At 42.7% G+C, this 243,793-nt stretch overlaps 7 protein-coding genes across 14 annotated transcripts; 4 read left to right on the forward strand and 3 right to left on the reverse strand.

The window, feature by feature from the left end:
• Positions 1-29,186: 29,186 nt before the first annotated feature.
• LOC146009635 (parathyroid hormone/parathyroid hormone-related peptide receptor-like) lies at positions 29,187-59,226 on the forward strand. The gene is made up of 13 exons (XM_083150086.1): positions 29,187-29,195; positions 37,273-37,393; positions 40,096-40,206; positions 43,191-43,315; positions 43,468-43,562; positions 43,970-44,141; positions 45,785-45,938; positions 46,116-46,176; positions 46,879-46,945; positions 47,926-48,020; positions 50,804-50,945; positions 57,350-57,391; positions 58,744-59,226. Exons 1-13 carry the CDS (start codon positions 29,187-29,189, stop codon positions 59,029-59,031), a joined length of 1,482 nt encoding a protein of 493 aa, XP_083006212.1. The 3' UTR covers positions 59,032-59,226.
• Positions 59,227-64,559: 5,333 nt separating this feature from the next.
• DDX42 (DEAD-box helicase 42) lies at positions 64,560-83,640 on the reverse strand. Its single transcript, XM_083146983.1, has 18 exons — positions 83,516-83,640; positions 78,873-79,082; positions 77,392-77,539; positions 76,574-76,635; positions 75,836-75,872; positions 74,910-75,062; positions 74,721-74,825; positions 74,506-74,625; positions 74,091-74,267; positions 73,762-73,890; positions 73,332-73,431; positions 72,298-72,345; positions 71,602-71,699; positions 68,889-69,165; positions 66,974-67,200; positions 66,057-66,167; positions 65,780-65,881; positions 64,560-65,693 (listed from the first exon to the last, which is right to left on the reverse strand). The coding sequence occupies exons 2-18, from the start codon at positions 79,079-79,081 to the stop codon at positions 64,983-64,985; spliced, it is 2,814 nt and encodes a 937-aa protein (XP_083003109.1). The 5' UTR covers position 79,082; positions 83,516-83,640; the 3' UTR covers positions 64,560-64,982.
• A 12,953-nt stretch (positions 83,641-96,593) lies between these two features.
• CCDC47 (coiled-coil domain containing 47) lies at positions 96,594-114,041 on the reverse strand. Its single transcript, XM_083146984.1, has 13 exons — positions 113,884-114,041; positions 109,041-109,327; positions 107,412-107,522; positions 106,940-107,114; positions 105,749-105,870; positions 105,353-105,418; positions 105,138-105,239; positions 104,931-105,041; positions 104,762-104,847; positions 104,066-104,124; positions 103,868-103,977; positions 103,620-103,787; positions 96,594-100,309 (listed from the first exon to the last, which is right to left on the reverse strand). The coding sequence occupies exons 2-13, from the start codon at positions 109,311-109,313 to the stop codon at positions 100,229-100,231; spliced, it is 1,464 nt and encodes a 487-aa protein (XP_083003110.1). The 5' UTR covers positions 109,314-109,327; positions 113,884-114,041; the 3' UTR covers positions 96,594-100,228.
• On the forward strand, positions 113,846-139,736 carry STRADA (STE20 related adaptor alpha). Of its 5 annotated transcripts, none has more exons than XM_083146986.1 (13): positions 113,846-113,969; positions 118,369-118,428; positions 119,361-119,418; positions 120,729-120,787; positions 124,946-125,051; positions 127,495-127,616; positions 128,205-128,313; positions 132,677-132,800; positions 134,129-134,300; positions 134,392-134,496; positions 134,585-134,817; positions 135,293-135,335; positions 135,967-139,736. In XM_083146986.1, the coding sequence occupies exons 2-13, from the start codon at positions 118,417-118,419 to the stop codon at positions 136,117-136,119; spliced, it is 1,296 nt and encodes a 431-aa protein (XP_083003112.1). In that variant the 5' UTR covers positions 113,846-113,969; positions 118,369-118,416; the 3' UTR covers positions 136,120-139,736. The 5 variants fall into 5 exon arrangements, with proteins under 5 accessions (XP_083003112.1, XP_083003114.1, XP_083003111.1 ...); XM_083146988.1 differs by having other exon boundaries at positions 113,848-113,969; positions 120,759-120,787; XM_083146985.1 differs by having other exon boundaries at positions 113,928-114,081.
• LOC146008073 (E3 ubiquitin-protein ligase RNF113A-like) lies at positions 138,748-155,353 on the reverse strand. Its single transcript, XM_083146994.1, has 10 exons — positions 155,121-155,353; positions 153,428-153,507; positions 151,982-152,092; positions 151,427-151,534; positions 150,795-150,904; positions 147,269-147,375; positions 146,523-146,612; positions 144,864-144,957; positions 142,372-142,478; positions 138,748-139,815 (listed from the first exon to the last, which is right to left on the reverse strand). Exons 1-10 carry the CDS (start codon positions 155,320-155,322, stop codon positions 139,745-139,747), a joined length of 1,080 nt encoding a protein of 359 aa, XP_083003120.1. The 5' UTR covers positions 155,323-155,353; the 3' UTR covers positions 138,748-139,744.
• LIMD2 (LIM domain containing 2) lies at positions 155,142-243,400 on the forward strand. 4 transcript variants are annotated; one of them, XM_083146990.1, is made up of 6 exons: positions 155,142-155,563; positions 158,484-158,613; positions 233,163-233,249; positions 238,189-238,233; positions 238,612-238,751; positions 240,822-243,400. In XM_083146990.1, exons 2-6 carry the CDS (start codon positions 158,575-158,577, stop codon positions 240,982-240,984), a joined length of 474 nt encoding a protein of 157 aa, XP_083003116.1. In that variant the 5' UTR covers positions 155,142-155,563; positions 158,484-158,574; the 3' UTR covers positions 240,985-243,400. The 4 variants fall into 4 exon arrangements, with proteins under 4 accessions (XP_083003116.1, XP_083003117.1, XP_083003119.1 ...); XM_083146993.1 differs by lacking the exons at positions 155,142-155,563; positions 158,484-158,613 and adding exons at positions 218,955-219,071; positions 235,201-235,345; XM_083146991.1 differs by lacking the exons at positions 155,142-155,563; positions 158,484-158,613 and adding an exon at positions 218,923-219,071.
• LOC146007046 (uncharacterized) lies at positions 161,609-163,714 on the forward strand. The gene is made up of 2 exons (XM_083145437.1): positions 161,609-162,186; positions 162,271-163,714. Exons 1-2 carry the CDS (start codon positions 161,969-161,971, stop codon positions 163,547-163,549), a joined length of 1,497 nt encoding a protein of 498 aa, XP_083001563.1. The 5' UTR covers positions 161,609-161,968; the 3' UTR covers positions 163,550-163,714.
• Positions 243,401-243,793: the final 393 nt, after the last annotated feature.

A 243,793-nucleotide genomic window follows, 5' to 3' on the forward strand; every position in this document is an offset into this window, starting at 1 on the left:
TAAAGAGGGGGTGCTACACCTCTAAGAGCTCCTCCTGTTCGTGAGGAGTACAAAAGATAGTATAGATAGGATGTTTAGAGGGCGCAAATGAGAATACACATAGGCCACACAAAGAACAATATATTTTTAATTAATATGATAAAACATGGATATTGTTTGCTTCATTCTTAAAATTATAGGTGTAATACAGATTCCAGATTGAATACAGTAGTTCTTCCTATCTTTCTATAGCCATCCCAAAGCGTTTTGTCTTACAACTTCATCAGGGGCATATCATACAAATGATCATACTTCACTTAGTTTTGTGTACATCTGCTGGACACCTATTGCCGTTCTTATAAATATGGATAAATCAATTCTTAAAATCACATAGGCGTGAATAAAACACAAACGTTGTAGCAAGGAAGTGAGGAAAGGAATTTTCTTTCCCAATTGGAAAACCAATTATCCCCAATGAGCAATTTCCTGTCCAATTCATCCACCAAGTAAGTAATAAGGGTCCACAGAAAGTAAGATAAGTCTCCAATAAATCTCTCTGTAGGTGGATATAGTATAGTTGCCACTACTAGTGATGTCCATAGCAGCAGTATTCTCCATAGCGGTAAAAGCAGGAGAGGAAAAGTCTCACTGGAGTGTGAAATGGCTATGGAGACATGGCCATCCTAATAGCATTCTAGGCCCTAGGCAAAGCAATGCACTGGGGCCCCTACTTAAGTAAAAAAAAAAACTTCCTGCGGTGTCTCTCCACCTACAATCTGCCAGCCAGCAATTAGCATGCTTATAGCCAATAACCGGTAGAGAATGTTTTCCAGCAGAATGATAGCAATATCTAATAGCCTCACAAAAAACTCCAGAGGCACCAGCAAACCCCTGCTCAAAGGCCCCTAGAATTGTGGGGCCCTAGGGCAACTGCCCAGTAAGCCCATGTGTTAAGATGGCCCTGTTTGGAGATAAATCCCAATGTTGGCGGCTGGTCCGGATCCAATATGACGTGTTATAGTGCATAGGCTGGAATAGTAGATTGGGACTAACATGTTTCACTGTAACCAGGTACAGCTTTGTCAAAAATAAGAGTGCTAAATCTGAGAGACGTGTCCCTAAATGCTAAATCAGCCTCCCATGTCAATTGTTTTGTATATAACTGTATCTATATTTCATGACTGTTCTAAATACAAATGATCAAGACACCATTTTTAGGTGGCTACAATCAGTGGCGGTTTTTACCTATGGGCTGCAGCCCCCCATGGTAAAATCCGCCAATCTCTCACTCTGTGAGACTGCACTGGCTTCACTGCGACTGGCAGTGACTTCCCATTGGAAGTCTGACCTGCCAGTTACATAGGGGTTTATTGTGGTTCGGGCGGCTGGGCCGTAAGCGTACGTTCCGGTTTTTTTTTGGATCTGCGCATGCGTACCTTCCACATTGCGCAGGCGCGACGACTCCACAATGCTCACGGACGGGTCTTTCCATGCGAAAAAACCTATCCGCAAGAGTACGGTCATTGTGGGCGGCATATGGGCATGTTGAGGGGAGCGGCTGAAATAATGAGGGAAACTGGGCGTAAACATGGGCGTACACAGGGGTGTGCACAAAAAATGTACGGTGCTACTACCGCTCGATCGGCGAAAGCACCGTACATTTCGGACACAAAACAGGCGGCCGCCACCGCCACCTCCATACCACCCCTACAGATAACGCATGAGAGCGGATGCCTGGGTCTGCTAATTAACGCTGATTACTACTCAAACACATACACCTGAATGTAATAAGCAATGCTGCAGTCTATTAAGTCCAAACCATTATTTCACTACCTGCAAGCCACACACAGCACTCAAACACATTGGAAGCATACTGTATCTTTCTACACTTCTCTACATGTAAAGGTTGGTTTCATTTTAGTTAAGATTCTTTTTAAGACCTGCTTATATATGCCAAGGTAGTTATTTGGAAACCATTTACACACATTCAGTAAGTGTTTTCATATACTTTAAACAGCAGCACACTCAATCTACACAAGTCGACATGTGTCAACCTTTTCACTCTTATACAAACATCATTTTTTTAATTATGATAAAAATACATAAACAACATCTAACAGCTACAAGGATGTTTCAGCAATGTTTTAAGGTCATGGCCACTATTTAGTTAAAATGTATTTTTATTAGGCTGTTCATTAAGGTAGACAATTGAGGTAATAGAAAACAATAATTGATGAACAATTAGAATAATTAATTTAATTGGCTTTATCATAGTTGAAAGGCTAGATTATGAGGGCCATATATGTGAAGGGTATGCCAGCGTGCACGGACGTACGCTAACTCTCACGATCGGTGACACACGCTGAGTTTTCCATTGAAAACAGGCGAGACCCGTCCCTACAAGGTGGCGAACGCTCAGATAGCCGTAAGATGTCGGTGTGAAAACGGACGAAAGCCGTCCGTATACGGTGGCATACGCTCTGTTGTACGCCAGTTATCGGTGTCTAGGAGGAGATCTGTCCGTGTACGGTGGCGTACACTCAAGTGTACGCCACTCCCCTTTGTCGGTGTTTGTGGCCGTCCGTATGCGGATGTTTTGTGGGTGGACTTTCGCTCACCGTCCGCGTACGGGAAACGTACGCTGATACGGAACGTACGTATGTTTGGCCGCCTGAACCAGAATAAGGCCCATAGTTACATAGTGGTTGAGGCTGAATAAAGACTAGCGTCCATCCAGTTCAACCTATGTTTATAATACGTTTACCACCCACCTTTTGATAAAGCCACCAGGATTGGCAAAACGCGTCAGTGAGCTGCTGGGAAACCCCCCCACATATTATATACATCTGGATTGAAGTCCAAACCAACCCCTGGATCTACAAATTCATTGTTTCCATCAAGGATTCCACCTTCATGTGCCTCCATAAGGAACAGCCTTTGGCAATATACCACCTATAAACTACCCTTTGGGGAGCATCCGAGCACCACACACTACAAACGGTCAGTGATTTGAGCCATCTTTGGGCCGACCTGTGGACACTCAGTGGAGGACGCACATACCCTACCAAGGGTAGTAAATATTATACATCTTCATATTCATCTAGGGGTATTATAGGAACGGACTCTCCGATACAATCACAACTCTGCAGGGGGTTCCCCTTCCATTGTTTTATATATTTATCCATTTGTGCTACTTCATTCCAGCACTATTGTTTTTATTATCATTTATCTGTCATTGATTTAACCCTGTAACGATCATCCAATTGTTTATTCAAACTTTTTTTTATTCATCGATTCTCATCACATGTGCGCTTTTCAAATTTGTATTTTCTTTCTGTTTTTTCCATATCACGGGACTAACTACCCCGTTTATTGAACAGCTGCTGGTTAAGCCACTCTTGACAAGCACCCCCAAGTTCTGACCCCTAGGGGACAGTCCTATTTTCTATTCTTTATTTGCCTATGTACAGTATATAATAGTTTATCCCTTGTTGTATAGTATGTTCCGATAGTCACAAAGGCCGTTCTATTGGGAGGTGTTCCCTCCCTCTGGGACGGCTTTCTGCGGGCTGTCATGCAAAAGCGGCAATTGCGCATGCACAGTACCTATATCGGTACTGCGCCTGCGCTGGTCCCGGTGCCTGTCATTTGTATTGTACAGGCGCTGGGACCAAGATTGCTTCTATGGGCTGTTGCCGAAGCACACCAGTCTATGCCAAACATCTGCTCGACTTCACGCGGATGGCCACTTACTGTTTTTATGTTTGCAGCCTCAACCACCATAATTAGTATTGGCAGTGGCACTTACACCCACTTCATGCTGGGTGCAAGAGAACCATCTGGAACAGTCAGCCCATCTCCGTCCGCACTCTGTGGAAAAGCACAAAGTAGGTCTACATGCCCAAGAGATGGATCTGTTCTCTGCTATTGGATGGTCACCAACCAGTTCCCACTCAGTAATTCCCATGTCATGGAATCCATCCTCACATTCAGTTTTACCCCTGTACATATGCATAGTATGGCACGTGCCATCTGCAATCGCTTTTCATGGCTCATGTGAGTTTTAAAGATATCTGCGGAATCTGACGCATTTGGAAATTGCATCCAAACCAGAATCAAGCTGTATTCATTATTTTTAATCTTTAGGAATATATTGCATGTTTTAGATGATGTGTGTTTCTTGTAGGTTTTGAAATACGTTTCAGTGAACTGCAGACAAATAATGCTGCATATGGCTTACAAGAATGCTCTATCCCTGTGAATCCTCTCTGCACACTTCTCGTGGTCGTTTTTCACAAATTCTGAGAATGTGCTTTGCACGTGCTGCCATTATCTTTTCCAACCTCCCTTGCACTTACCCATGGATCTGTGACCCAAAGTGGGCTACTCTATGACTCCCGCCATCTGATCACCGGCTTCCAGCTTTGTGACCCCTGTCATCTGATGTTTCTGTTGTAAACTGAGATGCTGGTTTAAAACCTGAAAAGACACCAGGGTGAAAGAATAGTAAGAAAGCGATCAGATGACATGGAGGAGCTCAGGGTGTCACCCATTACTGCACCAAGGACCTGTAAGTGAAATTTTACAAAAAATATTTTGTTTTGGTGATCAATCTGTGGACTTATTAAACACACATGGCTAATCACTGGCACAGTCATTCAACTGCTCTGCCTGTTAGAAATAGACAGAAACTGTACATGACGCCATCTCAAGATGGCGTTATCATCGCAAGGCTCCATCTGGTATTTTTTTAACAATTTAGCTTACTAAACAAAAATGCCATTTAAAGGGTTAGGAGTAGTTTTTCATGACAACAAATTGCAATGAAACTACAATAATATGAAAACGACGAAAACAATGTTTTTTTACATTATTTTAGTAAAAATAATATTGCAAAATAGGGATGAAAATGTTTTCTAAAACAATGATCGTTGCTTCAAAAATGGCAACACTTGGCAATGTCATGTCAACAGTTAGCAGGCCTGTCAAAATATACATGTCAATAAGCAAATGCACCGGCCGAGACCCTTGTCAATAAAAATAGTGCTTGCTGTGACTTTGCCAATAATTAGTATTTCTAGAAAAAAATGAACACAAAAATAACATGTTGTTCACAGTAAAATACACCACTGACACTGTTAGCTCCCACTTGTTCTAACTTTGATGTGTCGTTTCCTCCACTTTGCAAACAACTAGTGAATGACGTGGTGCTGGAGCTTGGTGAGATATGCCTCCCGCAGACAGGGAGGGTACGGTACACTGAGATTCTCTCCAACATACTGTATGAGGACATGGTGAACCTGGGATTTTGCTGTGATCATCAACTACACAGCTGTGCTGGCTATGGAGGAGTCAAGCTGGACAACAGCGAGATCTGTAACTCTGTGGATTATCTTGCTCTCTCCCACATGGGCAGCGGTGAGTACCAGAAATTGCTCAGAAAGCTGAATGAATAAGTGACTAGCATGGGGAGTGCTGGCTAGCAGGAGTGCAGTATGTAGTTTGGTTTGTGTTTCTTGAGTAGAATTGACAGTGTAAAACATAATGGAATTAATCTTATGAGGATGTTTATATGCAGCTTTTGGCTGTTCTCTGTTTATGAATCTGTCAATGCTCCTATCACTGGATAGTGGGAATGCATTGGAGACATAGGGGATATTGAACATTTGATTCTGACTGTTGGAACATTTCATACAGTCAGAATGAGTTCCCATGTTACCGTCGGTATTCAATGCGGAAAGGATCATAGGGACTGGCCTCCCCCGATAAGGGATCTGTTCTCAGCCAGGGTAAGGAAATGTGCTGAGAAGATGGCGAAAGACAAGCTGCATCCCGGACACAACCTGTTCGACATCCTACCATCCGGAAGACGGTTCGGGTCCGTCCCCGCCAAGACATCCAAATCCGCAAGAAGCTTCTTCCCGTTAGCCGTCCATCGACTGAACAATCTAATCAAAGCGAATGCAATCCCTGTATCAACAGTCAAACAATGTTACCCTATTTGGCGACCTGTCCACCATAGTTATAACTAGAAATGGAATGTCTTAATGTAATGTATGTACACATTACACCCCTGCTTGATGCTGCACTGTAATCCACAAAAAAATCCTTGTATGCGCAAGCATACATGGCCAATAAAGTTGCTTGGATTCTATTCTATTTTACGACTGTCGGAATACACGTGTATTGTCAAAAACCACATGTATTTGGTCTAAAATGTAGTCAATATTTCTGACTGTTAGAAATATCAGTACGCATTGAATGCCCCCCAATGCTGCTGTCTCTGGAAATCTAACAGATATTGTGCATACACAGTACAAGACTATGATGCAGTGTGGAAATGTTTATGGACAATGTTCCTATACTGCAGGGCTATTTGTATAACTGTAATGCTTTACAAGAGTTATTTGATCTCCTGCCTTTTGTATAACTTTTTGTTTTCAGTCTTTCCTCTAGTATTTTATCAGTGGGTATGGCTCATTGGTTTGACCACTGAAGGTCGACATGGCTTAGGTTGACACATAAAAATAGGTTGACATGGCTAAGGTCGACACAAGAACTCGGCACACTATTTTATTCTCCCACCATGCCGTATTAGATGGTAGGGCATGAAATATCGCATGTCGGCTCAGAAAATTTATTGAAAAACTCTTGTCGACCTTCCCATTTTCGACCTATTGCTTGTGTTGAACTTTCAACCCTGTCGACCTAAGCCATGTCAACCTTCAGTGGTCAACCCAATGCATGTGGACCGAAATAGGGTTAACCTAATGGCCGTATCACTTATAAATCAGGTTTGCATTAACCATTTTAGTTTACCTATGTCAGTGTCTATCTACTAAGTACAACCGTTCCTATACTAAAATATACACACCGCCCATTCCCACCTTTATTTTTCTTTTACCTGATGTTTTCGCCCGCAGTGACCTGACTCAGGGCTCAGTGTAGATCACTGATGTATTGTTCCATGTCACATTCTGGCAATGAAAGGGTGCCAGTGAGCCTCAGATGTGAAATGTAGCACATACCTGCTAAGCACAGACTGTCTGCGGCGGGGGCCATTTTCTTTCTAGAGTCTGGTGAAATAGCACACAGTCTTCTGAGGGCAAGTTACACACATATAACAAATAACTTCAGTGAGGATACAGTGATGGTGCTTGTAATAACTCTTGTACCGTACACAGCGAGGTGGCAGCTATGCTCTGCACTAAACTAATAAGCAAGATCATGCAGCCGCCGGTCAGTACGCAGGGAACCAGTAACATCGCTGAGGTATTTTGTCACAGCTCCCTACTGAATAGATAGAATACTTTCTCATAATTTTTTTCTTCAAACCACAAAATATCTGGCCCAATAGTTAGCACGTGGGCTATACAAAGAATTGATGCTCTGTAGACTTTGGTGCGAACCATGAGCACCGTGGCTGGTCAGCCTTGGACGGGGTCCCTGGGGGAGTGGGGACCTGCCCCCCCCCCCCAATAAAGGGGACACCCCCCCCCCCAGGCTTCACCCATCCAGGGCTGAAGCCTGGGGCTATAACAATGGAAGAGAAAAAAGGTGAATCAGTTTGACTGGGATGCACTCCTGTTCCACAGTAATAAAATATTATTTTTACCTATAAAAGGTGTATACTTTATTTGTTGACGTATTTGATTATTTTTAGAAGTTTTATTTATTAAACTTTATTAAGAGCTAGTAGGTCATCATTCTGTAATGGTGCTGGATAATACAGTTTGTCAATGATATGAGACCTTAAGGTAAGTAGTGAAAATATTAAAACAAGATATAGATTTAAAGAGAAAAAGAAATTTTAAAGATTAAAAATCACTCTGTGAATATTGTAGCTTGAGTATACTTGTCTAGTTACTGCTTAAATTCCACAGTGTGATAGTGGATTAATGCAGTGCCTGTGTAGGGTGTTTGATTAACACGGTGATATTCTCACTGTCTGTTGTCTAATCAAAGCAATGTATTGCCCTCTGCGTATATATTCCTCAAATGGGGTTGATTCTGCCCACGATAGTTCTATCTGAACCACTGCATATGGTGCAGATGTATAATCCGTGCGGACAGATTTGTCCTACACTAGTACTAGTGCTCACAATCTGTCAGGCAGAGTCACTGGTAATTGTTAAAGGGTGTGCACTCAATTAGTGCCGTGCACACTGTGCGATCTTCCAATTGGATCTATGCTGATCCTATAAGGTGCTCTACATACAATTCATGTGGCACATATACGTGGGTCGTACACACTGTGCAATCTTCCGATTGGATCTGTAATGATCCTGTACTTCTGAGCTTAAATGGCTGATGTGCTTTATGGTGCACTACATACAGTTCATGTGGCACGTATACATAGGTAGGAACAGTACTGATGGTATGTTGTGCACAGTTTAATGAATCACGTGTTCACATACATGCATTTCTTTATTGGGCAAGATCACTGGTAGGCTGCCAGTACGAATGTGTGATCGCTGGATGTCATACACACTATGCAATCCTCAGGTTGGATCTACACTAGCATTGTGTTTTTGTGCTAAAATAGCTACTGCATTTTGTAATGCGCTGTTAACAAGTTAATATATCACATATACATCAATGAAAGCAAATGCCAGTGGTGTACTGCACACAGTGAGTCACTGTTAACTGCCAAGATGGATCTTCAATCACTGATTGCCATACACACTGTGCAATCCTAAGATTGGATCAACACTCGCACTGTGCTTCTATGTTTTGATAACTCATACGCTTTCTGATGCGCTTATTAACGAGTTCTGATATCACATATACAAGAGTGAAAGCCAATACCAGTGACGTATTTGACAGGCTTAAATGGATTATATGTGCACAGCAAAACAGTTCTCTAACGGGCACAGTTACTGGTAGCTGTCGCAATAAATGTGCAAACACTGATTGCCCTACACACTGTGCAATCCTCAGATTGTATCCCCACTAGTGTTGCGCTTCTGTGTTTTAAATAACCAATGCGCTATTAAGGGTTAGTATAACATATATATGTGAATGGAACTTGTGTCAGATCGTATACACTAGATTCTATGCCAGGATCTCCTTTACTATTGACAGTGATCCATTGCCTGTGTAGGGTGTTTGATTAACACGGTGATATTCTCACTGTCTGTTGTCTAATCAAAGCAATGTGTTGCCCTCTGCGTATATATTCCTCAAATGGGGTTGATTCTGCCCACGATAGTTCTATCTGAACCACTGCATATGGTGCAGATGTATAATCCGTGCGGACAGATTTGTCCTACACTTGTACTAGTGCTCACAATCTGTCAGGCAGAGTCACTGGTAATTGTCAAAGGGTGTGCACTCAATTAGTGCCGTACACACTGTGCGATCTTCCAATTGGATCTATGCTGATCCTATAAGGTGCTCTACATACAATTCATGTGGCACATATACGTGGGTCGTACACACTGTGCAATCTTCCGATTGGATCTGTAATGATCCTGTACTTCTGAGCTTAAATGGCTGATGTGCTTTATGGTGCACTACATACAGTTCATGTGGCACGTATACATAGGTAGGAACAGTATTGATGGTATGTTGTGCACAGTTTAATGAATCACGTGTTCACATACATGCATTACTTTATTGGGCAAGATCACTGGTAGGCTGCCAGTACGAATGTGTGATCGCTGGATGTCATACACACTATGCAATCCTCAAGTTGGATCTACACTAGCATTGTGTTTTTGTGCTAAAATAGCTACTGCATTTTGCAATGCGCTGTTGACAAGTTAATATATCACATATACATCAATGAAAGCAAATGCCAGTGGTGTACTGCACACAGTGAGTCACTGTTAACTGCCAAGATGGGTCTTCAATCACTGATTGCCATACACACTGTGCAATCCTAAGATTGGATCAACACTCTGGCTATACGCCAGTGTGGGCAAGGACGCTCACTCTCCTATTAACGCCTGTTGCCAGGGATGTAATCCCCTTGGCCGGCGTGTGCTGCTGCGCCTCAGCGCTACTCGCACAGGAGCTGCTGAGCTAACTAAACAGAGGTATTTTTACATGAGACAAACAGACATTACATAATTTAACAGGCTAAATTGCTACAATTTCACAGAGGAGGGCTGCCAATGCGCATTTCACTAAGTAGCTTTTTCAAGGCTATCACCTAAGTACCTGGCCCCCCCTGGATTGGTGATATTTATGGGATCAGTCTAAAATGGGCGTATTTTGCTTGGAGCCAATGGTAGTCCGTTTTTTCACTATTCAAATGGACTTTGGCATTCTCATTGGTTGCTTGAGCTTCCCAGGGAATAGGGGAGGATTTGTCTGATCCATCATAGAATGTGAGAGAAGTCACATTGCATCATTTTTATACAGATATGGCAACACATTGTACAATGTTATTGCAAATTATTGCATGGTAGAAGTAACACATTACCAATGTGTCACTATTAAATATATGGTAATTAAGGTTACCTGGTTTGTTAACTGCAATTAATAAATACAAATGGTGATGCTGCCACTGTACTGTTGTCGCTTGTTTATATATATTATTTTGTTATATATTATTTTACCATGTTCATCCCTAATTATATTAAGACTCCACTTGGTCCTATTATAAATTCATAAATGCACTGATATGTTATGTGCATGTTGTGAACTGTGTGTGTAGTGAAAACTATGCTGTTGCTGAGCGTGGAATGTTCAGGCATAAATAAATAAAAAAATAAAAAATATGACACACGAGTGGTGAGACACACTAAAAATAAAATAAAAGTGATAGATAAAAAAATGTGCTGGTGACAATGCCTATTAAATTAGCTGTGCATGTACAGGGATTAATACTGATTACCCTGGAAATGAAATTCCTAAAGAAGTTTTTTAATTGTGACAATTGCTCTGAATAAATAATTAAAAAGTGTTAGGTGTTATACTGAGATGAGTTTACCCACGGTGCTGATGAGGCCAACAGTGATTTGACCTTGATGTTGGTGCTGGTTGTGAGAGTATTAAGTGACCAAAATTATACTACACAATAACGTGTCTGTGAGAGTCTGTGGTATTGAATAAAGAAATATTGGAACAGTATGATGATATTTTACTGTGCTGATCCATCCCTCTATTGGGTCCCAATAGGTGTACAGTGTCTGAATAATTGGTGGAGTAACATGATGTGGAGAATACTGTTATATGACAACTCGTGGTGTTTTTGATTAGTCCGGGAGAACATGTGTAGAAGTAATGGGTATAGTAATCACGAACATAGTACACCGGCATGATACATTTGTTGTACTAATTGCTGGATATTTAAGGGCAGTGGGGATACTGGCCTTTGAGAATTAAAAGACATGTAAAGGTGTGTGACTGTGCTTTTTCTGGGGGTCCCAAGGGTGGCCTCCACCTCCAGCACAGTACACAAATTTTTATTTTACAGATAAGCAGAGTAATGGATTTCTTCATTCAGACCATGTGGTTTGAGGCTATCCATTAGAAAGATGTATCTGGATTCTTTCTTCAGAAGTTCGAGTGTAATGTCCCCACCTCTGATACCCAGTGTAATTCTCTCCAAGGCAATGGCCTTCAGACCTTTGGGGTTACTTTGATGGTACTTCCTGAAGTGCCTCGCCACACTGGTGATTTTTTTCATTTTTTCCCAATCTTTCTCTGCATTTTTAATGTTTCCTACATGTTCCAGGATTCTTTTTTTCCACGGTCTCTTGGTCATTCCTATGTACTTTTGTTCGCAAGGGCATATTAAACAGTAGATCACTCCCATGGATTCACAATTGATGAAGTCCTTGATCTTTATGACCTGGTCGTACCTGTTCTTCATTTCTTTAGTGTTGGATACATATTCACAGGCCTTGCATCTGCCGCATTTGTAGCAGCCTACTGTGGCGGGTGTCTTCTTCGATTTTCGCGTGAAGTGACTTTTTGTTAATTGGTTCCTCAAATTGGGTGATCTCCTCCAGCTACTTTGAATGCGATCCCCAATGCTGTTTTTGAGATCTTCATCCGTAGTGAGGATGTGTTGGTGTCTTGCTAGGATCTTATTTATTTCTTTCCAGTCCGTGCAGTACGTGCTAATGAATCTGGGGATGGAGTCATCACTCTTTTTGGCCTTGGGTGTGAGTAGTGTCCTCCTTGGCATCTTCTTGGCTGCTCCGTATGCCTGTTTTAGTAACTTGTTACTGTATCCCCGAGACAGCAGTCTCTGTCTCAGTTCTTTAGCTCTCTGCTCAAATGTACCGTCTTCCGAACAGTTACGTCTTAGACGTATGTATTCCCCCTTAGGTATTCCTCTGAGGGTTGCTGGAAAGTGTGAGCTGGTTTCATGTAGTATACTGTTAGTTGCAGTGGCCTTGCGAAATATGTCAGTTGTCAACTTGTTTTCGTCTGTTTTTCTTATTTTTAGGTCCAGAAAGGTGATTTCTTCATTGCTGATGCAGGAGGTAAGTTTTAAATTCAGTGTGTTGGTGTTGAGGTTGTTAATCATTTCTTTGAGTAGGTCCATGCTCCCTTCCCATACGATTAAGATATCGTCTATGAATCTGTACCAGCCTACTACACAGTTGGTATATCTCTCATTTTCAGCTCTAAAAACCCACTCCTTCTCCCACCAGCCAAGGTATATGTTGGCATACGTCGGGGCACAGGTACTACCCATTGCAGTCCCACGGACCTGCAGGTAGTACCTGTCATCGAAAGTGAAGCAATTGTGGGTGAGGACAAATTCTAGTAGCTCCAGTGCAAATTCATCTATTTCCTCAAATTTTCTCATTCTGAGGAAATATTCAGTGGCTTGGATACCTCTCTCATGGCTGATACTCGTGTACAGTGATTCTACGTCGAGTGTACAAAGCAATGTATTTTCCAGGACATGCACATCCTCTAGCTTCCTGAGGATGTCCATAGAGTCTCTGATGTAAGACGGTAATTCTACCACAAATCTCCTCAAATGGTGGTCTACAAATGTGGATGCTCTTTCTGTTAGGTTGGATATTCCTGAAATAATTGGCCTTCCTGATGGGTTATTTCTGTTTTTGTGGATTTTGGGTAGCATATAAAAGGTAGCCATTTTCGGGTTAGTGACCCCTAAATATTCCATTTCAGTCTTGGAGATGGTACCTTTATCATATGCAGTTTTTATCATCCTTTCATATTGCTTCAGGAAGTTGGCAGTTGGGTTGAAGATGAGTCTTTTATATGTTGTGGTGTCCAACAGCTGCCGATTCGCCTCTTTCAGGTAGAGCTCCTTATCCCACAGCACAATATTACCCCCCTTGTCGGATGATTTGAAAATCGTGTCTTCCCAAGTTTGCATCTCCCTCAGAGCTAATTGTTCTTCTCTGCTGATGTTATTACAGCATTTGGATTGTTTGTTATGTAATAATTTGTCAAGGTCCCTTGACACCAATTCCGTGAAGATGTGTACTTGAGGGCAGATTTTTGCATCGGGGGTAAATGTTGATTTTTTCTTAAGGGGTTTTAGATTGAGATTATACGGTTCTTCACTATCCTCTCGCTCTGCTTCCAGATCTTCCAGTATTTTTAGGATTCGTTCATCCTCTTCTGTGAAGCTATTGGAGGTTGGTTCACTATCTCCCTCCTGTTCCTTTTTGGTAAATAGTTTTTTCAGGAGTAGTTTTCTAGCGTATAAATGAACATCTTTTTCAACCGTAAATCTATCCATTTGGTGGTCTGGTGAGAAGCTAAGTCCCTTAGAAAGGACACTGATTTGTGAGTCTGTGAGGATTCTTTTGGTGAGGTTAATGATTTGTAATTCGTCCTTACTTAATATCTCTTTGCTTGACGTCTGTTTCTCTGCGGGTATCTCTCCCACTCTCTTCTCTCTCTTTTCCTTATGTTTCTTCCCTCCTCTTCGGATTTTCTTAGGCTTTCTGGACCTCGATCCCCCTCTCGGGCTGTGCCCTGTCCTAAAAAACGGGCCCTTTGCCATTTGTTGGATGAGGCCAGATTGAGTTCTTCTCCATCTGAGGATTCAACCTCTGAGGTGCTGATATTAAAGGAGTTATCAGGATCTTTCCGTTTCTGCCTAATATTCCATTTGTATACCGTGTTTTGGGTATAGTCCCCTTTATCTCTGTGAAATTTTGATCTTTTCCTTTCCAAAATAGTTTTTTCAAATCTATCCAGATCTTCCTTGTATTTGCTATACATCTTTTGGAATTCTTCCTCTTTTTCAGACGATTTAAGTTTTTCACTGATTTTATCAATTTCCACCGTGTACTTCTCTAAATTCCTTGTGTCGTGTTTTATAAGAATCTCTATGCATTCTTTGGAACATTTGAGGAGGACTGTCTCCCATTCTTTCCTCAGATCTTCATCCAATTCGAAGGATGGGAATAGTTTGGGTCTCAGTCCTCTCGGTGTCATGTCAAATTTAAGATAATTCTCAAAGGTCACCTTATTCCAATGTGCCTTCGTTTGTTTGTATAGTAGATTCTTTAAATTGGTTAAGTCTGTACTCCAGTGATTGTCCTGGATCATTGGTTGGTTATCCCCAAACAAACTACCTGATGCATCATTCCATCTCTCCCTTCTGTTCCCCAGCTCTTGGCTAAGACTGAAATTGCTCATAATGATGAGGGTAGGTACTTTGTCAGAATTGGACCTACTAAAAGGTAGGGAGTTGATTTCGTTTTAGTTTCTTGTGCAATGATGCACTGTTCGCGTTATGTGCAGGGTCTGGAGTCGAGTGGTATTATCACTCTTAAGTAAATGCGAGAAGAGAAGAAGTGGAGAGACCCGCACCATAAGGTGCTTTTGAAGCAATGTATAGTATCGTGGAATAATTGTGCTTATATTCGCTGGAAATTTTTATAAATATCTTTCCTGGCAATTTAGGGTGCTGATCCCCTGATTCAAAAATGAGCAATAACAATGGAAGAGAAAAAAGGTGAATCAGTTTGACTGGGATGCACTCCTGTTCCACAGTAATAAAATATTATTTTTACCTATAAAAGGTGTATACTTTATTTGTTGACGTATTTGATTATTTTTAGAAGTTTTATTTATTAAACTTTATTAAGAGCTAGTAGGTCATCATTCTGTAATGGTGCTGGATAATACAGTTTGTCAATGATATGAGACCTTAAGGTAAGTAGTGAAAATATTAAAACAAGATATAGATTTAAAGAGAAAAAGAAATTTTAAAGATTAAAAATCACTCTGTGAATATTGTAGCTTGAGTATACTTGTCTAGTTACTGCTTAAATTCCACAGTGTGATAGTGGATTAATGCAGTGCCTGTGTAGGGTGTTTGATTAACACGGTGATATTCTCACTGTCTGTTGTCTAATCAAAGCAATGTATTGCCCTCTGCGTATATATTCCTCAAATGGGGTTGATTCTGCCCACGATAGTTCTATCTGAACCACTGCATATGGTGCAGATGTATAATCCGTGCGGACAGATTTGTCCTACACTAGTACTAGTGCTCACAATCTGTCAGGCAGAGTCACTGGTAATTGTTAAAGGGTGTGCACTCAATTAGTGCCGTGCACACTGTGCGATCTTCCAATTGGATCTATGCTGATCCTATAAGGTGCTCTACATACAATTCATGTGGCACATATACGTGGGTCGTACACACTGTGCAATCTTCCGATTGGATCTGTAATGATCCTGTACTTCTGAGCTTAAATGGCTGATGTGCTTTATGGTGCACTACATACAGTTCATGTGGCACGTATACATAGGTAGGAACAGTACTGATGGTATGTTGTGCACAGTTTAATGAATCACGTGTTCACATACATGCATTTCTTTATTGGGCAAGATCACTGGTAGGCTGCCAGTACGAATGTGTGATCGCTGGATGTCATACACACTATGCAATCCTCAGGTTGGATCTACACTAGCATTGTGTTTTTGTGCTAAAATAGCTACTGCATTTTGTAATGCGCTGTTAACAAGTTAATATATCACATATACATCAATGAAAGCAAATGCCAGTGGTGTACTGCACACAGTGAGTCACTGTTAACTGCCAAGATGGATCTTCAATCACTGATTGCCATACACACTGTGCAATCCTAAGATTGGATCAACACTCGCACTGTGCTTCTATGTTTTGATAACTCATACGCTTTCTGATGCGCTTATTAACGAGTTCTGATATCACATATACAAGAGTGAAAGCCAATACCAGTGACGTATTTGACAGGCTTAAATGGATTATATGTGCACAGCAAAACAGTTCTCTAACGGGCACAGTTACTGGTAGCTGTCGCAATAAATGTGCAAACACTGATTGCCCTACACACTGTGCAATCCTCAGATTGTATCCCCACTAGTGTTGCGCTTCTGTGTTTTAAATAACCAATGCGCTATTAAGGGTTAGTATAACATATATATGTGAATGGAACTTGTGTCAGATCGTATACACTAGATTCTATGCCAGGATCTCCTTTACTATTGACAGTGATCCATTGCCTGTGTAGGGTGTTTGATTAACACGGTGATATTCTCACTGTCTGTTGTCTAATCAAAGCAATGTGTTGCCCTCTGCGTATATATTCCTCAAATGGGGTTGATTCTGCCCACGATAGTTCTATCTGAACCACTGCATATGGTGCAGATGTATAATCCGTGCGGACAGATTTGTCCTACACTTGTACTAGTGCTCACAATCTGTCAGGCAGAGTCACTGGTAATTGTCAAAGGGTGTGCACTCAATTAGTGCCGTGCACACTGTGCGATCTTCCAATTGGATCTATGCTGATCCTATAAGGTGCTCTACATACAATTCATGTGGCACATATACGTGGGTCGTACACACTGTGCAATCTTCCGATTGGATCTGTAATGATCCTGTACTTCTGAGCTTAAATGGCTGATGTGCTTTATGGTGCACTACATACAGTTCATGTGGCACGTATACATAGGTAGGAACAGTATTGATGGTATGTTGTGCACAGTTTAATGAATCACGTGTTCACATACATGCATTACTTTATTGGGCAAGATCACTGGTAGGCTGCCAGTACGAATGTGTGATCGCTGGATGTCATACACACTATGCAATCCTCAAGTTGGATCTACACTAGCATTGTGTTTTTGTGCTAAAATAGCTACTGCATTTTGCAATGCGCTGTTGACAAGTTAATATATCACATATACATCAATGAAAGCAAATGCCAGTGGTGTACTGCACACAGTGAGTCACTGTTAACTGCCAAGATGGGTCTTCAATCACTGATTGCCATACACACTGTGCAATCCTAAGATTGGATCAACACTCTGGCTATACGCCAGTGTGGGCAAGGACGCTCACTCTCCTATTAACGCCTGTTGCCAGGGATGTAATCCCCTTGGCCGGCGTGTGCTGCTGCGCCTCAGCGCTACTCGCACAGGAGCTGCTGAGCTAACTAAACAGAGGTATTTTTACATGAGACAAACAGACATTACATAATTTAACAGGCTAAATTGCTACAATTTCACAGAGGAGGGCTGCCAATGCGCATTTCACTAAGTAGCTTTTTCAAGGCTATCACCTAAGTACCTGGCCCCCCCTGGATTGGTGATATTTATGGGATCAGTCTAAAATGGGCGTATTTTGCTTGGAGCCAATGGTAGTCCGTTTTTTCACTATTCAAATGGACTTTGGCATTCTCATTGGTTGCTTGAGCTTCCCAGGGAATAGGGGAGGATTTGTCTGATCCATCATAGAATGTGAGAGAAGTCACATTGCATCATTTTTATACAGATATGGCAACACATTGTACAATGTTATTGCAAATTATTGCATGGTAGAAGTAACACATTACCAATGTGTCACTATTAAATATATGGTAATTAAGGTTACCTGGTTTGTTAACTGCAATTAATAAATACAAATGGTGATGCTGCCACTGTACTGTTGTCGCTTGTTTATATATATTATTTTGTTATATATTATTTTACCATGTTCATCCCTAATTATATTAAGACTCCACTTGGTCCTATTATAAATTCATAAATGCACTGATATGTTATGTGGCACATTGGAATAAGGTGACCTTTGAGAATTATCTTAAATTTGACATGACACCGAGAGGACTGAGACCCAAACTATTCCCATCCTTCGAATTGGATGAAGATCTGAGGAAAGAATGGGAGACAGTCCTCCTCAAATGTTCCAAAGAATGCATAGAGATTCTTATAAAACACGACACAAGGAATTTAGAGAAGTACACGGTGGAAATTGATAAAATCAGTGAAAAACTTAAATCGTCTGAAAAAGAGGAAGAATTCCAAAAGATGTATAGCAAATACAAGGAAGATCTGGATAGATTTGAAAAAACTATTTTGGAAAGGAAAAGATCAAAATTTCACAGAGATAAAGGGGACTATACCCAAAACACGGTATACAAATGGAATATTAGGCAGAAACGGAAAGATCCTGATAACTCCTTTAATATCAGCACCTCAGAGGTTGAATCCTCAGATGGAGAAGAACTCAATCTGGCCTCATCCAACAAATGGCAAAGGGCCCGTTTTTTAGGACAGGGCACAGCCCGAGAGGGGGATCGAGGTCCAGAAAGCCTAAGAAAATCCGAAGAGGAGGGAAGAAACATAAGGAAAAGAGAGAGAAGAGAGTGGGAGAGATACCCGCAGAGAAACAGACGTCAAGCAAAGAGATATTAAGTAAGGACGAATTACAAATCATTAACCTCACCAAAAGAATCCTCACAGACTCACAAATCAGTGTCCTTTCTAAGGGACTTAGCTTCTCACCAGACCACCAAATGGATAGATTTACGGTTGAAAAAGATGTTCATTTATACGCTAGAAAACTACTCCTGAAAAAACTATTTACCAAAAAGGAACAGGAGGGAGATAGTGAACCAACCTCCAATAGCTTCACAGAAGAGGATGAACGAATCCTAAAAATACTGGAAGATCTGGAAGCAGAGCGAGAGGATAGTGAAGAACCGTATAATCTCAATCTAAAACCCCTTAAGAAAAAATCAACATTTACCCCCGATGCAAAAATCTGCCCTCAAGTACACATCTTCACGGAATTGGTGTCAAGGGACCTTGACAAATTATTACATAACAAACAATCCAAATGCTGTAATAACATCAGCAGAGAAGAACAATTAGCTCTGAGGGAGATGCAAACTTGGGAAGACACGATTTTCAAATCATCCGACAAGGGGGGTAATATTGTGCTGTGGGATAAGGAGCTCTACCTGAAAGAGGCGAATCGGCAGCTGTTGGACACCACAACATATAAAAGACTCATCTTCAACCCAACTGCCAACTTCCTGAAGCAATATGAAAGGATGATAAAAACTGCATATGATAAAGGTACCATCTCCAAGACTGAAATGGAATATTTAGGGGTCACTAACCCGAAAATGGCTACCTTTTATATGCTACCCAAAATCCACAAAAACAGAAATAACCCATCAGGAAGGCCAATTATTTCAGGAATATCCAACCTAACAGAAAGAGCATCCACATTTGTAGACCACCATTTGAGGAGATTTGTGGTAGAATTACCGTCTTACATCAGAGACTCTATGGACATCCTCAGGAAGCTAGAGGATGTGCATGTCCTGGAAAATACATTGCTTTGTACACTCGACGTAGAATCACTGTACACGAGTATCAGCCATGAGAGAGGTATCCAAGCCACTGAATATTTCCTCAGAATGAGAAAATTTGAGGAAATAGATGAATTTGCACTGGAGCTACTAGAATTTGTCCTCACCCACAATTGCTTCACTTTCGATGACAGGTACTACCTGCAGGTCCGTGGGACTGCAATGGGTAGTACCTGTGCCCCGACGTATGCCAACATATACCTTGGCTGGTGGGAGAAGGAGTGGGTTTTTAGAGCTGAAAATAAGAGATATACCAACTGTGTAGTAGGCTGGTACAGATTCATAGACGATATCTTAATCGTATGGGAAGGGAGCATGGACCTACTCAAAGAAATGATTAACAACCTCAACACCAACACACTGAATTTAAAACTTACCTCCTGCATCAGCAATGAAGAAATCACCTTTCTGGACCTAAAAATAAGAAAAACAGACGAAAACAAGTTGACAACTGACATATTTCGCAAGGCCACTGCAACTAACAGTATACTACATGAAACCAGCTCACACTTTCCAGCAACCCTCAGAGGAATACCTAAGGGGGAATACATACGTCTAAGACGTAACTGTTCGGAAGACGGTACATTTGAGCAGAGAGCTAAAGAACTAAGACAGAGACTGCTGTCTCGGGGATACAGTAACAAGTTACTAAAACAGGCATACGGAGCAGCCAAGAAGATGCCAAGGAGGACACTACTCACACCCAAGGCCAAAAAGAGTGATGACTCCATCCCCAGATTCATTAGCACGTACTGCACGGACTGGAAAGAAATAAATAAGATCCTAGCAAGACACCAACACATCCTCACTACGGATGAAGATCTCAAAAACAGCATTGGGGATCGCATTCAAAGTAGCTGGAGGAGATCACCCAATTTGAGGAACCAATTAACAAAAAGTCACTTCACGCGAAAATCGAAGAAGACACCCGCCACAGTAGGCTGCTACAAATGCGGCAGATGCAAGGCCTGTGAATATGTATCCAACACTAAAGAAATGAAGAACAGGTACGACCAGGTCATAAAGATCAAGGACTTCATCAATTGTGAATCCATGGGAGTGATCTACTGTTTAATATGCCCTTGCGAACAAAAGTACATAGGAATGACCAAGAGACCGTGGAAAAAAAGAATCCTGGAACATGTAGGAAACATTAAAAATGCAGAGAAAGATTGGGAAAAAATGAAAAAAATCACCAGTGTGGCGAGGCACTTCAGGAAGTACCATCAAAGTAACCCCAAAGGTCTGAAGGCCATTGCCTTGGAGAGAATTACACTGGGTATCAGAGGTGGGGACATTACACTCGAACTTCTGAAGAAAGAATCCAGATACATCTTTCTAATGGATAGCCTCAAACCACATGGTCTGAATGAAGAAATCCATTACTCTGCTTATCTGTAAAATAAAAATTTGTGTACTGTGCTGGAGGTGGAGGCCACCCTTGGGACCCCCAGAAAAAGCACAGTCACACACCTTTACATGTCTTTTAATTCTCAAAGGCCAGTATCCCCACTGCCCTTAAATATCCAGCAATTAGTACAACAAATGTATCATGCCGGTGTACTATGTTCGTGATTACTATACCCATTACTTCTACACATGTTCTCCCGGACTAATCAAAAACACCACGAGTTGTCATATAACAGTATTCTCCACATCATGTTACTCCACCAATTATTCAGACACTGTACACCTATTGGGACCCAATAGAGGGATGGATCAGCACAGTAAAATATCATCATACTGTTCCAATATTTCTTTATTCAATACCACAGACTCTCACAGACACGTTATTGTGTAGTATAATTTTGGTCACTTAATACTCTCACAACCAGCACCAACATCAAGGTCAAATCACTGTTGGCCTCATCAGCACCGTGGGTAAACTCATCTCAGTATAACACCTAACACTTTTTAATTATTTATTCAGAGCAATTGTCACAATTAAAAAACTTCTTTAGGAATTTCATTTCCAGGGTAATCAGTATTAATCCCTGTACATGCACAGCTAATTTAATAGGCATTGTCACCAGCACATTTTTTTATCTATCACTTTTATTTTATTTTTAGTGTGTCTCACCACTCGTGTGTCATATTTTTTATTTTTTTATTTATTTATGCCTGAACATTCCACGCTCAGCAACAGCATAGTTTTCACTACACACACAGTTCACAACATGCACATAACATATCAGTGCATTTATGAATTTATAATAGGACCAAGTGGAGTCTTAATATAATTAGGGATGAACATGGTAAAATAATATATAACAAAATAATATATATAAACAAGCGACAACAGTACAGTGGCAGCATCACCATTTGTATTTATTAATTGCAGTTAACAAACCAGGTAACCTTAATTACCATATATTTAATAGTGACACATTGGTAATGTGTTACTTCTACCATGCAATAATTTGCAATAACATTGTACAATGTGTTGCCATATCTGTATAAAAATGATGCAATGTGACTTCTCTCACATTCTATGATGGATCAGACAAATCCTCCCCTATTCCCTGGGAAGCTCAAGCAACCAATGAGAATGCCAAAGTCCATTTGAATAGTGAAAAAACGGACTACCATTGGCTCCAAGCAAAATACGCCCATTTTAGACTGATCCCATAAATATCACCAATCCAGGGGGGGCCAGGTACTTAGGTGATAGCCTTGAAAAAGCTACTTAGTGAAATGCGCATTGGCAGCCCTCCTCTGTGAAATTGTAGCAATTTAGCCTGTTAAATTATGTAATGTCTGTTTGTCTCATGTAAAAATACCTCTGTTTAGTTAGCTCAGCAGCTCCTGTGCGAGTAGCGCTGAGGCGCAGCAGCACACGCCGGCCAAGGGGATTACATCCCTGGCAACAGGCGTTAATAGGAGAGTGAGCGTCCTTGCCCACACTGGCGTATAGCCAGAGTGTTGATCCAATCTTAGGATTGCACAGTGTGTATGGCAATCAGTGATTGAAGACCCATCTTGGCAGTTAACAGTGACTCACTGTGTGCAGTACACCACTGGCATTTGCTTTCATTGATGTATATGTGATATATTAACTTGTCAACAGCGCATTGCAAAATGCAGTAGCTATTTTAGCACAAAAACACAATGCTAGTGTAGATCCAACTTGAGGATTGCATAGTGTGTATGACATCCAGCGATCACACATTCGTACTGGCAGCCTACCAGTGATCTTGCCCAATAAAGTAATGCATGTATGTGAACACGTGATTCATTAAACTGTGCACAACATACCATCAATACTGTTCCTACCTATGTATACGTGCCACATGAACTGTATGTAGTGCACCATAAAGCACATCAGCCATTTAAGCTCAGAAGTACAGGATCATTACAGATCCAATCGGAAGATTGCACAGTGTGTACGACCCACGTATATGTGCCACATGAATTGTATGTAGAGCACCTTATAGGATCAGCATAGATCCAATTGGAAGATCGCACAGTGTGCACGGCACTAATTGAGTGCACACCCTTTGACAATTACCAGTGACTCTGCCTGACAGATTGTGAGCACTAGTACAAGTGTAGGACAAATCTGTCCGCACGGATTATACATCTGCACCATATGCAGTGGTTCAGATAGAACTATCGTGGGCAGAATCAACCCCATTTGAGGAATATATACGCAGAGGGCAACACATTGCTTTGATTAGACAACAGACAGTGAGAATATCACCGTGTTAATCAAACACCCTACACAGGCAATGGATCACTGTCAATAGTAAAGGAGATCCTGGCATAGAATCTAGTGTATACGATCTGACACAAGTTCCATTCACATATATATGTTATACTAACCCTTAATAGCGCATTGGTTATTTAAAACACAGAAGCGCAACACTAGTGGGGATACAATCTGAGGATTGCACAGTGTGTAGGGCAATCAGTGTTTGCACATTTATTGCGACAGCTACCAGTAACTGTGCCCGTTAGAGAACTGTTTTGCTGTGCACATATAATCCATTTAAGCCTGTCAAATACGTCACTGGTATTGGCTTTCACTCTTGTATATGTGATATCAGAACTCGTTAATAAGCGCATCAGAAAGCGTATGAGTTATCAAAACATAGAAGCACAGTGCGAGTGTTGATCCAATCTTAGGATTGCACAGTGTGTATGGCAATCAGTGATTGAAGATCCATCTTGGCAGTTAACAGTGACTCACTGTGTGCAGTACACCACTGGCATTTGCTTTCATTGATGTATATGTGATATATTAACTTGTTAACAGCGCATTACAAAATGCAGTAGCTATTTTAGCACAAAAACACAATGCTAGTGTAGATCCAACCTGAGGATTGCATAGTGTGTATGACATCCAGCGATCACACATTCGTACTGGCAGCCTACCAGTGATCTTGCCCAATAAAGAAATGCATGTATGTGAACACGTGATTCATTAAACTGTGCACAACATACCATCAGTACTGTTCCTACCTATGTATACGTGCCACATGAACTGTATGTAGTGCACCATAAAGCACATCAGCCATTTAAGCTCAGAAGTACAGGATCATTACAGATCCAATCGGAAGATTGCACAGTGTGTACGACCCACGTATATGTGCCACATGAATTGTATGTAGAGCACCTTATAGGATCAGCATAGATCCAATTGGAAGATCGCACAGTGTGCACGGCACTAATTGAGTGCACACCCTTTAACAATTACCAGTGACTCTGCCTGACAGATTGTGAGCACTAGTACTAGTGTAGGACAAATCTGTCCGCACGGATTATACATCTGCACCATATGCAGTGGTTCAGATAGAACTATCGTGGGCAGAATCAACCCCATTTGAGGAATATATACGCAGAGGGCAATACATTGCTTTGATTAGACAACAGACAGTGAGAATATCACCGTGTTAATCAAACACCCTACACAGGCACTGCATTAATCCACTATCACACTGTGGAATTTAAGCAGTAACTAGACAAGTATACTCAAGCTACAATATTCACAGAGTGATTTTTAATCTTTAAAATTTCTTTTTCTCTTTAAATCTATATCTTGTTTTAATATTTTCACTACTTACCTTAAGGTCTCATATCATTGACAAACTGTATTATCCAGCACCATTACAGAATGATGACCTACTAGCTCTTAATAAAGTTTAATAAATAAAACTTCTAAAAATAATCAAATACGTCAACAAATAAAGTATACACCTTTTATAGGTAAAAATAATATTTTATTACTGTGGAACAGGAGTGCATCCCAGTCAAACTGATTCACCTTTTTTCTCTTCCATTGTTATTGCTCATTTTTGAATCAGGGGATCAGCACCCTAAATTGCCAGGAAAGATATTTATAAAAATTTCCAGCGAATATAAGCACAATTATTCCACGATACTATACATTGCTTCAAAAGCACCTTATGGTGCGGGTCTCTCCACTTCTTCTCTTCTCGCATTTACTTAAGAGTGATAATACCACTCGACTCCAGACCCTGCACATAACGCGAACAGTGCATCATTGCACAAGAAACTAAAACGAAATCAACTCCCTACCTTTTAGTAGGTCCAATTCTGACAAAGTACCTACCCTCATCATTATGAGCAATTTCAGTCTTAGCCAAGAGCTGGGGAACAGAAGGGAGAGATGGAATGATGCATCAGGTAGTTTGTTTGGGGATAACCAACCAATGATCCAGGACAATCACTGGAGTACAGACTTAACCAATTTAAAGAATCTACTATACAAACAAACGAAGGCACATTGGAATAAGGTGACCTTTGAGAATTATCTTAAATTTGACATGACACCGAGAGGACTGAGACCCAAACTATTCCCATCCTTCGAATTGGATGAAGATCTGAGGAAAGAATGGGAGACAGTCCTCCTCAAATGTTCCAAAGAATGCATAGAGATTCTTATAAAACACGACACAAGGAATTTAGAGAAGTACACGGTGGAAATTGATAAAATCAGTGAAAAACTTAAATCGTCTGAAAAAGAGGAAGAATTCCAAAAGATGTATAGCAAATACAAGGAAGATCTGGATAGATTTGAAAAAACTATTTTGGAAAGGAAAAGATCAAAATTTCACAGAGATAAAGGGGACTATACCCAAAACACGGTATACAAATGGAATATTAGGCAGAAACGGAAAGATCCTGATAACTCCTTTAATATCAGCACCTCAGAGGTTGAATCCTCAGATGGAGAAGAACTCAATCTGGCCTCATCCAACAAATGGCAAAGGGCCCGTTTTTTAGGACAGGGCACAGCCCGAGAGGGGGATCGAGGTCCAGAAAGCCTAAGAAAATCCGAAGAGGAGGGAAGAAACATAAGGAAAAGAGAGAGAAGAGAGTGGGAGAGATACCCGCAGAGAAACAGACGTCAAGCAAAGAGATATTAAGTAAGGACGAATTACAAATCATTAACCTCACCAAAAGAATCCTCACAGACTCACAAATCAGTGTCCTTTCTAAGGGACTTAGCTTCTCACCAGACCACCAAATGGATAGATTTACGGTTGAAAAAGATGTTCATTTATACGCTAGAAAACTACTCCTGAAAAAACTATTTACCAAAAAGGAACAGGAGGGAGATAGTGAACCAACCTCCAATAGCTTCACAGAAGAGGATGAACGAATCCTAAAAATACTGGAAGATCTGGAAGCAGAGCGAGAGGATAGTGAAGAACCGTATAATCTCAATCTAAAACCCCTTAAGAAAAAATCAACATTTACCCCCGATGCAAAAATCTGCCCTCAAGTACACATCTTCACGGAATTGGTGTCAAGGGACCTTGACAAATTATTACATAACAAACAATCCAAATGCTGTAATAACATCAGCAGAGAAGAACAATTAGCTCTGAGGGAGATGCAAACTTGGGAAGACACGATTTTCAAATCATCCGACAAGGGGGGTAATATTGTGCTGTGGGATAAGGAGCTCTACCTGAAAGAGGCGAATCGGCAGCTGTTGGACACCACAACATATAAAAGACTCATCTTCAACCCAACTGCCAACTTCCTGAAGCAATATGAAAGGATGATAAAAACTGCATATGATAAAGGTACCATCTCCAAGACTGAAATGGAATATTTAGGGGTCACTAACCCGAAAATGGCTACCTTTTATATGCTACCCAAAATCCACAAAAACAGAAATAACCCATCAGGAAGGCCAATTATTTCAGGAATATCCAACCTAACAGAAAGAGCATCCACATTTGTAGACCACCATTTGAGGAGATTTGTGGTAGAATTACCGTCTTACATCAGAGACTCTATGGACATCCTCAGGAAGCTAGAGGATGTGCATGTCCTGGAAAATACATTGCTTTGTACACTCGACGTAGAATCACTGTACACGAGTATCAGCCATGAGAGAGGTATCCAAGCCACTGAATATTTCCTCAGAATGAGAAAATTTGAGGAAATAGATGAATTTGCACTGGAGCTACTAGAATTTGTCCTCACCCACAATTGCTTCACTTTCGATGACAGGTACTACCTGCAGGTCCGTGGGACTGCAATGGGTAGTACCTGTGCCCCGACGTATGCCAACATATACCTTGGCTGGTGGGAGAAGGAGTGGGTTTTTAGAGCTGAAAATGAGAGATATACCAACTGTGTAGTAGGCTGGTACAGATTCATAGACGATATCTTAATCGTATGGGAAGGGAGCATGGACCTACTCAAAGAAATGATTAACAACCTCAACACCAACACACTGAATTTAAAACTTACCTCCTGCATCAGCAATGAAGAAATCACCTTTCTGGACCTAAAAATAAGAAAAACAGACGAAAACAAGTTGACAACTGACATATTTCGCAAGGCCACTGCAACTAACAGTATACTACATGAAACCAGCTCACACTTTCCAGCAACCCTCAGAGGAATACCTAAGGGGGAATACATACGTCTAAGACGTAACTGTTCGGAAGACGGTACATTTGAGCAGAGAGCTAAAGAACTGAGACAGAGACTGCTGTCTCGGGGATACAGTAACAAGTTACTAAAACAGGCATACGGAGCAGCCAAGAAGATGCCAAGGAGGACACTACTCACACCCAAGGCCAAAAAGAGTGATGACTCCATCCCCAGATTCATTAGCACGTACTGCACGGACTGGAAAGAAATAAATAAGATCCTAGCAAGACACCAACACATCCTCACTACGGATGAAGATCTCAAAAACAGCATTGGGGATCGCATTCAAAGTAGCTGGAGGAGATCACCCAATTTGAGGAACCAATTAACAAAAAGTCACTTCACGCGAAAATCGAAGAAGACACCCGCCACAGTAGGCTGCTACAAATGCGGCAGATGCAAGGCCTGTGAATATGTATCCAACACTAAAGAAATGAAGAACAGGTACGACCAGGTCATAAAGATCAAGGACTTCATCAATTGTGAATCCATGGGAGTGACCTACTGTTTAATATGCCCTTGCGAACAAAAGTACATAGGAATGACCAAGAGACCGTGGAAAAAAAGAATCCTGGAACATGTAGGAAACATTAAAAATGCAGAGAAAGATTGGGAAAAAATGAAAAAAATCACCAGTGTGGCGAGGCACTTCAGGAAGTACCATCAAAGTAACCCCAAAGGTCTGAAGGCCATTGCCTTGGAGAGAATTACACTGGGTATCAGAGGTGGGGACATTACACTCGAACTTCTGAAGAAAGAATCCAGATACATCTTTCTAATGGATAGCCTCAAACCACATGGTCTGAATGAAGAAATCCATTACTCTGCTTATCTGTAAAATAAAAATTTGTGTACTGTGCTGGAGGTGGAGGCCACCCTTGGGACCCCCAGAAAAAGCACAGTCACACACCTTTACATGTCTTTTAATTCTCAAAGGCCAGTATCCCCACTGCCCTTAAATATCCAGCAATTAGTACAACAAATGTATCATGCCGGTGTACTATGTTCGTGATTACTATACCCATTACTTCTACACATGTTCTCCCGGACTAATCAAAAACACCACGAGTTGTCATATAACAGTATTCTCCACATCATGTTACTCCACCAATTATTCAGACACTGTACACCTATTGGGACCCAATAGAGGGATGGATCAGCACAGTAAAATATCATCATACTGTTCCAATATTTCTTTATTCAATACCACAGACTCTCACAGACACGTTATTGTGTAGTATAATTTTGGTCACTTAATACTCTCACAACCAGCACCAACATCAAGGTCAAATCACTGTTGGCCTCATCAGCACCGTGGGTAAACTCATCTCAGTATAACACCTAACACTTTTTAATTATTTATTCAGAGCAATTGTCACAATTAAAAAACTTCTTTAGGAATTTCATTTCCAGGGTAATCAGTATTAATCCCTGTACATGCACAGCTAATTTAATAGGCATTGTCACCAGCACATTTTTTTATCTATCACTTTTATTTTATTTTTAGTGTGTCTCACCACTCGTGTGTCATATTTTTTATTTTTTTATTTATTTATGCCTGAACATTCCACGCTCAGCAACAGCATAGTTTTCACTACACACACAGTTCACAACATGCACATAACATATCAGTGCATTTATGAATTTATAATAGGACCAAGTGGAGTCTTAATATAATTAGGGATGAACATGGTAAAATAATATATAACAAAATAATATATATAAACAAGCGACAACAGTACAGTGGCAGCATCACCATTTGTATTTATTAATTGCAGTTAACAAACCAGGTAACCTTAATTACCATATATTTAATAGTGACACATTGGTAATGTGTTACTTCTACCATGCAATAATTTGCAATAACATTGTACAATGTGTTGCCATATCTGTATAAAAATGATGCAATGTGACTTCTCTCACATTCTATGATGGATCAGACAAATCCTCCCCTATTCCCTGGGAAGCTCAAGCAACCAATGAGAATGCCAAAGTCCATTTGAATAGTGAAAAAACGGACTACCATTGGCTCCAAGCAAAATACGCCCATTTTAGACTGATCCCATAAATATCACCAATCCAGGGGGGGCCAGGTACTTAGGTGATAGCCTTGAAAAAGCTACTTAGTGAAATGCGCATTGGCAGCCCTCCTCTGTGAAATTGTAGCAATTTAGCCTGTTAAATTATGTAATGTCTGTTTGTCTCATGTAAAAATACCTCTGTTTAGTTAGCTCAGCAGCTCCTGTGCGAGTAGCGCTGAGGCGCAGCAGCACACGCCGGCCAAGGGGATTACATCCCTGGCAACAGGCGTTAATAGGAGAGTGAGCGTCCTTGCCCACACTGGCGTATAGCCAGAGTGTTGATCCAATCTTAGGATTGCACAGTGTGTATGGCAATCAGTGATTGAAGACCCATCTTGGCAGTTAACAGTGACTCACTGTGTGCAGTACACCACTGGCATTTGCTTTCATTGATGTATATGTGATATATTAACTTGTCAACAGCGCATTGCAAAATGCAGTAGCTATTTTAGCACAAAAACACAATGCTAGTGTAGATCCAACTTGAGGATTGCATAGTGTGTATGACATCCAGCGATCACACATTCGTACTGGCAGCCTACCAGTGATCTTGCCCAATAAAGTAATGCATGTATGTGAACACGTGATTCATTAAACTGTGCACAACATACCATCAATACTGTTCCTACCTATGTATACGTGCCACATGAACTGTATGTAGTGCACCATAAAGCACATCAGCCATTTAAGCTCAGAAGTACAGGATCATTACAGATCCAATCGGAAGATTGCACAGTGTGTACGACCCACGTATATGTGCCACATGAATTGTATGTAGAGCACCTTATAGGATCAGCATAGATCCAATTGGAAGATCGCACAGTGTGCACGGCACTAATTGAGTGCACACCCTTTGACAATTACCAGTGACTCTGCCTGACAGATTGTGAGCACTAGTACAAGTGTAGGACAAATCTGTCCGCACGGATTATACATCTGCACCATATGCAGTGGTTCAGATAGAACTATCGTGGGCAGAATCAACCCCATTTGAGGAATATATACGCAGAGGGCAACACATTGCTTTGATTAGACAACAGACAGTGAGAATATCACCGTGTTAATCAAACACCCTACACAGGCAATGGATCACTGTCAATAGTAAAGGAGATCCTGGCATAGAATCTAGTGTATACGATCTGACACAAGTTCCATTCACATATATATGTTATACTAACCCTTAATAGCGCATTGGTTATTTAAAACACAGAAGCGCAACACTAGTGGGGATACAATCTGAGGATTGCACAGTGTGTAGGGCAATCAGTGTTTGCACATTTATTGCGACAGCTACCAGTAACTGTGCCCGTTAGAGAACTGTTTTGCTGTGCACATATAATCCATTTAAGCCTGTCAAATACGTCACTGGTATTGGCTTTCACTCTTGTATATGTGATATCAGAACTCGTTAATAAGCGCATCAGAAAGCGTATGAGTTATCAAAACATAGAAGCACAGTGCGAGTGTTGATCCAATCTTAGGATTGCACAGTGTGTATGGCAATCAGTGATTGAAGATCCATCTTGGCAGTTAACAGTGACTCACTGTGTGCAGTACACCACTGGCATTTGCTTTCATTGATGTATATGTGATATATTAACTTGTTAACAGCGCATTACAAAATGCAGTAGCTATTTTAGCACAAAAACACAATGCTAGTGTAGATCCAACCTGAGGATTGCATAGTGTGTATGACATCCAGCGATCACACATTCGTACTGGCAGCCTACCAGTGATCTTGCCCAATAAAGAAATGCATGTATGTGAACACGTGATTCATTAAACTGTGCACAACATACCATCAGTACTGTTCCTACCTATGTATACGTGCCACATGAACTGTATGTAGTGCACCATAAAGCACATCAGCCATTTAAGCTCAGAAGTACAGGATCATTACAGATCCAATCGGAAGATTGCACAGTGTGTACGACCCACGTATATGTGCCACATGAATTGTATGTAGAGCACCTTATAGGATCAGCATAGATCCAATTGGAAGATCGCACAGTGTGCACGGCACTAATTGAGTGCACACCCTTTAACAATTACCAGTGACTCTGCCTGACAGATTGTGAGCACTAGTACTAGTGTAGGACAAATCTGTCCGCACGGATTATACATCTGCACCATATGCAGTGGTTCAGATAGAACTATCGTGGGCAGAATCAACCCCATTTGAGGAATATATACGCAGAGGGCAATACATTGCTTTGATTAGACAACAGACAGTGAGAATATCACCGTGTTAATCAAACACCCTACACAGGCACTGCATTAATCCACTATCACACTGTGGAATTTAAGCAGTAACTAGACAAGTATACTCAAGCTACAATATTCACAGAGTGATTTTTAATCTTTAAAATTTCTTTTTCTCTTTAAATCTATATCTTGTTTTAATATTTTCACTACTTACCTTAAGGTCTCATATCATTGACAAACTGTATTATCCAGCACCATTACAGAATGATGACCTACTAGCTCTTAATAAAGTTTAATAAATAAAACTTCTAAAAATAATCAAATACGTCAACAAATAAAGTATACACCTTTTATAGGTAAAAATAATATTTTATTACTGTGGAACAGGAGTGCATCCCAGTCAAACTGATTCACCTTTTTTCTCTTCCATTGTTATTGCTCATTTTTGAATCAGGGGATCAGCACCCTAAATTGCCAGGAAAGATATTTATAAAAATTTCCAGCGAATATAAGCACAATTATTCCACGATACTATACATTGCTTCAAAAGCACCTTATGGTGCGGGTCTCTCCACTTCTTCTCTTCTGAAGCCTGGGGCTGTCACCGGCGTCCCTGGGCTTTGGACGCCGGCCTGATAGGGTTAAAACACTCATTCATAACATTGCTTTATACAGGCTTCCCCCGCATGCTGGCACTTGGCAAACCACAAGTCCCAGCATGCAGGGCATTAATGGGCCTGCTGGGACTTGTAGTCCACCTGTAAAAAGAATGTTAAAATAAAAGACACACACAGAAAAGTAGAACTTTATTACTCACCTCACTTTTACACCAATATACTAACCGAGTAGTTCAAGCAATGTTATGAATGAGTGTTTTAACCCTATCAGGCTGGCATCCAATGCCCAGGGACGCCAGTGACAGCCCCGGGCTTCCTTTCCTGGATGGGTGAAGCCTGGGGGGGACCCCTTTATTGAGGGGTCCCCACTCCCCCAGGGACCCCGTCCAAGGTTAACCAGCCACTGTGCTCATGGTTCAGATGGGGGACCTTATGTAAAAAGTGTCCCCCAGCTGTGGCATGACACTGCGGTCTGGTTTCAAAATATGGGAGGCCCCCAGATTTTTTGTCCCCCATACTTTTGGAACCAGGATCAGTCCAAGAGTCCGAGGCTGGTTTCAGAAATATGGGGGTAACCCTACGCTTTTTGTCCCATGTATTTTTTGAACCAGGTCCGGCTCAAAGAGCCTGGGGCTGGTTATGCTCAGGATGGGGGACCTCACGCCATTTTTATTTTACACAAATTCGCACATTTCCTAAAATTCACCCATTTTCATGACTAAAAATTGCACATTTTCATGACTAAAAATTGCCCATTATCGCACTTTTTTGCCCGGAATACCCGGCTCATTAAATATGCGAATTCACGCCAAAAATTGTGATTTAAAAATGTGCGATAATGGGCGATTTTGAAAAGTTACTAAAACTCTCATCCTATTAAATGTCACCCACTAAATATCCAGGTATCCCCTATGTTTTTAAACATCTTCAGCATATCACAGCGCAATTTCTTTGTTCCAAAAAGCGGCCTAGGTTTAGACTCATGGTAATGCAGAGACATACCTATTGTGGTAGTCTGGGGTCCCGAATTTAACAACTATTATTTTGCTGTTAGATTAGCACAATGCATACTATGGGCGGTATTCAATGAGGCTGATTCGCCAGGTTTTTATGGTGAATTTTTGACTAAAATGGTGAATCACACTATTCAATGACCAGATGGCGAATACATTTCAAGTTTTTTTTCGCCACGATTCACCGAGTAGCAAGCGCTCTCTTTTAATGGTGAAGTGGAATGTGAACTTTTAAAATAAAGTGTTTTGTTTTTTACATTTGGTGTCAAAAAATCAGGATTTTTATTCTGAGGAGGGGCATGCTATTTTTATTCATGTGCTGTAAGCACATGAATATATATTTAATTTTAAAAAATATATATATATTTTTTTTTTACACAGACCAGCCAGCAGGGGGCCGGAGCCGAGCCGCTCATTAGATATTCATATATTCACTTCACCCGATCATTACATATGCATGATCAGGTGTAGTGAATATACCCGGTCCCCTGCTGGCACCCCCGGGGGGCAGCCTGTGCTGCCTCGCACCCGGGGAGCCCCCCTCCCCCCCACAAATGTTCTGGGGCAGGCAGGGAGACTTCCATCTCCCTGCCTGCCGCCGTCCTCGGGCTCCCTGCGGCATTCACCGCAGGAGTTAAAATTCGCCGGTCAGGGGCAGCGAGCCCCTGACTCGTTGAATACTGGAGCCGGCGAGGCTCTGGAACGTGGCGAGCAGTGGCGAATGTGCAGTGAATCCTAAACAGGATTCGCTGCACATCGTCAAAATGCTCATTGAATACCGCCCTATGTAACGGACCCAAATCTGAGTGTGTAGGTCACGTTGGAAACCAACACTCTTAAGCTGCATTCTAATCTTCTCTGCTTTGGCTCCCTAGATCAGCCCATCATAAGACTGTCCTGCATCACCCCATAATCGCTCATACTCATATTTAGGATGTAACTAACTATCAATATAACACATAGTTGACTACTTTTATGCTGCCCTCTCTGGGAACCAAAGCATGGGGGTGGGGCCATCGCCAGGAGGGTAAGGGGCGGTTCGGGTGCAGAGCCACAGGCGTGCTGCCCTATTGGGGTGTGTGTCTAGAGCGTACACGTCATTTATCCCCGTCCCCGCAGTGCAATGCCGGTTTTTCAGGCATTGCACTTCGGGGGGCGGGGCTAAAATGCCATTCCGGGTTGGTAGGCAACCCTGATATAACATTGCTTCACACCCTGTCCCTCTAGTTCCATTGTTTAACAATATTATAGGTCGGATGTTAGAGACTCACAGAAAAGGGCTTGGGAGACCGTTTTGAGGGAAAATTTAGATAATGAAGGCTGGACTGATGTCTATTTTCATATTGCACCAAACTCCATATGTGTCTGTATGAAAGAAAATGCATATAAGTTGTTTTATAGATGGAATTATGGGTACTTGTTTCCTAGCACGGCCACAACGATCATGATCGTGGTCATCAGGTGTAAAATCGGGGGCATCGCGGCCATCGCATGCACTAAAAAATTGGGTGCGATGGGCCAGACGCGATGGCCGCGATTTCCCCATAGAGACCAATGTTAAATGCCTCAATTTACCCGCGATGACCACAATTTCCCATAGGAAACAATGTGAAATGGCTCAATTTAACCAAATTATCATAGGAACAATGGTAAATGGCCCAAAAACACCCCTGAACATTGAAATGTCCCCCCAAAAGTAGTTTACGCCACCCCGCGATCAACGTGAACCTGAAGCGTGGCGAGCGCAGCGGTACGCGTCCTCCGACCTTTTCATACCCCCACTATGCACGTCGGGGCGGAGTTGAGAATAGAATAGTGTGGCGAGCGCAGCGAGCCACCGAGCCTGAAGCGTGGCGAGGGGACGTGGATACCTTCACAGGTAAACGCGTCCCTTCGCGGGCTTCACAGGCCGACGTGGATAGTGGGGGTATGAAAAGGTCGGAGGACGCGTACCGCCGCCCCTCGCAGGCTCGCTGCGCTCGCCACGCTTCGGGTTCACGTTGATCGTGGGGTGGCGTGAAATACTTTTGGGGGGGACATGTCAATGTTCAGGGGTGTTTTTTGGGGTTTCTGGCCCATTTACCATTGTTCCCTATGATGATTTGGGTAAATTGACCCATTTAACATTGTTTCCTATGGGAAATCGCGGTCATCGGGGGTAAAGTTAGCCATTTAACATTGTTCCCTATGGGGAAATCGCGGCCATCGCGTGTGGACCATTTAAGCATTTTTGGCCGCATACGACCCGACCGACGCGATTTTCACTGTTTTCAATGCATTTCAATGGAAAAATCGTGGGCATCGCGTCGGTCGCGTCGCAGGCCACTAAAAATTAAACCCGATGGCCGCGATTGTGGCCATGCTAGGAAACAAGTACCGAATTATGTCCTTACTCAACTCAACAAATGCACCCTGAAGTCTCCCGTGTGTTAGCCGTGTAGTATGACTGATGGAATGTTCTTTCATATCTGGTGGAGTTGTTCAAAACTAGTCCCCTTTGGATGGCATTGGGTGCTCTGCCTAGCTCTATCTTAGGTATTCAGGTCCCTTTTAGCCCCAAATTCTTTTTTTCTTTCTGTATGTGTCCCTGAGACATCTCATTATCAAAATAAGCTATTTAGTTATATGTTCTGGCTGCTAAATGTGCCATTGCATCAGCTTTAAGATCAACCAAGGGACCTACTATAAGTAAGATTATAGTCCACCATTGGGATTTCCCGGACCATGATTGGCTGGTGGGTGGGCCTAACTCCCGGTCTGGGGGCAGAGCCCCAGAAGTAAACAGAAGACCGGCTCGTGGCTACAGCAGTGCAGGGGTCCCAGAGAAGTCCCGAAGTGGCTTGTGAGTATGCTTTCATTCAACAGGGTCCACACATGGATACTACTGGACAAGGGGACCGATCTACTATCAACATAGGTAAGTATCTGTATGTATGAGCATTAGAGTTTTATTTTTTAGGAGTGTGTGTGTATTTATTTATTTAACGATTTGTACTACTGTGGGACTACAAGTCTCAGCGGGCCCTTTATTGCCATGCATGCTGGTGCAGGCTTGCTGGGACTTGTAGCTCAACAGCAATACACAATAGGTTCTTCTACTTTTACACTTTTCATCAGCCCGATGCCCACCGCCCAGGGGTATCGGGGATAGCCCCGAGCTTCAGAATGGGCCGGTAAGTTCTGGAGGGGGGGACCCCTTCTTTGGGAGGGGGTCCCCACTTCCCCAGGCCCCCTACCCATACTGACCGGTCAGGGGGATGATGCTTTGGCCGGGGGGGGGACTTGTATAATAAGTCTCCCCCCAACTGTGGCATTACCCTGCTGGCTGGTTGGGTTCGGTGCTGGTTCTTGAAATACGGGGCACCCCTACTCATTTTGCCCCCACTATTTTGGGAACCAGGACAGGCCCTTGAGCCGGTTGCTGGTTTTATAAAATCCAGGGGAACCCTATTTGTTTTGCCCCTTGATTTTATGAAACCAGGACTGGCTCTTTGAGCCCGGGGCTGGTTATGTTCAGGAGGGGGGAACCCACGCCGGGTTTTTTTTAAAAAAAATTTCCACAAAAATCGCACATGTCCAAAAATGCACATATTTTCATGACTAAAAAATCGCACATTTTCATGACTAAAAAATCCCACCATATCGCACTTTTTGCGGTGAATTCACATCTCATTAAATATGTGAATATTGGCCAAAAAAAGTGCTATATGGTGCGATTTCGGAAATGCAAAAAAATTGCATCCTATTAAATGTCACCCATGTTGTTCAAAAATAAATAATAGGATAGAACTCTGTGATCTGCATTTATTTCCAATACAAGCATAACTTTTACCACTTTCTTTCATTGCTACAGGTAGATACAGATGATGTCATCACCAGAGATGAACAGATATTTCTGCTGTCACAAGCAAAGCGTCACTGTCAGACACAGATTGCAGCTCACAATTCCAAAGGCAAATGCAATGCTTTGATTGGTTAATGTTTTTTCACCTACAAATGGCTAAGTACCTAAAGGACCTTTCCTAGTTTATGTGCCACTATATTTGGCCTGGAACACAACCAGAGTGCTTGTAGATTATATAAAAAGTAAAAAGATATATTGCAGACTGAACAATATGCAACCTACCAATGCAACCTACCAATTGATCTAACATTAGTGCCCTCACAGCCTTTATCATGTCTTAATGATGTCCAGTAATTAAGGCAGGGGGCGGGATAATTCAGCATAGTCATGCATTGCACACTCCAGGAATCAAAATGGTGGATGACCATTGGGTTTCAACAACCAGCCTGCAACTATGGCCACATTATTCAAGGTTGTGGCTGAGGGACAGACAGAGGAAGCTCAATGGAGGGACATCAATGGAAGACCATTGGCAGTTTAAAACGATCGATGGGTGGCACACATGTGGATACATCTGGCAAATCAGAGAAGAAATGTGTGGCTTAGTGACATCTGATAGAAGATGTTACTTATGCTGGGCATACACGTTACAGTTATCTGCCCAATCTGCCTGAGATTGCTAGATCAGCCAGATAATTGCAGCCTGTATGCAGCTGATAGATCAAAAAATATCGATCAGTCGGGCATGTCGGATCATTCGGCATACCTGACTTAGGGGAAGGAATGGGAAATTGGCTCATCCTCAAGGGGTGGATCGCTGATACCAGGTGAAATACAATGTGAAAGATCTCACAGTGTATGTCCCAGATATCGGCAGTGTCAGATAAAATAACTGGCTGTGATGTGTGATGATGGAAACAAACAATAGGCCTGATTTAGGACCGCTTACTAAGCAGAGGTCGTTTGCTGCTTATCGAGCGGCTGAATGCCGCCTATTTTAACACCCCCTCCAAATCCCCTCCATAACATGCAAGGGGATGTACGCAACACATCCCCTCGCATGCAGCCAAAGGGGAGAGAAATCATTTGATGGTTGCCAACCATGGAATGACTTCTTACCCCTTCAGAAATTAAAGTCAGTCTAAACTGCTGTCAGCGGTGGCCAGGAGGGGGTTGTGTGTTGGCAGTGGCCGGGAGGTCGGGTGTCCGCGGCAGCTGGGCCGGGAAGGAGGGGGACGGTGGTAGCTGTGACAGTGCCTCTCTGTTCACAGCCACCACCGCACATCACTGGCATGCGCAGAGCTGCACCAACGGTCCCCGGAGCGAAGACGCCAGAATCAGGCCCAAAAATGTGTTGCATCAGAACTCAGCCAAATTGCATGTAGACTTTAGAACTCTGCCATGGATGAAAACCACAGAATTGCCAATCAGAATCTTGTGTCATTTGCGCCCTTCACAACAAAAATGACATTGTCATTATTAGCAATTAAAAATAAAAAAAACTTCTAAGTGCCTAATTATTTATTCAGTCCCATGTTAGATGCAGATTGTCTATCAGAATATGGCTTTTGCAGACTTTCGAATTTGCACGTTTTCCGAAAATCGCACATGTAAAAGGGTGCGAATTGCAGTTAAAAAAAAACACACTTTTTGCTGCAAAAATTGCACATTTATGCTAGGTACACACCAGGACGACTAGGGCCCGATCAGCACAATCTAGATCCAATTCCGATCAATCGGATGTAGATTGTGTGCTGATTGGGCCCTTTTCTGACCTGGTGTGGAGCGATTCCGATCCGATGCGCGGTCCCGCGGGTCGGTCGGTCGTTATTGAGATCCTACCTGCTGCAGGTAGGATCTCAATGACGACCATAGAACCGGGTGCGGGTCGCCATCGGATCGGACCCGCTCACGGTGCACATCGTGAGCGGGTCGTGCCCTCCCGCGTCATCGTGAGCGGGTCGGACGAGACACTGACGACCCGCTCACGATGTGCATCGTGAGCGGGTCGTCCTGGTGTGTACCCCGCATTACACCTGTCAATTTGTTCTCACACTTTAATTTGCATCCATATGTTTTCCCATTATAAAGTGTATAGCTCGCAAATGTTATAGGGTGTGATTTTTGGTAAACTTGACAAAAAATCTCAAAAATAAATAGACCTGAGGTTCCGCTGCTGCACCTCACTCGCACTGATCCTCTGCTGTACTGCGGGGTGAGCCGGCTCCCCTCACACTGACTGCGGTGTGAGCCGGCTCCCCTCGCACTGAACGCGGATTGAGGTGGCTTCCCTCGCACTAATGACAGCGGGGAATGCCGCTGTAATAGTTCTGTAGACGTACAGTGAATAGTTTGGCGCAAGTGTTGCAAAAAATCACCTTAAAGGTAAAAAAAAGGACACAATTGATTTCAAATATACATACATTGATAAAAAATAATCATATGGACCACAGCATGATATTCTGTGCAATGGAATGACAAGCAATCAAATGCAACAAAAACCCTCACAATATATAGGTGCTACGATCGGCTATACTCATATAAAGTCTGCGGCACCACCACAGATGGCTTAACACGCGTCAAAATATTCAATGTTTTTGTATGCTACTCTCACAGGAGACAGTTCCTCCTATATGTTTAGTGGGCTGCAGGGTTGCAATTTTAATGTGCAAACATTTTCTAATTATTTTATTATAGTGCTTTAGAAGGCCTCTGCCCTGATTAGCTGTAGGCATCTCTATGGCGACGCTTTCAGCCAACCAGGACTGAGGGCTTCTACAGCACTATGACTTATAATGAGTAAGTACTCATTATATTTGTATTTCCTTCTAGGACCAGAGTGTTCTCCCCAGTGGGATGGAATAATATGCTGGCCACAGGGTTTTCCAAACCAGCTGGTGTCTGTTCGTTGCCCTGAATACATTTATGACTTCAATCACCGAGGTGATTATTATTATTTTTTTTTATAGCTCTAGAAGCACAACAGCGATTTTGATTGATGTAAAATCATAAAAAAAAATATTACTTTTATTAAAAATACTCCTTAGAATAAATGGTATTAAACATTTCAAGGTAAGTCATCACAAAATAGGTGTAGTAGGGTTATAGGTGGAACTGTGATAAAAAGATAAAACTTGGAATGTGCATGTGATGAACAAGCCCTGGTGAAAGGTACCTTTGTGCCACAAGGGAGCACCACAATCCCTGGTCTAGAGTTTTATAATAGGTATCTACATCTTAACTGTTTTACTCTGGTCTGTTCCAGTGGCAATCTCAGCACCCTGCAATGCTTTACCTTGGTGTATTGGTGTTAGCAATCCCTGACAGCAGATACCACGCTATTCTACTCTAATATTCACTGTTCCCATGTTGATGACTCTCATTCTCAGTTTCACTGCTTAGGCATAATGTAGGAATGCAGATTTCTATACACATCAAATGTGCTGGGTCTTCAGAAGCAACAGATCTGAGATGTTACATAAATGTGCAGTAAAATTATGCCCACTGCAGACTTCTCAGATCCGTTGCCTATGTCCAAAGATATAGCTTTGGGTCACCCATAGCATTAGCAATTGGACAGCTGCACATTCGTAAGATTGGTCATCATGTCCAGCTGCCAAGGCCAGTGAAGCTACATACGATGACATAGTCGCTGGCTTTGGCACGCCACACGCCCCAGAAATGGAAGTGACACAACTCCACTTTCTGAAGTTTACCATTTTCAATTACAGTTAATACTATTAATCTTGTATGTATGTTTGTTAGGGTATATATCTGTACTTGATTTATGTACATTTTATCCTTTGTTAAATATTTATTATATTCTGTATTTTTTCTATACATTGGACTACTGTGTACTAGTCATTGTCACTCTTTTACCACTTTAGTGCCAAGGGAATTTGTCAAAATACAGTAGGTGTGAAAAATTTTTTAAACCCTTTGAGCGCCAATGTTGGTGTGAGAAATCCTCATAATATCCGTTAAAAATGCCAGCGTCGCTCACAGCAACTGTTCTTAGTTATTTTTGTGGGGGCAATATTTAACAAAACTTCAGTTAATTGGCTGGGCTGTATATGTATTTATTTATAGTGAAAGAACAGTCGCTGTGAGCGAGGCTGAAATTTTTAGCGGATATTATGAGGATCGTTCTCTGCAACATTGGCACTCAAAGGGTTAATAATAGTATAATATTAATTTATATAATGTATCATTTGTGTATATCAATAAATTATTTATGTATTTACCACTATCCGCTGACTTACTATTTTCCATTTTTAATGGTAATGTGACAATTTACTTTCTTTATCTTGGCAGTTTTTTTTTTTTTTTAACACAAATTGGCTTCATATAACTGTCTTCCACCTTGGCAACATTTAAGAATATAATATAATATAAGGGAACATCTTTTTTTTTCTTGTAAATAGAAAAATATAAAACCTGACATTATTGGGGTAATATTATAAAACAAGATAATTGTTTTGACAAATTTATAAGTAGGAAGAACCAAGGCTCTGGTTTTCATAGAGACTTAAATGCATTTAATAGTACAAATCATTGGGGCAGATGTGAATAGATAAAGTTGAGATAGTGGAAGGTGATAATTTGTATATGTGTTGCACTGCATTATTGTAAGGGTGCAATATATACAGTTTATTGCATATATATATATATATATATATATAAATAAACCACTAGTCGATCCGGCACAGCCACAAACTTTAGCTATATCCAGCGGGTACCCGCATGCCGCTAAGATGCGTAACACACAAAGACCAATAATGCAGCACTCCAGATTCAGTGAAAAAAAAAATCTTCTTTAAATGTGAACAGCAAGCAACATTTCAACCACAACCGTGTTTTCGTCAGGCTCCTAACATATATATATATATATATATATATATATATATACACACACACACACACACACACACACTATACAGTATAGGCAATTTGGGGGTTATTCTGGTGGATTCGCAAGGATACAAATTCGCAGCCTTGCGAGTTCACCAAACCCAAAAATTTGCAGCCTTGCGATTGGTGGCCTGGCCACCACCCATTTGCAGTGTGTGTTTGCGCGCACTGGCTGCGAATAAATGTTTAACATAAACATCCATTTGCAGGCTGCGGACTAACACCAACATCTTTCGATGGTCGTGAATTTGCATGCGACTGTACGGATCTGAATAAGGTCCTATATGTATTGCACCCTTACAATAATTTGTATATGTATTGCCCCATTGATGTATTAATACAGTGCCCCCTTTGTTTATATTACTGGCCCCATAGTATCTGAATAAAGAGAAATAATGGGTGGTATTCAATTGTTATATTGCGCCCGATCTCCCATCTGAAGTGATGGAAGGTCGCAGGCCGATATTCAATTGATCTATTTTTTGTGCATATCGCGCTCGTGATGGTCCGTTTTAGCCACTCAATTGCACATTTAAGCTAACCACCACTTGGAATAGCAAGCTGAAATACTGGTAAAATAATGCTGCCCTTCAATATAAATTCCTAGTAAAATGCTCCATATTTTATGTAAATGTCTTTTCTCCTCCATTTGACCCCCAATTTTAATGTAATAAAGACTCAGAAATTATTTTTTTTTTTAATACATTTACCGACTCGATAGACCATCTCGGCTACCCAATGTGGAGTGAGTTAATGACTGGCTGTCTGCCCATGTGACAGATGGCCAGCCATTTGGGAGCAGTCTGTCTCATCAGTCATACAGGCAGGTGGTTTAGTTCAATGTTGGGAAGTATAAGTACAGATTTTAGTGATTGATTAATGCACCATATTCACAACGATTTAAAAAAATATTCAAAAAAGTACATTGTACACTTGCATTTGATGTATTTGTTGCACCAAATTACAATTCAAATCTAGCTTAGTATTAAGTCTCTTTTTCTTGATAAATGTTTCAGGGTATGCCCATCGAAGATGTGGGTCCTCTAAAATGTGGCTTCAAGTGCCAGGCATCAACAGGACCTGGGCTAATTACAGTGAGTGCGTCACCTCAGTCAATCCAGAAATAAGGATACAGGAGAAGGTGCATAAAATAGAATGATTCATTGAGATTGCAGTACTGTATTCAAGTGACCAGGTCTATTATTTGCTCCCCCCACCCCCTTCTTCCCAAATGGATCCTGTTGAGATATACTGAGTTGGAATTCTGTGAACATCAATTGTTTTTCTCCATAGAAGTTGTTTGAACGCTTGTGGCTGATTTATACTGTTGGATATTCAGTCTCTCTGACTACACTCCTCATTGCTCTCTGCATCCTTTGTTATTTCAAGTAAGATCTTAAGTTGTGTAATAATACTTAACAGTGACATAGTGCCAAACTAACAGGTCCTATTTCCTTTTTAATGTGGAGAAATTGAAATGTTACATGTTTGAGCCAAAGTTCATGTTTTTTTTATCAGGATGTTGCCAAACATGTTTTTAATAATTTCATAATTTAAGCATAAAATGGGACCATTGCAACCATTGGACCAAATTTAAAGTGACAGCAGTCTGCAGTTATATATATAGTAATATTTTGTTTATACTAAAGTTAAGCATGTGGGATTTTTGCAAATACACAGTATTACTAAAAGTATATAACAGAAACTTTTTTATAAACTGTCAAGTAATTTAGATTTTACAAACCTCTAAAGCTTATACCAAATGTGTCATTTCAAATTGTATTTGTATCGGCAGACGCCTGCATTGTACCCGAAACTACATCCATATCCACCTCTTCACTTCTTTTATTTGTCGGGCGGGAAGTATATTCTTGAAAGATGCTGTACTGTACTCAAGAGAAGATGAAGGTGCGACGGAAGTTGAAACTCTAGAGATTGGACTACCTAAGGGAACAGAATTCCACTGGGTGAGAATGTACTGCAGGACACAAAAGTAAAACCATGTTGCATGGATCTGCTTGGCATAAAGGAGACAACAGCACTGAATTGAACACGGTTATCCCCGGCGTGCTGTGTGGAGAGAGCTAGTGTTTTACACAGAACAAAAAAGAGAATAAAAAGAGGGAAAGAAAAAATAGTGTCCATTTACCGATGCCATATTACATAGTCTTCATGTGGTATTTCAGTTGCAGACTCCATTTTGGTCTGAAACTTTATCTTATTTAATAGTATTAGGATGTAAATATTAACATTTGATGCCCATTAGGTACCTTATATGGAAGTAAGTTATTAGACACTCTTTAGGAATAGCTTAGTCATAAAGTAATTAAATAAATAGGTCTTAAAGAGAATCTGGCAGTATTGGAAATGTTATATCATGAGAGACATATGGTCACTCTTGATATAGAAAATGGTGACCTTCTCAAAAAAATGTAGAGCTTCCGTAGATTGTTTACCTACTCAGGTACAGGAACACTTATGGAAGGTTTTGGACCATACAAAGTGGTTCTTACTTAAGCAAGTCACCTAATATCTTCTCTATAAAATGCCTCTTTGATATAGACTCCAACCTTATTTATCTGGTCACATTTCCCTTTCCTTAGACTGTCAGATGTTTTTACCGGATGAATTTAAATTTTCATTTCCTATTAATCATTTACTTGTATTATATCTGTATTTTCTTTATTATTGGATCTCAATGCGACATCAATATTTGGTCTCAGATGTTATATGCAGTAATACTTGATTTTATTGTAAAATTATTAATGATATATGCTATAGTATATATCTCCTTTTGTTGCTTTTCTTTTGTTGTTTTTCTTGTTCTCCTCTATACACTGCTGTGTTTTTTTTAATAATAGTATTGGAAAAATTATTACAGCAAATATTTCTATACTTTTGTAAAGACTCAATTCTGTATATATACACCTCACTGCCGGTATCTATCTATCAATCTATCTATATAGATAGATAGATACCGGCAGTGGAGATGCCAGCGGTCAGAATACTGATGCCGTCATCCCCATAGAGGTAATTTGGATAGGGGAGTGGTAAGTATATTTACCTTTCCCTGCCTGCCCCTAATCCTTCCAACCCCCGCAAGGCCTAACCGCTACTCTCCCTGCTAATGCCTAACCTTCGTACCCTGCAATCTAACCCTCTCACCCCGTAGCCTAACCCTAAATATAAGTGCTTATTTACATTTTAGATATTTAGCAGTATACAATGCCGCCAGTGAGGGGTTTTGTACGGCAAAGGTGGCTTTTCCTTGCTGAAAATAAGCCATCAAACCCCCTTGCCGCATTCAACATAAGGGCTGAATCCTCACTGTGAGAGGCCGGCGAGGATCCGTCGCAAATGCAGCGAGTCCGACGCATTTTGTGGTGAGCCTTGCCATTTTAATGGGCACACTCGCCATTTCCACTTCGCCTCAGGGAACCGGCAAGGATTCGTTGTATACCCTGACGGCGAGCTATCAGATACAGCTATGAATACCGCTCTAAGTGTGCTAAAAATGCACAATGCAGTAAGAACTAACTAACCAACCAATCAGCCCTGACTTACATTATGTAAAAAGTTCATAACCTACTGTAATATGTTGTTTGATTAGGTTGGATGCAAGGTGACGGTCACTCTCTTCCTTTACTTTCTGGCAACTAATCACTACTGGATCCTTGTAGAAGGTCTCTACCTGCACAGCCTCATCTTTATGGCATACCTATCTGATCGAAGCTACTTCTGGGCGCTGACCATCATTGGCTGGGGTGAGACTGGTGTAGGTGTGATTATAGTTCTGTTGCTTGTCCACCCACTATGGAAGGGGGTAAACTGAGGACACCAATTTTTTTCCAGCATTAACACACAGATGTGTGCATTTATGCATGGATTTGACTTTCTCGGTCATGTCTTCTTTTATATATTTTATTATTAATTTCTTACAGGTCTCCCAGCAGTGTTTGTCTCTGTGTGGGCGAGTGTACGGGTGTCTCTGGCTGATACACAGTATGTATCTCTCATATAGGGCAAGATGTACTGAGCCTTGAAAAGTGATAAAGTGGAGAGTGATAGACCACCAACCAATCAGCTCCTACTTGTCATTTTTCAAACACAGCCTGTAGCATGGCAGTAAAGAGCTGATTGGTTTGTCACTCCTCATTTGATCACTTTTCAAGGCTTAGTGCACCTGACCCAGAGTGATTTTTTTTCTCTTAAACTGCATTATCTGCTCCAGGACAGTAATATTTGGTAAACTGTAAAAAATAAAAAAAATAAACTATATCATTCTGGAAATCAATGGTAGTCTATTCCCAATGGGGTATTCCTAAACTGCATTCCCATCGACAATAGAAAATCTGATGCAGAGGGGCAATGCCTACCAGTCCTTCAAGACTTTCCTGTTTACTCAAGCATTTCCTTCATTCCCTTAAGTATTGCTTATGAAAAGCTTTTCTGTACTGTATTACATTCATTCCTTCTGTTAAGCACCTTGAGTCCTATTGGAGAAAGAGCAGTATATAAATAAAATTATTATTATTATTTATGTCTGTTATAGATGAGTCCTAATTCTGTGTAACAGAGAAAGGGGCACTAGTGTACTGCCTTTTGTGTGCAGGAGCGCAGATGAATTTTTCCTAATTTTCCTGTTATATATTTCAATTTGCTGTTTTGTGAATATTTAAGAAGCATATATGCTCTTGTATACAGGTGCTGGGACCTGAGTGCTGGACACATGAAGTGGATTTATCAGACTCCCATTCTTGCAGCCACATTGGTATGTACATTAAAGCTGGATCACTGAACTATTTAGTTAATTTTCCCCACTTTGCAAGGCCATATATTTATTGGACGGCTCTGTATTTGCATTGTTCTTAAACATATTTTTTCAAAAGTTATAGACATTTCAGTTGTTTTTCATAGGTAACTGAATGAGCCTTACTGGTTGGCAACTGAGGGCATGTGGTAGACAAAGATGTGACCTCTTATGAGTTGAACCAAGTCAGGATTAAGCCTTGAGGTACCCGGGGCACTACATAGAGGGGGGACTCAAATGCTCTCTACCTGGACTTCACTCTTAATAAATGATTGGCATCATCTGTTTTGAACTAATTGATTAGAAACCTTCAATACAGATGAAAGCAATCATAAAGAAAGTCCAGATAGAGGGTATTCCTGGATAGGTCATTTTGAGATGTATGGATTGTGTATATTAAACTTAAACCAATGGTATATATTACTTTTAAATTAATAGTTTAATAATGTCCAGACACCTATGTGGGGAAGAGAAGCTGGGATCCCGGTGTTATTTACAGCTCTCTTCACCATCCTATCTCTTCTCTAGTAGGGAAGCTGCAGCTCCGATAGCTCATGGAACCTGCACTAGTGTGTCTTGGCATGGACTGCATATTGTCTTCCTTACATTCTGGCTGCCTGTTTCTGCTGCTGCATACAAGTGACATCTAGTGATGTCAGTGTGCTCTGACCAGGGGTGGCCCTTATAAAGGAGGGTCCCCTGACAAAGAGGGGCCCATGGTACAGTATGCCCTGTGTCCCCCACTTAATCTGGCTATGAGCGGAGCATACGCATATTGCTATTTTCATTCGCATCTGCAGCACCAATTTGATTGCTAAGGACATAAGCAATGTCAGATTGATGCTGAGCAACAGATAAAGTTAAATTACAGATTTATGCTGCACACACACATTACAGATGTACAGTATTATTTTTTTAAAATGTCTCTCTGTCTACCCTAGGTCAATTTCTTCTTGTTTCTAAACATTATCCGAGTTCTTGCTTCAAAACTATGGGAGACCAACACAGGAAAGTTAGACCCTCGCCAGCAATATGGGTAGGTTACTGAAATGTGTATAATCTATGCACAAACACCCTTCATAGACATAACTGTATGAGCCCTGTCAACTCTGGACCGCTAACGGTACATGACCTCCAGGTCTCTGCACAGACCCAGTACATACTGTACATTCATTAGTGCAAGTAAGTGGGTACAGAGTGGTACGGCGTACCTTTAAGAAATATGTTTCCGGTGTGCCGTACCATCCCACATCCCCTGCTGCTCATCTCCCACCCCTCCGGCGGCTGCCGTATCTGAAACGTGAAGGAGATCACAGAGCAGCGCCACAGGCTTCCCCATCCCCTCCGGTGCCTTCACCGCTGCCACTAAGAGATTGGAAGAGTGGAGCGCAGCGCCACAGGCTTCCCTCGCCTTTGCGGCAGCTCTACGGCCATTTCAGAGCTTGTGTACAAACAGCCACGGTAATAAGCTCCTTGGCCACGAGCTCTAAATGGCTCATGAATCGACTCCATGTTTGAAATGGCCAAGAGCCGCCGGAGGGGTGAGGGAAGCCTGCGGCAATGGAAATGATTAATGATGTGATTTAGTGAAAAAGTGAATCTATGCAGATAACAATTTTTCACTAAACCTAGCAGCACGGACGGTGTAATGGTTAACATACATACATACATACTTGCGTGGGTTTCCTCCGGGTACTCTGGTTAATTCCCACATTCCAAAAATATACAGGTAGGTTAACTGTCTCCCAAAAAAAAGTAACCCTATAGAGAATCTGTGTATGTGTACATGTGGTAGGGAGGCAGATTTATTAAGCTTGGAGAAGAGATAAACTGGAGATAAAGCGGAGAAAAGGTAAAAGGAGATAAAGCACCAGCCAATCAGCTGTGTTTGAAAAAGACAGTTGGGAGTTGATTGGCTGGTGCGTTATCTCCTTTTACCTTTTCTCCGCTTTATCTCCAGTTTATCTCTTCTCCAAGCTTAATAAATCTGCCCCATAGATTGTAAACTCCACTGGGGCGGGGACTGATGTGAATGTTCATCTATTCTCTGTAAAGCGCTGCGGAATATACGTGTGCAATATATAAATAAAAATAAATAAATCTCACTTTAACTCTAGGTTTCATGCTCACTGTCTACCCCTCCCAAATCCTATGGTTTCCTTCCATGCCGATACTTAAGGGGTGATTGTGGTTGACCCGCAGCTTTGCGGGTCCTCTAAACACCGCCCGGCACCCGCACGAACACCCCCCCCCCCCCATCCACACCAATTTCCCTGCACACATGCAAATGGATGTTTAACAGGGACAAAATCATTCCATGGTCGCCATTTATCGAGTGATTTTGTAAGCACTCGCAGATGTAAGACCCCTCTCTAGTGTCTTACATCTGCGAGCACCCTGTGAGGGAAGCAGGCGGGCAGATATCTGCTGACATCACCCGTCCGCCCCCCGCACTACAAGCTAATCAACTAGAATCACACCCTTATTTCAGTGTCCTCTGCTGATGCAGCAATGTATATGTACAGTACCATGTACTTGTCCTCTATTGTATTCAACTATAAGTCATTGTTTTGCTTATTCATTTATGTACTCTCTAATAAATAAAGGCTAATAATATCAGTTTGCAGCTGCCTCCATTCCTCCAGCAGGGTCAGGTTTGTGATGCAGCAGTGGGGCCAATATCAAGGTGGATTATATATCACAGCCATTGCATGAACTTTGGACATACTGTACTGTATGAGTAATCTCAGGTTATTCAGGTGAAATGTCTGCTGAAATGATGCTACTGCAGGCAGAAAGGCTGGTGAAACAGCCAATGGTTTGGAATGCTTTAAAAATAGGGCTCTCACGCACCTGTTTTCTGTAACACTGTCCGTTTCTGCACCCAAGCTTTAACAGCATTTCAATCATTGTCCAGCTTTTGGGACAATGTGAGAGTGACATGGCAGCCACAGATCTGCACATGTGCAGATCTGCAAGCATCAGCTGAGTACAAAAAAAAAAAAAAAAAAAAATCGCCATAGTGTCCACCTCTGAATCAGCACCGCAGACCACTGACACAAGACTGCACATTCCCACCCCTCAAACATAAAGATGCTGCTGTCAAATGAAGTTCTAGATACAATGGGGGATATTTACGAAGATTGGAGTTATATTTCAGATGGGATGTTGCTATAGGCAACCAATCTGATACGATCTATTATCTTCTAGAAGGGGCTAAATGAAAAAGAAGTAGATTCTGATTGGTTGCCCATAGCAACATCACATGTGAAATACAACTTCCATCTTAGTAAATTTCCCCCATATGTTAGCATCTTTTCTGACAAAAAATTGCTGAGTTCTCTTTGTGAAATAATCCCATGTGCACTACGTTGCCTTCAGTGGCTCCTAAATTTTCTTGAATCAGTATTTTATCATGGCGCCTCTACGCCAAAGGTTTCTTGTTGAGAAATTCAGCAAAAAATATTTAAATAATTGTGCTTACCTGTTATCCTTAGGGTCATTTATGTGCTGGTGGACAGGGTTGCACTGCTTTTATCATTCACAGCCACCTACACTGGTTTGCCTATCAAACTGAAAAAAATAAATAGCTTGATTTGGTCCTGGCCCACTGACCTGTGGCACCTTTGCAAGTGCACCCCAAACCACTGTACTCAACTTAATGATATTCATGCCATAAATAATTACATACTAGATTGCAAACAGCTTATCATTCCTCCTTTGGAGATGATGTACAATGTACTGTTTGGACTGTGGTTGATTTATATGGTACAAAATGCTTATTGCAAATAACTAACTGTTTACATTTGTTTTATGCAGGAAACTCCTGAAGTCAACACTGGTTCTTATGCCACTGTTTGGTGTACATTATGTTGTTTTCATGGCAATTCCTTACACAGAGGTGACTGGGCTGCTCTGGCAGATACAGATGCATTATGAGATGTTTTTCAATTCCTCTCAGGTAACAGTGTATTGTTAGTATACAAACCTACTAATACTGGTATGACCACATCAGTTGTGCACTCTATGGGGAAGTCGTTTTTTATTCATTTTTAACTGATGAAATCAATCTAAATTGATGTTTACAGGACAAAAAAAATGGGATTTTATATTCCTACCGGTAAATCCTTTTCTTGGAGTCCATAAGGGATACTGGGGATTCACATAGTTCTATGAGGTATAGGTGGGGTCCAAAAGAGCCTGTGCACAAAAAAAACTTCAAACGGGGTGTACTGGCTCCTCCCCTCTATGCCCCCTCCTACAGCTCAGTGTAGGTAAAACTGAGCCCGAAGGAGGAAGACATACTTGAGAAAACTAAACTAAAGATACAAGGGGTGAGACAAATGAACCAACACACAATTCGTAAATAAAACATCAAACTGTTGTAATAAAAGTTTCAACTCCACCTGCAGATAGGCGAACCACTGAGGAGGGCGCCCAGTCTCCCTCATGGATGCAGAGAAAAGCCATAGTAAGTCCGGATAAACGAACGGCCCTTGCTGAAGAAGATCCCTTCTCAGCGGAAGAGGCCAAGGTTCATCCACCAACATGACCAGAAGATTGACAATCAGAATTGCTTGCACCCTCTCCCTCCTGATCTTTTGGAGTACTCGGGACAGCAACAGAATTGGAGGGAATAAGTATACCAACTGCTTTCACCAAGGCGTTGACAGTGTGTCCACCACCGCCACCTTAGCGTCGCTGGTCCTGGCACAGTAAAGCTGCAGCTACTTGTTGAGACGGGATGCCATGAAATCTATGTCCGGATAACCCCACCGGTCCGTGATCAGCTGGAACACCTGTGAGTGGAGACTCCACTCCCCCGGGTGTAGGTCATGGTGACTGAGAAAGTCTGCCTCCCAGTTTTCCACGCCTGGAGCGAAAATGGCCGATACGGCCCTTGCATACTTTTCTGCCCAGAGGAGGATCATGGAGAGCTCCCACATGCAGGCCCTGCTGCTTTGTCCCTCCTTGATGATTTACATATGCTACAGCTGTAGCATTGTTGGACTGCACCTAAATTGCCTGATTTAGGAGCAGATGGGAGGCCTGAATCAGAGCCTTGTAAATCACCCAAAGTTCCAGGATGTTGATGAGAAGGAGAGACTCATTGTCACGACTGGGGATTTGGGACCCGGGAGTGACCTTGGTGGCTAGCTGACAACCCAATGGAAACAGGACGGAGGCAAGTGGATACAAATGAGTAAAGTTTATTGCATTGAATGAACTGGTACAGGGGACATTTGAAAGTCTGTAAAAGTCTTTGGAAAGCTGGGAACTGATAGGTTACTTGGAGGCACGTAGTAGAGGCACGGGAGCACAGGAGCTGGAACGCACAGAGTAGGTCCACTGGAGTGCAGGTGCCGGAAGCACGGAGTTGGACCACTGGAGAGCAGGTGCCGGAAGCACGGTAGGCAGTGGTGAAGGTGGTTGCGGGTGCAGGTACTGAGGCATGCAGAGGCAGGTGGACACAGGTGCAGATGCTGGAGCGTGCGGGTGCAAGTGGTCACAGGTGCAGGTAACTCGGAAGCACAGGTGCAGGAAACTCGGAAGCACAGGTGCAGGAAACTCGGAAGCACAGGTGCAGGAAACTCGGAAGCACAGGTGCAGGAAACTCGGAAGCACAGGTGCAGGTAACTCGGAAGCACAGGTGCAGGTAACTCGGAAGCACAGGTGCAGGTAACTCGGAAGCACAGGTGCAGGTAACTCGGAAGCACAGGTGCAGGTAACTCGGAAGCACAGGTGCAGGTAACTCTGAAGCACAGGTGCAGGTAACTCGGAATGCAGGAACGGATGAACACTGGTGCAGATGAACACAGGTACAGGTGAGTCGGAAGCACAGGTGCAAGTAACTCGGAAGCACAGGTGCAGGTAACTCGGAATGCAGGAACGGATGAACACTGGTGCAGATGAACACAGGTACAGGTGAGTCGGAAGCACAGGTGCAAGTAACTCGGAAGCACAGGTGCAGGTAACTCGGAATGCAGGAACGGATGAACACTGGTGCAGATGAACACAGGTACAGGTGAGTCGGAAGCACAGGTGCAGGTAAATCAGAAGCACAGGTGCAGGTAACTTCGGAAGGCAGGAACAGATGAACACTGGCACAGATGAACACAGGTGCAGATAACTTGGAAGTACAGGTGCAGGTAACTGGAAGCACAGGTGCAGGCGACTTGGGAACACAGGTGCTGGGACAGGAAGCAGGTACTGGATACGGGTACAGAATAACACTGGTGCAGGTACTTGTAATGCAGGAACAGGTGAACACTGATGCAGGGTCTTGAAGGCACACAGGTGTAGGAACGCTGGTGCAGGGTCTTGGAAGCACACAGGTGTAGGAATGCTGGTGCAGGTACTTGGAGACACAGGTGTAGGAATGCTGGTGCAGGGTCTTGGAAGCTCACAGGTGTAGAAATGCTGGTGCAGGGTCTTGGAAGCTCACAGGTGTAGGAATGCTTGGAAGCAGGATACAAATGCTGGGTAACTGGAATACCACAGAGCTTAAGCAGGAACACAAGCTGAAGCTTCCTTTCAAGTTATTGACAATAATGCAAAAGCAAAGTGTCTATGCAGGGCTGGGAGGATAACCCCTCAGAGCAGCACTGATTGGCCATCCGGGTGATTGGGAATGGCCACACCTGGAACAGTCTCTGGATGAGGCCAACAGGGAACTTGTATCTTTCAAGTGGTAACCACAGAGTTAATGGCTGAATTAGAATCACCCAGGTGCTCATTACAAGCTCAGATCTTGATCTTGCTGCAGCAGGCTGAGAAACAAGACTGACAGGCAGGTAAGACAGGACAAACACACTGAGTTCTGGCAGGATTGTGACACTCATGGCTTGACCACCTGCCCTGAATCTGTACTTCTTGGGTTACAGCTCCCCAGCCTCTTAGGCTCGCATCCGTCATTCAAAGGACCCAATTTTGGATCCAGAACTGTTGCCCACTGTGAGACCACTGAAGCCACCACGCCAGAGAAACTCTGGCCCAAAGGGATAGCTGTATCAGCCAATATGTAATGATTCTGGTGGTATTACCTGAAGTCCAATGGCCGAGCAGATATACTAGGGAATAGCCAAATGCAAGCTGGTTCGGTACACAAGTGGATAGTCAGACGTAAGCCGGTTCGGTACACAAGAGGGTAGTCAGACATAAGCCGGTTAGGTACACAGGAGGGTAGTCAGAAGTAAGCCGGTTCGATACACAGGAGGGTAGTCAGATGTAGAGACGTGCGGCAGGTAGAAGGAGCTGAGCAAGCACAATACTCAAACAGGGATTAGATCCAGGAAGTGCCCTTTATAGGCCTAAACAGGAAACAGGATCCAAGATGGCTTCTCTTTGAATCCAAACTGACCATCTTGGAAAAGGGCAAAACTAAGGGAAAACTTGCAAATACAGAGACTTCTAGTGGTCGGAGGAGCACATAGTCAGGGATATTCCTTACACAATATGTGCAGATAGGAGTCCACCATTTACACAGAAGATCCCATTGAAAACTCCTGGCGTGGAAATGCGCGTATTGGATGGCCTCATAGGACGCCACCAACTTCCCCAACAGGCGTATACAGAGATGGACTGAGACCCGGTTTGGAGACAGTACCTCCCTGACCAATTCCTGAATGGCCGTCGCTTTGTCCGGCAGAAGAAAAATCCTTTGGGCCACTGTGTCCAGAATCATAAAGAGAAGTCTCTGGGTAGGCAGCAGGTGAGACTTCTGATAATATAGAAGCCACCTGTGCTGTGACAACAGCTGTGGTCCGAGAAATGCTGGCTGGCAGCTGTTCCCTGGACCCCGCCTTTATGAGGAGATCATCCAGGTGAGGGATGATGTTGATGCCCTGCAGCCACAGGTTGAGGTTCAGAATTGGGCGCACAGAGCTGTCCGGCTTCGGTAAGATGAATAGGTTTCAGTTATAACCCTGATCTCTTTGGGGAGACGGGACCGGGACAATTACCCTGGTCCGAACCAACTTTTATAACTCCACTAGTAGCGTATCCCAAGTAACCACGGAAACCGTCAGACCTGACTTGAAAAATCTGTGGGGTGGGCAAGTGCTGCACTCAAGTTTGTTTGTACCCCTGGGAAAAACAATAACTTCCACATAAAGGGAAGTGCCTCTACGCTTTTTGGATTCAGCATCAGCCATCCAGCCATGAGGATCTGTGTGGTGAGACCACCATAGTGGAGGTCCTGGCATTAATGACACCGACCTCCTTAAAGGTATCACAAAGGACACACATGGTATCCTGAATGTGTTTAACCAGGGTTGTCATATAAATCAGGGTCTTTTCACCCGCCAGGCCTTCCTGAATTTGACCCGCCTATAAGTGAATGACTTGAGTCATCCAGCAGCCTGCAATAATAAGCCTCTAGGACGCACCCGAAACAGTAAAAAGATTTTAACCTGCCCTCAGTCTTTCTATCGACCCAATCCTTCAAGGTGACCATCTCAGGAAGCGTCAGGAACATATTTTTGACAGGCGAGAGACCGAGGCATCAACTGCTGGCTGGATTTCCCAGACCCCTCTGCTCTCTGGAGCAAAGGGGAAGGTGGACACTAGATGCTTGGGAATCTGGAATTTTTTTATCTGGGGATGCCCACGATTTTCTGAAAAAGTCATTCAAATCCTTTAATCCAGAATGTGACACTAGCCCTTTTCTGTGTAAAGAAAAAGGATTGCTGCGCCTCAGATTCCTCAGCAGGTATATGTAACACATTTCTGATGGCCACAATAAGAGGTTTGAAGCTCTGAGTTGGATAAACCTCTTCAAAAACTTCACCTTCTCGCCTTCCTGCTGCTACTCCTCCTCTTTGGAGTCAGAGTCAACCTCTATAAGCCTGTGCTTTTGTGGTGCATTAAAAACATGAGGAAGATGCAAACAGTCTTCAGCTTTCTGCAGACCTTCCACAGACACCTGTAACTGTTGAGTTTGGTTCTGTGTAGGGATGTTAACCCTGGAGCATTTTTTAACCACTCCCCCATTCTCCACATTTTCTTACTTCAATGGAGCCTGGCAGGTGGCAGCAGAGTGGTGGGAGGTGGCGGGTGTGATGCCTGAGATGCTTGTGTGTGGCCAAGAGGGGTCGTATGGTGGAGGGTTCCGGCAGCAGAGGCACATCGGTGTGGCTTGCAGAGCAGTGCTCAGACACTGCCCGGCATTAGACTGCGCATGCGCAGTCTAATCCACAAATCCAGGGATTGGACACTCCAATCCCGGGATTGAAATCCCAGACATTTTGGGGCCAAATCCTGGGATCCCGCCGATTCTGATCCTGGGATTGGCCACCCTAGTGCTGTGTGGCAGCTATTTGCAAAGACATTTGCTGCATCATAGCATTGAACTCAGTCACTGTGGTTCAGGAAGTTCCCCTCAGAGGCCTCAGTATGCTGAGATAGCTAGCTGCACTGATCAAAACCTGGTGTTACATACAGTGCACTTTCTCCCCATAATGAAAGAAACAGTCACACTTGTACACAGATGTACACACAGTGGAAACACAGGTCTGCCGCATCCCCTAAGTCACTGCGGGTCCCACACTGAGGTAGCTCCTCCTTCTGTAATGGCGCGGGAGCTACTGAGAATATTTATACTGGCAATTATATATATATATATAACATGTAAAGCCATGCCCGAAGGTCATTGTTTACTAAAAGGCTGCCAGTGTGTGCAGGGGGGTTATGGGATCGCAGAGAGGGGCCGTATCCCCCCCTGCGCATGTGCCGCACAAATTAACCCTTGTAAGCCCCTAGCGGGGTCCCTGGTTTCTGCCCACCACTCATACATTTTCAGACATGTTAGGGGTGTGCGGCAAGCTGCAGGCGTGTGCGCCATGGCACAATGCCAGGTGGTACACTAACCCATTCCGGAACGTATACCAACAGCGGGAATCAGATCAGCACCTGAAGAGGTCGTTATCGCCCCCCCCCCCCCCCCCCCTAAGCTCCACGTTGCAAAAAGTGCCTGAGGGCACATTTCTCTAAACTGAGCTGCAGGAGGGGGCATAGAGGGGAGGAGCGACACACCCTGTTTGAAGTTTTATGTGCACATGCTCCTTTGGACCCCATCTATACCCCATAGCACTAGGTGAATCCCCAGTATCCCTTATGGATGATAAAGAAACACACATTTACTGAAAGATTATTATTTTTAAACTATTTTTTGAAATGTAAAAAGTGTCTAAGCCCTGGAAACACAAAATCGGTTTTATTTTTTCTTAATTTATGATTAAATGAATAAAATTGATGAAAATCTAACTAATCTTTACTAAATATACCCCTATATATGTTGAGCGTTAATCTAATGTTACATTTGTTTAGTGGACATAACTGTAATGCCTATTTATTTCTGTTCTCCAGGGATTCTTTGTAGCGACCATTTACTGTTTCTGCAACGGAGAGGTAATAATGCATATTTTGAAATGATATCCACCTTTATAAATTATATGCTCCTTGTATTTGAGTGAGAAATAGAAGTGCATTCCCATTATCTGTTATATATCATTAAACATTAGATAATGAATAATTAAGTACAAAATAACATAATTATAATCCATATCTGTATATGATTAATATCTATTATATCACTATTCATGAAAGTTAACCATTTTAAAAGAGTAGGACATTTTGTATTATTTCAGAGCTGATTGTGTAGGTTTGGAATAAGATAAATAATTTTACACTTGATGTAAAGTAGAAATACGAGTCCAGGATACAGGGAAAAAAAATGTCTGAAGAATGCAAATTTAGTGTAGTTTATAGTAAAAACTTCCATTAATGGAGAGCTATCAAGTACCAACCAATGAACTGCGAACTGTCATTTTACTGGGATATATTTGAAAAAATGCCAGGAGCTGATTGGTACTCTCCACCGTATCTCTCTCCAAGCTTGAATAAATCTCCCCTACTGTTTAGAGATTATCCCCATGTGTATATTTGTTTCGATTTGCCTATTTTCCCTAATTTTAAGAATTATATTTATAAGACACTAATAGGTTTATGTATCTATAGGCATCCAATCAAATTCTACCTGTTATCTTCTAGAAGGTGCTAAATAAGTAGTAAATACTGATTGGTTGCTTTGGGCAACATCCCGTATTCAATAGACCTCCCATCTTAGTAAATAAACCCCTATTAATGAAGATGGAGAGTATAGAAGATAAATAAATGGAGGTAACATCATGTTGTAGAAAAGTGTATGTCAGTATCACAATTAAATGCATCACATAAACAAAAATTAAGGATGAGAAACCAGATTTGCAAGAAAATGTACAAGAGCATACTGTATAAGGAGAAAACTTTTTCAGCATGAAAACAGATGGAGGGGAACATCCATATGTTAGTATACTGAGGGAAAAGGGTATGGAATAGTGGCTAGAGAAGAGGAAGGTCTAGGGTCCTTATTAGCACATGGACAATGTTGCTGAGAAGACAGTTGGGTGGATTAGGTGCTGGGGGTGGAGTTTGATTCTAGAGCAATTATTAACGGTACATTCAAATTGATTAGGGGCAATCATGAATTATGCCTGTTCTGTATTCAAATGTATCGCTGTGCCACTGTGTTCACGGATTATTTTACATATCCTGTAGATAACAATTGGTAAAAGGGGGCAGGGCATGTTTTTGGAGTACATTCATAAAGAACAACCAAACGAGCATACACTTCTTCTTGTCTTCGTCAGTATAAACTAAATTTTATATTTTGTAGAACATTGATCAAGGACACTCTTCTCGTTCTATCTATCTATCTATAGGTGCAGGCTGAGGTGCGCAAGTTCTGGCATCGCAGGAGCTTATCCCTTGATTTTAAACAAAAATCACGCATAACTAGCACTGGAGGCAGTTGTCATTATGGTGGAGTGTTGTCCCACACCACAAACAGTGTCTGTCTAAGCATGGCAGCCAGAGGGAAACCGGTACCACTGCCAATTCACTCTGCGTCCTACCTGCCAGGATACATCTCAAGTACCACACCGTCGGACAACCCACAAGTGGGAAACAGCAAAGAAGGCACCACCGATCAGACTTGTGCAGCTTCCTAGAAATTGGACCATGCCCCTCTTAAAAAAATGACTATTGTTTTCAAGACAAAGTGGAATTAGTGGATGTCATTTGTTAGTATCTTATGTAAAGCTGTAGTGCTGCTATGTCTATATTTATCCCTCAGAAGGCTTTAAGTCCAAAACTATTGTATCCGCTGTTATGGATGTAACTTATAGCATTTCAACATTAATAGACTATGCAAATGTTTGCCAATATAGGCTACAAGCTCCTTACGCTCCAAAGTTTGCGGTTGTCTATGACCATTCAATCGGGATGCAGTTACAATCCCGGCGTTCAGAATCCCGACGCCGGAATCCCGACCGCCAAAATCCCGACCGCCGAAATGCCGACACTTTCTCCCTCCTGGGGTGTCCACGACACCCCTGGAGGGAGAATAAATTAGTGTGCCGAGCGTAGCGAGGCACCGGGCCCGCTGCGTGGCGAGCGCAGCGAGCCCGCAAGGGGGGGCAATCCACGTCCCCCCCTTGTCGGCATTTCGGCTGTCGGGATTCTGAACGCCGGGATCCCGACCGCCGGGATTCAATACTGAATCCATTCAATCTATATGGCTGTATAGTAGCACGGCTCAATAACGCTCTAAAGTTCCACCTTTTCTTAAATTAAAAATGACCCAATGGCCCTGCATAAAATGGCAATGGCTGAACTTTAATCTTGGTTGTATAAAGATCACATATGGATGTAGATGTTATTTTTGTTGTTAGACACGAGAAGATAGGAATACGCCTAACTTAAGAGAAGTCTCTGCTTCAGTGTGTGCCCAGTTTAAAGGTTCATAAGGTGCAATTTATACAGCTACCACTTACATATCAAGAGGGCAACTTAAAAAATAACTTTTGTAAGCAATACCACAATAAACAAAACAAAATATACAGTATAGGCACTTCAAGGATTTAGGAAGAAAGCATCCTGATTTGGAGAATCTCCATTAAAGTCATAGTGGCGCAGTACTGAAGTGCCTTTCTTGTATATTTTTGTTCGGTAATCCAGATGCTTCTATAGCTCCAATCATAAAAAAAATTAGACTTGTATACTTGGCCAAGGACCTTGCTTCTGCTAAATGGAGAGTGGAGTCTAGATCGAGATGGTATGGGGAACTGCACATTATTGTTTGGCCCCAGACCAGTGGTCCCAAACTTAGTCCTCAAGGCACCATAGGTTTTAAGGATATCCATGGTTAAAAACAGATAGTTTAATTCAAACTAATGAGGTAATAAATAACTCACTTGTACTCAAGCCGCAAAATATTCTTAAAACCTGTACTATTAGAGTGCCTTGAGGACTGAGTTTGGGAACCACCACTTTAGAACCTTCCTATGCCTCTTGCAGAACTGGCCCACATTCCAGGGTATCTCAGTCAGACTTAAGGAACTTAGACTATCTGCCTTTACCAATTATTTTCCTGCATATTGGTAATCCCGACAAACAGCTTTGGAGACAATTTTTTTGAGAAGACTAACATATATACTATAATAAAGCATCATCTATGCTTTTAAACATAACCCTCGTTTGTCCTATTTGGGGCAGATCCATCCTTTTACAGTGGGTCAAAACAGGTCACCTTTCCTTACGTATTCAGTGTCCTAAAAATATAACCCTTTTATAATTTAAATATTACTAGAGCAATTAAAGCTAATTGATGCTAAATAAAAATGTTGGGGCCTTCTGATTTTTCCATACGTTGGCAGAGCCAACCAGATTGAAATGATTTTATTTCTGATGTTAATACACTACTTAAGCTTATTTATCCTCACCCAAAAAGAGGCATTACTTTATGGGATTGTCAACATTGTCCGAAATGTAATAATAGTAATGCAGATCTTTTTCATTGTTCATGAGACTGTCCACTGGTCAAGTTTTTGAACATTAATACAGATGTAGCCGCAAATGCTTGTCTGGCACACCAAATGGAACATGGAAACATCACCCTGACACTTTGACACTCATTGTTTTTCTATGAGCCACAGGAACAAACTAGATGCTCTAATGTGGTGATGAGAGTTGCACTTGCCGATCGGCGCCTAACCGATGAACGTGGCTACATTTGTACATATTTATGCCAAAAGTGAATTAGTAAATTATGGCCAAAAAAAAAAAGAACTGGAAGAGAGATCATTACTTCAGAATTTAATCAAATGGAACCTTTCTTTTCATGAAAAAGCTAGCATCTGTTTTCCAAATGGACTGGGTGGAGACATTGTGGAAGGAGAGCTGTACAAGATTCTTTTCTGAGGTATGGGAGATCTATATTGACATCATTCCACTGTCCAATAGATCTCAAATACATTTGAGACTGTAACATAGCTATTGGTAGGAACTGAGGTGGGTAGTTAATCTAAAACCAATTCTTTCTTTTTTTTTTTTACTTAAAAGTAGGACATTTGGTTTAGGGCACTGGGATAAGGTTCTTGTGCCATGCTTTGCTTCCTCCTGGGTACATCTTTTTTTTTTAAATGATGCTTGGTAATCCTATGTTTGAACACAGATTTTCCATTTATAATTTCTCTTCGCATACTATATTTTTATATGGCTTCCTATTTTCTCTTGTGATTTCCCTGATTTACATAACCATGTTACAGTTTTTTTTCCATGCAATGTTTTTTTGTGTGATTGGTAGGGTTTTTGCAACATGTCTTGTAAGCATCAGGGTCCTGATTAGGAACCATCCTTCGTGCAGGAATGTGAGCTCTCTGGGGACCATAAGGACCTCTCCAAATGGTAGGATAACTCCTCCAGTAGATCGGGTGTCAAAGATACAGGGGGAAATTTAATAAGATGAGAGATTGAGAAAGTGAATTTTAAAGCGGCAATCAAACTGGTTTTGCAGTGTAATGATTGCCGCTTTAAAAAAAAAACAAAAAACAACCACCTGGAGATTTCTTACCAAATCTCACACTTTCTGAATCTCTCATCTTATTAAATTTTACCCATAATTTTAGCAAATTGACAAACCTTCAGAGTTTTTAGAAGTTTTCTTGGACAAAATGCAGCAGTCTTTTTACTCTCCTTTTTTTCCAAATAGCAGAACTTTCTGGGTAAGTCACGGCCGAGACTAGATGGGCAGTTTCCATTCCTCTGAGGTTTTGTTTTAGTTCGGTCTTCTCAGAACACAACTAGAGCCAAAGGATGACTGAGCCTACAATGAAAATTCCTATTAACTATCTGGCACAAAACCACCCCTGTTCTTATTCTATGTTTAGACTTCTTGAAAGAAAATGTGTTGCTACAGGTGCCTTTCTGAGAACTGTTCTTATAGATACTTAAATAAAAGGAATAAAGGAAATAACGTAGTCAAAAAGTGGGCTGCAGCAGTTCTGATCGGAGTGATACAGTTTGTAAACCCACAATGAACCATGCCAAATCATGAGAGTATTAGGGGGAAACTGTTAAGGTCTCTGCCCTTAGTCTTCCAAGAATCTTGATTTTGGCATAGGCTCTAATAGGAGGATATCTGAAAGATTAACTGATTGACTGCTCCACCATGGACACTACCCTCAAAGACATGCCAGCATTGCAGGCTGCACCCTTAGCAGTCTTTGTTTTGTATTTCATGTTTCAGGTGCAAAAAATAAATAAATAAAAAAACCTTTTAACCAGGCTAAGCACACATTTAAGGTGTAACGGTGATGTATCCATAGCAACCAGATTCTGCCTATCATGTTCTAGGATGCAATAGAGAAATGAATATATATATATATATATATATATATATATATATGCGCGCGCACACACACACAGAAAATCAGATTGGTTTCTATGGGCAACATCACCTTTTCATTTTTAGCAGCTTTAATGCATTTACCTGTAATAGTCTGAGATCTAGAATAAATCTAAACTTCCTGGGGTATATTCCTCAGAGTCCCTCAAATAGTTCATCTACCAAACACACACAAAATACAATACTTCATGTCCAAGCTTCAAAGCAGCAGCCAGATTGCAGCGCATGAGCGGTGCTCCATACAGATTGCTGATCAGACATTTATGACTGCGCAAGACGTTTAGCACATCTTGTGACTGCAAAGAGTTGCATTCCTAGAACAGGGCTGTGCCATCCCCATTTTGTAGGAAGGAAGAGCCCAGGATCTGTGTGTCCTCACCTACTGTTGGCTAGCTGAGGCTTACTCAGCTGGCCTCCTGTGGGGAACATTGTGACTGCTGGATTCCGGCTGTAACATCGTTGGGATTGCAGCTACTTGCAAGAGGCATCTCATCTATGGAGACAAATCTTGCACGCACTCTTCCTGGAGATTTCAGATGGAAATTCGGATGCTGCTTGCATGTAGCATTGAACTTCCGTCCATTTCCAAATCAGCCCTTGAACCTCTTTACAAGAAAGCCCAGAGCAGCAGCAGAAAGGTTACCACCACAGGTACATCGCACCTCCAAAAAATTAATAATAAAAAACCACTGTTCCTCCTCTAGTATATAACACAAGTGCCGATCACTCACACCCTTAGTACTGCGGTATTAAACCCATGTAACTCCTGCACTCTCTCAATAACCCCAAGAACACTATATCTAAATAATATATATAAAACTGAACTTACATTGGAATTAAAAAACGCACAGTTCTCTAGTATTGAAGGACAAATTGATAGTTGGACAATAAGATGGTGAGAAGAGCTGAATGTAGTGCACCAATCTTGCGCTACTCATACTGCCACAGAATCCCATGTCTAATAGTACGCCGAACAAATATTTAGCATTTTCTGTCAATTTCTGTTATTATCTAGAATAGAAATTAGTTGAAATACAGTTACCAAACTATCCGTGAAGTAACACTTTCCTACAAAGTCAGAGATCGTGGCTTGTTTACAGTCAAACTCCCTGCTGCCCCATTTCATAAAGACTGCATAGCAAAGAAATACAAAAGGTAAAATTAAATACCATTTCCTTTCCACCAAGATTTTACTGCATCCCAATAGCCAAGGTTCAAACAAGTCTCAGGTAAATATCTATTTACAGCTGCAAGCATCCATACAGTACTGCGCTAAAGATTTAGGTTTATAAAAAATGCTGCAAAGTAAGAATGCTTTAAAAAGAAGCTGTTTTAAAGGCAAAAGGGTGGTCATGCCAAATGTGGAATTTCTTTAGATCTCTCTTCTGTTCATTCTCTTTGCATTTTGTTACTTGATAAAAATAATAATTAAACACTTCTATTTTTGTAAGCTTTCTATTACCCTCTTAAATGTATATTCCACCAAGCCAATCAGCTGACAGCTGACAGCTATCCCCACCTCTTTCTATGATTCCAGCAAGTGCTTGAAGCCTAAAAAGGTATGCCGTTCAATCTTACTGTACACCCCTTTTGCTATTGTGTAACGTGATGTGTAGCAGGACAGATCATTTATAGCAAATATTTTAATGGTAAACATCAAATTTTCTAAATGAAAGTCAAATTAGCTAATGATCCTCTTCTGGACAATATACAGATACAAACTATAGTCTTTAGGAGAACAAAAGTTTAAAAGTTATACGTTTTAGATGGGGGAAAGACATGGACCACATCAAAAACAGATTTTCTTTTAATCACAGTTTGTGAAATGAGAACAAGTTGTTACATGGTAAGGAAAAAAAGTATTGCTATATACAGAAAAACTAAACATTTAGAATGAAAATGGCAGTCATTGGAAATGCTCCATCTATAGGTAGTTCACCGAGGAGCATGGGAAACCAACAGGGGTGGTTTGAATAAAAATGCTCTACACAAAAGAAGCTTATAGATATAGGAACTCCTCTTTGACTGTGCGGTGAGTTACTAGCAAATTCATATTGTGTTATTAAAACAGGACATAATATAAATTTGACTAACATTCACTTTGGGATTCCAACAGTGGACTTCAAGCGTCCTCCAAAAGCAAGCAAAACAAGAACAAAGACACACAGCATTAGCAACATCTGCCAAATCCAGTCTGGAAATTGGTGGCTGAATTTAACTGTCCCATCTACTCTTCTTGCGCTTTGGAGGATCTGGCACGGCAAAAGTTTCACTCTTTTCGTCTTTCTGGCTTTCCCCATCATCCCGGGGCCCTTCTCTGCGACTCTCACCATCTCGTGAGCTTTCTCTCCGGTTTTCTCCACCTTCACGGGAGCTTTCTTTACGTCCATCTCCAAAGCTGTCTCTTCGACTGTCTTCCCTGTCACGAGAGCTCTCTTTCCTTCCTTCACTATCACGGACGCTCTCCCTCCGCCCATCACTATCCCTTCTTCCCTCTGCCCCATTACGGCTCTCCCCATGCCGACCACTGCTGGAATGTCGATGTCCACCTTTGTCACTATGACGATGTCCCTCACCATGTCTTCCCTTCCCTTCACTGTGTTTATCTCGCCCTCCACCCCCTTCTCTACCACTACTAGACCCTTCTTTAGCACTAACCTGACTAGGAGGAGAGACACTTGGACTACTCAATAGGGGATAAGCAGTGGGGATGCTGCAAAGTGTTCCACTGCTGGTGAAGCCTGGCATGGTTTTTGGAGGTGGAGGAGGAGACGTAATTTCTGGTGGTGGCGCTGCAGGCTGTGGTGTGGTACTGGGAACAGAGCTTAAGCTGCCTGCACTTGTCCACGCTCCAGAGTTGATGTTGGATGTTCCAGTTTTCTGTGCGTTTAGGCTGGCAGCAACAAAATGATTTTTATATTGAGACTGTACAAAAACAAAAGATTAGTGGTTAATATGTCACTAAGAACATCACTAGCACCACTTCTGAAAATAAATTCACCACTGTGTACCTGAAATGCAGCCTTCATTGCTGATAGCCGGTCTCCCATTGCTCCTCCGGTAGGTTTAAAGGCCTCATAGTTGCTCATCACATTTCCACCAACTGCGCGTTCCTAGAAGACAATTATCACTTTTATACGAGAGTATACAGTCATAATTTCTTTTGTTCCGTAAACATGGTCATCTCTTTAGGGAACTTCATTTTGTATAGTTTGTGTGTAGGGCACAGTTTTTATTTAGACATGCGACTGTTCCATAACATTAGTTTAAGACGGTGGTGCCACTTACAGAGGTCTCTGCTCCAAGCCCCGGACGTTCACGGTAGCCAAGGCCACCTCCACCTATATTCAACTTCTTGCCTTTCCCAGCTTTAAAACGCGACTTCCGAAACCAAGAATTCTATTCAGACAAGAATTAATGTTATCAGCGCAAAACATTAATAATTATACAACACTTAAGGCCCCCATATACTATGCGATGTTTGCCCGATTTCACCGGATGCCAGTGGATCATATAGAGAAATCGGCCCAAATCGCATGTGTATAACATCCGATCCGATGCTCAGTCCTGTGCTTATCGGGTCGGATTTGGAGGTTAGACCTGCAGAACATAACATAAATTGGAATCGGACCCATCAGCGGATTGCCACAGGTGCTTTTTAGCACCCGCAATAGATTGTGTCCGATTCCGTCCATTGGTGTGTGCCAGCAGTGCCACACACCTATCTGCAGGTCTAACCTTCGAGCAGCAAGCAGGATATTGGAAGAAAAAAAATCCAAAAGTATTCATTTGTTAAGGTTTTTTTCCTTAATTCTCCTGCCCCCCCACCACTGCTGCAGCTCCCAGGGACACTCTACATGTTATAATTCACATTTATCGCACGTAAAACAATGAAAATGGCATATCAAGTGCTAAATCGCATGTGACATCACAGGAAGCTGCCAGGCGGCTCACAGGGGAAATTGGATATAACGTCACCTCACGGAGAAGTCGCATAGTGTATGGGTGCCTTTACAAAGGACCATTAGGAGAGAACTCAATAAAAGGTGATGACCATCAGAAGTAAAAGATTGTAAATGCTAACAAGAAAGCCTTTACATGTAAAATTACCACAGAAAAAAAGACACAAAGCGATTAGTAATATTTAAGTCAAAACATAAATATACAATATGGTTTTGAGCTCCACAACAACTATCTCATAGTACCTGCATAGCCAGGTCCAGCAGCTCTTTTGACACATACTGATTGGCACCTTCCAAATTTCTCACCAAGTCCCCAGCAAAATTACTATCTTTTGGAGTTAAGAGAGTGTAGGCTACACCCTTTTCACCTGCTCTGCCTGTCCGACCGATTCGGTGAGTATGGGTGTCAATATCTCGTGCCACATCATAGTTGATCACGGTCTTTATAGATGGAATGTCCAATCCTCGGGCTGTTGATGGGGAAGAGAAGCTTAGTGGTAAAGGCTTCATTGTATAAGGAGGTTTATAGAACAAAAAGGATAGCAGATTATTAAAATAAAACAAGACACTTTATATATAGTATTAAAAGACGACTAAACCTGAAACAAAGATTGGCTTACACATCCTTTACAGACACAACTGTAAGAGTTCATAGGTCTCGGAACAATTGAATATTTTTACATTGTATATATGCTGTGGGTCTAAGTGCAGTGTCCTTAAGTAGGGATGCTGTAACAAAAAAAGCCTGCTGTGTACAGAAAACAGTCTTTTCTCCACAAGAAGACCCTGAAACTACTGCATACATTGGGTGAGATTAGCTCTTTTATAGAAGCCATCTCATATTTTCTCCTTCATTACCCCTGTTCAAATTAAAACATACCCTGTGTGAAGCAGTACCCAGCGGGAAGCCATGTCATTCTTATATCTCACATTCCATCAATGGAGGATCTACACTACTCATTGTACTTCTCACTGTTCACTCAAGAAGAGTGGTTCTCCAGTACAATGGCCATACCTCGCAGGACCAGCCCTGAGCAGGGAGGCTGCCTATCACTGTAAAGGTATTGGTTAATGGTCACTACCTACGGTGATAATAATTGGTTAGAGAACTCAGAAGGCAGCTGAAAGAAGTGCTCACCAGCACCTCCTTCGTCATTTCTAACACTGTACTAAGCTGGAGTCATCTACTGCAGAAAAATAAAATGTCCAAGCTAGCTTTGCCATAGGAATAACAATTGGAAAAACAAAAGGACTTTGAGAATTCTGATATCATAATGATTGAGGGGAAACAGGGAGGAGGAGCTCAGACTCCTGAGAGCTTCCCTAACTCCTGTCTGCACATCGAAAGCTCATCGGTCCAGTGTCCCCCATTTCACCAGTGGAGCTTACATTCTAAATTCACACAAAAAAATGGGTCTATATGTGTTAGCAATTAATTAACCAGTTTGCCCTTGGTTAAAATTAAACCCATGGTCCCAGTGCTGTACAACAAAAATGTTAACAACGGAGCTATTGTGCCTTAGGAGTCTCTTTAATACTGTGCCCTGAGATTAGCATGGATAGTGTAATGGGTAGCATTACTGCCTCACAGCGCTGAGGTAATGGGTTCAAATCCCACCATGGCCCTAACTGTGCAGAGTTTGTATATGCTCCCTTTAGTTACGTGGGTTTCCTCTGGGTACTCCGGTTTCCACCCACGATCCAAAAATATACTGGTAGGTGAATTGGCTTCCAACAAATTTAAGCCAAGAGTGAATGTGTGTGTGTACACACACACACGTGGTAGGGAATATAGATTGTAAGTTCCACTGGGGCAGGGACTGATGTGAAAGTTCAAATATTTTCTGTAAATCACTGCAGAATATGTGCGTGCTATAGAAATAACTGGTAATAATTAAACAAAGCCACCTCTCAGATAAGGTTGTTTCTGTGTCAACATTATGCGAAAACACAACAATATGACCAACATATGGACAAATCAGGGACTCACATAAGTAGATCTTCTTTGGATCTGGTGAGTTTACTGAAAAATTCTTTCTGATGAAGTAATTAAGTCGTTTTCATTAAAGTAAAGGTGCAACTTCTAGGCACAGTAAATAAAACTTTGCAAAAGATTTTTAGTCTTCTGTAAACTTGTTCTGTTAAATGTGGGTCTTACCAGCTACATCTGTAGCAACTAGGATGGGGATATTTTTCTTCTTAAAGTCAGTAATGACTTTGTTCCTTTCACTCTGGTCCATGTCTCCGTGAAGGAGGCCTAATGGATGGTCCTCCACGCGCAGGTTGTTGGCCAGTTCTTCAGCATTTGCCTTCTTCGTGACAAAAAGAACAACGCTTCCCGCAGATGTGAACTCCACCAGCCTGCGAGTCAGCCAGGTCCACTTATCTGGACCAGATAAAAGGATCTCCACCACTTGAGTGATGTCCTCATTAGCCTGAAAAGAGTGAACAAAAAATAAACAGATTTGGTTTTATTTCATCTCTATTTAAACATGATACATGATTTAATAAAGGACGTAGGGATGCCCAAAGAAAGGAAGGCATTTAGTAGAAGAAGCGCCAAAAACAAAAATTATTTTTTAATGTTTTATAATAAAATGCAAAAACATAAACCTAATATATAGACAGGGTTGCCATGCTATCCCTTTAGTCTAGGACACCTATGATTTATATAGGCTGTGTGACTAATACCAATTTAGCTAGCCACAGAACCTGTGTAATTCATGTGTGTTCCGGATTCTTATACCAGCCCTATATATATAAAAAAAAAAAAACACTGACAATTGTGCACATATTCCAAAGATTTATTCCCTTTTAAAAATAATGAAAGCATAAAATTATGGAGGAGAAGAAAGGATTAAAATAATTGGATGTTAAAATAGACCCGGGAGGGAGGATGGGGGTAGCCCCGCCCCACTTCACTTCTGCTGTTGTCATCTTCTCCTTCCTCCCGGGTTCCAATGGCAGCACAGAGAAGAAAGCTGGCTCTATCCCTGTAGCAGCTAACTGTGGAGCGCAACACACACACAGTGTGGTAAGCGGCGGACTGAACTTCCATAGATGGCCACACCGTCTACCACTCACAATGTCATATTCATCACTGGACTCGGGTAGATTTATGTACCGGCGATCAGGGGAATCTGCGCTATCCCCGTGCGTTATAGCAGGGGATAGCGCTTCCCCTGATCTATCACACCCGCCGAGCGTTTACTCTAACGCCGGCGGTGTGGGGCAGGAGGCATAGCGCAGGGGCGATATTTTGCACTGCGCCCCTGCCTCCTGCCAGATTTATGAACGGTCAGCATCGCTGACCGTTCCGCCGCCTGCAGCTGTCGACTTCGCCAGCTGCAGGCGGCGATGCCCTATACCTAACAGCAGGGACAGCTCTGTCCCTGCTGCTGGCGCTCAGCTGCGCTGGGATCTCGCGAGACTAGCGAGATCCCGGACATGCGCAGTGAGCCGGCCGGGGGGAAAGGAGGGACATCGCCGGAGGGGGGAGTTAGCGCTCCCCCACTCCGGCGGCAAGATCTTAATAGATCTTGTCGGTGTCCCCTCCTGCTTCGCCTCGCTCCTGCTTCGCCGCTATAATAAATCTACCCCTCATAACCTTGCCTTCCACTCTGGTTATGAACAGATAATTTGTGGAAAAAGGGGGATTTTTTAACCTCAATGACATCACACCAGGCACTATTTTCCCCTGCTCTCCAAGAACACTTCTTACTCACACTTACATACTTTTTCCACTATTTGCAAATCTGGTATTTCCGAACCTCGGTCCATCCCACTATAGTCAGCAGATCACTCACTATGTTTGAGAAAATGAGTAGGAGATGTTCCTCATCACTAGGCTATGCTTATAATAGGTACGTTCTAAACTAGAGATTCGTGTGAGATAGCTAGGAAAGGAGACCGTATGTTAGACAATGAGGAAGTCAGAAATATGTGAAAATGCGGCATCCACTCTAAAAATGTTAGAAGGAGAGGGTTGCTCCACTGGGGGATCATGTCTGCATATCTGGTGGGCATGACTAAAATGGACGTCCTAATGGCAAGAGGGAAAACCTACTCTCACACTTTTATTCAATGCCTCTAAGAACTTCCTTTTGACACCAATTGACGTGCTATGTTGTTTCTGCAATGAACCGCCTAATAGCAGTTGATTGGAAAAGGACTACTCTGCCAACCCTGCAGTCAGTCATCTCTTGCACCTGGTGCATCAAAAAAGATGGAGTACATGACTAGCATGATTACAAACTCATCTAATTTTATAAAATATGGTCGCCCTCGTTTGCTTCTCAAAGTGCCCAATTGATGCTTTGTAGGTAACAATGTTGTACTACTTTAGGCTTTATATAAGCTACTAGCAGCCTCCCCCATTGCAGCTTTTCTCCCATCTGTCTTTCTTCTTTGCGCCAATGGTGCTCACACGCGGTGAGAGGTGTACTAGGTGTGAACCATACAATTTGTGCTATGTGATTTGGACTGTACACTGTGTGATTTAAACTACAAGCGATTTGAACTACACTAAAATAGCATACAATGTGTAGTATAAAAATACCTGCATGCACATACTATTTTGCGAGAGAACACATCACAAGGGAAAATAAACACGGTGCAACTTGAGGTAGATGCGACTTGAAGTAAAATGAGCAAAGCGTATGGGATATTCGCATGGTGTGTGGGCACCATTACTGTTATTTCTTTCCTTGTGGTTGGCCACACCGCTCTATGATACACGTGGGGGGCAGAGCATGAGTGAGAGAGAAGAAAGTCTAGAATAATATTGTTTTTTGGGAGCAGCAGGCTTACAGTTCCTCACAAGGATAATGAGATATGGCAGTTGGAAGGGTAATGAGAAGACAAATGCTCACCTCTCCGATATCACCCTGGACAACACGGATAGGATCAATCAGAATATCTCTGGCCAGTCTTTCAATCTTCTTACGGAAGGTGGCACTGAACAAGAGGGCTGCAAAATAAATACAACGTATGGAAGTTGAGTAACAGAACACACCCCATGTCTGTCCAGTGACGTTATCATTTCACTGGCATTACAACACACAAGACATTAGTTTATCAAAGACTAAGCTATCAAGATGTTTCCCTTTTAATAGTCTCAACTAAGTGGTGCAAGATCCAATGAAAAGAACTTCTACAGTGCAGCTAAAGGTCAGGAGCTAATTACAAAGGTTCTACAGAAAATGATGTTGGTTCCTAAAAAATTAAAGACTCTGATGGGAATAGGGCTTCTAAATCACAAACCACAAAATTGACCATTCAAACACATCCCTCTCATCTAAGTTCTGAATAAAGCCTTTTGCAGTGCCATGGGGCAGATTTCAAATGTGAAGAGATTCAAGTAGGAAAGAGGTTGTCCTAGTATTTTCCTTGGAGTCAGACCCCAGGTTTAAACTTAATATCCTTTGGGGGCACGGCTTTAAATAAAACAAACAGACTCGTGCACAGTCTGGAACCTCCAGCTTCTTGTAGGCTATTTCATTTAGCTTCAAGTGTTTTCACAAGTGCGTAATCATCGACAGAACCCGTCTTTGTCAAACAGCACTTACTTTGTCTTTCTGGCCTCACATGGTTAGCAATGGATCGCACTTGGTATTCTGAAAGGACAAATTAAAAAAGAGTTCAGTTATACCCCTTTTACACCGCCGAAAAATCCGGGTCAGCGGCGGGTCAGACCCGGATCTGTCCGCCCGGTGTAAATGGCACTAAACGCCGGGTCGCACCCGGCTTGAACCTGGGTCTAAAAAAGCAGGGTGCGACCCAGCGTTTTGGTGTAAAAGGGGTATAAGACTGCTGATGATTTAGATCACAGAAACAGAGGTATATATACACATATACAAATTATACATACATACATACTCTTTCCCTCTCACATATACATAATGTATTTGTGTATTCAGGTGAGTAAGTTTAATATGGTGCGTACTGAACCTGGTTTCTTTCTATATTGAATGACAGGCCACTGCACCCCAGCCTGTGAATGGTGAGTGTGGTGGGATCCTGCATTTGTTTATTTGGGTTCATTTTGAATTAACCATTCAGTGATCATAGCTTTCTCATGCATCCTAGATATGCGCATTTATATTAAACCTGTGACAGCTGCTTCCTTAGTGGTAATTCCGGAGTTGTGTAGGTGTCTCACACTGTTGTTTTCCCCAAAATGCTGCAGCCAAGCTTTGTTCCATAAGATAAGTTTTATGTTCCATTACCTTTTGAGCGCCTTCTTTATAAGTCAAATAGTGACCCAGCCCTGCTTCGCACAGGTTCCTCCCCATTTCATATACAGTTGCGTGACCGTGGCACGCGTCAATGAAAAACTTGATTCACTAAAACCACGATTGGTTAGCTCCCATATGGGATATGCCGATGGTTAATATACCTAAACCTTCCTCAAGAACTGTACAACATAATAGTAAAAACACACTTTGGGGGCCTCTCTTTTATACTATGTAAAGATACTATTATAAGTAACGAGTCTCTGCTAAGATGGTGATTGTTGGTTAGGTTGTGCCTTTCTAATGTTTTTCTACACACTTTTTCTTTAACATTTATAAAAAGACAACCCCCCCCCCCCTGAACTTACCAAAACCCATGTCAAACATACGATCAGCTTCATCAAAAACAAGGTATGTGACCCGCTGGAGGTTGGTGGCCTTTTTCTTCACATGGTCAATCAGACGTCCCTTTAATGAAGACAGTATAGTTACAAGTACACACCAGATCTCAGTGCATTTGACATTCTCCAAGTAGCAGCTATGCCTTTAACAGGCATATAAAGTACAATCTCTTTTCTCCACAAGCTGTGCTCTCTGTAATCTCTATGAACCATACATGCACATGGTCTGCCAGAGGTCATTTCTATACATATACCATTGAAAAGAAAAAAAAAAAAATCACAAGTTCAGGAAATACCTAAGAATGTTGCAACCTTTACCATCCAGAGGCAGTCCTGGGGCCAGGAAAAAAAACATTACAAGGATATTGGTTTCATTTTGACCAAAAGTTTGACTCACCGGGGTACACACTACAATCTCTGCTCCTTCCTGTAGAGCTTTTGCCTGCTCCCACATACTGCCCCCACCATATACAGCCACAGAGCGCAAGTTGTACGCCTTCCCAAACCGCTTACATTCACTATGAATCTGAAACAGACAAGTTAGTCGACACATACAACAGATGAATGGTAGCCTTCATGTAGCACTGACAAATATGAAATGTCTACTAGCTTTATACAAGAGTGGAAAAAAGCACACAACTTTATGCTATTTTGTATAAAGAAAAATAATCCTTAAGTCATGATTTTGCCATATGAAAAATATATTTTTTTTTTAACACAAAGTACCTGCTGGCACAACTCGCGTGTGGGACAAACGATGACAGCAATGGGCCCATCCCCAGGCTGAAGCTCCTTCTGATCCATAATGTGCACCAGCATTGGCCAGATGAAAGCTGCTGTTTTACCACTCCCAGTTTTGGCAATTCCAATCATGTCACGCCCATTGAGCGCTACCGGAACTCCCTGTGAAAGAACGGTAAGTTGATTATATATATATATATATATATATATATATAGATATAGATATAGAGAGAGAGAGAGAGAGAGAGAGAGAGAGAGAGAGAGAGAGAGAGAGAGAGAGAGAGAGAGAGAGAGAGAGAGAGAGAGAGAGAGAGAGAGAGAGAGAGAGAGAGAGAGAGAGAGAGAGAGAGAGAGAGAGAAAAGGAAAATGCTTCTTTGCTAATAAAAGCAGAGGCTTCACCTGACACTGGATGGGTGTGGGTTGGGTGTATTCTGACTTCCTAATCTGATGCATGAGCTGCTCATCAAATCCAAAGTGAGCAAAGCTGCTGGCTGGCCGTGGTGGAGCTGCCCCAGAGACCTGCAATCAAGAGACATATTTACTCCATAGAACATAATGACACCAAACAGATTTTATACAGCAAGTATCAGTTTAGATACTTCAATAACTCTTACCCGCAGGTTCAGCTTGTACCTCAAGTCCACAATCTGCTGAGGAGTCAGAACGGTGATTTCCTCGTGTTCCTCATAGAAATTCTTCTCAAAAGGTGGATACTCTATCTGTAAAACCAAGAATAGCATATATGGGTGAGATATCGGTGGAGAGGGTTCAGCACTAATCCGTGACCGTAACCATGTTCTTACTTCTGTATGGTCCATGACGGGTAAAGGATCGATGATGCGCTTTGCTGATGGAGCAATGGGGTTACCATCACTGTCATATTCCAGATTGTCTTCCTCCTCTTCAGGAAGAAGCCCAGCCGTTGGGTTCTCAGCCATGAATCGGAAGTATGCTTCCTATAGGGAAAAATACTCAGAATGAGTGAACAGATCAGAACACTGCTTGTTAGTAACCAGAGTTCTCAGTGAGGCTATTCATGACCATAAAACATCAGGCACTGGTTCCCAGGGATTTCATATGCACACTCAGACTACTGGTGCTTAGTAGAAACAAAGGCCGTCTCCTGACAACCCAGAAACTTAAAACTGAACAACCATTTCAGTTTTTGCTGATGCTCAATTGACAAGTACTGCCAATGTTTTCCCTCATGTCTTTAGGTTTCGTACACATCTTGATTGGATTCTTACGTGTTCTAGGGATACTGTAGTTCTTTTAATTAACTTAGCATCTTAGCATTACGTATCTGTCTGCTGCTTTTATTGAGTGGATGGCCGGGAACAAGTTACAATCCAGGCAGTATAAATGGAGTTTATACTCTTTTACAGTGTCAGGCACTGACTAAGTCCTACATCTATTACAGATATTACATCTATTACAGATATTAGCACTTTTACTTTTGGCCAACATGTGCCACTAGTGATCGCTACGGATGTGGCTATGCTTCCTGTATAAGTCTGACCCTAGCAGTCAGAGAAAATAATACTTTGTTCCTTTGATCACATACAGACTAACTTATTTTCCAAAATGAATAAAACTGGATGTATACTTCAGGTGTGGTGGTCAAAAAAAAAAAAAAAAGGCATGCAAGAGGCAGAAACCTGGGGCTCTCCAGTTTTTGCAGAACTACAAGTCACTTTGTATAAAACAAAAGCAAAAACTACAAACTTACCTGATCATCTTCTTCCTCAATGTCGTCTCTGATACCCCTGCAAGAAAGAAGAGGAAAAACAAACTTCCCTGCACTCAGTCCAGATATCCAGCCATGACACAGGTGTTGTGTGCAATAGTTAGGTGTACATGGGGCAGTGTGTGCGCACCAGGCATATATCCTAAATGCTGTAGATGACCTGGCCAACCTTTAGCAAGACTAGGCCAAGCTGTGGGTTTTCAGCTTAAAAGCCTCTAGATGGCCATTTTGGCTGCCTAACTTTATTGTAAAGCATGCTGTGTGGGTTACATTGTCGTCTGAACGCAAATTAGCTATTAAGCACGTGCACATTGTGTTGGGTATGGTGTCCAATTAAAAAGTTCTAACACTGCAAAAAGGCCTTCTTTAATAACACAGTACATTTAAACTATGTCATGAAACCTATGTTACCCTATCATATAATTGCTTTTGTTAGACTCCTCATACCTGTCTACTTGTAGAGGATGTAATATAGGTTGCCATGGGTTACATTACATAAATTTCACTTTGCACCATGTTATTAAAGAAGCCCAACATTGCAGCAACGGTATTGGTGTTACATGTGTGTTCTAATTTCTACAGCGGGGATAAGATACCACGCCAGACTGTAAGCTACATGTGGGGGGACACATCTAAAACAACCAGTGCCACAAATGCTCGCAGGGTGATTGACCACTAGATGTAAAAAGAAAAAAGTTTTTAAAAAACAACTACACATACTTGGCGTTCTTCTTCTCCTTGTCTCTTTCCTCCAGTTTCCTCATGTCCTTGGCAGCCTGATCCTAAATATAACAGAAAATAGTGTTCGCACAAATCACGCGCACAGAAAATGTACATATTCACAGACCTAAACAATTAGCAACCAACCGGCTACTCAGAAACACTTTCTGACCAGTCACATACAAAGACTGCAGAATGAGGGGAGGATAAAAGGTCAATCAACCAAACACAAGTGGGTCAGATAGTGGCCATAAGGAAATCTTTCTAACTACTCCTCACTTCTGAGGTAAAGTACTGCCAGTGACCACTTGACAGACTTATTTATTAATTAACAGTTTATTCTATAGCACAGCATATTCCGTTGCGCTTTACTCTTGCTAGACATGGTCAGATATTGTCTGATATGGTCAGAGGGAGCAGTGAGGTCAGAAATTGGGAGTAAGAGTAACTAGTAAAGATTATAAAAACATATGTAAATAGTGAAGGATTGAGGAAGACAACCTGGTCACCAATGCTGCCAGGTCCTTGGAGTGGTAGTGAGGGCATCCTATATGGTGCCTTCCACTGCCAGCTGTCATTAAAGTAAAATAACAAAATAAAAGTAACAGGGGACCACTTAAAAGAAGGCCCCACAAAGTGGGGTCTGCTTCTGTTGGCATTAAACTAAAACTGGCTTGCTGTGATTGGAGGCAGAATATACTGGAAAGAGAGTTAGTGGCTAATGGGAAAAAAAGATTTGTTTACACCCTAGTGGATGAAGAATACAGAGGAGTTTATAATAGAAACAATATGAGTGAGAGCAAACAAAGGCACGTCACCTCCACTTCTGCCATAAAGGCCTCAAGTGGATCTTCTTCACTGTCCGATTCCGTTTTAGTGCGAAGCTGCTGCCTGGTTGGAGAATTCTCTGCTGGAATGTACGGCAGGTCCACATTACTTGAGTCTTCTTCTTCATCGTCAAAGTATCTGCAAGCAGCATCCAAAAATGATCACCAAACAAAATGATTACACAGGATTTAAACCAGTCTCAGCACTTGTTTTTAAGCTAATGTGGTTCATTTAGAAGACTCAAAACTGTTCAATTATAGCAGACTACTTATTCCTGCAAAGTCAATGGGCTGTATTCAAATGTTTTTGCACTGGTAGCCACTAGAGGGTGCCCAAAAAAAGCTAATCAAAACATAGCTTCATTTGGGGGCATCTTGAGTCTGCTTTTCTCTCGTACCCTTAGGGGTGTCGAGCTGAAATGTGTGAAAAGTCACACATAGTGTTCACTCTAGCACCCGCCATATTTGAAAACCCATGCAGTTCCTGTTCCCTGCCTGGGGTGTCGCTGTCTGCTGTGGTGTTTCTAGCACAGGTCTGATTTGCATATCAGTGCTGATATACAGACCACACTGTGCTAGAAGCACTACAGCAGACAGCGACACCCCAGGCAGGGAAGAGGAACTGCATGGGTTTTCAAATATGGCGGGTGCTAGAATGAACACTAACCCGTTTGAGCATGCAGAGAAAGTCCTGTTTGAGTCCGCCTTAACGAACATGGAAAAAAAAAAAAAAAGAACCTGAATATTGCTCGCCAATTTAGATGGGAGATCAGGCGTGACATTGCAACTGAATACAGCTCAATGAGATCAAAGAACACCTACAGTTAAGGTGCGTACACACGGGTGCAATTATGTATGAAATCACTGGCAAAATGGTCGCTCAGCGACCATATTGCCAGTGATTTCATGTGCAGCCGGCGATAGATGGCTGGGAGCGCGCTCCCGCGGCCAGCTCTTCATGGTCGCTGGTCGCAGGAGCATGCTCCTGCGACCAGCGGCTTCCCCCAGCGATCGCCGGGCAGGAGGTCAGCGCCAGAGAAATCAGCGCTGTTCTCCCATGCCCTGCGACGCTGCTCCCTCCCTCCTCCCGTCACCTGCTGCTGCGCTCCGCCTCCGCCCTGTAGCAGTGTCTCCTTTTCATCGCTGATGAAAAGGAGACACTAGCAATATGATTGCTGGGGATATATTGCTAGCAATATATCCCCAGCAATCATATAGACCCGTGTGTACACAGCATAAGTCACATTGACATGTAAAATGCATATATTTTGTAAACCATAAATGTGTAATACATACTGATTTTACTACACCTACCTAGTCTCTCTCAAAATGAATGGTATGCTATCAACTGTTACATTATTCTGATACCAAAGGCTAGAATGATACACATTTTTAAAAGTTACAATTGTATTCATTATGAATCCAATGTTCGTATGTTGCCACTCCCTCCCATGGCCTTCCCTGCTCCTTACGCATTCTCATCATCAAAGTTGGCTCTCTTTGATCCAATCTTGTAGAAAGATGGAAGTTGGGAGCTGTTTGCAGAAGGTGGTCCACGGAAAGCACTATGAGAAGTCTGTGGGAGCTTTGGCTCCTCCTTTTTCCCTGTAGAGATGGCAAATCCCCCAAATCCAAATCCACGCTTGCCACTTGGACCCCCTTTATTCCAGTTCATAGCCATACTGAAAGAAACAAAATGGGAAATAGTTCAGGCAATTTACTAAAAGAAGAGTGTGCAAAATGATTGAGAGAAAATGGAAAAATAAGAAAAATAAGTTCATAAACAAAAGAATGGGATAAACGTGTTACATTTCACCCTGTAGAGCTGGGATAAAAAAATAAAGGTACTCTTTACCTAGAAGGGCGCCAGCGATTGAAATCGCGGTCGTCGTGGGTAAAAATCGCGGTCATCGCGGGCAAATCGGGATGGCCGCGATGCCCGCGATCACCGCGATTTTCCCATAGGGAACAATGTTAAAACGGCAGATTGACCGCGATTTTACTGTTAAATGCCTCAATGGACCCGATTTGGGGCCAAATAGGCCAAATTAACCCTTAAATGTCCCCCCAAATTGTTAACGCCACCCCACGATCCACGCCAACCCGAAGCGTGGCGAGCGCAGCGTCCTCCGACCTTTTCATGCCCTACTATCCACTAGGGCGTGGTGTGAGAATATAATAGTGTGGCGAGCGCAGCGAGCCACCGAGCCCGAAGCGTGGCGAGCGCAGCGAGCCCCGCGAGGGGACGCGGATACCTTCACAGGTAGACGCGTCCCCTCGCGGGCTTCACAGGTGTCCGCCTCGCCACGGACACCTGTGAAGCCCGCGAGGGGACGCGCATAACTGTGAAGGTATCCGCGTCCGCTCGCCACGCTTCGGGCTCGCCACACTATTATATTCTCACACCACGCCCTAGTGGATAGTAGGGCATGAAAAGGTCGGAGGACGCGTACCGCCGCCCCTCGCGGGCTCGCTGCGCTCGCCACGCTTCGGGTTGGCGTGGATCGTGGGGTGGCGTTAAAAATTTGGGGGGACATTTAAGGGTTAATGGGCTCTGTGGCCCATTTAACATTGATTCCTATGGCCAAATCGGGTTGATTGAGCCATTTAACAGTCAAATCGGGTCCATCGCGCCTTTTAACATTGATTCCTATGGGAAATCGGGAGCATCGCGTCGGTCGCGTCGCGGCCATACATAAATGTACCCGCGATGCCCGCGACGGGCGCCCTTCTAGGTAAAGAGTACCAAAATAAATAAATGGGAAAACCTCCCTCTTAATTTAAATGCAAGAATACTAATAACACCCTAGTTTCTTTCGCAGCATAAGCACTAAACAATCTCCAAAATCAAATTAAGGAGAAAATGTAATTGCTGGCAAAGGGTGCAAGTTGCCGTAGTGTTCAAACGCTGGCCAACTAAGCTTGAAAAGTGATAAAATGGAGAGTGATAAACCACCAGCCAATCAGCTCCTAACTACCATGTCACTGGCTGTGTTTGAAAAACGACAGGTAGGTGCTGATTGGTTGGTTGTTTATCACTCTCCGTTTTATCACTATTCAAGGCCCAAAGCCTCTTATCTCAGACTTCCTATACGATAACTTGTTATTAACCACTCCACATATTCACATCTCACAACCCTCAGACTGCTCTCCCATCAAATGTGCACAATATTCTACACAGCTATATGAGACTGGAAACAAAATTGTGCGAGTTTGAGGTGCTGTAAAGTGTGACTCTTGCCACATTAACTCGCAAACATAAGAACTCATGCAAGATCTTTCTACAAAACCAACCTACATTCAACTGTGCACCAGCCCCATATAAACTGTGCTGCCAGTGTCTAGGGCCAACCATTCTTGTACTTGTGAACAAATGGTACAGAGGTAGAGGAAAGAGTAGTCCATAAAAATATATAAAGGGAGATAGTAGGCACAACTTCTCAGTCTCCACAGATCATCAGTACTGCCTTGGTATTAACTCTTTGTGCCAAGTTAATTTGTTAAACTAGGTGTGAAAATTGCCAAGCAAACATTTTTATTCATCATGATGACGGTAATGTTTACCTTACATAGGAAATATAATTTATTTATTTTTTACACATTTTTTATTTGATATTATATAACCAATATGAAAGACGCTGGCATTTTTAGCAGATATTTTGAACATCTCTCACATAGATGTTGTCACTCAAAGGGTTAATATGTGCATCACTTACTATAAACGCACAACGGAAAAAAAAAATTGCTTGTTTATATCAAAAATTTAAACTGGACCAATTTACAAATTAACTAATGCTGGGTACACATCAGACCAACTTTCCTCCAACCATCCAACTAGTTGCTTGGATGGAATAAAAATATGCTACTGGATGGGAGCAAAGGAATATCAGAAATGTGCTCACAAACCAAGGAAAATGGACAAGAACATTCAGTCAAATTGTTTAAATCAAACAGGTTCAACTACAGTACCATGTCTGAGTACAGTTTTTGTCCTTTTCCAGATTTTGGGAGAAAATTTCTGAAGTAAATATTACATTTGCTCCCATAAAGTACCATATTTTTATTCCATCCAAACAACTAGTTGGATGGTTGGAGGAAAGTTGGTCTGATGTGTGGTCAGCAAGAATTATTAGTATGTGTAATGGATAACCATAGATCCTGTGGTCCAGGTTCCCTTTTTTAGTTTACAGACTAGCAGAGTTTTTCCTTGTGTGGTCTAACTGCTGCTGACAGGTATCTTTTTACCTTTTAAAGTTACAATACAGAACATCAGACACTTTAAGGTTTCTCTACTTGGTTTATCTCTTAACATGTTCCCGCTTGCCAAATGCTGTTATCAGTCTTTTTAAAGAACTGAATAATATCTCTTTTTAGCAATGTTGCATAGATTTCTCAGCAAATTACTTATATACTAATCATATGCAACAAACCTCTAAATATGCACCTTTTATTCTGTCAACCACCCATTGTACGAAGATCTTGAACAGGAAAATTAGTCTGATTGACAGAGTAGTTTAAATATATTGTTTAGTGGGCAATAATCAACTGTTTTCCTCCTTCCCGGCACCCATGCGCACCTGCCCAAATATTTCTGCTGACGGGCACACTAACATTTTAGTTCGCTACTGCCGGGGGTAGCAAGCTAAATTGCAGGAAAAGCCAGCTGTTTAATCACTCAGAAGAGACGTTTGCAACTATTAGTTTGGTAGGGTTTAGCCACTTTGTGCAGCTAAACCCGACCTTAATTAGCACAATAAAAAATAATTGAATATCGCCCACGATCTCCAGTCACTTTAGAGATTGGGCACAATAGAAAAACTGAATACTGCACATTAAAATTATAGTTAAACCATACACATATTAATTGCTATGGCTCGTCTTCCAGTGATTGGGAAAGATCTGCTTCCCAGGCTAACTAACCATACACATATTAGTAGTGTTCATTCTAGCACCCGCCATCTTTGAAAACCCATGCAGTTCCTCTTCCTTGCCTGGGGTGTCGCTGTCTGATTTAGTGCTTCTAGCACAGTGGGGTCTGTATATCAAAACTGATATGCAAACCAGACCTGTGATGGCGGGTGCTAGAATGAACACTATATTAGTAATTATTAAGTACCATAAAATAATATTAAAACCTACCCCGCCAATTTAGGTTGAGCGAGGAGGCTACAAATGTGTGGTCTACACAGAAAATCCATATTCAGACTCATTATTCCAGGGCGGATTATAAAACAAAAACCTACATCTGTTTTATTATGAGAAGGGGAATCTTTTGCTGCAAAGAATATTTAGACTAGGACAGTGATTCCTAAACTTTCATGAATAATGGCACCCTAGAGTATCAATATTTATTTTAAAGTACTCCAAGACCAAAAGTGTGTTATTGGTGGGGTACACCTCAGTTGTTAATACTTGGACAATTATACATGTATGGTTGACATTTCTAGCCTATGCCCATGTTAATGATTTCTCCTGCACAAATATGCTAAAATGCAAACCTTGTTTTTAATGTGTGAGCCCCTCTCCCTGTTTTCCCATCATTTACCTATAGTATTTTTGCCTTCTTATGGGGGCATTTGTCCTAAAGTCTACTAATCTTCACCCCCCTTCCCCCCCTATTCCTTTGACTAACATTATCTAGCTGGTGCATTATTTCACAACAGCTTCATCGTTGATTGATCTTTTGGATATTTCCCATGACACATGTTGTGTGAGTTGTAGAGGTCTGGGACTGTATTTGGATTCAATATTTTCATTTAAAGTGTTACACACTATTGACTGGTACACTCCCAGTTTATACAACCACACAAACAGCGCCACATTAAGTGTGTCCTTTCTCGCTTTCCTGTTACTATGAGCAACAGCTCACTGCCCTTTCACTCATCTCCCTTATGTACAAGGTTTGCCTACAAAGCCATACATATACTGTGCATAGTCATATAAACATGCACCCACCCGTGTACTATGCAGCAGTCTCCACCCCTTATGTTTATACATACATACCACCCTACCCCCTTAACTGTGTACATGAACACCCCTCCGCTCAGGGATGTCACTCATAGCTTCCCTGTCCTGTTTCCCACAGTCCCTGCCCGGTCTCCCCTGGATCTGTCACCTCTTCGTGCTCCGTTCTCCGCGCTGCCGACCAGCAGACACAGCAGCGCCGCCTGAACACGTCACTCAAAAACGCGAGTCGCGTTCTAGTGACGTCGCTGACGATACCAGGTCTACACGCACGCAGCACGTCTAGAATGTGTCTCTCTTCAGTCACCGTCACCGGAGACATTTTGTCATCGACAACACTTACATCGTCCCGTAAATCACAGCTAAAAAAGGCGGCTTATGAAATTACACTGTCTATTTGACACTGTTGTCATACTGTATATTAGTAAACCATTTAGCGAGCCCATTTTCAAATATACTCACATACTCTCCAACATGACCCATTCCATTAGGTACAAATTGCTCTGCTCCAGGACTTCCCTCTCGTTGTATGATTGCTATCGCTCACCACAGGAGGGAAGTCCAGGAGCAGAGCATTTTGTACCTACTGTAATGGAATGGGTCATGTAGGAAGGGTATGCACTCACTATTTAGAGCAGGGGTGGGCAATTATTTAAGCTGGGGGGCCACTTCCTGCAAACATTCTAGGACTGCACTCCAGAAATAGGGGGTGTGGTCACTCAAAAGTAGGTGTGTCTTTGAATGTATTGTAGCACACCACCAGGGGCGGATTGGCCCACCGGGAAACCGGGCCATTTCCCGATGGGCCAGCCCAAAACTCATTAAAAACAGGCTGGCCGCGCTCCCCCTGGGCTGGCTGGGCTGCAGCACTTTGCCCAAATCCAAAATGGCCACGGGAGGGCTGCTGCGCATGCACGCACCGCACCTCCCAGGGCCTTCAAGAGGGCTCCCGTTCCCAGCCAGCAGAAAGAAGCAGCAGGTGACCCACCCCCCAGCATGCATTACATACCACCACCGCACATTACTTACAATGCCGCCACCGCCCACCCACGCGTATTACAAAATGTCTTTAAATCTATCAGAATACACTACGTATAATAAGGGATGAAGCTAATAGATTATACTCGCTAACCAAGGTTGAACTCGATGGACGCATGTCTTTATTCAGCCTTAACTACTTTGTATCTATGCAACCCTCTCCTCTAACCCTCCCTGCTTGCAGCCTGGGGATTAAAGTCAGTGCTTGTGTCCACCACACATTTCAGCCTTTTTCTTTGAGGGTATAATACAAGCCACAGGCTAAATTTCTGTTTGACCCGAACTGGGAGGCGATTGGTAGGAGTGATGTCCCTTATGATTGGATGATGTAGAGGTCTTTGTGTAAATCATATTTTAATTGTCTCCAAGAGGAAAAAGGTGATTGCATGCCATGGGTAGTGGAATGCCATAGCATATATGGAATATGTTGGAATAGAAGGGTGACATGGTAATGGCCGAATGACCTGGTAATATGTTAGGTAACGGATTACCAGCAGATGATTAACCTTATCTCATTTTCAATATTCACCTGGGGTTGAGGCTGTCTAGCTCGTACATGCACCTTTATTGATGTTCTTGATGTAGTCAGCCCATGCCCTGGCAGTCCTGTTTTATTTCTCTAATGCCCATGAATTTGAGTACAGTAGGATCACACCAGTGGTGTGCTCTAAAATATTGGGAGATGGGGTGGTCCTCCAAAGTCTGAACCCTGCTTGAGGTTTTGTATGTGTTCACCAATTCTGATCTTAAGTGATCTAATGGGTCCACCAACATATTGTTTGGGGCAGGGGACTCTAGGAGTTATAGAATTCCCTTTGTGTTGCATGTAACTTTGGGCCTTATTCTGGTCCATGCGTAATTTTCCAAATTCTTTCGGATGGCGTTTTTTAGCCGTCTGCGCATGCGTTGGCAACACTATGCGCATGTGCCACGCACGGTCTCCGTACTCGTTCTTACTAATACCGTACAGAAATGTGCACCGCATTCACTCGGGAGATATGGGCGTATTATGGGCGTCATTCAGAAGTACACAGGGGCGTAGTTTCAAAGTGGGCTAAACTGGGCGTAAACATGGGCATACACGAGGGAGTGCACTAATTATGGTAGGCGTGCATTCGGATAGAACACCGACTGCAAACGAACCAAAAGGCAGGAAATATGCATCTCCATAAGCAAGTATCACTTTGCGGACACCACTCGGTCATGCGCTAGGCATTCGGATCGCCCAATTAGTACGGCCGCACCTGAACCAATGTCAGCTGAACACAATACAATCCACTCCTCTACTCATTACTCATTAATTACACTCTTGTCATTGCTTCAATTGGAACTATTGCAGCCTAAATGGACCATTACAAAACACAGGTTGCCTAATTGCATAAGTGTGTCATGTGACAGATTTATGGGTTCAGATAATAGTCGTGAGTTTTGTGGAAATACACCACATCGGTGCGTACGGCCAGCTTCCAGTCCATTCAGACGCTGTAAGACCGTGCAGAATATGTGTGTGTCCACCGCACACGCAAGGTTTGGATGTCGTCCGTAAACACGCCCTTTTCTTAGAGAGCGAGTCCGTCCGAATGCGGAGGACCTGTGGGCGTTTCTTCTTACAATGTCCAACGTGGCGTGCGGCCCGCTCCGAAACAATTCTGAAAGGACCGCACCAACCAGAATAACCTCTTTTGTCTCTGATGAGTAGTTGTTTTCAGTCTGCGGTGGATGCCACATTTTGTGTGGGCTTCATGCTGTTGCTTTTGGTGGCTTTACATGCCTTGCGGCCCTCAGAACGCAGCATGACAAATGGAACCCGGAAACAGCGGCCAATCTCCAGGCAAGTGACCACAGCTCAAATGTCAGATCAACCATTACCTCTGGCCTGACACCAGAGGGAATGCCACTTGCCCTGGAAAGAATACAAAAGATACCACACCTTTTGTATGCATTCCAGGCTGTTATTAACCACTGCCAGGTACACTTGATATATATTTTTCTCAACAATCCCTTTCAAGTTCCATTTTCCCAATAAAAATACAGTATAATTGGAGAGACGTATTTTATCCTAGCTCCGGGCCCAAACCCATGTAACACAGGGGAGGGCACACTCACCGAAACAGAGGCACCCAATCCACCAGGAGCGACCACCGGGGAGGCAGCGGGAGGCTTGCGCCACGTCTAGGAGGTCTGGTCACGGAGATCCGTGCTGGGGTCTACTTGAGGAGCGGGACTGCGGCCGCGAGTTTGGAGCACCGGAAGCCGCATCGGAATGCGGCGCCGCGGAGGGACAGAGAGGAGAGCTTGCACGCAACCCCCTACAGCCTGGGGCATACGGGGGCCGCTGGGGAAACCCAGACCAGCACACTAAAAGGCAAGTGCAGGCTGGAGAGGGCTTCCAATCAGCAGCAGCGGGGGCTAGAGGGACAGGTGCCATTAAACCCTATACCACCAATGGCTTCCTGCACACATCCCCACCAGATCAATATTGCTGGTGGTCAGACCCCCTGATGTACTTGTTGGCATTCAATCCATATCAATTTATTCAAGTCACTGCTTCAGTATACTGGACATTGGTCACATACATTGCTCAGACACTCCTTACATTGCTCAGACACTCCTTATATACTACACGAACGGCTCACTGCTGCTGGTCAGAGAAGCTGTATATTCCACTTTGAAAAAAAGTGTACCTCTACAAAATCTGTTATTGACACCTAAGCTGCACCAGGTAGATTAAGGTCTGGACTCTTATCCTTTGTCTGCCGCTTCCTGTCAGCATGGATAAATTTATGGCTCGCCCACAGAGGACCCAGAAGAGTGGTCGACAGGGAAAGGGTCGGGGGAAGGCTACCACATCTGAATCCACGCCCAAATTCCCAATGTTGGGACAAGAGAGAGACTCGGATGCACCCCCCTCTCCGGCTGCCCACTCTATGTCAACAGGAAATTATGACCATATTGGCGACATTATTGGATCAAAAATTAGCACCTTTAAAGGACTCAATTGAATTGGCCTTCACACAGCTGACCCAACATACACAAAGGTTGTTGGAGTCGGAGAAGAGAATCTTGGATTTGGAGGATGAACTAGCGACGTCTAAAGCAACAATCACAGCACAGGAGAAGATGGTGGCTACCATTCACAATAAGCTCAAGGATCTGGAAAATCGGAACATAAGGAACAATATACGATCATAGGCCTTCCAGAATCCATTAAGAACTCAGAGCTTATGCCCCTAGTCGCGAACTGGTTGCCTCGAGAGCTGGGCTGTGTGCCACCGTGGGCTCTCTGGTGGTGGAGAGAGTGCATTGCGTGGGACCGGATAGACAGACTTCACGTGATCAATCCAGTCCAGTTATCCTGAGAATTCTTAACTATGTGGACAAGGTCCGCATTCTAGATGCCTACCGAAAATGCAAAGACTTGCAGTATCAAGGAAGCAAACTACTGTTATTTCAGGACTTTTCTTTTCTGGTTGCCACACAACAGAGAGAATTTGCACCGGCATGTAAGAAATTATTTGAAATGGGCCGGAAATTCGCCTTGCTTTACCCGGCTAAACTTCAGGTATTCCAAGAGGGGCGGCCGTACTTTCTGGACACTCCACAAGCCGCAAGAAATTTCATTGACTCCCTCAAAGATGATTCGACCACACATATGTCCGATTCGGATTGATTTTCCCTGACATTTACTACTTCTGCTACCATATCCTTTTACGGTATTCTCATTCCAGTGTAGTTTATATGCATGCGTTTCTCACCAGTTTTATTATTATTCTGCTATTTATATTACCTTTTAAGATAATGTAATTTAAGGCTTTTTCTATTGCTGAACCTCTTGCACCTCAGATGACTCTTGGACCCCTTCTACTCGAGAAAGTTATAGCAAGTCATGACAAAAACAATTCCCATGGTCGATTTATATCACCACGCTGTTTTGTTGTTTCTACTTCTGAGTGTTCACCCGCGATGTGCAGTATTATACTATGTCATTTTGCAGCACTGCTTGCTGCATTATTGGCTTTTGAAATTCCTTAAAAAGGTTTGGTATACATTTAGGTTTATTGCATTTGTGAAATGTTATTCTCACAGGTACATCATGTTATTATACATAATATCCTATGTTCCATGACCCGCTCGCTGGGTCATGGAATACTATTATATATTGGAAATCCCAAGGTGGCCTTACCTGGTCTACAGCGTACCCTGTCAGACTTCCAAAAAATCTCTGGCTTGATTAATTTTGATAAGACAGAAGCATTGGCAATATACCCAGAGGCTACACTGGAATGGTCCTCTCCGTTCCCATTTCGCTGGACACGAGATTATTTGATTTATTTGGGCTTGCAGTTCCCTAGACAAGTATCTGACCTATACTCGATTAACTATACTTATTGTATTTCCCAAATGAGGGCAGATTTCAATAGATGGCAACATCTACCGTTGTCTTATCTTGGGAGGTGCCAATTATTTAGTATAGCCTCCTTTACCCAGTCCAGATGCTGCCGTACCTTGTAAGCAAACATGTTACCATTAACAGGGCTCTCACGAAATGTATATGGGCTGGAAAACGCCCTCGAATTGAGTTCAATCTACAACAGCCCCTATCTGCGAGGCATTAACCTCCCTAATATTCAAGACTATGCCCTGGCTTCAAATGTTTGGTATGCTCTGGACTGGGTGGGAGGGACCAACCACTATGTTAACCAGTCCCTGGATCAGACATTCCGGCCTAACACCTCACTGGTCGCGCTTTTGCACTTGCCAGCCATTGAGCAGGATGTAAAAGTTAACCCCTGCTTTTTACTCCCTATATGGCCTGGCGTTCTACATGCCGGCGATCCAGTTTACCTAGCACGTGTTCTTTAGTTTTACCATTAATCCATAACCACGCCTTTCAGGGTGGTAACCCAGATGTAAATTTTGGGAGATGGCACCTTGGGGGTCTACGACTTGTATATCAATATTTAGAGGCAGAATACACTACAGTACTCACATTGATTAGATTAAAGGAATGATTCCCAAATTTAGCCTTCCCGACATTTGCATATTTTCAAGCTCAAGGTATATTTCAAGATTAATAACTAATCTTTCAAATGCTGCATTTACCAATACATTAAATAATCTAATAATTACAAGTGAGGGCAGACCTCTATCAACTTCTGTACTTTATGATCTTACACAGAAGAAAAGTACGGATTCTTACCGGTTAATACGCTTTCCTCTACTCCACCATGGCAGCTGACCTATGGGTTTCCTCCTCATTAGGTAGATCTGGAAAGGAAAAAGAAAAGACACTGCCCCTATATAAGGCCCGCCCCTCCAAGGCTCGGTGTCTTTCAGTTATAAAGCATTTTTTTTTTTTTTAACATAGCACAACATAACATCAAATATATTACTTCATATATCCCAAGGGAGGGAAAAATGCTGCCATGGTGGAGTAGAGGAAAGCGTATTAACCGGTAAGAATCTGTACTTTCCTCTACCTCCCCATGGCAGCTGACCTATGGGTAATACCATAGCAGTATAAACTTTTTGGGTGGGCACAACTTAATTGGCATAATACTATACACCATTTTTTTTTTAATAAATCAAAGGATACAGGTTAATAGTCACCTATATATGTGCCAGACTGCATGTGCCTCTTCTTTCTCTTTTTATATTAACCGCACTATTTTCCTACCCAGTTTAGCATCACTGGAGGATTCAATATCTAATCTATAGTGCTTAGAGAAAGTGTGCGCTGAAGCCCAGCATGTAGCTTTACACAAGTCTTCCAGGGATGCTGCCCCTTTTTCAGCCCAGGATGAAATGTCAACGCATTTATCTCCCAGGGTGTTACAGGGTTGCGAAAAGTTGGTCTTATCCTTTTAGCTGCTTGCACGAATCTCTGTACGTATTTATCTTCTGAAATTTTTTTGTCCACTATCGCTCCTAGAGTGGATACCTGTACCTTCAGGGAGCTGAGTGACAGTTTTTTGTCCAACCCGGCCTGCAAGAACTCTAGTACCTTAGGGTCTTTGTTTCCTGACCTACAATACCGCACATATGTTTTCCATATCCTATAGTAAGTCCTTGACGTCGTGTTCTTTCTGGCCTTTAACAGCGTCTTTACTACCTTGGAAGAAAAACCCCTGTTTACCAGCGTTCTGGTTTCAGCAGCCATGTCGCTAGGTTCCAGTTGTTGGGTTGTGACTGCGCATATCTTCTTTGCCTCAGCAGGTCGTCCTGATCCGGCAGTCTCCAAGGCCCTGCCACTGCCATCCTGACCAACTTCTGGAACATGACAGTCTTGACCAAGAAGGCAAAATTACTATCACTGTTGCCTCCTCCCTTTGTATCTTGTCTAGTAGTCTGGAGATGACAGGGAATGGTGGAAATGCGTACATGAGACCTTGCCCCCACTGAGCAGTCAGTGCATCCACTTGCCAGGCCTCCTTCTCCCAGTGCCTTGATATGAACCTGGGGACCTTCCTGTTGTCCCTGGTTGCCATCAGATCGACCTCTAGACATCCCCATATCTCTACTATCTCCATGAATACCTTTTGGGATAGCTCCCATTCTCCTAGCTTCAGCGGAACCCTGCTTAGAGCGTCCGCTAACTGATTCCTTCTTCCTGCTATGAAGACTGCTGTGAGGCTCCTTATCCATTTTTCTGCCCAGTTCAGCACTTGTGTCACTGCCACCATCATGTCTCTGCTCTTCGTGCCGCCCTGCTTGTTGAGGTACGCCACAACTACTTGATTGTCTGACCTGATAATTACATTTTTCTGATAGAGTTGAGACTGAAAGCATAGGCATGCTTCCTTCACCGCATTCATCTCTCTCACATTCGAGTGTAGCATACTGTCCGTTTTTGTCCACTTTTCTTGCGCCGCAGACCCACGGCACACCGCTCCCCAGCCTAGTTGACGGTATTTTTTCCGTCCCCGTCCCATTGGGACAGAAAACAATTTTGTAGGCCCCTTGTATGGAATCTCGCCCAACTTACTGTATCTATTGCTGCCGACATGAATCCTAACACTCGTAGACAGTCTGCCGAGCGAACCACCTTCTTTGCCAACAAATGCAGCATTTCCTGTCTTAATTTGACTCTCCTCTCTTGCGTCAGGGCTACTTTCATTGATATAGAGTCTAGAACGACCCCCAGATATTTCACTGTTGTTGCTGGTTGCAACTGGCTCTTTTTTGTATTTATGATCCAGCCGTGCTCCTCGAGGTACTCTATGACTGTCTGTATGTTTTTGCGCCTGTTCCGCCGACTGTGCCATTACTAGCAAGTCGTCTAGGTACACCCAGACTGCTATGCCTTCTTCTCTGAGGTTCGCGATGAGCACAATCAGTACCTTTGTAAATGTTCCCGGTGAGGTGGAAAGGCCGAACGGCAGCGCCGTGTATTGGTAAGTCACCCCTGAAAGCCGGAATCTTAAAAATCTTTGGTGTTCTGTATAAATAGGTATGTGCAGGTAAGTGTCCTTTAGATCTATCGTGGTGAGGAATGCATTTCTTTTTATGTCCGTTATTATTGACCGTAAGGATTCCATCCTGAATTTTTTTGTCCTTACATACATATTCAGCCTCCTCAGGTCCAGGATGGTCCTCAACCATCCCGTAGCCTTCCTGACTACAAAGAACCTTGACTGCCAACCTAATGTTTCCTGTTCTTTGGGAACTGTCACTACCACTCCCTGCGCTATCATATTTTTTAAACTTTCCTTCAGGGCAAGTCTTTCTTCCTTGTCTTTTGGGACAGGTGATTCTTCTAGCCATTTCCCCGGTGTTTTTATAAACTCTATTTTGTATCCCGAAGATGTCACTTCTCTCACCCATTTGTCCCCCATGGATCGGGCCCAGACTGAATGAAACTTCATCAGCCTGCCTCCGACCCTCTCCTTGGCGTCATTGTGTTTGACGAAATCCGAACCTCCTGTCTTTGCCCTCGAAAGGAGCTTCTTCCACCGAACCAGGGTCTCCTATAACCTCTCCCTGGTCTATATGTCCGCGCTTCCTTGAAATCTTACGATTGGAATCTCTGTGTTTTATTAAATGGCTTTTTAGACCCTCTATCTTGTGGAAGCCACACAGACTTCTCTCCTGAAGTTTTAGAGATGATATCATCCAATTTTTTTCCAAATAAGTACTTCCCTTGAAATGGTAGCGATACCAGCTTATTATTTGATTGGGCGTCTGCTGCCCAGGGTTTTAACCACAGTGCCCTTCTGACCACAGTGGTACTTGCTATTGCTCTTGCTGCCAATCGGACTGTATCAAGTGAGGCATCGCATATAAACTATACCGCTACTTGCATATTTTGAATTACTTAAAGCAGCTCCGACCTTTTAACTCCATCTAATAGGTCTGACTCTAGGTCCTGACACCATGACCTTAGTACTCTCGACATCACAGCTATTGCTGAAGAGGCTTTGATAGATGCCCCTGACGTGACATGCTGCTTGCGTAGGTTCATTTCCATTTTACGCTCCATTGCGTCTTTAAACACATTGGCATCTTCCAAGGGCAGGGTGGTTTTTCTAGAGAGTCTAGCAATCGCTGAGTCTACCTTCGGGGCCACTTCCCACATTTTGGCCTGTTCCGCATCAAAAGGGTACATCTTATTGACTCGAAGTGGTACCGCTACTTTCTTATCGGGGTTTGACCATTCTTCCTCTACTATCTCCAATAACGTCTTGGATAAAAGGAAAGTTCTTTGTTTTTTTCTTTTTGTCCTTAAACAAAAGGTCCTGTAATTTCCCCTCTTCATGAGGGTCCTCAATGTTAAGTGATTTGTTAATTAATGTGAGATTATTAAGCAAATCTGGGTTAAAGTCCAGATCCGCTTTGTCTTGGGTTACTTCACCCTCTTCTATCTCCTCACTGATCCCAATGGCAGGGCCCTCTCCTGGATCAGAGTCCTCTGACAACATCTCCCTGAGCCTTTTCTGAGACATCTTTGTCAAATCCTCTTTTGTAACAAACGTGTCTGCTAACGCTGTTCTTAGCATAGACACTAAGGGCCTTATTCTGATCGGTGCGGCCGGATCCGAATATGCGGCCAGGACCGTGCGTGCAAAACCCCGCCTTCCATACGGATCGCCAACTCCGTCCGTACGCGGTAAGAAGCTGGCCGAACGGACCGCACGTGTATTTTTCATGAAATACGCCTCCTCCATCTCAGGGAACCTCCCCCATCATTCGATGGTCGCAGACCATCGAATGCAGGACCGAGCGGTCCACCAGCTCCCGCAACCTCAGACCACACGGACATTTTTCCATGCAAAAGCAGGGATCTGGGCGGGCAGCTGACATCCGGCGATGTCATATGTCCGCCCCCTACACGTGTGTCACGACTGCATTACCATACGTACGCCCAGCGTTTGCATGGGAACGCCCATGAAACACGGGGCATATGCATATGGTAATGAGCCCAAATAGCCCTTCACGCCCCTCTCCACCCCCTGTTCGGAGTGTTCACATTTCATGCGGGATTTGGCCGTACGCCCCGCTCACACATGCGCAGAGACGCCTCTGCACATGCGCAGACACAAAACATCGGCGGACATTACCGCACCAACTAGAATAAGGGCCCAAATCTGCCATTTGAGCCGATCCCATAACCGGAAATCCTTTACATTTCTCACATATCAAGCCCTTCCATTTATCTGGAAGTGGTTCATCACACATTGAGCATTTTGCCGTATGCAATTTTTTGTGCTTAGGCTTAGTATCCATTTCTCCTTGCTTGTCTCTGACCTGTTAACAAGCATACAGTTATCTGCTACTATAGTACAATACCACATTACTCTCTAACAGTTTTCCCTTGGCTTACCCTGACTTAGAGGGCTGCTTCCTATCTTCCTCCATCCTGCTACAGTTTCTGGTAGCAGAGGGAACAACATCAGTATCTTAAAAAGACAGGGTACAAAGAAACTTCTCCAGTAGCGCTGCTGCCCGTGGAGCTTACCCGGTCTTAGCTGGCGACTGGACCTCTGCAGCGTCTGCTCTATGCACAACCGCCTGCTTTTATCCGGTCCCCTGAAGTTCTCCCCCTCCATCAGGTGGCGCACGCTGTTTCCGTGCTGCCCGGCTCCCGCTGACGACGTCAGACACCTGTCTCTAGCGTCGGAGTGCGCGCATCTGTCACACACGCTCGCTGACGTCAGACGCCGCGCCCGCTCACACCGCTCGGCTCCAGAGCCTCTGCACGCCGGATCACTTCCACAGCCCGGGGATGCCAGGTACTCCAGGGGGGAGATCACACCATGCGGTGCGTCCGTATGCCCGAATACTGCACTCGGCCGTGGGCCCGCCAGTCTGGGTATCCCCACTACACTCGGCAGCGGGAGACCCCTAACATATTTTTGCCTAAACCCCTATACTGCACTAGGCAGTGGGGAAGGCTGCAGCTCTTCACAGGGTAAGCCTCCTCTACCTGGAAAGGAAAAAAAGACACAGAGCCTTGGAGGGGCGGGCCTTATATAGGGGCAGTGTCTTTTCTTTTTCCTTTCCAGATCTACCTAATGAGGAGGAAACCCATAGGTCAGCTGCCATGGGGAGGTAGAGGAAATAGATTTAACAGTGAATTCCACAGGGGTATCTAAATGGCAAGACACGTCCCCGGGGCTTCGCACAATGGATGTAATTAGATTAACAGTTCGACTTAACAAACAATTGGTCTCTGCGTCATATGCTGAAATGCAATATAAAATCCTGCACAGGGCATACTACACCCCGAAATTGAGATATTTAACTGGGATATCTGATAATTCCAAATGTTTCAAATGGTCATCACCAGATGCAGAGATTACCCACTGTCTTTGGTCCTATTCGATTGTACAGCTCTTTTGGGTTGAAGTGCAGTCGTATATTACCAATAATTTACATATTTAGTTTATGATTACTATGCCCTGTGGAATTACTACCCTCCATCCCTCACCCCCAAACCAACCCCTGGAACACATCTCATCTTAGCCACGGCGGCAAAGAAAACCATATTGTCAAAATGGATACAATCTGACCATATATCATTAACACTCTTTATGCCTAATTAAAGACGAGTGGGATGGCGCTAAAGATAACTAGTGTTCGAAGGGGCTGCAGGACCTGAGTGGTCCAAGCTCTAGATAAATGCAAATAGTATGGGGGTGGTTCTGCGCTCACCTTCTTGGACCCTGACGTATCAAAGGTCCCGTGACAAGTTAGTTGCAAGTGCGTGCCTAAGCATACAATATAGGTAATCAGAGACTGCGTGAAACTGAGATGTGTGGCAAAGATAAGCTTTATTTTTATTTTCTGTGCAGGAGAATGGTGGGGGATGGGGAACCTGTTAGAGTTCTCCGGGGGCCGTATGCTGAGAAGCTTCTGCCTTGAACAGCAGTGTCCGCTTTACTCAGAGGTAATGAATGGCGTGGATAGGGGTGGGGGGGGAGGAGGGGGGTATGGAACAGTCCAGAACTGTGGTGCACGTGAGAAGGTTCAAAATAACGTCCACTGTCGGCGATGCTGGGCTTGTGGATGTCACTGGAGGCTGGCGTCCCAATACACTCCAGTGGTGCAACTCACATACCTTAATGCCGTCCGTGTGAAGGTCCCACGTCGCGTCTCACAGGGCTGTTGAAGTCTGTATTCGGCGTCCACAGCGGGAGCAGGGAATCGCCGTCAGATGTTGCCCGCTGCTGTTACGATGCACGCGCACTTCCGGGTCGGACGTCACCGCGTCTACCGGAATGCGGCTTCTCGGAGCGGGGTGTGCCTAGATTGATTTACATGTATCAGATGGATTGGGTAGAATGTGCGTAGATGTGGAATCCCGGGCTTCCAAATTTTTCGATATCTAGTTGCCTTCTATACTCACGCTACCAGCCACAGTATGGGATATTATTAGAAAGACTGTATTCTTGTCCACCTGGTACAATATGACTGTCTTAGAGAAGAGAGAGCCCCCCTTCTAATACAACTCAGAAATGCCTGTAATAACATTCCACATTTTCTACAGATTATTGGTTGTACTCTTCTATTGTGGTCCATGTATGCCCATATATCCATGTCATTTATGTCAAATCTACCCGTGACGAGATGTTTATTGAATTTGTTACGTAATGTCAAATTTTAATGCTTCAATAAAAAATTATATTTAAAAAAGGAATAAAAATACAATATGAATCTGTTCACTTACTAAAATTAAAACACAAAAACCGTAATTGTTATTACTTCCATTTTAATTTTCACTTGCCAGGTATAAATCATTATGATGGATAATAGCTGCCATGCATAACCTCACATGAGGAAGGAAATAGAATTTTTGCAGACAGCAGTCTGATCACATCAAAAGGTAAAATGTACAACAACCAGCACAAACTGTCTAGAAAAAAAAATGTATTTTAATGCAGTATCTGGATGTTGGATTCCTGAGTATATAAATTTATGATAATATTTAATTTATTGCAAAACATTAGTCATTCAATCAGAATCATACAGTGAGCATTCTTAAATAAAAACATACATACATTCAGGGTTAGGAATTAGTCAGTAGCTTTAGTGTGAACGGAACTGCTTAGAAAAGTCGCCAGCTGTGGTCTGATAGATAATACAGCCAACCTAGATCCACAGTATTCAGTAGCTCCTGGCTTAGAACACAGCCATTATGCAATTCACTCAACATAGGGCAAATTTTTGAAGTTGTTGAACAGCATATTAAAGCCATAAAAATGAGGAATCCTACCATCATAATAATTTAGCTTATACATGTCCACTTGAAACTTTTAATAACTACCCAGATTTAGCTTTACACCTTCATGCTGTGCTCTTCACTGGTCTCTTTATATCATCAGGCAAAGTACCTCTAATATGGTACTAAACTGGTAGACAAAGAAACCTGTAGAAAGTAGTGCTATAAAATATTCTGCCTGATTATTGATGAGCACAGAAAAGGATTTAAAAAGGAAAAAAAAAAGTTGGGTTTAGTTAAAGCAGGGCATGTACATACCAGCACATTTAATTCGTTTGAAACCAAATTATCTATTAGAATGAATTGGCTTTCATTATATTCTTGTAGTCACGTAGATTAGGGTATCATATACGACCTAAAGCAATTGCTTTAACCTTCCAAGAGAATCACACTAACAAAATCCTCAACATTTCCAACAATTAGATATACATATCATTAGACATTACAAGAATATATTTCTTATTAAAACTATTGCAGTCTTGGATAGTTTCCGATTTACTTGCATTTAACCATTAAGGTTTTATTTGTTAAACTCTGTATTTTGCTATTAAACTTGTTTTTTTACCCCATGTATATAATCCTAAAATATCAGACAGGATGTACAGAATAAGAGAGAATAGGGTGTAAATATTTTTATTAAAGAAGGAAAAGGGTATTGGTCTCACAGATTAGGCATTTGCTTTGATTAGAAAACGAAACTAGAGCTTACTGAATAGTTTCTCCTGATAGACCGCAGCAGATGTGTGCATGAGTTGTGATTGGGAGGGCTGGATTCATGATTATTAACCCTTTAAGTGCCAAGTGAATTTGTCAAAATAGGTGTGAAAAGTGCCAAGCAAACATTTTTACTCATCATAATGACCTGTAATGTTTACCTTATACAGGAAATCAATTTTTTTTTAAACAAAAAAAACTTTTTGGAATTTATGTAACAAACTAGTAAGCCTGTGCGAAGCAAAAGCTTCAAAAAAATCTAGTCTGTGTTTCACTCTCTGCCAGTGGATGGCAGTGTTTCGGATTGAGATAGATATATATAAACATATTTTGAACATCTGGCAAAGATGTTGGCACTCAAAGGGTTACAAGATTAGGTTGAGTTTTAATATGGGTACATTTTTGACAAGTTGATATAAGCAGTTGCTGTGACATGCTCCGAAGAAATGGATTGTTTCAGCCCACAAATACCAACTTCTGTACATTGTGAGCAGGTGCACCTTGCTTATACAGTATAATCCATACGCACAGGCTTACGCCTTGTTTCCTGCAGGTAGACTATCAATACTACTACTTTTGTTTTATGTAGCTTTCACAGATCTAACAATAACTTAAGTTTTTTGTTTTTTTTACAGGATTATAGCCGTAAAATTTTGAGGAACAGGTTAATAAATTCAACCACCAAAGTATAAGCTTTAATGAGCATTACAAAAAAAAAAACACAAAAAAGACAAAGAGGACTTTATTCTCGTACCTTTTTTGTTTTAAGTTATAGTTGGATTTGTGTACTTTAAGTTATTGGTAATATTACCTAAAATTACAGCGCACTGGTTTCCATTTGGATTTTACTGGATGCTACAAATGATGGTAGAGCTGTGGATTTAACAGCATCATCTGGGAAGACAGCGTGAAAGAGTATCTTCTGTAGTAAATAATCCATACCTAGGGTTATGGGAATGTTAGCAGGAACTCATTAAGTAATGCAAAAACTGAAGATGTTTTGGGATAACAGTTATACTCTGGGACAGTCGTCAGAAACTGGATAGATTGGTTTAAGGTGCCCATACACTAGTAAGATTTATCTTCAGATCTGGCTGGTTGGAACAAAAACATGGTTATAGATGAGTGACAGTTTGTCAGTTTTCCAGCATTCCCAAGCAAATGGTCAACTGTCATTTGCTCTCATCCATAACCATGTTTTTGTTCCAACCAGACAGATCTGCAGATACATCTGCGTGTGTATGGCCACCTTTAGTTTTAAGCCCTTGAGTGCAAAGCTATTCATATGTTGAATACTGGAAAAGGGTGTGTGCCTAAAGTCTAGCGGTGGGCAATAACCGTCCCTCTAGCTGTTTATGAACTACACATTCCAGCATGCAATGAAAGAATTTTTGGATCTGGGATGTTTAGATTTACAGTAGCTGGAGAGCCACCTATTGGGCACATGTGGCCTAAACCAAAAAAATATAAAATGTACTTCACCTTATGTGTCTTCTGCAACTGTCATTTAAAAGTATAAGTATATTTACTATTACAACCATCCCTCCAGAAAAGCCTCCTTAGAACCATCCCGGATGACCTGTAATAGTCACAGTCTGAGGGTCTAGTGGAAGTTTAGGCACTAACCCTTGCATATTAAAATCAGAAAAGGTATGCAGTCCACATCCTTATTTGGGGAGTGGTCCAACAAACATCATAGACTCCATAACACAGAATGGAGATAAATATTTCTAATCTTTATTAAACCCAACATAATTGTGAGTTTAATTTCAAGCAGAGACGGAAGAATGATGTTCTGTGGTTTATATCTAAGCAATGCACCACTCTCCACCCTCAACTTCAATGGCTTAGTCCTGTATACAGGCAAGACTGGTGCTCAATAAAAACCTTTATAACAACTTGCCAAACACATTGCATTAGAGAAGCACAGAAACTAAAGAGAACACTGTTACAGGTTCTTGCGGAACATAGCATACACAATATGTCTTTATGAAGAGTAGGTGAGAAGATTAAAGAAATTATTTTTTTCAACCCACAAAATGTTTATCCCTTAATATTTGCAGTGGACACCTTAAATGTTCTCAACACAGCAAAGCAGCCTAAACCCTTCATTCAGCATGTGCTTTTTTTTTTTTCTCTCTCAACTCAATGGCCATCATAAACCATTTCTGGGAGTATGCTCTACTGATAGTACGGGTGAAAGAATAGGGCAGTAAGCCAGCAGCAACATGGATGAAGTTTACCCTAATATTGCACTACAAAAGAGCAGGCAAAGAAATGGGAAGTAATGGTTAATAGCTTTCTACATGAGGCTGTGGTTTGCCCCCCATTGTCCTGGTCTACGTTGCACGTGGTGAGTAGTAATGGAACAGATTCTGGAGTAGCTAGACCATATCACATGGCCTTAACTTTAATCTGCTTCATTTTCATCTGCTTCTTCTCAATCTTCTTCTGTTCCCTGCGCTGGGAAGCTTCCTGTAAAAGTTGTAGGATGAAAGAATAGAATAATTAAGTGTCCATGAAGAAAGTATTAGGATAAAGCACTCAAAAGTATTCAAGACCATTGGCTAGTTCAGGGGGGCTGCCGGCAATTTGTATTATTAATGTTCATGTGTGGTATTTCTAAAATCTTTTATATTAAGGTTTACACATCTACATATGCTGTTAATTCACCACCGCTTGGAACCGTTTGCTTTTCTTTTTTTGTATAGATCTATTGTGTATTCATTTTGGTTTTCTTTGCTATATTTAATTTCTCTTTTGAAAACGAATAAAACATACTCTTAAAAAAATCTTAAGTGCCATCAATTTTCTCTATAGGCAATGTGTCATTGCCTATAGAGAAAATTGATGGCACTTAAGTTTTTTTTTAAGAGTATGTTTTATTCGATTTCCAAACAGAAATGAAACACGCAAAAATGCAAAAGGAAAAAAACGCAAGAGAGGTTGTATTTAAAATGGTTTATTACTAAATAAAACTTCAACATTTTACTATTTTTATTGTATTATTAGGATTTGGTTTACAATTAAGGTATTACTATATTCTGTGGAGGTTTTTCTTTGAAAGGACAGCAAAGCAATTTCAAAGCTATGGTGTAAAGAGCAGGTTGGCTACTATATGCCAGGGATCAGGATCCCGCAGCCTAACCCTAATACGCATGCTCAGGATCAATCTGCAACGAGCTTCGTGAGTCTGACTGTCGGTATACTGATGACAATGGGACAGATCTGCAAACTGGTGCCAATTATACTTCCCAGGATATAGGGTTACAATCATTCTGTGTGACATTTACACATTAATGGTTTATTGCAGACTAGAGTATTGGCAAAATATTAGTTGAATGGTTTCCTATATAGGGTGTTATTCAATCTTGGCTACTATTTCTGCTGGGGGAAATAACGTCCACCGCCTATTCAATGAGGCAGTTTCCATCAGCATTGACAAAAGAGATCCAACTTTAAAATAAGTTGGATCTTTGTATAAAATAGCTGTGGATTGTCGAATTTGCATCTGTTTTTGCCGGCATGCCCACTTTGACACTGGTCAGCCGTAACATTGAATTCTGCCTGTTGAGTATCTGCCGAGTGCAAACGGACCGGATTTGCAACTGTCAGAATGTTCCGACAGACAGAATCCTGGATTGAGTACCGCCAATAGTATTCTGATTACATGTAAGCGATTTATTGCTAGTAAGAGGCAGAAAAAGAGATCAGAATGTGTCACCTGCATGAATATGGCCAGCTGGTACTTATGTATTATCTGGGCTCCCATGTTAAATGCACCCCATTTTTTCATACCCCTACTATCCAACTACGCATGGAGTTGATTTTATATAGTGTGGCGAGCGCAGCGAGCCTCCGTGCCCGAAGCGTGGCGAGCGCAGCGAGCCCCGCGAGGGGACGCGGTCTCATAAGAAAAACGGGAGCCCAGATATTACATAAGTACCGGCCAGCTTATCTTGCAGGTAGCCCAGGAAATAGTACAATATTGATGTGGATGGAAAGCCATATGTTAACTATTGTTTCCAGATTTCAATACTTTAATGAATATCAGCAGCTGTCTGGTTTCAGCATTGTTATTGGATATACAGCTGCATTCTCAATAACCTATCCTGAAATCATAGCAAACAACACAGTTTGGAGCACAACGACAAATGGTACTAAGCCATGACATGCATCCCATCAATGTTTTATATGGACTTCTAACCGCTTATAGAATTATAGGTACTTGTTTCCTAGCACGGCCACAATCTTGGGCATCGTGTACCTTTAAGTTAAGGTACACGATGCCCGCGATGGACCCGATTTCCTTTGAAATCAGGTCCATTTTGCCGGCAAAGGGAAAATGGGGGGCATCGCGTCGGTCGCGACCATTAACATTGGCCCCTACGCGATGCCCCCGATTTCCCCATAGGCTTCAATGTTAAAATAATTTTCAACATTGAAATCGGGAGCATAGCGTCGGTCTTGTGCCATTATAATGGCACAAGATGAGATGGACTTGATAAAGTCCATCTCACATAGTAAAAAATGTGAAATGGGCCAATATGACCCATTTCACATTATATATGGCCCCGTCGTCACCCCAAAATTGACGCCAACCCGAAGCGTGGCGAGCGCAGCGAGCCTGCAAGGGGCGGCGGTGCGCGTCCTCCGACCTTTTCATTCCCCTACTATCCACGTCGGCATGGAGTTGTGGAGTTGAGAATATAAAGTGTGGCGAGCGCAGCGAGCCCGAAGCGTGGCGAGCCCCGCGAGGGGACGTGTATACCTGTGAAGTTATACGCGTGCGCTCGCCACACTTTATATTCTCAACTCCACGCCGACGTGGATAGTAGGGGAATGAAAAGGTCAGAGGACGCGCACTGCCGCCCCTCGCAGGCTCGCTGCGCTCGCCACGCTTCGGGTTGGCGTCAATCGTGGGGTGGGGTTTACGGTGTTAAATTTGGGGGTCTAGGGAATATTTTACATTGAATCCAATGTAAAATCGGGTCCCAGGGACCCTATTCACATTTAATTAAATAAAAAAATCGGGTCGGTCGCATCGCATGCGACCAATTCGCATGTGATGCGACCGACGCGATTTTTCCGACACAACCACCCCGATGGAAATCGGTGTGGCTTTGCTAGGAAACAAGTACCGAATTATAAAAAGAAAAAGTGTATCCTGTACTCAAGGCATGTCCAAAATATGACCCTCCAGCTGTGAAAGACCCATCATGCCTTGCCACAGTTTTGCTATTAGATAATGCTAAAACTATGGCAAGGCATGCTGGGATGTGTAGCTTCACAACAGCTGGAGGGCCACAGGTTGGACATATAATGGTGTACAGCCTGTACACCATTAGCGTATTTGTGTATTATAGCAGAAAGATACGCCATAGATTCTGCCAGTTTTCAGATTCCATCACTTTTGAAGCTTAGTGCATCTGCCCCATATAGAAGCACAGGAAATGCCCACTGAGGTTAGGTAGACATCAAGTTGACCTCAATGTTCTATGCTCTGTAGAGTAGTCAAAGGAATGTAGTTTTTGCAGCTAAATCACTAAAATGTAAAGTTTTAATCAAGTTGTATAATTGCATTGAAAGGGATATAATATAGCGCAAAGTAATATAGTGGAGCCAGATAATTGTTAATAGAGTACAAATGAATTTTCCCTTCTCTCATGCTAATGAAAAATATGCTGACACAGTATTATTACACATATACACCTGATTGCAGTGTTACATAGAATTATAGTAAACAAAGAAATCAAACAAATCCTCTCCTTAACGACTTGCATACCTCCAGGCGCCGTTGCTTATCTGGATCCTCCTCATTCATGATGCGCTCTTTTTCTGCTCGCTTCTTCTCCTCACGTCGGGTCTGAGCAGCCTCTTGGCGCTGCACGTGTGTAAGTTTCAGGAAGTTCTCCTCCACACGAGCACGGTTCTTATCAGCTTTCATTTTCCCCTGAAGTTGGTGCACAGAAGTTTAGAAGCACTATCTGATTGCATATGGCCATGCTCTAAAGTCTGCAATAGAACACTTACCTCTCGGTTCAGACGGAACTTTCTCACTTTATCAATGCTGTAAATCACCATGTTCATCAGTGGCAGAAGGGATTCCATGTCTTTTACAGATGCATTTCCTGCTCCAGGCACTAACACATGAGAAAAATATACATCGTCATCAATCTCCTTTGGCATGTTCCACAAATAGCATCTAGCACATAATTCCGTTCTACTTACCATTAAATGTAAACATAAGAGTCCGCTTGGTCTCTGGCAGTTTGAGAGGCTGCCCTTCCCTAGAATACACAGCAGCGTAAGAGCTCAATTCACAATAAATACTTCAGTGTAGGGTATTCCATCATTCAGAACTCATCAAGCACATTAAACAAAGTATCTGTAGTATCCTACGCATGGCAAATATGGAACGTATATTTAGCAAAAAAAAAAAAGGGGGGGGGGGTTGTGAGTGCTTCATTTCGGTTTTATTTAATTTTCATTAGAAACCAAAATATTACAGAGCTCTTTTGACCAAATTGGCAAATCAGTCACATTAGTAACTTTTTTAGAGGGGCTTACAATCTAATTTCCATACCACAGACATTACCATATGTCCAAACACACGCCAAAAGACATACTGTAGGTAGGATAATACAGCCTGGAGCCAATCAACCTACAAGTATGTTTTTATAAAAGATCAGAAGAAACCTCAAAATACAATGGGTTCAATTCTGACCAATCAATGGATTGCAGCAATGTTGACCACTATTCCCCCCCCCTCCCCTCCCCCGAGCAATCTTCATCATTTCTATTTCTATCTATTTTGTTTAAAGAATGTTCCCAGTAAAGTCTGCACAACCAAACATTTGCCCCCAGAGACAAATCTACTGTAAAGAATAGGTTTAACATTTTAAAAAAATGCTTCCAAGTACTTACTCTTGCATAATCTTTGGACCAGAAAATTGGTCCGAAAAATGGACGGATTCAATCTTATCAGCATAATGTGTTAGGAAATGAACCATCTGTTGAAGAGAGAACATGATGAATAGATGAAGATGGAGAAAGACCACTGGAAAAGAGGTGGTTGTAGCAACAGTGTTCTCACCTTAGTGTCCAGGACACCATCTGTCACCTCTCCCATCTCAGAGAGAATGGCCAGAGACTCCGGTAAACCCAGCTTGGCTGCAGATTTGGGCTTGTCACTGCAAAACTCACTCTGCACATAGGAAAAAAGACATGTGAGCAGGTTTCTATTACCGTATCACAGCAAGGACATGTCAGGTTCCATACAGCTAAAATACATTAAACTTACCAAGTCCTGCATTTCTTTCTGCAGCCGAGCAAGGGTCTTCCGAGTCCCAACTGCAAACACGTATGTATCCATGTCTTCCTCATTCATCATCACTTTTATTTGCTAGAAGGGGATTAGTGAAAGAAAGAGCCAGAGAGTATGTCAGAAACCAGCAGTGAGAATGAAATTAAATCTGGATCATACTGCATAGGCCAGCAAAGGTACCCATTACATACCACTTGATCACACGCTGGGCGCATCATGCGAGCCAACACATTAAGCAAGTCCTGGCGCTTCAAAAACTGAAGGAAAAAAAATAAATTCAGCAACATAATAAGATATCGAACATACCCAATACAGGAAAATGGAGCATACAGGTGGTAGGTGATCATTATCTTATCAAACAGGATATAATCTTACATGTTATCAAATGGGCACAGCTTTATTTTTGTTACAACTTTGATCTGGCCACAAAAGCTACATATATGAACAGCTGGTGTAAACATATATGCTTAGTGAGCACTGACAGATCATTGTTGGGACTCCATTACATTAAACTCATGTATAGCTCTTTATAAAGCTATGCTCTCTGTACACCTTCATATGGAAAGTAATACTGTAAATGACAGCACCTTAAGTTGGATCAGCATGCCCTCGCAGCACAGCCGCCCTGAGCACCAAAGGTTGTAGATGTGTTCATTCTCCTGGTTGAGTTTCCCAGTGCTCACTGCATCCTTACTTGTCCCATCATCACCTACAGTAAGTACAGAGATTATAGTGTTGCACTAAACTATTTAGTTTTACTATCCATTTGAGAAGCCGCACTAACAGATCACATCAATAGGAGTGAGAATGAGAAACAGGAAGTCCTTTTAGATCACAAGAGAACTATGCACTTCAGATATACAGGTACATCACTGATAATCTTGAACCTGAGGGAGGGTTCGGTTAGATTGCAGAGTAGAGTTAGTGTGTGGGAGGTTTAGGTGCTGCAGGGTAGTGTTAGTACACAGGAGGGGTAGGTTAGGCTGTTGAAGGTTGAAGTCAGGTTGCAGGAAAAGGGTAAGCCTTCGGGCGTGTAGATGTATACACACACACACACACACATATATATCCCTGCCACAAGTTTAGCATTCCCTAATAGGAAAACTATGGAAGGGCACTGTAGTTTTACAAAGGTTCTCTAGCCACAGGCTTGCTAGGCCTGCTATAGAGGATTTGTGCATTAATAATTAAGCTATCTGGAGGACAAAAAGGTAACTGAAACTTATACAGCACCTTTAATAAGATTTGAGTTAAATAAATTAAAAAAAGGTCACTAGCTACAATTAACTTCTTTCAATACATACAAACATAAGAGATAGTCAAACAAACAAACTGGATGGAGTAGGTATAAGTACAGCTGGTATCAAATAAAAACTTGAACCTTATATGCTGTACCAACCTTTATTTTCTTTTTACAATTTTGGAGATGCTTTAATGCTATACCTCCTTGTTTATACAGTAATATCCCTATTTAGGAGAACTGGCTAATGGGGCTCATACATTAGGAGTGTATTGGGGCAATTCCCCTTTCTGTCGATGCCCGAGTCAGGATTTAAGGTTAGAAATCTTTAATTTCCCAATTCCGACAGGATAGTCAGGGATTTATCAACATGATGTATTTTGCCATTTTCCTGTGGGTTCACTAATCAACATCTGCCGATCTGCGCTTTTAATCAGCGCGGTAGAACAGGAAATCAACATGGCACAATGGGTACTTGCACTGTGGCTGATAGTCAGTAAAGTATGCTGCGGTAATGGCCAAGAGAAGCAGTACTCACCAACAAGAGAGAAGTTACTCTCCAAAAGTTCCCGATGAGAGTTAAACCATGCTTGTGCAAGACGACTGTTCTTATTCTTGCCGATGATGTAGTTCATGATATATGCCAAGAGCCCGGTTACCATTAGGATCTCCATGTAATAGCTCTCCCAACTATTCTGCAGGTGAGCAGGGACCTGGTGGAGGGGTCATGTAATCAAATCAATCCAAATACAAAAATATATCATTTATAAAAACAGTTCAAAAGGTGCAAGTTTACACAGGAAACCATTGCAACCAATCAGATTTGTGCTCAGTGTCTAACCTACACTATACAGAAACACTAATAGTCATGTACAGAATCCATAGCAACTTATTGTCCAACTGTGAGAATATATAATACACCAATGTACAATGCAATGAGGAGAGTCGTCATCTCTCACAAGGCTAAACAAGCCATCTATGCTGGCTCACAGGTACTGAATGGGACTTACATCCACAATGGTGATGGGGTCTTTGTTTTTCATAGGACTTCCTATATCAATTTTGTCTTCATAACCTTCAAACTCTTCATCATCATACGGCTCATTATCGGTGTCACTCTCCTGTGGGACATAAGGATGGATTTAGTGGCTTCAAGAAGGTTTTTAAAACAGCTGAGCAGAGCTTGCAAAGTTTTTATAGCTGTAAAGAACAGATTTAGGAAACAAGCCATTTTCAGCCACATTCCAGGAGCTAGAATTACATCAATACTAGTCAAGACACGGCACAGATTACTAACTGATTGTCAGAGAATACACATTTATATACCCGAGACATATGACAGAATATAAATTGCATATTAGTGTGCAGTTAGTGACAAAAGACTAATATCCAATGCATTGCACATCTAATGTAGTTTATATACTTGCCAGCACCTCTAAATACTAAAAGTAGTACTATAACATGCACAACACCACAGTGACTCCCATCAGCCAGGGCCCCTGACAGGCTGGCCCAGCCCTAGCCCCAAAGCAGGACAGCCTTGGGATCCATCCAGATGGCTGACTCCTGGTGGTGTGCTGAAGGGGAGATGGCCTGTTGAGCCCTTCCACTGCTGCCTTTGAGTAGCAATGATCAAAAATGTGCCATCGATGGCTGCCTAGGATCTGTCAGCCAACATTTTATGAACCCTGGGTCTCCCCTGTTGTGTCCTTATCTGTACTGTTTACTTGTTTTTACCTATCTGGCTGTTGACCAAGTGACGCCGCGGATGGCTGCCTAGGTGCTGCGCAGCACAGCAAATATATGTTCCCTTTGTCTCCCCATGTCAGTGTCCATCACCTTCCCCAGGGTACGCAATTATACCTGGCCAAATAAAGCTAATTCTGATAAGTTTGATTTTAATTGTCATTATATAGTAGCCATATTAGCTTTTTCCTGCACTCCATACCAGAGACACTATGGTCTTATATAGATAAAAGTTACTAAGAACAGTTTTATAAAACATTTTACAGAATAACTTAAATGAATCCAGCTATTTATCGTATATAACAAAGCGGACACAATGGTATAGCCTAACAAGGATACAAACAGTGTGTGTGATTTTTGCTATAGAGAAATTAAGATTATTTTACCTGAATAATAATGTTATTCTAATCTTTGCAAAAACAAAAACCAACCATATTGTGAATCTTGCTGTCCAGATCAAGGTGTAAGAAAATATTTCTGCATGTTTATAAGCAAACCTTATTCCCACATTAAATGGCTGCCGCCTCTCTCTTACACGCTGTTTCCACCTATAACCCAAATCTGGCTTGTGTAACTGAACACTGTTTCAAGCCATGTTACAGCTGCTCACTCCACATGCTGTACCCAGGTTAGTGGCAGGTTTAAGATCTGCCAGCACTTGTAGATTACATCATCTCCAAGCACTGGGGATCCGGATCTCCATAGGCTTTTAAGGAGACCTGGTTCACCAGTTTACACTGCACCCACAGATACCCAGTTTCCTAGTTTTCAAACTCCCTTTTCTGTGAACCGGGTTATTGTGGCAGTGAAAAGGGGTAGAATTGAGAACGCACAAAAAAACTTTAAATGGTCTTTTTGATTTCATGAACAAATTCACAAGAAATTGTACATACTTGTCCTTCTGCATCCAGTTCAAATTCTTCCTGTCCTTCCACTTCTACTGTGGCTTCCTCGTCATCTTCCTCCTCCTCTTCTTCTTCATCATCAGTTAGCTGTTGGTGGGGAGGGTGCACAGTTGTGGCCTCATCCGCTGTATCTTCAAACTCTGCAAAGTCATTGTCATCATATTCTGCTACATCATCACCATCATCAAACTCTTGGAACTTGGCACTGGAGCTGGTAACCAGCAGGAGGAGGGTGACCAGCAAGAGGCGTAAGGGCCACATTCTCTCTATAAAAACTGAAGAAACCAAGAAGAGGACAGCAAGAAAAAAGATTGTGTTTAATGGTGAGAAGACCGAATCAGATGTTGTATGACATGTGGATGGTGCCTGGTTATTGATATGTAGAACATTACTTATACTGGGTTATTTTTACTAACATTTATTTACATAGCACCAGAGATTTTCAGTACAGGAAGAAAACATCTATAAGTTTATTGTGAACTGTGTTGTATGGAAATAAATTGGGAAATCAATATGGTAGTCAAGCAATTTAATAATTTGTCTGCAGAGGTTTAGAGCAGATGTGGGGAACCTTTTTTGTGCCAAGGGCCGTTTATATGGGGGGAAAAAAATCCTTCAGGGGCCATATGTAAAAGTTTCTCTTACAAATTGTCCTGCTACAGCCGTCCCATGCTCCGGCGGCTGCCGCTGACTAGGACTGACAGTCTCCAGCTGCTGTTGATTAAGAGGAATCTCGCAAGAACTACCGACCTCTCGCTAGAATTCCCCTGTACTTGATTCCCGGCAAAGCCGCCGGGCAGGTGGGTGGGCCACCCAGAATGGCTACGGGGGCCGCATACGGCCCCCGGGCATGAGGTTCCCCACCCCTGGTTTAGAGGCTAGAAGAGGGCATTGTTGGGGGAAGGAGGGCATTACACAGGCTATGTGCAGCCTCCCATCCAGGACTACATGTAAAGTAGACCAGATGTAATTTAATGTTAACATTATCTGGCTAAGTTACAATAAGCACAGTCTGGAACACTAACCCATGGAACCCCAAGACTTCAAGATCTGGGTCTCAAGGTCCACATTGGAAAGAGTACCCAAAACAAAATAACCAACCTCTGGCTCAGAAGGTATTGTACAAGAAGTATATGCCAGTCCTCCATTTTGGACAAAACCCAGTTTTGCTGTACACACATCCTTCTAGGCAAAACACGGATTATAACAATCTATTGCTATGAGGAATTTCATGTTATATACATAATGAATAGTCTGAGGTAAAACATAATTTGCTTCATACAAGATAACTTCCTAATTAGAGAGTGTGTATATTGTTCCCGTGATTAGAGCTGTTGTTTAAAAAAATTTAATTTTTTTAAAAACTTTCTATCTTTAAACTACTACAATATGCACGCAAATAATTTACTGTTTGACCGATCTTGTGCACTATATATATGTGCACCTTTACTGTATGTTACCTCATCATTCAAGTTTCAATAAAATATATTTTGGGGGGAAAAAAATAAAAAAAAAATAAGAAAAAAATATGCCAGGTCATAAGGAAACAAATCATCCTTCAGGAATCTTGATGCCTATCCTGGAGGCTCTTAGTAATAATAATAATAAAAAATAAAGGACTAGGGGAGGTGTGAGGGCAGAATTTTAGTTGATCTATTATGTAATTATTATAACTGAGCCTCCCCTCTAAACCCAATCTAGTAGACTCCTCCAGAAAGGATGCGATAGGAGGAAAGCGCCTATAACTACATATAAAGGGGTCAAACCAAATTAACTCGCCCTGCACAATAAGGGGGACAGTTGCAGGCATATACAGTACATGGCGGCAAGGTAGCTTGCTATTCCACTGGGGTAAGGACCGATGTGAATAGCTAAATATTCTCTGTAAAGAGATGAGGACTATGCATGCACTGTATAAATTAACTTAATAAATGAGTCCAGCAACAGAAAAGGACATCCTTTATTGGAACAAAATTTCATGGCATATGAGAACCATTTGGCCCATGTAGTCTGCCCTTTTTAACTAAATTGTTACCGAAAACCTGATTTGATCCTTATTTCTGTGTAAGGATATCCTTAGGTCTATCCCAGGCATGTTTAAATTGCTCTACAGTCTTAAACTGGGCACACACAAAAATATATCTGTCCAATCTGTCTTGCGGGAATAAAAATGTATGGGAGCATATGACAATTTGCTCCCACACCCTGTGACAATAGACATTCACACAGATTATAGCCATTTTATTGTAAAAATGTATCCGAACAATCATTTTTAACCTTTTTTCCAGGTTTTGGAGCAAATGGTTAATTGTCATATGCTCCCATACATTACCAGATTTTTGTTTCCACCAGGCAGATTGGACAGATACATATTTTTTGTGTCCACCCAGCTTTAGCCTCTACCACCTCTGATGGGAGGCTATTCCACTTGTCTACTACCTTTTCTGGGAAAAAAAATGTCCTCAGATTTCCCTTGAAACTTTTTTTCAGTGCATGTCATTGTGTTCTAATACTTCTTTTTTTTATTTGAAAAATGTTTCCCTCCTAATCCTTGTTAAAATCTTTAATATATTTATTTGTATTGCTTCCATAGATCTTCCTTATAATCTTAACAGTTTACATACAAGTATGTATAAAGTTGGAGTGTTACAATGTGATTTAAGAAGGTAGGAACTGTTAGCAAGGTTTGCAAAACAAAACATTAGTGCTTGAAAAGTATAGCAACCAACAGATTGTAAGTTTAATTTATATAGCGCACTTTCTCCAACATGACTCAAGGCACTTTAAGTACATGCATTTTAAGTACAATGTTGACCTGAACATACCCTTCTGCGAACTCTGTAATCAGAACTAAACTAATACGAAAGAAGCATTGAATACATCCAAACCATGGATTACATGCATCCCCTAGAGCAGCGGTCCTCAAACTATTTTGCTCTTGGACTCCATCAGACAATAAAAATAATTACAGGACCGCAGCAAGTTACTGCAGAAGGTCATCACATCACATGTGTAGTCAGCAGACAGCACATACATGGCAGCATTGTGGAGGCACAAAATGATGGGAAGAGTCTAACATAACAGACAATTCAACAGATTATTCAGACTCCTTCAATCACTGACTGAGATTAGAAAAGTCATCAGCCTGATGGTCAGCAACATGGAGTCGCGACCCCATGCTTAGGTCGGGACACACTTTGAGGTCAGGACTAGGGTGATCAACTCATCCCTTTAATCCGGGACACATATTAATTACACAGGTTCTGTGGCAGTTTAAAACCAGGTGAAATGGAGTCTTGAGGTGTGGCAGTTTAAATCCAGGTGAAAGCCAGACACAGAACCTGTGTAATTAATAGGTGTCCCGGATTAAAGGCATGAGTTGGTCACCCGTGTCAGGACCAACAGTTTGAGAACCACTGCCCTAGAGATATTAAATGTGCAAACGCTCCTAATAATATATATATATATATATATATATATATATATATATATATATATATATATAGGGGCCTGCTGTTGTACTGAATTATCACATATTTTGTCAAATTGATTCTTATATATGATTATACCATCACTGTATTTTCTATGAGCCGTGTTGTGGGCTTTTATTAAATTTGTATATTGTGTTTAAAAAAAAGTTGTGTACTTTCACCTTTAAGCGCACTCTGTTCCTGTTCTGTATTTCTATCTGTTTTGGGTCTCAGCTAACGGGGGACTCTCAGAGTTGCTGCTATTCTTTATTTGGGCGCGGACTTTTGGGTACTTTTGTTATATATATATATATATATATATATATATATATATATATATATATATACATACATACTCTTTTTAAAATGGTAAACCTATAAACTTCTGCCTTCCAGAATTAACACAATAACTCCTGAATTCTAAAAATCAAATTTGGTCCCTGCCGCAATAATATAAACCTAGAGACAAATCAAAAGCAAATCTTAAACCAGAATTCTTTAAAAAAAAAAAAAAAAAAATACACCTATAAAAAGGGAGTAGTACGCAGTTTTAAGCACAAAATTTGGCACTTCCAGACACAAACAGGTGCTACTGGGTTGCAGCTGTCACATCACTCAGGATGACAGAGGGGGACAGGAGCACTGGCAGCTGCTGCCTGCAGATTATGGAGACTATAATGAATACTCAGCTTCAGTGACCCTATGACACAAATAATGGATATAGGATTATAGAGCCTAAGCATCAGCATAATGTTTAGAATTTATTTAGATCATGCAAACAGTATTAGCAATATTATGCACCAGTGTAAGGATACATAAAATGTCAGTGGTTCTATACACTACTAGAATATGCTGTACATACCGTGTACACAGTCTGTCACCACAGTACAGCTAATGCTATACACCAGGATAATAAATCAGCTGTAGCACTGATCCCATGCACAGGTGTTTATTCAGTAGCTCTGATTCTATGCCCTAGTGTAATACTGTGTACACGGCCCATAGCCTATATACCAGCATAATATAGATGGATCGATATAGTGAAAATAAGGACGTCACTCCAGGTCTTTTAAATGTAATGCAATTAGCTGCTTGCCTACTGCGTTTTGGGACACTGTATATTTTGGTATACAGGCTGAGTTGCTGTATATACTGGTGTACGGGCTCTGTGCTACTGTATGTGTATATATACACGCATACAGTAACACAGAGCCTGTACACCAGTATATAATGTATATACAGCAACTCAGAGCCTGTATACCAATATATATACCGTGTGTGTGTGTGTGATATAGATATATCTATATCACACCGGTCAGGATGAGACATGACGCTGCAATCAGATATCTGCGCGACCTCACCCGGCTCTGGCTGCGTCCTCTCGTCTCACCCCACACGCCCGCTGTAGTACTGGCCTAGGCCGCGCCGGAGGTGACGCAGTGACAGGGTGAGCACGGTAACCGCCCGGACGCCCGGCCCCCTCCGGCATCATTTCCGGGACATAGTGAAGGAAGCGTCGGGGGAGAGTCAGGGAGACACAGCAGCAGCTGCAGGAGGGGGTGTGTATGGTGTACCTACTGTATGTGGACAGTGCAATGAACGTGCTGACACGGAGACCCGGGGAACTCTGACTTTGTGTGTCTTCAATATATTATGTGTGGGACTACAATTCTCAGCATAGCTTTGATGGGGGTGTGCCACAGTTGTATGTACATTCCTTGCGTAATAGCTGGTTCTTGATTTTTGTGTGTGTATATGTATGTGTGTATATATATATATATATATATATATATATATATATATATATATATATATGGCAGAAATTAGAAGAAAGGTGCGCTCCATAGTGCATTAAAAGGGGTTTTATTTGGATAAAACACAATATCCCAGGTACATATCAAAGTAGCCTCGTACCCAATAGATAAACGCTGTGGACTGGGTACCACAAGGTATGACAAATAAGCCAAAGGCAAAGCTGCTCACGTCACAGGAACAATGTCTCCCTGAACACCCTCGAGTGGTCCGCCAGGCTGGTTTGCCGTGCAGGTCAGCGGGGAGGCCGGGGACGATGGAAGCCTGACCCTCTCCTTCAAGGAGAGGGTCCTTGAAGGAGAGGGTCAGGCTTCCATCGTCCCCGGCCTCCCCGCTAAGGAGAGGGTTCTTGAAGGAGAGGGTCAGGCTTCCATCGTCCCCGGCCTCCCCGCTGACCTGCACGGCAAACCAGCCTGGCGGACCACTCGAGGGTGTTCGGGCAGACATTGTTCCTGTGACGTGAGCAGCTTTGCCTTTGGCTTATTTGTCATACCTTGTGGTACCCAGTCCACAGCGTTTATCTATTGGGTACGAGGCTACTTTGATATATACCTGGGATATTGTGTTTTATCCAAATAAAACCCCTTTTAATGCACTATGGAGCGCACCTTTCTTCTCATTTCTGCCTAGATCTTTTCCCTCTGTGGATCCCAGAGGTTTCCCCACTGAAGAAAGGTTGCTGCTGGGACTTATTGCATAGACTCTGGTGCTAATTGCCACCGTGTTAATCACAGGGTTCTCCAGCTGGGTGATCCGCTTGGTTTCACTATCTGTATAATATATATATATATATATATATATATATATATATATATAATCGCAGGGAGTTCTGCATACAGGATGCAGTTATAATCCCGACCGCCAAAATCCAGACACTTTCTCCCTCTGTGGGTGTCCACGACACCCATAGACGGAGAATAAATGAGTGTGCCGAGCGTAGCTGGGCACCGGGCCCGCTGTGTGGCGAGCGCAGCAAGCCCGCAAGAGGGGAATCCACGTCCCCCCCCCCATTGTCGGGATTTCGGCGGTCGGGATTCCGGCGTCCGGATTTTGAACGCTGGGATTTAGAACCAATCCCCTACAAGCAGCCCCCATGCCATCTTCCTATTGCATTTTGGTTCTGGTCTTGCCTTAATTTTCAACATCTTCATTTCAAATTGGTGCATTTGGTGGAGATAAAGTTTCTTAAATAAGAAAGTGGTCTTCTTTCTGGCTGTATTTACAGTACAAAAGGGTACCTGAGCTGGGGTCCCTCTCCGTGGTACAGAGGGTGCCTGAGCTGGGGTCCTTCTCTGTGGTACAGAGGGGGTAGTGTCTAGATCCCCTTCAGTTTTGACAATTTTCCCATCATGCCCTGGATCCACGTATACCTGGAGGGGGAATATAAATCTGTGGCGAGCGAAGCGTGCAAGCGTAAAAATGCAGCTAAAACAAAAAACACCTACGTGAATTACAGATAAAATTAAAAAAAAAAGTTTTGAGGGCATCTAACAACTTCCGCCCTCACTGAACATTACATCCTGCATTCAAAACTGAAGGGGATCTAGTCTCTACCGTACAGAGGGTGCCTGAGCTGCTGGGTCCCTGTCCGTGGTACAGAGGGTGCCTGAGCTGCTGGGTCCCTGTCCGTGGTACAGAGGGTGCCTGAGCTGCTGGGTCCCTGTCCATGGTTCAGAGGGTGCCTGAGCTGCTGGGTCCCCGTCCATGGTATAGAGGGTGCCTGAGCTGAGGGTCCCCGTCCTTGGTACAAAGGGTGCCTGAGCTGAGGGTCCATGTCCGTGGTACAGAGGGTGCCTGAGCTGGGGTCCCTGTCCGTGAATAAGGGTTTTGTTTGCTCAAAAGAAGGCAAACACAAGACAGAAAAAAGCTCTGTGGGTGCACTCTTAAATAAGAGTGCGCCCACAAAGCTTTTTTCTGTCTTGTGTTTGCCTCCTTTTGAGCAAACAAAACCCTTATTCAGTTGTCATACTGAAATTTTGGGCGCACCACCAATCATTGACTATTAGAATTAACTCACAATAGTCTTCCACATTGGTCTCTCTAAAACCAAAATTAAAAAATCTTTTCAGTCTGTGTCCGTGGTAAAGAGTGCGTCTGAGCTGGAGATATATTGCTCCAAAGTAATGTGCATGGAAAGTATGTGTATGTTCACCCATATGCAGAGTTGTACTTAGATGTGTGGTGTATCTATTTTTTTCTAGTTAAGATAAGTGCGCACCTGAACTTACCCAATATTAGGTGCAAAAGTTCTTCTTATAGGGTATTTAGATTACATCCAGTCCAACATAGCCTGCAGTTCTGTCCATACACAATCACTGTACTGTACCTGTGTGAACCCTGTTCTGGTCTTTTGGTAGTGGTACCTTGGCTGTGTTGGGCAGCTTCATGGTGTGTACATTTATTAGGTTTTACTGGTTCACTGTGCTTGCTTTGCACAGAAGGTGCTGTGCTCTGTAACTTCTGTCTTACTACACATATGGACAGTTTGGAGGTCTCCTTGTTCAGCTGTATCCGTGTCTTTCTCATGTATACTTTCCCACTATAGAATATCTGGATGTGATATTAGCCCAGAATTGCAATTCAATTTGTGATTATACTGGTAGGATTATAATAAGAGTAACCATGGGGAAGATGAGTTCACAATCCCTTTGACCACTCATGTGCAGAGGCCTTTGCCAGGGAGGGTCCTGGTGGAACCCACTTCCAGCTAATTAGGCAAAATGTAACCCATAGACTACAACATTGTGCACATAGTAGTCCATAGGCTATAATGGACATCATCACATCTCCACTAGAAACTTATTTGGGTCTGTGGCTATCTGCTGCCGTCCCTCACTCATACATTAGGACATATGGCCTAATTCTAGTTCACTCTTTATGCCAAAATCCTTCTTAGATGGACAAAACCATGTGCACTGCAGGTAGGGTAGATGTTACTTGTGCAGAGAGAATTAGATTTGGGTGGGGTTTTACTTCAAAGTGAGATCTATATTGCAGTGTAAAAATAAAGCAGCCAGTATTTACCCTGCACAGAAACAAAATACCTCACCCAAATCTAATTCTCTCTGCACAAGTAACATCTGCCCCCCCTGCAGTGCACATGGTTTTGTCCATCTAAGAAGGATTTTGTCAAAAAGAGTGAACTAGAATAAGGCCCATAGGCTCTAAAACTTGGTCCTCGGAACTCTAAACAGTTCATGTTTTCAATGTCTCCACACAGAATCACAAATTAAATAAAAGCTCCACCCATGCATCCTTTAAAACGTATCAGTAATGAATACACAGCACCGTGGGACTTGACGTTGATGCTGAACTTTCTACAGTCTTCATGGTTTGAGCAGTCAGTAGAGGACAAATTTCTCATGTGGAAGGCAGTTGTCCTTTTGGCTTTGGCGTCAGCAAGGCGCGTGTCTGAATTGGGGGCTTTATCTTGCAAAAGTCCTTATATGACCTTTTACGAGGATAGAGCTGAACTCAGGACATGGCAGAGGTTTCTACCGAAGGTGATGTCGGCGTTTCATTTAAATCAGCCAAGAATACCGACAGTATTTTCAAGCACTCCTTCTATTCATGCATCTAAACACAACTCCGTCCTGAATGCAAGGAGACTTCGGATGTTGTAAGAGTGTTGAAGATATATCTTCAACAAACAGCTAACCTCGTGGGGCTCGCCACGCTTCGGGGTAGCGTGGATATTGTGGATGTGCTAAATCGCATCGCATGTCATCCGGGGGCAGGGGAAACTTGAAACTACAAAAGTATCCTCGCATTGCACGCGATCGGATCTCAAGCGATGCGATTTCCCTGCTGCCGTGAAACTACACAAGTACCGTTTTGTTTTCCCAGTCCTGAATTATTTGTTCATAGAGTTAATTACTTGTTGGCCTTTTACTGAGTTTAAATGAATACTAATGGAATATTGCTCAAGCAGGTTTCTGCTTCAATTTTATTGACGTTAAAATTACGCTATCATTGTTGTATGGAAACTGTAATTTTATGTTGAGCAACTAAAAAGTCCTTTCTTTTGTCTGCAGGTACTAGTTTATGGCATTTGACTATACATCTGACGTAAAGAGGACCCCATGTCTTTCCTTGTAAGTTACCTGTAAGGAGCATAATTCTGTTTGGTCAGTGGAAACTGCTGACAGGAGTGAAGATTTTATCTATTTGCCTAGCCGAATCAGCTGTGCAATAGCCACGCTGTACTACAGCCCAATCTAGAAAAGTGTTTGGTGCCCCATAGGATAGCAATCACTTTTATTGCAAATTTGATATTCGGCCAGCTGGACGAGGGGTGGTAGATGAATTACCGTTGCCAACATTTAAATACAACAGCAATTCACACCCTTTGTCTGGAATTGAATTCCCACTTTAAGGGAATAGCCTATTAGCAGCTGTACTTTACCACTGCTATGAGGACCACCTTGGGCTATCCTATTAGCCCCAATGTTGGTGTCCTTATCCCGATACCAGCACTTATCGGTAATTATGCTCTGCATAAGAAGCATAATTCCCAATAAGCAACCGCCAGAGCCGCGATAACACTTGGGATCAGAAAATTTTCTAGATCCCAGGTGTTTCCTGCAATCGTGGGTGACCTACGCAGTGCACCCCAGCTGGTTACCTTGGATGGTTCCTCTGTGGGCAGGATGTGCTTCAAGTGGATCTTTCCATACAGGGTATATCCTACTACTATACAGGTGTCTGTTTCCCATATACACATGGGGCCCTTGTATGGCTCACCTCCTGCAGTGAAACCTTCATATAGCATACAACATGGCTGCCTTCTCTGGTACACTTGTGGATGGGATGAAAAATACATGGACCTGATTGTGTTGTTTGGACCCTACACTGCAATCACACCAGAAAGTACGCTATATAAATACAATTATTATTATTATTTTTGGCAGATAAAAACTGCCTCTGATTGGATACAGCAATAAGCTCTTGTCTGCAAGCAGTTTAAAAAAAAAATCTAAACTGTTTATCGCTATATGGATTAACATAGATTGCTTTGTTCCAACAGCGCTGGGTTTCAGACCGAATCCTTGTGGATGGCTTGAGGGAGTTGGAGTTTTTTGGAGGTAAGTAGTTTCCCATGTTTGTCTGTTCCTGCTTTGTGCCATGTGCGCTCTGATGCCCTCTGCTTTTATGCACCTGGGCGTATAGCTACGTCCTGATGTCATCAGGGCCATGTTTGCAACAAAGCTTGTATAGCCCGAGGAAGGACACATGGGGCCTGATTCAGACCGGATTGCTGCTGGGCAATTTTGATGAGCCTTGTGATCAGATAGTCGCTGCCCAGACAGAGTAAAACCTGCCCTTTGCAAGTCTGCGAATGAATCGCTGATCACCGGCCAGCTGCACATCCATTCATAAAATACTTACCATCTAATGATTTTTTTTTAATGCAAATATGAGTAAGTCTGACCCTTCTATACCTCTGCGACAGACAGGCTGATTGAGGCCAGAGCTGATGTCACAGGCCCTCCCTGAAAACACATGGGCACACCTACGTTTTTTCTTCCACACCTAGAAAACATCCAGTTGCTGCCTGTAAACGGCGGCTTCCTGTCAGTCAGATTGCGATTTAGATTCTTCATAGTTTTTGTTGCTGTTTGGCCTCACAAGATGCACGCTTCAATCCCAGTCGTTCGATAATCGATTGCCTTGCCAATCTGCACAAGAGAAATCAGCTATGAATAACCCCCATGTTTTTTTCCCACATTAGCTAACAATTCCCTGTACAAGCATCCCTTTTTGTATTTAAATCTAAAAAGAAATTGGTAAAAAACAAAAAGGCTTGTGGGATTATAAAAACCACTTATGTTGACACTTATTAGTGAGGACTACTCGCACTTTCCAGTAAAGTACAAGTAACATTTAGTATTTTGTAAATGGAATCTACCTAGCTGGGTTACACATCGGAAGTAGGTGTGTAATAAGGTCAGAGTTTGCAAAAAGTTCAAATTATACTGTGGGATGTAAAGCAACAACTTTAACTTGTTAAGCCTATTTAAAAGGAATGGTGTTGAATTGGTTCTTTTTTTTTTGTTTTTTTTTTTTAAACGTATATTTTAATTATTAGAATAGCCAAAGACAATTACAACAAAAAGGCCAGTACATTATAGTAATGTTAAGAAAACAGCAAAACATATAGACAAGTAACTGGCCTTTCAAATATAGCTATTAGTTTTCAGATTAAATTTTTTTTTTTATAAAGATAAAATGTTTTATATTCCCCTCTTTTCTTTAGCCTGTTCCATTCCATAGAGCTTGGAGTGTACTACTTTGCATGCTGAAGTTTTCAGGTCTAATGTGTTGTTCAATGAATGTGTGTTAATGAGGCAAAGAGACAGTCACATCTTATATCTCATTGATATGCTGTTTTAAGCTGAGCGGATCCTCCTCTCCTTTCCTCCAGACTCGCATATAGGGGACTCTCGAAGGAAAGTAAGTGAGGCTGTCTGTCTCTGCACCAAGTGTCCGTATTTGTTGCATGGAGGCATTTTGATGTGAGGCAGAGTTTTATCCCTAGCACTTTGTCATTTACAAATTCGCTAGATTATTGGCAATGCATGCCGAGCCTGAAGTGCCATGAGACTGGACCTAAAATAAGCTTTGACCATAGTTAAATTGATTACTGTACTAATAAACAAACGGGGGTAGAAACGTCCCAAGGCGCAACCATTCCCTGCAGCCACAAATCCAATTGGAGGACCACTGTGTAATCCTCACTCGACGGTTTTCCAAAAAAAAAAGGGGAATAAGTCGGCACTTAACTTGTCTGTCTCCGTATTTAGAACAAATTCTCGTGGTGTAGGGATATAAATGAAAAAATTGTGTAAGTGACACAATTCTATGTAATACACAGAAGTGACTAAAAAGAGGGGGTACCCCAGAGCTCGTACCGAAACTCACAATGAGGTAAGAGTGATTGTATGTGATCAATTACAGGATCACCGGTGTAAAATCATAGGTGACCAGGTATCAATAGTGCTCAAATATCAAGTGCTCAAAAATCAAGTGCGTACCATACTAAATTGATGTGAGTCTTAAAGCATATAAAGGTTTCTTTCATAGAAAGCTCCACTGCAATATTGATACCTGGTCACCTATGATTTCACATCGGTGATCCTGTAATTGAAAATTGAAAGATACCTGTATACACATGGTCACTCTAAAGGTGCCCATACACGTTACAATTATTGTATACAATATTGTATACAATATCGCATCTCATCGCATATCGGTTTTGCGATGAGATCAGATGAGATAAGATCTAGTACAAAAAGAATGTGCTGCACATACTTTTTGTACTAGATCTCATCTCATCTGATCTCATCGCAAAACCGATATGCGATGAGATGCGATATTGTATACAATATTGTATACAATAATTGTAACGTGTATGGGCACCTTTACCTCATTTTGAGTTTCTGTACGAGCTCTGGGGTTCCCCTTCTTTTTAGTCACTTTTGTGTATTACATAGAATTGTGTCACCTAAACAATTTTTTCATTTGTTTTTCATTATATCCCTACACCACGAGGATTTTTTCTAAATACGGAAACAGACAAGTTAAGCGCCGACTTATCCACCGTTTTGTTTTGATTACTGTACTAATTCATCTTCAGCAAAATGTCAATAGTCCCTTCCCACCTTCTTAGTTCTACACCCACACTCTTAGTTCATCATACTGTACATTTACTTATTTTCATTCCTGACTCTATAGGACTTTCAGGGGTTTATATAGAGGTTTATTAGAGACTACTGAATTGCCTAATGTAAGTTGGGTTAAGCATATCCACAAACTTGAATGATGCTGGAAGTGACCCAGCACATTAAAATATTAGTCTCTTAATTTGCATCAAGTATTAGGGTTGGCTTAAGTATAGCTATCTTTACACGATATATTTTATATTTTACCTGTGTGCAATTTTCACAGATGACATCATCCTGATTTTTACGTCACTAGATTCATTTGCATATTTCCTTGGCTGTAGGTTACAGCACAAAGCTGTTTTTTGTATACATTATTGTGAACACATAAGAGCTATAGGTCCTATTAGAGGAAAATAAATGTAAGCAATTCTCTGCTATAAATGCATGGATGAAAAGCACAAAGAGAAGACCTATATATAACCTTGTATTTAATAAACGTCGCAGGAGGGTACATTCTATTAAATTACTATGGTACTGGTAGATGGGTAACCCCTTCACGCCCCTTTATAACTGCATGAGGTTTGGTAATGTGAGAGATTCCTACATCTCTAGCTGCTGGGATCAGACTGTGGAACTCACATAAGTGCTGTCTGTATTGTACCTTTATGACATCTGTCATCTCATTTTCATGGACATACTCGGCATCTCAGAACTCAAAGGCATAGATGCAATTACATGGGCTGCACTAGTGAAAATGGCCCTTGATCTGATTGCAGTACACATGTGTTCTCAAAATGGGGAAAACCATGTGCACTGCAGGTGGGCAGATGTAACATGTGCAGAGAGAGTTACATTTGGGTGGGGTGTGTTGAAACTGAATTCTAAATTGCAGTATAAAAATAATGCAGCCAGTATTTACCCTGCACAGAAACAAAATAACTCGCACAAATTTAACCCTCTATAAATGTTACATCTGCCCCACCTGCAGTGCACATGGTTTTGCCCATTTTGAGAACAAATTTGTACTGCGATCAGATCTGAATAAGGGCCATTGTGTTGAAGCTTTTATCTTATGTAAGAAACAAATTAGACCCTTCATGGTCATTCCTTTTCCAGAGCTATTATTGGTAAAAATGGGCAAAGTCCTCTTTAAACTTGTTGAGGACTGCTTCTATAACTTTTTATTCTTATTAATTAATTGTGTATATATTGTGCTAGGTCTGCAGGTAATTGAACATATTCTACAACTGTTCAACATTGCAGTCACAGTGTTGGTCCATTATAATGGTAATACCTTGTGTGTGAGATCTGCATTTCGCCCCTTGTATATGCCTGATGTGTGTTTATTGTAGCCAGCACAGTGCCATTCCGACTAGGGCCTGTTCTGTATCGAGATTGTTATTCTCATAGTATGTATTTAAGACCTCATAGCTTTTTTTTTTTTAATTGATGCCCTTGTGGAAGCCAATTGCAGACCACTACTATATAGTATATAGTTGAATGGTATGCAGTCAGTATGCCAGTTTCAGTATACCGATGCCATCATCCCAACTAATGTCAGGAGACCAAATCCTATATCCTTAGTGATGTTGGGATTCCGGCGCCGGAACCTTAACTGTGTCAGTATGCTGAATGGTAAATATGCGGGCAGCGCCAGCGTGCGGCTACGGAAAAGGAGGGTTAGGTTTAGGCACTAATGGGGGGATTTAGGTTTCGGCTACAGGGGGTTAGGTTAGGGTTAAGCTGCGGTTGAGGGGATTGTCTGCTGTCAGGTGGGGTTAAGTTTAGGTAGCGGGGTACAGGGGTTAAGGTAAGGCAGCTGGAAAGGAGAGTAAGCATACTTGCCTGACCCCGTATTGTATCTAGAGCAGATCCTACCAGGTGCAGGTGCAGTGCAGAAGCAAGTGTACTGTCACTGGAGCAGTTCCCACTGATACACACAATAGAAACAAGTGTATTGTATCCTCCCCCCCCCTCTTACACTTTAAGGCTGCACTGTTTGGGATTAAGTAAAGGTCCCATGTAAAGTAGAATGTGTGACTGTTCTGAAAGCTGGGTACACAGTGTGCAGCTCAGATATACATGTTGTTGCTGTTCCTTCTGATGGGTATAATAGTATTACCAATTTATGATGGGCCATTGAATAGTTACATTGGGGCAGATGTATGAAGCCTTAACAAGAGATAAATGCAAGGGTGATAAAGAGCGATAAACGTCCAGCCAATCACATCCTAACTGCCATGTTACAGGCTGTGTTTGAAAAAAAGTCAGTAAGGAGCTGATTGGCTGGACGTTTATCTCTCTTTATCACACTTGAATTTATCTCTTGTTAAGGCTTAATACATCTGCCCCATTGCCTATTGTGAGCTCTATGTTGGATGCCGACCAAATGCTTTCTGCAGCCAATAATCGCATGAGTGCTGTCTGTAGGCCAATATAAGGTGATGTATTAAATGTCATCCCTTAAGTACCATACCATCAATATAGATGAAATTCTGCATGTTCTCTATATTGTCTAGTTGAATTATTTCATATAGTCATTTGAATGTTTCTAGCTTCACCCTAACACATTATCCATGTATATATATGTGTTCATTCTGTATATTTATCTGTGTGATACATTGAGCATGCATACTATTCATTGTTGTGGGATATGTTACCTGTGACCGAGGCCATTTTGCTGGCCAGCTGGACAATCTGAGACTTGTAGTTCAGCAGCAACAGCCACATATTGCAACTATCTGAGCTAGAATAAAACCCATTTTCTATTTCTGATCACTGAGTGCCGTCACATTTCATTCATTGTTTTTCAAGAGCTGTTTCTTTTTTAACTCAATATATATTATACACATGACCATTTAAATGTCTCATTCTTCATGTCAAATCATTCCCTCCAATAACAAAACACAAGTCTTATGGTCTCATCTTTGTCCTGCTCATTCTTCAGACCAATGAGGCGGCCAGTGTGGAATCTATAGCATCCTGTCGCAGTCCGGACGCCATGGGGATATTCACTCCGGACAGCAGTTGCTATGAGTTGCTCACTATCATAGGTAAGTAGATGGGGGGAATGCCAGTAACATGCCAAATAACTAGATTTAGAGCACAAGTGACCTCAGGTATGCAATTCTCTACTTGTTTGTTCAAGGGGCTAGCGGGCAACTTTTAGCCAGGGAGGCAAATGCATTTAAGCAGAGCCGGCCCTAGCCTAAATGACGCCCTAGGCCAGATTTTGGCTGGTGCCCCCTAGCACCGCCACTAGTTCCGCCTCTGACCCTGCTCCCCTTTCCCAGCACCATCAACCCTCATCATAGCAGTCATCATTTTGGTGCTCCTACCCGCAATATTTTAAATAGAAACAGTGCACACATTTGGTGCACAGCCCAAACAGGGGTGTTTTCTTGCTGGGAAGGGGCATGGCCACACAATTTTACCCCCAATTCAAATTATGCCACACAGTAGTGCAACTTTATTCACATTATATCATGTTATAGTGTCCCTTATTCACATTACATCACACTGTAGTACCACTTTACCTTATATACATTACTCCTCACATTATTCACATTATACCCTTAGAAAAAAATACTGAGAAAATATTGTATTTTAAGCACCTCCATGGCCACACTGCAACCCAGCACAAAGCAGTGTGTGCTGGGCAGAGGAGAAGAGCTGCAGCTGCTGCTGTTACTTAAGGGGAGGGGGCCCGGGGCCCCCACTGGGCCCTCCCATCAGACTTTGGCCTGGGTAATTTGTACCCCCTACCCCTTTCTCTCGGCACCCCTGATAATACCACACAGTAATGCCCCTTACACATGACACACATTATTAATGTCCTTATAACCATAATGCCCCTTACACATTATGCCAACCTTTATTAATTCCCTTCATACACATAATGACACACATAATGCCCCTTACACATATGTTGCACATTAGTAATACACATGACACACATAATGCCTGTTACACATATGTCGCACATTATTAATGCATTTATACATGACACACATAATGCCCCTTACACATATGCTGAACACTATTGCACAACCAACCCACCCACAGACAGCACTCGCACAGCCGCTAACACTGTGACCTCTGCCTCTGCTTGGATACAGATGTTTCCTCATACATCTTGTCTCAATAGGCCATGCAGCTCCTGGCCAGTTCTGCTAACGTTGGGTGCCTTTTTTGCTGAAAATTCGTCTTATTTGCATTGTTAAGACCAGCACACACAAGGAGCTTCCAATGATTAAAATTATATGCAGCATGTATGTGTACAACTGTGGCTGTACCTGCATACGGAATGCTATGTTACAGTGATTTCCATGAATACACTATTTCATATGCAGATACAGCCTCACTCACACACAGAATATAGGCATGCTGCATATCATTTTAATCAGCAGAAGCTGTTGATGCCCCTAGGCATTCCAAATGCCCTAGGCAATTGCCTAGTTGGCCTATGCCTAAGGCCGGCCCTGCATTTAAGTAACCCTGGCTTTTCTACTAGCACCTGGAAACACCAAAATTGACGTGGCAAAAAAAATCTGTAGATTTAGTTTGAGGATGAGGTTTAAATGTGTAATGAAATGTATGAAAAATCCTTATGTCTATAAAGGTGGCCATAAATTTAGCTTATTGGAGAAGTTGTATTTAACAGAGCGCAGCACATGATCTGTTATGTAGTGACAAAAGTTGAGCTATTTATTAAATATTTATTCTATATTTCATTTGCTATTCAGTTCTAATTCGCTCAGGTGTCTCCATTCAATTAGGAACAGCACCCTTATTCTTATTAAATGCTGCATTGTTTCTAATGAAAATGTATACATTCATGGCTGCAGTCTTTCAATATTATTTGCAAACTGGTTTGACTCGTGTTATAATTAATTAGCAGACACTATTCAACCTAAATAGTTTCAGCCAAGATGCGAGCATACAAGGTTGTGTGGGATTAACAGCAGCTCTATCATCTGTAAACCGGCAGCCTTTCTGTGACCGTGTGGCTTCTAGACCCGATTCAGTATGGATTGCTAACTAGGGAAAAGGCACATGCCTGCAATTAAAAATTAATTGCCCAGACAGAAAGAATAAATGCCCCTCGCAAAATTGCAAATGCATTCGCAGACCCATTAGCAAGAAGAAAAACATCAGTTTTTTTTTTTCAATCTGAGTAAGTCTAAAGTCCCCCATCCACTTACTGGAGACATCACATACCATACCCCCATGTGGGTGTATGAAAAGGTCGGGAGGACGCGTTACGCCAACGCTCGCCACGCTTCAGGGTGGCGTGGATAGTGGGGCGGTGCCTAAATCCCATTGTTTGTCATACAAGGTGTATACTACATTAAATGGTATCGTACCCTATAAAATTGCATGCAATGCGATTTCCCTACGGTGCCGTACATATGCTAATTGGGCGCCCAGCTAATACATAAGTACTAGTGTTTATTGGGTCATAAACTTTTTTTTTTTTTTTTTAATTGAACCCAGGAAAAGGCTTAGAGGACCTGATGATGGTGAATTTAGCTCTTTACAAACCATCTGGAGAGTATGTATGCATCAGAAGAATTAATATGGAGTCCTGTACCAATGACATGGTTGCTTTCTTGCAGGTAAGCTAATTTCTGTAAGTGATGATATGAATGTACATTTAGTGGTAAGGGCAATTTAAAGCATATGTACAGCAGATAGGGGCAACCTTGGGTTATGGATCTGCAAATTCCAGAATCCCCAAGCAGCCAGACTGGGACTTATAGCCCACAAACGTAGTGTGTCGCAGGTTGTCTACATTATGAAAATAGTGAGAAGAGGCAGAAAGCATTGGGCCTAACATAAGTTTAACACCCAATGGTCAACAATAGGTGCCCATAGTGCACTTGTGTATGATCTCCATCTCCTGAACTCGATAACAGTGATATTTATTAACCTTTTTCTATATAGTAGTGATTTATAGCAGATATTTGTCATTTATAGTATACTTTTATAGTATTATATCTGTCATCTTAATATTTAAAACAACTACTACCCAAAAATAGATAAATGCAGAACATTGAATATAAAAGCTGAATAATCTGTATACCTTAATTATTCTGCTTTGACCTCTACTTAACCTTATATGGGCAATAGTGATAACCACCATGCTATGTGCTGTTGTTAGGGGTTACATTTCTCCTGCCAATGATATTGACTCTTGGTTGCAGACTGAACTTCACGTGTCAAAGCTGTTCAATCACCACAACATCCTCCCTTACAGAGCCACATTCATAGCAGACAATGAGCTTTGGGTGGTAACACCGTTTATGGCGTATGGTAAGTAGACTACTAGGAAACATGTAAAAGAAGGGTCAGCTTTAAACTAAACCAATCTACATACAAATATTTTTTAACCTAACTAGATATTAATGTTAGATATTCTCATGATATGGCTGTTTTAAACATTTTAAATTAGGTGATATAAGCCCAAATGGAAAAATTAGACGCAGATATAACAGCTGAAGAGATAACTCAAGCGATATCTTCACTTCAAACAAACAAATCCCCGGGGCCAGACGGATTTTCTGGGGAATATTATAAAATACTACAGCCAGATATCGTCCCGACACTATTAGAACTATACCGAACCATCCACAAAACCCAACCCTTGTACCCCTCCTTCAATGAGGCGTATACGACCTTAATCCCCAAGCCTGGACGTGAACCCACAAAACTGGACTCATACCACCCCATTACTCTTTTAAACGTAGACTTTAAACTACTATCTAAAATTATGGCAACAAGAATCCAATCCTTCTTTTCGGAGATTATCTCACCCAACCAAATGGGTTTTGTCGCAGGCCGACAATCCGTTAAGGGAATACGCACCGCAATAGCCTCGGTAATTGCTTCTAATCTCCACCCTAACGCCCCACATATGCTATTGAGCCTAGACGCCCACAAAGCGTTTGACACTATTTCTTGGCCTTTCCTATTCCAGACGCTATCAGCATACTCCTTCGGACCCCTTTTTATAAACCTGATAAAGTTCTTTTATGAAACACCACGCACCTCCCTACTTATCAATGGAACTAGGAGCACACCCATACAGATGTATAGAGGGACTAGACAGGGATGCCCCCTCTCACCGATCCTATTTAATCTCTCTTTAGACCCCATACTCAGGCTAATCGAATCCTGGCCTGCCCTTCAAGGAATACATGTAGGCAATATGGAAATCAAATTAACTGCATTTGCCGATGACGTCCTCATTTATATAGCAAACCCAAAAACCTCCCTACGCCCCCTACTAGATCTCCTACACAACTCAGGTAGACTATCAGGTTTCCAGATTAACTTGGAAAAATCTGAAATCCTATACTTAAAACAGGGGTATACACGCCCCAAATGGGCCGCACAACTACCAATGAAATGGGCAAAGGGCCGTCTGACCTATTTGGGCATAACCCTACCCAAAAATATGCAACATCTATACGCCTATAATATCAGCAAAACTATTAAAAACCTCACTAGGGACCTAAATAGAATGGGTCATCTCCAGTTGTCATACCTGGGCAGGGCAAATCTCCTACGAATGGTATACTTTCCCAAACTTCTATATCAAATTCAGGTCCTACCACTATTACTCACTAAATCCGATATCCTTGCTATAACTAAACTGTTCCGAACCTTTATCTGGAACAAAGGTAGAGCAAGAATCGGAATGATTAAATTGACACAGCCCAAATGGAATGGTGGGATTAACTTCCCGGACATATCAATATATAACCAAGCGGCAGTATTCAGATACCTCAAAGACTGGCTACTTACTAACCACACATATGCTAACACAGCCTTGGAACAACATTTTTTACCTCACATCTCACTTACTGCTTTCCTACACCTAGAAGACAGAGACATCCCCCCAGAAATACATCTTAATCCTCTCCTAATGTCCATCCGTAAGTTATGGCTTACCTTACGCCACGCTTCCCACCTGAACCCACACCATACGATACACCTACCTTTCGTACAAAATCCTCAATTCCATGATGGTAATGCCCCACCTACTTTCACAAGTTGGAGAAACGCAGGACTACAAAGAGTTGGACAGTTAATTGACTCTCACACCCATAAACCACATAACTTTTTAGAAGCTTCTAAGAACTATCCAATAATTACCACACTTAACTTAAACTTTATCCAAGCCCAATCCTACGCAGACAAAATCTCTAAACTCATTCCAGAAAGAGACTGGAACAACGATCTCGACAACGTACTCCTAGCTCCTCCATTACCTAAAAAAGTGATCTCTACCTACTATAAATTCCTCCGAAAGACCATAGACTACTCGTCACAAAAAACAGGCCTCAACCAATGGCTAGAGCATTTCCCTTCCCTCACAACAGATATCTTGCTAAAAACCCTAGAGACATCAACCACACTATTCCCAATGGCCAAATTCACGGAAATGTATCTAAACATTTTTCATAGATCATATATATCCCCCGCACGAGGGTTCCAAATGCAAATTCTAGAATCCCCCAAATGTCACCACCCTCAAGCAGACCTATATCATTGCTTTTGGGCTTGCCCACAAGTCACAAGATTCTGGACAGAGGTTCGTGACTTTTCCAATGAACACCTAGTAAATTTCACACCGCTCACCCCGGAGTGGGCCATATTTGGCATCCTCCCGGAGGAGACTAGAGCCCCTAAACCCATAAAACAATTAATGCTAGCAATCTCGTCCGCTGCCCGCAAAACTATCCTGCAAGTGTGGATCCAAAATTCCCCTCCGGCCCTGGCAATGTTTAACCCCTTCCCGACATATGACGTACATTTACGTCATATGTCGGGTGCGGGGGAATCAAGCCAGCTCACGGAGTGAGCTGGCTTGACAGAGAGCAGGTAATGGCTGTATATTACAGCCAGGTCCCTGCTCTCACGGCCACGAGCGGCGAGTTCGCCGATCGTGGCCGTTTAACCCTTTAAGCACCGCGGGCAAAGCGACCGCAGTGCTTAAATAGCTGATCGGAGGGGGGGCGCCCCCCTCCGGCGCCGATCGGGGCCCCCCGCAGCGAGATCGGAGGGTGCCGATCGGTTGCCATGGTAGCCAGGGGTCTAATGTAGACCCCTGTGCTGGCCGTGTATGCATACCTATTACATCCTGCCTCAGGCAGGATGTAATAGGAAGTGCATAAAATCACTACGTTCAGCCATAGAGCTCTATGGCTGAACCTAGTACAGGCGATCGCGCCCCCTAGTGGTCAAGTACACTAGGGGGCCTTGTAGTAAAAGTAAAAAAAAAAAAAAAATAAAGTTTAAAAATAAAAAAAAAATAAAAAAATATTAAAAGTTCAAATCACCCCCCTTTCCCCATTTCACAAATAAAAATAAAAAAAAAAATAAAAAAAAAAAACATATTTGGTATCGCCGCGTTCCTAAAAGTCCGATCTATTAAAATATAACATTAGTTATCCCGCACGGTTAAAGGCGTAAACGGAAAATAATTCCAAACGCCAAAACTACGTTTTTTGGTCGCATCGCGTACCCAAAAAAAAATAACTAAAAGAGATCAGAAAGTCGCCCATATCCCATAATTAAATTAATTAAAAAGTACACTTCAGCCCGCAAAAAATGAGCCCTCACCCAGGTCCGTAGGTGGAAAAATAAAAAAGTTATAAGCCGCAGAACATGGCGACGCAACGCAAATTAGAAAAACCGTAAAAGTTGCGATTTTTTTTTTTAGTGGTAAAACATAACGAAAACTATATAAGTTTGGTATCACCAGAATCGTAACGACCCATAGAATAAAGATAACCCATCATTTTAAACGAACTATGAACTCCAAAAAAACCGTAACCAGCGCAAAATTGTGGAATGGCGTTTTTTTTTTTTTTTACCCCACATTGAATTATTTCCTGATTCCCCAGAATATTATACGGTATAGTAAATGGTACCATTACAAAGTACAACTTGTCCCGCAAAAAAAAAGCCCTCATGTGTCTATATAGCCGGAAAATTAAAAAAGTTACGCTTATTTGAACGCAAGGAGGAAAAAAAAAAAAAAAATTAGCATAAAAGGCAATGTCGGGAAGGGGTTAAAGATAAACTGTTTTTTATTTTCCATATGGATTGGTTGGAGGCCTCCCTCCAAAAAGAGTCGCGTACAAAACAATTCTTTGCCACCTGGAACAGCTATATGGAAACCCTACCTACATCAACTAAACAAACTCTCCACCAATGCTTCCAAAATACCCGCTGGTACGAAGAGCAGAGACTACTCAATGACCCTCCGCTAGTCCTGGATTAGTCTAACACCTCCTTTTACTATGACTAATATATTGTACTTATGTTGTGAAATTGGGGAACTCTAATGTTAACGTGTAACCCCTTTCCGTATACTTAAATTTTTGATATACGACTCTCATGCCTGAGAATGTATGAATGCTTCCTATGATGTCTTGATGCTTTGACTCAATAAAAAAGTTTAAAAAAAAAAAAAAAAATTAGGTGATATGTAAATTACAAGAAACTCCATTCACTGCAGTGAGATCACAATGCAATCAATCACAGAATGCTAATTTTCTTCATCTTATTCTGACAGCAGTAGGATGAGTGCACATAGGTAGTAGGCTGCTGCAGGGTACATGTCTGCTGGAAACATTGACAGTATAACCGGTGGCTCTTCTCACAGGATCAGCCAAAGATCTGATCTGCACACACTTCACAGATGGCATGAATGAGCTGGCAATTGCCTACATCCTGTTGGGAGTACTGAAAGCCCTGGATTACATACATCACATGGGATATGTACACAGGTAATAGAATATATATATATAATTTTTTTATTTATTAATTTATTTATAAAAAAAAAAAAAAAAAAAAAATGTATTCATCCAAAAAGGCTTTCCCCATTTCACTTTCCTTTGCTCCTAGTTATCCTCTTACTCATTGCTCCCAGTTATCCTCTTACTCATTGCTCCCAGTTATCCTCTTACTCATTGCTCCCAGTTATCCTTACTCATTGCTCCCAGTTATCCTCTTTCTCATTGCTCCCAGTTATCCGCTTTCGCATTGCTCCCAGTTATCCGCTTTCGCATTGCTCCCAGTTATCCGCTTTCGCATTGCTCCCAGTTATCCGCTTTCGCATTGCTCCCAGTTATCCGCTTTCGCATTGGTCCCACTTATCCTCTTTCGCATTGCTCCCAGTGATCCGCTTTCGCATTGCTCCCAGTGATCCGCTTTCGCATTGCTCCCAGTGATCCGCTTTCGCATTGCTCCCAGTGATCCGCTTTCGCATTGCTCCCAGTGATCCGCTTTCGCATTGCTCCCAGTGATCCGCTTTCGCATTGCTCCCAGTGATCCGCTTTCGCATTGCTCCCAGTGATCCGCTTTCGCATTGCTCCCAGTGATCCGCTTTCGCATTGCTCCCAGTGATCCGCTTTCGCATTGCTCCCAGTGATCCGCTTTCGCATTGCTCCCAGTGATCCGCTTTCGCATTGCTCCCAGTTATCCTCTCTCATTGCTCCCAGTTATCCTCTCTCATTGCTCCCAGTTATCCTCTCTCATTGCTCCCAGTTATCCTCTTTCGCATTGCTCCCAGTTATCCTCTTTCGCATTGCTCCCAGTTATCCGCTTTCTCATTGCTCCCAGTTATCCGCTTTCGCATTGCTCCCAGTGATCCTCTTTCGCATTGCTCCCAGTGATCCGCTTTCTCATTGCTCCCAGTGATCCGCTTTCTCATTGCTCCCAGTGATCCGCTTTCTCATTGCTCCCAGTGATCCGCTTTCTCATTGCTCCCAGTGATCCGCTTTCTCATTGCTCCCAGTGATCCGCTTTCTCATTGCTCCCAGTGATCCGCTTTCGCATTGCTCCCAGTTATCCGCTTTCGCATTGCTCCCAGTTATCCGCTTTCGCATTGCTCCCAGTTATCCGCTTTCGCATTGCTCCCAGTTATCCGCTTTCGCATTGCTCCCAGTTATCCGCTTTCGCATTGCTCCCAGTTATCCGCTTTCTCATTGCTCCCAGTTATCCGCTTTCTCATTGCTCCCAGTTATCCGCTTTCGCATTGCTCCCAGTGATCCGCTTTCTCATTGCTACTAGTTATCTTCTTTCTCCTAATTCAATCACACTGTATTCTCTTTAGAAGTGTAAAGGCCAGTCACATCCTGATTTCTTTGGACGGGAAGGTGTATCTCTCCGGTCTGCGCAGCATTCATAGTATGATAAACCATGGACAACGTCTTAAAGTCGTTCATGACTTTCCAAAACACAGTTCTCAGGTCCTTCCCTGGCTCAGCCCTGAACTTTTGCAGCAGGTAAGATAATAGGGCAGTGCATACCTTGGTTTGGGTCACATTGAGATTGTGTTTTTAGTTGTTTTTTTTTTTTTTATGTATTTGTCCATAGAACCTGCAGGGATATGATGCCAAATCTGACATCTACAGTGTGGGAATCACAGCGTGTGAGTTGGCTAATGGGCACGTGCCATTTAAAGACATGCCAGCTACTCAGGTAAGTGAAATGAATCTATTATTAGAAAACATACGTTACGTGAAGAGCCAATATTTTAACTTTTGCCTGTGATCACATCTCCCACTAGATGCTCTTAGAGAAGTTGAATGGCACAGTGCCATGCCTGCTGGACACCGCTACTATCCCAGCATCTGAACTTACCATGAAGACCTCTCGCTCAGGAGCAGACTGTGGCATTGGAGAGGGGACCTCTTGTCATCCATCCAATGGGGAATCCAGCATGCACCCCTATAACCGCAGCTTCTCCCCACATTTTCATAATTTGGTAGAGCAGTGTCTACAGAGGAACCCTGAGCTCAGGTGAACAGAGAGAGCTTAATATTACACATCTACTGTACAAGCAGTAGCATATGTAAATGCATATCGTCTGTCAGTCATACAGTGCTATATTTTTCTTTCATTTTACTGGTGGGGTGTGGGTGGAACTTCAGCTACAGGCACCAAGGAGATTAGATTTATTTGAGTGCAGCCCAGGCTCATTCTCTGCCTACAGGCCCATACCAATGGTGACACGCAGTCCTAAGTGTTGCCACCGCCCGTTCAGATCCTTAGCACATGCAGTCAAGATCTAGATAGATTGCCTGCATTTGCATTAATTACAGTAGTTCGCATACATTGATCAGATATGTGATATAGGTAACCGGGAAATGATCTACACTACATCGCTAAGCTGAATCGACCTGTGTATACAGGGCTTTACTCTTGTCAATTCTGATGCATGGGACACAGCTGACCTTTAACACTATTTAATGATCTCTTTTTTTCTCTTTTTCAGGCCGAATGCTAGTACCCTCCTCAATCATTCCTTTTTTAAACAGGTAATGGATTGCCTCGTAGAGGAGGGTGGCTCAAGGGCATAAGTGATGTTCTAGCTTAGGCATGTCCAACGTTAGCCCTCCAGATGTTTTGAAACTACACATCTCAGCATGCTTTGCAATAGTTTTAGCATTCTCTAATAGCAAAACTGTGTCAAAGCATGCTGGGATGTGTAGTTTCACAACATCTGGAGGGCCGCAGGTTGGACATGCCTGTTCTAGCTCATGGGTCTTCAACATATGGCCCTCCAGATGTTGTGAAACTACATGTTCCAACATGCCTTGCCACATTTTTTCCTATAACAGCACGCTGGGACATGTAGTTCCACAACATCTGGAGGGCCACAGGTTGAAGACCTGTGTTCTAGCTAATCAGGGAATACATTACATTTAATTGGTACATACTCGTAGCAGTGATGGCTAACCTTAACATTCCAGCTGTTGTTGAACTACACATCCCAGCATGCCCTGCTACTTTTACTATTTGACCATGCCAAAATTGATGCTGGGATGTGTAGTTCAACAACAGCTGGAGTGTCAATGTTAGCCATCACTGGTCTATAGATTTGGTTATGTGGAAGAAATGTATTATTAAACATTTAGGCAGTAATGAAAGTTTCCATGTATTTTACAGATTAAGCGTCGAGCAGCAGAAGCCCTTCCTGACTTGTTACGCCCTGTATCCCCCATCACCAACTTTGAGGGAGCCAGAAGTTCGGTCCCACAGGCTATGATGGAATTGGTGTCTAACCTGGAGCATCTGGATGTTGATGATTGGGACTTTTGACCGAGAAAAGGGAGATTGGGGTGAATGAAATCCCGTAAATGTTTACACAACACGGACCATATGGGGTCCTACTTATTCTAGATGCTCGAGGAAACACACCACCAAAGCATAAGAGTTGATGCAGACAAAGCTGGCACATGTGTTTGCATCTTTATTTCCTCACTGTAAATGTGTTATTTTCCCAGAGATTAGCACACGCTGCTCATTATTATTCTGTAAGTTTTTAGTTACCCTGGATAGTAATGTATAGATGTTATCACTGTTACTCTCCAGGACTGGTCTCCAAATGATCAAAGGCAGTGGTGTCAAACTCATGTCCCTCCAGCTGTTGTGAAACTACATGCCCTGCCAGTTTTAGCAATCCATTATATAAAATCTGTGACAGGGCATGCTGGGACGTGTAGTTCCACAACAGCTGGAGGGCCATGAGTTTGACACCACTGGTCAAAGGCTTAGACAATGGGGGACATTTATTAAATGGGAGTTCTATTTCACATGGGATGTTGCTATGGGTAACAGAATCTACTTATTTATTTAGCACCTTCTAGAACAGTGATGGCTAACCCTGACATTGTTGTCTAATTACACATCCCAGCATGCCCTGCATCAGTTTTAGCAATGCCAAATAGTAAAACTGAGTTTTTCTGGGATGTGTAGTTCAGAAACAGCTGGAGTGTCAAGGTTAGCCATCACTGTTCTAGAAGTTAATAGATAGTATCTGATTGGTTGCCCTAAGCAACATCCCATGTGAAATAGAACTCTCATCTTAGTAAATTTCCCCCAATGAGTGTAGCTTCACTTCTATACTGGTGTCAGCACACGCTCTTTGTGGAAAAGAGGGACAGATGCTAGTTGAAAAGTACCCATAAGAATCTTCTAGCCTTTTGAAAAATACAATTCACACTACCTTCTCTAAAGCCAGCTTCTAATTATTGTAAATGTGATGTACATGTGCATTTTTTGTAAGCATTCACTTTTATAGATGTATTATTTGTGATGAGGGAATAGTGGATATGGCAGAAATTCTACCTGAACGATGAAAAAAAAAAAAAAATAGAAGAGTGTAAATTAACAACAGAGGTACCAATATGCTGGATATTGGTTAAATAATGTGTATATAGATATGTATCTGGAACACTTTAGAACTGGAAAGTTATTGGAGAAAGGACACACACCTAAATACATGTTGTGACTAGGTCCACAACATTTTCAGACTTAATACTCACAAATAACAAGCATGTGTATGTTGTTTTGAGGGGTGTTCATATTCTAGTATTTTTTTATCTACTCTCAATTTCAAAGTGCACTGTACAGCTAACCAGCCTGTTGTCTGATATTCGGCATAAGGGTCTGATTGCCTAATCTACGGCACAAGTTCTTACGGAGTAGACTGGTTCTCATATGTATGCTTGCAATGGTTTCAGGAGGTTGGGCATAATTGGGTTCATTTTTGTTTTTAGAAATTGCATGAAAGTGCTTATTCAAAGGCCGTGAACTTGTCATGGGATGGAAGGTTTATTCTGCAGATTAAACCTAAATGCCAATTTTTACTCATTACCATAAATTGTAGATAGAGTTTAAAAAAACTTTATCAGATGATCTTAAAGAGAGAATATGCACGGTGTGTCATTATATATAATTTGCCAGCAAATTGTAGTAACGTAGTTGAGATGTTAGCTAAATAGTTCTGCTACACTTAGAACAGCACTATTTGGTTTTGCCTTCTAAAATAATGCTGTGAATTTAGTGGCTAAATTGGCCACAGCATGTGGCTACTACATATAATTGGAAGTTTAATTTATAACATGAAAACCTACATTTTCTGCTTGAGGAAAAAAAAAATTAAAGTTAGTCTATTACAGGGGAAAGTGATAACTTGACATTTGTAGACATTGATATAAATAAAAGTAAAATCACTATATGACTGAGTTTTTGACTAGGACAAATTGGTGTGCCAAACAGGCAGATATGGTATATATTTAAAACGACTTGGTGTCAGCAGTGTTGCAGAATAATAATGGAAAGTGGAAAAGTGTGAATTTCTAGTAAAAACAAACCTTGCATTAAAGTCTAGTTTGAACATATAAAATACACTATTTAACAACAATAGGTGCACTCATTGGCTTTCTCTTACCCAGATAACATCCTATCCCCCATCCAATACATACAGATTATAGCATTTAGTTTAGATAAGCCATATCTGTTCTCCGCAGATAACTCTTCTTCTGTTTTTACCCCACAAGCCACACAGTAAGGAAGAGGGTAAATATTAGACCGTTTAACATTACCCTCCTTTAGTGTTTTGTATTGACACCTTGATTTGGAGAATACATTTTTGTGCGTTTCCTTTCTCCTAAATAAATGCCAGGATGAGACTATCAGGGCATTATATTTTGAATGGCTAGAAAATAAATACTGTGATTTCAGAGGACTGTATATACTTTCTTAGAATCCTAAGTACATATGTTTAGTTTTCAGGATTGGGATCAGTTGGGCTTGCAGTGGCATGACAGTAGGAAATCAGGTTTCACCAGTGAGCTTATGCACTATTTTTCTGAGACAACCCCTATTTCCTTATATGCTATATAATTATTCACTTCTCACAACAATGAAAAGACAAAGCCAGCATCTGCTTGAATCCTGTATTTGCATGACAATGACTCCAACCCATATAGGTTGGACAGAGTACAGTGGCAGACATCTAATTTGGGGGTAAATGTTTGAAGCTTGGAGAAGCATCTCTCAAAAGAACGGTATTTGCAATGTGATCATGCTTCAGCCAATCAGCTCCAATCTGTAAATGAACAGCTAGGAACTGATTGGCTGGAGCATTATGATCTTGCACATAACGTTCTTTATGGGGATAGATACCACTTCTCCAAGCTTCAAACATTTACTCCTTGGCGTATTAGGTTGCAAACTGGAGATAATGTTACACTTTTTGCTGCCAAAATGCATACATTTAAATATTTTACACAATTGTAAAAATGACCACACAGCTGTGCATATGTTCTACTTGCAGTATTAAGCATTGTAATATGAATATTTAAATATTGTAATGAAAAGAGGGGTGGGTGTAACAGCACCTGTGGCATTATTAAAAAGAAAAAAAAAAAGTGTCTCTGGCCCCTGCCTAACAAATGTGATGTTTTGTAAGTAAAAGAACTACATTTTGTACAATAACCTGTGATGTGCATCTGTTACGTAGCCCACGGAGGCGCAGACTTTCTGGCATGATCTAAAGTTTAGCGGATCACGTCACTCAGGCTAGTGAATTGAGAGAAGCTGCCTTCTAGTATCTGTTAGATAGATGACTTTTCTCTCCATACACTGTAATTCAGCATCTCCCAAACAAGGTCCTCAAGGCACCTAAACAGTCCATGGTTTCGGAATATCCCTGCTTATGTACAGATGGTGTAACTGTACTGTTGTGGTGCCTTGAGGGATTGCATTTGGGAACCATTGCTGTAATCAATGGCAAGATCTTGCATTTCTCTCTATAGGATTTTTTTTTCTCCCATGGAATTGATGAGAGTAAAAATGTGTTCATAATTTCCACAATAAAATTAGTTTTGTATATAAACGCTTTATTGAGTTAAATAAAATGTTCAGGAGTATTTTGCAGCTAATCCTGTTCTTCAGGTGAATCCGTTTCATTCTGCTTGGCCTTGTATTTCTCCATCTTTGTAATCAAGTCTTATCAGGGGAAAAATAAAAAAAGAAGTTAGACGTAGTGGAACTATATTCTATACTGTACAAATATACATTGCCAACTGCACAGTAAGCACAATCAAAGCTGATAAGAGAAACACTGAAACCCATAACAATGTTATCAACGTAGTGGCAAGCATGAGTATACGCAGCACTGGAGCTTTGACAATTTTGCATTTCCCTACAAAACATACATTCATCTATACATAGGGCCTGATTCTAATCTGTTCGCTACATTGCGAAATCACAACTGTCACTGATGTTTACATCTTGCGCATAATTGCTTATGTGCAGGTCTTCACTGCAGGCAGCCTCCATAGTGACCACGAAAGGCCAATAGCCGCCCCTGTTTTAGTGGGTACACCCAGGAAATGCATACATTTGGGGGTACCCACGCAAGGCTGCAAATGAATTTATATGCAAACCATTCTTTTGCAGTGCTGCGGGGAAAATCGTCCGCACAGCGAGCGGCGCTATAAGGCTTGCAAAGCAGCGAATTAACATTGCTACACCCTACATAAGCAGAAAAGTACTGTATTCAGTCTATTAGTCCACGGCACCCATAGGCTTTTGCACTGCAGCTGTTCTGTCCATCCTTACTCCCCATACTGTAAATGACCTATGAGGAAATCTATCACTAAGCTTAGAAGATGGACAGCAGCAAATGGTTTTTGCTTACTTAAATTGTGATTCTTAATCTGGGAAGGATGCTCTGTATGATGCAGAGGATTAGAAGCTGTACTTGCCTGTAAAGGCCTCTGCTAAAACAAAGACAGCCCAGGGTAGATATTTTGCAGACCGTTAGGTGCGTACACACAGGGGCGATTTTGTGCAAAATCGCGGGAAATATGGTCGCTGATCGACCATATTGCCGCAATAGGAGTGTGCACCGGCGATATATCGCCGGGTGCGCGCTCCAGTTTTTGCCCCTGTGGTGATCGCTGGTCGCAGGAACATGCTCCTGCGACCAGCTGATTACCACTGCCGGGCTCCCCCGGCAGTTTCTTTTTCATCAGCGACCATCTCTGGTCGCTGATGTAAAGTAGAAACTGAGCAATATATTGCTCAGCCATATATGGCTGAGCAATATATCTCCCCCGTATGTACACAGCATTACACTTGCATATTTCAAGGAGCTTTGTTCACTTCTGCCAATCCCACAGAAGCCTTCAGGATTGACACTTTCTTCCCTTGGTCTCTCAGGTCCCTTATTTATAGCATTGGTGGAGCCAGCAAGAATACAGCTAGGCAAAGGATCATCAAGTTGTTACCATCAAGAATTATGCTAATTTTTCTGCCCTGGTAAGGATCTGAATATTTCTGCCAGGAGGAAGGTCAGGTCACTGAAAACAGCCACTGCGAGCTGTAGAGAAACCAGTGTGGCGCTTGCCTACAAGACCAGATCTGTTAAGACAGGGCCTCACCTTCACTGGGGTTTAGCTTAGCTAGCTTTTATGATACAACTGCTTAAACTATAATCATTAGAGCTATGGGTTTTCCAAAAGCATGGTTCACATCCTGTTCAAGGCTAGAGAACCAATGTCATCTCCAGATGAGAATAGAACAGGGTTTGCAACCTTTTATATTTGGTTATTTCTGTTATTGGAGTAAGGTCTGGAAGCAGGATTAAAATGTCAATTATTTTGAAAGGGTGATTTTCTTTTAGTGTATGTATAAACTTTCATACATCTGCTCCTTAGGATCACATCACAATCTTTCTTCAAACCTTCAAATTTGGTTGAGTTGCAGTATATTACTTGAAAGACCACTATTCTGTTAATTATACACACAGAAGAGTTGGAGATGGCTTTCAGAAAAAGGAGAACCACAGGACAAAATCTTTTCAACCTCCGGCAAACTGAGACATCCCGTAGCAGTTGCCTACACTATTCAGTTTTTTTTTTATGGTTTTCTCTGAAAATAAATTCTAATTACCCGTTTTTGTAAACGCAAGTTACTTTTGTGTAGCTCACTCGGTAATAGCATGCTCATAAGTTTGAAACAATCACACCACAGTGTTCTGATATAGAGAACAGGGATGTCCAAATAGTGTCTGAAGCCAGCAACCCTGGCATAATCGTGCAATTACCAAGGGAGCTGTAACAAGTGTTTATTTTTATTATTATTTATTTATTTTTTAAACCAAATTTTTGTGCAAAATGCCTTTGAAGGGTACAATTTACTTACATATAGTCACAGTATAATTTAGTTTGGGTTAAAATGACAGCATATCTTACAATATATTTTTCTGTCTAGTTCTCAGGAGACTCACCACAGTCACTGTTTTTTTTTTTTTTTACCCTCTGAGTCGATGAGTGACTGACTGCCTTTTATTTTTTACAGTGCAGTTAGCAATTTGGAACATGAACCATCATTTATAAGAATATTGTAACTGCTAATGCATACTGAACCAAAAAATTAAATAAAAGCCAATCCACTAAATGCAGGGAGCAGGCCCATGTTAGCAGACAAAGACAAAAAAACATTCCGGTCACTGCATTGCATAGTGCTGTTTTTCATTAACCACACATACATACATACCTTTAGCTGGATTAAACACTCCATTTGTTTGTGTGTTGCAGACATAACACCGTTTGGATTTACGATAATGTTGCAGGGCACAACTCTCACAAAAATAATGTTTACACCTAAAAAATAAAAAAAGTTACATGCTTATTGGATGCCCAATCAAATTCACTAATACATTTTCCACTTGCAACCTGGGTCAGACCCGGTAATTTGAACCCAGATCGATACCGGGTTGTACCTGGGTTTAAGACACATTTCCACTGCAGTGCTACCCGGTAAATTGCTGGATCAGCCTCGTTTACACTTAACCCATGTAAGGCCTGTTTTTTCCTATAGATTGCATAACAAAATGCCTTTTTGAAGGGCTTTACCAATGAGGAGTTTACAAAACAGGGCCACCATTAAAGAAAACATTTCCTCATTAATGAAGAAACTGAAAATATTTATATGAAAGAGTTTGTGCTTTTATTTTAGTCCCAAATATTCAATATGAAACCTTTTTAAAAGTGTCTTCACACAAAACATGTAATACTTTTGTGAAAACTGTTGTTTGCAGTATACCTGAGTCATTGGTTTACCTACATGTACAAAATGCACATAAAAATGCCCCAGAAGCTCCAATCAGCTCTGTTTTTCAAATATATCAAATCGATAAGAATACATTCAGAGTTGTTTAACATGGCACAACAAGCATTAAACATGGATAGTATGATTAAGAACATATTTACAAATGCAGGCTTATAGAAGGATCATATATTACTACACAAACATCCACTTTCTCATATATATCTGCATTGGGTTCCCGTATAACTCACCTCCCACTGTGTAAACTTTGTAGTGCGCCCAACATGGCTGCCTCATCTCTTACTTTTTTTTGGATGGGATGAAAAACGCATGGACCTTACTGTATTATTGGGAACCTATTCTACACTGAAATCACCTATTCTGTGTGTGTGTATATCTTAGAATGGGAAACGGTCATCTGTCAGACCACACTTAGGTCTACAGTCATTAGGTCGACTGGCCCCAAGGTCGACAGGGTTAAAGGTGGACATGACTTAATGTCGACATGGGCCAAGGTCGACATGGGTTTAGGTAGACAGTCATTAGGTCGACATGAGTTTTTCACTGTTTTTTGAGTCGACAGGCGGTATTTCATGCCCTACCATCCACTATGGTGTGGTGGGAGAATAAAATAGTGTGCCCGAAGCATCGTGAGCGATGCGAGGGGCTGCGGTTCAACTCCAACTGTGTCCATGTCAACATTCGGGTAAAAAAAAAAACAGTGAAAAACTCATGTCAACCTAATGACTGTCGACTTTGGGGCCAGTCGACCTTCCGGGGTCAACCAAATGACTGTAGACCTAAGTCTGGTCTGACAGATGTACCGATTCCCTTGGAATGCACACCCTATATACATGAGGTGCTATCATGCTGGGACTTGTAGTTCTGCAAAGAAAAAACACATGATGCAGATGCACACTCCATATTATTAATCAATAATAGGAGGTTCTTGGTATATCAATTGGCCAAGAAATATTTGCCCACCAACCAGCTTCACCGTGACCTCATTTCTGGTGGGTCCCTAATACTAAGTTTGAATCCGGGATGCGGAACCCCAAAAAGGCCAGCATAAGCCAGTCACCCCAGTGCAGCACACAAGTGAAAAAACTAGGCTATAAGTGTGTTAATAAGAAAAGTAGCAGAAGCTAGAGGTTAAAATGTGTAGTGCTAGAGAAAGTATATTAGTGAAAAATAAATAGTGCTAAATAAATGTTAGGGTGTGCCACCCCGAAAGCAACCCAAATCCATCCCCAAGTCTAGCAAGGTACCTTTACTTGGTACCTTGTTAGGGTGGAATACACAACCCATGAGAGTTATCCAGAATGCCTGCACTATTTCTGCATTATGCTAACTGTACGCTCAAGGTTTTCTTTTATGTTTGTGTGACTTGTCTATTACTGTTCTACCTAACCCTCTGTATTCAGTGCATTATTTTTGAGGTCTGTAAAGAGACTTGAGTCCTGCTGGAGAAAGCACGCTATATAAATAATAAAACTTACATACTGCATAACTTAGCCCACAATCTGAGCAGCTCCACCCTACTTGTTGCATGCTGTGGAATACGCTTCGTTTGCTAATGGGGGAGGGGTTTCTAGCATCTTTTGCAATATAACCATAACTCCCTGTGAAACTTCTAGAATACAGATCCATATGCCTCATACAGACCTCTGTGCTGAGCGATACTGCTTAGCACAGAATGCTCAGCACACAGCGATGCACCAGCAATGTGTGCTGAGCGATCTGTCACGGACAGTGTTTTCAGGAGAGAACACACTGGCATATGACTAGATTTTTACTGCATCTAGTATAAATATAGCCTGGTGATGTCACTGGAGTGCCTAAACATGGAGTGATGCCTGCTTTAATTTCTAAATTATCTAGTCAGATCGTTAAGAAATAGGGCTAACTAGGGTGTGTATGCCCCATTAGATGTCACTTACTTTGTAATAATCGGATTCTTGAAGAAATCTCTGCAAATAAAACATTTAAAGGGCAGGCTTTCCTCATCGCTGCTCACCTCATAATTTTCTTCATCTGAAAAGAGAACAAGATACTAAGGGGCAGATTTATTAAGATCGGTGAAGTGATAAATTTTTTTTTTTTTTATCACCGGCCAATCAGCTCCTTCCTGCCATTTTTCAAACCAAAAACTCAGGGCCCACACCCCAGACCAACACCCAGTATTAGGGACCCCCGGTGACACAGACACTGACATACGGCCTGGGGCTTAGCCCTATATCTGCAGATATATGCAACCAAGATCTCTGTATTATCTGATTATTATGTGTATATTTATCACATAGTGTGCAATTGGGATACAAAATGATTTTTCAAACCAAGCCTGTAACTTCACAGATAGGAACTGATTTGGCGGTGATAAAAAAAACAGACACTTTATCACTTCACCGAGCTTAATAAATCTACCCCTAATTAACACAACCAATGATAGAAAAACTTTAGCAGATCTCTGGCTGAGTCTGGTGGGAATTCTAGTTACCGATATATTAATGTGGAGCAGTGGTTCTTAAACTCAGTCCTCATGGATCCACAGGGCTCCTGGAAAATATGACCTGTGTGTGGTTTTGAGGACCAAGTTGGAGAACCACAGATCTAGAGGACACAGAATTCTATAAAAACTTTGGAGTAGCATGAGCAGACTTCATACAAGGCTCATCTGAAGCTTATGAGACAATATTCAGGTTACATGTTTTTTTTAAATATCAAATTCATTCAAATGATTCTAGTATTGCAGTATCTGGACACTTTAACAATATGGCACCATATATGTTTAGAATTAGCCAGCTTTAAAATCCTAAATGGTATATATGCAAAAGTACAAATTTATAGAGGTGGAGAACTGGAGATGTTGCTCATAGAAATCTATGAGATTATCTTGATTATCTTCTAGAACAGGGCTGGGCAATTGCGGCCCTCCAGATGTTGATGAACTACACATCCCAGGATGCTTTGCATTAGTTTTGCTATGTGGCCATGCTAAAACTGATGCAAGGCATGCTGGGATGTGTAGTTCATCAACATCTGGAGGGCCGCAATTACCCAGCCCTGTTCTAGAAGGTGCTAGTTAAGAAGAATCTGACTGGTTGCGATGGCCAGCATTTCCATAATAACCAAGACTGCGGCCACAATAATGAGGTATATGTTGGAGCAGGAAAGCGTTGCAGAATTACCCTGAATACACATTAGGCTGATAGGGGCAAAACATATCATTCTCTCACCTAATGGATTGTGTGGTCACATGACATTTTTAGGTCTGCGCTGTACAGCCTAACGGAATAAATAGTGTGTAGTGTAATCAAGGACGGAACAAAATGTTGTTCTGTTGGAATTTTGGCAGATTGGCCGATTGGTGATTTATATGACACCAGTTCCACTATCACAAATATAACTTTTGTAGGCCATCGGTCTTGGCCCTATGGAAGAGTTGATACCTTACCCAAGACAGGCTTGTACAACAATCTATAAACTATTTCAAGAATAGTACTGAATTAATGAAGGCTGTCATTGATTACACCTCAAGCATGATTACATGTAAATTTTACATGTTACAAACAAACAAACTTAATAGACACATATTGTACCATTGGCTCCATAACGTCCCTCTTCCAGCTCTCGCTCCAGCTGCCAGCCATGTTTGTAGTCAGAGCGGTCATGGAGGAATTTACAGCTATCTGCAATAGAAATGATCCATTTTAAGGAACAAGTGCACAAGAAGCAACTTTATCATGGTAAGTGGGTAAGACAGAGAGAGCAGAAAGAGTTTGGAATTCTAAAGGGAAAAGTTACATAGGAGTTTACTTAGGAAGCATTGGGTTGTTAAAATCTGACACGTCGGATCATGTTTATGACAGATATTTATTTTAGACAATGTTTTTACTAACAAGCCTAGGCTGGAGTCTGTACTGGCAGTCGCTAACCAGGTTGCAGTCAGACTAGCAGTGGGGAACCTGGAGGTTGCAAATTGATAATTAATTTGCAACCTTGAAAGAATGGAAGCCATGTAGGGAAATCCTACTAAGTGTTACAGTCAATGAAACTAAGCAAGATGACAGAGGAAGTTCAGAAATTAGAAAAGGATAAAGTGAGAATACTCAAGTATGTCTATACACAAGTGAAAAAAGGAGACAGTGAAAAATAAACAAAGTACTCCTTTACTAACACAAGTGGAAAGATTGGAATTAGCCAATGTACAAGTTCACAGACACCCAAGCTATGTGTAGTGCGGTTACAAAGAAATATTAAATATCACAGAGTGAACCGGGAGAGGCAAAGAAAGAATAAGAAATACAAACAGCTGTGAAACACATGACAGAAGATCATCACTTACCCCCAAACCCACAAAATCCAGTCTCTTTGTAATCTTTGCAAATATCTGGTTGGTAGTCCCACCGCACTGTGGCCCTAAGATGTTCTGGAGCCCTAATTGGACCTTTCCTGTGTTGGGAAGAAGTTTTTTTAAAAGTCAATGTTATACATTTTACCATTTACTGGGAGGGAGGTTGCATTTTATTTGTTGATTAGTCTGAAGTACTTTTTCCCCTATTGCCACAAGCATCTTCAGTTATGTTTACCTGAGCCCTGAAGAGCCGGTTAGAGAACAACAAACAAGCAAAAGTAGGCATTATCTGGTTTTATTCCACTTCTGTACTGTATTGGATTTCAATAACTCCACCCTCACTCACTCCAAACATTACCTGTTTCTTCCCTCATCTGTTTGCTCCCCATCATTACCTTCTCATGCCCTGAGAAAGGGGTCACCATCTACTCCACTGTCCAGGAGTAGGTGCACGACAAAGGAGTAACAACTGAGTCCAGTCCTAATATCGTAGCAGTCCCTGAGGCTAGCAAAGCCCTGGGGTGATCTTACAGGCATTGCACCACTATACGGTCTTTAACCCGAACGCAGTGGTTCCCAAACTGTGTGCCGTGGCTCCCTGGGGTGCCTCGGGTTGGTGGTCCAGGACCAATTCAAATTATTTATGGCCAATGTAAAAGGCAAAAACATTGCTAATGGGCTGTCAATAATAAAATATGTGGACAAACAGAAGCTAATCCTGTCCCTCATCCATAACCTTTGTATGACATATAAAACAATTTACTTAATTTTTTTCAGAATAAGAAACTTTTGACCTAGGGGTGCTGTAAAGGAAATTCTGATGCTTTAGGGTGCCCAATGCCCGAATGGATACAGACCCCGCAGGTTTTTTATTTTATTTTTATAAGCAATGAATCAGTGACAGCTCCCAGCACTATTCTCTGAAATGTTTTATGTGCATGCACCTGCTCCTCCAGTGGAGAGGAGCAGCTGGTCACTGCAGTGTCCGGTTTTAGAACACATAAAACCCAAATGGGCCTGGCATCACACTGAAAAAAATCCCAAAGCTGCTAGGGTACTGATCTAAAACTGCAGCTTACACAGGTGTGGTGTATAGAAGGGAATATCTACAGCCCTGTTTAAGGCTTAAGGAGGGGGGGGGGGGGGGGGAAGATTCAATTCCCGACAGTGGATATATTGGCCATTAACGACAGCATTGAAGGGTGTCAGATCCAACTTTTTTAAAGTTGGATCGGTTTGGTTATTTTGCCATTTTTGCCGATCCACAAATTTTCTGTCACTCACCAGCTGGAACATTGAACTCAGACAGTCTCGTTACTGTTGGATCAGCCGAAAACGGCCCGGAATTCCGACTGTCGGAATCCCATATGAAATTCCTCCCTAAAGGTGCATACACACTTGAAAAGATTTTAAACAATGTGAACAATTTTTGTATATATCATCCAGTCTATTTGCACTGTATTGGCAATGATGCGCAATCCAATGGATCATCAGGGCTGCCTGTACATGTAGCTTTATCTGAGGATATCATTAGTGACAGCATACTACTGGAATGTGGCCACTAACGATATTCTTTTGGGGGGAAAAAAAATAATAAAAAAATAAATTGCTCAATGTGAATGCACTATACAGTTTGCCCAGAAGTTCAAGGGAAATTGTTGATGACATCTCATTATTTGCAATGTCGTCTAGTGTGGACCCAGCTTTAATAATGGAACGCTATTCAATTACAACCCTTTTACCTAACGCAGTAAAACTGAGGCCACAGTTCTGAAACATAGAATTTAATGGCAGAGAAGAACCACTTGGCCCATCTAGTCTGACCCTTTTTAAACATGTTACCTCAAACCAAATTTGATAAGTACCCAGAGCTATGGGTTAACGTGTTCCTGGCACATGCAATAAGGACACTTACTGTGGATTTCTGTTCAAGCCTCAGACTTGAGCATAAATGTGTTAAGTTCAGCCTGTGAGTTTACCATGAAAACAGTCATTAGAGTGTCCACTGTATCTCTAATGTCTCCAGTGTCCACTAAATGAATAGATGAGAAATAGTTTATAATGATATACTCTTATCCTGTACTACTAGAATTCCAGGAAAGTCCCAGCTTGGATTGGACCCTAGAAATGTTTTCTCAGGTGACCTACTAAACAATAGTCAGATTTTTCTGCAGGTTAGAGGTAATTATTACCATTGATTCTTATTCTATGTGATTTAGAAGTTACCAATTTTTGAACAGATGTTAAAAAGCAGATTGCAAATGTGGGTATTGTGTTCCTCCATATTCCGCTTGGGTTGTAACTGAACATAATATGTGCATGTGGCCTGGCTCAGCTGTAGACTGTATGTTTTTTTTTTTAATGTTTAGAAAAGATCAGTTGTGTCATGAATTCTTCTCCAGAATCTTTTTTATCTTCTACCAGAGCTCTGCAGACAGTCATATCAAGGACTGATAATCCTCTTACAATGCAGTTCCTGGAGCATGGATTACTGACACAGGAGGTACTGCATGTGGGATAATTGTGGTGACTGTATGAGGTTACAGCGGTGTGACCATGTCTGGAAAGGACAAAATAGATGACAGAAAGCAGGTACAACTCCTTAAATCTGTTGCAAGGCTGCACAGAGGGAATAAAACTATATGTTGAACTTATATTGGGCCTTAAATCTAAATTGCAGTGTAAAAATAAAGCAGTATTTACACTGCACAGAAACAATAACTCACCCAAATCTAACTATCTCTGCACATGCTACATTTGCCCCACCTGCAGTGCACATGGTTTTGTTCATTTGAGAAATATTTGGCCTTTGTGATCAATTCTGAATCAGGCCAACAGTCTGGTATCTAATTGCAAGGTGTCATTTATTGCACAGCAAAAATAGCTAAAATGGCCTGATAGTTTATCGAGCTATCCAATTATAGTTTTTATCATGCTGTAAAGTACCGGTTTTCGGCCAATAACATATGGGTTCTGGGATAAGTTCCAGAACCCATGGGTTATTGTGCAAAAATGGGTCTATGACAGCTTTATATCACAGATTATGCTTCAGTTGCCTGAGGTAAATTACCACAGCTAATTGGATACAAGCTATAGGGGACATTTATCAAAAATCTCATTTGCAATGTGATTTGGGAACAAAGTTAGCACCCAAAATTGCATGATGGGATTTTATCGGGGAAAATGTATTAGCCAGCACCCCCAGGTTACTTACAACATCACTAAAAATGATTTCATGCATTCAGAAACACTTATTGGAATTTATGTGCAGCATTGTTACGAATCATAACTTTAGTTTGAATTTTTATTGGTTAGAAACCTGTTTTGGAAGTATTTTGGTAGCTCCAACTTTATAAAGATTTGAGGTTCCCGATGTTAAACATTTGTAGTTGTGGCAGAGGAGGTTGAAGATACCCTATTCTCTCTCAATTAAAATTAGCAGGAAACAAACGTGTATTCATTCAAGTTGAGATGAGGGGAGCTGGATAAATGGGGGCAAAAGAAAGGGTATCTGTACCTCACCATGCCGGAAGATGCGTTCCCTAGCGAGGTGTCTTTAGGTTTAACAAACTTCTTGTAATTGTGCATTCCACGATAGATTTTATCATCCTCCTTTCCCTTAATCTCCTGATGGAGGGGAATGGGAAGAAAAAAGAAAGAAAAGAGCATTACATGGTAAAATGGACAACTAACAAAATAACACACTTATATCTACAGATTTCTAAGGGAAAACGTGGTGTGGACCAATCTCACTTGGTGGGATTGGGCCAGGGGCGCTTAACAAGAGTAGCTTAAACCCATCTGCTGCTTTAAAAACAGGATGGTCAGTCCAATTTCTGTGTCACAATGGAACAAGTACGCTGTTCTGATATTGCACAGATTTCATAAAAGCTTTATACCATTCTTAAGGCAAACGATACCTTTCCAAAGAATGGTGAGGCATGCTGGGACTTGTGGTTTAGTTATTGCAATAAAGTTACAAGTTTCTTACCTCAGCCTAACACAATGAATATACTGTGTAATGTTATAATTGTTCTAAACTGGATCCTTAATGGAATCTATTGTATGCCAATAGATCAGTAACATTATATACAGAGCTTAATGTCTGCTCAACGCTGTCCCAGCAGACACTACAATATTTCAGCTTACCTCTTGTACTTTTTGGCTCCTTTCAAATATTGCCTGAGCATCTTTGTCCTTCTCTGTATCAAGCTCATATGTGGCTGTGGCTCCCATGTCATCTGGGCCTACAGCTTTCTGGAAAAGCCAAGCAAATTCAAAGTTGATAGATCAAGCTAACAAATGCTACACCCTAAAACAGACAATGAAGACATTCATATTATAGTCCTATATAGAATATTCATCAAATGGAAATATTAAGAGACTACATATAATATGCTTCTTCTAAGACTTTACGTGACGATCATACAGATAGGGGCAAACGAGGTGAACGATGTGCATATGACATAATTTGCATCACATAGGCCAGAAATTAGGACACAGCTCAAGAACTTAGGCAGCATCCAAGACACAAACTTCCTTTTAGCTGGGTAGAGGTTCCTTGAAATATATTATTACTTTCTAGAAACAGCAAGGACAGAGCAAAGGGTGGAATCAAATGAGTTAGTGTTCACTTGTCAGATGGACAAGTACATTTACCAGAGGTATATATTAAGTGAGTGCAACACCTGAGAAGTATCTCACCGCAGATCGTGTGGATTTATAAGACACCGTTATAGATTTTGATGAAACCTCCTCCTCATCATCACTGCTACTCGCTTTGTAGTCAGCTGCCTCCTTAACACTTTGTTTTGTCTGAAAATGCAAGACATAAATGAATACAATAGGACAGGAACAGTGCTAGAGGCCTACACAGAACTACGTCAAGGACACATTACCTATGAGACATTCAGATTGACTGTAAAGCTGCTCATTGTGCAGTCATACACAACATGATAGTGTATAGAGCAGGCATGGGCAACCTGTGGCCCTCCAGCTGTTGTGAAACTACACATCCCAGCATGCACTGCCACCGTTTTAGCATTCCCCAATAGCAAAACTGTGGCAAGGCATGCTGGGACTTGTAGTTTCACAACAGCTGGAGAGCCACAGGTTGCCCACACCTGGTACAGAGTCTCAACATACAGCATACTGGTGAGAGGAACAGAGGAAAACAAGAAGCCCCATCATAGCATTATAACAAAAGGCACACAGAATCTGCTCTGCCAATACTAGAGGACGCAATATTAACCCTTCGAGTACCAAGGTTGCTGTGTGAGATCCTCAAAATATCCACTAAAAATACAAGCGTCGCTCACAGAAACGGTTCTTTTTTTGGGTGCAATATTTAATTAGACTTCAATTAATTGACTTGGCTGTATTTGTATTTATTTATATATAGTATATTATTTATACTAAAAGAACAGTCGCTGTGAGCGACACTGGCATTTTAAGCCGATATTTTGAGGATCTCTCACAGCAATGTTGCCCCTCAAAGGGTTAAATACAGATAGTCATGTATCTGAAACTGTCAACAGCGCAAAACAGAAAAAAGAAGGAAAAGAGTGACAAGTGATGCATATTGGCTTGGGATCCACAGAGTCTTTTCAATAGACAGCCAAAGGATTCTCAATATCATGTACATTTATACCGAATGGGCATCATATAAAGCAGGGCTCGGCAACACCGGCCCTCCAGATGTTAGTGAACTACACATCCCAGGATGCTTTGCATTAGTTTTGCTATGTGGCCATGTGGAAACTGATGCAAGGCATGCTGGGATGTGTAGTTCATCAACATCTGGAGGGCCGGTGTTGCCCAGCCATGATATAAAGAATAGGCCTGATGCATCGTGCCTGATGTCACAACTGGGGGTTTACATGTGCCCACCCAGTTGTGATATCTGTTACCGGTGGCCTCTGCGGAAAGTGTACGTATGCACAGCATGATGCGTAGATATAGATATATATATATATGCAGATGTATTGGCCGTGCAGCACAGCCGATGCAATATGTCTAAGCAATGTCAGTCACAGACATAACACTGGTACATACCTGCTGACACGCCCATATATCTGCTTCCAGAAATGGCTTGAATTGTATTAAGAGGTAGAAGAAACACCAACAGGAGGAAATGTGTTAAATGCCTACCATCTGAACCATGGGCTTGATGATCTCCCTCTTTTTCCTCCTGATGATAGATGCCCCTTCATCATCATCTTCACTGCTCTCTGCAGAGACAACAGTAGAATACTCTGTATAATAATGCTCCGACAGGAGCCACCTAAAATTGCACGTTTCTCACTGGATATGCATAGCAGCATAGGAGACCAGCATTACTTTTACCAAGTATTTATACAGAATCAGGTGCTTATTTTCGTTATCTAAATTGCTTTGCAAAAAATGCAGCTACAGTGAAATGGGTTTCTAACATTTTCCTGTTCATTAGTCAGTACCTCCTACATCAGCAATCTTCATCCATACACCACTCATACTGCTGTGGAACTGCACATCCCAGCATGCAATGCTACAGTTTTGCTATTCAGGATACTGGGATGTTTAGTTCCACATTAGGGCAGTACGGATGTGTAATGGTTAGCACTACTGCCTCACAATGCTGAGGTCATGGGTTTGGTTCCCACCATGGCTCTAACTGTGCAGAGATTGTACATTCTCCCCATACTTGCGTGGGTTTCCTCTGGGTACTCTGGTTTCCTCCCACAGTCCAAAAATATACTGGTAGGTTAATTGGCTTCCAACAAAAATTAACCCTAGAATGTACACTTTTTGTACACACGGGGGCGATATATTGCTGAGCAATATATTGCTCAGTGTCTCCTTTTCATCAGCGACAAGAGATGGTCGCTGATGAAAGGGAACCTCTGCCAGGGGAGCTGCAGAGGGAATCAGCTGGTCGCAGGAGGGCGCACCCGGCAATTTATCGCTGGTGCACGCTCTAATCGCTGGCAATATGGTTGCTCAGCGACCATATTGCCGGCGATAAATGCCCGTGTGTACGCACCTAAAGAGAAAAAGGGGGGAGGGGGGGCGTGTGCAACCTCCAATTAGGAAGCCTCCTCCCCAGAGGTATACGGTCGTTAGGTCGACACCAAAGGTCAACATGCCTTAGGTAGACACCTGAAATAGGTCGACATGGATGGAAGGTCAACACAAGTATTAGGTCGACATAGATTTTTCACTTCTTTTTTGAACATGTGCTGACAGGTGGTATTTCATGCTCTACCATCCACTAGGGCGAACAGAATAGTGGTGCACCAATACAGTCTCCATGTTGACATTCAGTACAGAAGCAAATTAAAAAATCCATTTCAACCTTTTGACTGTCAAGCTAGGCAATGTCGACCTAATGCTTGTGTCAACCTTCCATCCATGTCAACCTATTGTAGGTGTTGACCTAAGCCATGACCCATAACCTCACAAGCAGTGCAGTAGATTCTGGCTCCGGAAACGTGGTGTGGTACATCTCTTTTGCACATGCACGAAAAAAAACGTGGATATTAATAGGGACTTACAATGCGCGCACTGCTAATGTTGCTTCTGCAGGAGATCATTAGCCTGTTAGTACATTCCACATTTATAAAGTTATGCAGAAACTGGCCCCAACTATGTCTGATATTATCTAGTGAGTCTCTTTGTTATTGCATTTAAATGCTCAGGGTTCCAGCACCGCCATTGATTACTAATGAGAAGCTGAAACCTTCTGTAGCAGAATATAACACACCCGTCCCGGGGGCGCACACACTACAGTCTCTTTAAAAGAAGCGCCCCCTGTCTGGGCACTCTCCCACAATGCCCCGCGCAGACCTCCCCAGGCCGCTCTTACCCCGCTCCTCTCCTCTGCGTTTTCGGCCTGCGAATTTCCTGCTGCTTTTCTTGAAAAGGAAGCTACAGACCGGGGTCTTGGCCTCCGCAGAGGGTTTCGGTTCGCTCATCTGTACCGTGCCAGGCTCCGGTGTGCCGTCCATCTGTGCAGCGAGTGACGTCACTTGACCATAGATGTGCTGTAGGATAGCGAGAGACGCCATAATAGGCTGAAATGACGGCGCTGCCACCTGCTGGATGACGTGAATACTACAGGACAATTTACAACCGCTATGGTCCAACTCCAACACCAGTAGGCATTGGCAATCATTTTGATTCTCTCCCTATAGACACAGCGGAATATCAGGCATGCAATTTTCTTAGACAAACCTCCTTTTACCCACCAAAGCGAATAACCATATGTGCATGTAAAAAAAGCCTTTCTTAAAAGTATAAATTACCAAGGTAAGTGCGAAAAGGCTTTTATAATACAAACTTTGACGTACATATAGGTATAAACACCTGTAAATAGTATCTGTATAAACCGTATCATTGCTTATTGTTAAAGAGTTCTGAAGTCATTACTGTAATGTGTTTTATGGGAGACTTGTTCAGTTTGTGTGCTGCAAGGAATAGCTTACCTTACCCTTTTTATGAATAATTACCTTTGCAAAAAGAAAACAAAACAACCAATAGAAGCCCTGTGAAAATGAGGAACACCGGGCCCAGATTATAGGAAGGGGAGGGGGATTTGGGGGGTGGCAATCATTGCTCACACAGCTGCTGGATTTTCGGTACCCCTGCTGCTGGGAGACAGGGCTCTAACATGCTGAGCAGGTGTGTGGGTGGGTGTGCGCGCGCGCTGGTGATGAGTAGTGTCAGCCATTTATATAAGATAGATATCTTATCAAAGACCCTTATCCACTCACTGTTCATCTCAAGATTGGACTACTGTAACCACCTCCTAAAGATGCCCATACACGCTGCAATATTCATGTGCTGTGCATTTTGAACTTTACAGGTGCCATGCGATTTTGGCACTGGAAGGGGATGCGATGCACTTTCAGCCTCTTTTATTTTTAAGTTAATAGTCACTAATGGATATCACATCGCATCGCATGTACTCCAAAACTGATGCGATGCAATGAAGCACAAAAAGTACTGCCTGCAGATATTTTTTGTGCTTTACAATATTGTACCTGCAGGGACGCAAATCGCATCCCCGCAGGTACACTGTGCGACTTAAGCCGATGCGATGTATTTTAAACTTTAAAAGTTCAAAACGCATGCTGAAATCGCAGCTTGTATGGCAACCTTAACCGTCCTCCCTGACAAACCGCTCTCCACTCCAATCTATACTCAATGCTGCTGCCCACCTCATCTTCCTCTCCAAATGTACTTTGTCCCTTTATTCTGGTTCAGTCGCTAAGGCAAGTTCCTTCTCAAATGGACAAAACCACGTGCACTGCAGGGGGGGGGGGGGGGCAGATGTAACATGTGCAGAGAGATTTAGATTTGGGTGGTTTATTTTGTTTCTGTGCAGGGAAAATATTGATTGCTTAATTTTTACACTGCAATATCACTTTCAAGTAAAACCCTACCCAATCTAATTCTCTCTGCACACATTTCATCTGTTCCACCTGCAGCTCACGTGGTTTTGTCAATTTGAGAAGGCATTTGCCTTTGTGAGTGAACCAGATGTCTACCTCCATTCTCTTACAAGCCCTACACTGGCTCCCCATTCCCTTCAGTATACAATTCAAGCTCCTCACACTGACTTGCAAAGCCATCACCCATTCTACTCCCACCTACATATCTGGCCTTGTCTCTCTTTTTACAATCCCATCTACCTTCTTTGCTCCACAAATGCATACCACCTATCCTGCCTACTGGCAGGATGGGGGGGGGGGGAAGAGAGAGAGGGGGGGGGGGGGGGGGCAGAGAAATAGAGAAGGAGGGAGAGGGGAGCAGAAGTGAAGGAAAGTGGGAGCAGGGGAGAGGAGGAAGGGGGCGGAGGTGGAGGATATGGAGGATATGGATATGGAGAGGTGAAAGAGGAATGGATGATGAAGGGGAGCAAAGAAGAGGGAGAGCAGGAGGGTAGGGGGTGAGGAAAGGGGAGAGGACTAGTAGTCCCACCTGCAGTGCACATGGTTTTGTCCATTAGAGAGTGATTGTGCCTTTCCGAGTGAATCAAAATAACCCCCACGGTGTGGTACACTACACTCAAGGACATGCCCCCTTTTCAGTGGCCACACATTCTTTTCCAGAGCACACCTTCGGCACGCACAACTACATCCTTCGCTTTTGTCGCCAAGGTGGGCCTGTGTACTGTAAAAGCCAGGGCCTCTCTATACACTAGCACCACTAACACCCCCTCCCAAACCCTCTCCTTTCAAACCCCCCACCCCCCCCCTTCATTTTCTCCTGGATCCACCCCTGGACTTACCTAAACCATAAAAAAATCCAACAATTTGAGTGGGGGACACTATAAAATGTTTAATAACTAAAAGCTGATAGGGCACATTTTCAACCCTTTGAGTGCCAAGTGATTTTTTCAGAAATATAATTTAAAATTGCCAGGCAAACCTTCATTATAATGATCTGTAAAGTTTACCGTGTATAGGAAATAAGGGGTGAAATGTAATAGGGTGAGAGATTCGGAAAGTGAGAGATTTGGTAAGAAATCTCCAGGGTTTTTTTTTTTTTAAAGCGGCAATCATTTACACTTTAAAACCAAACTGGTTTTGCAGTGTAATACCCCGTTCTCACTGCAGCCAAATTCCCGGATCTAGCATGTAGACCTGAGAATTTTCCTTTTAACACAGGATTTTTTGCAGTGTGAACGGGTTGCATATCCGGATTTCATACACGGGTAAAACCCTTCTTTTTACCCGTCTCTGAGATCCGGATATGTTGACATGTTCACACTGCCGAAAAACCAGTGTTTAAAGGCAAATTCCCGGGTAGAACTTCTTCACCCGGGAATTTGCCTTGCAGTCAGAACGGGGTCCAGCGCGTCAGTCCCCGGCATTTTAATGCCGGGTAAAAGCCGTGTCTTTCTCACTCGCAGTGAGAACACGGCATAAATGATTTCCGCTTTAAAAAAACTGGACACTTCTTGCCAAATCTCTCACTTTAACAGATCATTATAATGAATGTTTGCTTGGCAATTTTAAAGTATATTTTATATTTTATTTATGTATATAACAAATGTGAGCGATGCTGGCTTCTTTAGCATATATTTTAAACCTCTCACAGAGATGTTTGGTACTCAAATGGTTAATAATCTGTTACTCAAACAGAATGAAAAGGGCATACAATGATGCCATTATGCTTTCCATTTAGTATAAAAATGTTAATGGTGATATATTTTGTATTCTAGGTAAGAAGGATAAGTCCAGTTTGTACTTCTGCTCTACAGTTTTGTATGAAGACAAAGGAGAGGACTGCTTTTGTAGATCACTAGATAAAGAATGCAAAAAGATATTTTAAATATGTTGTATTCTGTCCAGGTAAGAAACTGTTAAGTGGTTTACTCTGCTTTTATTTCACACAACTGCCTGTCCAGTAGAATTATTAAAAAATGTGTAACTGTTCTCCCAAAGACATAACTTGTGTACACTGTAAAACTCCTCTGCAAATCATGGAATTAGCTATGTAAATGAACTCTGAAGTTTTTAAAAGACTACTAGTCCTCAAAGCTGAAGTTTTCACATGTGCATGCTAAAGTACATTTTATTGTGTCACACAGACATTCTGTTGAAGCCTCTTTATAACTTAGGGGTTTATTCTAGTTCACTCTTTCTGACAAAATCCTTCTTAGATGGACAAAACCATGTGCACTGCAGGGGGGCAGATGTAACATGTGCAGATAGAATTAGATTTGGGTGAGTTATTTTGTTTCTGTGCAGGGAAAATACTGGCTGCTTTATTTTACACTGCAATATAGATCTCACTTTGAAGAAAAACCCCACCCAAATCTAATTCTCTCTGCACAAGTTACATCTGTCCCACCCGCAGTGCACATGGTTTTGTCCATCTAAGAAGGATTTTGTCAGAAAGAATGAACTAGAATAACCCCCTTAAACTACTGCCTCATTACTTCAGTATAGTGATGGTCAATGGTTCTGCTATTGATAGCAGTGGTCTGATGGTTCTCCACCACTGATGACTGAGATGCAGCAATGTTTTGGATTTTGTTTCCCTAGATCAGTGGTTTCCAACAATGGTCCTCAAGTACCCTAACAGTACACATTTTCCAGGTCTCCCAGCAGGTACGAAGGTGTACTCATTATTCAGACACATTTTAAAAGATCCTCTGGAGTGAATTCATTTAAGTTGTGATTCTTTGTGGAGACCTGGAAAAACACGCACTGTTGGAGGTACTTGAGGATCAGGGTTGAGAACCACTGCCCAAGTTGCATGAAGCATAATTATTATACCTGCACCTTTTGTGATTGAGCTGCTGCTTAGCTGTGGCTATCAGTTTTGCCCCTGTATCTCACAGAGGACATTCTGGGAACCAGAGGGCGTAACTAGATATTCGTAGGCCTCATAGCAAAAGTTTGTAAGGGCCCCTATGTACCATCTAATGATGATAAATGTATATAGAAAATATAATTTATGCTGTAAAGATGGGCCCCCTTCGGCTCTGGGCCCTATAGCAGCTGCACCCCTTGCACCTATGGTAGTTGTGCCTTTGCTGGGAACCCCCTGATGCTCAAGTAGTATCTTAAGGCCCCCATACACTATTCCATTCAAGTCCAATTTCATCCCAATTCCGGCGGATCAGGCCAAGAAGTCAGGTGATCGCAGCCGGAGATCATACATGCTGCCCACTACTGGCGGCAGGGAAGGGGATTTCACGTGATCCATCGCTTGCATAAGTACAGCATGCAATCCTGCCACCCGGCAAGGTCACAGGTGGCTGAAGGGAGATAGTATGTGACTTCTGTGAGGGGAGAAGTCACATAGTGTATGGGGGCAATAAGTCTGCGATTAGTCAAATGGTCTTCTGTGTACTGGCTATAATGGACTGATTTGGAATGGCACATTCATTGGCGGATTATCCTCAGACGTGCTTGGTCTGTATGTGCATTTACTGTTGCACCTAAAGCTGCCAATCTCGGGAAAAGGAAATTTTTGGGTACTCTTTACCTAGCACGGCGCCCATCGCGGGCATTGAATGCACTAAAAAATCGGGTGCGACGCGTCCGACGCGATGCCCGCGATTTCACATAGGGACCAATGTTAAATTTCTCAATTGACCCGATTTTACTGTTCAATGCCTCAATTGACACGATTTTTCCATAGGAAACAATGTTAAATGGCCCACAGAGGCCAAATAGCCACCCTGAAGTGTGAAATGGCCCCCACAATTGTTAACGCCACCCCACGATCAACGTGAACCCGAAGCGTGGCGAGCGCAGCGGTACGCGTCCTACGACCTTTTCATACCCCCACTATCCACGTCGGCGTGGAGTTGAGAATAGAATAGTGTGGCGAGCGCAGCGAGGGGACGAGGATACCTGTGAAGCCCGCGAAGGGACGCGTTTACCTGTGAAGGTATCCGCGTCCCCTCGCGGGGCTCGCCACGCTTCGGGCTCGGTGGCTCGCTGTGCTCGCCACACTATTCTATTCTCAACTCCACGCCGACATAGATAGTGGGGGTATGAAAAGGTCGTAGGACGCGTACCGCCGCCCCTTGCGGGCTCGCTGCGCTCGCCACGCTTCGGGTTGACGTTGATCGTGGGGTGGCGTTAACAATTGTGGGGGCCATTTCACACTTCAGGGTGGCTATTTGGCCTCTGTGGGCCATTTAACATTGTTTCCTATGGAAAAATCGTGTCAATTGAGGCATTGAACAGTAAAATCGGGTCAATTGAGAAATTTAACATTGTTCCCTATGGGAAATCGCGGGCATCGCGTCGGTCGCATCGCACCCGATTTTTAGTGCATTCAATGGCCGCGATGCCCGCAATTTTTTTACCTGCGATGCCCACGATCAAAATGGTGGGCGCCGTGCTAGGTAAAGAGTACCCATTTTTGGCCAGGTTTTTTATTATGGGATTGGAGCCTCCAATCCCTTGATTTTGTGATCAATTTTCACACAATTATTTTTAGTTCTGAATTTGTCCCATAGTATGGAATTGCGCACAAATGATTAGAGTCCTTATTGAATAGTCTAAAGCAGTGGATCCCAAACTCTGTGCTGTGGCACCCTGAGGTGCCTCAGGACACTTACAGAGGTGCCTTGGATTGGTGGTTTAGTACCTGTTCAAATGGTTTATATTTAATGTAATAGGCAAAACCAGTTTTGGTGGCTACCAGTTATAAAATATATGGAAAAACAGAAGCAAATCTTATCTATCACCACATAATTGAACTTGAGGATGACATAAACATAATTTACTTAATTTAATTTCCTCTACCTCCCCATGGCAGCATACATATGGGTTACGCCCTCTTGGGTAGATATCTGGAAAGGAACACAAAAAAACAGACACTGCCCCTATATAAGGACCTCCTCCCTTGGGCTCTGTGTCTTTTTTTCCTTTCCGGGTAGATGTGCGTGGCTTACCCTGTGAAGTGGCTGAGAAGAAGGCTGGCTCCCCTGCCGAGTGCAGTAAGGGGTAATGGCGTTTTTGGACCCCCGCTGTCGAGGGCAGTTGGGGCGTCCATCTGCTGGAGTGCCCCGCCGCCAGGAGCGGTTGCGGGTAACGACGCCGGCATCAGCAGCAGGCATGCATACAGAGGGAGAGGCGCACTTCCGTGACGCGGCGCGTGATGACGCAGGGCGTCACGCGTGGTACATAGGAGACGCCTGAGAGCGTCTGAGGTCATCGGAAGGCGTCTCAGAGTGTCTGGATGCCGGTGATCGTGCACAGGACTGTGTCCATACGGAGGTGCAGACAAGCGGAAAGCGTGTGTTTGATACCAGCAGACTGGGGTAAGGTCCCGACAAGCAGCAGCGCTGCTGGGACTTGGTTGTTTTACTTACCTATAACGGAGGTCTCATGTTGTTTCAGTGAGTCTGTGATAAAAATAATAATGGAGGAAGAGAAAAAACAGCCGAGTAAGCCAGGGTAAGCCACATTGAAATAGCGCTGTTTTGGCTAAGGAAAAATTTTTGTTTTATGCATATAACTAAAATAGGGTTTTCTTGCTAGGTCTGATACTGGCAAAGAAAAAGGAGAAGTTAAGGCTAAGCACAAAAGGAAGTGCTCATCCTGTGATAAAATATTACCTGATAAATGCTCAGGTCCTGAATGCAGCAAATGCAGGAGCTCGGTGCAGATGGGATCTATACAGATAACTGATTTAGTGAAATTGCTTAAAACTGAGCTGGCAGACACCTTTATGTCTAAAGATGAGTTTGTCAAGTCCTCAGGGAAGAGGCCTAGGGCAGTGCGTTCTGACTCCGAAGGATCAGAGCCAGGCCCCTCTGGGAAGCCAGAGGAAGAGATGGAAGAAGGAGAAGTATTCCAGGAAAAAGATGGGGTGGAGTTTAACCCTGACTTACTGGAGAACCTACTTTGCTTAGTGCATAAGTCACTCAACATAGAGGACCCTCAGGAGGAGGGTAAGCTGCAGGATCTTTTGTTTAAGGACAAAAAGAGGAAAAATAAAGCCTTTCCATTATCTAAAACGCTACAAGAGGTAGTAGAAGAGGAATGGGGACACCCCGATAAAAAGGTGGCAGTACCCTTAAGAGTATCTAAGATGTACCCCTTTGACCATGAGCAGGTCAAAAAGTGGGATGAGGCACCCAAGGTGGATGCGGCTATAGCACGCATCTCAAGGAAAACGACGCTCCCATTAGAGGATGCGAACATATTTAAGGACTCAATGGAAAGAAAAATTGAGATGAGTCTGAGGAAGCAACATACCACAATAGGGGCTTCTATGAAGGCTTCATCAGCAGCAGCAGTAACTACCAGAGTCCTAAGATCATGGTGCCAGGACCTGGAGTCCGACATGCTGGATGGCATTAAGAGGTCAGAACTGCTGAAGGTGGTACAAAACATACAGGTTGCTGTAGAATTTTTATGTGATGCTTCCCTGGATATGGTACGGTTGGCGGCCAGATCTAACGCTACAACTGCGGTAATAAGAAGGGCCTTGTGGCTGAAGCCTTGGGCGGCGGACAGTCAGTCCAAAAACAAACTTATCTCTTTGCCCTTCCAAGGGAGTTACTTGTTTGGGCAACAATTAGACGAAATTATCACTAAAGTATCAGGTGGTAAGTCGGTATGGCTACCGCAAGATAAGGCCGCAAGAAGGGGGTCATTCAATAAATCATCCCGGTACCAGTCCACGGACTTCAGAGAAGCGAAAACATATAGGCCAGGCAGAGGCTTTCGCAGGCCTTGGCTGGGTAACAGATATAATTTTCGTGGACAAAGAGGCAGAGATGGCAGGTTTGCCTTCAGGCAAAACCAGCAATGACGCCAGAGAGAAAGTAGGCGGCAGGCTGATGCAATATCAACAGGCTTGGCATCAGTCAGTACAGGACAAGTGGGTATTGGAAGTAGTCTCATCAGGCTACAAAATAGAATTTGTCACAGTACCAGGAAGCTGGATGGAAGTATCACCTATCCCCAGCAATTCGGAAGAAAGAGCTGCTTTATTCAGCAGCCTACAGACCATGATAGAGCAAGGAGTGGTCATAAGAATTCCCAAACAAGACGAAGATCTGGGATGGTTTTCAAGATTCTTTGTCGTGAAAAAACCGTCAGGGGGGTTCAGAACTATATTAGACCTAAGAAGGCTGAATACCTATGTTCATGTGAAACGATTCAGAATGGAGTCAATCAGATCCATCATACCAGATATAGAAAGAGGGATGTTTCTAACAACAATCGATCTAAAGGATGCATACTTACACGTCCCGATATTTCTGGGACACCAAAGGTTTCTCAGGTTTCGCCTAAGACAAATAACATACCAGTTCACATCACTGCCGTTCGGCCTGTCTACATCCCCGAGAACTTTTACAAAAATTCTGGTGGTTCTGGTGGCCAACTTAAGGGTGTTAGGCATTGCAATCTGGCCGTACTTGGACGACCTTTTGATTGCGGCAGATACCAAAGAAATGGCGGAAGCACACACAAGGATAGTGCTAGACTACTTGAGACAACACGGATGGTTAATCAACATCCAAAAAAGTCAGCTAGTACCAACACAAGAGGTGAAGTACCTAGGGGTCATTCTGGATACAAAAGAAATGACTATAAAATTAACAGAAGACAGACGCCTAAAGCTTCTACAGGAGGTAAAAGGGATGTTAAGGAAAAAGGTGGTGTACTCAGAAGACTGCATGAGGGTACTCGGTATCCTGTCGGCCGCATTAGATACGACCAGTTGGGCCAGGTTCCACATCAGGACGCTGCAGAATTGCTTCTTGAGACAGTGGAACGGGGATGCGAAGGACCGAAGACAGAGAATATATCTGTCAAAAGGAGCGATAGAAGATCTGCTCTGGTGGTCAAAAGCACACAGGCTGACCAAGGGGAAGTCATTCGCGACCAGTCCACAAGTAGTGGTGACGACGGACGCCAGCGAGACAGGATGGGGCGCGGTGTGCGAAGAGCAGTCGACACAAGGAGAATGGGACCAGGCTATGGGCCGGCAGCATTCAAACGTAAGAGAGATGCGGGCGGTGTTCTTGGCATGTCAAGAATTTCAAGAGCTAATAAGAGGCAAAGATCTGATAATAAGATCGGACAACCAGTCAGTGGTCATGTACCTGAACAAACAAGGGGGTACAAGGAGCCGGAAACTGATGGCAGAAGTCACGCTTATCCTGAAATGGGCAGAACGTCATGTCAGGAGCATATCTGCAGTGTTCGTGGCAGGAAGAGAAAACGTCAGGGCAGACGCTCTGAGCAGGTACAGGCTAGTCCCAGGAGAGTGGGAGTTGTCAGCAGTGGTGTTTACACAACTGACGAAAGAATGGGGGGTACCAGAAGTGGACCTGATGGCGACGGCAAGCAATGCAAAGGTTCCAAGGTTCATCTCCAGACACTGGGAGCCGACAGCATGGCAGACGGACGCTCTCACGGCGAAGTGGGGAGCGGAGCTGGTGTATGCGTTTCCCCCGTTTACAATCATCCACAGATTCCTGAACAAAGTACAGCGAGAGACTGCCACGGTAATAACAATCCTGCCCTACTGGCCAAGGAGACCTTGGTTTGCCAAACTAGTAAGGATGGCGATAGCGGGGCCATGGTTCCTACCCGACCACGAGGATCTCATCGGGCAGGGTCGGTTTCATCAACGACAGCCAGCAAGCTGGAGCCTGGCGGCTTGGTTACTGAGACCAGGACACTTAGAGGGAAAGGGTTTTCCCAGAAAGTAGTCGACACATTACTGAAAGCAAGGAAGAAGTCGACATCCGTGACTTATTATAGAATATGGAGCAAGTATGTATTCTTCTGTAAAGAAAATAACAAAAACCCTAAGTTAATACCTACCATTCTGGACTTCCTGCAAGCAGGATTAGAGAAAAAGCTGGCGGCAAATTCTTTAAAAGTACAGATTTCGGCCATTGGGGCGATGTTAGATACAAAAATTGCGGACAATAAGTACATCCAGAGGTTCGTTCAGGCGATTAAAAAGATCAGGCCAACCTTCCACAACCCTATGGCCCCGTGGGATCTTAATCTGGTACTTAACGCACTGACGGAGGCTCCATTCGAGCCTATAGAGGAGATATCGCTCAAGTATCTTACGATGAAAGTGGTTTTTCTTATAGCCATTACGTCAGCAAGGAGAGTATCTGAGCTCCAGGCCCTGTGGGTGCAAGAACCATTTTTAAACTTCTTCGAAGACAGGGCAGTGCTGAGGACGAATCCTACATTTTTACCTAAAGTAGTTTCCAGCTTCCATCTCAACCAAGAAATAATCCTTCCTTCATTCTGTGCGAATCCTAAGAATACTAAAGAAGAAAGGCTACACAATCTAGATGTGACGAGGGCCTTAAAAGCTTACATAAGAAGGGTACAGGCTTTTAGGAAATCAAAAAGGCTGTTCGTACTGATGGAAGGCAGGAATAAAGGGCTGGGAGCTACCAAAACTACCATTTCAAGATGGATTAAAGCATGCATCAGTGAAGCATACAAAATTAGGAAAGTGGAAATCCCGGTGGGGCTTAAAGCCCATTCGACCAGGTCCTTGGCGGCATCCTGGGCCGAAAGGGAGTCCACATCAATAGAAGAAGTATGCAGAGCAGCGTGCTGGTCATCTGCACACACGTTTACCAAGCACTACAGGGTAGACGTCACAGCATCCCAAGATGCCAGCATGGGGCGCAAAATATTGAGCGCAGTCGTATGATAGTAATACGTACAAGCTACAGACGGAGGTGGTGAAGTAACCGTATCCTTTCATAATTATGTATGTCCCACCCAGTGAAGTAAAACTGCTTGGGTATACCCATATGTATGCTGCCATGGGGAGGTAGAGGAAAGTACAGATTAGTACCTGTTAATAGGCTTTCCTCTACTCCACCATGGCAGCCGTTTTTCCCGTCCCATTTAAGTATTTAAGTATTATGTTATAAGGAGCTGTTTAATAAGACACAGAGCCCAAGGGAGGAGGTCCTTATATAGGGGCAGTGTCTGTTTTTTTGTGTTCCTTTCCAGATATCTACCCAAGAGGGCGTAACCCATATGTATGCTGCCATGGTGGAGTAGAGGAAAGCCTATTAACAGGTACTAATCTGTACTATTTTAGTGTAGGGGTGCCATAAAAAAAAACAATTCTGATACTCAAAAAAATCTGGTCGCCAGGAAGCAGAGTCTGGTTGTCATGGCGACCTGGCTCCTGGGATTTGTTGAGCCCTTGTAGCACCCACTGTAAAACTGTGGTTCCACAACAGCTGGAGGGCTGCATGTTTATCTCTTTGAGTGCCAAGTGAATTTGTCAAAATTGGTGTGAAACAAACATTTTTATTCATAAAATAATATCTGTAATATGTACCTTTTTTATATAGGAAATATAATCCTTTTTTTTTTTTACACACAACTTTTCAACTTTATTATTTGAATTTATATAACAAATATGAGCGACGCTGGCATTTTTTTTTTAGCGGATATTTTGCGCATCTCACAGATGTTGGCACTCAAATCATACTTGCCTACCTGACCCTCTCCTTCAGGGAGAAAACTCTGTTCCTGGACTTCCCTGGTAATGTATGATTGCCATCACCTGTGGTGAAACACCTTTCTTATCACTTAACTAGCCCCCCACAGGTGATGGCAATCATACATTACCAGGGAAGTCCAGGAACAGAGCATTTTCTCCCTCATGGAGAGGGTCAGGTAGGCAAGTATGGCCTACCCCTTGTTTAATGATATTAATGTTACTTATTGCTTAATATTGTCATGCAGCTGGTCCCCAAAAAGATCAGGTTCTAATGATTGCAGAAATGTCTGTTTTGTTTTAGTAATAATGCCTAATTTTGTCTTGACTTCAATCCGGCCATACTGCGAAGTAGGGGTGCACCAATATTTCTTGTCCTGGGGAGGCTTTGGGAAATAGAAGCCATTTTAAGGGACAGCTTTATTCACTTAAACATATGAAAGATGTCAACAAAATTTAAAAACTGGTGTTTCTTAACAGAAAGGCTTCTTCTGAGACAGCTGCAAAGAAGGTGTACAGTACTTCCTCCTAGTAGTTCCTTATTTTATGTTAGCAGCTATTTCTTATCTTGGCCTCTTCCTCTCCCCAAGTTTAAGTAACTAACTATATTTATAATATATAAACATCAGCAGTGTCTATGACCTCTCTTCCGACTAACGTGGCATTTTCATTTTGTCAATGGCTGTTTTTTTTTTTTTTTTTCTCTTTTTTATATAGTGTAGCTTATGTTGCTTTTAATTTTTTTTTTGCTGGCGCTTTAATCTTGTTTGCTACATCACTCTCCTCAGGATGTTTGGTATCATTTCTTTTTTATTTCTATTGTACTATATATTAGGATTTCTTAATGAAGAGGTTAACATTTTTTATTATATAATCTATCACTGGGTACATAAATCTTTGTTTTGGAGTAATATAAAATGCATAAAGGAAATTCTACTGGTTCCAGATTTAAAAAAAAAAAAAAAATCTCCTATATAATAGCCCAGTCTGTGAGTGTGTGTGTATAATGCTGGGCGGAGTCATACACACACACTCACAGGCTCATCACACACACTATGGGCGGTATTCAATGAGGCTGATTCACCAGGTTTTTATGGCGATTTTGTGCTGTAAGGCGAATTTCTGACTAAAACGGTGAATCACCCTATTCAATGACCAGATGGCGAATACATTTCAAGGTTTTTTTCGCCATGATTCACCGAGTAGCAATCGCGATCTTTTTACGGTGAAGTGGAAGGTGAACTTTTAAAATAAAGTGTTTTGTTTTTTACAATTGGTGTAAAAAAATCTGGAATTTTATTCTGAGGAGGGGCATGCTATTTTTATTCATGTGCTGTAAGCACATGAATATATATTTAATAAAAAAAAAAAATATAATATATATATATATATATATATATATATATATATATATATATATATATTATATTTTTTTTTACACAGACCAGCCAGCAGGGGGCCGGAGCCGAGCCGCTCATTAGATATTCATATATTCACTTCACCCGATCATTACATATGCATGATCGGGTGTAGTGAATATACCCGGTCCCCTGCTGGCACCTCCGGGGGGCAGCCTGTGCTGCCTGGCACCCGGGGAGCCCACCTCCCCCCCCCCACAAACGTTCTGGGGCAGGCAGGGAGACTTCCATCTCCCTGCCTGCCACTGTCCTCAGGCTCCCTGCGGCGTCCGCCGCAGGAGCTCAAATTCGCCAGTCAGGGGCAGCGAGCCCCTGACTCATTGAATACTGGAGCCGGCGAGGCTCCGGAACGCAGCGAGCAGTGGTAAATGTCCTAAACAGGATTCGCTGCACGTCGCCGGTATTCACATTGAATACCGCCCAATAGCTGCAGCAGGGCACCAAAGAAGTGACACACGGGGTGAGATTTAATAGGATGAGAGATTCAGAAAGTGAGAGATTTGGTGAGAAATCTTCAGGTTTTTTTTAAAGCGGCAATCATTTGCACTGCAAAACCAGTTTGATTTTGAAGTGTAAATGATTGCCACTTTAAAAAACTGGAGATTTCTCACCAAATCTCTCACTTTCTGAATCTCTCATCCTATTAAATCTCACCCATGGTGTGCACACATCCCCACACATTATGGGTCACCCACCCCACTACAGACCTGCTATTTACCAGGGAACACATACCAAGCTCCAGTCATGTCACCGCTGGAGGCGTGCCTTTGCACCGTTTAGGGGCGTGCCTCCATCTAGCGCATACACCCCCAGACCCTGCCGCCGATAGACGGGGGGAGGAACCTCTCTCCCTCTAGCCCAGCGTAATCCTCCCTCCTCCATTCACACATGCAAGCAGACATCTCCACCCACCTTGCCCGGTGCCCCCCTCCCAAGCTTGGCGGGTACTGCGCCGATCAGGGGCGTGCCTTTATCTAGCGCACACACCCCTAAACCCTGCCTCCGATAGACGGGGGAGGAGCCTCTATCCCAGAGCAATTCTCCCTCCTCCATTCACACATGCAAGCAGACATCTCCATCCACCTTGCCCAGCTCCCCCTCCCAAGCTTGCTAAGTATGCAGCTGGGGGCGGCCTGGGCTGAGTACGGCGCTGCAATGCTACAAGGGGTGTCAGCAGCATGGAGCACTTGTGTTAACTTTATTTCAAAATTATAATAAACATTTAAACATTCAAACACAGCACACAATGTAGTTATTGGGTGAAACACACATTAATTGAGACCACAACTGCAAAAAGGGACCACTCCTGCTTTGTGGGCTCTGTTGTAATGTCTGTGCGCACACTCGTCGAGTTGTGTGCAAGTGAGCACAGCTTAGAGCAGGGCTGGGCAACACCGGCCCTCCAGATGTTAGTGAACTACACATCCCGGGATGCTTTGCATTAGTTTTGCTATGTGGCCATGCTGAAACTGATGCAAGGCATGCTGGGATGTGTAGTTCACTAATATCTGGAGGGCCGGTGTTGCCCAGCCCTGGCTTAGAGGGTACACTGAAGCGGAGGTAATTTAGATAAGTTGCTTTTAAAAAGGGAGTCATATTGGATTTATTCCCTGAATACCATGCACCCAGTTGGGCTAAACGAAGGCATAGAAATAGCACAGTTTATTGGATAAAATATAGGATAACAATAAGTTGATAAGGGCGATATGTATATTAAAGATTGTTTTTTTTAACCTATGTTTTTAAGCATTTTTAATTATGCTTGTTGATACAAATGTATTATTTTTAATTATATGGAAATGTTAATATTATGTGTATAACATCTTTTATCGTATAAGAATATTGTTTATATTGTACACTATATGCAGATGAAAGTGCTGAGCACTGTGTGTTTTTTTTCTATTGAATAACCTATGCAGAGATATTCAAGGAGACGGCAATGTTCTAAGATATAATAATGTGTCTCTAAGAGGCATGGCCGGAGAGGCCTGGGTCTCTGGGTATATAGAGGATGCTGACCGACGCTGGGCCAGCCCTCTGACGAAGTCATCGTGATGAAATGCGTAGGGGGGGGGGGGGGCTTGGAGTCCTTGGAGAGTGTAACCGCTCCATCTAGCCAGCCTGCGTGCGGCTCACTTCATGCTGTTCATCTGCGGCATTCTAAGCCACCAGTCTTGGTAACGTCATTTTATTACTTTATGTTGGAGATCTTGTGAATAAATTGCATTTTTAAAGTTTAATCTGCACTAGGAAGCGCCCGTTCTCTTTGTTTGAGAGAAAATATATATATGTATTTGTGTGTGTGTGTATATATATATATATATATGAGGACAATGATGCAGCACTCCAGCTTAGTACAAAGACGTGGTTTAATAGTTAGCTCTTATAGCTACGTTTCAACATTTACATGTTGTCTTCAGGCTAATACAAAAGCAAGTGATACAAGTTTAAATAGCAGTGTGTGCTGCGTGAGGCGGGAGTCAAGCCCACGCCCAGCCCCACGATCTCCATAGAGTGATGTCATCACCCCTCAACGACATATCCCAGGACGTTGTTAGGGGATACCAGTAAACAAAGCAGCAAAGATGGCGCGCTCCATAGCGCTGTTACGTGATCGGTGATGTCAATTAAAAACGTGATATAAAACACACATACAGACACAGCAAATGAAAAAATAAATAAAGAAACGAACAGCAATTACATCAAGAACACAGCACTATAACACTAAGGGCTTAGCAAGCTGATCCTAGCAAGACAGTAAGGGATGAATCAATATTTATCAATTGTGTATACTAACACTTAAGAGGACGCTACCAACTTGGTGCGACTCCACGCAGCTCAGTCACCGGTAAGGGTCTAGTGGCTACAACAATACATTAAGACCAATGGATTCATTTAGTCCCCTAGGGCTAACTGTGTTTAATTTCATAATCCAGAAAGCCTCCCGCCCCTCAGGGACGCCGGTACATGGTCTATCATCCTATATCGCAAGGATGACACCCCATGACGGGCGTCCAAGAAGTGGCGGGCCACGGGCTGGTCACTTTTTTTAGAGGCCAATGCATTCTTGATTGCCGACCTGTGGGCTGCCATACGTTCCTTGAACGCACGCTCAGTTTTACCTATGTATGACAGCCCACAGGGACAGACAATCTGATACACAGTGAATTTTGTGTTGCAATTTAATGCATACCTAATAGACAACGGGCGGCCCGTTTGGGGATGATAAAAGGTTGATCCGGGGATAAGAAATCTGCAAGTGGTACAAGTGCACCGTGAGCACCCCATTTTTCCCACTGGGGCAATTTCTGGCTCACTGAATGTTTGCACCAACTTGTCACGAAGGTTCCGTCCTCGTTTAAAGCAGGGCATTAATCTTGTGGATTGTAATTTAAGGTCCTGGTCAGAAGACACTATAGACCAAAGTTTCTTAGTTCTATCAACAATAGATGGACTGGACCGATTGAAAGTTTGGATGAAAGGCATCATGGGTCCCCTAGGACTGGATTTTTTAGATGATGCTGACAAAAGGGATTCTCTGGGTGTACTATCAACCCTAGCTTTGGCCTCCAACAGGAGTTCTTTGCCATATGCCCTGGCATGAAAATTATCCATCATTGCACACATTTGTTGATCGGCAATTAAGGGGTCTGAGTTGATTCTTTTACATCTGATTAGTTGGGAGTATGGTAACCCAAGGAGGGTAGACCTTGGGTGACAGCTTTCATAGTGTAGCAAATTATTTCTGTCTGTAGGTTTAGAGTATAAACAGGTTGAAATCAGACCGTTCTTGATGGAAATTGACACATCTAGAAAGTGTATGACTGATTTGCTTGAGTTGTAAGTGAATTTAATGGTACCAGGGCCCTGATTGTATCTGTCTATGTGAGCAGCAAGATCGCTTCCATCACCCTGCCAGAAAATTAGCAAATCATCGATGTAGCGGGTATAAAAAATTATTCTACCCGCCACATCGGGACTTGAGAAAAAAACATCCTCCTCAATAGCAAACATGTAGACGTTGGCGTAGGATGGAGCGACCGCCGCCCCCATCGCTACGCCAACGTCTTGCAAATAAAACTGTGAACCATACAAAAAGAAATTCTTTTTGAGAACCATACTCAAAAGATCGGTAATTAGACCCACATCAGGTCCAGAGTAAACAGGACTATTTTTCAAGAAACTAGCCATACACGGTAAACCCAAATGGTGTGGGATCACCGTGTAAAGGCTTCCCACGTCAACCGTGAACATCACCACGTCGTCATTTAATGGCGGTAGATCTTTTAATTTACAAAGCAAGCTGGTGGTATCCTGCAGGAATCTAGGGTTTGCGGACAAACAAGGCTGGATGAGGCTATCGATGTAGATTGACGTGGGTTGAAACAGTGATCCCCTGGCAGACACAATGGGTCTGCCAGGAGGATCACTGAGTGACTTGTGTATCTTAGGGATACAATAAATGATAGGCACAATTGGGGCTTTCGGGAGCAATGCTTCTTTTAATTTGGGGGAAATGATGTTACTGTCCACTCCACGTTGCAAAAGTTCAGAAAGTTCTTGTTTGAATATAGATGTTGGGTCTCCAGGCAATTGACTATAAGTAGCGGTGTCTTCAAGATGTCGCATCACTTGTTGATGGTACTTGGTGCTGTCCTGGATCACCAGGGCACCCCCCTTATCTGCTCCGCGGAAAACAATGGATTTATTCTTTGCCAGGGATTCCAGACACTCACGTTCTTTTTTAGAAAAATTGCACTGTAATTTGGGGGCTGTCGGCACTGTCACTGTGTCGACTTCTTTATTCAACAGTCTCATAAAAGTTTTTACCGAGGGATTAAAACCCTGGGGGTCGAAACTGGATCTAGGTAGAACTTTTGTCAGCTGTGGTGGAAGTATTTCACTTTGTACATTTAGTACAGGATTTTTTGCAAAATGTTCTTTAATCTTTAATTGTCTGTGAAGACGGTGTTGGTCTACTGTCCACTGTTCTTTATTGAATATTACTGAGGGAATAAACGATAACCCCTTGTTCAAGAGTTTCTCCTCCTCATTCGACAATTGGTAAGAAGAGATATTGACCACCAAATTTAACGGCCCCTGGGGGGCTTTGCTCCACGTCCTCTGCCTTTTGTTTTGGCCGGCACGTCGAGTAAATCTTCGCCTCCGCCCTTGATCCGGGCGCGGGTAGCCACCCCTAAAGGGTGTCCCTGGGATTTAGATTGCATCTGTGTCTTGATTGTGTCACTTTCGCTGTTAGATGAACCCACATCCGTAGATGATCCATAATTCCTGCCCGTACCACCTCTGCGTCTGCGGAAAAAAGGCTTTCTTTTGGAGTTATCAAAGGCAGGCTCCGCCCATCTATAAACAGTATTATTTTCGTAATCTTGGTCTACTTTATTACGTTTTTCCTTCTTAAACTTTGCCAGTTCTTGTTTATATGCTTGTATTTGGGCTTGGAGTTTGGCATACCAATCGATGGAAACATCGCCTTTCAACTCATCCTTGTGCAGAATTTCAAAAGACTCAATTTTGGTGCTAGTAGCTGCCATCTCTTTACTGCACTGCTCAATGATCAGCAGCATTAAGTCCAGGGAGCACTTGTTAGCAATGGCTGCCCATTTCTTACAAAAATTCGGGTCATTTCTCCCAATAGTGGGACCATTTCTAACTCTGAGTCCCCGAGGGATTTTCCTAGATCCTATGATAATCGCTCAGTGTGAGCCCATGCATGTAAACTTGTATCACTTGCTTTTGTATTAGCCTGAAGACAACATGTAAATGTTGAAACGTAGCTATAAGAGCTAACTATTAAACCACGTCTTTGTACTAAGCTGGAGTGCTGCATCATTGTCCTCTACATACGCTGTTTCAGTAGTGGATGCGGGCACCCGCTGAAGGTGGATTTGAAAGATTGTTGGAGTGCCGGACACAAGTGTTTGCTATATTGGAGTTATCAGCTGGGACTTTTCTCTCATCGGATATCTTCGGCCAAGGCACCCCCCTATTATCAAGTGCTGTCAAGTCGCTCAGGTGATGTGGTGCTCATGTTCGCATGAACACCACTTGTCGTCCTTTATGTTTCCAGTGTTCCTGTAGCACTATTTTTGTATATATATTTTTCGTATATTTTTTCAGTAACAAGCACTGTCACTTTAAAAACACTGCTGCGGCAGTCCTAAACACTCACGTATTTGTTTTGGTGTTGTCCATTGGTGTTGTACCTGAACAGTTGCATCATGGCTGAGGGCACTGATGACACTGCGGGCGGGCTCAGACAGATTGTGTTACCAGCCTGTGACATTTTTAGCTATTCTGAGTCAGAAGCAGAAGGAATACGCTTTAAGGATGATGTCACACAGGTGGGCATTCCAGTTCCACTGGATGACACCTACAGAGATCTATTAAAACTGCATAAGCGTTACACTGATTATTACATGCATGGGCTCACACTGAGCGATTATCATAGATCTAGGAAAATCCCTCGGGGACTCAGAGTTAGAAATGGTCCCACTATTGGGAGAAATGACCCGAATTTTTGTAAGAAATGGGCAGCCATTGCTAACAAGTGCTCCCTGGACTTAATGCTGCTGATCATTGAGCAGTGCAGTAAAGAGATGGCAGCTACTAGCACCAAAATTGAGTCTTTTGAAATTCTGCACAAGGATGAGTTGAAAGGCGATGTTTCCATCGATTGGTATGCCAAACTCCAAGCCCAAATACAAGCATATAAACAAGAACTGGCAAAGTTTAAGAAGGAAAAACGTAATAAAGTAGACCAAGATTACGAAAATAATACTGTTTATAGATGGGCGGAGCCTGCCTTTGATAACTCCAAAAGAAAGCCTTTTTTCCGCAGACGCAGAGGTGGTACGGGCAGGAATTATGGATCATCTACGGATGTGGGATCATCTAACAGCGAAAGTGACACAATCAAGACACAGATGCAATCTAAATCCCAGGGACACCCTTTAGGGGTGGCTACCCGCGCCCGGATCAAGGGCGGAGGCGAAGATTTACTCGACGTGCCGGCCAAAACAAAAGGCAGAGGACGTGGAGCAAAGCCCCCCAGGGGCCGTTAAATTTGGTGGTCAATATCTCTTCTTACCAATTGTCGAATGAGGAGGAGAAACTCTTGAACAAGGGGTTATCGTTTATTCCCTCAGTAATATTCAATAAAGAACAGTGGACAGTAGACCAACACCGTCTTCACAGACAATTAAAGATTAAAGAACATTTTGCAAAAAATCCTGTACTAAATGTACAAAGTGAAATACTTCCACCACAGCTGACAAAAGTTCTACCTAGATCCAGTTTCGACCCCCAGGGTTTTAATCCCTCGGTAAAAACTTTTATGAGACTGTTGAATAAAGAAGTCGACACAGTGACAGTGCCGACAGCCCCCAAATTACAGTGCAATTTTTCTAAAAAAGAACGTGAGTGTCTGGAATCCCTGGCAAAGAATAAATCCATTGTTTTCCGCGGAGCGGATAAGGGGGGTGCCCTGGTGATCCAGGACAGCACCAAGTACCATCAACAAGTGATGCGACATCTTGAAGACACCGCTACTTATAGTCAATTGCCTGGAGACCCAACATCTATATTCAAACAAGAACTTTCTGAACTTTTGCAACGTGGAGTGGACAGTAACATCATTTCCCCCAAATCAAAAGAAGCATTGCTCCCGAAAGCCCCAATTGTGCCTATCATTTATTGTATCCCTAAGATACACAAGTCACTCAGTGATCCTCCTGGCAGACCCATTGTGTCTGCCAGGGGATCACTGTTTCAACCCACGTCAATCTACATCGATAGCCTCATCCAGCCTTGTTTGTCCGCAAACCCTAGATTCCTGCAGGATACCACCAGCTTGCTTTGTAAATTAAAAGATCTACCGCCATTAAATGACGACGTGGTGATGTTCATGGTTGACGTGGGAAGCCTTTACACGGTGATCCCACACCATTTGGGTTTACCGTGTATGGCTAGTTTCTTGAAAAATAGTCCTGTTTACTCTGGACCTGATGTGGGTCTAATTACCGATCTTTTGAGTATGGTTCTCAAAAAGAATTTCTTTTTGTATGGTTCACAGTTTTATTTGCAAGACGTTGGCGTAGCGATGGGGGCGGCGGTCGCTCCATCCTACGCCAACGTCTACATGTTTGCTATTGAGGAGGATGTTTTTTTCTCAAGTCCCGATGTGGCGGGTAGAATAATTTTTTATACCCGCTACATCGATGATTTGCTAATTTTCTGGCAGGGTGATGGAAGCGATCTTGCTGCTCACATAGACAGATACAATCAGGGCCCTGGTACCATTAAATTCACTTACAACTCAAGCAAATCAGTCATACACTTTCTAGATGTGTCAATTTCCATCAAGAACGGTCTGATTTCAACCTGTTTATACTCTAAACCTACAGACAGAAATAATTTGCTACACTATGAAAGCTGTCACCCAAGGTCTACCCTCCTTGGGTTACCATACTCCCAACTAATCAGATGTAAAAGAATCAACTCAGACCCCTTAATTGCCGATCAACAAATGTGTGCAATGATGGATAATTTTCATGCCAGGGGATATGGCAAAGAACTCCTGTTGGAGGCCAAAGCTAGGGTTGATAGTACCCCCAGAGAATCCCTTTTGTCAGCATCATCTAAAAAATCCAGTCCTAGGGGACCCATGATGCCTTTCATCCAAACTTTCAATCGGTCCAGTCCATCTATTGTTGATAGAACTAAGAAACTTTGGTCTATAGTGTCTTCTGACCAGGACCTTAAATTACAATCCACAAGATTAATGCCCTGCTTTAAACGAGGACGGAACCTTCGTGACAAGTTGGTGCAAACATTCAGTGAGCCAGAAATTGCCCCAGTGGGAAAAATGGGGTGCTCACGGTGCACTTGTACCACTTGCAGATTTCTTATCCCCGGATCAACCTTTTATCATCCCCAAACGGGCCGCCCGTTGTCTATTAGGTATGCATTAAATTGCAACACAAAATTCACTGTGTATCAGATTGTCTGTCCCTGTGGGCTGTCATACATAGGTAAAACTGAGCGTGCGTTCAAGGAACGTATGGCAGCCCACAGGTCGGCAATCAAGAATGCATTGGCCTCTAAAAAAAGTGACCAGCCCGTGGCCCGCCACTTCTTGGACGCCCGTCATGGGGTGTCATCCTTGCGATATAGGATGATAGACCATGTACCGGCGTCCCTGAGGGGCGGGGACCGGGGCAAACGTCTGCTGCAGCGGGAGGCTTTCTGGATTATGAAATTAAACACAGTTAGCCCTAGGGGACTAAATGAATCCATTGGTCTTAATGTATTGTTGTAGCCACTAGACCCTTACCGGTGACTGAGCTGCGTGGAGTCGCACCAAGTTGGTAGCGTCCTCTTAAGTGTTAGTATACACAATTGATAAATATTGATTCATCCCTTACTGTCTTGCTAGGATCAGCTTGCTAAGCCCTTAGTGTTATAGTGCTGTGTTCTTGATGTAATTGCTGTTCGTTTCTTTATTTATTTTTTCATTTGCTGTGTCTGTATGTGTGTTTTATATCACGTTTTTAATTGACATCACCGATCACGTAACAGCGCTATGGAGCGTGCCATCTTTGCTGCTTTGTTTACTGGTATCCCCTAACAACGTCCTGGGATATGTCGTTGAGGGGTGATGACATCACTCTGTGGAGATCGTGGGGCTGGGCGTGGGCTTGACTCCCGCCTCACGCAGCACACACTGCTATTTAAACTTGTATCACTTGCTTTTGTATTAGCCTGAAGACAACATGTAAATGTTGAAACGTAGCTATAAGAGCTAACTATTAAACCACGTCTTTGTACTAAGCTGGAGTGCTGCATCATTGTCCTCTACATACGCTGTTTCAGTAGTGGATGCGGGCACCCGCTGAAGGTGGATTTGAAAGATTGTTGGAGTGCCGGACACAAGTGTTTGCTATATATATATATATATATATATTGCAATAAAGGAGAAATAAGTGCGCAATCAATTGAAAAACCTGAAAGCTGTGGGTTTGTTCCACACAATGAGGACAGATGTATAAAGTCCCAAAATTTCCAGTTTATTTGCACCAAAGGAATCTCAATTGTCCTGGCAGCTCCCAAGCACCTGAATTTCACAGGTGTAGAAATCACTAAAAGAAGAGAGGAGAGCGCTCCATAGTGCAATATCGTAAAACTTTTATTTTTAAGAACATAGTTTTTCTTCAAGAAAAGGCTGGTATAAAATAACGTACCACAAAGAGCGGTATAATACCGCAGGATATTCGCATAGAAAGTGTTATACTCAACACAAATGTAGGAGAGGTTACACTCGGGCTTTTCAGCTTGTAGACACGGCTGGTGGACAGACTGCAACGCCAGGCCACGCCCCAACGCGTTTCGTAGTCACGTACTTCGTCAGAGGGCTGGCCTGGCGTTGGTCAGAGTCCTCTTTTAAAGGCTGCGGCTGTCTTTCGCAGCTGAAATCCATCGGCTAATTACAAGCTCTGATGTAACGATTTCTGACAGCGGCAGTCTCCAAGGGAATATCCCTTTCTTAAAGTGCAAAATGCTACATAGAATATACATGTTACATATAACAATTCATATATAAAATACATTAACATTAAAAAACAGAGTCTATTACAAAAAGATCTATTAAAAAATGAGATATAAAATAGTTTTCATTTACATAAACACAATGATAAATATCGCAATGAATTTCATCTCCGTGCAAAGATGCCATTATTTAAAATATATATCTTTTCTTAATATATTTTAACACAAGACAATTCATGATTACAATTAGCAACACTAGAAGATAATGAGACATATATTCATGTGAAAGAGATCAGTTCTGCAATCTTTGTCTGGAGAGCGCGGTGGTAATACGTTTCTCACTTTGCAGTGGTAATTATTCCAAACGGTTTCTGTATGCTACATATTTGGCAATCAAACGATATTTCTTCATTTTTTTGAACCATGAGTCCAAGTAATATTCGCACACATATATAAAAAATAAGAAGAAAGAGATATGAGGAAAAATTTTTTTCTTACTTTAAGAAATGACACAGACATTCAATGACTGCATATATTCATAACGAGACAGGAAATAATCAATTAGTTAGTTAATTGAACGATCACAAGTGTAAAAAAGAATAAAAAAGGGAAAAAAGAGAAGAATATATATATTAACGGCATTCCCATCAATACTCCAAATATTTACAAATCTATATAGTACAATATCAGATATATTTATCTAATAATCGGTATATTCATAAACATGCTAACGATCTTTCATCCATGTTCCAAGTAATTTATAAATCAATAGAGCATAGTATAGGACATATTTGTCTAATAGCCAGTGGTACCATGATTCTATAGAGGCACGGTTCTTTAACAAAAATGGACCCAGTATATAACAAGGAAGCGTGTGTATTTATGTGTAAAGGCCCATACACTAAGACCCATATACTAAAGTAAGTAATGGACCGCAAGAGTCCCACCCCAGACAATAGTTACGGAGTCAATTTAAGTGTATTTTGGGGATATATGGAAAATAGAGAAAAAATCTCTCTATCGTTACAAAACATAATACAAGGGGAGAGTCTACAGAAAAAAGGGGGGGGGGGGGGAAGGTGGGAAAATTCCAGGAATTGTATAAGAGAAAACTGGGGGAGGTATGATTTAAGTTAGGAAGGGTGTAACTTCCATTCCTTCATTCAAACCGTCTGGATATAAAGTCTTCATTGTATAAATCCAGTAAGATTCGCGTCGGAGCAGTTTTGCATCTCTGTCTCCCCCTCTTATATCTAGGCTCACTTGTTCTAGTCCCAGAAAACACATATTCTTTGGATCACTGCCCTGGCATTCTTTAAAATGCCTGGGCACACTATGATTCTCCACCTTGTTCTTTATATTCCTGTAATGTTCTAATATGCGTATCTTCAAATGCCTCTTGGTCTTCCCTATATAGGACTTTAACTTCAAATGGGGTACAATTGACATTAATTCCCTATACACTTCCATTCCGCACTCAAAGGGACTGGAATGTATAGAGACAGTCTTAAAGAACGACCCAAACATGAAGCCAATTAGGACTAAATTTATTATTGTTTGTTTGCAATTTGTGTTGTCCCACAATTATTTTTCCTTTCTTGGTGAGTTCTATATCCAGACCCACGGGACGGCGATGGGTACCATTTGCGCCCCGGGGTATGCAAATTTATTTTTGGGTGAGTGGGATAAACGTCACATATATATACCAACAACCCATTTTTAGACTATATAGCGCTATATAGACGACATTCTAGTGATCTGGAGGGGTACGGAAGACCAATTTAATGACTTTGTCAAATATATACATAACCCCGAATTTAATCTGAGTTTTACCTCAAAATTTGACCCGATGTCGATAGAATTTCTGGACCTGACCCTGTCAACTAAATATGTGGGCGATGCCACAGGCATAGAAACGTACACATTCTTTAAGCCTGTTGACAGTAATAACTACCTGGATTATTCCAGTTGTCATTACAAAAATTGGAAGACCAATTTGCCCTACTCGCAGCTCCTAAGATTAAGGCGAAACTGCAGCTCATTGGATAAGTTCAATGAGCAAGCAGAAATCTATATCGAAAGATTCAAAGAAAAAGGATATCCGCTAGACCTGATCAATAGAGCTGTGAGTAGAGCAAAAGCTCTGGATCGTAGTGAACTGATTCAGTATAAAGCTCCAGAGCTGGAGGTGTCAACGCAGAGTAAAAAAATTTTCTGCCCCTTTGTTACTCAGTACAATGTACATAGTACACTGATAAGAAAAGCTATAAATAAAAACTGGCATATTATAAAAGCTGACCCAATTTTAGGTGATGTAGTACCATCCGCTCCAGAACTTGTTTTTCGCAAAGCTACTACCTTAAAAAATAGATTATCACCAAGCCTTCTCCCTAATAGTGCTAATGAAAGTATAAAACCCAATTTTCTTGACACCAAAATAAAGGGATTTTATACCTGTGGAAAGTGTAAGATGTGTGTCCATGGGAAAAGAGGCACAAAGAACATCATAGGAAGAGATGGAAAAACAAGGGAGATAAAGAATTTTATAAATTGTAACAGTACTTATGTAGTGGACCTATTGTCTTGTAAATGTGGAAAGTCCTATATAGGGAAGACCAAGAGGCATTTGAAGATACGCATATTAGAACATTACAGGAATATAAAGAACAAGGTGGAGAATCATAGTGTGCCCAGGCATTTTAAAGAATGCCAGGGCAGTGATCCAAAGAATATGTGTTTTCTGGGACTAGAACAAGTGAGCCTAGATATAAGAGGGGGAGACAGAGATGCGAAACTGCTCCGACGCGAATCTTACTGGATTTATACAATGAAGACTTTATATCCAGACGGTTTGAATGAAGGAATGGAAGTTACAACCTTCCTAACTTAAATCATACCTCCCCCAGTTTTCTCTTATACAATTCCTGGAATTTTCCCACCTCCCCCCCCTTTTTTCTGTAGACTCTCCCCTTGTATTATGTTTTGTAACGATAGAGAGATTTTTTCTCTATTTTCCATATATCCCCAAAATACACTTAAATTGACTCCGTAACTATTGTCTGGGGTGGGACTCTTGCGGTCCATAACTTACTTTAGTATATGGGTCTTAGTGTATGGGCCTTTCCACATAAATACACACGCTTCCTTGTTATATACTGGGTCCATTTTTGTTAAAGAACCGTGCCTCTATAGAATCATGGTACCACTGGCTATTAGACAAATATGTCCTATACTATGCTCTATTGATTTATAAATTACTTGGAACATGGATGAAAGATCGTTAGCATGTTTATGAATATACCGATTATTAGATAAATGTATCTGATATTGTACTATATAGATTTGTAAATATTTGGAGTATTGATGGGAATGCCGGTAATATATATATTCTTCTCTTTTTTCCCTTTTTTCTTCTTTATTTATTCTTTTTTACACTTGTGATCGTTCAATTAACCCCTTCCCGACATATGACGTACATTTACGTCATATGTCGGTTGAGGGGGAATCAAGCCAGCTCACGGAGTGAGCTGGCTTGAAAGAGAGCAGGTAATGGCTGTATATTACAGCCAGGTCCCTGCTCTCACGGCCACGAGCGGCGAGTTCGCCGATCGTGGCCGTTTAACCCTTTAAGCACCGCGGGCAAAGCGACCGCAGTGCTTAAATAGCTGATCGGAGGGGGGGCGCCCCCCTCCGGCGCCGATCGGGGCCCCCCGCAGCGAGATCGGAGGGTGCCGATCGGTTGCCATGGTAGCCAGGGGTCTAATGTAGACCCCTGTGCTGGCCGTGTATGCATACCTATTACATCCTTATTACAAAAATATTAAAAGTTCAAATCACCCCCCTTTCCCCATTTCACAAATAAAAATAAATAAAAAATAAACATATTTGGTATCGCCGCGTTCCTAAAAGTCCGATCTATTAAAATATAACATTAGTTATCCTGCACGGTTAAAGGCGTAAACGGAAAATAATTCCAAACGCCAAAACTACGTTTTTTGGTCGCATCGCGTACCCAAAAAAAAATAACTAAAAGAGATCAGAAAGTCGCCCATATCCCATAATTAAATTAATTAAAAAGTACACTTCAGCCCGCAAAAAATGAGCCCTCACCCAGGTCCGTAGGTGGAAAAATAAAAAAGTTATAAGCCGCAGAACATGGCGACGCAACGCAAATTAGAAAAACCGTAAAAGTTGCGATTATATAAAAGTTTTTAGTGGTAAAACATAACGAAAACTATATAAGTTTGGTATCACCAGAATCGTAACGACCCATAGAATAAAGATAACCCATCATTTTAAACGAACTATGAACTCCAAAAAAAACGTAACCAGCGCAAAATTGTGGAATGGCGTTTTTTTTTTTTTTTTACCCCACATTGAATTATTTCCTGATTCCCCAGAATATTATACGGTATAGTAAATGGTACCATTACAAAGTACAACTTGTCCCGCAAAAAAAAAGCCCTCGTGTCTATATAGCCGGAAAATTAAAAAAGTTACGCTTATTTGAAAGCAAGGAGGAAAAAAAAAAAAAATTTGCATAAAAGGCAATGTCGGGAAGGGGTTAACTAACTAATTGATTATTACCTGTCTCGTTATGAATATATGCAGTCATTGAATGTCTGTGTCATTTCTTAAAGTAAGAAAAAAAATTTTCCTCATATCTCTTTCTTCTTATTTTTTATATATGTGTGCGAATATTACTTGGACTCATGGTTCAAAAAAATGAAGAAATATCGTTTGATTGCCAAATATGTAGCATACAGAAACCGTTTGGAATAATTACCACTGCAAAGTGAGAAACGTATTACCACCGCGCTCTCCAGACAAAGATTGCAGAACTGATCTCTTTCACATGAATATGTCTCATTATCTTCTAGTGTTGCTAATTGTAATCATGAATTGTCTTGTGTTAATATATATCTTTTCTTAATATATTTTAAATAATGGCATCTTTGCACGGAGATGAAATTCATTGCGATATTTATCATTGTGTTTATGTAAATGAAAACTATTTTATATCTCATTTTTTAATAGATCTTTTTGTAATAGACTCTGTTTTTTAATGTTAATGTATTTTATATATGAATTGTTATATGTAACATGTATATTCTATGTAGCATTTTGCACTTTAAGAAAGGGATATTCCCTTGGAGACTGCCGCTGTCAGAAATCGTTACATCAGAGCTTGTAATTAGCCGATGGATTTCAGCTGCGAAAGACAGCCGCAGCCTTTAAAAGAGGACTCTGACCAACGCCAGGCCAGCCCTCTGACGAAGAACGTGACTACGAAACGCGTTGGGGCGTGGCCTGGCGTTGCAGTCTGTCCACCAGCCGTGTCTACAAGCTGAAAAGCCCGAGTGTAACCTCTCCTACATTTGTGTTGAGTATAACACTTTCTATGCGAATATCCTGCGGTATTATACCGCTCTTTGTGGTACGTTATTTTATACCAGCCTTTTCTTGAAGAAAAACTATGTTCTTAAAAATAAAAGTTTTACGATATTGCACTATGGAGCGCTCTCCTCTCTTCTTTTAGTGATTTATATATATATATATATATATATAAATATACAGGACCTGCACTCTCACCCACATATATGGTAACCGCTAGGGTGCCGTATAAATAGCAGTGTCCCAATGGACAGTACTATGTAGATACAGTAGCTCCCGTGAGGGAAAACAGCACTCACCAGACTTCAAACAATAACGGTGTAAAGGAACACTTGGTCCCAGGTTTAATAATCCTTACTTGGAGCCTGCCGACGTTTCGGTCCAACACGGACCATTATCAAGGCAGAAGGTGTCCAAACATGTCAACATCAAGCAGCAGTGCATCAGCAAGGGGTAACACTGCTGCTTGATGTTGACATGTTTGGACACCTTCTGCCTTGATAATGGTCCGTGTTGGACCGAAACGTCGGCAGGCTCCAAGTAAGAATTATTAAACCTGGGACCAAGTGTTCCTTTACACCGTTATTGTTTGAAGTCTGGTGAGTGCTGTTTTCCCTCACGGGAGCTACTATATATATATATATATATATATATATATATATATATATATATATATATATATATATATATATATATATATATATATATATATATATATATATATATATGAGGTGGTGTTTATTCAGGCATCAACGCTTCAAAGCCCCTCTGGGCTTTTTCATCAGGATAAAATACATATTTTTTTAATATATATAATCTTATCTAGACTACCTCCCCTTACGTCTAAGTTCACTTGCTCAATGCCCATAAATCGCATACCACTGGGGTCGCTATTTTGACAACTTAAAAAATGCTGCGGGACACTGTAGTTGCTTATTTTATTCCTATAGTGCTCATATAGACCTGAGACGGCACTCCCAAACTGTTGAAACAGAAGTCTCCTCCCTAGGGAGCAAGTAAATAATCGGTGCCCTCCGGACTGGCCGAGCTGGCAGCCATAATACAAGCAGATGTGGGGCTGGTGGCACTCGAACAAAATACACGGCAGGCAGGTTTACCGATGTTTTGAGGCCTCTAGGTCCCTTTATCAAGGAGCATGTGAGATCAAGAACAAAAGACACTCACCTAAATACCCTGGATCCGTTCATGTCACTCGGTGTCCCGATCAAATGACGTCATCAACCCGACTCAGGCGCAGAGAAACACGGAGGGAGTCACGTGGTCTAAAATGAGCAAATCACAAAGAAAGTTTGATATTGATATGGTAGCAACATATACAATTGTCAAATACATATAACATGAAGTAAAAACACGTAATATTAGTCGTGCCAGAAAAACACTAGCATATTCACAAGCAAAAACTAAATCACACAATTGTGAGATGGTCAAAGATAATTAATAGGCTAGAAAACAAAATACTACAAGTGGGTATCCATAAGCGTATGCTAGGGCAACCTGTCCCACAAGTTAACATTTAGAGAAAATTAGATTGGTTTAGCTACTGGCCACAGCAAATTTCCTGTAGCTCGACACTTCATTGAGGCTCGACACCCTTTGACATCCCTGTGGTATAGAATTATTGACCATGTCCCCGTCCCCCCCCCCCCCCCCGTCGTTGAGAGGAGGTGACAGGTCCACCACTTTATTGCGGGCTGAGAGCAGGTGGATTTATCGCTTGGACACCCTGGTCCATATTTCAGTGCTGAGGTATAGACCAGAGGTGCAGGGTGCTAGAATGACCACTAATTACGCTACAGAGACTGCATTGCAGTGACTGCCATATAATACACCAAGTTTCCAAGTGACCACCATACATTACAATGTACATTGTAATGATTGTCATATAATACAGAGAACTTTAACGACCACCATAAAATAGAGAGGACATCAAAGCCACTCACAATGGCCTTGGAATGGCAAGCTGCTGGCAGATCTGTATTAATCTGTGTAATCGAAGTTTATTTGGCCCAGAATACATTGCTAGAAAAGCTACAACAAGTTAATAGGGTCAAAATACATCCACTGTTAATTATATCTGTGTTGACCACTGGAGGGGTTTGATTATACAAATCACTGTTAACAAAGAAACTAATAGATTTACCAAAAAGCTTTGACGAAAGGCATGACCGTTCTGCTAATCGCACCTGGGATTTATTATTTATCTTTCCTTTGTACCATGTATGCTCACTATTTTCTTATCAATGGTTTTTGTTTGCAGGATTTGTTATGTACTTGTAACCAAAGCTAGATTACCAACAAGGCAGGCACCTGGGACCCGGTGTGCCCTAGGGGCATATATCTGCCTTGACATAGGGCCTGAAGTCTAAAGGCCCCCATACATTATGCGATTTGGGCCCGATTTCACCCGATTCGGATGAATCGGGCTGAGAAATCGTCCCAAATCGCATGTTTTGAAACCCTATCCGACCCGATGCGTGGTCCCGTGCGCATCGAATCGGAGTCGGGCAGTCGCACCGGCTGCACATAAGATTTCCTAAATCTTATGTGCAGGGTCAGCGGGCGGGGGACGCCAGGGAAGGTGAGCTGACAAATAGTCAGCAGGTGGGGGACGCCGGGCATGGGAAGAGGCTGGCAGGGGCAGCTGACACTATAGACAGCGGGCGGGGGGACGCCGGTGAACCGGCGAGGGGAACAGCTCACTGCTGGGCAGGAGGACCAGGCAGACACAGCTTTAATACAAACGAATGGGGAGGCAGTGATTGGCTGAGAGAGCTCTCTCAGCCAATCAGCAATTGGCTGAGAGAGCTCTCAGCCAATCACTGGCTCCCCATTCTTTGTATTGTTTTTTTTATTCCTTGAAGCTGCGTCTGCCTGGTCCTGCAGAGCACGTGAGCTGTTCCTCTCGCCCGCTGCCTATGTGTACACTGCCCCTGCCAGCCTCTCCCCATGCCCGGATCAACAGTGTCCCCGGCCAGCTGACTATTTGTCAGCTCACCCTGCCCAGCTGATCCCTGCTGCTCCCCAGCGTCCCCCACCCGGCTCTCCCCCTGCAGCTCCCCGGGGACTGCATATGATAAATCAGGGTTGCCGACTTTCTCATTCTCCTCTCCGGGAGAAGCCCGGAGAGGAGAGATTCAGTAGCCGTTCAGGGGGCGGGGCTTAAGCGTGACATCACTAAGCCCCGCCCCCATGCTGGTAAACAGACAAATTCAGTGATCTCCGTGGAGGGGGTGGGGCTAAAATGACGGGATTGTCATTTTAGCTCCGCCCCCTCCTCTGAGACCCGAGGATTGCGGCATTTAAATGCCGCGATCCGGGGGACAGCGGGGGTCCCCCCTGAATCCGCTAGGGTTGCCGGGGGGCAGGGAGGGAGCCCCGATTTTCGGGAGACTCCCGGAAATTTCGGTAGGGTCGGCAACCCTGTGATCCATCCGGGGAGCTGCAGGGGAAATCAAGTCCGACTTGTCCCTAGGACAAGTCAGACTAATGTATGGGGGCCTTAAGGGAGAGAGGGAGTGACTTGCATGTACCACCGGGCTTGCATGTTCAGGGTTACTGGTTGTGTTGGTTCAAGCGTAGATGGAGAATTTTTTTGGGGGTAACTAGTCGCACAGAAAATATCTGAGGTAAATTTTATGGTGGACCCTACTAAATAGATCTGATTCAGCTTGACATATATCTGATAAGGGGTGTGCTACCACCGGACACAGGGTACATAAGACACACTGGCACATAAGACAGAAAATAATGTCTCTGTGTGGTGCACCTAGAGCAGGCATGTCCAACGTTGGCCCTCCAGATGTTGTGAAACTACACATCCCACCATGCTTTGCCACAGTTTTGCTATTAGAGAATGCTAAAACTATTGCAAAGCATGCTGGGATGTGTAGTTTCACAACATCTGGAGGGCCAACGTTGGACATGCCTGACCTAGAGCGTTTCTAAAATGTAACTTTTATTCAATAATTTAAAAAAAAAACTGCGAAATATAAAACACATACACATGAAACAAAACAATGACATATAAAAAGGATATAGAATCCTCACACCGTGGGGCCCCAGGGTATGTCTCCCTTCAGTATGTTATTTAGCTAAGAAGTGTGTGTTTTTAGAACTGCTCTCTTAACCCTATAGGTATATGGCAGTGTTGACACAGTATGTCAGCATCTCTGATCCAGAAATAATTTAATTAGCAGATATGGGTATGGATAACATATATAATTATATAATATATACTGAAAGGAGTATACCCTGGGGCCCCACGGTGTGAGGATTCTATATCCTTTTTATATGTCATTGTTTTGTTTCATGTGTATATGTGTTTTATATTTTGCAGTTTTTAAAAAAAAATTATTGAATAAAAGTTACATTTTAGAAACTCTCTACGTGCACCACACAGAGACATTCTTTTTTTTATTTATTTTTTGGTTCAAGCGTAGCCTACTCAAAAAGGGGTGTACACACAGTGCAGTTTTGTAGACAATTTTGACAATGTAGTCAAAATTGTCTAGCAAGTTAGTGTTTCACCAGCGGGCAATAGTTGTGCACGGTATCTTTATTGCTTGGTGAAATAAACTGTGCAGGCAAGGCAATTTTGACTAAGCTGCAAACTGTGTGTGTAAGGCCAATGGCCTATAGAGGGGGGGGGGGGAATTAGAAGTGGATTGCGCTGCTGAAAAGTAATTATTTAAAGATAACACACTGATTGGCTGAGAGAAGATAAATGAAATGCTGGACACACTGATAAATTGAAAATTTTATAAGAAAAAGTACATCAGTAAAATACATACATTAGATACATACAAAACAATTTATAAAATATATCTCGTAAAGGAATCCCTAGATTTAGGATACTATATCCATAACTTGTATATTGGTAGCCTGAAAGCCTGCTTTACAGGTTAAATAACCAGAGAATATATGGGGGGTAGTGGTTGGAATGGTAGATGATGGAAAAAGTCCGGTTTATAAACAGTCAAAAGATCAATTAGTTAGTGGATGTAAATCACAGGATTATATTGCTCACCCTTGATGATAAGATTTGCTGCCGTGCCAATAATAGGGGATATCCAGCGAGCGGTTGTCGGTGTTAAAAGGTTGATGGTTCCTTTTGATGCGACTTACACTCCTCTCGGCTTGTCGCCGGTGTAGCCTGCCTGTAGTCAGATGCGGATTCACCGTACTGGCCACGGCGGTGAAGGAGTGTGTCGACTGATAGATGGAATAGGCGCTCTGTCTGGATTTCCCGGCTCCCCTGATGTAGCGTGGAGAGCGGCTAGGTGAAGAAAGCTGATTGCCGGCAGCGGGGGACGGGGAGCTGCACTTCAGCTGTGTGGCAGGGTTGGCAGGTAGCGGTGAACCAGCGGGTATGCTGGCGGGGACCAACTGGATGAGGACAGCTGATTGCCGGCAGCGGGGAACGGAGAGCTGCACTTCAGCTGTGTGACCGGGTTGGCAGGTAACGGTGAACCAGCGGATGTGCTGGCGGGGAACAACTGGATAAGGACAGCTGATTGCCGGCAGCGGGGGACAAAGAGCTGCACTTCAGCTGTACGGCGATGTGTCAGCAGGTCAGCCGGTGCTGCGGTGCGCTTGTACAGCGCGATGTAATTCAACAGCCGGCAGCGTGTAGAAGGTTTCTCCTTGTATCAGGCAGGCTTGGAGGCTGGAAGTAGGACAGGTGAAACACCTAACCAGGTGTATAATTGCGTCAACGCGTTTCGTTCCTGTGGTCTGCTGGGAACTTTTTCAAGACAAGTCATGGCCAATGGCCTATGGCCAAATCGCAAATAGTCAAAATAGCTTGTGCTAACCCTTAGGGCTAAGTGATTTAAGGTAGGCAATTTCCCTTGAACTTTCCAGTGTTTAGATTGCCCATACACACGATGATATTTGCGCAAATAAAAGGTTACATTAAATAGATTGCTATTACTCATTCTGTATTCACATTGTGATTTGGACGCACCTGCTTAGCAATCTAACTAGATTTTTACTTTATGAACACAGAATTTGAACTGGAGAACGCAACGTGCGGGACCTCGCTATTGCTATGGGGTGTACACCTTGAGCGTTTTTTTTTTTTTTGCTTAATTTCTAAGCGATCTAGATAGGCCTAAAATCACAACGTGTGTATGCCCCATTAGCCAATATCTCATTGTGTGCACCCATATAGTGCAGCAGGCCTGGGGCCCCCCTATAGTGCTGCAGGCCCAGGGCACCCCTTCCAGCTGCACTGTCTTTGCCCTAGTGACAGGAGTCAGAGGATCATGTGCTGAGCTCGGACTGAAGGAGCTCAACACAGGTGTGGATCATTAGGTCGACAGCCAATAGGTCGACCACTATTGGCTGACAGGCAGGCCTATTATTGAAAAAAGTTGACGTGGTCAAAAGGCTGATATGGAAAAGGTCAAGATGGGTTTTTCTTTTTTTGGTGTCTCCATTTATATGTCAACATTTATACCGTATTAGTGTACCACGTCCCCTCGCATGGCTTGCTATTATATTCTCCCTATATGGGACCGATTCAGACTTGGGAATTATCAGAAGACCGCAAATGCACATGGTCCAAAGTGCACATGCGTGAGCCCTTCGTGCGTTCACAGCCAGTGACTGCTTGTGATTGCAGGTTCTATGCTGGCTGATTGACAGCCGGCGGCCATTTTGCCCCAGAAAAATGCAGGCCTGCTCCCGGCCATTGGGAGGGCAGGACATCATCAGCGGTCCCGATCTGCCCACAGCCATTGTAGGCCAGAGTAAGTCTGTGGGGGGAGGGGGGGGGGTTTAAATTATTCGATAATCAAGTGAGTTTCCCAATGCGTGAACGGCTGCGATCACTTGTGTGGGGCAGCGTTTACCTGGTCACTGGGCTCCGAACACTTACAGCCCAGCAATCCTCATCTCTAAATCAGGCCCTATGCCCATAGGTTTCTTTGGTACTCTTTACCTAGAACGGCGCCCATCGGGGTGATCGCGGGATCGCGGGCAGTACATAAACGGCCGCGACGCGATGCCCGCGATCACTGCGATTTTCCCATAGGGAACAATGTTAAAAAGCCAGATTGACGGCGATTTTGCATTCAATGCCTCAATGCCCGCGATTTTACCATAGGAATCAATGTTAAATGGGCTACAGAGCCCAAATAGGCTCAATTAACCCTTAAATGTCACCCCAATTTTTTGACGCCACCCCACGATCCACGCCAACCCGAAGCGTGGCGAGCGTACGCGTCCTCCGACCTTTTCATGCCCTACTATCCACGTCGGCGTGGAGTTGAGAATAGAATAGTGTGGCGAGCGCAGCGAGCATACCTTCACAGTTATACGCGTCCCCTCGCGGACTTCACAGGTGTCCGTGGCGACGCCAACAACTGTGAAGCCCGCGAAGGGACGCGTTTACCTGTGAAGGTATCCGCGTCCCCTCGCGGGGCTCGCTGCGCTCGCCACGCTTCGGGCTCGGTGGCTCGCTGCGCTCGCCACACTATTCTATTCTCAACTCCACGCCGACGTGGATAGTAGGGCATGAAAAGGTCGGAGGACGCGTACCGCCGCCCCTCGCGGGCTCGCTGCGCTCGCCACGCTTCGGGTTGGCGTGGATCGTGGGGTGGCGTAAAAAAATTGGGGTGACATTTAAGGGTTAATTGGGTCTATTTGGGCTCTGTAGCCCATTTAACATTGATTCCTATGGGAAAATCGCGGGCATTGAGGCATTTTACATTAAAATCGCGGTCAATTAGGCTTTTTAACATTGTTCCCTATGGGAAAATCGCGGTCATCGCGGGTACACGATTTTGATGTACCCGCGATGCCCGCGATGACCGCGATTTTTTACCCCCGACGCCCGCGATTCTGATCGCGGGCGCCGTTCTAGGTAAAGAGTACCGTTTCTTTAAAAAAAAAATAAACGTGAAAAAACATGTGGACTGTTTGATATTGGTGCCCAATGCATGTCGACCTTCTATCTCTTGGCCAGTAGTGGTTGACTTATTGACTGTCGACCTAATGACCGCATATCCTCAACACCTGGTGATTGGATGAGCCAAGTGAGCTTATGTTCTCGGAACCCAAGAAGGGTGTAGATGATCTTCATGTCCTCTACATGGCTCCTCTGTAAGGATCCATCCTGTCACCTATCTTTAGAGCTCCAGCCTCAGTACCTTTCTCCTGATTTTCTTCTCCCAATACAACTCCTATCGATCTCTACCCTCTCTAACTATCTATCCTGCCTGTCCTATTCATCAAGCTCCTACTGTACCTGTCTCTGCCCCCTCTCCCTATCCTGCCTGTCTCACTCCATTTCAACCCAGATACTACTGTAGCTGTCTCTACACCCTCTTTAATGGGGTTCTAATGCACTGCCAGTCAGGGAATTTCTTAGTGAAGAGTCTAAAAAATTATATATCAAAGGGGGAAAAGATTTATTACCAACCAATCCAGATCTCCTTGTAACTTGCAGGTGTTCATAGCATAATTCTCTATGTATTATTATTAGTGTACTGTATGCCCCCTATATACAGTGATTATTGATGTTTTGCATCTTCTTTATATATAAATACTAGCTAAGCCCGCTCCAAGCAAAAGCTTTGAAAGCTAGTCTGCTACCTTGTGATTGCCTCTGTGTTTCTGTATTTGTGAAAAAGAAAGAGATGTAGTTTTACTCACTGCCAGCAGATGGCAGTGTTTCGGTTACATTTTCTCAAGCGGTGCACAGTTGCTATTTTGACAGTCTACAGCACAGGTCTTCAACCTGTGGCCCTCCAGATGTTGTGAAACTACATGTCCCGGCATGCCCTGACAGTTTTGGCATGCTCTTATAGGAAAAAATGTGGCAATGCATGTTGGAACATGTAGTTTCACAACATCTGGAGGGCCACAGGTTGAAGACCCATGGTCTACAGTATATCAAAGAGTGAGATTATTTTACCTTGTGCAGTTCTTACTGCCGTACAAACAATCGTCATAGAGCAATCGCCATTCTAAAAATATCTCCTACATATTAGCTCAGATCTGTTACTCTGTGACTGTGTGTATAACACTGGGCGGAGTCATAGTGACAGATCGGGGCTAATAGCCTATCAGCGCAGCACTTGCTGAGATCGCCCCTCCCCACCCATGTTGTCTCCCTTCACTGCAACCTGCTCACAGCCAGCCTACAGGAGGTCCGCATATACACACTGGAGACACTGTCGGGGACACCTCAACACGCTGCCGGGGTCACTGAGGATGGAGCGGAGGACCCAGGACAGGCGGCTGCAGGTGAGGGGCATGGCTACTGGGCTGCGGAGAGGCAACCTCCGGTAAAGGGAGCAGGGATGCGGGATACATGGGGAGCGGAGTCAAGACCCTGGGGATCAGGCAGCATGTGGGGAGGGTGAGGCGTCCATGGAGGCTTCTTGCAAGTTCACACCTGCTATGTGCTGAGGTTGCCCTTTATGTACACAGCTGCGCCATCCCCCCACTCCACCATCCACTACCGCACCCACCACTCCCTACCACAGTATCCCCACACACAGACCTCCACAACCCACAGCACCCGCCCCTCCAGCATGCGCAGTACCCTCTCACGCACCCCTACTCCACCCGCCACACCCCCAGCAACACCACACCCACCCCACCCACAGCACACTCGCACATGCCTCTCCCCACCCTGCACCTGAGCTGCAGACAACTACAGTACCCCCGCACACGCCACCCCTGCCGACACCTGCTACACACCCGTTACAAAAAAGTTCCTTCATAACTCCATTGTTTACATCTAAAGGCCCCCATACACTAGGGCGACTTGTCCTTAGGACAAGTCGCCCCCGACTTCCCCCTGAGCTTCCCCGGCTGCTCCCCGGGGGAGCTTGATTAGATTGGCACTTGATGTGCCATTTTTTACATGTGATAAATCGTCTCGATTTATCACATGTAAAAAAACCCGGGGAGCAGGGGGGGGGGTGCTAAGAGGTGGGAGCTGGTGGGAGCAGGGGACGCTGCGGGGGACACGTCTGTGCGGCGAGAAGGTAGAGGGAGCAGGGGGGGCTGGAGACGCTGCGGGGGACACGTCTGTGTCCCCCGCTGCTGGGGACGCTGCGGGGGACAGCGTCTGTGCGGGGAGAAGGTAGAGGGAGCAGGGGGGGCTGGAGACGCTGCGGGGGACACAGGCTGCATAGAGCCGGGGCAGGGGGAGCCGGCCGGGAGCTGTCAGTAATGAATAAAAAAAAAAAGCCCATACAATGAAAGGGCGGCCTGTGATTGGCTGAGCGCTCTCTCAGCCAGTCAGCAATTGGCTGAGAGAGCGCTCAGCAGCCAATCACAGGCTGCCCATTCATTGTATGGGCTTTTTTTTTTTATTCATTACTGACAGCTCCCGGCCGGCTCCCCCTGCCCGGCTCTATGCAGCCTGTGTCCCCCGCAGCGTCTCCAGCCCCCCCTGCTCCCTCTACCTTCTCGCCGCACAGACGCTGTCCCCCGCAGCGGGGGACACAGACGTGTCCCCAGCCCCCCCTGCTCCCTCCACCGCCGCGCCGCCCCACTAGGTCCCAAGTCGGGTGGTCGGACGTGCAGCAGGTCCGACCACCCGACGCAGATCCGATGCGCACGGGACCGCGCATCGGATCTGAGGGGACATCAAAACTAGCCGATTTTGGTCCGATTTCGGCCAGATCCGACTGATCTGGCTGAAATCTGACCAAAATCGGCTAGTGTATGGGGGCCTTTACACTCTAAGCACTGTTCATAACAAATGGACCACAATCAGACACCCTTTTGATCTGACAAAATGTAACCACTAACTAAAGTAGCAATGCAGGGATTCCTCCATATAATACAAACCATATTACACGCAATAAAGATGTTCACAGGTTAAGTGGGTGGAGCCCCTTACAACGGTGTGAATGGTGCCCATAGGGTGCGATGAACACAGTATTTGAAAATCACCACTGTATAGAAATGTAAATTCCAGCTGCTAGACCTTTTGAGGCGTTTAAACAGAAGCCTTATATAGATATACCAATAGTGATAAAACGCTGTGCCTTCACTACTCAAAGTGATCTACAGTTAATAAATGATTGTATCAGATAAAACAATGAATCAAGCTTGTAGCTGTATATTTTTCATCCCCCTCTCCCTGCTCCTTCACATCCTCGGTCTCAGCAGGCGATGTAGAACACGCGTAGGGAGGGAACAGGGATATATAAATATAAACCAATATCAGTGACTTGTGCTCCAGATACACAAAATGCGAAGAAGAATAAAATGTAGTGTGCTATAAATCCGCAGCACCACAGATTGGAGTTAGGATATACAGGGCTGGACTGTATTAATATTTTTAATAGATTTACTAATCTGGTATATTACCATGCATGCACAATCAGTAGGTAATATATAATATGTTGGCTTCATATAATATTAGTGTCTGTCTGGAAAGTTATGAGACTAAATCCAGGAAAAACTATTTCTTTAACTTTCTTATAAATAGGGTCAATAATCTTCAAAGTATGACCCTTGAGGAGTAATACTCCATTACCAGCCTGTCTGCTAAGCTTAGTACGCCTCCTGGAAGGCATTAACCTGTATGTCCTTCAGTGCCCTCGTCACAACCACATCCACTTTGTTTACTTTCTGAAAACTGTGTCTTTTCGACTGCATTTGATCCGGGAAAATCAGCCGGGGCCAGGACTGTAGGGTGTTTGTGGCAGCGCTGTCACATTGTGTTGGCCAAAAACTCCCTCACTTGCAGCGATGTGTGACTTGGCACATTGTTGTTATGGAGGACCCTGTGTCCCAAGTGATTGAGCTCTCCCTTGTAAAATGCACCGTTGGCCATTTGGCCGGTAGATAGAAATTCCTTGGGGATCACACCCTTTAAGTCATGGGTCTTCAAACTGCGGCCCTCCAGATGTTGTGAAACTACAAATCCCAGCATGCCTTGCCACAGTTTTGCTATAAGGGAGTGTTAAAACTGTGGCAAGGAATGCTGGGATTTGTAGTTTCACAACATCTGGAGGGCCGCAGTTTGAAGACCCATGCTTTAAGTCAAAAAAGACAAAGAGCATGTATTTCGTCTTTGATTTGTTTCATTTGGCCCTTTTTGGGGTGAGGCGATGGTGGTATGTCCCACTTTACGCTTTTGCCTTTTGGTCTCTGGATCCTACTCATCAATTCAAGTTTTGTCACCTGTTATCACTCTGTCACAATAATTTGGCTCACTTTGCACACGCTCCAAAGTTTGTGGGAAATTGTCACATGCTTATTATTTTGATCAAGAGTCAAAACCCTTGGGAACTAGTCAAGTACATACCTTTCACATCGCTAATTTGTCACGATCACTTCCACAGTAGTTTTTGGAAGTCCCAACCTTTCTGCTACCATTCTAACATTCAAACAATGGTCAGCATTCAAAACATTATGCACTTTGTCTGCATTTTGCCAATTTTGGCTTGTTGAAGGTTGTGCAATGTGTGGTTCGTACTTAATGTCTTCTCTGCCCCCCTCAAAGAATGTAAACAAGCAGTAAACGTGTGCCTTGGACAAGGATTCCTTCCTGAAAGGATTTTGGAGCATGGCAAGTGTCATGGTACCCAATTTCCTGAGTTTAAACACACATATCGTTGCTCAATACTACACATCATCTCAAACCTCAACCACGGTAAAAGACAACATTTCACTTACATCTTGATCCATACACTGTCATGCAACTGCCGCTGATAGGAACATGTAGCTGAGACACCCATCCCACTCTACATTGCTGCCATGCCCCTGTTCTGAATAGGAGAGGGTGCAGGATGGACGTCTGTGGGTGGTAGCTTCGGTGGGTCTGCTGTCATACTCCAGGGTTCCCGTCTGCTCTATCAGCCCAGGTGTTCCCCATCTGCCATGTACCTGGTGCTGCCTGTCTGCCGTATAATCAGATGATGCCTGTCTGCCCTATCAGTCCTTTGCGGCCGTATATAAGTCCAGTGGTGCTTCCCCGTGAGGCCATATATTAGTCCGGTGGTGTTGCCCTGTGTGCAGCCATATATATATATATATATGTACAGTGGTGCTGTAAAAGGGGTGCTCCTGTACAGGGAGGCAGTACCAAATATAAATTTGCAGTGAAGACACACTGGAGTAAAACAAAGCCAGTTTCTGTAAGGGACAACTCACAAATTCCCTCTTTTTCCTGCCAATATATTAGATTGTAAGCTTGCAAGCAGGACCCTCCTACCTCTATATATAGGTCTGTTACTTTCTAGTTTGTTATATCACTGTTGTTCCAATTATAAGTGTCACTGAATTAATCCTCCACCATTCTTGTAATGGTGTCAAGTAATTGTAGTGGGTGTGTTTTGAAAATCCCTTCCACATAGGTGTGTATTCACAGGTTAGATGCTCATCTAAAATCGCTCCTTGTCTTAACTATTTCTGAGCAAATAAGCATTTGAGAAAGAAATTTGAGAGGTACGTCTTCTGTTACTTGGCACTTAGTACACCACTCATAAGTAGGACAGTATGTACCACTTGCGCAGCGGAAGAGCTGGAATGTATCCAGATAAAATGGATGTCCTGCTCTATCAGTTCTCCTGTAGAAATATAGAATATTGATCAGTACATTATCCTCTTCAAGCACAACAACTATAAGCAATTAAACAGGTATAAATAGATAATACATTGCCATTCTAACAATCTTTGAAGGAAGGTTCTTCAAAGTCATCCCCTACTATAAATTTTTTATTTTTTCTTAATAGCAAGTGAAGACATTTGAAAATCGAAATCTCTTCACCATAATTGCAATAAAACTGTTTAATAAACCGTAATGCAGGCAATACAGCCATATACATATTTAATAAAATATACATGTAAATATGCAGCATATGCTTACCAAATTGACAGTTAATAAATGTATTTTATATTTCGTATGTGAGTACAATCTTTCAAAAATACAAGCAATAAAACTAAATGAATGTTTCTGTATTGAGAGCAGCAGTATCTCTGTTCCACTGCATGGTCCCTCATTTGCACTGATAACCTAATTTCTGCTTGTCTTTGTGTGTATTAAAGCTCTGCTTATACTGTGTATATAGGAACAGGAAGTGTCCAGGCCAGATGGTCTCACAGACTGGAAGGTAGCACCTCTAATGGACCCATGCAGAGTATGCCAGTTTGTAAGATCGGTACATTTTGCGGCAGTTCCCATGCTCTTAGCAATCAGCACGGCGCAATTCATTCCTAATATAGAATGTCTGTGATTGAACACTTGTTTGCAACAAAGCTCTGGGAGGAGCAGTAGCGTGTGTTTTGTGCTGACAAGATTGAGGGATGCTAAATGGACTAAATGTGATCCCCAAAATGTTGGGAATAATAAATGGGAAAACAACATGATGCGATTCTGTATGCAGAGCGATCGTGCCAAGTGGGGTTTTGCCTATTTTTAATAGGCAAAGCACCGCGATTTAGGGAAAGTCAGTGCAAGCAAGCAGTGTCGAGGCCACATCCCCTTTCCGAGGCATGCAGAGTCCTGTTTGGGGCAATTATGATGTTGGGAGGTATGCATTGGTCAAGCCATTGTCTGTCAGCTGTCTCTACAGCTCTGTTGTTTTTTAAATAATGTTCAGTTTGTGTAGGTGGAAGAACTTTATAATATGCAGCACAAGCTCACTTAATTTTTCCTACTCTTTGCCATTACATTTCTAAGACAACACTACAAATACTATATTTGCGTTACACTGTACCTTTTTTTTCTTCTTTCTTCTCGTAACTGTTATACTTCCCCTTTTTATAGACTATCGTATCCTGTGTAAACTGTCACAGAATATAAACCTACAAGTGTCTGAATGCTCATCACATGGCCTTGCAGAAGGCAGAGGGGAGGTATTAGTGGATGTCGACATAAATACAAATGGATAGATAAACCTGAAGGTAGTAGAAAAAAAGCACAGGTTTATAAGATAAATGCAATTATTTTTTTATTCAGCACCAATCCAGTGACTTGGATGTGGAATTGGATTTTTCTGAAATGAAATGCACTAAATTGCCATATGTGGCATAGGACACAGACAATGTCTTGAATACAGGCATTACAGTAGGTCAACATAATTTTTTTTTTAACGTACTACTTTTGGTATCAGTCGACACCTGAGCATGCTTCGCTCACCATGCTTGGGGCCAGGCTCCTCTTGCTGCTACTGCTGTGCTTGGCACACTTTACCATTCCCAAGCTACTGCTGCGCCCAGCACAATTTACTGTTCCCAATCATAATCCATGCAGATGGTAATGTATGAAAAAATATGAAAAAAAACCCACCATAAACCTCATGTCGACCTTTTGCTTGTGTCGATCTTCTGTCATTGTCTACTTTCTGCAAGTTGACCTTTAGTTGTAACCTAGGAAATGTCAACTTAGACATTATCTGTCAGCCATCCGGACAGTGGCATCACCCGGGTGTCACTCTTCGGTAGAGAACAACCAAACATAGCTGCACTACCACCCGCTCACCTGCATCCACATCACGGTGCGCACATCCTGGCTGGCAAATTGCAACCTAAGAGAAGCACTGATGTTGTCAGCGTGTTATATATTAATAGTGCTATTTTAACCATATGTCTCATTGAATTCAATGGGACATTGTGGCCATTTTTAAGGAAGCAGAGGGGGCGGAACTACCCGTGCAGAAGGAGATCTGCAGAAGCAGAGTTGGTGAGTATTATCTGAGGCATTATATAAATGGCACTATGGGGGGGCTATATGTAAATAGCATTATGTATGTGGTACTATAAGTGGGCACTACAGATGGAGCCATTTCTATTCATCACCGTTCGTTGAGAATGGGATGTGCGAGTTTGCGCGTCCCTGTTTCAGTGAATGGTGTGTCAACAAGGGGATATACGGCGCGCTGTCGGGATTAATGTGAAATTGCTCCATGTATGTATATGATACTATGGGGGGGGGGAGATTATGTGACAACATCCCTAAAAAGCTTTTTTTTGGGGGGGGGGGGGGGGGGGGTAGGTGGACACAGAGTATACTTAACCTTATACTTCCTAACTACACTTCACAAACTAGATTGTCGAGTGTCTGTCTCTCTCTCTCTCTCTCTCTCTCTCTCTCTCTCTCTCTCTCTCTCTCTCTCTCTCTCTCTCTCTCTCTCTCTCTCTCTCTCTCTCTCTCTCTCTCGTTAACGCCACGATCAACGTGAACCCGAAGCGTGGCAAGCGCAGCGGTACGCGTCCTCCGACCTTTTCATACCCCCACTATCCACGTCAGCGTGGAGTTGATTTTATATAGTGTGGTGAGCGCACGCGCATTACTTCAGACGTATTACGCATCCCCTCGTGGGGCTCGCCACGCTTCGGGGCTCGGTGGCTCGCTGCGCTCGCCACACTATATAAAGTCAACTCCACGCCGGCGTGGATAGTGGGGGTATGAAAAGGTCAGAGGACGCGTACCGCCGCCCCTCGCGGGCTCGCTGCGCTCGCCACGCTTCAGGTTGGCGTTCATCATGGGGTGGCGTTAACAATGGGGTGCATTTCACATAGAAATTTCCCATCAGGGTGGGTATACAATCAAAAAATGGGAATGGGGGCCATTTAACATTGGTTCCTATGTAAAATCGGGTCCATCGCATTGTATGCCATTATAATGGCATACAATGGACCCGATTTTACATAGGAATTTAGGTACTTATCTATTATCTGGGCTCCCATGTTAAATGCACCCCATTTTTTCATACTCCTACTATCCAACTACGCATGAAGTTGATTTTATATAGAGTAGCGAGCCACCGTGCCCGAAGCGTGGCGAGCGGACACGGTCTCATAAGAAAAACGGGAGCCCAGATATTACATAAGTACCGGAATTTAACATTACATACAATGCTTACAATGTAAAATCGGGTCGGTCGCTAATGGCATGCGATGGATCCGATTTTACATTTGTCGGGAAACCTCAAAAAAAGCCCGAAATCGGGCCCGTCGGGTCCCATCGCATACCTTAAGTTAAGGTATGCGATGGGACCCGATTGGCGCCGTGCTAGGAAACAAGTACTGAAATTTACACTAGAAACATAAAAAATTGCACACTACACTAGGATTAAGCCCATTAAACATTGTCATACTCTGCTATGCCCATTACATATTCTGTTGTAATGACAACATTATGGCACACACTGTAATGCCTCACTCTTTATACCACACACCATAATGGCCATTACAAATTATGACATACACTGTAATACCCATTACACTTGATGTAAAGTTCCCAGCGGCATGTTGGCACAGTGTGGGGCAGCATAAGCGCACAGTGCCCCACACAAAAAGGGCAGGGTGCATTTTGAGGTTTTAAAACGGAGAGGGAACACCTAATGTGCACTCTACATTGCATATGCCAGTGTTTATTCTGTACTATGCATTTCAGACTGAAAACCTCCGTATTAATTCTATACAGTGCACTTCTGTCTACAATCACCAGAATTATTTTTACACCGTGCCCTTCAACGCAAACTACTACTTTCTGCTAGCACCAATATACATTGCTTGTGGTACTCGTCAGTCTGCAACTATCGGTACCTATTTATACTATCCATTCCTTAAATATTATCTGTGACTGTGTGTGGGACTTTCCACTTGCAAGTGTTCTAGATCCATCCAGGACTGTATGTGGGCAAGTAGCACTTACCCACTTATACAGTGAGTCTATACGTAACCTTGGTACGGTGTCTTCTCCACATGATGATGAGTATCATCAGCCCGCCAAGCTTCCTACATTCTTCATGTACTCCAGGTTTCCCTTTAGTTCCTGATCCAAGTTCCAAAATTTCCGTCATTTCTCAAAGAAGTCCTTAAGGGGAGGAACTCCCTGGCAAAGCATGCAGAATTTAGCATCTAAAGCTTGAACAGTTTGGGGTGAATTGCCCCCATGGGGAGTCTCCAAGTGGGTTGACGTGCCTGTGGGAGCTGTCCATTGACCAAAGTAAAAAAAAAAAAAAGGCTCAGCCTGTAGTAGCATTGCCAGTGTCGATCTGAGCATTAAGGTGGTGCCTGCCAACCGAATGCGCTGCAGGGAACACTTTGCTGTCCGTTGCCTGGCAGCAGTTCAGCAGGGCGCCGGACTTGGGACAGAGAAGGAAGGAATAGTGAGTGATTCGGGGCTGTACCCTCTCCAGAGATTTGGGGGCACATTTACTAAGATGGTAGTTCTATTGAAGATGTGATGTTGCTTATAGCAATCAGATTCTACTTATTTGGCACCTTCTAGAAGATAATAAATAGAATTTGATTGGTTGCTATGAGCAACATCCCATCTTCAATAGAACTCTAATCTTAGTAAATTTACCCCTTTGACCGAAGACCCTGTGTTGCCCACCCCTAGAGAACAAACCCTATCCTTAGATCTTCTGTGCTAGGATTATCCCTGTGGTCAGCTGTGTGGATAGACTCGGCTTGTCACACTTGGCACATTGCCCCCAGCTGAATGTGACACCCCCCCCCCCCCCCCAGTATGCATCCACCTCTTTAGCCTGTACTTTCTGCCCTTTGACCCTATAATATTGGTATGTCTAAGAACATTGGGTAGAATTAATGTCAATTTACTGGGACAACCTGATTATTGAACTCTGAGATGCTGCTATGAGCTTCAATCCAAATATGCTCCTATATCTACTTTAATGTCTTCGGAGAAGTATACTTTGGTAAAATATGACTGACTGGACTGGTTTCCTTTTGCACTAAGCTGTATTCTCCAAACTTTTATATAGTTTTTCTTACTGTTTTTGATCTTTTTAAAAACTCTTGGGAATGCACTATTTGGACCAAAGTATTCGGACACCTGACCATTACACCAAAAGGGACTGTAATAACATTGTATTCAAATACACAAATTGTAATATGGAGCTGGTTCCCCTTTTGCAGCTTAACAGCCTCCACTCCTCTTGGAAGACTGTCCACAAGATGTTGTAGTGTTTCTGTGGGAATGTGTGCCTGCCCATTCATTTTTAAGAGCGTTTATGAGGAAAACACATATTGGAACATGAAGACCTGCGCGAAAACTAGGGGGAAGTTGGCTCAAAGGATAAATTACTTCACAGTAAATGTAGTGGATAAGAGGAAAAGCCTCCAAGACAGTACAGCAATTGAATTATGCTTAAGATAGAACTTAGGATATCTATACAAAGTCCTAAGGAACAAATATGTGGGCAAAAAAATGCAAACAATTAAGGGTTAAGTGCTTTTTATCTGCCATCCAACCCTATATTAATCACAAGTGTGCTTCTGTGTGCGCATGGGATGCATGCACTGTGCAACTTTTCAGCGTTCTAGGGTGGGATACGCTAAAGGGAAAATGTGATTAACTCAATTTTCTGTGTTTTTTCACTGCATTTTCATACGCACTAAGCCCTATTGGCTAGGTCTTTGGTGCATTGTCCTGCGAGGGTCCCAATATGGATCCCTCCCAGCATTCCCTGCGTCTGTTTGCTCATGCGCATATGGTCTCCCAGGTCATAAACACTGAAGACCAGTAATGGGCAGTGATTGCTAGCTCTTATTAGGAGTGATGTACTTTGTGGTACTAATTGCATATGTTGGTGCATATGCGATTAGTATAGATGTGCTGTCACTGCTATGTGTGGCAGAAGCACTGGCATAGGATAATGCATCCTGCCGCTAATACACATGCACTAAAGGAAAATATTAACCATTTGTGTGAATTTCTGCATTGTGTACGACAGAAAAAAAGGTATAATTTATATACAATAAAGTCACCCCGGCAATGTCAACATTTTAGTTATTAACCCCTTCCCGACATTTGACGTACATTTACGTCATGGTCGGGATGTACTTCCCGACACATGGCATAAATGTACGTCATGCCATTAAACTGTCACCGTGTCTATAGACGCGGTGACAGAGGGACGACGATGTCTGCTGTCCCTGACAGCAGACATCTTCCCTCATTGCCCAGGGGGGGGCAGTGATGCCCCCCCCCATCGGCGATCGTTGCGATTGGCTGTTCAAATGTGAACAGCCAATTGCAGCGTTTTGAGTTATGTGTATAAATTTGACTTTGCTGCCCCCTAGTGTCCAAAAAAAATAAAAGGAGATTGAAATAATGATTAAAACATAAACTATACATATGGTCTATGTTAGTTATTAACTATTTTGAGTGGTATGATTATTTGTCTCACAAGCAGAAAATTTAACATTTTGCAAATTGCAAAATGTTCAATTTTTTTACGACATTTTGGTATTTAAAAAAAAAAAAAAAAAAAAGACTATCGACCAAAATTTACCATTAACTTAAAGTACAATGTGTCACGAGAAAACAATCTCAAAATCACTGGGATAAGTAAAAGCAATAAAAAGTTATCCCCACATAAAGTGATACATGTCAGATTTGAAAAAAAGGGCTCTGTCAGGAAGGCAAAAACAGGCTGCGGCGGTAAGGGGTTAAACTTACCTTTTGTCAAGTTTCTAACTTATACAGTGGCAACGAGAGGGAGCGGGTACTTTTTTGCCCAGGGCTGCAGTAGGGGCCTGGGTCCTGCTCTCAGCTCCCCCATTGAAGGGAGCCAGACAGTGGTAAGTGCCGTGTGCTGAGCTGGGGAGAGAGACAGCTGCAGCGGTACTCTCTCTCTCTCTCTCTCTCTCTCTCTCTCTCTCTCTCTCTCTCTCTCTCTCTCTCTCTCTCTCTCTCTCTCTCTCTCTCTCTCTCTCTCTCTCTCTCTCTCTCTCTCACACATAATAATAATTAGCTACTAGTGCAGCTTCAAAAAGATGTGTCCACTATATGAAAATGTAAGAGTAAGATGTTATTGGGATGTACAGGGAAGTCCTGTTTAAAATACCTCAGATTTGAAAATGTTCCTAATAATCCAGTCACATTCTCTACACACCACGGCAACAGGATGAAATGGGAAGTGGCATAAGGTTCTAGACACACTAGAACAATATCAGCCAGATATCTGGGCAAATTGTAAGCACTAATGCAGCATATTGTTAAATGTATATGCCCTATTTGCACACTGCTGCGGTCACAGGCAACGTTTTCTAGTAACAACAGTTTGCAAGAGAAGCCGCGCTAGTAAAAGAAAAGTAGTAGGATTGTCTGTATAAATATAAAAATAATTACATATAAAAATATATTTATTTATTTATTAACAGTTTCTTATATAGCGCATACATATTACGCAGCGCTTTACAGAGAATATTTGAACATTCACATCAGTCCCTGCCCCAGTGGAGCTTACAATCTATATTCCCTACCACATGTACATGCACACACAGACATTCTAGGGTTAATTTTGTTGGAAGCCAATTAACCTATCTGTATATTTTTGGATTGTGGGAGGAAACCGGAGTACCCGGAGTAAACCCACGCAAGCACGGGGAGAATATACAAACTCCGCACAGTTAGAGCCATGGTGGGGATCGAACCCATGACCTCAGCGCTGTGAGGCAGTAATGCTAACCATTACACCATCCGTATGTAATATAAGTCACATGAAGGCGTGGTCACGAATATTTTTATCTCGCATATGACTAATTTCAAGTGCTAAAACTGAAACCTCTATCAATGTGGAACCATCTTACTTTTCAACAGAGGAGTTGATTGTACATTTAAAATTATTCCTGACTACTCCTTCATTTGACTTATATTAATGTCTTATTTCAGGGAATAGTTCATTTATTTTTGTACTAGCTGAATACCCGTGCTTCACTACGGGATGGGGGATGGTAAATTAAAAGAGTGCTTCTGTGAAATAATCTATTGATTTACAGTTTCTTATATAGTGCAGCACATTGTGCATCTCCTGATATACTCTGTGCTGCTGGGGGACCCTGCTACTACCAGTATATAACTCTGTGTGTGGGTTCGTGTTTCCTCCATTCCCCTCCTCACATCACTGACATATCCTGCATGTCCTGATCTATTCTGTACTGCTGCCCCATGCCTCTGAGTGCTGGTGGTGTGTTACCCCCCCGGTGTTTGTTCCCAGATTGGAAGTCATATGTGTAAAAATATTTGGTTTGGTGTAAATTTCTACGACCGTTCCGGAGAGGGACACACCAATTTTTTGTGATTTCCGTGGATGGACAGTGACATTTGTAAAACCATTTCTTAGCAAGCACACAGGACCTAAGGAGAAGCCAAGTTTCAAGATTGTAGGCCTTGTGGTTTAAGAGATTTCACGATGGGTTCTCTTGCTATTGCAAACTGTTGCTTATTTATCTTTGAAGGGAACTGACTGTACCTCATTTCCTAAGCAGCTTCTTTTTAGAAAGTTGCCTTATTCAGCACCCAACATTTACACCTGTTGGTAACTGTTTGTGTTAACATTTTCTCGTCAGCTGTGATGCAGGGTTAACCAGAAGATATTTATTATTATTTATTAGCAGTTTCTTATATAGCGCACACATATTACGTAGCACTTTACAGAGGATAGTTGAACACTCACATCAGTCCCTGCCCTAGTGGAGCTTACAATCTATATTCCCTACCACATGTACACGCACACAGACATTCTAGGGTTAATTTGTTGGGAGCCAATTATCCTACCAGTATATTTTTGGATTGTGGGAGGAAACCGGAGTACCCGGAGGAAACCCACGCAAGTACGGGGAGAATATACAAACTCTGCACAGTTAAAGCCATGGTCAGAATCGAACCCATGACCTCAGCACTGTGAGGCAGTAATGCTAACCATTACACCATTGTACGTTTTCAATGTTATGCTGCAAAATACAGCATGGTAAGTTAGATCGCACAGTTGTACCCTGCATTGTGCAAGTGTGTGTGCACTTGCCGGTGCAGGTGCAGGGTTCCCTATCCCGCAGATCGTCTGGGTGCACATCGTTCTAGTGTATACCCAGCTATAGACCAGCTACACTGTTCAACCTTCTTGATGCCTTGTTGGAGCTTCACTAAATGATTCTCTAGCTCTCTTGTATAGGTTTGATATAAAACATATTTTAGATTTATTGGTTTCACATGAAAGTATAACTTAATTCAGTAATAAAAACAACCAATACTTCTTTTTTTGTTTTTGTTTAATAGAGTTGCATGCCTGTTTCATATTCAGTGTTTAGTGAGAACTTCAGTGACCACAGAAGTGGATACAGGGCTGGATTTGTATAGTAGTGACTTATAAAACATGAACGCTTCTGTAATTGTAGTATCTTGTGTGTGGGTTCAACAGGTCAACAAACTATTTATCACCAGTTCTTTTTATAGCGCACATATTTTACAGCGGTTTGCTGAGAATATTTGGCCATTCATATGAGTCCCTATAGCAGTAGAGCTTGAATAGGCATGAATTAGACCTGATTGCTGCCGTAACTTTGCAGAGGTCTGCGATCAGATAGTCGCCACCCAGAGTGGAAACCCGCCCAGTGCAAGAGTGCGAATGACTTGCAAACATATCATCGATCGTTGTCCATCAGCAAATTCATGTGCAGCTCACTCGCCATCAAATGATTTTTTTTTTCCTGCTCTGTGCAAGTGTGCGTAACTTTGACCACTCCACAACTCTGCGACAGAGACAGGCTGATCGAGTTTGCAGCTAACAATACATACCCTCCCTGAAACCGATTGGGCGCACCTGTGTGCCTGAAACGCCCCAAAAACATCCGGGTTACCACACCCAAGCGCCAGGCTTCCTGTCAGTCAAGTTGCGAGGGGATTGTGAAAACAGTACTCACTCATTTCTGTCACTTCTTGGCCTTGCGCATGCATGCTACGATCCATACGCAAGCGATTTCCCACAGCAGCAATTGCCTGTGAATCACCCCTTCTGTTCCCTACCACATGTAAAAGCGCACACGTTTACACTACGGTTCATTTTTTGTTGGGATCCAGTTAACCTACCAGCATATTTTTGGATTGTGGGTAGAAAACTGAGTACATGGAGGAAATCAACGCAAGCACGGGGAGAATATACAATCCTACACTATGCAAACCCATGTCCTCAGTGCTGTGCGGCAGTAATGCTAACCATTACACCATCTATGCTGCTAAGAAATAAAGATGTCAATATTAATATGCTAAGAAGTTATTAGAATGAATCCTATACCATATTCCCTGCTCCACAAATGTATTGAATATTGTACATTTATACATAAATAATGCCAGTTCACATTATGCCATACAGAAGCCCCAGTTCCCATAAAACCCCCATGTCGGTGATATAGCTATTTGTGGAGGCTCTAGCTGCCCGGTTATAAATCTGGCATGCACTTCTGCTTTTACAATCTGTTTAACATCTGAAAACTAGCCTTGCCCCTCCAGTGGGACATAGGTCACTATCACACACATCGCTATGATATGCATTATGAAACCTGACCACTTCTGTGGTAGTATAATTGTACACAGCATTAACCCATGGCAATAGGAAAAAATACACCTATATAAACAAATGTGTTATTGGTTGATGTTGGTTCTAGTCCTATTTCCCTACTTTTAACCCCTTCATGACAGAGCCAGTTTGTGCCTTCATGACAGAGCCCTTTTTTTCAAATCTGACATGTCTCACTTAAGTGGGGATAGCTTTTTTTTGCTTTTACTTATCCCAGTGATTTTGAGATTGTTTTCTCGTGAAACATTGTACTTCAAGTTAGTGGTAAATTTTGGGCGATACAGTCTGTGTTTTTTTGTGAAAAATACCAAAATATCGTGAAAAAATGGAAAATTTAGCAATATGCAAAATGTCACATTTTCTGCTTGTGAGACAAATAATCATACCACTCAAAATAGTTAATAACTAACAAAGACCATATGTCTACTTTATGTTGCAATCATTATTTCAACCTCCTTTTAATTTTTTTGGACACTAGGAGGCTTCAAATATGACTAGCAAATTTTCAAGAAAATTTCAAACACTGATTTTTTTAGGGACCAGTTCAGTTCTGATGTGACTTTGAGGGACTTGTATGTGAGACACCCCCATAAATGATGCCATTTCAAAAACTGCACCCCTCACAGTATTCAAAACAGCATTTTGGAAGTTTGTTAACCCTTTAGGTGTTTCACAGGAATTAAAACAAAGTGTAGGTGAAATTTCAAAATTTCTTTTTTTTTTGCAGAGTTTCAATTTTAATACATTTTTCTAACGAATACAGTAGATTTTACTAGAGAAATGTGACTAAAAATTGATTCCCCCAATTCTTTTGTTTTCAAAAATATCCTATATGTGGCCCTAGTGTGCACGTTGACCAAACCACAGGCTTCATAATAGAAGGAGCACCTACTTGATTTTGGAGCCTCCTTTTTATGAGATTTTTTTTTAGGCACCATGTAGGTTTCTAGGCACCATAAGTGCTAAAAGTTAGGAACCTCCCCCACAAGTCACCCCATTTTGCAATCTACACCCCTCAGGGAATTCATCTAGGGGTATAGTGTACATTTCAAACCCCCAGGGGTTTCACCAATTTTGGTACAACTGGGATGTGAAAATGGAAAATTACATTTTTTTACACAAACATGCAGTTCTGGCTCAAATTTTTTCATTTTCACAAGGAATGAAGGAGACAAAGCACCCCAAAGTCTGTGCCCCAATTTCTCCCGAGTACGGCAATGCCTCACATGTGACCAAAAAATACCAGTTGGGCGCATGGCAGGACTCAGAAGGGAAGGAGTGATTTTTGGATTTGGCAGCACAGATTTTGGTGGAATGAATGGTGGGTGCCATGTTGCATTAGCAAGACTCCCAAAGCACCAATACAGTGGAACCCCCCCACAAGTCACCCCATTTTGCAAAGTACACCCCTCAGGGAATTCATCTAGGGGTATAGTGTACATTTCAAACCCCCAGGGGTTTTACCAATTTTGATACAACTGGGCAGTGAAAATGAAAAATTACATTTTTTTTACACAAAAATGCAGTTCTGGCTCAAAATGTGTCATTTTAACAAGGAATGAAGGAGAAAAAGCACCCCAAAATCTGTGGCCCAATTTCTCCCGAGTACGGCAATGCCTCACATGTGACCAAAAAATACCAGTTGGGTGCATGGCAGGACTCAGAAGGGAAGGAGTGATTTTTGGATTTGGCAGCACAGATTTCGGTGGAATGAATGGTGGGTGCCATGTTGCATTAGCAAGACTCCCAAAGCACCAATACAGTGGAACCCCCCCACAAGTCACCCCATTTTGCAAAGTACACCCCTCAGGGAATTCATCTAGGGGTATAGTGTACATTTCAAACCCCCAGGGGTTTCACCAATTTTGATACAACTGGGCAGTGAAAATGAAAAATTACATTTTTTTACACAAAAATGCAGTTCTGGCTCAAAATGTGTCATTTTAACAAGGAATGAAGGAGAAAAAGCACCCCAAAATCTGTGGCCCAATTTCTCCCGAGTACGGCAATGCCTCACATGTGACCAAAAAATACCAGTTGGGTGCATGGCAGGACTCAGACGGGAAGGAGTGATTTTTGGATTTTGCAGCTCAGATTCTGGTGGAATGTTGGTGGGTGCTATGTCGCATTAGCAAGACCCCCGAAGCACCAATACAGTGGAACCCCCCCACAAGTGACCCCATTTTGCAAACTACACCCCTCAGGGAATTCATCTATGGGTATAGTGAGTACTTTGACCCCACTGGTGTTTTGTCAAATTGTTAGGCATCGATACGTGAAAATGAAAAATTTCATTTTTTCCATTAATTTGTAGATTCACCCCATAATTTTATACTTCCACAAAGGGCAATAGTAGAAAAAGCACCCCAAAATTTGTTACACAATTTCTCCTGAGTATGGCAATACCCCATATATGGTTGTAAAACGCTATTTGGGCAGACAGCAGGCTTCAGAAGGGAAGGTGCACCATTTGGCGTTTTTGGCGCAGATTTTGCTGGAATGGTTTTCATGCGCCATGTTGCATTTGCAGAACCCCTGTTGTATCAGAGCAGTCAAAAACCCCAACAAGTGATACCATTTTGTAAACTACACCCCTCAAGGAACTCATCTATGGGTATAGTGAGTACTTTGACCCCACTGGTGTTTTGTCAAATTGTTAGGCATCGATACGTGAAAATGAAAAATGTAATTTTTTCCATTAATTTGTAGATTCACCCCATAATTTTATACTTCCACAAAGGGCAATAGTAGAAAAAGCACCCCAAAATTTGTTACACAATTTCTCCTGAGTATGGCAATACCCCATATATGGTTGTAAAACGCTATTTGGGCAGACAGCAGGCTTCAGAAGGGAAGGAGTGCCATTTTATCATAGAGTTTGCTGGAATGGTTTTCGGGCGCCATGTTGCATTTGCAGAGCCCATATTGTACCTGTGCAGTGGAAATCCCAAGCAAGTGATACCTTTTTGTTACTAGCCCCCCTCATGGAACTCACTTACGGCCGTAGTGAGCATTTTGACCCCACTGGTGTTTTGTCAAATTGTTATGGGCTGTGAAAATAAAAAAAAAAACTAATTTTTTACATTAATATGTAACTTTAGATCAAAATGTGCCATTTTCACAAGGGTTAATAGGAGAAATTGTGTAACATATTATGGGGTGCTTTTTCTCCTGAGTATGGCAATAGCATATATGTGTTTGTAAATTTCTGTTTGGACACATGGCAAGACTCAGAAGGGAAGGTAATGGCATGCGGCTCTTTGTACAAGCTGTGTGGAGTACATTAAAATTCAAGGGAAGTGTGATATATCTTAAAACAATCTTTGATACACAAGCCTGGTTGTGTGGGGCAGGTTTCACAATGGTAAGTTGTGTCCTTTCTTATCCCCTTTTTGTAGCATACTCTACATCGTTTCTGGGACCTTCCTTTCTTTCCAGTGTGGGGGACTTCACTCGGAAAATGTTGCCCTGGTACAATTCGCGAGGCCTCGCTTCCAGAAGTACTAGGGCCCCCCTGTTCCTGGTTGCCAAAAATAAGGGCCTTTATTACTGCCTCTTGGTAATCCAGGAATGTCCCCCTTTGGCCTGCACATCGATGTAGTACAAATGCGTTGTACAGTGCCATTTGTACTATGTGTACAGCTAATTTTTTATACCAGAACCTTGTTTTTCTCATAGCACTGTAAGGCTTCAGCACTTGATCTGACAGGTCGACCCCCCCCATGTACCTATTATAATCCAAAATGCAGTTGGGTTTTGTAGTTTCGGTACTTGTGCCCCGCACTGGGACAGGGGTGCTGCTATGGCCATGCACTGTTGTCAAGATAAGGACATCTCTCTTGTCCCTATACTTGACACACAGTACATTGTCGCTGCATAATGCCCTGCTCTCGCCCCTTCTAAGTGTTTGCCCAAGCAGCGACCTAGGGAGGCTTCTATTATTTTTCCGTGCAGTGCCGCATGCCACAGTACTTCTGGAAGCGAGGCTTTTGAATAGTGGGACGCTGGTATAGAAATTATCCAGGTACAGGTGGTATCCCTGGTCCAGCAGTGGGTGCACCAAATCCCACACTATCTTCCCACTAATTCCGAGTAAGGGGGGGCATTGTGGGGGGTCTATTTTTGTGTCTCTACCTTCATATATCCTAAATTTGTGTGTGTACCCTGATGTACTCTCACACAGCTTGTACATCTTCACGCCATACCTTGCCCTCTTACTTGGCAGGTACTGGCGGAATTGGAGCCTCCCTTTGAAATGTACCAGGGACTCATCTATTGAAATGTGCTTCTCGGGGATGTATGCCTGGGCAAACTTGGTACTAAAATGGTCTATTAGGGGTCTAAGTTTATATAACCGGTCATAATTGGGGTCATCCCGGGGTGGGCACTGTGCATTATCCCTATAATGGAGAAACCTAAGGATCGCTTCGAAGCGGGTCCTTGACATAGCCACACGGAACATTGGTGTATTGTATAAGATGTCTGTGCTCCAGTAGGACCTAATCGTGGGCTTCTTCACTAGCCCCATGCACAGTACAAGGCCCCAAAATATAACCATTTCATTTTTATGTACAGGGGTCCACTTGCGGGGCTGGGCATAATTAGAGGTGGGGTTTTGCTCAATAAATTGTTGGGCATAAACATTAGTCTGGGTGACCATTAGATCAACTAAATCATCACTAAAATTTTTTTTAAAAAAGTCCAGCTCTCTGAACCCTGCTGAATTAAATTGTATTCCTGGATTCCTTGTGAACTCAGGGACCTGGGGTACGTAGTTTTCAGGGGTTGTCCATGTGGGGTCAGAGGACTCGACTACTGCAGTGGGAGTCCTGCGTTGCCTCCTCGGGGGTTCATCAGAGTCACTAGATGATGAAGAGGATGACAAACGGAAATTTGTCTCATCCTCGCTAGCAGACTCAGTATCAGAGGCCAGAAACTCGTATGCCTCCTCGGCAGTATATGTTCGTTGGGCCATAGTTTTATTGGTGTATGTATTTATGAGGTGCTTCAACACGTGTGGGGTTTTGTAGCACTGACAATGTGCAAATGCACTGCAAAAATTATGGTGTGCGAATGCACTGAAAAATTATGGGGTACAAATGCACTGAAAAATTATGGTGTACAAGTAACGCACAGAAAAAATTATGGGGTACAAATGCACCGAAAAATTATGGGGTACGAATAACGCACAGAAAAAATTATGGGGTACAAATGCACCGAAAAATTATGGGGTACGAGTAACGCACAGAAAAAATTATGGGGTACAAATGCACCGAAAAATTATGGGGTACGAATAACGCACAGAAAAAATTATGGGGTACAAATGCACAGAAAAATTATGGGGTACGAATAACGCACAGAAAAAATTATGGGGTACAAATGCACAGAAAAATTATGGGGTACGAGTAACGCACATAAAAAATTATGGTGTACGGATAAGGTACAGAAAAATTATACGGATCACAACACACAAAATTAGGTGGTGACTACAGGGAGGGTGATCACAGCACAGATGACCACAGGGAGGGTGATCCCAGCACAGATGACCACAGGGAGGGTGATCACAGCACAGATGACCACAGGGAGGGTGATCCCTGCACAGATGACCACAGGGAGGGTGATATAGGCAGGGGTGACCACAGGGAGGGTGATCCCTGCACAGATGACCACAGGGAGGGTGATATAGGCAGGGGTATTGTGGTGATCAGCGCAATTTCACACAGCCTAAACACAGCCTAAACTCTGACACAGCTCTGACACAGCTTCTCCTTCCAAAGCTCTAACACAGTGAGAGGGTTAGAGCCCGGGAAGAGAAGCAAAACACCCCTTTTACAATAGAAAGGCTGTGATTGGTGTAGTCAGGACTGACTGACCAATCACAGCGATCGGCGGGGCGGGACCACTCTGATTGGTCCGCGGGCGCACTGACACGATCGGCTGCTGTTGATGACAGCAGCCATCTATACTATGTCGCCTTGTCACTTGACAAGGCGACATGACACAGCGGGGACGTACCTGTACGGCAAGGTGCGCGAACTACCCCGCTGCCGTGACGTACAGGTACGTCCGCGGGCGGGAAGGGGTTAAAAACTAGAATCATGTATAATACAGTAGAATGCTCAGTCTATGGGTATGTCATAATCTGCCCAAAGGCCAAGTCTAATTCCACCATATGTATGTGCATGTGCTTAAATGCTGCTTGTTGTAAGATATATCTATATTACATTAGTAACCATATATTTTGGGACGTTTTAGTGATATTGTGTCTGCAAAAAATGTGTTTCTTGTTTGCAACAATATATTCGATATGATATATATTTTCTTCTTACTCCGCACAATATGCATGATTAATGTGATGCATATGCAATAAATTCCAAATGCAATTTAACCTTGTGTGAATTCTTCCATAAGCATATACAGTACTCGTGTTTTCATTGTACTAAATGTTATTTTATTGTAAAGACTAGACTGTCTGCAAATTTTAGGTACTACCTATATTTCTGGATGTTCTGTTTTCCATACCATTATAGCATTAGCTAAATCATTATGAAAACCAGATACTGTAAACAAATTTGTTTAGCAAAAGAAAGTTTACTAGCAAAAATTCTTACCCTAGGTCACTCTAGCAGCAGCAGCAGCAGCAGCAGCACGCTATGGATGAGTCCACACTAGCACAGATGGTAAGACCCTGTGTGATCATGTGCATCTGACTGCTTCCTGTTAGGGGGGATAATGAGAGTTGGCAGCTGGGACTCTTGAGAAGCTACAGCAACTCACTCTCCATGCAAAGAAACTCCTTAGTGGTACTCCCATGTCATAAAGTTACTCTGGCTAGTACTCTAGTCTTTCTGCTGAATAGCAGGGTTTTACAAATTATTATAAAATATAGGTGCCGGACCACCAACCCCCATTGCCAGACAACTAAGGGCAGTATTCAATGAAAAAGTTCTCCGTGCATGGAGAGCGTTTTATTTAGCTCTCCATGCACTCTCCGTGTTCCGGAGGGCTCGCTGCCATTCCTGCTCCCTCTATTCAATGTGGTTAAGACTCGCCGCCACTCGCGGCGAGTCTTAACCCCTGCAGGGAGCAGGGAGCTTTCAGGGAGCCGGAAGCAGCCAGAGAGATTAAAGTCTCCCTGGCTGCTCCAGAGGACTGTGGAGGGGAGGGGGGCTCTCCAGGACCCAGGCTGCACCCCCCTATAGCCAGCGGGGGACCCAGTATTCACTGCACCGTTCGTGCATAGTTACGTTCGGCTGCAGTGAATATATGAATATCTAATGAGCTGCTCGAGCGCTCGGGCCCCCTGCTGGCTGCACTGTGTAAAAAAAAAAAAAAAAAAAAATGTAAAAAAATATTTTTTTTAAAATTAAATATATATTCATGTGCTATAAGCACATGAATAAAAATAACATGCCCCTTCACAGGAAAAAAACCCTGATTTTTTTTTTACACCAAAATTTAAAAAAAAAACCTTTACGTTCAAAAGTTCACATTCCAGCTCTCCATCAAAAGATGGAGAATTGCTACACGGAGAGAGACGGAGAAAATCACTTAAAAAGACGGAGAATATTTCACATTGAATAGGGTTGCTCGCTTTCGGAGAGCAAAATGCTCCATCCAAGGCGAACAAAGCACAAATTCTCCACAAAACACGGAGAACTTTTCTCATTGAATACTGCCCTAAGGCAGTACCCTTGGCAAACCAGTCATGGAGAGCCACTTTGATGTGCAGCTAACCCCTGGAGAAACAACAACACCCCTTTCCCCAGAGGCCACATTAATGAGCTAACCCCCCCTCCCGGGTAACAAACCCCTACGGTCACACAGCTCTGGAGGTATATCAAAATAAAACACCTCTCTGCGGCCACACCTTCAGGCAAACAATTACTCTTCATTTCGTCCCTGTGGCCACATAACTATCCCCTCTGTAGCCACAATCCCCAGCCACACACACATCTTCTTACCGGGAAGCTCAATGCAGCTGGAATTTGGAGACTGCAGACAAGCCAGCCTGGTGGGACAGGAGCACATGCAATCCTGTGTATGAAATGGTCACCACAATACATGCACACCCACAAATCTCCGCTGGGGCTGATGAGGATCCCTGCGTAATTTGGTCGCCAGGCAGCAAAATCTAGGGGCCCTGGTACTTGTCAAGGCCTGTATTAAAGCATTTTGTTCTACAGATATAGCTATGCACATCAGGATTGTACTATGGGGCCTCATTCTGGTTCACTTGCAAAAGCAAATTATCTCTCAATGGACAAAACCATGTGCACTGCAGGTGAGGCTGATGTAACGTTACATTTGGGTGTTATTTTCTGTGCAGGGTACTAGCTGCTTTATTTTTACACAGTGCACATGGTTTTGTCCATGAGAGAGAGAATTTGCTTTTGCAAATGAACCAGAATCAAGTCCATGGCCTCTAGTGCCCACTTGACGCAGCAAGTTTCATCCACAACTCTGATTAGCTGTACGCTGGCTAATGCTTCTTAAAGAGTTGTGGGAATGAATGCTCGCCTTTTGCCATGCATGTCATGGACATGGAGGACCTCCGAGGTGTGTGGCTATATTTGTATCTATTGGGTACTGTAGTTATTTATGAGAATTGGTAATTGGCTGTGATTATTCTGGGTTTTGACCCCTTCCTGGATTTGGCACCCTTGGGCATAGCAGATTAGAAAATACAGAAGTGGGGGGATATGCAGTCATTGATAACTGACCTCACGTTCTTACATATCCTCAAAATCATACACGCTAGTGATGTCATACCTTGTCCATAATGGTAGTTCTTCCTTTATGTTGTATTGCTTTTAACATTGTAGCTATTATTATTATTATTTGATCCAATGTCTGTGACATGCAGAAATACAGAACATGTTTTGGAGGACATGGGCAAGTTTATATCCTTGGTCATGTAACGTCTCTGCCTGAATCCAAGCTGAGCCATACTGTGGCTCTGCAGCTTTTGTGGTAATACAAGTACCAGCATAGGCTGCCAGTGTTGTAGTCCACCGCTGCTAAATGGCCATGAGCCGCCTATGTCCAGTCCCTTTTTATGTTACTTGATAAATTGCAACATACTGTATTTACAATGTGATCCTCTCTGTCCTTCATTTCTACTCCCCTTTAGTCTGTTTTCCCTTCCATACCCATTCACCTGTCTATGCTGTACCTCCCTCTGTCTCCATAGTAACTGGCTCTGGATAATGGGAGCATCCACATGGTCACCATAGAAACCAAAGCATTCGCTGGCCTTTCTGTATATACAACATGCAGACCGCAGTTCCCATCTACTGTGTGTATGTGTGTGTGTATGTGTGTGTATATATATATATATATATATATATATATATATATATATATATACAGTGTGCACTGTATGTATGTGTATAGATATATTTTTTTTCCTACAGTATTGTCCTTTAAATATATTAATACTATTATATTAATCTCCCCATTTTTGTGAATGTACAGTTTTATAAAATAACTAGGGATTATTTAGCTTTGTGGTATAGATTGCAAGTTCTCCAGAACAGAATACTGCTAAAATGTGTATAGTTCAGTGCTGAAAACAGAAAAAAGGTGGAAAGCAGGGATGAGAAATGTGCCGTGAAAGTGACATTTTTACTAGATGATGTAACTGTACAGTATATGAGTGTATAAGAAGTGAAAAGGTGTGCTATAACTTCAGTCTCCACAAAGATGTTTTAATGCAAATATGCATTTGTAATGTTAATATAAAAGCAAAAGTAATTGAAAAACAACAAGCAGACTTTTGAAGACCTACACAGGAAATAAAGATGCAATACTTGTAGACATCAGGGACAGATAAACCGGACAGGGGAGAGTGTGGGGGCAGCAGGGAAAGAAGAAAGAGGAGGAGAAGACCCAGAGAGTCCAATGGGAGCAGGGAAGGAGCACTGAAAAAAGCAATGGGGGAGGGTGACAGGGGACGGAGGGAGAGAGATAACCAGGGAGGAGAGGAAGAGGGGGAGGGGGGAGGCTGTTGCATGAAACAGCCACACAAAGGAAGGACCGGGGTTGTGAAAGAGAGAAAGCGGGCAGCAGTAGCAGGGCAGGAAGAAGCATCTCACACACAGGGGGACAAGGAATGAGGTGAGTACACTGCACCCACACATCTATAATAGCCAGAAGGCAGGCCAATATTGCAGGCTGAGTATTGGTAATCGGATCTGCAGAGCAGCATGATAAGACAAAACAACACAGCAAGCCAAACAATGGGGCAATGTAGAGAATTGCATTGTGTGATGCACAGCAATCCTACAAACCAATACTGTAACATGGGACATAGCACAACATGCCAAATCATACACCATATACCTATCCATAACCTGAGCACTATCCCCACACTGGCAAATGGACAGGAAACTAATAATACTGGCAATAAATGATTTAGCTGATTACATGCATATTGCCATAGCTTTTACATAAAAACCATGCAAAGGAAACAAAAAGGTGATATTTAGATTTGTAGGCTTTCCTGCTTGCTCACAGGTGAGTGTGTCTTTAAAGTTTGCTAAGACTATTATGTAGCCATGAGCAGCAATTTGCTGGCAGTATAATATACACACACATGACTGAAATGCCGCCATCATCACCATTTATGTTCTATTCGCTTGTTTACATTATTGTATTGTCACTTCTATGCAGGCAAGTGATAGGAGAGATAGTACAGGTGAGGGTACATTGCTGTGCCCGGCCTAGCCTAGGCTATACATTTTCTTGAATTAAATATTTAGCAAGGAAGTCTCTTAGCCTTTTATTTATATACTATTTTTGTTATCCTATGTTTACATTTGCCTGATTATATATCACCTGGAGTTTTCTATTTATCTGATGATAATACAGGAATGGATACAGATACTGTAATGCTGAATTAAAGACTTATGTACAACAATTCTGTTCCAAATTACTGCATATATTTTGCCCATATTTGTGCAAAATATATGCAAATATGAACTCTAATCACTACCACAAAGGTGGGCCAAATCCCACACAGGCATGATGTAGGCAAAATACAAGAATTACTATCATTAAATGTAGTGGTTAGCATTACTACCTCACAGTGCTGAGGTCATGGGTTTGATTCCCACCATGGCTCTAACTGTGCAGAGTTTGTATATTCTCCCCGTACTTGTGTGGGTTTCCTCCGGCTACTCCGGTTTCCTCCCACAATCCAAAAATATACTGGTAGGCTAATTGGCTCCCAACAAATGAACCCTAGAATGTCTGAGTGTGTGTACATGTGGTAGGGAATATAGATTGTAAGCTCCACTGGGGCAGGGACTGATGTGAATGTTCAAATATTCTCTGTAAAGCGCTGTGGAATATGTGTGCGCTATATCAGAAACTGTTAATTATAAATAAAATATGCAAAAATTGTAAACTGGTGACTGACTATACCATACACATTTTACACTGCTTAGCAATATATATTTATGGGTTCTGTTTACTAATACCCCTTTTACACCAAAATCCCTGGTCGGACCCTGGTCTTTGAACACGGGAGTTTCCAGGGTTGGACCCAGCTTCATACCCCATTTACACAGCACTGTGACCCAGGTCGGACCCAGGTCTGCACCGTTTACACTGAACCTGGGTCAGCCCTGCTTTTCCCTATGGCTGACATTAAAAATGTCAATTTTAGGACCAATAAACTGCCATCCAACCTTCCCTCAAATATTTTAAATAAAAATTAAAAGACCTGACAAGTTAGCATTGAAAAATGTTGGTTTGTAAAATATTTTTCAAAAAGTTTTATTCAGTGCTCAAGCCTACATAGCAGTATAAAAGTGCAGCTTAACCCATGTGCTCTCCCCAGCCCCTTCCCCTGCAGCAGCAGACCGAATCTCCCATGTGCTCCCCCAGCCCCCCCCCCCCCCCCCCCCCCCCCCAAAAAAAAAATATAAATGATACTGCATCCAATTATGAATTCTGTGTGCATATCCTTCCTGGCTGCTGTCTTTTGCCACTGCAGCGCACTTGGGAAAGGCATCCAGCACTTCTGGTATCCTTTCAGCACTATTTACACCGCCTACGACCCAGGTCCAACCAGTGTTCAACCCTGGTCAGGACCTGGGTAGGAGACCAGTGTTACTGGACCTGGGTTGGCGCCTTTTACACCAACACTGACCTGGGTCCAACCTGGGTTATTCCTTGGTGTAAAAGGGGTATAAGCCTTGAAAAGAGATAAACTACCAATCAACCAGCTCTAAATGATCATTTTCAAACACAGGACCTGATGTACTAAGCAAGAAAAATGAAAATGGAGAGTAATAAACTAGCAACCAATAAACTCGTAACTGTCATGTTACAGGCTGGGTTTAAAAAATGACAATGACAAAGGCTGATTGGCTGGTGGTTTGTCACTCTCCATTTTATCACATTTCAAGGCTTAGTACTACATCTCGCCCACAGCCTGTAACATGGCATGGGTTGATTGGCTAATATTCTCCCTCAGCTTTATCTCTCTTCAAAGCTTAGTATTTATTTATCATTAATTGACCAGTTATTTATATAGCGCACACATATTCCTCTGAGCTTTACAGAGAATATTTGAATATTCACATCAGTCTCTGCCCCAGTGGAGCTTACAATCTATATTCCCTACCACATGTACACGCACACAGACATACTAGGGTTAATTTTGTTGGGAGCCAATTAGCCCATGACTAGTGCTGTGAGGCAGCAATGCTAACCATCACACTGTCTGTGCTGCCCAAAACTTCTATAAATCTAATTAATTGGCAAGAAATAAATTATACTCCAGAAAAATAGAGCCTTAGCCGTCACGCTTAATGCTTCAATGATGTAATTAACTCCTATTTAATTTATAAACCTTGGTTCAAGTTATATTGGACTGATACCCTCTGTTTTGTTTTTTTGCTTTCTACTAATTTTCTGTCCTGACAATTTCTGAGGCTAGTGTTTTGCATGCTTACCCAATCAACTTGACTTTTTATGTTTTGTACATAAGCAGTCATTTTCTTCTGGTTTATGGAGCATTTACTGTATCACAATAGTAATCATGAGGGTTAACAACATCAGTGCTCCTATGCATACTTTAGAACAAAATTCATCCTGTGTTAAAAAAAAAAAAATACTGTCCATAAAATGCACACGAGGAATAATCACACTTTAAAGATAGTGTTCCAATGCCTAAACAGCTCTGTTTTGAAACCAGTGGCTACATTTTCACTGGCTAAATAGGTACTGTATCCGCAACCTGCTTAGGGTCTTCTTGGGACAATAATAACAGCAAAGTTTGAGAAAGTTGTGGAAAATAAAAGTATGGTTTGGTTTGTTTTTCTAAACACCAGCCAGGATTATCAAGAAGAACCAATGCTACTAGATACTTGGCATAGGTCTGGGCATCTGCAGATGCAGGGCCTGAACAAACCCTACGGCTGGGTACACACTAAAAGCCGACAGATTGGCCGTCTATTCCATAAACCAATGTATTGATTGTACAGGTTTTTGCACAAACAATATTGTGTATCCCCATTACCATGTGTCTGCCCAATATGTCTGGCAAGCAGATCATTTGGAATTATAGTCAATTGATTCTAGAAATGTGTACACATGGGGTGGTTCTTCTAAGTGACTTTGACTAGATTGTCAAAATCGCTTAGAAGGTTTGCCTGAATCTCCCCATGTGTACACAGCGGGCGATAGCAATGCTGGGCCCTTCAGTGTTGCTATTGCCCATCCAAATAGACATTGCAGGTAACAATATTTTGACTAGACACTGCAGTGTGCAATTCATCTGTACACACAGGCTGCTGCTGGGGATGGCTGCCGGCTTATCTCCAGCAATGCCATTGCGATTTTGACTAAGCAAAATTGCTTAGTCAAAATCGGCCAGCCTCTAGCCTGTGTGTACGCCCCATAAACCCAATATGCCGCGATGTTGGCTGGTTGACTGTAGACTAGGACAGATATATACATCTGCTGTGCTGCAGTTCCAATCGGATATGTCTGTGAATGATGCCGTTCTCAGACCTATATCAGCTGTACACAGCTGCTGATGCAATTGCGTTATAAAATTAATCACCTGAAAAAAAATTATATATTGTATAGTGTGTATCCAGTCTTAAGGTGCCCACACACTAGAAAGATTTGCGATCGTAAGATGTGCGCATAAATTAGCCTTGAAATCTTTTGTCTGTCCTGGACAAAAGATTTCAGGCAAGCGCACATCGTTACCAAAGATTTTTCTTAAGATCCCGTGTGCGTTCCTATGTATCTTTTGTTTAATCTTCCGATCTTTCATGCAGCACGTAAGATCAGAAGATTCAGCTAAAGATCCACGGGAGCACGCATTGGGCCGATTTTCGACCGATTATCGGAAAACATCAGATGATATATCTGCCGATTTATCGGAAATCGGCCCAAAAATCGTTCTAGTGTGTGGGCACCTTAAAGGCCCCCATACATTAGGCCGACTTGTCTTTAGGACAAGTCGGACCCAATTCTCCTGTGAGCCACCCGGCAGCTTCCCGGGAGGCTCACATACAATTTGTCACTTGATGTGCCAAATTTACATGTGATAAATCGCTTGCGATTTACTACAAGTAACGGGGAGCTGCGGGCGGTGAGGGGCAGGGGGGGCGCCGGTGATCCTGGGGCACAGGGAGCCGTGTAAGAAGCCACTGCCGTCAGCGGGAGCAGTGGGGGCAGCGCAGAGTACCAGGGAGCCGTGCCGGGCAGGAGAAGATGATGCCGGGCAGCGGCAGGACTCGGGAGCAGCAGAACACTTTAAAAAAAAAAGCCCATACAAACGCATAGGAAGCCATTGATTGGCTGAGACCTCCAATTAGCGATTGGCTGAGAGAGGTCTCAGCCAATCAATGGCTTCCTATGCGTTTGTATGGGCTTTTTTTTTTTTAAGTGTTCTGCTCCCGAGTCCCGCTGCTGCCCGGCAGTGTCTTCTCCTGCTTCCTGGTACTCTGCGCTGCCCCCACTGCTCCCGCTGACGGCAGCTTCTCCTCCTCCTCTGCCGGGCTCCCTGCGCCGCTCCCCTGATCCCTCCGCCCGGCTCTGGTAGGTCCCCCCGCCAGCTGCAGTCCCCGCACGGCTCCGGGCAGCACATAAGATTTAGAAAATCTTATGTGCAGCCCGTCCGACCTGCCGACTCCGATCCGATGCGCACGGGGCCGCGCATCGGGTTGGAGGGCATGTCTCCATATGCGATTTGGGCCGATTTTACGGCCCGATTCTTCCGAATCGGGCAAAATCGTGCCCAAATTGCATAGTGTATGGGGGCCTTAAGAATGGCAGTGCTTTTTCATAAAACGTAAAGATTAAAATCACACACATTAGCAGTGACTTTAATTCGTAGACGAGGTAGCCTTGTCATAGAACACCTCATTGCGGCACTTCTACCTGCTACAGAAATTTATCTGGCCCCTAATCCTAGTGTAATAAGTTCCTGTTCTGTATAAGTGTGTGTGTGTGTGTATATATATGTGTGTGTGTTTAGACGTATCAGAAAACATGGTTTTCTTCTGCAAAAGGAAAAACTAAAAAAGGTTTCACACACATAAGTTCAAATAGTCTGGATAAAAATAAAAAAAGAGAGAAAGAGAAGTAGGAACATAAGACAAATGTATGTTCAGGCAGACTATATTCAGATTGACAAAAGATACACGGCCAGACAGATACAAGACCAATTTCTACACTCAGAAGAATAGGGAAAATGGCAGGCCTACCTCAGTCAGGCAGGCCACACGACCTTTTTTGGAGACTATCAGACTGTACAGACCTACTTTATATCTAGACATTATAAAAGACCTAAAGACACCTGTTTTAGATAGGAGTGGGCAGTCAGGCAGGCAGGCACAAGGCCACACACGTAGGAAAAGGACAGCAGAAATGATACACAGGAGAGACGAACACACATAACCAGACACAAAGAAGAGAACAGACTACCACCTTTCAATAAAGGGTTGGAGATCGTGACATGTCAAGACAGACTCATCCAAATACATGTACAGTAGGTGCATAGAAGAACCGCAAATAACTACATGGTCTTGCCACCTCTCCACCCAGTAAGGGGTGAAGCACAGTGGAGACTGCATTTGGGGTTGACAGAGAGACACGCAGGGGACAGGAATAAAAAAAGGAGACTGGGTATATGAGGCTGAAGAATGATGAGGGTGGCATGAGGCTGGATAGATGGGGTCAAGAGGTTGGAGAGACGGATGCCTAATGGGGGCCTACACACTTAGTGATCTAGGGGCATCTCACTAGAAAAGCTTAGAAAATCGCTGTTTGTATGTAGGCCCCTTAAGGCTGTAGAGCAGGGGTTCCCCATCTTTTTCAAATCATGGCACCCTAGAGTATCAGAATTTTTCCATGGAACCCCTAGGCCCCCCAAAATATATATAAAATTTAGTGTTTAAATGTGATTCTTAGCTTCAGTTATGTGGTATAGGACAGGATTTCCTTCTGATTGTACACATATTTTATGATTGGCAGCCACCAGCACTGGTTTTGTCCATAAGTAATTGTTCATAAATAATTTGAATTGGTCCTGGACCACCAACCCGTGGCACCCCTGCAGGTGTCCCCAGGCACCCCAGGGAGCCGCGGCACATCGTTTGGGAACCACTGCTGGAGAGAATTTTGAGGGATTGGAGAGAGACAGATGGGATGAGGATATATGGTGGCCACAATGGCTAGGGGGTCAGACATACTAAAGTGTACTGACATATACAGTACATTCAGTGTGACAATTTTTTGAACAAAGTCTAAAAGTGGAAACTGATTCTTCAGTATATAGTTTTGGTGCTTTTTCTATATATTTTATATTTCCTTTAAAGTGATTTGAGGATTACAAAGAAATAATACAATGTTTTAAGTTAGTGGTTTTGGGACTTCTTACCTTCTTCTATAGAGGAGACTGTACTATATAGTGATGTAACAGATTCATGATTCGCATCTGGCTTTCATTTTAGGTACAGAGAATATTGGGCTAAATTGGCCCTTTAATAACCATATGCAATGTACGGTCCTCTGATAACTGTATGGTTCATAATTGGAAGTGAATCACAGGAATGTAGGTTTCAATGTGATGCCTATTTGGGCTGAGGTCAGATGCCTCATCACAGCAAAATATAGATTGTAGATTGAAATCTGTTCTCTCTTGCCATTTCCGTGTGGGGGTCAACCCAAAAGTCAGTCAGTATGCAGTGCAATAGTATGATATGGCTCAAGGCTATCTTTGAAAATATACTGTTCCCAGGTTTATTGTGAAAAAAAGGAATAAATGATTTGATTGATGTATTCAGGCAGGTGAAACCTAGTTATGTGATCTGCTTGCTGTGCATGCAGACGATCGTAAGAACTCGTCCATGTGTTGAAATCATTCGTTAATATGATTTTTATGTTTGAACAGATTCTCTTTCATTTCTACTGCGTTTTACTAGGAGCTAAAATCAGTCCGGCTTTCATTATTGGAATGACAGGATCATTTCAATGATACATAGACTCCGAGAACATTTATGAAATGTGATTTAATCGAAATAAAGCTGATCCTATTTCATATTAATAACCAATCGGGGTGTTTGTTTTCTAGTGGAGTTTGCAGCAGTAATGTAGAGTACACACCAGAACGACCATGATCGTGCAATGATTTCCTTGAAACTGTACGATGGTCGCACGATCTGTTGGAGCACACGATCTACCAACAATCTGCTCACAATCTCTGCCCAATCCAATGTAGACCACAAATCTTTGGTCGGTTTGGCGATTTTAACTGCTGCACTAAACGTGTAGTGGGGAAGCGCATTGAAAACCTGCCCAATTCTGCTCTTTTTACATACAATTGGTTGAAATCGCATCGAAATTGGGGGAATTGAGCCCAAATCGTTCTGGTGTGTACCCAGCATAAGCAACCACTTTGTCACCTCTATCAATAGGAACATTTGTTTAATTTGCATTTTATTATGTATTCATTTCCTTTTGACCAGTGATGTGCAGCAGATTGAAGCAGTGCCCATGCACAGCGTGTGACAGGGGGTCCTACAAACTGCCCCTCCCCCCCCCCCCCCCCCTGTGGGACACTACTGCCTGTGGGTGGGACCTTTTGGGAGGTATACATTTGTGAGAAGGGGGGGGGGGGAGTAGGGGCGAGAGAGGTGCCTCTCAATGTATTCCCACCAATACAGCAGCCCAGAAGTTAATATAGCTAATGGTGCCAAGCTCTGGAATGTCCCGCGTTACAGAGCTTGGCAAATCTGACTGCACAGTAAGCAAGGTGGGATTGTAAGGCAACATCTTATGTTGTACAAAGCATTTGCAAGATGAGAAAATGCAGAGCAGTTCCAGGATGTGCTGCTGTTTCTGAAGCTCATATCCTGTGTGTGCCCCATGGGAGGTGACTTACAAACTCAGCTACTGCTATCTGTAGTCAGTAGTATAGAGCAGTCTTGGCCGGTAGAAGAAGAGTGATATACAAAGTCATTGTGGCAGAATGGAGTGGTCTCCAGCTGTGGAGCCTCTGTAGCTGTGAGTTCCTTTATTCCTTTCATCTTTCCATGTGTCCCCCTCACTTCCTATCCCTCCTGCACCCCCTTCTCAGTGTAACACCATGCATGTCTCTCCCATATTCTCCCCCTGTCTTGTACTTGCAGCAGCTGGGTAGCAAACTCTTTGCACATAGGCTTTTTCCCATTGCAAGAAGTTATTTTTAAACAGTATGTGAGCGAAGATGCCATCTGTGCACACACAGTGGGAGGCTGGGTACTGCTGATTCCTTCTGTGTCACTTGTAAATGGTGCCTGACTACTGGAGATGCTGCATACAGTGCATGATGGCGAAATACAAGAAGCCTGCCTCTCCTATCTATTGGGTAGTGTAAAATTGTCCCTTCATACATTTCATTTTAGTCATGTGCAGTACTCAGTAGTTAATTTCCAGACTGCATAGTATACAGAAATAGAAAGACAAGATGTCAGAGCGCAAATCTATAGTATAGCCACCTGGGTCTGCAGCTGTCTCTAATAAGGGGATACCCCACCCCTTAAAACAAGATAAAAAAAGGGAAAAAAAATTTTTAGGGATAGCGCTGAGCCAGGTATATAGTTCGAATATTTTATTTTAAAACAGATATACGTGTGCTGTTTATATTCAACAATGGAATAATCCAATACAGGTACCGGCCAGTACCACACAATAATATGAAAAAGCAATTGCAAGAAAAATGAAAAAAATATATATAAAAAAGAAAGGTTCTGATTGTAGGAACCTCTTTATAAGATTGTCTCTACTGCGCCTACAGCAAATAGGGTTAGTGATGTTAGTGTTTAGTGGGGTTAAGTAATCACCAGGTTAATATTTCCACACTTCAAGCAGCAGTTTTTGCCCATTGGTTAGCTCTCTCACAGCTCCATGTTAGTAAGTAGCATGCATGCTTTGAATAGTATGGGTTAGTTATATACCACAGAATATATGGCTCAATTGAGCTAAAACTTGCCACTCCTCCGGTTTTGACCTTTAGTATACGGTGGTGGTGTCCCAGCTGCTGATTCCTTGCACTGCAATGTAGCCTTTTGGGGTTCTTCCACACTTGGGAGTCGAGTGGCTGGAGACTCTGCGTGGCGTGTTTGTACCGGCACCTGTCTAGTTCCTGACGCGTTTTCCCGCCTTTAACTCAGCGGCTTCTTCAGAAGAGTAGGTAGATATACAAGGCGTATGTGCTTGTGAAAATATGCCAGGGTTGCCTACTTTTTAAAAATCATTTCAGGGAGAAAAGTGAAAGGCATGCGGCGGGTCTTGCGTCCCCAGAGGGTGGGCCTTACATCACCAGAGGGCAGGCCTTGGATCACAAGGGGGCGGGCCTTGGGCCAACCGCTGCATAATAGGCTACAGGGGATTGTATTGTAGCCGGGGATGCCCTGCTGGGAGTTGGAGTATCTCAAGAACTGGAGAAAAGGGCATGCTGTGACTTTTAATGCCACAGCTGCGTAATATGCAGGGACAGGTGGTAGATGCTGGGGGAAGGGGGGGGCGGGCGTGGCTGCGGCATTACTGTAACTTGTAGAAGTCTGAACTGTAGCAGAAGAGGTGGTGGGGAACAATTGAAGCTGTACACTGGCGGCGCAGCAGCAATGGAGGCCTGGAGGGTAGAGACGGAGTGGAGCTGATGAATAATAAGCAGCGGGGAGGAAGACAAGTAGCCAGCCACAACTAAGATCAGTCTGACTCTGAGTATTCTTACCACTGCCACTGCCCGGCGGCGCCCGCTGCTCCTCAGTCTGACTCTGAGTATTTTTAACACAGTCCCTGCCCGGCGGCTCCCGCTGCTCCTTCGTTCACCTCTGTTGCGCTTCGTCCAGCGTGTCATTAGCTACCCACAGAGCCCTGCGGTGGCCAGAATTTATCAAGAGAGCAACGTCATGACTGGGTATGTCATGACGTCGCACTTGCAGGACCCAACTACCGCAATTGGGCATGCGCAGTCACAAATTTCAGCATCCATTCTTTAAAACCGGGAGGATGCGGACCTTTTCCGTGGGACCGGGAGGAGGAATGAATTTGCAGGAGACTCCCGCAAAATCCGGGAGAGTTGGCAACCCTGAAATATGCTCACATTCCTGTTAACAAGGCGTATGGACAGAGTGCAAACTTATTCAGGCTATGAGGACTGACTGTAAAGTGCAGATCTTTGGGATTGTCTGGAAATCCCTTTTGTATGCCGACTTTCTACAAAGACTACCACCATTATCATATATATTCCATTCACTGTTACTCAGCAAACCATGTCAAGAAAATGAGGAGTGGAAGTGCTTGGCCATGTCACTGTGATGTATGACAATGTTCCCATAGTCTGTCCCAACACTTAGGGGGGATGTACGCATTCTTCTCCAGTTGAACACTTTGCACTGTAGTCTATTTTTAGCTCAAAGTAGCTCAAAATGGGAAAAGCCGAGCTACTTTGAGCTCAAAATCTCCCCATGTGTATGGGCCTTAAGGTCCAGCACTCACTGCTCATCGCTGGGGCATACACACTGGGCGGCTTTCAGCTGAAAGCCACTCAAACTTGCTGCTTTCAGCTGAAAGTCGGCAAGTGTGTATGGGCCGTTAAGGTTATTATATGGAAGAATGGGTGTACTGTCCCGGGAATTTCAGTCAGGTTCTTTGCAGGGTGTGTGAACAGGCGCGACCTGGGTTTATCACACAGGATATGAAAAAGCAAGCTGATTGGGGAATGAGATTAGGTGACATGTTTAATGCTGCAGAGAGGAGATGATTTGCTGGAGGGATGAGGAGGTGCTGGAGCTGCTGGCTTTGAGAAGGGAGGAGAAAATAAAGAAGCAAGTGACTGACACTGTCAGGAACGCTAGGCTACTCAGTAATAACTCATCGGCCATGATTAAAGCAATACAGTGTGCTTTCCCCACCCACCTCTTTGTGCTGGGAAAAAAAGTCCCCTTTAAATAACATTATCTTAGCCAATCAATCAAAGCTGCTTTTTCAACAGCCAATAAAAGCTGCTCTTAGAGTCCTCACACTGTTGGCGGGACAGTGTGAAGGGGATCTGTGAGTTAAGATGATCTGTGCAACTGGCAAAAACCCAGGATCAAATACCTGGGATTTTGTTGGGTCGGCAATGAACATGTGGTATAAGAGACCTGTAGCTTTCTGATTGATATCCGGTTCATAGTTTGACAGTCAGTAGGTTGATATAGACATGGTCAACACAAGCAAAAGATCATACTTAACCATTATCCATTAAGATTTTCATACTTAACCATCAATCCAGAGAATGATTGTCAATGGTAAAGGTGTGTCAACTATAGCGATGCACTTTGCCCGAAGAATGGCGAGTAAAACTATATACTACTATGTTTGGGGTCCATGACATGAAATCTAAAAATTGGCACACAAAAAAAACCCCATGAAAAACCTGTCGACCATTTCTATGTCTTCCTTTTGTCCAGGTCAACCTATTGATTGTTGACCCTTATACCATAGCCTTTCTGGTTTATTTATTTATTTATTTTTATTTATTTATTTATTTACAGCTTCTTATATAGTGCAGCATATTTTGTTGTGGTAAAACAAACTATGGAGTAAGAAACCAACATAGAAGTAGGAAGGCCCTGCTCGCAAGCTTCCAATCTATAGGGATTGGTACTAAACCTGAGCTTTGTGATGTATGATACTAGTATATCCTACATGTTGCCTTCTCAGCTCATTTAAGTATACATTTTCTATAGGAAGTGTGCAAAGTAGACACGGCATGTGGTCGGCAGGTCAACAATCAATAGATCGACCACTATTAGTCAACAGTCCATAGGTCGACACATGAGAAAATTTCGACCTACCTTAGGTCGGTATGGTCAAAAGGTCAACACATACAATAGGTCTACATGAAAATGGTCGACATGCACAGGTTTTTAAAAAAAATTGTAGAACAGACAGTTTTTCATACTTCACGATCCACGTGGACACAGAGGGAGAATATAATAGTATGCTGAGGGTACCAAGGCACCGCACTCGAAGCATGGCGAGCGGACGCGGTACACTTATACGTGTCCATGTCGAAGTAAGACACAATTTTTTTTGAAAAACTCATGTCAACCTTTTTCATTGCTTGTGTTGATCTTTTGACCTGGTCGACCGTAGCAAAGTCGATCATTTCCACGTGTTGACCTATTGACAGTCGACCTTAATTGGGTTGACCCCATGACTCTCACCAAGGGCACACCGTAGACTAGTGAGCAGGGTAGCATCAGGAGACTTGGGGGACTTGTATTTTATTCTAATCTTACATATTCGACAGGGATGTCACCAGGTTTACAAGCAGTAGGTCGACACATGAAATAGGTTGACATGAAAGGTCAACATGGTTTTTTTTTCTCTCTTCGGACCCATACCTATTACACAAAGATAGGTAAAATAATCATGCAGTACATTCACTTATGTGCACTGTAACTATACAGACATTGCTGGATCCAGTCCTGCGGGGAAAGCCTTGCAAGTCTCTTCTGCTGAGTCCCACATGAGGCAGATTGCAAGTGCCCCAACTTCAGTTGTTAAATTGGCTATTAGCTGCTGTGATGCCAATTCCTAATGAGGTGTGGGCATATCTAATGCACATCCAAAATGTATACAAGATTATGGGGCAAGATCACAGGAAACAACAGAAGCCACAGGGTGACAGGAAGTGATAGAGGTGACTTTCATAAGCTACATTAACCTCTTCATGCCCTTATGACAACATCGCTTCCCCAAGAAAGTGTTCAGATTATTTACACAGACACTGTCTTCATAGGTGATGTGATCTGGGCGTACTATACATTTTATTATTATTATTATCATCATCATCATCCTTTATATATAGAGCCACAAGGGGTCCCAATTACAGAGTACATGAAACTAGTGACTTACAGTACAAGACATTATATGACAAGTACAGGGTATATAAAGCATAGCTACATCCGCAAACAACAGTGAAAAAGTACCGTGGCAGAAAACGGAGGACTTTGATGCTGTCTAGGGGAGTTTAGAGTAGAGTATGGAGAAGCATATTACATTGTAAAAGGGAGGAGCAGACAGGGTGACCCAGATGGAGTAGACAATGAGCGTGATCATTTATTATGGTTTTAAGCCAACCCTTATACATCACAATGTAAATGTTTTTATTTTTTTTATTTTCTTACGCAGCAATTTTCTGAGAATTGTCCATACCACCACATATACACATGCATTAACCCTTTCTATTATTAGTGTATGTGTGATTTGTGAGGAAAGAGTTCCTACCCCAAATTCCTACTGCAATACATGCTACATTTTGCAGACCAACGTGGAGGAAAGAGACTTTTTAAACAAAGCCTGTAACATTGACCGGAGCGCTGATTGGTCAGTACTTGATTTTTCTCCAAGCTTTAAAAGCGTATCGGTCATAGCCCTAGCGACTGTATCCCCTTTGAAACACATTGCCCATGACATGCACAATGAAAATATTTCACTGCATATTTAAAGGAGTACCTTTAAAACATCCCATAATATAGATGTAAGGGGAATCTAATACTTTATTAGTTATGGCACGCAATAAATTCACTGGTACAGCAAATTTTATAATATATTCTCTTGATTGCGTTCTCAGGCCACAAATTGGCGACTTTCTGTGTTTGTGACTGGTGCACCTCAAGATCTTCCTTATATTTTCTTTGACAGATGAGAAATAAAGCTGACCGGTCCCAGGAGCAGACAGCCGGAGAAATGTTTCAAGCTAAAATTCCCACCACAGCAGCCGCAGGACATGTGAGTACAACTCTTCCTAATATACCCTGCCGTGGTGCAATAAAGGAAGGTTTGTGTTCCACTGCAGAAAGGGACCATTTACCTCACAAAGTCATGATTGTTAGCCACTTTTTGAAAATGCACATAACTGCCAGTGACAGAATACATTAGTTTAGGTCACTAACATTGTTCCAAAAATTCATGGTAATTCTTAAAATGAGACAAGGGAATAGTGTTTTTAATCTAGGATTTACATGTGTTCTCGGACTGCACACCACACACGGTATTTAGGAGTCCTCTTATGAGAAACTACAGAAGAGACTGCCAGTGTAACTTAATAAATTATTCAATTATCATCCTGAACCCTACCATGCATCCTCTAATGCAGAGCTTTTGACCATCCCTCCTGGGACATAGGCTACATGGCCACCACTACAAGATCCAATTTACTGCAGCCTCGTACAGTGGCAAACGCAGGATTTTCAGAAGGGGGTTTCCAGAGGGGCGGAGCAAAGCACGGAGATGGACACTTAGGTGACCCAGTATATGCCGGGTCAGTTAAAGTATTATAAATAGACCAAATGTATATAAATAATAATAATATTAATTATATATATATATATATATATATATATATATATATATATATATATATATATATATACACACACACACACACACACACACACACACACACACACACACACACACACACACACACACACACACACACACACACACACACACGAGCGTCAACAGCATTGTAGACCCCTGGGCATAGCAATGTATTGGGGCCCCTACCGATCCTCCAGCGGTGAGGGTGGGGGAAGCTTTGATGTCCCGCGGTGGTAGGGGGTATTATATCAACCGCTCAGCATGTAGGGCCTGGATCAGTAATTTCCACTAATTACCCCTTTACTGCACAGATGGTGGGAGATGGGGTGGGAGAAGGGGGCATTGGGCTGAATGAAGGGGCCCTGATACATAACTTCCAGGGTGGTAGAGGATGTTTAATAAGCAGAGGAGGGGTGTATACTGGAGTGGGCTTATTATTCATAATTTTCTGGTGGGAGGACAGCTTGCTTGACTGCAGATATCTCCAGTTCCCAGAAATAGATTTCTTAGATTTTAATGGCATTAAAAAGTAGAGAATCCCACCTACCAAATGGTACTGGGGACTAGGGGATCAGAGTTCAGCAGGCAGAGCAATCTACAAACGAGCATATAAAACTACATACCAGGTGTGTGGAGCTGGAGCAGTAACCAGCTGCTGGAAGGCTGATGTCTCTGGTTCTGGGAACAGGAGAGACAAGCTACTAGTGTCCGTCAAAGGGGAAGAGTCCCAGCTTTTGGAATCTACCCTCAGAAAAACTCTAAGTCAGACAGAACCTGAAATATCTGACTGGGAAGAGCAATCAACAGGCTTGGATGGGGACCAGTGCTTTGAAGTCAGATATCTCCGGTTCCCAAGGGCCGATTTTCAAAATTCTTGTACCCCTGGAAAGAGGGGACCCTCAGCTACCAGTCTATGACCCTTAGACTCCTGGGGGGGTTTCTGGGTACTCAGAAACCCCCCCTGCGTGCGCTACTGCCGTACCTCCCAACTTTGTACAGGAGACAGGATGGACACTTGCATGTGCCCAAAATTTTAGGGCGTGGCCTCAGTCAAGCGTGCTTGCTGTGGAGGCATGGCCATCCCCTCTGTTTTTCTGAATATTTGTCTATTGGTTACTGCTCTGCTGAGCAGAGCAATGATGGACGGGGGAAGGGAAACCGCAGGACGCAGGTCAATCCTGCAAAAATCGTAACAGTTGGGAAGTATTCAGCCTGAGCTAAATGAGGCCTTGCAGTGGTGAGTAGGCCAGGCCCATGTCCGGGAAGTTAGGTGCTCTGCTCTAGCCTCAGTGTGGACTGTGCAGGACTGAGGCATATGTATAAAAATTACTTTGGTTTATTTCCTTGTCGGCTTCAGCTGTGTGCTCACTTGCTGAAACTGTCTACACTGCACCTACCAGATACAAAGGACAGAGGATGATAGCTAAGAACATTCTAGTCAAGCTGACCCTGAGATGCACTACAATATGAAGCCTTCAAGCAACCTGATACTCAGCCATTCGGTAATCAGCATGCCCTGGCCAGTGCTGAGCAGAATCCCACTCCTAGACAAACTGTTTAGTGGAAGATTGATGTGTGATGCTATAATGCAGTTACATCAAACTCATGGCCCTCCAGCTGTTGTGGAACTACATGTCCCAGCATGCCCTACCACCGTTTTAGCAATCCATTATATAAAATGTGTGGCACGGCATGCTGGGATGTGTAGTTTCACAACTGCTGGAGGGCCATTAGTTTGACACCACTGCTCTAATGGTTAGGGAGAGATAAAGCTGAATTATTACCTAGGAATATGTTTCCTAAGATGGTCCCTACCCCTAGCTGGAGACCCAGGGACTGCAAAGGGTAATACAGCGCAGGTTAATAAAGATCCCCCCCTTTTTCTAAATGATAACAGAGGGTGGAAAGTTTATTTATTTTTTTGCGTTGGAGGACCAGTCACAAGCAGCAATATCTTGAAACAATGCAATAAAGTAATTTTTATGTTTTACCATAAGCCTATATGTAATGAACACCATCCTTTTTGGTATGCAGATAGTGAAGTATGGACATATATGGATGATAGTGGAGAGTCTACAGTTAAGCTTTAATGAATCATCAAAGCAGCTCCTTGACGCCCTATGTTGGCCCCAACAGGTGCTGTGATTGCTGTAAACTACAGCAGTAGGTACGGGCCACTGTAGGGGCACTACTGCTGGCTGCCATTCCATGCACCCTGCAAGCCAGTAGGGCAGGCAATGGTTCACCCACAGAGACTCGGCGCACTGCTCGACCACATCTAGTTATGGTGCTGCTTCGAAGCCACTGACCTATAGCCAGTGGTGAAAAAAGTTGTAGCTCCATAGCTTTCCTTTCTGAAGTTATATTCTACACTTAAATTTGCAATATGATCCAAGAGCTAGATTTGTATGTTATTTTCCCAGTGGTGTTTGCCAAGTAGTGTTTTTAATTTCATAATGGTATATTTTCAGTTTTGTATCTGTTAAAGTAGATCTGTCAACTAGACTTGGTGGCAGCAGAGATTTTGACCCCCACCCAACATTGTGATGGCAGAAGTGGGTGGGGTTTATTTTTAACCATAGCCACCACACTAGGTAGGAAGTGGGAGGGATCTCGGAGGTTCCTCTAATCTCCAGAGGTCCAGGAAAACTATCCAAACTTCATCTGGCTACTGGTCATCTGGAAGGGAAGGCAGGTATGATGCATTGAGTGAATTCACTATTCACATTATGCTTGCCTCAGTACTGTCACTAGCTACTAGTACATAAAGGAACATAACACACAAGATTCTGTACGATAGACAACACACCATAAGCTGGCAGAATACATTTAATGGGCCTGATTCAGCTTTGTTAGCAATACAAAAAAGCACACAACTAGGGAAAACATGTTACACTGCAGATGGGGCTGATGCAACATGTGCAGAGACCTTTATGGTCCCACATACACAGGTCCCACTTGTCTGAGAGACATGTTGGACCTGATTTCCCTTCAAACCCCTGGCTGCATATGATTTAGCACTAGATGTGCCATTTTTTGCATGTGATTTTTCCCATGTAAAAAGGACTCCCGGTAGCTGTGGGAGGCATGAGAATTGAAAACCCCCATTCAAATGCACGGGCGGCCGCTAATTGGCTGAGGACTATCTGAGCCAATCAGTGGCCCCGTGCTGCACTTATGATGTATATGACACAATCTGATGCGCAGGTTGGATCGGATGTCAAACTGGTCTGATTTGGACATTTTTTATCCAATATATCTGGATAATCCGTTTGAATCAGATGAAAACAGTCCAAATCGAATCTTTGTATGCGCACCTTTAGATTTGGGTAAGGTGTGTTCAAACGGACATCTAAATTACAGTGTGAAAATAAATCAGCCAGTATTTACCCTGCAGAGAAATCTTTCTGCAAGGAACATCAGCCCCACCTGCAGTGCAGCATGGTTTTGCCCAGCTGTGTGCTCTTCGCTGAATCAGGCTCAACATGGAGATACTTCTGTGACCTAGATCTCTATAGAGCTAATGATATTGGAGTTTTGCCTTAACATAATCTTCAGTTCCTGACAGGAGATGGAACTCTTGTTGGCAAGGAGCAAAGGTGCATACACACTGTACAAGTTTTTTTGACCAATTTCGTTAATTTCGGCCATTCTGAACTAAATTGGTCAAAATATCTTTCAGTGTGTTTGCGACAAATGATGATGCGCATACCGGCCAGTTCATCAAGGTTGTTCGTCAACTGTTCATGCAGCTCAATTTGGATATCTTTCAAAAAGAGCCTATAAACTGGAGCTAGATCGTTTCTCTATATCGTTCATCCAGGACACTGGGTTCAAGGGAAATGTGTTTCAACGAAATTGGTCAAAAAAATTGTACAGTGTGTAGGCACCTTAACAGATCAGATGCTCTTTAAATAATTGGTTCTTTTTGGTTGCCCTCCATAGTGGCACAGTAAGGTGTAACGTAGTGATAGTGGAAGCCACCATGATGGTGAAAACCTTGTGAGGACAGTATGTTTTGCTATGAACAGCAGTGATGAGAGATTTGTTGGGGCACATATTCTGGTACTTGTTTAGTTTCACGGCGGCCAATATATCGGATGCGATATTGGTCAATATATCGGCCGATCCGTTGTGATTTTTTACCATATATGTCCGATATATCGGCCGCCGTGAAACTAAACAAGTACCCATATTCTTTCTAAATATTACACAATGCAAAATATCTTGTCAATTTACAAGACATTCTTGATATTTTCACTGTATTACTTAACAAAGTAGTGCATGACCCAAGTTATGTAGATGGCATAGTGTAATAGTGTCCTGACCTCTGTTTCTCTTTTAGGATTCTCCTTGCAGTCCATCAACAAGTGTGGTCCAGAGGTCAAAGGTGAGTTAATGTTCACTAGCTTCTCTTGTGCTTTTACTGAATTGCATAACACGAAAAAATGCATAAAAGTGGAGCTTAAAAGTAAAAGGAACAAGATGGCTGTGGCCAGTAAAGTGCTGGCTTAGTATGTAAGTGCACATAAGTAGATGACACTATTCAATATATGCCTAGCTAGGAGCTAGGGGTAATGAAAAGTGGTGGTATTGCACATCACAAACAATCAGATTCTGGCTATCTAGATTGTATCCTAGGAAGCGATGGAATCTGGTTGCTATGAGCAACACCACCTACTATTAAATCTACCTTAGGACTATGTGCTATGTGTATGTGCTTTATTTATTTGTGGCATCTTCTAATGGTGTTGGTGCATGTGACTAGTCTTTTAGTGTGAAGCCCCCAGTTAGAGAACTCTGCTCGTCCTGCCAGACGACTGTGTACCCTATGGAGAGGCTGGTGGCCGACAAACACATCTTTCACAACCGATGCTTTTGTTGCAAGCACTGCAGTACCAAACTGAGGTGAGTATTCCATTCCAGGAATACCCGAGAAAGGCCTTCACAGCTATGTACCTACCTTCTTACAGAATGCTAAATGTTCACCTTTACCAGTAATTTAGTATTTTCCGATCAGCATGTTTATATTACCATTGGCATGTCCTTATAGGATCAGTAAAAGAGGTATATGTTGTAAGACACATACAATATCATCTGTCAAAGTAAATTTTAAACCTTCTGTATCCACTCTGTAATTTTATGGAAAATGGGTATCGTATAAAGATCCCTTACCCAAATCAGGAGTGGCCATGTTGTTGGCTTAATTATGACATCTGAGGGGGCTATTCCGTTATCCCCAGTGCCAGCAGTTATCAGGGATTTTGTTCATTCTTTATTGACCAGCCCTGTCAGTCCCATTTTGTCACTGAAACACATAAGGAAGTCGGAACGTTCACAACCATTTTCGACTCATTCCAACTGTAACTTTACAGTCTGTATTCACTGTTCCGGCTATTGAGTGTTGAAACGGCAATGTTTTGTTGGAAAAGGCCACAATTTGGACAATTAGCGTCTGTGTCCTACAATTCAGATTCGACTTAAGGGAAAAAAAAAGAAGCTGAATTTGAAAGCCTTCACTGCTGTCTGAAACGGCAGCATTGAATAGGCGAGTTCTGCTATTTCCGCCAGTGAAAATAGTGTCACAGATTGAATAACCACCATAGATCCAGAAACTGATCCTAGATGCGTGTTATCAAAGGATTGAATAGCCCAAGGCCAGTGGCGTAACTATAGCACTGCAGCCCCCGCGGTCGCGGGGGGGCGCTGTGCATGTGGGGGCGCCGGGGGGCTGCGTTGCTATAGTTAGCACCCTCCCGTCCGCCCATCCACCACTTGCCGCCCGCCCATCGCCCGCCAATCCGCCGCCCGCAGCCTTACCTGTCTTCAGTTCTTCTGCTAGTGAGACGGACCACAATAAAATGTCCGCCCCATATAGCAGACAGTTCTCTGAAACTGTCTGCTGTATGGGGGCGGACATTTTGTGTTGGTCCGTCTCCATAGCAGAAGAATGAAGCCAGCAAGGGAGCCGGGACCAGCGGCAGCAAGACAGGTAAGGCTGCGGGTAGGGGATGGGGGAGGGGGGGGGGGTGCTGCGGAGGGGGGGGGGGGGTGCTGCGGAGGGGGGGAGGGGGCGCCCTGCGGAGGCAAAAAATCAAAATGCTTGAAAATTTTGCGGTGATAACAATGAAAACAGATTAATGGGAACGTCACTAATCCACAACATCACTTATTTCACTGTAGCAAGCATTACAATCTTTGGGCTTGTTAATCTGCAACATGTGTGTGATAGGAAACTGTAAAAACAGCTTATATGGCATGTACAAGGGGTGGATATCCTTTTCTCCAACAATGTATTTCAATATTAATGCAGAGTTTGGACCCCATGCCTGTAATACAAATTGTATGCTTCCAAAATACCGTTTTTTGGGGGGGGTTTTAATCGTATGTTTATTAGTTATGGGAATACAGAATATAGCAAAAAGCCAGTAATAACATGGCAATTACAGATTCTAAAACTTTTTTTTTTTTTTTAAGCAAGGCGCCCTAAAGTATCAGAATTTATTCCAGGGCACCCCTAGGCCAAATTTGTATAAATTTTTCTTCTAAAATGTATCAATAAGTAAATTGTATTTATGTTATCCTTGTGTGATGAAGGACAAGACTTCCTTAGCATTGGTTTTTCCTCTTGTATTGTCCATAAATATATTGAATTGGTCATCAGAACAGAGTAATATAGCAGTCTGCATGATCATGGTTTCCTTTACAAAAATAGAATTCTAATCTGTCAAAAGGTAGACATGAGTTTTTCAGGGCATGGCGAGCACAGCGGTATACTTTGATGGGGCCCATGTTGACATTCAGGAATAAAAAAAATGTGAAAAACGCATGTCGACATTTTGCCTGTTGACTTAATGATTGTGTCGTCCTTAGCCATGTCAACCTAATGACCCATACCGCTCCTAGCTGTGAGCATTGTAAAGTAATAAGTGCCTTATTTTCCTTTCCATATGAAGTGTAATCCTTCTCTCCCCACAGCCTGGCATCCTATGCCGCCTTGCATGGAGAATTTTATTGCAAGCCTCACTTCCAACAACTTTTCAAGAGCAAAGGGAACTATGACGAAGGCTTTGGACGTCGGCCTCATAAGGATCTGTGGACCCACAAAGAACAAGAGGCACCTGGTGACAACACACCGTGAGGGTGCAGATCATCCATATCTCAATTGGGGCTTAGCTTCTCCCACCCACAATGCACGTGAGGTTGGGCCCTTTCATGCCTCAGTTTGGCTTTTTTTTTTTTCAGATTAAGGCACTTTGAATAGGTTGTAGCGTATGCAGTTAACCCCTCCTTGGGTGGGAGGAGGTTTGCTGCGGAATGAGAAGTGATACCATGCCACCTTGGCCATTCATTTCATACTAGCATATCTTTGCCCTTTATTAGAAATTGCTTCTTCCAATTTCATGTATAGACTATAACTATCTCATCCCATGCTGGGGCTGTCCTTCTAGGCATAGGTGGCTTCTTCAATGTGTCTGGGGTATGGTGCAAGTGAGGGAGAGGGGGTATCACACTTGATTGTAATCTACAGCAGCAAGTTGTGCATTTGCACATTCTAAGCGGTCACCCAATTATTGCTGCCTTTATGACTTACAAATCTCAGGGTGATGGCAGGGAATACGACTGTATACATCGGGCAGCAATAGCATCAATCATAATTCCTCAGTATACACCAAAGTAATATTGCTATAAAGAGTGGGTGACTGCTTTTATAAGGCACATGGAATCAGGACAGCCATCCCCTTCTCGCTGCGCTTATTGACCTCAGGGGACATACACTTTTGTTCTATAAATTCAGAGTCCAGACATCCCACAGATTGGCCTTTCCTATATTCCACGTGCTCTATTTTTATTGCAAAGAGACCGAAAACATTCCTTGACTCTACTGCTGGTAGGGACAATAGCCCCTCTGCCAGCATAAGAGCTACTAATAATCTGCACTGGGTTTTGTTTACAGATTGTTTATAACTTCTGAATATTCTCAGTAAGACTTGATTGTATAATAAAGTATCTGTAGGACATGTTGCTCCCGCTTTGTGTTTGTATAGCTGCTATGCAACTACCATAGCCCCAGTGCTCTGCTAGAGAACTGGCTTTATAATAATTGGCTGAACAGACACAGTCCAACATGAAAGTGTCTCATACCATATTTACAATTTTTTATATGACAGTAGGGACAAATGCATTATATGGCTGTCCAATCCCTATACAGATTGGAGGGTATCTGGATTGCTCACAGAATGTCTAGTTAGACAGTCAATAGGTCTACGCCAGGCATGTCCAAACTATGGCCCTCTAGCTGTTGTGAAACTACAAATCCCATCATGCCTTGCCACCATTTTCCTATTAGGGAATGCAAAACTATGGCAAGGCATGCTGGGATGTGTAGTTTCACAACAGCTGGAGGGCCACAGTGTGGACATGCCTGGTCTATGCTGACAATGGTTGCATGTTTTTCACAATTTTTGTTATTTTACTTTTTAATGCTTTACCATCCACACAGACTCCGTTTGGGAATGGTAAAGTGATCGCAGTCCGAAGCTTGGAGAGCAAAAAAAAAATCATGAAAAACGTCTAGCGATTGTCTACCTAAACATTGTCTGTAAGCTAATCCACACCCAGACTGGAAGCAAGCATTTTGTGGTATTAGGTCTCCAGTACCCAAATGTTTATATATACTGCTTTTGGCAAATACATTTTTAAATATTCTTGTATGTAATCTTATCATTGGTGTATCTTGCTTTGTGATACTTGCATGGTTTGTTTGGCCTAAGGGTACTTGTTACCTACACAAAGTGATACAGCCATTTTGGGGTTTAACCAGTGCTTGTATGCCTCCCAACAATTTGTTGTTCAACAACAATTTTGAACCCTGCCTCTTCCATTTCACACAGCCTTTACGTACTGATGGGTGTGCATTATAGCGTGCCTTAATGATGTTGCTGGGTGATGGATAGTATACATTCTTAAGAATACTGGTTCCGACCCCATCCACATGTAGGTTATATGTAAACACTTAATTAAATCTCAAACATAAATTTATCAAAACCACTTCCAAGTTATAAAGAATTATTCTTATGACTTTCTGTTTATGGTGGCTTTTAAAAAGGTAATGTATGATTAACGCTGGAAAAAAAAAAAAAAAACAGCCGTAACCCCACAAAACGTGCAGCAGGGAGAAATCCAAAGCCTATTGCTAGATTACTGAACACCTCCATCTAGTGGTGCTCTGTGCAGCTACAGGATGCTTTATGATACTAGTCCCTTGGAGATGGCCTAGTTACAGCAACATTATACTTTTGTAAAATACAACTCAGGGTTCAGTATCCGCTTCAACACATGAATGGTAGAAAAAAGAAAAAAAAAATTGTCCAGCAGAATCTTAGCATTCTTTGCCTTGTCTGTGTACCCAATGGGCTCTGTGACTTCATTTGTACTGTAAGGGTGCTTGTCCACTTCCAAAGCATTTAATCACCTTTAAACTGAGGATTAATCCAGTATGTGACTGTTCTGTAATACAGGGTATTTACATAAAATGATATATTCAATTTGTTTAATACAGTCTTCTGCCTGATCATTTCTCTGGCAATAACCAGGTATCATTCAAAATAGGAGAGATGTGCAGACGTGATTGTATGTTTAACTATCTATATTGGAAATGGATGAAAATGTTGTATGTGTACACAGCCTAGTGTTGGAAAAGTGGACACAGGGCATTTGTGTAGGCCTCCGTTACATATTGGGTTGATTAGTGTGTACAGAATGTTGAGGAGTACACACACACACACACACACACACACACAGTGGGAAGTGAAACAGGTGTGTATGTGTGCATATAAGGTCCCCTGTCTATACAGTATGAGGTAGCAAAAAAGATGTCCGTGCCTGTATTTTGAGGAGAAAATGGATGTGCACATGCCCCACTTGGGCTTTCTTTGAACAACATTTAC

Source organism: Crinia signifera, chromosome 6, assembly GCF_055691185.1.
Source record: "Crinia signifera chromosome 6, ASM5569118v1, whole genome shotgun sequence".
NCBI classification, from domain to species: domain Eukaryota; kingdom Metazoa; phylum Chordata; class Amphibia; order Anura; family Myobatrachidae; genus Crinia; species Crinia signifera.

Excerpts from the sequence above, each read along its gene's own strand:
- LOC146007046 (XM_083145437.1), top strand. The coding sequence starts at position 161,969 with ATGCCGGTGATCGTGCACAGGACTGTGTCCATACGGAGGTGCAGACAA. Across the intron at positions 162,187-162,270 it reads AAACAGCCGAGTAAGCCAGG|GTCTGATACTGGCAAAGAAA; the intron begins GTAAGCCACATT and ends TTTTCTTGCTAG.
- CCDC47 (XM_083146984.1), bottom strand. The coding sequence starts at position 109,313 with ATGTGGCCCTTACGCCTCTTGCTGGTCACCCTCCTCCTGCTGGTTACC. Across the intron at positions 105,240-105,352 it reads GCCCAGCGTGTGATCAAGTG|CAAATAAAAGTGATGATGAA; the intron begins GTATGTAATGGG and ends ATCCCCTTCTAG. Across the intron at positions 100,310-103,619 it reads ATAAGCAACGGCGCCTGGAG|GAAGCTTCCCAGCGCAGGGA; the intron begins GTATGCAAGTCG and ends CAACTTTTACAG.
- DDX42 (XM_083146983.1), bottom strand. The coding sequence starts at position 79,081 with ATGGCTATGAACTGGAATAAAGGGGGTCCAAGTGGCAAGCGTGGATTT. Across the intron at positions 77,540-78,872 it reads AACTTTGATGATGAGAATGC|ATACTTTGACGATGAAGAAG; the intron begins GTAAGGAGCAGG and ends TGCTGCTTGCAG. Across the intron at positions 72,346-73,331 it reads TATGTTTGACATGGGTTTTG|AATACCAAGTGCGATCCATT; the intron begins GTAAGTTCAGGG and ends TTGTCCTTTCAG.
- LOC146008073 (XM_083146994.1), bottom strand. The coding sequence starts at position 155,322 with ATGGCGTCTCTCGCTATCCTACAGCACATCTATGGTCAAGTGACGTCA. Across the intron at positions 151,535-151,981 it reads ATAAATCCACACGATCTGCG|AAAGCTGTAGGCCCAGATGA; the intron begins GTGAGATACTTC and ends TGGCTTTTCCAG. Across the intron at positions 146,613-147,268 it reads TGGATTTTGTGGGTTTGGGG|ATAGCTGTAAATTCCTCCAT; the intron begins GTAAGTGATGAT and ends TTTCTATTGCAG.
- STRADA (XM_083146986.1), top strand. Across the intron at positions 125,052-127,494 it reads TGAGTTGCTCACTATCATAG|GAAAAGGCTTAGAGGACCTG; the intron begins GTAAGTAGATGG and ends AATTGAACCCAG. Across the intron at positions 134,301-134,391 it reads GCCCTGAACTTTTGCAGCAG|AACCTGCAGGGATATGATGC; the intron begins GTAAGATAATAG and ends ATTTGTCCATAG.
- LOC146009635 (XM_083150086.1), top strand. Across the intron at positions 40,207-43,190 it reads TTATGACTTCAATCACCGAG|GGTATGCCCATCGAAGATGT; the intron begins GTGATTATTATT and ends TAAATGTTTCAG. Across the intron at positions 50,946-57,349 it reads TGTTTTTCAATTCCTCTCAG|GGATTCTTTGTAGCGACCAT; the intron begins GTAACAGTGTAT and ends TCTGTTCTCCAG.
- LIMD2 (XM_083146990.1), top strand. The coding sequence starts at position 158,575 with ATGCAAAAAGATATTTTAAATATGTTGTATTCTGTCCAG. Across the intron at positions 233,250-238,188 it reads CCACAGCAGCCGCAGGACAT|GATTCTCCTTGCAGTCCATC; the intron begins GTGAGTACAACT and ends TTTCTCTTTTAG. Across the intron at positions 238,234-238,611 it reads GTGTGGTCCAGAGGTCAAAG|TCTTTTAGTGTGAAGCCCCC; the intron begins GTGAGTTAATGT and ends GCATGTGACTAG.